General features: G+C 38.1%; 3 protein-coding genes across 6 annotated transcripts; all 3 read left to right on the top strand.

Annotated features, from left to right (window-relative positions):
- The first annotated feature begins 76,996 nt into the window (after positions 1 to 76,996).
- Positions 76,997 to 164,559, top strand: JAKMIP1 (janus kinase and microtubule interacting protein 1). Of its 4 annotated transcripts, XM_058837416.1 has the most exons (22): positions 76,997 to 77,159; positions 85,989 to 86,263; positions 93,829 to 94,323; positions 105,923 to 106,132; positions 106,780 to 106,899; positions 108,657 to 108,803; positions 109,374 to 109,514; positions 112,627 to 112,686; positions 120,392 to 120,520; positions 121,745 to 121,873; positions 123,748 to 123,831; positions 127,452 to 127,514; positions 128,693 to 128,791; positions 131,803 to 131,904; positions 134,744 to 134,797; positions 135,747 to 135,812; positions 138,207 to 138,275; positions 141,455 to 141,532; positions 143,110 to 143,313; positions 159,060 to 159,125; positions 161,638 to 161,682; positions 164,131 to 164,559. In XM_058837416.1, the coding sequence occupies exons 2-22, from the start codon at positions 86,135 to 86,137 to the stop codon at positions 164,161 to 164,163; spliced, it is 2,523 nt and encodes an 840-aa protein (XP_058693399.1). In that variant the 5' UTR covers positions 76,997 to 77,159; positions 85,989 to 86,134; the 3' UTR covers positions 164,164 to 164,559. The 4 variants fall into 4 exon arrangements, with proteins under 4 accessions (XP_058693399.1, XP_058693397.1, XP_058693396.1 ...); XM_058837414.1 differs by lacking the exons at positions 131,803 to 131,904; positions 134,744 to 134,797; positions 135,747 to 135,812; ... (4 more) ...; positions 161,638 to 161,682; positions 164,131 to 164,559 and adding an exon at positions 79,663 to 79,771 and having other exon boundaries at positions 77,000 to 77,159; positions 128,693 to 129,078; XM_058837413.1 differs by lacking the exons at positions 76,997 to 77,159; positions 131,803 to 131,904; positions 134,744 to 134,797; ... (5 more) ...; positions 161,638 to 161,682; positions 164,131 to 164,559 and adding an exon at positions 82,268 to 82,407 and having other exon boundaries at positions 128,693 to 129,078.
- LOC131578565 (uncharacterized) lies at positions 114,676 to 116,608 on the top strand. Its single transcript, XM_058837417.1, has one exon. It carries the CDS (start codon positions 116,298 to 116,300, stop codon positions 116,475 to 116,477), a length of 180 nt encoding a protein of 59 aa, XP_058693400.1. The 5' UTR covers positions 114,676 to 116,297; the 3' UTR covers positions 116,478 to 116,608.
- Positions 164,560 to 165,626: 1,067 nt separating the features above from the next.
- C4H4orf50 (chromosome 4 C4orf50 homolog) lies at positions 165,627 to 252,604 on the top strand. Its single transcript, XM_058839047.1, has 14 exons — positions 165,627 to 166,170; positions 167,611 to 167,762; positions 168,984 to 169,122; positions 170,655 to 171,350; positions 175,067 to 175,181; positions 175,934 to 176,058; positions 176,426 to 176,929; positions 181,123 to 181,224; positions 182,987 to 183,133; positions 194,360 to 194,536; positions 196,772 to 196,828; positions 197,230 to 197,412; positions 205,856 to 206,090; positions 252,517 to 252,604. The coding sequence occupies exons 2-14, from the start codon at positions 167,734 to 167,736 to the stop codon at positions 252,549 to 252,551; spliced, it is 2,544 nt and encodes an 847-aa protein (XP_058695030.1). The 5' UTR covers positions 165,627 to 166,170; positions 167,611 to 167,733; the 3' UTR covers positions 252,552 to 252,604.
- Positions 252,605 to 252,980: the final 376 nt, after the last annotated feature.

Below are 252,980 nucleotides of genomic sequence, written 5' to 3'. Positions count from 1 at the left end.
CCGCTCCAGCGGTGTAGGGCGGCAGGGTCGGTGTGAGCCAGCCCCGGTACTGCCCCGGACCTTCCCCCTAGCGCGGGTTTCTCAGTACCGGAGAGAAAGGAATGGGGAAAAAGGGCGGTTACCATGTAACCGATTTTATCTAAATGCCCTCGAGTTATTGCTATTGCATTTACCAGCATTTCTGCCACGTATGTTGAAGGCTTCTGGGCAGGAAGCGAACTGTAAATTTACATGTAAATGTTGCTGTTGCTTTGATGGTGAACATTTTTTAGAAATAATTATTATTTTCGAGCTCTTCAAGTAAGTCAAGGTCCCTATATGGTACTTTGAATAGCTTCTCCTTAAAACCCCAATCAAACAAGCTACATATTCAAAGTAGGAGATTAAATTTAAACTTCAGTCATTCATATAAATTACCTTGTTGATTTTCACAAGTTCCAAGTTCGCAGGAGATCATGGGGAGCCGTCATGTTTGTAAATGTTAGTTAAATATTCTTGGTCACTACCTGCTGAGGTTTTTTAATCCCCACACAAAAATGTCCCTGGTATCATCATTTCCTTGCCTTGGAAGGCATAGCATTTTTTTTTTTTTTTTTTTTTTCCCCCACAAAGTAAGTTTAAACAAACATGTCTAGGCTTCTGTTTACTTCAAAATAAACTTAAACTTGAAAAAAAACCACATTTAAGAAGATCACTTGTAGTCTGAGTGTAATGTGATTTCATCAGGAACATGCAATGCCAGCCATGTGTTACCTGTTGTTTCCTTAGACTGACAGTATGACTTAACTCTGATATGACAAAGTTCTGCAATCTGCTCCCCCTGCTCTTCACATTTCCTTTGAGATACTGTTTTATACAATTGATATTTAGTGGGTGTGCTTAACGGATGTAACATGCTTAGGGAACAGGTGGAAATGAGGGTGGTAGCTGGAAAAGTAACTAAAAATGAAGTGTAAAATAAAGCCTCTCCTGCTGCTTTCCAGCACAGGCAGAGTCACACATAGCAGAAGCCATTCCTGAGGAGCTCAGTTCAAAGGTAAAATTGCCACACTGGCCACTAACCCTCATAACAGCAAGGCTTGATGTAAAATATTCTTTGGTTGCTTATGGCTGATCCTACACTGAAAATGCACATTAGTGCCATTGCTGAATTTGATCAGGTCCTTAGTTACGGCCAACTAAACCTTTGCAGTAAATGAATTCTCACACACACCTTATATACTCACATGTGTTATATAAATACTGATAACATTAGTGACAGTAAACCAAATTCAGACATAATGACAACTTCTTATCAATTCCACTGATTTCACTGGCATTACTTTATCACAAATGATGAGTTCCCATCTCGCATTATCACAGTTGCAAATTGTTACAGCTACAGAGAAGAAGCATGGAATTACTGTAATAACAGGGCATAGCACCTATTTAAATTTTGGTTTTGACTCATGGCATCAGTAGAATTGTTGAGGTTGGAAGGAACATCCTGAGGTCAGCTGCTCTTCCCTCCTGCTCATGCAGGGCTACCTAGGGCTGGTTGCCTAGGACTTTGTCCAGGTGGCTTTAAGAGTATCTTTAAGGATGGAGACTCCATCACCTTCTTGCTCAGTCACCCTCCCAGTAAAAAAAAACACTTCCTGAAGTTCACAGGGAACCTCTTGTGTTCCAGTTTGTGTCCACTGCCTCTGGTCTTGTAACTAACTCCTGGCTCCGTCCTGTTTGCATTCTCCTTTCAGGTCTTTATGTACATTGATAGATCCCTCTGAGCCTTCTCCAGGCTGAACAGGTATAATGATCAGGTTCTTAAAATTTTTAGAATGAGATGCCTCTGCCCGAATGAAGGTGCAAATGTGACCATATGCCCAAGTCAGCAGTATGGATTTTATTTAACAGTAAATGAGAGAGTGAAAAGAGAAAGAAAGAAATAGAAAAAAGAGATGGGGGAGCAAAATATAATGACAGAGACAGACTAAGTAAAAAAATATCACCCCTCTGTGTGTGATCCATGTCACACTCTGTGGATCCCAGTGGTGTCCTGTTGATCCTTTCCCTCTGGTTTTCTTGCTGGTGAGGGTCCCGCAAAAACATAGGGTTCAATGGATTGATATACATTTGTGCCAGGTGGGAATGCTCAGGTGGGGGGCAAGGGGACAATTTTGACACAGTCTCACAACAGACTCTGGATCTGTTGCATCTCTTTGCATCACATGCAGTGCTCTGCTGCAAGGCCTCAGGAAACAGACTGGGGAGCACTTTGGGGGGGGTCTTTGATGGATGATGACACCACCTCGGCTGCGCCTCATGTGGATGTCCCGTGGATGTGGCCTTCCCGGGGTGGGGGATTTTACAGCTGAGCCAGTTTATGTGAGGGAGGATGGGTGCTCAGTGTCTCTGACCGGAGGTTAGGTGCACCCAACACTCTCCTCCTTCCCATTTGGCTGGGGGATGTACAAACCTGGCCTCAGCAGATGTGCCTGTGAACTATGGCCTCCTCAACCCAAACCCAGCCAGGGAGGATTTTCAGGACAGCTGCTGGCTTTGGCTATCTTGTAGATGCATTCTTCTCCCTCAGCTTTGTTTGTTTTTCCCTAGACCTGGAATGATTGAGCAATATTGTCACCTTATCTTAAGTTCCCTTAGGCAGCTTAACCCACAGTCCAAGGTTGCACTCAGGAGGCATATTCACGGTGGGGTGGCCTTCAGTGGTCACAGCTTCTTTATCCACTATTTCTATAATGGGCAGCACTCCTTCATAGCAATGTTTAAGCCATTAACCATAACATTTCAGTCTCTGACAACAGGCCCAGCTCTATCGGCGTTTCCTCATAGGAGAGATGCTCCAGCCCATTCATGACCTTAGTGGCCTTTCCTGGACTGACTCCAGCGCCTCCATGCACTCCATGATGGAGTCCAGAACTAGACACTTGTTTAACTGCATGAAGTCAGCCCAGATTAGAAATACCTTGCTGCAACAAGAACTGTGGGTTTTCAAGCAAGGCGGGCACCCTGGCTAGAGCCAGCACGGGCGGCTATCCTCAGCCGCGCGGACCACATCCCACAGCATCAATGTGATGGATGGCGAATATGGCGATTTATTGCAGGGAAACTTAACATTTTATAGCCTAGGGTCATTGTGTTACTCCCATTTACATATGTCACACCTAGGTGCTATTGGCTAATTGCAAAAGGCCCTGCTATCCTAACAGAGAGGGGGGTCTGCTAACTTTCCGTTACATCCCGGATTCTTCCACTCCGCCAAACCTTAACTACAACAAAGAACAAAATAAAAAACCCCCATATTTTCTGTATTAGAGAATCAATAATCCTTTTACAAGTATATTGAAGGTTTACAGAGTGGTGTTAACTGGTTTCTGTAAACATTTTTTACTTGAGATGATGAAATGTAACAGAAATGGCTGTCTGAACACTTGAGGTGTAGTACTGAGATACAGGCTGAAATTAACAGCTTTTCCATATAATCATCCATGAGTTCTAGAAATATACTTGGGATATCTAATAATCTGAGCAACTCGTATGTTGCCTCTGTTAAACTGCATGTAATATAAACTGATATTTTCACATTCTGTTGTGAAATTTGTATTTCTGTATCTAGGCATGTGTTTAGTATTGAAATGTTTAAGAAAAGTCTGTCTTCTAGAAAAGCAAAAGATTATGCTAAGCAACATTTAAATACATTTTATTATTAAATACCTCAACTTGAACTGATTTACCTATATTACTGAAATGAGATCACTCTTATAGCATTGCTGGCATACAAGTAGTTTCTCATTAGGAAAAAATCAGAGGAAAAACAACTCACATTTCCTAAAAGAGGGAGAGAAAGCAGTGATCATCCAAGAAAACAGACCTGCATGAAGTGTGATTAATTCCAATTAATAGCCTTCAGCTCCATATATTTTCCACAACACCTCTGCAAATGAATTTCTTTAATCTGTGGTATACTCAGAAACAGATTTGGCATAGTTACTCTGAATGGTTACTCTGGAATATGTTAAGCCTAGCAAAAACCTTGTCAGCAGTGGTCTTGTAAAAGTAAGAAGAGCTGAAAAATTCACAGAAAAATGCCATGTACATCCTCAGTAGTTATGAAAGGAAATACATTATGGAAATGAAAATGTGTCTGAGTGATGCTAAGTAAACTGTCCTAAAACTTGTCTCAAAAATAATCTCTTTTTTTCTTGCCACACCTTACCAATTAAGACAAGAGCTGTTATTTAAAAATAATAGGTTTTGTTGTTTACTCTGTTACACCCATTTTAACAGTATAATTTAATTGATGGAAGCATTACATCACCATAGTATTAGTGCAATAAAAGCTGCAGCATCCCTCATGAGCATCTGGGTAATATTGTTTCATTAGACTAAGGACCTCAAAACCAAATTTATTTTTATTTTCTTTAAGTAGTGTTTAATTTAAAGTGGGAGTTATTTTCTGTCAGAAAGAGCACTTTAAGCATACTGAGACAAGGGACACAGAATCTAGAGAAGCAACATTTTGATGTGAACACTCAAGATGTTAGTGCCATTTGGATGGACATACAGTAGAAAGAATTAATAAAAGGTGAGGGTGGGAGGAAACGGAAGTAAAAACACAAGATGTGGGCACAAAAAGCAGGTAAAATAGAAATTGAAGAATTTTGTGAAGATGGTGATGAAGACTCTTCTTCCCAGATCTGCATATTAAATTTTGCCTCTGTTATCTCAGGGTTGGAGTAGCTTCCCCATATGTACCGTTTTCATACACTGAAGTATGTAGGGTAATGTGAGCATCATTCCCTGTCCACTGCTCTTTTAATCTCTTTATTCCACTGACCTTGTGCCAAATACTCTGGGTGGCAGCAGAAAAGTATTGTTCATCATCACTGCTTTATATAGAAAAGCATCACTCTCATTCTCCCATTAGCTCTCTCAGTCATGAGGAAGGGGTTAACATTTTCCTTTTCAAATGAATTCCTACACTAAAGGAAGCCATAGGTGACTTATGTGGCACCAGATGTTCAGTTTTGCACTTACTGCTCAGCCATCTTCTCCAGTTGTGGGCATGCACTGTGAAGGAGGAAAAGTTTTTAAAACTGGGCACAGGCACAACCATCTTCAGGTGAGACTGTGAAGGTCTGACACAGCAGCTGTTGGGAGGTAAGTCCTGGGTTGGGTGCATTCCCTGGAACAGGTAAAGGGGAACACAGTCCTCTTCCATTTCCTTGAACATTCTAGATTTGTTCTGTTCACAGCTTCACTCTGAGACCGCTACCAATTTCATTTTTAATCCACAATACAAATGGGAGGCAGCACCTGAATCAAAGTTGTACTGTTCTGCTACAGTCTAGAGAAAGGAAGGCAGTTTTCCTAGGGGGAAGGAATAATACCTTAAATTTTATGCGTGAAAAAACAGCAAGAAGTATCAACAAACTCTGGAACTCTTATCATTAATCAGTTTGGTATTGCCAGGGATTATATTTGGTCTAAAAGTGAACAGGACATATTCAAGCACTATGGATTTCTTGATAGGAGTAACTCCTTCAACAGTTTGTAAGTAGTTTGTCAGTAAATGAGGCTACAATAAATACCATGGCTCCCCTCAAATAACGTATTTAACATGGATGGGTTTGCATCAACCTTAAAAATGGTAAGGTATGCCACAAATTTTGGCCTGTAAATTGATCCATCAGTGTTCTTCCCTTTTGAAGCTCAATCTTTTGTTCACAGTGACCTCTAGTGTGACTGGATGAGACAATGCAGTGGGTCCAAGGCAGTGCATGAAGAACTTCATACGTGTTCGTACTATTACCAGGATGAGAAGACACGTGTGTATGCCATCTGTTTGACTATCACTGTATGGTTTTGGATTCATGGTTTCCTGTTTGTGTTTTGCACTGCATTAAGTATGCAAAACACGAACAGGAAACCAGGAACCCAAAAACATTCCTTCAGCCATACCAAATAAAGAATTTTAAGATTTTTCATTCCTGTGCCATTCTGATCAGATTTTTGTTTATCAAAAACTCCATTAATAGTTTGATACATTTGGTAACAGGTTCAGGTAGTTTTCAGCATTCCTAAGTGCCAGAGGTTGCTTTTACTTTCTGAAGCCTTGCACTGGACTTCTTATGAAAGATATAAATCAGAAGGCAGTGATGCAACAATTTCTGTAAGAACTGCTGTAAAATGTACAGATTCTTCAAACCCTGACCCCATTATAGGTATGAATTAACTTCAGTAGTTAAGAATTGACATCCATATATTACATATATTTTCTTCAGCCAAGTACATTGAAGTGACCATTTCCCTCCTCTCTTCTGTAGAACGATTTGCATGGATCAAGGGCAGGAAAAAAGCTCTAAAGCAAAGATATTTTATGTTTGGTTTCTCCAAAATTGCAGGAGAAAAAAGTGGAGCATATAATTATAGAAAGTCGTTTAGTAGGAAATACTACATATTAATATGGTTGGCAGTGTTAAATTGCAATTTGGTAGTTAAAGAGAAGTTAGAATTAGCTAATTCCATCCTTGACTCTTAAGAATTAAAGCTGTAAGCATATTCAGGCATTTCAGAAGAAAGTAATCTTGGGCTTACTTTGGATAAATAGAAATAATCATTCCTTTTTCAGACAAGTTTGCATGGCTTGAAATATAAACTGTCAATACTTCGCAAAAGACCCTGGAAGTTTTTTTTTTTTTTCTATGAATTACTTTCTGTGCCACTTAGGATTCCACCTGCTACATAGCAGCAAACAAGGACACATTGTTCTCCAGCCACAAAACATTATGTATGAATCTCTGACCAAAAGACTGTCTAGCTAAATCTCAGTTTTAGGCAAGTTTAATGTAAAAGAATTCTGTACTAGAGATTATGCAGGATTTAATTAAGGTTTCAGAAATGTGCAAAACTGTCACATTGAAAATTTAATTTCTGACAGTAAATACATGCTATTAGTCATATCAGATCAAATTCTGTCATATTGTGGCTTTGGGGGTTTAGTCAGAAAGCAGGACTTGCTGGGGTAACCATTTCCTAACATTCCATGTCAGGTAAGATGAATTCTCTTTGCACACTCATAAAACCCTAGAATGTCTTTAATGTCTCAGAAGGGACATTACAGATTATCTAGTTCCATTGCCCCTGCAATGGGCAGAGATGCCACCCACTAGACCAGGTTTCTGAGAGCCCCAGCCCTGGAAGTGTTCAAGGCCAGGCTGGATGGGCAACATCTTCTAGTTCCTCACCAACCTCTGAGTAAAGGATTTCTGCCTAATATCTACCTGCCCTCTTTCAGTTTAAAACTGTTCCTGTTGTTCTATCACTATTGGCCTGTATAAAAGGTTTCTCTCCATGTTTTTTTTTTAAGTTCCCTTTGGATACTGGCTCTACCCTGAGCCTTCTCCAGGCAGAGCAGCCCCAATGCTCAGCCTGTCTGCACTGGAGATGCTCCAGCCTTCTTTGTGGCTTGCTCTGGACCTGCTCCAACAGGTCCACACCCTTCTCCTTTTGGGAGCTTCAGAGCTGGACATGACACTCCAGGTAGAGTCTCTTAAGGGCAGAGTAGAGAGGGGAGAAATCGCCTCCCTCACCCTGCTGGTTGTGCCTCTTTTGATGCAGCCCTTGGCCTTCTGGGCTGAAAATGCACACTGCTGTGGGTTGTCCAGGTTTTGGTCCACCAGAATCCCCAAGTCCTTTTCTGACACGCTTCCTTCAATGAATTCTCCCAGTTTTGACTCATGGAAGGGATTGCCCTGACCCTAGTGCAGCACCTTGCACTTGGATTGTTGAATTTATTATATTCTCCTAAACCCATCTCTCAAGCTTGCCTAGGTCCATCTGGATGTCATTCCTTGCTTCTGTTGTGTCAAGAATTATTAAATGGAGAAGTTCAGAATTATTATCTGCAAAGTTCACAATATTCATTGTCAGTTACATAAATAATAAAGAGAAAGGGTTCCGTCAATTTAAAATACATATTTAAATTTCTGTTCTTTGTCCATTAGGCTATCTTCCCAAAAATTTTAAATAATTTTTTCTTTTATATTTCATACATAATATGAAAATTATATTTTTCTACTATATTTCACATTTAAAATCTTGTTCAGGTTTTATATGCCAGTACTCCAGTTGTTTTGTTTAGCATCAAAAGAACTGGAACTTAGTAACTTAACAGTGCCTTTACCTGAGATGAAAAGGAGATTTCGGGTCTTTAATAATGCTGGTTTTTCTTAGCAAATGCAATCATCTAATTATTGTCATGATGCTAGATGTGGTTAGACTGTGTTCTTGCAGGATGATGTTGGTCAGCTTGAGGTATTTCAACAGTTTCCCAATCGTGTCTGCAGTTAGTAGGTGTTACACAAAAGACTCCCACGAGGTGGCAATAAAACTCCTCATTCTTTAAATCATTTGCTATTATTTTAGATGGTAGAAACGTATGCTGTGTACTAATTAGATGGGGAAAATCGTGATTAATAAGGTGATAGAAAATTACTTTTCTGAACTTTCAAGGTACGAGTGCTTACAAAAAGTCTGGGAACAGACAGCAGTGTGCTGGGCAATCACCACTGTGTTCTTAGCAGCTATTCAAAGGTAAATAATAAAAACAAATAATTTATTCCACTTGGTTCCTGAGAAATTGAAATAATTTTGTCTTTTGATGAAACTGTAGAGACCAGACAGTGTGAAATGCTAATTTACTTGTGGGAATTTAAACTTCACAGAAGTGCCACAATTTTAGTTCATATTTAGACTGATCAAATTCATATCTTCAGTTACAAAAGAAATACTCTTTCTAGACTTAATCCAGGTGTATTTCTATAAATGATGTACAGCTGTTTTATTCCTATCCTGTATTTCTATTCCTATCCTATTATCGAAGGAGAAAAACCCTGCACAGACCCTTAGTTGACTGTGACTATTGGTGAAGTGCCAGTAGCAAAACCTGCATGAAGATGCACTGATTTGCCTCCTACTTTTCTTTGGTAGATTCTGGCATATATTTCTCATCCCATTCATCCTAATTCCTCGCAAAAATCTCTTGCCCCCTTATTTATTAATGATAAGTGGTATTTTTCTGCTGAATGTATTACATCACCCTTGATTTTACCTGCCCTTCTTCCAACTCAGGCGTGCATGCAGAAATATGTCTCCATCATTTCTGGAAACAAGCAAGCCTTAGTATGATGAGTAGCACACAGATGCAACTTTGATCTGAATTTTTTCACACTTTCTGGTGCAAATTTTCTTTTTAATTTTGGAACAGTTAATGTATAATGCAGATTAACAAACTCAGTGTGGTGAGTTGACCCTGGCTAAATTCCAGGTGCTGGCTACAGTCACTCTATCACTACACTCAGCTGGGCAGGGAACATGAAAGGTTCATGGGTCGAGATAAAACCAGGGAGAGATCACCCACCAGTATCACTCACCAGTTACTCTCGTGGGTGAAAAAGACTCAACTCGGGGGAAAAATTATTTTAAATTATTACCAATCTAATGACAGTAGGATAATGAAAAAACCCTCTTCTTGGGCTCAACTTTATTCACGTATTCTCCACCTCCTCCCCCCAGTAGCACAGGGGGACTGCAGTCGGTTTATCACACGTGTCTCTGCCGCTCCTTCCTCCTCAGAAGAACTCCTTACAGTCTTTCCCTGCTCCAGTGTGGGGTCCTTTCTGCAGGAAACAGTCCTCCATGAACCTCTCCAGCATGAGTCCTTCCCACAACGTGCCTGGAATCAGAACTGAATTGCTGCTTTGACTCAGGCCACATATTTCCCCTTTTCTATAGCTCTGTTTCTTTATCTGCAAAAGCTACCTAACTACCCTTCTGAAGGACTTTACAAATTGTTAATAAGACAAAGATCTAGCAAAAGTTACAATTGCTTTTTAGGCAAAATGATATATTTTAAGAAAAGGCCATCCAAGCTTGTAAACACACAAATACTACAGGTATTACGAAACATTCCAAAATTTGTAATGTATTAAACACTATCAAAAACCCATCTAAAAACTAACCTCATGTTCTTAGTTAAGCTTAGTTACTTGTACTTACATCTGTCCCCATTTAGATTGCTCACAGTAAGAACACAGAATCTGACATTAAAGGCTACAGTAGTATTTTTTCCTATCTCCTCCTCCCCCCACAAAAAAGCCACCAAAATCCCCCAAACCAAACAGCTATGCAGAACAGTATCTGGCTTTTAGTATGGACCATTTGTTCCTCTCCACTGATAAATGCATTTATAATGTACTTGCATCAGTCACAGATACACTTTTGAGATACACTTCCTAGAAATACTGTTCCTGATGAACAAATAAATAATGTAATTCTGGCTTTCATAAAAAGGAATACCAGCAAATTTTCAACATTTGACAAAATCTGCAGTTCCCTGTTTGCATTTGCCTGTTTTCCCCAACATAATCATCAGAAGATACCATTATATTCTGTATTGAATTCAGAATTCATAGGTACATTTCACTGAAGGAGATAACCTAGTTTTCTGAATGGAATTAGAATTTATCAACACAGCCTAAAACAAACAAATTGTGACATTTCCCACATCTCACTACTGAGAATTGTCTTCAGTCAGTCTCCTGCTGACTTTGTTAACAGCAAAGGAAACTATTGAAAAAGTCACTCTATGATTAAAAAAATAATACTGGAGGACATTCAAACCCATTTCTCAACAACTTCTTTCCCTATACTAATTCAGGATCCACTTTATTGTAATTGATCCAGGAAAGATTAAATAAAATGACTCCAGATATTCAAAGATAATCTGCTACAGTTCTTCACTTATTTTATCGTTACAATGATTCAAATAGATTGGGGGAAAAAAAAAACCCAAGCCACCCAAGTATTTAACACAATATGTTACATTTTAAAGAGCTAATCTATGATCTGGGATAGGTCAATAACAGGATGGATCAAGAAGCCAAAGAAGGATGAAGAATAACTGGTTGTGTACTAGTACACGGGGGATTACAGTAGATTAAAAAATGATAAATCGGGAATGTCATTCTATTTCAGATAAAAGCAAGTGCCATTGTGGCATGCAAGGCATACAGGAGGTAATCCCTTCACTACTCAGGATTGTAAGGCCACAGCTGCCACACTTCAAAATCCAGGTCCATAGTTTGGAAAGAGGCAAATCACTTGGATAAAGCCTAGTGGAGAACGGTGAGTCAAAAACCTAGATAGAATTTAAGGAAAAGGTGAGAAAATTAGTCTCATTTAAGGCTAATGCCATTAGCCTTGGCAAAGAAGATACTTCAAAATATGCAAAAAGTTTTGCAAAGAGAATGTTTTTAGTATTCCAAGGGGTTAGAAGAGGAAGTAATAACTTCCATCATATGAGATTTAGATTAGATATTAAAACTTTACAAGAACACTGTAGCAGGCCATCTGTGCAACCACCATCAGAGGAGTTATTTTAAGAAGAGGCAATACAAACTGCAATAAGGGGTTATCCAGGTATTAGGAATAATGCTTCAGAGAACAAGGGTTCAGATAATGTATCAACATTTCATCCAACTTTGAGATTTTTATCATTTCTTTGTGCTTCAGATTACCACAATTTGTGAACAACTCTTCTTTTAAGGAAGGTTTGAGGAGCTTCAGAACGTTGACAAGTACTCAATTCCAGTTTCGTGTTGCAATATAGCACTTGTTAAAGGTTAGAATATTTAGAACTTTTAGAATTATTTAGAATATTTAGAATATTCCCTTATTACTTCCTAACTCTGTTAATCTCACTAAGATTGGTGAGAAAATCTGAAAAGGTTTTTCTGCTGGACACAGCTAAAACTACTGATCAGAGACTTATTTTAGTTAGAGCCAAATTTAGATATCCAATCAGTTTAATGCTTTGCTATCACAATGTTTGATAATATTCAAAGTTAACAATTTGAAAGCTTGTAATACATCTGCCTTTTATTTTTTGTGGTTTTGTTGACATGTGAATCATAGCGTTAATTAAGCTTCATGAGTAGAGATCTGCACTTTACACATGATCAAGGTGTCATCTGGTCTTATGATAAAACTTTCAGTATCAGAGGGGGAATAAGAAACAAATCTTCAAGATGCTCTTGGGGCAGAGGATTTAAAAAAAATGACCAATTTAATTATTGAGTTAGACTCCCTTTTGTTGACTAACCTGGCATTTTAGTGGAGTGAGAAGGGGAAGGGAGGATTAGTTTGTTTTTTTTTTTGCTATGTGTTGAGGTATCACCCCAGCCAGCAATCAGCTCCCAGGCAGCTGCTTGCTCACTGCCCCAGTCAGCAGAATCAGGAAGCGAATTGGAAAGGTAAAAGCTTGGAAACTCATGAGTTGCGATAAAGACAGTGTAACAGGGAAAACAAAAACTGTGCACACAAGCAAAGCAAAACAAGGAATTAATTCACTGCTTCCCATGGGCAGGCAGGTGCTCAGCCATCTCCAGTACAGCAGGATTCATCACGTGTAATGGTGATTTGGGAAGACAAACAAAGGCAAATACCATCACTCCAAATATCCCCTCTTACCTACTTCTTCCCCACCTCACTTTATATACTAAGCATGATGTCACATGGTTTGGAATATCCCTTTGGTCAGTTTGGGTCACCTGTCCTGTCTGTGTCTCCTCCCAGTCTCCCATTCACCTCCAACTTCCCTGCCAGAGTGGAGTGGGGAAAAGCAGAAAAAGGTTTGGCTCTGTGTAAGCTCTGCTCAGCAATAACAAAATCATCTCTATGTTATCAACCCTGTGTTCAGCACAATCCCAAACACAGCCCCACACATGCCACTGCAAAAAAAAAGTTCTCTCTTTATACCCTAGCAAAAACCAGCACATCCATCAAGATTAAAAAGATTATTTTATAAAAATGTAATTTGAGGTTTAACAAAATTTTTTTTGCTATAAATTTTTAACTCATCTCGAAGCTTTCTTTTGGGCAATTCTCAAAGTCTTTAGAATATGTTAAGACTTTTTATGGTTAGGGCCCAAGCCACTTGAACTGAGTCATGAAAGAACACAGTCTAATTGGGAAAATTACCTAAATAATTCAGTACTGTTATACCCTTTGATAGGTACATGAGGAACAGAAAATGCCTTTGGAGGTTCCATTTCATTTTCACTTTAGGCAAGAGAACATTTCTTTTTTGAAGCAGAGAAATTCTTTGCCTGACACTGCCTCATGTCTGGCACCACAAAGTGTTTTATACACACTGTGCCTGACTCATTCCATGTGAGCAAAAAATGCTTCTGGAGGAGATAGGCAGGCTATATTCCAAATGCAGCTGTAATGTCATCTTAAATAAATAAAAAAATAAGCTAGGGAAATAATGCAGAAATTCTGAGCATCTTTAGGGTGCTTTACAAGCTTTACCTTGTTTACCAGATTAAAGACATTTCATACACTGAGCTCTGGGGTATGAATAGTGTTCTCTTTGCTTCTTTTTGCCCTGCAGCCTCATTAGATGAGCTCTGGGAAATTGGAAAGACTGCACAGAGAGAGAATTAATTTGCACACAGGATCTGCAGCCTAAATTTGTCATCTTGGCAGCCCCCTCTTTTTGAAGTAAATCATGAATCATCACCAATGGAAAAGCCTCAGAGGACAAAGTCCATGTTACATAGTACTGCGGCTAGAGCCAGCCTTCGAGAGTCCGCATGGAGACTAACCACACTGCCTCTGAAAGCAGCAGCACAGCCATGAGCCCCCTGGGTGTGAACAACCAGCTCATACACAGCCAGAGCTGCAGGATCTCAGCACTTCGGTCACCTCTATTGCTGACTACCCCTTCCTCCATTGTATATCCTTTGTATCTTCTCACAGCCTAATTTACTGATACCTTCTGCTATCATCTTCCCACTTGAGCTGTTTGAACCCACTATGACATTACTATGGCTAAACAACAACTGAGAGCCGTTCTCAAACTGCTGGATGTATAATACTATCTTATGGGAGTTCTCAAAACACTTTCATAGTGTTATCGCTTATCTGAGACTGCAATTACACAGTTTAATTAAATTTTGTTTGACATGCAGTCCCGTTTTTTCTTAGTCTTTATTTCCCATGTGACTCCACCCTCCATCACTGAATGGTACTGGCAATCTCCACCAGCATATATTGCCGCTGGCCTAGAGGGTTGGTGTAGGTCCCTTCCAACTGAACTGCTTTATTCCAGTCCCAGTTATTTTTCTAAAGAAAAAAGGAGGCCATAAGAAAATATAAGTGCAGTCCATGTTATTTGGACAGAAGTCTATGTTTACACACCCTTAATTACTCAAGTTGTTACTGAACTCTGAGCAGTGTACTTAAAGGCAATAATCAATTTAGTACCTTTCCTAAGGACAAACATTGTAAAGACAGTGCTAATGTCATTAATCCTGTCTAAACTTTCTGCTTATTGCAGCTTGTTTTTTTGAATTTAGGCGAAATTGCCTTTAAAGTGGTCTAAGGAGACCAAAACTATATGGGCAATTAATACAATTTCTTTTTCTTACTATAATATTAATTATACCTAATGCAATTAATTTTTAAACTTGAGAAATGTTTTCATTTTCTTCTGTTTCACATTAAGTTGTCACTAAACAGAAATTACATATACTTAACAGAGGTTAAATAGACTTTTATTACATACAAACATTTATTACATACAAAAGCATCCAAGTGCTGCACCACCAGAAGTCAGGCAGCAAGGAACAATTTCAGTTATTTTGCTTCTGAGCATTTACAAGAATATGTTTGTACAGGAGGAGTTTTGGTATCTTCACTGACTATGGTAATGCATCTCTGGGATGAGTAATGAAAGGGCTCATTTCATCTTCCACAAGGTATATTCCCTGATTCCAGTACCTTTGATTAGCAACTGGTCTTATCCAGTTTCTACCTCTAAATACATTTAGTATTCAAAGTCCTTCTCTGTCTTTGACGAGAGCTGCTTCCAAGTGAAAACCAGCAGATCTTACACATCTCCTATCTCTTTAATAGGAAAAAGAGAAGGAATTTATCAGACTATCTGTTCACTTGCCGATCACCCTTTATTTCTTCTCAAAGGTCAACTTTATGAGAGAAACCTTTTTTCATTCTCTAATACCTCTAATATCCAGGGGAATTCCTCAATATTTCCTTCAAACAAGACCTTGCACGACAGCAGCAAAGTATTTCTTGATTTTGCATACTAATTGAAGATTTACATGAGTGTGCATAACAGAAGCTGTGGTAGATCTTAAGAGCATTTCCAACAGGCTACTATCCTTTGAAATTATGCATAACCTTGTATTATGTCCTGAACCTGCAGTTTTGAATCCACAGATGCAAGAAAAGTACACCTACACTCTAAGCATATAAACTGCTGCAGCAGTACTAAAATATTCAATATTATTAAATTCTGATATTAATTAGAAGATCAGTAAAGGGTATTTTAATGTCTTTTTTCCTTTTCATGTTAAGTTTCTAAAAGAGGGATACTACAACCCAAGAATTGATGGACTTATATAATAGTATATATAGAGTAAGACCTTGTATTCAGAAAGTCAAGGTGGTCATTAACAATGCATTCTTAAAAAGAATGAAAAATAATCATGAAGAGAAGAAATGGTCCACCAAAATTTCATTATTTTAACAGCCATGTTTAGAAGCCTTTTTCCAACAAAGCTCTGACTAGCTCAGTACATCATGTAGTAAAGCAAGCATGAGTGAGCCACAGGCACACATCCTCAGAGAATTCCTTCTAAGAAGTATAATGGCTGTTATTTTTACACTTTTAATCCCTAGCCTCTCCTTATTACAGCTAATCATCTCAGCATATGCATTAAAGAGGGCTCTGCAGGTAGCGTAGCATGAGATATCAATTGCCATCCAAAGCACTAGTGCTTGGTTCTATGGAAGCATCTTTGACCACACATGGGTTAATATAGTGTGAATCTTCATTTTTCCCATTTGTTTTAGTACGAGTCAAATGCTTTATTCCCATATTCCACAGCACAGTCATTAACTTCATCTATTTATATTGTCATTTTTAATTTGATATGTGACTGCACAGAAAGGCAGCTTTTAACCAAGTCAGCTGTACATAAAGCCTATAATAAATCCTAATTTCAGGGTGTATATTCCCAGAAGACTCTTCCCCCTCTATTAGGGAATAAGTGACTTTTCTAAAACAGGTGCAGGAAAACATTAAAAGTGCATACATATCTGCTCAGACACGTGCTGACACACAAAAAAAGTAATATTGTACAACCTATCCAGTACAATGCAGAAACACAACTTACGATTGTTAAACAACATATTTCAACTCCTAATTGCAGTTTACTTCCTTAGGCTGCTATTTATACCCGTGCATGATAATGATTCCCTCTTAAAAGCATGAGTTTGTAACACAAGCTATTTCTGGATATTATACCATCACCCACCTAAGGCAGAACCCATCAACAGGGTTGACCTCCTGTTGGAAAACATCTCCAAGAAGATACACTGCAACTTGTCACATCAGTGTTTTGACCATTTGTAAAAGAAGATTAGATTCTGACTACGTGTTGTAGGAAGAATTTATACGATGCACACATGACTCTTGGCAGCTGTGGGCAGGTTCTGACCTTGGCCAAACCTTACGGTCCCACCTTGCGAGCTGCACACACCAGCACTTCCCTTTTGGTACAGCAGACACACATCCTGTGTTTTGAAATTCAGCAGCGTAGTAGGTGGTCTTATTTTCAGTGTTATGTTGGTGCCACTATCAATTTTGTACACAACTGCACAGCAAGACAGATTCTCTTGGGGTGTGTAAAAGGCATCTCTGCTCCAGGGCCAAGGTAGCCTTGCCACAGATTCACCCAGAATGCAGAGAGGGAGCACAGGCATTCCATCCCACTTAGCAGCCAGCTCTGAGGAAAACACATCTCAACTACAGAAAATCAGGCCAGCTCTTTCCAGCAAGCTTGAATCTGAAAATAGGGTTTTTAAAAAAAAATTTAAATGAATGTTAAAACATGACTGTTTTAAATGAAAATCCACTGCAAGTTTCACAATGCCACAATAACTTAGAAGAATAAACCTCATTCCAATTCAATGACTCCAAATCTCCCAGGCTTTCTGAAGGAGATGTCTTGAATTCAACTTTTCTAGAAAAATCATTCCTATAAAAGATCACACCCAAATCCTTTAAAGTGCATAATTATAGTCAGTCATGTTAAGGTTTCCCCTGAAAGAAATTTTCTCTTCCTCGTCCTGAGCAGTATTAACATTTATAATAATCAGTGCTGTAAGAAGGTTTAAATATAGCCATACATTGTACATAATTGTTGTACTGTTGCTATGCACTATTATATAACTGCCTGCAGATGGCTGCATTTCAATGGGAGAAAAACATACTGTTTAAAAAAAGTCCTGTTCTTTGAGTATTTCTGATTTCTAAATAATAATATTGATACTATTAAAATAATAACAACAACAATAAAACAATAATAATCAATGCATTGCTTTTACATTTACAGCAGCAAATAATCTGGTCCCCTCTGTGTAAATCAGTTTCAAATGTGCTCTAGGATTTTTTTTTCAATAAAAGAGCGTTAAAGCTTTAGGTATTATACAAAGTGCTGAAGCTTTAAAAACTTCTCATGCTTTGAGTTTTAACTGAACAGAAGGACCACCTCTGTTTACAAGAGATTTTTATTAGGATTAAAAGGCAAATCTAGAGCAAGGTGTCTTCTGCTTCTGATATTCTTCTCCTAGTCTGCAGGCTTAAAGCTCTTTAAAATGTGAATATCAATATTAAAAATGAATTAACTTTTCAATTATGGCCTGTCCTTGAAATTTTATTTTGCTTTCTACTTAATATAGTTACTGCAGCATGAGTACAATAAAGTCAAAGTGCTTCTAATTCTAAATTGAATAGTCGTAAGGTTACCAGAAGGTTTTTAGGGCATTTTTAAAATGTTGCTTTGAAAGGTTTTATTCCTCCTGAACTAAATGAAGAATTTGTATTGATTTGTAAGGAATTCAGAACAGAGCCGAATATTTTCTTGCTGATGTCTCACCTATTTCTTTTCAGATTCAATACTTCAGTCTGCTTTACTGGTCACTAATAGCAGAGGTAAGAAGCTGGTAACACTGGCCAAACAATCAGCAGTAATAAATCAGCTGATAGCTGGGAAAAATACTTCTCTTCCTTTGCAGACATCTTCTGTATTTCACAGCTTCACACTCTGTTTGTGCTGTTCAGAAGCTTCTCACATCAGCAGGGACACCACAGTTACCAGGATATATCAGGATTAATTTTTGGCTGACCCACTGAATTCCAGTGTGAACTTGGGCTTGACCCAGTAGTTTTCTTCCAGTAAGATACAACATTTGTGTAAATAATCAGGCAAAGAAAAACCAGGCCAGATTATAAATCTTTACTTTTGCTTAATATGCCGGTCTCTTGGCTATTCCATGACCACTAACAGCGCTAGTTCTCTGGGGATGGGACCATCTTTATTATAAACCTGAGCAGTGCAGACAGGGCAGTGGATCCTCAGTTTCTAGGTATTAGTGGATATCAAACTCCAGGCTCTCAAAAAGATGCTTTAGGGTTCATGCAGTGATGGTTGCCCTCCAGCTGAATGGAAAAGCAGGTTATAGAGTCATAATTTTGACTCTGTGCAGACAAGATAATCACCTTACTTTTAAATTAAATCAAATTTATGTTAATTAAGAAAAAAAGCTCAAATACTTCTATTAATAAAAAAATACTGAGAAACAAAGTACTAGCTAAGATATAAATGATGCTTTCTTCTTTATTTTCAATTACCTTCAAGTGAAAATCGTTTAATAAGAAATATTTTGCATGCAACAACCCTATGCACCAACCCATTACAAGCAAAGCCTGCCTTTTTTCAGAACACAACACTGCATCCTAGCACAAGACATAACTCTAATATAATGCCATGCATATATTATTTGAGCTAAAATTTCCTCTCTCCCTGACCAGGGCCAGAACTAAGGCCCCAGATTCCTACTCTTATGAAGAACAGTTAGACAGCAGCTAAAGCATAACAAGCTGCTTATTCTGGTTTCATTAATCCAGACTTGGAACACAGCCACCAATAAAAATGTGCTGGTATTTTTTAAAAGCCTTAGTATCAAACATTTATACCTAAATTTTTCTTAGAAAATGTAACAAATTAACTATTTGAAGTAATTAACACCTACTGGGACATTCCATTTGTATTGATTTTAAAATAAAAACCAGCATTTTCTCTACAGAGAAGGAACTTCTAGAGTTATGCTGGACACAAGAATTCCTTTAGGTCCTGTTTGAAAGGCCTCCCTTTGGAAAGAGATTGAAGTCTTGCTTCACACTGCCCAGCAATGCATATTCCCTTTCTCAAAAGGTGTTTCTGTTTAATTGCCTTGACTGTTAAAATGTGCATTCCAATTTGTATTTTAGTCATTCAGTGTGGCCATCAATAGAGTTACTTTTATCTGCAATACTGAAGTGCTCCCTTTGCCAAATTTCTGTGCCTGTGATGCTGCCCTGAGCTGTCTCTCTGCTGAGGTCCATCAGCCTACTTCTTTGAACATGTTCTGAGGCTGATGCTTTCTTGTATATTTCTTGATGTCCCTAGTATCTTGTGCTTCCTGTTTCAAATCTATTTTCCCATAGCCATATTGTCCTTTGAAACTAAGTACAAACTTAGCACTGCAGCACCAACAACAGCAGAACAAATGGAGTGGTAAACTTGTTTATTTTCTCCGTGTTTTGAGGCCAATTTACACAAACACTGTAGAAGAGAGCCAACATAACACTGAGTCAGTTATCACGACCATTCCCACTCCCTGAGGTCTTGGTTCTTGGCTCACAGAAACACATTTCTGCCGCATTCTCTGGGTCATCACTGAATCTGGATCAACAGAAATACAACCACGAACAGCGTTTTACTAAAGGTGCGTTCACAGCCGGTCTACATCGGCACAGAGGAGTCAGCAAAGCCTGGGCCCGGGAACTTCAAGCTAATACTCTCCTCCATTCTGACAAAAGAACGAGGTTTTAAATGGCATCAGGATTTACACGCGTCCGGCAGCTCAACTGATCTGACAACTCCGTGTCTAATTCTTGCGTGACATAAAAAATTAAATGGATCCATCCTCCTCGGCCCTCTGTGCCGGACGTGCCCGCACCTGCTGAAGCGGGGACGGAGCGAGGTGACCCGCTCCTCACGGCCCGGCGGGGGCGGCTCTGCGGGGCGGGGCCGCGGGAGGCCCGGCCGCCGCCGCCCCCGAGGGCGGGCCGCCGGTGACAGCTGGGGAGGGACCCGGCGCCGGCAGCGAGGTGCGGCTGCCGGGCGGTGCTTCGCCGCTCCGACCGCATCGCGCCGGAGGATCCCCCCGGGCAAGGAGCGGGCAAGGGCTTGGCAGGGCCCTGCCGCCGTCGCCGGCCGCGGAGTGGGTGAGTGGCGGCGCCGGGAGGCACGAGGGGGGTGATGCGAGGGCGGCGCGGGCACGGGGCGGCGGGGGAGGGAGGACAGAGGATGGAAGGGAGGATGCTGCCGCGCCCGGAGACTTCGGTCGTGCGAGGTGCCTGAGGGAAAAAAGTGCATCCCGGGGCGGGGCGAGGCTGTGCCCCTCTCCGCTCGCCCGTCCGTGCCGGTGACCCGACGGGCGAGGAAGCCTCGGGAAGGGCGGCCGGTCCTTGGCGGGGCAGGGGCTGCCTGTCCCCAGGCGGGGCGAGGCGGCTCCCGCCCGCCGAGGGGACCCGTTCGGCCGGCCCTCGCCGGCCCCCGCCCTCCCGCAACTCCCCCGCAGCCATCAGCGGGCCGGGCCGGGCCGCGGAGGGGCCGGGAGAGCTCCGGGGGATCCCTGTGCTCCCCTATCCCCGCCGGTACCCGCGGCAGCGCGGGATGACGGTCCGGAGCATCCCGGCCCCGCAGGGCTCTGCCGGCCGCCCCCCTCCCGGGCTGTACCTGCGGTGCCGGGAGTCCCCGGGGCAGCCTCTGGGGCTGGCACCTGCTCCTGCGAGCCGGGTCCTGCTGGCAGGGGTGTTCTAGGAGCAAACCCGAGGCCTGCCCTTGGAGGGCTGGCAGGATGAGGCCTTTATTATTTTTTTTTGCAGGGTGCTGGCTGGCTGATATTTACATAATATCTCCGCTTAAATGTGACCTCGTCCCTAATTGGAGGCTTCCTTTCCATTTTCTATGGCAACACTACAGAACAGATCACTCCAGGGGGCTGGATCAGAGGAGTATCTGCACACACTGTAATTTTTCTCCCTTGGTTCCCCATCAAGTCTGGTTTGTTCTAGTGAATGGATGAGATTTAAAAAAAAAGTTCTTTCCATCAGCCCTTAAAGCAGTGGCTAGGCCTGCAAGTCACTGCAGATTTGCACGATCTCTAATTTAAAGGAGGATGAACACAGGCTTAACTAACAAGCAAGAATTATTTTTGTTAGGTTTTATGTATTTACTAGACTGCCTGATGACTTCCATGCACCACACCACCTAATCAAACAATTATAAGAAGTGATGTTAATTATAACTGACTGTATTTATTTATTTTAAAATTAACAGAATTATTAGAAGAAGAGAGAAAAGAAATTCTAGCAAATTTTGTAAGGGGGAAGGAATTGAGACCCACTTCATTCAGAGATTCATTTTGCTCCATGAGATCCCTGCCCTATGCTTCGAACCCATCATGTATACGCAGTAATGTCTCTTCTTACACTGTTGGTCTCACTGACAGTAAGCTTGATGTGCCAATATATTTATGCAGGAGTTGGATTCTGTAACGCTTATTAGGGTGTGTTGTTTTTCATCTCTGTGAGATGCCAGCTTTGGTTTCAGGTTTTATATGGCAAGGGGTGAATATCTTTATGTTGGTTTCTAAAACCTGCTGAAAATAAACGTTTTGTGATTGTAAGATGCACTAATTCATGATGCATTCAGGCAGGAAGGTTTTTCTAAAGACTTTTAAATTCTGCCTTAATTATCTTTTGAGATGGTGTTTTTGCTCTGCATTGAAAAAACACATTCCTTACTGTTAATAATGCTAAAATTAGTTACTGTGATACAGAAACTGGGATACTCTGTATGGATTAGAACATTTGTTTTCAGTCTCTGCTCTGTATGTACTTCTTGGTCCACTGGGATTACTGTTTCTTGCACCTGAGGTAGTGTGGGGTCTTTTGAGGTTTGAGTTTTTTGCTTTTGGATGAGTGCATGTAGTTAGGTTGTTAATACGAATCTAATCTTTGAATAGATACACTGGAGATTTAAACAGAAGGACCAAGAATCTTGGATTTCATGGAAGAGGTGGTTCTTCTTATGGGTGGAGAGACCACTGTTTGGAGAGGTGCTCAAGTTCAAGGTGCCGCCCCTAGGACTCCTTCACTGAGTAGCTTGTCCGCTGCAGGCTGAGACACAAGTACTGTAAGAGGCCATTGGGGTAGAGATTTGCCTAACATATTGAAGTTCTCCTGCACGTAGATAAAGGCTTTTTATTTCCATTTGCTTTTTGGAAATGCTCTGAGCAATGCTTACTCTCCACTTAAATTAATGTTCCTTTAGTGTCTTAGATTGTCAATACAGGAATGCAAGAGTTGGAAATACCCTCCAAAGAGGCCATGTGTTGAAGTATAAATGAGGTTTGAATTGAAAGAGATGTGCTCTGTTAAAATGTTAATCTCAGGACACAGTGATGGAGCAGAGGTTCCTCAAGATTCTTCTCTTGGAGGTCCATCTCATTCAAGCTCACATTTTGTATTCCATAGTTAGTGCATTAATGTGCACATCACCACCTTCATTGTAGTTCATCCTAGCTCTGCTGTCAGTTTCTGCTTTTAAGTATTATTTGTTAGTTCACAAATGTTTATAGTTACTTTCTTGTATAGACTTTTTCTAGAAGAACATTGTGGTGAGATTATGGTAGAAGATGGGAGATGTAGGAGTAGCAAGTATATGAAGAAAGAAATAGACCTGGGCCGTGTTTCTGGATAGTGCAAGGCCAGATGGAGGTGGCATAAATACGTGTCAGGGAACAAAAAATACTGAAGAATGTGAGATTGGATTGCCCCTTTTCATAAAGAAAGGTTGGTTACATGCTGCCTCTGTGTTAGAGAATATTTGGACAGGTACCACTGATTCTTGTGTCTCCATTTATTAACTTTGAACCAAAGTTGCTCTGCTATCAAGCAAAAAAACCATCAAACCCTTCCTCATGTCCTTGTCTGTAATCTTGATTTTTTTCTCTCAGTTTTCATTAACTGTTCTGCTTCATTTTGAAGGTACAATATTCAGCCTTAATTGCAGCTTTGTGTGCTGATATGTACAAACACATTCCACCTCTCATGTTTTTCATTAAAAAAAGTTCCATATTTAGAATAATTGTTGATTTAGGGTACTTACTGCAATGTTACTCAGCATTAGTAAGAAAATCAATTTCATGGTCATTGTTTTCTTCACATGTTACAATAAAATGTCTTGAGTTAATCACTCTCAAAATGTGGGTTTTTTTCTGTGTTGGGAAGTTTTACTCTTGTATGAAAATTTTGTTACTTCTGTTTAATTTTAAATTTAATTTTAATTTAAAATTAATTTTTAATTTTTTGCCAAGTTTTTTTAAAATAGCAAACTTTATTAGCTGTAACTTCAGTAACAGGGAAAAATATATAGTACTTCAATAAAAGTGATACAGATTCCTTGTAAGTGGGGCAAAATGGAAGCACAGTAGTAGTTTAAACTAGTTTTTAATTTATTCTTTTTTCCACAATACTTCCATCCTTTTCATATTACTGTAAATCACTGCACTTTGTCTTTGGCAGATGGAATGCTTTTGTAGGTCTTTCTTAGAGATCACAAAAACTTGGTTGGTTACTGCCTTACTTGCAGTATTTAATCTCTTTGTCTTTTAAGAATGGCAGCTGAAGAGAAGCTTCTGCCGTGTGCTGTGGTAGGTGAGGCCTTCCCCGTTTCCTCTCAACACAATCCAAGCTCATAGATCTGGCATTTAATTCCGCAGCTACCTCTGAATTAGATGGATTCTTTCTTTACCATACAGGCTCTCAAACACATGCACAAATGCACACGAAGAGCCAGATGTATTTGGCAAGCTCCTGCCCGGAGCTGTTAAGTTAGAGAGGAATGGATAAGGAGCTTGATGTAGTGAGGAATACAGTGGGAATTTTATTATTTTATTTTTGTTCTGTTAGTTCACAGAAACTTGTAGTCACTCTGTATCTTGTTCACAATGGGAAATTACAATGAAGACGAATATATAGAGTGGTAATTTCTAATTTATCTTCATATTCTTGGTTTTAAGAGAGGGTTGCCTAATGGACATTTTATAAAAATATAAACATACATAGACATGAAGTTGTTTTGGTGCTGTCCTGTTAACATGCTGAATAATCCAATAAACTGAAACCAGCTTCTGGAGGAGAAAGTCTTAAATTGAAGCAAAAATCACTTAAATTGTGAAATGTTTAGAAGTAATTAATAGACTTTTTTATAGTAGTTATGTCATCCTCAAAAAGCACAGTCAGCATTGCTTTGCTTTGTTTTGACTTTGTTTTTAGTGTAAGTTGGCTGAAGGACATCTTTGCTTTGTTCTGATAATAAGAGAACTTTGATGTAAATATTAGTAATTGTGTTTCTTGCAGATGTTTTTAAAAACCTGTATATTTAATCTGCAAGCTGGCATTCTGTAATCAATGTAAAATTAAGAGAGAAGCTATTTATATTTAATATATTTGTTGATGTGTTGCTTACTTGTTCCCTGCTAAATGCTGAATGTAGCTACAACTGTAGGAGGATCAAGATGTCTCTCCTAAGTCTTTGAAGTTTCTGTTCAGTTTTCTTCTCACTTTTAGCCCATATTAACACCATGTTGCCCATTTTCTAGCACCCTACCGTGACACGAAGGGAAATGAGAGCTGTTTCAGAAAGTATGTTTTTCATATTTCCTAGTGCCATTTAAATTTAACTTGCATTTGACATGACATTATTATTGAAAGCTTTGAGCTGCCCTTGTGATAGCTGTTACCTTTCCATCCAGGAAGGAAGTGTCAGTAGAGTCACACAACTGCATTTTGCAGTTTCACTTTTGATTTAGTGCTGATGTTAAGCATGTGCTGCAGGTGAAATGCTTGGCTTCCTGGTGTAACCTCAATAAATGGTGTCTCTTTGGCTATGGTCAGCATAGTTGTCTGCCTTCATTATGGACACTGTCTGCATATCTGATGACTTTGACTTTGCTGTGCAGGTGAGGAGGTGATTTTTTAATTTTCTCCTGTGAGTATAACACACTAAAATTTAATCCTAACATATCTATTTATTTTAAGATGAGGTGAGCCAAGTGGTATGTTGGTGTAATTGACACTGAGATGCTATTACTGTTATTATTATTATTGTTTATATGGTGAGAGTAAGTGTGAGCCATTGCAGAACAATCCTCTGTGCATTCTTCCAAAATTATCTTATTCCTTTTCCTCAACAGTCAGAGCAAGGAACAGTGTATCTAACTAAAGTAGACTATTTTACTAAGACTTTCCAAAATGTCACTGATTATGAGGCTGACATTTTATTTTCTATTTCTGTTTTCTATCTAAAGCAGTATCCAGCATCTTTATTTACTTCTCTGTAATGCTTCTGTTTATGCAAAAAAATGTCCAATATTTTGCATTTCTTCTCATTAGCTCGCATTTGAAGTTCCAACCGAAGGTACAAGCCTTGTTTTCTTGTGAACTGTTAATTCTCTGAACAGGCTTATTATCCATGTTTATAAATACTTGTAGTGAGGTGATACATGTCTACCCTGAGTCTAAACAGGACATGTTTCTAGGGTGAAGGTTTTACTTTGTGAGATGCTGGTTCTCATTCTGTTTGAGTCCCTAAGATGCAAGTACTTCTCTGATTTTGGAGTAGCTGCTTCCTGTAGTACTTCCTGCGCTATTTGGATGTCCCTATCAGAATGGAGAGAGTGTGGTGGGAGGTGCTTCTTCTCTAAAGTACTTAGAAATGAGAACTGAAATCCCAAAAATAGAGCTGTTTTTCAATATCAAGGTGTAAAACAGCAATTCCACAATGCTTTTACCTTACGTTGATATACTTGAGTCACATCTTAGCATTTCCCGTTGAACAGATCATGTCTCAATCATTTATTGCTAAGCTTGTTAGGTATAGACTATATTATAATTTAGTAATTTAGTGTGGCAGACTTTTATTTCTTATAAAAGAATTAATTACTTTTTCCCCTTGAATCCCTGTCTAGACTCCCTAGTTTTTAAACAAAAAAAAAAAATAAATCTGAAAATACATTTTAATCTGCCTTCTTATATCGATGTTCTTTGAGATGCATTCACTTTGAGAAGACTAAGTGATAACTTACCTGCACTATGGCAAAAGAAAATAATTCAGCTGACCAGTAAGGATGATGGACTTAATTCTCACAAAGGCAGACTTCAGCTTCTCTGTGCAGTATAATCCTTCCCAAGATAATCATCCTATTAGCTTTTGCATGGGGCATTGGCCTCTACCACATCGGATGGGAGGGAGGATGGGATGCTGTGCCCCAACATTTATTGTCTGTTCTGGTAATTGTGAGTTTTTAGTAAAATGACAAACCCTTACTGAAAACTTTAATTACATTTGCTGTAGCCTGGCTTCCTACAGAAATGAGCCTTAAATGCTTCTGCTGTCTCTGAGTCCCCTATGACTAATTTTTGCATTTGTTCGACAATTTCAAACTACATATGTGAAATTGTTGAAGTCTTGAAGATAAATCTCCTGCTCCAGAACTTAAGATGTATATGCTTGATTGTGAAGGTTAGATGAGACTTTTTTTGTATTTTTGGTCAAGTTTCGCTGATGAATGGTATGAACTTGTATTTTTTTGCAATGAGTCACCTTGAAAAATGAATCTTTTAGACTGTTTTGTTCCTACAACTCATTATATCCCTTTGGACTCATTATATTCCTTTATTAATGTTTTCTAGTTTGGTTTGGTGGTGGGGTTTTTGTTTGTTTATTTTGGGTTTTGTCTGGCTTTGTTTGGATTTTTTAAATAGATTGCCATCATATGCTGAAATTTCTCAGAATTTTTTTAGGTTCTGTATTTGACCAGCCAGGAGGTTGGAGCTATTACTACCTCTTGTAGCAAAACCCCAAAGCTTTCCTGCATTCAGCTAACTGTACCAACCCCGCCTTTATGTCAGTAACAAATACTTTGTTTATATATTATTGTTTTTTTGGTTTTTTTTTTCTACTGTCCACTATGTATGAAAGCCTGAAAGATTTTCAGCATTTTTTGAACTTATTTTTCCTCCATCTTTTCACCTTAGCCTTTCCTAGATGATATGTAGTCTAAGAAGTAGATGCCTGCTTCTGCATCAAAAAGGGAACCATGGCCATAGCCAGTTAGATATATCTCAGCTAGATTTAGTTTGGCTATTTAGTGAGCTATTAGGAATCTAGGTATTGAGTAAAAAACTGTGTTTTTTAAGAGTAAAAATTTAAATACTGAGAATTTTGTGTGTACTCAGAAAATACTCCAAGAATTAATATACAGATTAATCTGTTTGTAGAGACAGCTTATCTGATGAACCAGGTAAAATAGAAGATTCCTGCGTACTAGCACTTAAACATAATTGCATAATAATGATAAATTATGCTTTACAGGGGGATGTGTTGGAGATGTGTCTCATTTAAATAGTGTTTAAGTTCTAATCACAAAGATCGCAAATAAGTACTTAGTGTACTTATTATATGTATTGTCCAGGAACTGAGGAAAGGCTAATCCTTCAAAAAGCACAAAAGCAGCACAGGATTCCAGTTATTTGCTGTTTCCTCACACAAAGCAGAGAAGGATCTAAAACCTTTAGAGGGATGTGTTCCCTTATCACTTGAGGTAATAAATACAGTGCATTTCTTAAGATTTAGATCTATAAGTATAAAATCAGTAAAGCAGAGCTGTAAATGTCATGATTGTCAGGAATGATAATTCTAAACTGCAGAAAACCCCTCCAGTATATACTGCATGTTCTCTCTTTCATACCCACTCCAGTATGTCTAGCCTTTGGATATCTGATGCAAAAATGCATTGCTGCTTCAGCTGCCATAATCAGCTGTAACTTGCATGTGGACTAAGGGAGCTGGGAAAAAATCCATGGTCCTTTACTGGAATGCAGTAATTGCCAGCTCCTTACGGGGAGGTGGGACCAAATGTGTGAATCTATCACAGCATGAAGCTTAGATCTGCAGAATAACTCTCCTGCTCTAGTTATTTCAAATACTCTGGAATAACATCTCTGTTTCTCAAGTAAATTATTTTTATTAGTATATAAATATAGCAGAAGGAAAAATTAAAATGGATGCTATATTCTGAACTGTCTGTAGGGGAGTAACTATTTCCTTGGTCAGTCTTCATGTGAAAACAAGTCTGAAGAAGCTGTATGGGAAGTAGATAAATCAAGAATGGTGAGAAATATGCAGAAGGAAATGAGTGAGTTAAAAGAATATGCTGCAGAGAAAATAAGAAAGAGTGGGTGTCTCTGTAGGCAGCTTTGTTGATGTCAAAGTGCTACATGTTCTTATTTTGTTGTGCTTTGTCGTGATGGAGGAGTACATGTTCTGCACAGATTAAGCCATGTCATTCTGTTTTCTGATTTATTTTTTTTTTTAATGTGGAAGGAATCATTAAGTTTGAGATACATTCTTTGACAATGAAACTGTGCAATATGAAACTCATATTTTTGGGGGTTTTGAATTACACAAATAATTTTTTCTTCTTCCTGTTTCATATGGCTTGAGGTGCGCCCCACCCTGTGGGTGATAGAAATGTGTGTCATGGCTTCTCCCTTGCAAAGGCTGTCGATTTTTAAGTAGAAAAATAAGAACCCTCTTGATACTGACTCATTTGATTCTGATCTCAGCTACAGTCTGTATAACAGGGATCCATCATCCATACATTTATTACCCTTATTGCATGAGTTCTGAATTTACACTGGATGTGAATAACAGCCAGTCTAGGCAGTGAGGTTGACAGTAGGAATTATACTCATTGTGACCCTGACCTCTGTGCATGGGAAGAGCTGCTACAGTTTTGGGGCTTTGATTACATATATATCATTCTTTAATCAGCAGTAAATAACCTGCGGCGAAGTCTAAAGTTTGGATTTTTTTTCCTCAGCTTTTAGCATGGCCCATGCTGCAGGTGTTTCTGACTGATGAAACCTGCCCTGAAAAGTGGGACTGTAAGTAGATGCTTGTATCTATTCTAAGGGTTTTAGCAGACAAACGTGACTTTGGAACCACAGGAGAAAAGCTTAGTGATTGAAGAAGTGCACAGACCTTCTTCTGTGGTCCTAACTCTTTATATTAGTATAAAACTAGCACAGTGCACTTACGAATTACGGTGTTAATAAATATAATCAAGTTGTATTGTAGTTCTGAGACTCATTGAACCTAGCTGTGAACATCCATGTAACAAAGCTTTGTATCATCTGTACCTGTGTTTTTGGGACTTAGAACCTTAGTTTTGTTTTCAGATCACATGCTAAGCCCTTTTATTTGAACTGCCCTAGAACTTATTTCTTAGCATTTTTCAGTAGGCTTCAGTGTTCAGGAGCTCTGTTCTTCATCCACTGATGCATTTGACCTCCAGCTGTGTGTGCTGTCTGAGTCTGTTCTATTTGGTGGCAGACCTCAGACCTGTATGAAGTTTTCCAGAAGGTGGAGACAACATGTAGAAGGCTCTGTAGATGCACAAGCAATAATTCTGTGTTTGTTTTTGAATTAGGAGTTGTTGACTGATCATGAAGGAGATTTTCTGAGTGCTAACCTGGCAGACCACAGTTCCTAGCTAAGTGGTTTTGCCTATGTTGGTAATTGCTGTAGACTAGATAAACTGATACTTTGGGTGCGGGACAGGGGGTATATTCTAACTGCATCCCAGTCCCTAATAGGTTTTGGATAACAAGAAATGGCTGTGCCTTTGGAGCAGGGGAATTCTTGCAGTGTGTACATGAAGTGTTTCTGTCATTGTTGCCAGTGAGATGGCTAAGGCAATAAAGAAGGCAGTGACTGTTGCCCTGAGAGTGCTGGTTTATCAGTTCAGTACCAGACTGTGAGCCATCAGCTGGATATTTGGAAGTGACTGTTTGGTGCAAGGCTGCAGAGAGTAGTGCAGGTGGTGGGCGCTCCTGCCTACTGAAAAAATGAAGAGTCGGTTTTGAGACTGATCTGTCTGAGTCTTTCTGAGTGACTCTGTCAGTAATGTGTATCCCTACAGCTTCCATGTTTCGTGGAGCACATAAACAGGGAAAATAATGCTTTTGCTTTGGTAGCTCTTAGCAGACCTACATCATTGTGGAAATCCTCACATATGCATTGGATGCCAAGGGCTTACCTGTTTTTGGCAAATAAGATTTAACTTTCTCTAGATCAGATTGTCTTAATGTTCTGAGAACTTTGTTCTTAATTTCTGCTGTGGCTTTTAAAACTGTGCTTTGCTCCAGGGTGTTTGGTGGAAATGCTGCATGTCACATGCATTTAGGTGGCTGAAGGTGCTGCATACAAACACCATTAGTAGGGGATTATGGCCATTGCTGTCCTTGTTGTAACTTGCTGTGCAAAGAGCACATATGCAACTCCAGAGGAAACAAGACCTCACTCTTTGTCTTTATAAAAGCCACTGTTACAGAGATGAGAAACATTTAAACTTAACATAACTTTGGGAGAGGTGAGAGTCAACCTGATTGTGTTCTTAATCTGTTGTAGTAAACTGGAGGTCTGTCCTCCACATAGGCTTTATCTGGATATCAACTTAGAGACCTGGGGTACACTGGAGCTCTGTCTTGGGACACTTCTGGGGTAACACATAAAATTGTGCTAGATTGGTCAAACAAAACATCAAGAGCAGAGGGATGACTTGAAACACGTGTTAAAACTCCTGAGCAAGGCTTCTGTGACTATTAATAAATTCTCCTCTATGGAAAGCTGCCAAGTAGTTCTGGATTTTTTTCCCTATTTTTTTTAGGTAAATATGTTCAGTGTACTCCACTGAGATGTTCTGACTCACTGACAGTAAAAATGATTCCCTTTGGAGCCTGGTCCTGCACATGCCCTCACCATTTTCTGACTGCAGATCCCCTGGTTTGTTCCTGGTCTTCTTTCCTTGACCACTACTATCCTTTTGACTTACAGCCAGTTAAACAAGAAGAAATGCACTCTAGCTTGACATTCCTTTACAGAGACTTCAGAGTCTCCTGGATTAAGGAGTACTTATTTTTTCAGATATTTTAAAGTATGTCCCAGCATGATTTTCTGTGCTGTGTGAAGCTTATAGATCCCAGTGGAGCAATATGTTCTGTGATTCTCTGGTTAGCTAATATTCTGCTTTATGGTATCTAGGGTTATTTGACATAGGTGAACAAGATGTTGGAGAAATGGTGGTGGAAGACTTAAATGCTGTTTAAATAAACATAAACTAATAAACACCTGAGTCCAAGAGGAATGTTGGAAATGAGTTGCAGGAAATATCCTGACTTGTAGAGCTGTAGAGTGGCACGGAAGACTGTCAACCCTTGGTTCTGTCATCTGGGCTTCAAACTAGACTGGGTAGTACCTATGCAGATTTGAAAATGAAGCTTTATCCTATCCTGGCAAGCAGGTAGGTTCAAAGGCAGCTCTGTGTTGGCAATATCTTTTCTGCATGCTCTTAGTAGTGTTTTTGCTAATATACTGCTTAGAATAAACTTGCAGTGTAGTATGCAGTATTGGTCTCAATGGGACTGTCAGGTTAAAAAAAAGTTTTGGTTTTGGCAATTCATAGTTTCAAGCAAATCAATTAAATATCAGAGCTTCATTACTTAAGCAGTTCCATTAAATTTTGTGTTTCTTTCTCTGGTTTTGTAATGTTGAAGTAGACTGCTGTGGTGTTTGTGTTGAAAATAATGTAAACTATTTTTTTGAATGACAAGAAAAGAAAGCAAGCACTTCTAAGAACATTGGGTTTCATAGGGGCCTTGACTTGCAGTATGTGGCCAGACATGCATATTTGAGTGATTTTTTTCCTTGGGTATGCCTGTAGTGATGCTGAGCAATATAGTTCAGAACTGATGTCGATATCACTGCAGCTAGCAAAGAGACAATCTGCCAGCTGGATCAGATTTTGACTCTGCTTCTGTTCCTGAGTATATGTGTGGGGAATAATAGTCTCTGTACAGAGATTTATTTCATCTTTTAATGCCAAGGGAATATGAATTCCTGAGCCTGTGTTTGGAGTGCTGGCTGTGGAAGTATGTCAAGGAGACAAAACTATCATCCTGTTCCTGATAAGGCAGCAAGCAGTGTACTGAAAACTGATGGTTGTTTAGTTACTGTTCTGCCTATCCACATGGCAGGAAAGGAATAAATTCCTTTGTCATCCTTCTGAAGATACTGAGCCAGTAGGAAGATGCCACGTTCATAGTGTTAATCTGTAAGTTGGAACTCAGCTTTGCGTTTTCTAACCTGGCTAAAAGTCATTCTGTTTTTGATAAGTAGAATTTATATGCTGATGTTTTATGTCACTGTACAATAATCTGCATATTACTGTATACCTAGATATGCTTCCTCTTTTTTCTTCAGAGCATGATTTCTCACTTACTGAGGTTTTCTCCCTTCTTTATTCATGAATCACCTAAGCCTTCTGTGTAACTTGAATTTCAGCTCTTTCTGGTATGTGTTTTATTCTGCATTTCCTTTTTACATAATGGCTTCTTTTCTTCCATTGAGATTATCTTTCTTTGTAGGGTAGAATATATATTTCAGTCTGCACAGATCATCTTACATTTGTGTAATGCACTTTCATGAATATTCATAATATGTCTATCTTATGCATTTGTAATAATAAATGTTAGTAATCAGATTCAAATTTACCTTTATAATGCCAAAGAGATATATTTTATAATAAATTTTACTGATGCTAAGCATGGAATTCAACATGAGCTTTTTACTTAAAGATCTTGTCATGTTGGATGACTAAATTTCCAGAGTATTTACAGTGTTTTTGGTAAATGATTTTTTCTGAATTGCCATTACATTAAGAAAAGTGACCTTTTCTTCTTTCTTTAAATAGAAAGCTACTTATTTTCTAATTTCTAATTTTTGCTTTTAGTTAGCTTGCTGCTGGCTCACTAATACCTTTTCTTTTTCTCTTTTTGTGAGTGCAACCACCCTTCTAAATTTTGAATACGTTATAAATACTTTATTCAGAGCTTGAGGCTCAGTCAGCATGCTGAGTCATTGTTTAATGCCAGGTTTTCTACTGTTTGAATTGCTTTCTTCTTGGACATACTGATTAGCTTTCTTGAGCTTGAGAAGAATGCTAAAAATCAGTCTTTCAGTTTATTGAAGTCACATTTATAGAAAATTAACTTTTAGACTTCTCCTTCTCATTCTTTCACCTCTTTGTGCAGAATATGATGTACACAAGGATGTAGACTCTTGTGAGATGGTTCAGTGCCTGGCTCCTTTTCTGCACTTTCATCTGAATGACCGGGTCATTGGCGGAGGATTCACATCTCACTCTCTCCCAGAGAGAGCTGCATTAAAATTAATGTAGTTCATGTGAACAACCCAGCCAATGACAAAATTTCTCCTGGATTGGAGGCCATTATTTGTTGTTTTCCTGTCATTAAGTTTTTTAAAAAACATTCAAGTAAAATAAATGTAAACTCTTTATCTTTGAGACACCTCTTTGTTTCCTTTGTGAAGAGCTAAATTAGTGCTAAAAGCACTTCCCACTGGACTTCAGCTTTAGCTTTGCAGGGAAATAATTAGCATTTGAAGCCAAAATACTATGTTTATGGTCTGTTGGCCTTGTTTGATTTTGGGAATGCCATGTCTCAGCACTACAGTATAGTTGCTCTGCTCTGAATCTTGAAATCTGTGGACCTGATATAATAACAGAGAAAGGCATCCTAGTGCCCCAGAGAAAATGTGATGTTCAGAAACAACATCTCTTTGAACTGCATTTTTAGTGCTTTTCCTGTATATGCAGTATCAGCAGATACAGTGTGGAGGAAGCAACTAGTGACACTGAAATTTGAACTATTTTTATACACACATATTTTTTGTGTTGGGATCATTTGTTGAGATGAACTTCAAGTGAAGAACCCTTTAAACCCAACCAAATCTGTAAACAACAGGAACTGAAGCTGTGTAATGCAATGACAAATTGAAAAATTTATTTTTAACTATTTCTTCTCTTTTTACTAATACTGTTCCTGTCCTTGTTTCTTACATCACAGTTTTACGTTTCATGCTGTGCTTGATTTCAAGCGGTAGTATCACTGTTTCTGGCAGGGTGTTTCCAGTAGATGATTTATGTCAGAAAGCATGTTCTGAACAGCTTCATCCTTTTCCCTGCTCCTTTTCCCATCTATAATCTTAATGTGGTGTTCTTCCCATGCACCTTTTGTCACTACAGCTGTCTGTCAGCATGCAGGAGTGAACTGAACTGCTTTTAGCATTTCATTAATGGCACTTTTGATCAGCTGGCAGATGTTGTCGCGTGAGTGGCGCTTGCCCTGGCCCCGCTGATCCCCATGTACCATATGTGCCTGCCGGGCAGGCGGCGGGATGCAGGACCCTCAGCTGGGGATGCCCGACTCTCAGAGGATGCTCTCTGAAAGATGAAGACATTTCTAAGATGGATGAGCAGCCTTGTCAGTAGATTTTCAAGGCAAAAAGAGGCTACTGTGATAATAACTCACTTAACGTACAATTTGAGTCCTAAAGCATCTTTCAGTAATTTCTGCATGTGTTCATTGCCTTGTAAATGCAGGCATCTGCTGTCTCTAGTGAATGCTCTAGTGTTGAAGAACTTAGCAATTTTTTTACTTACCTAGTTCCATTGACTATGTATTCCCCTGCCATAGGAATCTCTAATAACACTGACTATAGTTATATAGCAAATATAACACAAATAAAGAGTCTGTGTTATAGGCTAAATTAAGCAGAAATTTATTTTTAGGTTACTGATTATATTGATGATTGCTGTTTTTAACAAGAGTACTCTTCATGCTATGCAGCAATTTTTACAATGAAATTGTACTCTCATCATTGAGTTGACATAAAAGAGCAGAGAACTTGCTGGCAGGCATATCTGGGTTAGGCTGCAGTAACTCATTAGAAGCTCCTAAAGTAGGATTACATAAATGGGACCCTATCTTCTCAGGTTAAATATAGTTCTGTAGTTTAATCTAATATGTAGCTTCCATAAAATCTAAATAAAATCTACATGTCAGCAGTATCTGTATCAGCGGTAGTCCGATTTGCCCACCTTTTCAGTGCTATGCTTCAAACAAGACAATCAAAACGTAAGATTCCATCTTTAAAGGAATTCAGTGTGACTTTATTGCTGATATTTAGAGTGGGGTTTTAAAAATGAAAAAACCATCAAGTCAAACTGGAATAAACTTGAAATAGGTACATCACAATTTTCACTAATCTATTGTATCTTAAGTTATTGAAAGAATTACTTACTTTTTGTGATTTAGGATATAATCTTGAAGGGTATTTCAGAAAAAGTAGAGATTACATTAGTTATAAAAATCTGTAATATAAAATACATAATTTTGCATTGTTTCACGATCACAAAGAGAGAAAAGGGAATTTATTAATTCTATAGGAATAGATAGATTCCCTTGGCCTCTTGCTTTGAACTGCTAGATTTGCATTCAAATTAGAAGTTCATGACATAGTTTATAAAAGCAGTGTTCCTTATTGAGATGTGGAATATTATTTTTATTTTATATTGCTACTTTATACTTCTGTCATTATTTTTTAAGCACATTTTTCTAGGGACATTTTTCTCACTTCTGGTTACCATTCAAAAGGCTGAAAAAAAACCCAAACAAAAAAAATACTCAAAAATGCCCTTTATCTAACATTAGAGTTCAGGTAGGTTTTAAACATCTTGATCAAGTTCTTTGTTGGTGCTTACTTGACCTGCAGTCAGAAATGACATTTTTTCATACAGTTGGCAGGATGCATATTTGTGTGCGTTCATTTAGATGGACCTGTATATATTACTGGTTATATACAGGAGTCACATAGATTGAAAAGATTCTTGCCAGTGACTTGCTTTAACATTTTGATCTCAAAAAGCCTTTCTGAATGATCTTTATGGTCCCTTCCAACCCAAACCAGTCTATGATTGTAAGCAGGACTGAACTTCACAGTGCTGAACTCTTCAGCTTCCCTCTTACACCATGAGCTGCATTTCTTAGCGTAGCCTTGCATTTTATCTGTGAATGTGTGGGGGCATGACAGAGCTGAAGTTTGGTTCTGTTGTCAGTGCCACGTCTGCTGAAGGTGCCCATGCACATCTAGAACAGAACATGGTTTGAAATGAGTGAGAGCCTTAGCTGAAGACATAATGAGCATAATTCATATTCATAATTGCTGTTGAAATTTTTTTCAACATAAACTTGCATAAACGTGTGCAAGTCTGATAAGGTTATGCTGTGTCCACCAAGTACAGTCCAGTTATAAGTTCAGGTCACAGTAGTAAATTTATTTCTGAAAAACCAAATCTCTGAGTAACAGGGAATCTCAGTCCTTTTTTTAATTCACTGATGCAAGTAAATTCTCTGGGTTTTATATATTACTGCATCCTAAGCAGATTGTTTACATTAATTGGTGAGAACATAAAGTAATTAATTTCATTCTCTTAATTTGCTAATGAAAAGGAAATTTTTTATTTGCCTTAAGTCTTTATTTTAAAGACTGTGGAAATGATACATGGTATATGTAGAATAAACCAAATTCTCACAGGAGTATTTCCTTTAGGAACACCTCACTTTTTTTATGATAGTATTTTAAATAGTGAAATAAAGTTGTTTTATGCCATGCATTAGAAATATAAAAAGAAAGGGACAATATTTTTGGTGTACATCAGGGGTTTTTTTGGTAGAAAGAAGCTGAGGTATCATGGAACAGTAGTAAAAAAATGTGCCCTTTTGCTAAATAACAATGAGAAATTTAATACTTGAGACCAAGCACAGCTTGATATGAGGTATTTTCAGGAGAACTTTCCTAAATCTAGTGCTGAAGATCAGTACTGGAGAAAATGTGGTGTTTTTTAAAAGCTTGTGTGAGACAAATATACTTGGTTTTTGTAACACATTCTGTTTCCATTGGCTTTAAAATTCTTTTTTAATCCTCACCTATAAGGGAAATAAAAATAAACCTTAAAAATGGAAAGGTTTTATTTTCAAATAACTTCTTTTACAAACACTTTTTATTTAAAATATATTTCCTTTTTTTTTCCTTTATTTGAATTATTTTGCCAGGCACAGAGCAGCATTTGGAAGGACTTCTAGTTAACCAGTAAACTTTAAACAATTTTGGCTTTTTTGTTAGATTCCCAGAAAAACTTCTCAGATTGCATCTGGAAATACAGCTGATACTTCCATTGCTTCCTATTGAATTTTAGTTATTTTGAACAAGGACTACCCTGTACTATTAATTCTAGCTTTGTTGTCAAGGCAATAAATGTGATAATGCGTCCAGTATGTTCTAGCATGTGTTAAAAGTATTGTAGACATGTGACATATGCTTTAACAAGATGTGGCTTTGCTAGTTTGAATCTGTCTCTCCTTGAGCTTTTTATCTGTACCAGCTTAGTTTGGGTTTTTTTCATCTGGACAAGACTTGCAGTATTTTCACAGCTGTGTTTTTGATCCCTAGATAAACACAGCATGTTTATGTGACAAGCAGTCATATCTTCAGCTAGGTTCTCCTTGCATTTCTGGAATTTCAAGTAATAATAGCTGTTAATGCTGTAAGTAAACTACTTTGTCCAGATTAACTTTGAAATTGATTACTTTTCAACTAACACTGTAATTAATGCCCTTAGTATATTTGGGTGTATGTTTAATACTTGATAGATGCTCTAGAAATAGGTACCATAATAATAACAAAATTATTGCCAAAGAATTTCTGTTTTGGAGTAGGAAAATGAATGCAAATTGCCCAGTATAGTCTGTGAGGAATGTCTTGCTGTCAAAATACTTTGCAGATGTTACTATGAAGACACCTTCTATCAGAAGTCAATTTGTCTAATTTACATTCAAAATTATTTAGAGTACAGTATTTGCCTGAAATGTGATGCATGGATTAGTAAGAGGGTTGCAAAGCCACAAGTTTCATATTTAAGTTAGAAAATGTGGACAGAAGCTGTAAGAGAGTGGTTTGTAAGGCCAGCAGCTAGAGAGCAGCTGTATTTCTGTCTGGAATTTCTCAGGCAGAAGAATGTGTAGATGAGCTGCATTGAATTGCTATTGTGTGCATTAGGTAGTTACTAAATGCATCAGATTTACTGTTCATGGGCAGTAATTTCTATTTCTTAGAAGTCTTGTCTTGCTCACTGTATGTCATTTTTTTATATTATTGGCTGATATGCAAATTATTTCTAGGCAGGAAAAGTGAAAATATTCAGGTAAAATCCAGGTCACGGCTGCCTTGCTTTGTGTTTTGTATCTCTAGTTCAAGATGGTCCTTGCTGTGAGACAGACCTTCTCTAATGCTTTTTGCTGACTGTTCCATGTGTCTTGCTTTTGGTGGTATAATTAGAGTTCCACTGAACTGCAGCACTTGCAACATTTTTTTAGTGTGAAATAAATTTCTTTTTTTTTTAAAAAATATTTATCTTTCTCAAGATCACCTGAGTTTAAATAACATGTGTATATCTGTCTCTGTAAGTTTATTGCTATGATAGCAGTTCAGAAGATCTCAGGGTGTTACTCCATCTTCTGACTTCAGGTTTTGTAATGTTCGTAAATACACTGTCAATGGGCATGCTTGGATTGTAGCCTGAATATCAATTTGTCTTCCCTTCACTTAAAACCAAGATGGGTATTTGTTAAAATTCCCAGATCATGGTGACTTTATTGGGCCAGAGAGCAGGAAAAGAACATCAGTCTTACAGCATGGAATAGAATTTTGATTTGTGTAAAAGTATGAGTGACAAAAATAGCAACAACCAAAATATGTAAAGGGCTTAGGATTTTATGTGTTAACCTTTTCTAGCATACTGTCATCATTCTATAGCTTCCAACACTATTTTGCTGAACTACTGACTGAAAGGTTTGCACCTCTCAGTGTGTTTCATCATCATCACCATCACCATCACCATCACCACCACCACCATCATCATCATCATCATCATCATCATTATTTTGAATTCCTTCTTTGCTATGGTTCAGAAGGACAAAAAAAGTTAATTTTTGAGACACAACTTGTCTTTTTTTGGGTCATCCTACTTAGTCCTAGACTCTGTCCATTTCTGTTATTATATCTTACTAAGTCATACTACTGCTTTTTCAAATATCCTGTTAGTTTCCTTTTGCATTACTCTATAAATGTCTTGCTGGTATTGGAAAATCCAACAGTACGTGCAGAACACTGGGAGAAGAGGGCAATGAAGATGGTGAAGGGCCTTGAGGGAAAGCCATATGAGGAGAAGCTGAGGGCACTTGGTCTGTTCAGCCTGGAGGAGATTGAGGGGAGACCTCCCCTCTGTAACTTCCTCATGAGGGGAAGATGAGGGGCAGACACTGATCTCTTCTTTGTGGTAACAGTGACAGGACCCCAGAGAATGGCCTGAAGTGGTGTCAGGGGAGGTTTAGGTTGAGTATCAGGAAAAGGCTCTTCTCCCAGAGCGTGGCTGGACACTGGAACAGACTCTCCAGGGAAGGAGTCACAACACCAGCCTGACAGAGCTCAAGAAGAGTTTAGACAATGCTCTGGGGCACACGGTGTGACTCTTGGGAATGATCGTGTACAGGGCCAGGAGCTGGACTCAATGATCCTGATGGATCCTTCCCAACTCAGCCTAGAATATTATTCTATGACAATACCATCTAATGCCCAAACAAATTACATTGATCCTCTTTCTTCAATCTCTCCTCTTTCTAGAAATCTCTGTAGTGTTTCTCAGTAACTGATAACAGTGGGAATTCTTGGAATGATCTGTCCACTTTAGATGATTTAAAATTCCATTTGCCAAATGCATCTGTTTATTGCAAATGTAAAGGGTTGAGGACACAGTTAGCAGTGTTTTGGAACAGGGAGTAAGTTAAATGGTCTTAATTTCTTCCTTCAAACAAGAATGATGACTAGAAAGTACCACTTGTTAGGTAGGAATTTTACGTAAAATCAAAATAATGTCAAAATTGGTCCTTGGGTCTGTTTGCAACAAGTTTTAAAGTACAATTAATTGTATTTTTCATAATTTTAGTCTAATTTTATATTTGCAGCTAGATCACTGTGGGTATGTATAGATACGGAAAAAAAATATCACATCTCTTGGACTATGAGTTTTTAAATTAAAAGAAAAACAAACCTGTATGGGCTGTTGGACATTAAAATGTCACTAGATGTTTAGTAGGCAGAATTGGATGAAAAACTGTTAAGTGTCTGCTGATACAGTTTAGACCTTCATTTTATAAAAGTTTTGGAAGCCAACACTGTGATGGAAAGAGGTTTTCCTCCTCCCCTGCCATACCTAACCTCTTTTTTCTCTGCCAAACTCTCCCTTGTTCTGGCCCCAGCATTTTACAGATTACAAGAATTGGCTCAAAGAGAAAGCAGTAAATGTTAAAGACATAGAGTAGGGAAAATGCCTCACTTTTAGCTTGAATTTGTTCTCTCTTTTGGTTTACCACAGCTGTGCTGGCTTAAGGTAGGTGCAAAATTATTTATTTTTAGGTTTACATTGGCTTAAAATGTCCATGAAACTGTAGCCTTAATTGCAGCAAATTGCAAGGAAGGGAATGTCACTGTGCATCCTTTTAGGGATTACCACTGATACTGCTGACCAGAAACCTCAAGATATATATATATATTTATATAAAATAAATAATTTTATATCACACCAAGGTATTTTCTTCAGGCACATGCCTTAGCACTCATCTCCTGTATCATATTCCTCTGCCCTTTTCTGGTGTTAATCATGACCACTTCCCACAAGAACAGCAGGGAAATAGGTGCCTTAATTGCTGATGTCCCACAGCAGCCCTTGCTAAAATTAATAATTTTCACTGCTTCTGTGCTGTGTTCTGCACAGCTGTGACCGTGTGTGCTTCTGTAAATGTTGGTGCTATGTTGCAGGACTGATGGGCTCTCTGCAGCCACAGTATCGGGTCATTCCAACACGGCCATCAGCGGCTTCTGCTCCATGAGGTGGTGGGGAAAGGCTGCACTCACAGACAGAGGGAATTACCCAGACTTAAAGGTGAAATTCTTAAAATGTCTGTGTAGTAACTTGCACTCTGGAAGGGTCTGGGTTTGTGTGTTCATAGGTGTTGAATTTTTCCAAGTTAATAGAGACTTTATTTATTGCTAAACTAGTCACTCTTCACCTGCTTTTAACTTAATCTGTGTCACCAAAGGGAACCATAGCAGTAAGTGTTTCTTACTAAGAAATGCTGGCAAATTGGTTGCCTTTAGAAATGCAATTACTGATTTTTTGCTCACAAATATCATCAGTGAAAGAGGCAGTAGAGGCCTTTTCTGTGTCTGTACAAGTCTTTTGTTCAAATCAGAGCTAACCATAGAACTACCATTAAAAATATTACAGGATGCCAGTTTTCTGTTGAAACTAGGTCACTTTGTATAAAATAATTAAAGATTTATTGGTCTTTAGGGAAGGACCTAGATCTCTAGACTAATGTTTGGGGCTCTCAGTGGAGAAAAATGAATTAGTCATTTGCTGGGAAACCATTACAATCATTATAATTGTGTGAAGGGCTGTTACAATATGGTCTTTCAACTGCACCTGCAGATAAAAAAAAATCAACACCTACTTTATTTTTAAATAAAGGCCATGGGGATCTGAACCACAAAGGGGATTTAGAGCTATATTATTAAGTGGAGATGCCTGCTGTAAGAAATTTTAGTCACAGAAATGCGGCTTACTGCCTGTTTTCTGCTGAGGATAGTATAGAGAAGAAATTGAGGACTTTCCCCCTTACTGTAAAAGCAGAGGAAAGGCCCAAGGCTGCATATTCTGGATGTTTTGTGACGTTGCAATTGCCAAACCTCCGCAGGTCTGCTCTGAAATCATTAACTGAAATTTAATACAATCACCACTATTATGTTGCACCTTCCAGCAGTCCAGTGTACTGCCACCTCAAATATTCACAATATTCTTTCAATTAGAAGCCGTGTTTATTTTTTTCCTTCTCAGTAAGAGCTTCTGGACAGTCCTGGAAACCATTACTGTTTATCTCCAAAATTTGATTAAATGACAGCAACTTGAATACTGGGAGTACTTATAACCTAAGATGTTTACTTTGCACTGATCTTAATTCACTGGGCAATTGGTGGTGGTGTTACCCGGTGTGAAAAAAGCCAATAATTGCACACTTGCGGGAGACAGTGACTGTTTATTTCAGGGTTTCACAAGCATGGGTGCTCAGTGGTATTCCACAAATCAAACACAATAACTATCAAAACCTTTTACTGTTTATACATTTTAGCATACAAAGGCATTAATGTTCACTGGCTGGAAGTTGCATAGTTCTGTTATTAGTTACTATTCTATCTTCTGTTGGTTAATGATTCTCTCACTTCTCATGCTAATTAGTCCACATGCTCAGTCTTTCCCTTCTTTTGGGTTGGGGAGTTTCTTGGGTCAGTGGTCTGTGAGTTGGTGGTTGGGATCTGCCCCTGCCAGAATTACCCTGTACCTGGTTGGAGCTGATGCAGTGCAGTTGCTGAGCTGTCTTTATTAGTTTCTTCCTTATCTTGGGAGTTCTGCCAAATGTCCTTGCAGCCTGTAAATTCTGCATTCTTTCTGTCCACATCAATGGTACATCTTTCTTCCCAGGCTTTGTTAACTTCCCACTAGGTCTGAGGTCATTGAAACATGTCAAGCTCTAGATCTTAACAAGGCAATTCTACCCACATGTAATTTGTCTTTCTAACACCTGGGCATCACTTAGAGCTCGCTTGGTAGCTGCTCTGTTTCACAGATTAAATCTTCCTTCTTGTTGACTAGACTGGAAAGTATACAAAGTTCAGGCATCAAAGAACATCCTTTCTTAAGAAAATTTTTACACATTCCCTATTTTATAACATTGGAATAGCAGAGACATAATTAAAACAAAACATTAAAATTTGTATAAAAAATGGTGAAAAGTTTAATGGCAGCTTCTTTATCAAGTGCTCCTCATTCATTTAATCATTAATTTGAAGTGTTTCATATTAACCATGTTTAAAAAGACTGCTAAATGACAGCAGTTGGTGATGGTTCTCAGCTGTAGCAGAACCTCGGAAAGCAAAACAAAGCTGTGTGACACTGTTGTTAAGAGAGGACTTGATTCCTTAATAAATTGTAAAGTTTTCTTTCTACCCCAAACAGTGAAGCAATTAATTTATTGTCTTTCTGTTGCCTAATTTCAAACTAATGGAGGCACCTATGTAAACCAGTGTCAAATCCTTTCTCTATGTGCAAGAAAGAATTTATTTTAGGATTATTTTGGAGTTTGGTTTTTTTTCCCCCCTAGCTGGGAACATCTCACATTTCCACCTGCAAAGCTAGTTGCCCCAATTGAGTAAATGATTCAAGTTAGCTTTCTGAAATGCAGAAAAGGCAGTAAATGTAATTCTTTGCAGCTCTGCATAAAATTACATTAAATATGTTCTCTGTGGATATTAACATAGCATTTTCTGGTATTCTAGCAGTACTGTTCTTTGAAGCACTGTACTAATTTCAGTTTTATCCTGCTGTAGTAATTTTCTCAAGGTTTTTCTTTTCTCCAAATACTGTAAACTCACTGGACGGATGGGGATGGCAGACAAGATGACCGAATTTTCATTTTCAATTGTGTGTACCAGGTCAGCAATTCTGAGAGGGTTTGTACACTAAAAGAACATTAGTTTTTTATTTTTATTTTTTATATTTTATTTTTATTTTAAAATTTCTGTTATTTCAAGTGGAACAATTTCATTATCACTGAAATTCTGACTGTATGCTAAACTGTGGAGTTGACAGCAGAAGGAGGGGCTGCTGTCCAGGGGGTCCTGGACAAGCACAAGAGCCTCAGGTCCTAGTGCAAGGTGCTGCACCTGGGTCAGGGCAGTCCTGGTCATTAGTGCAGACTTCCAGAAGAACTACTGGAGAGCAGCGCTGTAGAGAGGGATGTGGGGAAGATGATGTAGGAAAAACTGGATATGAGTCCACAGTGTGCACCTGCAGCCCAGAAGACCGACTGTATCCTGGGCTGCAAGAAAAAAAGGAGGAGTCACAGGAGGGGATTCTGCTCGACTCTGTCCTTGTGAGACCCACCTGGAGTGCTGTGTCCATCTCTGGGGCTCCCAGCGCTAGAAGATGATGCTCTCTTGGAGTGGGTCCAGAGGAGGCCACAAAAACTCTCAGAGGGCTGGAGCACCAGGCGGGCTCAGAGTAGTGGTGTTGTTAAGCCTGGAAAAGAGGAGGCTCCAGGGGGTCTTCACAGCATCTCCCAGGACCCAAAAGGTAGGAAGGACATGGGCAGATCGTCATAGGACAAGGGGGAATGGTTTTAAACTAAAAGAAGATTTAAATTAGATGTTAGGAAGAAATTCTTCACTGTGAAGGTGGTGAGGCAGTGGAATAGGTTGCCCTGGGAAATTGTGGATGCCTCATCCCTGGAGATGTTCAAGGTCAGGTTAAATGGGGTCACGTTCAGCCTGATCCCTGACCGTGAGAGGGTGGTTGAAATTATATGAACTTGAAGTCCTTTCCAAGCTAAGCCCTTCTGTGATTCTAGGATTTTATGATTTTAAAATTTTTCTAAACTAGGCATATTTAAGAAGAAATATCAGTTGTGTATAGAACTGTAGATGGTAAGGGTTTACAGTCACCAGGAAAAAGATGCTAAAGATGATGCCAATACTAAACTTTGTCTTTTGCAATTAGGAGGAAGACTACAAACAGGCTCCTAAATAACATTTCTTGTAGAATAAGAATTGTTACTTCCTAATTTGAATTTTAAAAAATTTTGGTTTATACTGTGCCATGATAATGTCATATCATTACATTGTTTAACTCATCTATGATGTAATACAAAATTAAATTGTATTATTTAATGACTGTTAGAATAATTCTAGCTTCCTCCTGAACACACCTTCCTGTAGGCAGATAGTGTGCAGAGTAGTGGGAGGTAGAAGTGATGCTGTGATACTGTTCTCTTCTAGCCTGGTGCAGGCAAACGTCCCCAGAGTCCATTTGAAAGCGAGGCAGGACTTGGAAGTTAATGCCTGGGGGTGGGAATGCCATGCAGAGTCAGGACATCCCTTGCAAACCAGCACATCTAGTTATGCAAGGCTCTGCTGATACTTTATGTTGTCAGGAAGGCAAAACTGTTCTGTTTCTGTCAATGTTCCACAGCAAAGCAGTCTTTCTGCAGGATGATAAATGACAGATTTTTTGATACTTTTTAACATAGATGCATTAATGCTGTTGCTGGACGAATAAAAAAAATCCTTTTTAATTTTGTTAGATAAAATCACATTATCATGTAGTAGGATTTGATTTAGACAGGAAAGATCATATCATGTTACTTCTTACACTACTTATTCATCTGTTTGGGACATTGTTCTTTTGGTTTGAAGCATTTTCCAAAGTGTTAAGTCAGGATTGAAGAGGCAAGAGTTAAGTTCTTGGCTGTGGATTATGAATATAACCCAGATATTGTCCCATATAAGTTTTACTTCCCTTCTACACCTGAATTAATGCAAGAGGGAGTATCTTCTGCTGTGATGACATTCTGGCAGAGTAGTAAGCTCTCAGATCTCACAGACAGATACATAGGTTAGCATTTTTAAAAATTGCTGGAGAACTCTGGTTTTTCTTGTGACTAATTGGAACACTGATGTATACTCCATATGGAGGAAATAGAAAAATGAGGATGCTTTTTGTTCTGTGGTTTACAGGAGCTTGAAGGACAATTTGTGCAAATATATCAATTTTGTGACAATGAAACATTTTAGGTAAGTAGTGTAGCCCTTCTATTTCATAACAAAAAAACTATAGTGATTTTGGTTTTGTAAAGTAAATGAAATATATTCATCGTTTTTTCATAATAATAAATAAATATACATTCAGTTTTGTTAAGCCATTTCATAGAGGGGATAATTATTTTAAATTAAAAATGGTACATTCAGACTAGATATAAGGAATTTATTTTTTTTTTACCATTAGGGTAGTGAAGCACCAGGACAGGGTGCCCCCAGTGTTGGTAGATGCCCCACCCCTGGAAACATTGAAGGCCAAGTTGGAGGTGCTCTGAGCAAGGTGTTGTAGTTGAAGATGGCCCTTATTGCAAGGGGTTTGGACTAGATGACCTTTAAAGGTCTCTTTTAACCCAAACTGTTCTGTGTGATGCACAGTGTTAGTGCCTTACATATATTCCTCTTCATATCTAACAGTGGCTACTAATAACCAAAATGAAAGAAGGAAAGCAGCATTTTGTCCATCTGCTTGCATTATCTCCTCCTAGTATTTTTAAGTTTCCTAATTAACTGCCCAGTGTCTTTACATCTCTTAGATCTTTTCACACCTCTTCAGTCTGTGAAGAAATAAACTGCCTCCTGAGATAAAACTTGAGTCAGATATGCCATTTAATTCTTAAATGGACTCTGTTGTAGATGCTTTTGCATAATGCCCTTGGGTCCTGTAGTAGCTGCTCTGTTTCTCTTGAGTTGTGTAACAGGAAAGTTTGTCCCAGATAGCAAATTATTCCAGGCATATTTACTTCTGCTAGGGTTGGATTGGATTTGTGTTCTTTGAAACGCTATTTTTAAAAAAATAACTTTGCTGTTCTTGAAAAGCATAGAGCAGCTTTCCAATGTAGTTCTGGTGTATCTCACACTCAGTCAAAAAGCAGACACACTATTCCACAAATGAATTATATGCAATTCCCACTTCTGCCAGAAAGTGCTCCTTTCTTGTTTTAAAGACAAATCAAAGCAAAGCATCAGTCCCAAATATTTTTTCTTCCAATACATACATATCCAAATAGTTTAGATAACTTCCCAGCCTGATTGCTAGACTATAATCAGTGTTTTGCTGACAGATTTCTAAGATTGTTAGTTACCTTGCAGATGGTCAGCAAGATGTAAAGCTGATATTTTCTAGAAATGCAGAAAGTTACTCTCTCTTAAACAGTGCTTCAAATTAACTGTTTAAAAACAGCAAAACTCAACTGTTCTGAGTTTCTTCAGTGATGTCCTACAGTGACACTTTGTGCTATAGACTATCGTGGAAGTCAGTAGCAAAGTTTTTAATGTTCTTGATGGAGCCAGGAAGTTAATAAAATAATTCAAAGCAGGATTTGTATACTGTCCAAAGGTAGCAGCTTAACCAGGATAGAAAATAGGGTTTTCAGTAGTTTCTTCCTCCTATCTGGATTATGTGTGTCTGTAAAAAATTGTTAAATTAAGAAACACCGTGAATCAAGTCTTTGGCTTTTAAATGTCCTTTACTGTAGGAATTCAATTGCTTACTCTAATTACCAGTAAGATTTTATTTGGTTTTTTACTTCTCTCTGGTACTTTGTAGTTTAGGAAGCATTTATTTTTCTTTTTAAAGAATACATTTGATAAGAAGGAAATCACTTTACAGAATTGCTGTATTGTAATTCTGCTTTTATAACCTATTACCATTTAAGTGTTTCATTTTTTACAGTCAAGATATTTCTCAGGAGTACTTAACTTTTTATTCCTCCTGCACTTTAAAAGCATTATCATGGGTTATGTCCTGTTGAAATACCAAGAAAGGCTTTTGGGGGGAGGAGGTTGTAGGGTGTGGCAGTAGCACATTCTGCATCTCAACTGTATGCTGCTGTTCAACCATGGCTTGCCATAAAAGTGTGTGATGTTTTTGTACTACTGAGGTATTGACAGAGTTTTACACCAGTCATCTCAGATGATTTTTGAGAGGGTTAGGAAAGGCTGGAGGGATGTGACGTTAGTAATGCCAAGGCCAGTAAAGTTCACCTGGAAATACCAGAGTAGAGAGCTGCTGGTGCCTCACCTTCCCTGAGAGAATTCCTATTCCCACTATACATAATGGTCTTAATTTCTTTGGACAGAGGATGTCTGATGATAACCCAGGATGCTTCTCAGGATTTCATCAGATTAGTTCACACTTACAGGAAGCTTTGAGAGGCTTCCCAGTTGTGCTGTCATATGTGAACTGTTCTATTACGCAGGCAAATTAAAAGAAAACTTGGCAAGAGCAAAGCTGGACCAGCGCTACTGACAATAATTATCTCCACCATAAATCATCAGTAATATAATGTAACGTTATCTTACCAATTGTATGATTTTGTTGCTGTTGTTAGGACATCCCACTGATCTTCAAATATTTGGAAAATACGATTTTTTCCTTGGCTTTTTTCCTTAGTCTCCTGTTAGCTTATAATGTAAGTGTCCAGTAGCAGAACAGGATCTTTTTCAGAGCTGAGAATATTCTCCAGATCTTCCAGGTTTTAAGAAATATTTAGAGAACCTTTTGTACTCACTAACATTTAGATACATTTTCTGAAGGTTTCTCAGCAAGACCTTATATAATGAGAAATAATATGTTGAAGACATTGGAAAATAACAATTAAGGAAATACTACACTTAGTCAAGCAAAGTAAAGTTGTCAGAAGACGCTAGAAATCCTGTAACTTATTTAGAGATTTTGTTATTTAGGATTTTGTTATTTATCCATTTCTGCCAAAAGAGGTAATTTACCTGCAGGAAACAATCATAAAGTAAGTTCTTGTTAACAGCAGACATAATCCAACAACTCTGTGTGTAGATGGTTATAGGAAAATAAGGATAAATCTGCACAGCTAGTGAAAAGGGGAAAATAATTAGACAAAATATTCTAATATATTTAATAGAACTCCCTTTTGCATCTTGCAATAAGTGAAAAATAGGTAGTGCTGGAAATACAAGTGTATTATACACTTTCAGGATCAGTAATGCAAAATTTTAATAGAAAATTAGCTTCTGCTCTAAAGTGGAGTGTCTGAAGAGTTGTGAGATGAATGCATGCCAGAAACTGCAGGAGGTCTTAAATGTGCGACTTGATTCTTATGGTGCTATTATAAAATAAAAAGAGCTCACCATGTCAGGGGGCAACCTGCCAGTGAAAAAACAGACTGAAAATTATCTCATTAACCAAATTCATCAGCACCTGTTCTGCCACTTTTGGAGCAATTTATAAAGCAAAGAATTAACCTGTCTGGTTGGCTATTGGTTTTTCTTTGCCTTTGGGCTACCTGTCTTCCCAGTTAGGAAAAAATACTTATGACAGCTGTCTGTCTTCCCCACAAAGCAAATCAACAAAACTAAAACTCTTTTTTTCATCAAAGGGATTCCAGTTAAAAATACTGTGGAAATCCAAGAAACCAAGTGTATCCTGAATTGCAGAAATGCTGGTTGTTCAGTTGGTAAGAACTGGGCAATAAATAATCTCACAAGGTGTGGAGTGAATCTCCTTAAGCTTTTTGTTAGTTTGAAACACATTGCTTTTTTGTTATTTCTTTAGAAGTCCATTCTATATACTGTTTTCTGCACCAAGGGAATTTGGTTTTTTTCATGTGTGCACACAGAAACGCACTTTTTTTTTTTTTTAATAAAGAGAGAAACTTGTTTTGTGATGTGTTTTTTCCTTCTGTTCTCTCTTTTCAGGGCTGGCAGCTATTTAGGGAGAGCAGGAGGCACAAAGGTGTGTTATGTGTATAAGGGGGAAATAGATGAAATAAATTTTGTGGGGAAAAAGGTTTCAGGTTTTGTTACTGGCCTCTAATGAAAATATTTTATTATGTATTCTTAAATGCTACCACTTCAAAATTCCTACAGGAACTTAATATTTGGGGTCAGGATAAATACATATATGTTCCAGTGTAATCCAAAGATTTCAGGCTTTTTATGTGAAAGGCTAGATTTGTGAATTATGTTTCCACTGTATGAAGAACAAGTGATCAAAGTATCAGTTACATTTTTCTCTAGAGTACTTGTGACCTGATTATCCTTCAGTCATGCAATTCTGGTGCTTTAAATTGAACATCCTACACAAGGAAACACCTGCACAGCAATTGCAGATCGGAATTTGAACTCTTGAAAATGAGGTACATATTCCTCTTGTTTGGGGGATGATTTATTTGCCTAAGATTTCTTTGAAGATGGAAGATTTTGATACTTTGCTTTGCTACTTAGCAGTCTTATGACTATTTTATGTCCTATCTATAGCCTTGTAGGGAATAACTGCTGTCTCCTAACTCTTTCTACAGGCAGCTGAATTGGTTTGCAGCTTCAGCAAAGAGATCAGCTTTAGTTTTTGTAGTGTTGTGTTGTTGTTTATTTTAAATTCTGCTGGACATGAGGATGAAAGCTTAATATGGTGGTGTGGATCTGTATGAAACTAGTGACTTAAATATACTGTAGAGAATGTATGCTGGTGCATTGAAGTTTCCTGGTTACCACTAGTAGCTGCAAATACTAGCAGTGAGTCTGCTGGCTCTCACAGGATTGTCCAGGAGGACTTTCTCCCTTCTCTCCTTTCTGCATGATAGATACCTTCACACCCTTGCCTGCTCTCTCTCCTGCTGTTCTTGATTTTAGCTATTTACCAGCCTCACATTTTCTTCTAAGCACCACTGCAGATTCAGGAGTCTTTTACACAGCAGGAGATACAACTCCTGTAAATCAAAAATTTCCAAATATTCAAAAATTAAATGGTAACTTAAAAGAGAAGCTGTATCTCTATTGCTTTTTGATCTATTTAATGTTGATGCAAGTTGTGCATGAAGATTGGGACTTTTATTTTAAAAAAGTGCAATTCTGCAAGCAAAAGTATTGGCAAAGTCTAGATTAGCAGCTAGACTTTTATGAAAAGGTAACTGATGTAATGATAGGTCAGCAGGTGTGGAGTTGAAAATACAAGTAATTTATTTTCATTTGTAGCCCATAACCCTGCTCTGTAAAGAAAATTAAATCTTTGTAATTAATTGTTAAAAATTAGAGAGAATGGAATGGACTAAGCCTCAGATGTGCTCTGAATTGTGGATTTTTCTTCAATGAAAATGGTTTGAGAGCTAAAAGTGTTCTTCTGTATTTTTGGCAGTGAGTTATACTACATCCTGATGTATGCCTTAGGATTTTACTTTGTTCACAAAGACAGAATTTATACTCATTGGGTGAGTTTACTCATAATGTGAAAAAGTAGTTAGAAATAAAATATATTGATATTTTCAGAAAAAAAACAGACATGCCAATTTCTGAGAAAGATTCTAAGTACCTTTATACTCATACATAGTGTTTATGGAAAAGTCTAATGGGATATTAAGAGAGGAAAGTTGAGGCAAATAAGAAATTTGTGCTTTACCTCAAGCTGAAGTAAGGCTTTCATAACAAGATTAGTAACAGTTGTTGATGATGGGATTTAATGGGATTGTCCTAGTTTGTTCTTTCACAGACTACTTGTGTAATCTTGGGGAGGTTTTAAAGTCCTTCTTTGCCTCAGTTCCCTATTCAGAGGATTCCTCATAGAAAATATAAGAATGTCTTCTTTATTTTGTTTGTTTTCTTTTGTTTTGTTGAAAATTTCAGGAAAAGATATATGTTTACATATATGTGTATATTTAAAAAATCGAACACCAAACAACTTTTGACAGCTTTTCTTGCTTCATTTCTCTTCTAGTGAGGTTTCAAGGTGCAAGGGCTTAGGATTTCAATAGAAGTAGGGTGAGTGAAGCTCTAAGACAGTGTGATGTATATAAAAACGTGTATTTTTGGGTGAAAGGTGATGGTAATTTTGCTGATTCTAATTATTGAGGTATGTGAATTATTATTCACCTTACTGTTTTAATATTTTTTTCACCATCAGCTCTGGTAGTATGAGTTTTAAACCTTTCTGAATTCTGCAGAAAATTGAACAGCCCTGATAAATGTCATGGAGTAAGAAAAATCATGCCATACCTTAGCTAAGAATTTTCTTAAGCTTTCACTAAGAAGTAGTTCAGTGATCTCCAGAAAAAGGCCTCAAGGTATGAGTGGAAAAAACCAGGTATATCAAACAGGACTTGTTATTCCTACAGCTTTAAGAAATCTGCTGTATAAATTACTGTCAGACTGCTTTTGCTTTTCCCTTTTGTGTTTTTTTTTCTATGCATTTCAGCATGACAACTTGACGTGATAATACAAAGATTGTAACCAGTCTTTAGGTAGTTATTTCATCCCTCCTCTTCCCAAAGTGTGCTTTAATGTCCATTTTTTTTTTTTTAACTAGAAATAGGCTTGTTCTCTATCCTTATCCTTTGAAAAAACTGTATGACGAATTTGCTTGGAAACAGAAAGAAACTGACAGCACCATTTTTTTTCAAGTGGTACTTTTAAGACAAAATCATGAGAACTTCACTTGGTAAAACTCATATTTGTAAGAGATGTTTTAAAACAAAATTCATAAATGGTCTTCTGCTAATCTCTCTGTCATTCAATAACTTGTATCTTATTAAAATTATCAGATTTATGAAAAATAAGATATAAATTAAGGTGGGATGGTTTTTTTTTTGTTTTTCTTTTTTTTCCTTTATTAAAATACTGATTATTTGCAGTATATTTGTAATACTGGAAGCCTGCTCTCGTAGTTCTGGCTGTAATGCACAGATCCTTAGTGTGATACGTGCTCCCAGATGATGAACAGAACCATAGTGTTTCAGAGAAAGAAGCAGAAACCTTAAGTAAAGTCTATTGTAATCTTGAGCTGACCTATTTTTATATGTTTTTGCAACAATTAAATAGAAGTGATACTTCTGTGTAACAATGAATTTTATCTTAGCACAACATGTGGCATATCCTGAGTGTTGTTAAACTGGGTCTGGGGTAAGAGAGAATTAAAGTCAGGACAAGAATATGAGACACTTCCCACTTACTTTTCCATTCTCCAGCTGTCACAGCTTAGTGGTTTTGTGTACTGAATATGGTTTGTTTGTATTTAGAAATCATTACTGGATTGTTTTTCTGCAGAAATTTGTCCATTCTCCCTCTCAAAACAAACACATTTCTAGAGCAACAGGTCCTTTCAGTTGTTTTCACTACATTGTTGCCTGTTCCTTGAAAAGCCACCTCCCTTGTTTTTTTTCTAAGTCTGCACCCTACTATAACATCCTAGAAGAGGATGGACTGTTGATTCTTAAACATCTATATGAATATCCTCCAAATTGCTTCTTTTCTGACTTTAAGAGATCTACACAATTTTTTTTTTTTGCATGGGAGCTCTTCCATAATTTTGCCTCGTTTTTCTTCATTTGCTTTGTTCTTATGTTTATCCTGAGGTATCTGCTATTGGATTAGTACCCAGTTAGGCTCAGAAAAAGTATTCTACACTAGATGAACTTGGTCTGAGCCACTCTGGTTATGCTTACATTCCTCACCAGCCTGTGTTCTTGTCTACCATTGTATATCGCATAAAAAATACAGGTGGTGAATCTGTGAGTAATTTAGAAAAAGAAACACAGAAGAAAATAGTCTTGTTCTCCCACCTACAGTAAAGATTACTAAGGTTTAGATTTGACAAGAATTCTTCACGTGTTTTCTAAATGGTCATGTTTGGGCCAATGGCTTGATTGACCAGACTGCTACTTGGATATTATACAGATTTTGCTCAATTTTTTAAGACATGGTATCCTAAACTGAATTCTTCTGACTTACATGCTATGACAGAAAAATTCTAGGGGGTCTTTTGAGATGACTTTCACTGAATCTTTCTATCCTTCCTGTTCACATGTAAATGGCAGTAATGCAGTAAGACTTCTGGTAGGCTATACACAGAAAACAAAGATATGCAAGCTGTTCATATCTGAAAAAATAAAAGAAGTTTATATTTGTATCAGTTTTTTTTCCTGTTGCATATTTTTCCAGTTTATGTCTTTGTAGTGAAGATGCAATGTTATTTTGGGTGGGGCTGGTGAAAGGAAGGGAATCCCTTAGGTTCTGTGTACTTTGTATTCTGAGACACTTAAAATTTTTTTTTTTATTTTGTATGGTTTTTTTTTGTGCATTTTTTATTTTTTAATAGGTACTGAAAATCCTATAGTGTCTCTTTTTCATTTATTAGCATTACTGTGGAAGTGAGATAATTTCCTTAAATTCACATCTCTTGGGCTTTAATATGTGACATACAATTTTTAGGATCTCTTAACAAAATTTTCTCTCTTCAAATTAATTTCCTTCTTATAATTTGATAATTAATTTTACTTAGAGCTTCCAGTGAGAAAGGTGCCATAAGTGGTATTATAGTTACAAAAGAACAGTGCTGTCTGCTGATTTGTTAAAATCCATTGCATATTTAGAAAAAATACTATATAGTCTAAATACTCAGTATGAAAATTCACCTGTGCAATTTGACTGTCATACTTGCTGTTTTGACGAGACTATTCCTTATAGTCTTTATATGTGATTGGTTGACAACTGAATATTGGCATTCGTGTGATGATCTTATGTCTTTTTAGTCATGCTCTGATGTTTCAAATGGTAATGTCTAAAATTTCATTCAATATTCAGGATTATTTCAGAGTCTGATTTTGGATTTCTTGAAATTAATGGTTTAAAAGGCTATTCCTGCTTGTCTTAGAAACACAATGGCAAGAGAGAGAAAATAAAGGAATTGGATGTTTGTAGCACAGTTGGTACCAATGTGGGATTATGATCTTGCAGATACCAGCTGTGGGCATTTTATTTCTCATGTATCTATTCTTACACATTATTAACCTTTTTGGTCAGTGCAAAATGATTTTGACTGTTGCAGTCTTTGTAGGGATGGTACAGCTTTCTACCATTTTATCTACATAAGAAAGAAGCAGAGCGTAATTGCTTATTTATTTATTTTTGTCTCTGCATTTTAGAGACTAAGGAAGACCTAAGTGCTGCCAACATTATTTGCAGTATTTGTCCAGCTTCTCTCTATCAAAGTTATTTTAATATCCAAATACAGACATTTCATTGACCAAAATCTTAGCTTTGAGCAGTGAGGAAGCATTAATGTCAGTAGTAAGTCCTCCAGTTTCTTTTGCATGTGGTAGATCTTTATTGAACACAAGATCAGGGGCTTAACTTGTGTAATGTTTTTTGTAAGTGAGGAGATAGTTTTAAAGACTGAATTAATTACCTGATTCTTTTCAGTTGGGTGTCTGATTCCCAAGTGTGTTTCAAAATCCCCCTTTCTCCCTCATGTGTATTAATAGAGAAACATGTTCTTTGATTAACAGTTTTACAATATGGGTTTCCTTGACAAGGATCAATTAATCCAGGCAGAAATGCAGAGTGATCGTAAAATATTCATGTAAAACAGAGGAATACATAACAAAAAACAACAAAAAAAAGTCAGTGTGGTGACCTGACTGATACACCATAGTCAAACTGTGTCATAAAATGTACAAGAAACACATTCAGTGTTTCCTTCTAATACCAGTAAATAATACTGATATATAAGGAGCATAGAAAGTGCAAAGCTGGTGTTAATTTTCTTTGTCAATCATGAACAAAGCAGGTAAGGTACAAAATCAGATCTTTCCATGGCAATTTTATGTTGTTTTCATTTTTTATCATGATAAAATGCATGACCTATGAAAGTATCAACAATTCCCAAGTCCTTAATCCACTTAGAAAATGCACTTTATAAAGGCAGATCTGTCAGGCAAATGTGCTACTTCTCAACATGTCAGGTCAGTTCTGGGTGCTGAAGGATTTGGTTTTGGAAAGTCTTGAGTATTATCAAGTCTTTTGTAGTGAACAGGAGTTTGTGTTCTGTGTTTTTCTGTATCAAAGCTGCTGTAGTTGGACTGTAGACACTTGCAGTTAGTTGAACAAACACAGCATTTAAGTATTCTGTTCAGCCAGTGGAAGTTTGCCATTTCCAGAGCAATGCCAATTAATTTAAAGCTCTTAGTGTGGCGGGGGGGTGGGTTTGTGGGGTTTTTTTATGTTTCTTTTTGTTTTGTTTTGTTTTGTTTTTGTTTGTTTGTTTGTTTTTTGGTTGGTTATTTTTTTTTTTCTTATAAGTTATGCTGCCTACAAGCTTGAATAATTATAGAGGAGTCATTAGAATACTGATCAATTATTTATTGAATAATGTACTGATACTTACTGAACAGATTGTCTGTATTGTCCTCAAACACATGAAGAAAAATCATTGCTGATGCTTGTGCCAATAGGCCCACCATTGTCCAAGATTTGAGGTGATAAGGCAGATGCTTTTTGAGTTGAGCTACACATTGAGATGGAATAAATCTGTAGCAGTTGTTTCTGTGGGGTGATTATCTCCTCCTCATTGCACTGTGCCCATGTTAAATGTTGTGCACATGCCCAGCTGTTAAATGTTCATGAGCTCTAGTGTCTCTGCTAATCTGCAAGAGTTTAGAATGATGTCTCTCAAGTGGCTACACTGGAGCAGGATTTTTTTTTTGCTTCATTTTTATTTGATTTTTTTTGACTCAGATGAAGGATGTGACAGCTAGTTCTGACCCATCTGCCCTAAGACCGATGACAAACTGGTGTTTTTTTTAGCAATAAAGCTGTAGAGATGTTATAGCATTTGGTTTTGTTAAAATATTTATGGTGTATTTCAGAAGTGTGTGAAAACTGATAGTTGTTCCCCACCTGTGTGTTTACACAAATAGTTTTATTTCTCCTCTCAATCTCCCCTATCCTTTCACTAAATTAGCAAATTAAAATGGAAGGATAACATGATCATATGTAATGACGAAAAAATATCAAATAGTGAAACACAGTGATTTTTGTTTGGTCTGTGGGTATTATCTTGGGCTAGGTTGTAGTAATTGCAGGTCCAATGTCCAGCAGATTAATTAGGAATACAGGAAAGGAAAATATAATCTGTGTTAGTTGTCTTGGAGGATACATTGTAGAAGGTCTGCAGGATGCATCCTTGGAGGGTTTCAAGACCGACCAAATAAACCCTGAGCCATGCCTCAGACCTCAGAGCTGCCCCCCTGAGCAGGAAGTTGAAACAGACAACTCTTGAGGTCCTGACAAGCCATGCTGTCACCCTACCCTGTCACCTGGAAAACCAGGAATTCTGTCCAACAACACTGCACACTGATAACCCTCATGGCTATCCAAGCATGCAAACAATGGTACTACCAGAAAAATAAAAATAATTTTGATTTTTAAGCATTAAGCTGGTTCTATAATGGAAAATTGGAATCTTCCTTCCTACCAGACCCTCACACTGAAATAATCAGTTGACCCAGACCTGCTTCATTCAGATGGAGCCTGTAAAGAAATTAACCCCAGGGGCATTCTTTCCACTGGAGCTGTGTTGGCCTGGCAGGACTGGTGGTATCTAAAACAAAATACTAAAATGAAGTTAACAACTGTGCTATGCATTGTTAAATACAGTGGAAAAACTGTATTTTCTGTGCATATTTCTGTGAAGAACAATGGCTTAAGAATAAAAAGTGCATTTGTTACAAAGTCAGTATTATCAACATACTGGCTTCATTTGTTAGCTTCACAAAACAGATATTCAACACCAAGCTGCCTGACACCAGATGTGAACTTTGAGGTGATCACTTGTCACATTAGGAAGGCTTAGTCTTGCCAGAGACTTCCTGGAAAGCAAAAATGCAGTAGTCCTACCACCTGTTGGTGTCTTGTATCAGAGCAAGGTGTACTGCTAGGAGAACTAGAATTAAAAATGTAAAGGGAAGAAGAAAGACAAATATCCCGCCCACCTAACTGGTTACTCAGTGGTTTCTTAAAAATGTGCCAGGATATGTGAACACATCTATTTGCATGTATTTCGTATGTCATGTACAGCTGTTTTCAGAAGGTATTGAGTTAATAAATCTTTGCCATTCTTGCATTGCCTGTGCTGTTTTCATCTTGATTGGCAGCTCATCAAAATATAAATAAGTAGTTCTCAATTGTTTTGGAGCTCTGTCATTTATATGGTAATAGAATTCAAAAAAGCATATGCGAGGATAGGAAAACATAGTGGATTTTCTGCCTCATTCAACAGTTACTTCAGGGGGTAAATTTAAATCTGATTTACAGTTTAGATCTGTAGCTGTGAGGTACATAATGCCATTTTCTTTTTAGTTCTTGATGAACTCTAACCAGAAATTATTAAAAACAGTTCAATGGAAAGCCAAGGATTTTTAGTTGGTTGGGGTGTTTTGTTTTTTGAGACATTAACATTTTGAATTCAATGAAAACTTCTAGGTTGCTTGTTTTAGAAAAGCACGATTTTATTTCTTGAGTAAAATGTGCAAGCCTAGGTGACTAAAGATATCTGATCATAAAGTAAACTTAAAATCATTGAGGAGACAATGTGTGGTTTAGATTGGACTTGGTGCTCTGATTTTTCCCCTTAAAAAGAGAGAAGCCGTCTCTGCAGTGCTGTGTTTAAAGTGTCCACAAAAAATATTGCAATTATGGTAATAAGGCCAGTGTAGTGAACATTAGATCGTGGCCCTTTCAGAATGCCTTGAGAGTCCTCTAAAAAATCAAATTATCCTAGTCTGGCATTTAAGTGACCCTTAAATTACTGGAGAGGCATTTGAGAAATACTCCTATGAACTGACATGCCATGCAGAAATAAATTTATATATCCATACTGCTTTCCTCCCCTGCCCTCCATTGAAAAAATCTTTAAAGGAATAAAAAATGGATTTAGACATTACTTAGTTCATTGCTCTTAGCAGTAGGATGGATAGATAAAGCAACACTATATATTTGTTCAACTTGTTCTTAATTGCCTGCCTGATGGAGATGGCTTCTCAGAAAGATGTAAAACGTCTCTTTAGGCTGCTTCTTTCTAGGTTATCTTCTTCTGGTTCGGCAGTCTTAGTGGTTTCCCCCTCTCCCTCACAATATCAATCTCGTCTTTCCCCGTTATCATCTGCTTCCCAGTGAACTCCATGAGGATTTTATTAGTTTTTCTCTTGGTTACAACCTTTTACAGATACAAAGACTCTTTACACTTTGCTCTCTTCTTTTATTCAAGGTTAACAATTCCAATTATTTTCAGCCATGCTTTTTAGGATGTTTCTTGTGGCCTCTGTCTATATGCCATAATTGGTCTATTTCTGCATGAAATTGGATGCAGTACTTTAGACTGAAGGTAATGAAGGTAATCATCTCACATGTAAAGTTTATTCTTGAATATACCTGTCTGTTTTGCAGTTTATCTGCTTTTTGAGACAGATGCACAGAATGTTGTTAAGTGCTTAAAGGTGTTTATGTCTCCCTGCACCACTGAAGGGAGGAGGTAGAGCTGGAGAGGAGGGAGGGAGGAAGAGGAAGGTGGTTTTAAGATTAAGTTTACTTCTCATTGTCCTGGTATGATTTTGTTAGTAATAAATTCAGTTAATATTCTAAGGCGAGTCTGTTCTGCCTGTGATGGTACTCAGTGAGTGATCACTCTGCTCTTATTCCCTTATGTATCTGTCAGTATATTTTCTTTCCACTTGTTGAGGGGAATGATAAGAGTGTGTGTCTGGCACCCAGCCAGGGCCAGCCCACTACGGTGCTACTTGGCACCTTCTATATAGTTTGGGAAAGATGTGGTAATGTAACAATCCCTTCTTGGAGCTCCTCTGCTAAACTTTTCTAGACATAATTCTAGGCTTTGGTGTTTCAAGCTTATTCATTTTTAATACTGAATTTTTTCTTTCAGATAAAAAGTGTTTTATTACACACCATACACCATTGTTTGAAGTGATATAGAACATTATATATAGATAGAATTAGAGACTCATTTAGGTTGAAAATGGCCTTTAAGATCACTGAGTCCAACTGTTGATCCAGCACCGCCAAGTCCACCACTAAACCATGTCCTTAAGTGCCGCATCTTTTCAATGCATCCAGGGATAGTGACTCCACCACTTCTCTGGGTAACCTGTTCCAATGCTTGACAGCCCTTTCAGTGAAGGAGTTTTTCCTATGTAAATTTCCTCTGGTCATTTCCAACTTGAGGCCATTTTCTCTTGTCCTGTCACTAGTTAAGTGGAGAAGAAACTGATCCTCACCTGGGTACAACCTTCTTTCAGGTAGTTGAAGAGAGTGATGGGGTCTCTCTCTGAGCCTGCTGTTCTCCAGATGAAACACCCTCAGCTCCTTCAGCTGTTCCTCATGAGACTTGTGCTTCACCAGCTCTGTTTCTCTTCACTGGGCACTTTCCAGCTCCTTAGTGTCTTTCTTGTCATGAGGAGCCCAGAACTGAACACATAACTCAAGGTTTGATCTCACCAGTGCCAGAGTGATAATCACTGCCCTGATCCTACTGTATTTTCGATACAAGCCAGGTGCCGTTGGCCTTCTTGGCCCCATGGGCACTCACTGGCTCACGTTCATCCGTTGTCAGCCAGCACCCCCAGGTCCTTTTCCACCAGACTGCTTTCCAGCCACTCTGCCCCAGCCTGTGTTGCAGCCTGGCATTTTTGTGATCCAAGTGCAGGACCCAGCACTTGGCCTTGGTGAACTTTCTGTCACTGGCCTCAGCCCATCAATCCAGGCTGTGCAGATCCCTCTGCAAAGCCTTCCTGCCCTCCAGCAGATCAACACTCCTACCCAATTTAGTGTCCTGAGTGAACTGACTGATGGTGCACTTGATCTTGTCCATGTTGTTAATAAAGATTAAACAGGACTGGCCCCAGCACTGAGTCCTGGGGGACACCACTGCTGTCAGCCCCAGCTGGATGTAGCTCCATTCACCACCACTCTCTGGGCCCAGACAACTGTTCCAGTGCACCCATCCAAGCCAGGAGCAGCCAGTTTCTCCAGTAGAATGCTGTGGGATAACAGTGCCAAACACTTCTATGAAGTCTAAGTAAACTGATGCACGGCTTCATTTTGGCTTTCTTTAAAGGGGATTCCGATTTGTTATCTTAGCCCCTACTGGCAGCCAGGTGAGAAATGGGAAAGCTGGTGTGAGGACTGATGAAAAATGTTTAATGCCTTTGCTCGATGTGTTTGTTGGTTTACAGTTACCTGAATTCTCTAGGAAATGGTCTGTTGTGTGTGATGCTGTGATCAATGGTGGTGATTTCCAGGTTGGGAAGGGCATTGGAGGCTCTCCCTGAGCTGGGCAGCTGCCTTGGACACAGGGCTGAGGCTCAGGATGTTTGCCCCCAGCTCTCCCCTGCAGCTGACATTCACCGAGAGGTGCTAATGATCCAACAAAGCCGGCAAGCTGCTGTGCTTAATACAGTTATCATCTGTGCTGTAGATTGGACTTTAATTAAATTTCTTAATTAGGCCAAAATCCAATAAATCTAGAAATAGTAATTAGCAGGAGCCAGCTGTTTTATAACTTGTTATCCTGTTTTTGTAGTTTACACAAGATCTGACTTGAATAAAAGTTGTTCTATCTGCTCATGTTTGTTGTAAAAAAAAAAAAATAAAAAAAATCACTTGCTCATTTTGTTTTAATTCTTGACTCATTTTGGAGACCATGAATTATTAAAAAAGGCTGTAAATATAGTATGTTTTGTAAAAAAATGTTTTGTGCTATTTTAGAATATTATGTATCAACTTTTAACCTGGATTTTTTTTTATTTACACATTCACCTTACTGATTCATCAATTGTCTTTTTGTATCTTAGAAATCTGTGGTGCTGGTTGTGAATAAAAATCTCAGTTCTAAATGTTCAATCATCAATTTTTTAAATTTCAACATTTTGTTATTGGGATTATGTAATTAGTGCTTATGAAGTTTTCAATAAATGTTTCTTAACAAGAATAATTGGAGATATTCTTCAGGTTTAATGCAATCCTAAAGATTAGTTTTAGGGGGTTTCCATTTTATTTCATGCCTCTTGCCTGTGGAATTAGAGCAGATTGCACTAAAATTTCCAAATACAATTACAAAGTTTCATGGAGCTTAATGTAACACGTAGTTTATGTATAGGAGGATCTAGCTGTGTCTGTGTAAATCATTTTCCTTTCTCTGCAAACATGCTGATGACTTCCTTGTCATCAATGTACTAAGTCATATTTTATAAACATCAAAACCAAATGGGAAGGGATAATTTGTCCTATTGCATAACAGCAGGCAGAGGATCTTGTGGAATAAAGTGATAATTTACTTTCTGTAGCCCTCTGAGTGAAATAGTACCAATAGTAAAAGCATCAGTCATCTTATAGGTTAATTTTATTTTTTTCCAAATGTTACTGCTTGGGTTGGTATTTAAAAATTGATGATAATTAGATGGCTATGTCACACATATCATATTCAATAAAGCTTATCCCAGTTATTTTTTTTTTAAATTTTAAAAATAATTTCTCTTTTAAGTATTCATTGGTCTGAAATTAATTAGCCTTGAACTCATCAAATCTGAAATACAGTGACATTTCATACTTAGCAATATTTTAGTATAAAGTTTAATTGAATTTTGTTTGTTTTACAGCAGCTGCCATGCTTTCAGCAAACAAATTGTGTTAGTTAAAGAGTATTGTGACGAATCCCACAAGGATTTGAAAAAGCTTCTAGGTGAACGTTGGCCATATGACAGAAAAAATTTAATGCAGGTTTGCCTGAAGTGGTATGTGTGGAAATGAAAAACTGTAATGTCTGTTGGATTTAAATCATAATGGATACATGCAACCTAGTGAACAGCTTCCTTGGAAGCCTTTGGGCTGTGCTGAACCAGAAAGAACCCAGCACTGTGACCTTTAGATGGTAGGCAGAGAGGGGTAATTAGGACACCACCACATAAATGGTAATGTTCACAGCATTCAGACTCTATAGGTCTGCCTTGCAACAAAGGAAATCTGTGCCAGAAATAAAAGTTAAAAGTATACATCTTCCCATTTTAACCCCTTAAAGGACTTCTAAATGAAGTTATTAATAATGTCTTAGAGAGAAAATGTGTAAGAACTCCCATTTTGGTAAAAGAAAAATCTTGGATGTGTGTATGTATACATTTAAATATATATATCTTTATATATATAAAGATATATAAATTATTGCTGTGTAGTTAAAGATTAAGTATAAGCCAACTTTATGTGGCATCTTCAATATATTTTATCAGTAATATGCACTTCTGCTGATGGTTGCATTTTTCTTGCCTTTACTGTTCCATTGTGCCTAATAAATATGGATACTTTGATGTAGTAGCATGCTTATGTTAGTTCTCTTTTTCTGCCATATCTTTGCTGACTCCAGCAGCAGTCTGTTTCATCTGAAACTTTATTTACTGGGAGGTGTTTATTTAAATACACAGTAAAAAAAGGGTTATATAAAGCCAAATGATTTATTCAGTGTAGGAAAACCAAAGGAAAAAAACCAAAAAAACCAAACCTGAAACTGGACAAAGAAGTTTTTTTTAAAAATATTTCTGTTCAACATTTAAGTTGCACAATTTTTTGAGCAACCTGGTCTAGTGAAAGGTGTTCCTGCTCATGACAAGAGTGTTTGGACCAAGATAATCTTTCAGGTCCCTTCCAACTCAAAGTGCTCTATGATTCTATTGTTATTTTATGCTTTTCCTTAAAGGTGGTATTATAAAGATAGTGAGAAATAGATTAATTTTTTTAACTGTCAGGAAAACCAATCAGGTGATAGTATTGCAGATGATTTTATGACATAAATTGTCCTAACTGAATCAAAAATAAAAAATACTTGGTACAGTATGCTTGGTATTGCAAAGAATTTCACTTGATATTTCTTAACATCATGTTAGAATATTAATATCAAAATTAGCTTGGTATGGAGCAAACAGGTTGGAAGCAAATTTCTCTTGGAACTTATTCTAAAAGGGGAGTTCACTCTGCACAGGTGTGGAAATGACAGAACAACACTGGGCTGCAGTTAGGGATGCTTAGTTTGAACTTCATGAGCTGGCAAAGTAAAATAAGCTGAGCTGTGTTAGTGCAGTCAGCACAGCAAGGATAAGCTCAGCATATGTCACAATAATGAGAACTCCCTTGTGGACAGGTTTATGTCTGTTTTGGGTCTCCATACCCATGTTCTTGGAAGGTGGGTATTTTACACGTTTGTATGAACAGATCTCTGAAGTGCTGAAGGAAGTGTAACAAAGGCAGGAAACTCCACCCAACCAGAGTATGGCTTTTATGCACAAATTCCCACAGGCTGCCTCATCCCCGTGACACTGCTGTGGAACATGGGTGTTTTACTGGGATATTGCACTTTACAGCTCAAATTCTTCCTCACCTTAGTGAACACCAACGTAATGCTTGGTGGAGTCACTGCATCTGAGGCTCAGACCAGGGTGTTATATATCCCAGAAATGAACTCTTCCTGCCAAATGTGTAGCCATTTCTGGTTACGTAATTTAATGACAACATTCTGTATTGGTGTATAGCATATGTGTTGCTGTGTGTATGTGAATTTATGTATATATATATATATACATATATATGGAGAAAAATGTGTGAAGAAAGGAAGGGAAAAGGATTTCAGATGCCAGGCTCTGGGAGGTGTGTTTCTACTTTTAATTTACTTAGTGGAACAAGATTAGTTTCTCTAATGTATCTTGAGAAGGCCATGGCAGCCATATTTTTAGGACACAGATTTTCACAGCTGGTATTTTCAGCTGTTGCTGGGGAGGCTAGAAGCAGAACTTCATGATGTAATAGTGAAGGAAAAGCTCTGTCAAAATACAATTCAGTGGATTCCTGTCTTTCTGTTCATTGATGACCAAAATTGCTCCAACATATTTTTCCTGATTCTGATGTTTACTCGTCAAGAGAGGTCATTGACTCTTTATTCTGGCAAGGCAATGTCTGCAGGCAGGGGCACTCACCTGGCCTTTGTTAAATCCAGCTGATGTAAATCCAGGAAGAGTTAGACAAGGTCTTGTGCAGTCAGCCTTCTAATTAGGTCCAAAACACAAGGGGCCACCTTCAAAGATCAGCTTATTCTGAGCTAAGAAGACCTGTTCTGACTTTTATTATATGTATGTCAGCCAGAATATCTCTAGAAGAAAACATAGTTAGTACTTATGGCATACAAAAATAGTAATGAGATGAAGAGGATAGGAAGAAGTGGTGAAGTATTGCCTCCAGCAGGAAGAAGAGAGGTCATTCTCTGTAGAATGAGAAGATGGAGCAGAGGACGAATATAATCAAGTATATTAAAAGAAACTTACATTGGGTTTGTAGTTTTGGTATCCATAGTCTTGGGCTTTCTGTTATACATGTGAGGTGTGGCTTTGGTGCTGCTAGTGAAGAACTAAATATATTGAACTGAGAACAACAAAAGCCTTTGCTCTTTCTCTGCATAGGAGTAACTGGGACAGATAGTGCTCAGTCTTAGGGACTGAAAAACCTATGGTAGATAAATTGCACTTATAAACATATATTGATTACCTAGTTTAAGAAATCACACTATCTCTTTGCATCTCTGAATATCTAAATACTTCTTGACTGGAAGATGCATTTTCAGTAACAGCTGCAAAATTATGTAAGTTGTGAAGTGTGCCATTACCAGACATGAAATCCTCCTGGCAGAGACCTCACAGTAAGAATTCAGCTGGGTAAATAACTGGACTGGAATTAACAGAGAGCTAGAATTTAGCAGCCATCATGCTTACACATTAGAGCACTCTCTTACAGTGCTCTTGGCAAAATGGCTGGAGAAGGATCACTTCATTGCCAGGTGATTGTTTCATAAAGGCAAGTACATGGAGAGCATTTGGGTGGATTTTTTTCCTTCCATCCCCCATTACTATGATTTTAATTGGAAGCAACTCTTTGTTCATGTAAAACTAGCATGAGGTCCTTTACTGAAAGATAGTGATGTCTTTGTATCAAACAGTGCCTGCTTCAAGCTGTTATGCTTGTCATTGTTTAATTGAACTTGCTGAGGTTTCTGGGAGAAGGAAACCTTTACCATCTCCTCCTGCGAATCACTTTAACACGCTGTTTCTGAACAGAAAAATATCCCATTTGTGAGTAGGTGGAATAATAGGCTATCTGGATTCTGATACTTATTAAAAGTTAAGTCTTTGTAAAAATCTGCAAGAGATCACTGAGAAGCACAGAATTTGCAGATGTACAAGTTCATGTCATTTTTATTATCATCCTGAAATCTGTATTGTGCGCGCACCAGCTTTGTGCTTCATAGAGAAAATGTAGGCATTTGTAACTTTGCTGTTAGAATTGAAGCATTTACTACTAATAGGCTACAAACCTGGGGTCACTGAGTGTGTGCCTGAGCAGAGCTAATAGCTGCTGTCAGCTCTGGGAGTGCAGGTTTGTTGCTGAGGCTGAGCTGCCGCTGACATGGAGCACAAGGCTGGGCTGCCTGGAGTCCTTCACTCAGTTTGTTGCTGAGTCACTGGGTGACCTTGTGTAAACCTCTTCCCTTGGTATATACTGCCTGCAAAGGAAGAGCACCAGCAATGACCTGCTCACTTATTCGTGGGTGAGGAGTTCAGTGAAGCTGCAGATTTGATATTAATGATTTTGTTCGTTTCTTGCTTTATTAATCTTATGATAGACACTGCGTGTCTATAATAAAAAAGAAGATTGGGGTATACATGTTAAGGGACAGAAAAGAGAGAGCTGGGATGGAGGGTTGATAACTTGTCTGAAGACAGGATGTCAAATGACCTTATCTTTGGCTTCCTAGATTTTAGAGCATATTCTAGTTGACCCTGCAACACTGATTCAAAATTAAGAGGCCTCTGTTTGAAAAGCAGAAAGAGTAATAGGAAAAGCTGGTATTGAAATTTAAAAATCAAATTTCTTCCAGTTTAATGTTTCTTTTAACCTTTAATATGGCTTCTTTTATGCATACATGTGTGTTCTTAGGAATATACATATAGAAATAGAGATAGTAGCATTATGGTGGACTGTCTCTGTAACGGGTCTTTGACATCCTATTTCCTCCCTCCTGACAGATAATTTTATGCTGTTCTATATATTTTAGATTTACAGATACTTAATTTGTTTATATACTGATCTGCCTTTTTTTGAACTAACTTCCCAACAATTATTGAGTTACAAGTGTTTGTGTACAACCAACCCCTAAAGCCAGGAATTTATCTAGAATGAATGAAGAAAATTAAAGGGAAGTCTGTGATCCTATAAGATCTTTGTAACACTGTAAAGCAAAAGCTTATACCTTTTCAGTTTTTCACATGATACCAAATTCCAGCTGGCAAAGATCCTTGGCACAGCACTTAGCTTTCATTTGGCTTGAAATTTTAAATGTACTAATTTCAAATCTTCCCTGATTGAAAAATGTATTTTAAGATTTCTTGTAACTTTAAGGATCTGGCTTATAAAGGGAAGAAGGACTGCTCTGTGGCAGCTGCAAAAGGAGTTTTGTGACTAGTTTGTCAAAATCTCTGAAAAATAAAACACATACCATGCAGTATCACTGTTACAGTGCAGTGCAGATTTCTTAAAGTACACAAGGAAATTAGAAGCAAACACTATTGCTTGTAGCAATGGTTACATTTGGCAATTTTCAAACTCATTACAAATGCTGATGTGAAAATTTGTTACTTTTTAATTAATCATGTTAAGGTTAGGTTTGATAATTGGAATAGCATTTGCATAAAAGATTTTCAGTTAAGAGATAGGAAACAGATTTCAGGTTGTCTAGATTTAGGAATGCAGTTGTTTCTTTATGAGGCCATTGTATGTATTTTCTTGTAGTCATATAAATAGAATGACAGGCATATTTAATATAGTGCATGAACTGCTGAGGCAAAACAGCAAATAAACAAGCAATGTGTGAGAGAAGCTAAAAGGCCTGAACAGCTCAATAAATCTCATATTAGACTTACATTTTATAAATACTATGCCCTGTGGAGCACCAAAAGAAGGAGTTCTTTTTGGAGGGTGAAACCTTTGCTTTTCGGTTGTGTGAAGGACTTTGGGCATGCAAATACATGTAGTTGTTTAACTGGTGAAATGTATGAAGAATCCTCATTCAGGTTTTAAAACGGGAAAATCTTTAATATCAAAAATATTGAAGAAGAAAGTGAGTTGGTGATCTTACATTACTTTGATAAGGCAGCACTGGACACTGTGTGTGGGAGTAGGGAAGAAAAATGGTCTTTTAAACCTTCACTGCACCAGCCTATGCCTGTGAGTAAGCTGAATAACACTAAGGCAAAATAACTTTGGTTGCTGGGTAAGTCCAGAGGACAAAAATAGTTGCTCGGTAGCTTGAACCTGATGTGGAAGCAGAGCATTGCCAATGAGCACAAAGCAGAGCAATGGCACATCATCCCCTTCAATTCTTGTCGCATTTGACTCCCTGCTGGTGTAGCACAGGCAGACAGAGCAAGAGGTGTCAAGCCAAGGGATGGGAGTTACACAGAACTGGTTCTGAAGCCTGTGCATAGCTGGAAACTCTGGATCTGTTCATCAGTCAAAAAAGCCTAAAGAGGGTGCATGTTGAATAGCATTATTTTGTTCTTAAAAGTTCTCAAAACTCACTGGTGTTTAAGACTGTATAAAGAAAATAATTCCTGCAAGTTTCTTAGGGCACTTGACACTGCTCCTACTGAAGTGTTAGACCCCCACTTTTATACTTTGTAAGAAGATGATATGGATGATTATATAAAACTTTGGTGTTCCCATCTCTGTTGCATTTGTATGAATCCTATGGTAACATAAAAATTAATGTTAATGTAGAAGAATAGTCTATTTTGTAATGTCTGAGTAGCCCAAGACCACTTTTCTGAATGGAACGTGTCTAGAAGCTTATTTTGTGTGAGAGAAAGAGTCTTGGATGGGAGAGCCTCCAGGGAGTAGGTTGGCTCCTTTGACAGACCTGGCAACAAAAAGAGCCCACGAACATTTGTAAACAGGCTGAGAGGTGTCACCAGGCTTAGCCTTCAGCAAAGGAATCTGTGTTGGGAAAAACATTTTATGTTTTTTAAAAGGTATAAAAAGACTGGTTTTTAGCATTAGTAAGGCTGTGTAGTCTCTGGCCATGCCCATTGAAAGCCCACTGAATCTGTTTTTTAAAAGCTTTAGTGTCTTTGATATGTAATGAATAATGTAATGTAATTCATTTATGTATGGCTGTACATAAATGAATGTAATTCATTACTTTATTATTTAATTATTATTAAATAATTCATTACTTTATTATTTAATTTTAGGTAGGCTTGAAGGACATAATTTTACATGGATAGCTTTCTCTCCAATTACTACTTCATCACATTCATCTTAATTACTGAAAAAGTTTTTGTACGACTATTCCACATAAGCACTATGTAACACAGAGAATACAGATTTGCCTAATTGTGCATGCAGAAGCAACACTGTCCTGCAGTTTGTGCACACTATTTGTTATATAAAATCTAGTAAACACTGTAATTAGCTTACTTTCCAAAAGTGTTTTATGGTTTTAAATCAACCATAGAAGCAAGTCACACTCAGGGTCTTCTGAAACACATGCTCAAAAATTCCTATTGCCCCCTACTTCAGAGAAGAGGAGAAAAAATGGGAAGATTTTTCTTTGCATTGACAATCCAATTAAAACAGCAAGGTGTCAGGAGTGATACCAATTCCTCTGAAAGCACTGTTTCAGTCATTGGTAGGCTCTCCATCTGGGAGTTGTGGGATAGTAATCTGCAGCAAGGCACAAAGAATAACATGGAAACACATTTGAATTGTTGACCTAATTTTGGTAATCCACCATTGCTGACAGAAGTTCAAATGATCCCAAAGGGTTCCTTATTATGGGGATGCCAAAACAGAAAGATGTAATATAAAGGAGGCAGGAAAGTGAATGACTGCTTCTGTATCTGTCATTGCTTCTAATATCTAAAGAAAAGTTCTGTGTTTTGTTCACTAAAGATGTATTTTGCAATAAAGAGTTTACAGATCAGCAAAGTTTTCATCAGTATTCTCTGGTAGTAATGAAAGAAGTATTTGTAGCCAAGAACTTGCTGCTTATTGTGTCTTTGAATCCTGCTATATCAATTTCAAAGTTGATATTAAAAATAAGAAGTAAAAGGAAGTTTCTGAAGTCTTTATGTGCTCTTTAAGTTTGTTCACTATGTAAAGAATGGAGATTGTGGTTGCACATTTTTCAAAGTGTGTGTTGCTCAGGATATGTAGAGTGATCTATAAAAGTCATGCCACAGGATTTTTCTGCTGATAAGTCTTTGTGTTGAAAGGGGATGACTCTGTGGCATGATCTGTGCTATTTCTTCCTTGGGCCATGATGCATTCACATTGAAGCCTCCCTTTAGATTGTCTTTGCTTTCAGGGGATTTTTTTAAGTACTTCTTTTTTTTCTTCTATTCTTTTTTTCTCTTTCTTTTTTCTTTCTTCCCAATCTGCTTTTGGTGCAGCCATAGAAGAAGGCAGCACATTTCTGGTTGTAATACTGTGTATTAGGCAGACATTGAATGGGTAAAGGAGAGAGCAAGTGATGTATATTTGGTATAAGTGTATGTTGCGGGCAGGTTCTGGTTTTCAAAATGTTAAGTCTCATTCATGAAGGGCTGCATCTGTTCCAGTTATTTATGTGTAAATAACGTTTTTTCTCTGTTGGAAACCCCAGGAAATCTGGTACCAAAATAAGTATCACAGTCGTAGAAATCCAAGAGCAGGGGCAGGAAGGGGAAGATGCAGTCTCCTTGCATGCCTGATGAATAGATCTCTTAAAAAGTTGTAAATAAAATTAATATTATGGATAGAAAGCTTTAGAGTAGAATACAAGGCACCATAGTAAAATGTCATAGAAATAAATATGCTTTTGTAATCCTTGAACATGAGGTTGTATGAAAGAACCCATCCTCCGCCTCCTCGAGCTGTCGATTAGAATAACTTCTGACAAAAAGCCAGTGGTAATGTACATATTCTCATTACAAAGCATCTGTCAACTGAAATTTCTAGCAACTACTGCAGAGAACTCACAGATGTGTTCAGCACTGTTTTCCCAAAGAAACTGACTTTTTTTTTGGGTCAATCTTGTTTTATGCTTAGTCATTTTAAAGCCAAAAAGCCTTGTTTTCAAAGAGTCTTCAAAATGTGGATCAGCTGTGCAAAGACATAGGGAGGCCTTCCAAACCATTCAGGGAAGCTGCTTTTCTGTTACCATATGCCAGGGATGTGATTGCTCTTTTTTCTGCTCTGGGGATTATAGTTGGACCCTGCCTGTTTCTATTTGAGGTGTGTTGGACAGAAGGAAGCTTTTGTACAGCTCTTCTACAGATCAAGGTGTTCTTTCAAGATCCCCACCCCTTACAGTCCACAAACCCTGCATATGTGTACTGTACACAACATTACCCCAGTTGTCAGAGGAATTGTCCTCAGCTGTTCTGCTTTCCAAGAAGAAACCTAAACTAGCTATACACCTTAGTAGTTGTTTGTTTTTAAAACTTCTGTGAGTAATGCACTCTGTTTAAGAGTTAAAATGGACTAAGATGTCCCAGGTGAACAGATCTGGCTAAAATCTCTGAGAACCTGAGTGCTTTGTCTATTTTGGGAAATCTCAAGGAAAGGCTGGAGACTGGCATCAGTGTTTACTCTCTTACCTTTAAACTTATCTTGCACTCAAGATGAAGTGCTACTTGACATGATGGAGGTAATAGTGTGAAAACCAGAACTCTGACCAAAGATTTTATGTATTACAGTTTGATATTAAAAACCTGAACAAACAGTCTCTAATATCTTCTGTCCTTTCCTAACTATTTGGGAAATGTTGACAAGTGTTACTAGTTATTTCCATGTAAACAGAGAAAAACCCTTAATTTTTATAACATTATATTTTTTCAAGAGAGCCATTATATGATAAAGAACATAACTGAATCAACTTTATTTAGCAAGTGCTGCCATAACTACAGGATATGAACATGTTGGTGACTTCACTGCACTGAGTGAAATTAGTAATGTATCAAACATCAGCTCATCTGTCAAATTATCTCTATAATAGTTTTGGTTCTTTGAGGTGCTTTTGGTGTGGGTGGTATATTCTGCATTCTGAATTAATTTGAGTAGTTTATGCTCTGTTTGTTTGTAGATTAACAGATATATTTCCACAGTAATAGCTTATCCTTTTTTTCCTTCCTCTCCACCATTAGAAATAGATTTAGCTTAGCAGTTACTGGAAATGAGAAATTAAGTATCCAATTATTTTAAGTTATTTTTGTATTACCATATCTTTTAAGAAGCTGTAGGAAGATTACTGAAGGATTATTAGGTTGTAGTTTTCCAGTGGTTGCTGGTAATTCACGGTGAATAGCATTCTAACCACTTGTACTGACTGGCGTAATTAAATGTTTCAAATTTGCCCCAGTTTTTGCAGGACTTATTGCCAATTAATCTTCTTTTTTAATCTCACTCATATGCTATGCTTCTGAAGCAGCCACTTTCGGAAGCAGATATTGTCACATCACCATACTACTTCTTTTTATTTATGCTTATTACTTTAACTTACCCGCGTTCTAGATCTCTGTTTCATTCCTGTCTCAAAACTTTTGCAAACACTATTCTTGCTATATTATGGCCAGTTGGCCATAAATAAAAGATACTTTTTATTTCCAAGTTTACTAGAGAATTAAAAAAACTATTCATCTTAACAATAAGCTTTTAAGGATCAAGTAACTTACTTTTAAGAATTGGTAATACAGAATTAGTAGATAGGCTAAAAGATTAGTACATTTTTCAATGTAGACAAATTACCCAGAAAGCTTTGCAATTCAGAGCTGCGGTTTTCTGGGGTTTTTTCCCCCTTTTGATTCTTGTGGGTATTGGCCTGCTTTGTTATCATCTTATTAGCCTGATTGATGCCTACTTGCCTTTTACAAGTAAATCTTGCTTTGTCTTAGGTGTTTCTATATTGCATGTTAATATAGGGAAACCTTCTGTTTCCCTTTTATTCAAATGTATTCAGTTTTTTAACTGAAGGGCAGAAGAAAGCAGCAAAATGTTTTATGTGGAATAATGATATTGGAATATTTAAGAATAGGACAACTCAAAAAGGATGATGAAGATAGGGCGAAGTGAGACATATCTAACGTCATAAAAAATAGAGGCGCTTGGCCTGAGGAGGTTTGTTACTATATAAATAAATTGAATTCCTCTTTTCCAGTGTTTTGTGCTACTTAAATATGCCAACTAAGCTGTTTAGCACTTTGATCTTCTGCCATGATCTGGCCCTAGCTGTACTTTCATCCTTTTCAAAAGTATTCTCTCACAGCAGTGAATTTGGCCCTAAGGAAATGAGTATGCAGATTTCCTTTCTCCATTAACTACTACCTAGATGCCTGTCTTTATTGAACAAATAAGCCAGTAAATTCCCTGAGGATTTGGGTTTTAAGCCACTAACAGAATACATGGTGTTGCCTTAAACAAACCCCTAGAGAGAAATGCAGTATTTTCCAGCAAGGGAAATGCTTTAGAAATTATGTTTTTGGGACTGGTACCTTTGGATGCAATCCAGATGTATTTTATATTAAATACAGTTTTTTGTGAAGATATGAACATTGTACACAGTAATAGTTATATCTATCAATTCAGCACAGTTCATCTATAGAATTCTGTCTGACTTCCAGCTCTCTTGCCTAAAAGGCAAAGAATTTAACCTGTTCTGTGTTGTGTCTGCCAGACCTCTGTTTTGGAGACCCCCATGTCTGCTTAAGACATTGCTTAAATCTCTTTGGCTTTTTCAATTCACTTGTCCTCAACCTCTATCACAAGGGGTATACCACTAGAAGGTTTAGTACTGAGGAGACTTGACTTTTTTTCACTCTGCAGTCAAAGGTGTAGTGAAAGGTGTTTATAGACTAGGAGAACTAAGGTGGATGATACTCATTAAGGAACTTGAATTGCTTTCAGTTATTAAGCTTTCAGGGTGATACTTTCCATGAAGATATCACCATAATGATAATTTCATATCTGTAAATTTTTCTGTGCATGGGAAATACCAATTCAAATTAACATGCAGTGAACATCAACAAAAACTCAAATACTTCTGTTGTTTCCCCTTGTGATCAAAATACATTGAAGTATTATAAAGAATTATGAAGTAAGACAAAATCAGGGCCCTGTCCATTGTCTTTTGATTGTTTTCAGAAAGGAAATGGTGGTCATTACCTTCAAGAACAGAATTCAGGTTTTCTAAAATTTAGTCTTGCCTTCCTTACAATATGATACACGATAACTTCCTTATGTTGGTATACTTTTATACTTTATAAAAATTCATGGCAGTGGACAATCTGTATGTGAAAATTTATAGGTGGCCACCATGACAATTTAGGTCTCCCAAAACCCAATAACTTGTGTTGAAATGGAATATAAATCTAGTGTTAGCTAGGCATAATTAACAGTCTGGACTGACCTCATCTAATTGCCAGGGAGCTTAGCAGCTTCCATCCTGCTTTCACTGAGGACCATCTAGCAGGGGCCACCATTCCATATGTGTTCTTAATGGAAAGAAGGTGCCACACTTGCACATTTATAAAACACCTGATGCTGCTGCATTTTGTTACCCTGTGTAAATAAATTTCCATTGCATTGCTACCATAAAATCTACTAATGAAATCTGATTTATATTAAATATCTTTTCTTTTGTTTAACAGATGATGTCACTAATACTGCTCAGGAAGCCTTCCTTGCTGATGAAAAGGAGAACGTTCCAACAGGACTAGGAGCTGTGGTGTGGAAAGTCCCAGAACAAACATAGCTTGTGACTCAGCTACTGGTGCTGCTCAGTCTTCACATCTTTATTTTAAAATCAAATACAACTTCCTCAGAAATCTGTGGACAAGAGAAAGGTATTGTGCATTGCCAGCATCTTGGTTGGGTAGGAAGAGAATAAATCTGCCATACAGATATGATGCTATCATTTTATTAGAGACAATATAATTTGAAGCCTCAAGTTTGAAGTTATTTTTGTACTGAGAGAGACTTTTAAACACAACCAGATTTCGCAGGCAATATAATAAATCTATATGAAGCTTTTGTCTTTTTGTGAGGTGCTTTCGTTCTCTTTACGGAGATGTTTTCTGGCTTCACTGAACAGATTCTTGATATAAACATTTTCTCTCTTGTGATTTCTTTTCTTTATTATTTTTTTAAAGTTGTTTCCCCCCTTCCACCATCACCACCCATGGCATCTAAGATATGCAGTACAGAAGGGTGCTTAATGTCTTATATTTATCTTACGCTTGCTAAGTTGACCACAGTGTTACCTCAGCTGTATCTGTCACCATTAGTGAAGAAGAAGGGCTTTAGTTGCTTTGATCTCAGTCAAGAAAGCTAAGCTCCTTTGACCAACTTTCCCAACGTTCTGTTGACTTTATGTGTTTATAATTTGTATGGTATCTGGGTATTCAGCAGGAAGTTATGTATGCCATGCATAAACCCCAAGATAGTATTTTGTTTGCTTCAAGGATCATCTTGAAATTGCCTGTTCTTCCTATTAGAGAAGTATGGTAAAGATAGCAGTTTAACCCCATGCTTATTTTTTGGTATTCTCATCTTGTGGTAGTCCTGCAGTAATGACAGAGTTCTTAGGCTTAGAAATATTAAGAAATAGTAAACCCCCACTCAGTGTAACTGTTCTTTCTGTGTCAAAATGCTGTTGATCGCTAGAAAAGACATTTTTATCTAGAAGGATATTGAGAATATAATTGAGGTTTGCCAGAAAGCTGTAGTACAGAAAGAAAAGCAAAGCAGCACTAACCCAGGAAATATCCTTTCCCAATGGCTATTTTATAGTTTGCTTATTGAAATTGTTGCCTCTTTGCTACTCACAAACTTTGCTTGAAATATACCTTGTTATATTTAGTATAGTGCACAGTGAACACTTCCTTCTCTGAATAGAAAAGTATGACACTAAGTAAGGCAAGTGCTGTGGGAACTGACAACTGTAGAATGCATGATCATTAATAAAAAAGTCACGAACAAGGAAAGAATAAAGTAAAATATGTAGGATAGAGAATGAGTCTTAGGGCCCATCTGTTTTCTATGACACTCAAATACAGCTACTACTCATTGTAGTATCTTTGATTTTAACACTTCACAGAATTTCATTATAGCATAGTCATTATAAAGAAACATAAAGGGTGAAAAGGTATGTCTAAAATAATTTAATATTTGCAAATGTAATTAACTTTCACTATAGAGAATAATTATTTTAATTTGTAATTTCTAATTTTGTAACTAAATTTGGTCTGGGGGCAACAGATAAACTGATGTGACTACTAAATTCTCTCTTCTGTACCTGGGAGGGTAGTTCATCCTTTTCTTCTGACTGGGTTTAACACTTAATGGTAAATGCATGAAGAGCTTCAGTCATAGATTTATCTAAAAATATTATCTCCATATCTACTTAATAATGACAGAAAGTAAATGATGCTGATTTTGGAAAGAATTAAAATGCTCAACTCAAAACCTAGCTGATGACTATTATCACTTGGCTTTCTGTGAAGGTAAATGTATCCTCAGACTGAAAGTGCAAACACAAGGATTCAGGCAGGAATGGTGCTGTTTTATAATGCAGCTGTGAGCTGGCACTTTGCTTTAGAGTATTACTGGCTGCTTATGTGAAAATTTAGGATTGCTACAGCATGCCTGGCCTTGCAATAGGGCCAGGAACATTTTTCTAAATGGCTCGCTATTTCTTTTGCTGATTGAACATGAAATCTATCAAAGATTGATATTCCCCCTCTTTCTGTGAATGCTGAAAGCTGAGATAAGCTTCAGAATTGCTCTCACATTTCCATTTTTTCTTAACATCCTTTGAACAAACAATCTGTGCTGACTAATCCACTGTACAAATATTACGTATGTTCACTGCCACGTGATTACAGATCCATTATTTTCCAAACACAGAAAACAAGTACTATAACATGTTTGTGTCTAAAGAATTTTTCTTACTTGCAGATGTAACAAGGTAGTAGATTTGTGTGGCTGTGGCTGTGCAACTGCTGGCAGAATTCCCACATGTTTTGCCATTAGATAAGTCTGTGGCTGGTAATGGTTGTGTTGAGATAAGTGACGTTGCACTTAGTCATCTAAAAGTAATCATCTATGTGCTGTTTGCAAGAGGTCTTAAAAAGAAAATGAAGCAAACTTTCCTGACACCATGGGAAGGGCTCTCAAATATATCAGACTTGCTGTCCAGTAGTAAAGCACAGCAGATCTTCAGTCTTTTCTGAAGCTCCTTGTATGTTCATAAATGAGTATGAATGGGGAGAAAAGGTATGAACTGTGAGACACTTGTAGCCTATGTGTTGTGCATTCAATAAATAGTAGTGAAAGGCTATAAACTTGGCAGTTCTGAGAATTCCTTAGGATATACCAGTTTTGCATACCTGCTGCTTTTTCTTGATAAGTAGGCTCTCTCTTGGTCATGGTTGCCTTTCTAGCTTTCTGTTTGTTTTTCTCAGCTCTTTGATTCAATTAGTTTGTAATGTCAATAGCTCCAAATGATGTATTGAATATTAAATAGCTTTGAGAATGGGATTTTATTGTGGTAATATATGTATACATGTGGGGAAAATCCTGTTTTATGCATAGCATTGTGTAAATGTTGATTTATAGGAGAAAAAATATTGAAGGACACTGATTTTAATCTCAACACCTTCAACTTATTCTTTCTGAAGGAAACCCATCCTGTGCACATCTGCACATACTATATTTATACAAGTTTGCTGTATCTTATTACAACACAAGACAAAAACGTGAGATTTTGTAGTAGAAGAGAGGTGGAGAGTATTTGGGCATTTCAATTAACTTCCAACAATAAGTGTAAGAATTAAAAATGCACACTCTGGGATAGTGAAAGGAAACATAACCTTGTTATTTCCTGGTGGAGACTTGCACATCTTAAAGCAAACATAAAGTAATTTTCTATTCCTAATTCCTTACAACACTTGGGAAGTGTTAGTGAAGATCTTTCTGATGCTTCCAGATGTCTCTACTGCAAAAGAATTAACAAATAGTATGTGTTTGTAGTGTAGCCATTTGAATTGCCCTAGGAGGGGAATGAGCATGGTTTCACTTACGAACTCCTTGTTTTCATGTTGTTCACTGAAACAGGCAGCATTTCAGCATTTCCCCTTTACCTGTTCCCCTATACCTGTGCTGTGTAGGAGGTGAAAAATTACAGTGTTACTGCCATAGCTGTGCTAACCTTATCTTTAAAGGAAAATATTTTTTCACACTTTCACCTAAAGTTGAGGGAGATGGTGTAGAGAATTAGGTGTTGGCAATATCTATTTCCATATTTTTCCACCAAGTCTTCATTAAGACTAAGTTTGTCTGTAAAGTCATTGCCAGTAACCTAAATTTGAGGCTTCCCTCTACCACCTCTTTTAGGGGATGAGGTTGGGAAGAAGAAGAGAACTGAACACCAAGATCAATTAATAGCAGAAACTGTATGAACATATTTTTACACAACTGGATTCATAGATAGGATTGCAACTGTGACAAATTTACATGATAGTACAACTTGAATAAAGATTTTTGTCCATGGTCACAGATGATTTACAGGCATTTAGACCTTCCAGAGAATAGCCTTCTTTGCAGGCACCATGGCAAGAAGAAGGTTGTGTTCTGAACCAATGAAGCATAAACATTTTCCATTTAACTGTTGGGACTTCTGTAAGCTTTAGGTGACATGTCTTATCCTCAACTTTCTGCAAAACACTGTACCATCTTCACAATCTGCTCTCTGAAACAGTATAGTGAAATGAAATCTTGATTTCTCAATGAAGGGGAGATATTATATAGGTAAAGAGACATAAGGATATTTACTTCGGAATGAATAACAAATCATTTCTTAATTATCAGCTTGACTATGACAGCACTCAGCAGTTTAGGATACACTGCTAGCAATGCTGTGCCCCCATAAATTGGATACCCCTGTAAGTTGCATGTACAACTTGCATACCAAAGTGCTCAAAGTTGCATGTGCAAGAAGTCTGGTTCTGTATAATATTATCCCAAATTTCGGAAGTGTTTAGGAAGCTTTATTTCCATATATTTATATATATTTTTATATATGTGTGTGTGTGTGCATTGATTAATTCCTGAGCTTCAGAATACTTTGGGGCAGTCTAATCTGGACAACAGAAAGTGTCACAGTCTATAGTGGTGTATTACAGAATATTTCTGGAGTTTTGTACTTATATCTACTTGCCTGTTTCCCACTTTTTAAGGTGAACCATGACTGAATGAGTCTGGTTTTTAACATTCTGAGGGATGCTATCCCTAAAATTATGATGTTGATAATGTATCTGGATAAATATATTTTCTGTAGCTCTTCATGGCTGCCACGTTCAACTTTTAGTATCTTCAGAGAGCACATTCGTCTTTCTGGTGGCCAACTTGCCAACATTTCCAACAAGTCTGGAATGGTTTGAATCAAATTTGCTGGCAGTTACCAGAAGGGTATTTTATTTGTAGTCTTCTCACGGTGGTGAAGCGTTCTCTCTTTGTAGATGTTGGAAGATGGTTGCACAAAGAGTTCACAGTGCAGTTTCTCCTCTGTGCTTTTCTTGTGTTTTGTCATGTTTGTCTCTGTCCTGTTTAACCAGAGAGAGAAACAAAAGTTTGTCTCCAGGCTCTTGCTGTGTTAGTATCTAGCTGTGCTTTTTACTGCCTGTAGTTTGAAGCCACTGCACAGCTCCCTTTCAGAGAGCTGAGAGAGGAAAGAAGCTACTGTCTGGCTAAAACACTCAGTTTAAATATTTTATCCCAGGTGATGCAGTTGCATCAGCCAGTTCCCAGAGTGAGTTTGCAATAAAGTAAAAATAATAATAATGATGGGTTTAAAAAAATACCTGAAGGAGGCTTCCTGCAAAAATCAGGTGAGTAGCTAAGCAAAGCTTGTCCAGTATAATCCAAAAGCCTAAATTTGACAGGTTGATTATATTTGTGGAGTGTCAGTGATAGTCAGTAAAGGTATGAGAATCTGTCTCTGTACTTGCCATCTATCTAGCCCTAACTGAGAAATGCTGTAACTTGCCCTTTCTTCCTCCTTTGTTTTTGCTCTTACATGTTCTGCTTTAATGGGAATGCTGCTCCACAGTGAGAGCACAGGGATGTCCCTGCCTCATACCCAGGGCACAGTGAGAAGGTCCAGGGGCTCATGCACTGTGCCAGACAGGAGGCATCGGGTCAGGTGTGCTGTCCGTGCTGGAAAGAAAGGAACTGGCCCAGGGATCAGAGGAACAGCTCTGCCTAGAGCTGCCTCTCTGCAGTGCAGTGAGCCCAGCAGCCTAAAGCACTGTGGCTGTGTAACAGAGCTGAGTTGTGAAGCTTGTGGAGGGAGGGTTCTGTTTAACCATTTTTAGTTGCATTTGAACTTTGCCCTTCTGTGCTAGTGTCTCTTTTATTTATGTGTGTCACAGGACTCCTGTTTGTAGCATTTTGTCTTTTAATAGGGCTAATAGAGTGATTTTAATGATTAATGATTTGATAAATCCTTGAAACAGTGCTATAAGTGAAATTGGGTAAATATTAATAACGTACATTCATTAAAGCCAGTGAATATTTTTTATTTACTTAAAATAAAAAAGTTCTGGAATTAAGCTCTTTCTGAGAAGAGATTCAGGTTAAGTTTCCAGTAACTCCTAGGGTATGAAAGTATTGTGTAGTGCAAGATCCCTTCCCTTCCTTGTGCTGTGTCCTCTTTGGCTCAGACATTCCTTTTTACTTGTGATAATTCCTTTTAAACTAAGAGCTAGTTTTTTTGTTTCTTTTGGTGGGCTATTTATGTCCTTTCACTAGAATGAAGCCATTAATATACTGCATGCTATTCAGTGGCATGGAGTAGTACCAATCAAAAATAAAAATTTAGTGTCACATGGTTGTTACTAGCAGGTATACACACGTGTGTGTGTGTGTGCATAGGGTCTAAATGAGTATGATATATTTACTTTTTAAAATTTTATTTATTTGTTTGTTTTTTATTTTTATTTTTATTTTTTTTTTTTATTCAGTGACTTGGATACATATCTTAGTTGCATGTGTTTTAAGAGGTGCACATGTCACGGGCAACCAGTTCACTGAAGAGGAAATGAATACATTGGTGAAATTCATTTAGGAACTTGCCACATTAGTTCTGTTAGCTGCTGTATAAGGACCTGGAAGGCAGTGATTCGTGGTGGGAAGTTAAAACCTGGGTACTGATTCCTGAGGGAATTTTCTCAAAGACTGTGGAGTGACAGGATCACAGATCATCTTTGCTGAGATGCCATTGAAAAAAATACGGAAGCAATTACTAACCTGGACAGAGGAGTTGACTGCTTTAGAGATCCTGTGCTCATCTGCAAGATGTCACCTGCTGTGGAAATCTGAGCAAGTGTCATAAAAGCCTAACTCATGCTACGCTCTAATCTCTACCAAGGAAAGCTCTGTTCCACATAGCTCTGTAGGATTGTTACTTTGAGGTCTTCTGGCAGAAAAACAGTGAAAAAATGCTTATAGTTTCTTGGTGATTGCTTTCTATAAAGTGTGGCCCTATAACACATATTCTTATTTAAGCAAGAATGGCTCAGGACCATAGACTGTGAATCTGAAAAAATGAATGTGGGCTGTTAGTTAACAATAAAGATTTTTCTGGTTTTATCCATGAAAAAAACAAGTGACATTTACAAAGTGTTCTACTGTAAGGAAACTCTGTATTTCCTTAAGCAGGCTATGATTTAAAATAACCCTCAAAGGTTCTACTGTTACAGAAATAGATCTTTCTTTGTAGGTGGCTAACAAAGGGGTATCAGAGAGGTGACCAGTCTACAATATACTTAGAAAACTATACTGATAATTTGCATTTAGATTTATTGGTGGGAAGAGTATTATTTTACAGTGCTCTAGAGGTTCTTCTGCTTTTATCCATTCAGTCACGTTTCATTACATAGAACTGAGAACTGAAGCAGTAAATGTAGGTCATCTGAACCTTGTGAGAAATGTGCTTTGGGCATCGGCAGCTATGAATGTTGTCTTTCCCAGAAAGTCACTGGTTGGTTATCACTGCTTTTTAAAATTATAACATAGGTGAACTGCAAGTTACTTCTGAAGTTAACATTGTGCCTGTGTCCACTGCATTTGCCATTGTCAGATGCTATGGTAATAAAATTTATTTTAAACTTCTTAAATGTACAGAATTGTGCAATGCTGAGAATGTACTTACATCTCATGTTCACAAGCACAGTGAGGGTTATGGGTAGCTTGCATTAGGCTCTGCAGAATTATAAGAGGAAGAAATAATGAAAAGAAAAGAGAAAAGAAAAGAAAAGAGAAAAGAAAAGAAAAGAGAAAAGAAAAGAAAAGAAAAGAAAAGAAAAGAAAAGAAAAGAAAAGAAAAGAAAAGAAAAGAAAAGAAAAGAAAAGAAAAGAAAAGAAAAGAAAAGAAAAGAAAAGAAAAGAAAAGAGAAAGAAAAGAGAAAGAAAAGAGAGAAAAAATAAAAATGTTGAAGTAGAATGGCACACTATTTATGTGGAGGTACAGTGTCTAGATGAAGAGGCTTTATTATTTCTCTTCAGTACCTTAGTTATGGCTTGGTGTTTCAGCGGAGATGACTCATTGACAATTTCACCTTCCAAATTGTGTTGCAGCTGAATAATGTTGCTGAAGTCTAAAAATAAGGCTGGAATTCAGAATTTTTCATTATATAATTTAGTAATTTTTTTGTGTTACCATGTTATCCATACTTATTACCTGATTTTATGGGTTTACTTACTTTTCCTGTTGATTACTGTTTGTTACTGAAAGACTAACTCACTAAAGATATGACCCTCCCCATATTTTTGTACATTATCATGTTTAAAGACTTGCATTTCTTCAAATTGACTTCCTTTTCAGTAGAAAGTATTGGGTTACTTTTTTCCTTACCCTTATGTAATCAAAATTCTTTGATGCTACACTTAAACTTTTCTGCAGTAACTGATTTTTCTTTTCTAATAAGTTTTATAGGAATTTAATATCTAGAATCATCATATAGCAATTAATTACGTAGTTTGAGATCTTGTTTGATAAAACCAGGGAAGAGATTGAGGTAGTTATAAAAAGCAACTTTTAAACCAGCCAAACAAATAGAAGAGAAAGTGGAAGTTAGGGCATTGTTCAGCTGATTGTTAATACTGTGTTAAGATTTTAATGGATTTCCCAAAGCATCTGTAAGAGAAATCGTTTAAATACTTTGATCTTTTACATACAATCCCCCAAACTATTGAATAGTTGATTTGGATCCAATCAAGTTTATTTATTTTGTTGTTTTTCTTCAATGAAATTGCCTTTATACCTATCAAGTGAAGTGAGAAACTTGGTATGTTCCAGGGACTGCTGAAAACGTGACTTGTGCTTTAGAATCCATTACTCTTTCCTACCCTTTTTCTTGGTGTGAAATATAAAATACATTTAAATGATTCCAAGGTTTGCAAGAAGTGTGTAGAACTCAGAGTGCAGGAAGTGGCTATTTTTAATCATGGAGTGATTGTGAGACTGTGTTCTGGTGGCATCGTGAATTTGCCTCTCAGCAGACATATGGGGAGTTAATAAATAGGTTGTTGGCTGGAGCATCTGCGTCAGTAAAGTTTTGTTAGAGTGGAGTATTTTTTCCTTCATTTTTTCTCATTCTGTTTACAAGTTTGGTCACTTGGGGTTTTTTTTGGGTTTTGATTTTGTTTGTTTGTTTGTTTGTTTTGTTCTGACCTTTGTCCAAATATTAAATGTGGCTAGTCAACTAGGAGGGAATGTGGGCGCTCACTGTCTTTATGCCTTTCATTTGGGAATCAGGATGCAGTCTGTGCTTCAGCCCCTTGTGTGTCTGGGCTATGTGCCTCTGAGTATATAGATAGGTTTTGTGTTGCCATAGTTCCTGCTTTTGAAATAGGTAGGTTGGGAAGATGTATCTAGGGAAGAATAAAAATGGAAATTTTTTTCTATACCCACCAGTGCAGCTTGATGGGTGGTTGTTTCTTGGTTTGCATTTTTTTGTTTTGTGGTTTTTTGTTTTGCTTTGGGTTTTGTGTGGTTTTTTGTTGTTAGTTTGGTTGTTGTTTTTTTTTTATTTTATTTTATTTCTTTTTGTTTTGTGGTTTTAGAGACTTTATTATGTTTACTTTGGTTGGGAGGTGGTGCTTTTACTTCCCTCCCCACCCCCCTCAATGCCTATAAGAGAAGAGGGTGATTTTCTTCAGGTTCTGGGTCTAAGCTTTTATTTTACTTGAAAAGTACAATTTTCAAATGTTGAGAGTTAAAGGAAAACGATTGAGAGCAAAGCCTTGAGAGTTTTTTTAATTCTGAAGAGTACTTCAAAGAATAATGCTGGACTCTGTAATTTTTAAGGGTAATCTGAGTATTAAAGGTAATTTGAGCATCATAGAAACTCCATAGATTAATAGCATGAAACTCCTTTATTAGAAACAGTTAAGTCCTCACATTACTTCTACTCACCAGAGTTCCTTTTTTAAAATTTACCATAAGAATATTGCTGATTTGTTCTTCTTGAGTCAACTACTATGTGTAAAATCACAATAGCAGCACCAGTGTTTCTTTGTTTTGTTAGGTAGGCCTGATACATAATAAAATTAAAATGTATATAAGTTCCTGTTTCTTTTACAGATTATATATAAAAATGCTTCATATAATGAATATAAGGAAAAAACCAAAATTATATTGAATAGGATAACTTGATAGATTATTATATTCTGAAGGAAAGATATACTACAGAGCAAAGCAACTATTTTACTTAAGTTACTTCAGCAAATAATTGGTAAAGTTCATGTTTTTTTCAGCTAAAAGAAGGGAAAAGAAATATCATCAAACAGACTGAGACTCAGTGTCCTGAGTTCTGTTCATTTTTCATCTGACTGGATTTGTCTTTCTAAGCAAGATCTTTAACTCACCACCTGTTTACCAGTGCTTGAAGAGGAGCATAAAACTGAGGTGTTTAGTTGTCTCTACATACCTAAGGTATTAGTCCTTAACCCTTTAGAAAGTATGTGTATGGAATTTTCATTCCCATACAATTTCTAAAATAACTCCCCATCAGTAGTAGGTTGTGAAGAGCAGATTATTGTTTGACGGCAATTTGATAACAATTTTCATGGAAATACAATATTCCAGTAATGTTGTTCAGCTTTAAAGTAGGAACCTTTCCACTTTGTCAAAAATTTAATGATGAAATTATGTAAATATATAAAAATGCACAGAGGACATGGATTTGAAAACTGGTTCAGCATTGATAGTGTTTGTTCCATAGTTTGGTCTTGTGGAGCACCAGGTTATTCTTAGAGGAGAGGAGAGAGGGAAAAGAAAATTAAGAAATCACATATTAAACTTCTATTCTAACTAGTCATGAACCAAACTAATCATGGGATTTCCTAATTATCGTAATTAGGGTTCTTTGTCTGCTGTTGATATTCTCCTTGAATAGTGCATAAAGCTGATTTAAACAATTGAATATTTTTTAAGCTTAGAGTATATTGGGAAATGAAAATGAAGTGAAATACCTTCTTGTTTCCATTATAGCTTTCCAAACAGTATCAGCCTTGAACATAAGCAGGTTACATATATGATATTTTAAGAAACATTTTTAAATGTTTTTCCAGTTTTGTGTTATCTTTTTAATAGATGCTGACAATGTGAAACTCGATAATAATTACGAATAATACAATTATGCATTATACATTAGGGAGAGAAATACTTTCTTCTTACTGCAGAAAGCAAACTATTCCCACTGAAACACTACCTCGGTTAATTTATAGTCTCCTCTGTGCCTCATGGGAATCCTGGGCATGGTTCTAGTTAGGTCTTGAATAAGATATAATTTCTGTTTGTATGCTATATTCATCATAACTAAATACTTTTATTTCTGTGAACATCAGAATACAGTGGATAGAATTTAGAGATAATGAAATATTATGTTACTTCTTATCTGTTTGTTTCAAAGTCTGGTACACTATGCAGTATAGTATAATTCAAGGAAGTTCAGTGTGCTTTAAAAATAGATGTTAAGTCTGATGTTTGATTCTGCTCAGTGCTGTAGACTAATTCTGTTCCAACCACTTTGCTTCTTCCAGGCCATGAGATACTGTTCCCATGATGGCAGAGATTTGTATGAAAGGTTTTGTTGACCATTGCGCATCTCTTAAATGCTAAAAGCCGAAGGCACTAGCGGATAGCTCAGCGTGGAGCAAACATTTTATTTAAAACTTCAAAAACAATTATGTCAAAGAAAAGTCGTGCCAAGGGAGAGAAGTCCGACATGGAGACTGAATCCCTGCAAGCTGCTAATGAGGAGCTGCGAACTAAACTAACCAACATCCAGATAGAATTTCAGCAAGAAAAAACCAAGGTATTTGTCTGTCTCTGTTTTGTGATCATTCTTGTAACAGTAGCACTGTTAGAAACCAGCAGAGTTTGATACTAAATTGTGTGTTTGATACTGAAATTTGCAATCACAGCAATACAAATGGTATTAGCTTACTGACAAGGGAGTTTTGTATTTGATCTTACTGAAAATTGTATGTTGTAAAGGCAATCAGCTTCAAAATCAAACATCAGCACTTTATTCAAAGCATGTCCCTTTAAATGCTTATGAAGAATATCAATTAACTGGAATCTGTGTAGGAGTCCTGATTTGATTTGCTGAGGTTATGTGTGGCATTGTTCTGTGCTATTCAGTGATGCATCTGATTGCTAATGAAACGGATCCATCAATATTTGTCTATCCAGCATATGTTCAACAGGTATTTGAGTAATCAAGAGGACACACAGGAGAAGCTATTAATTCATCAAATACATTTGTATTTATGAAGATTAGCAGTTACTTGTATATATTTCTGTAGGTTGTTTAAAATATGGACAAACCAGTAAGGTTATTTCTGCTCTGTTATTTATTAAAATCAATTAATGCATTTGACTTTGCACAAGGCAGTTCTGGAGATGAATCCATGTGCAGGTGGATTTATCTCTATTTGACTGGGGATACTGTAGTTCCAAGAGTCTCAAAGACTTACCAAGTACAGAAAATATGCACTAAAAATGTGCTCTCTTTATATAAACTATCTTTATTTTAGACTTTTAGACTTTATGGGGAACACCTGAATAACAACATTTCTGCACATTCTACTTTCATTAACATCCTTATGTGATACTCAACTTTGAAAGGTCTTATTTTTTACATTTTACTGTACAAGGTAAACTCAAAAACCGTCCCAGATGTAATCTTCAGGACCTTTTTCTTACAGAGGAAAAAGAAACTATAAAGTCGTAATTTCTGTTTGACTAATGCAATAGGTCAGAAAATACCAGCCAATTAAATTTGTATTTCCTTGGAAATTTTTCTTCTTCACAGACTAAAGCAAAAAGTCAAATCTCTTACTGGTCAGGGGTATTGATAAATTAACAGATAAGTCAGAGATTCTGCTATTGGCTTCCTCATCCAACTTCTCTTGGTGTTGATTGATACAATTACAACAAATTTTAAAACAAGTGGCACAGACTACTTGAGCTTTTTAAAACAGCACACCATGAAATTTAGCAGTGGCTAATACCCTTTATAATAGAGGTCAATAAGTTGCATTATTTCACTGTCATTTTTAGTGTCTCAGTGTTTCTATTTGGAGACTTATGAGTTGATAGTAGATTACCTTTTCACTAGTAAATTTTTCTTTTTAGTTGTCTTATTTCTATTTTGTTCTGTATAACTTTATTTGTAGAAATATGAATGTGAATTTTATTAAAATTTTTTAAATTGCATTAAAAAGAACACATAATTATAAAGTTATCTTATACCTTGGACAGAAGAACGAATTAATTTTGAGTCCTTAAATAACATTGATTTTAAAAAAAATTACATGAACACTAGGAAGAGTTTAGCTCTGATACACTTCCAGTCTTTACCTGTAAGAGCATCAAGTTTAACTCTTGATTCAACTAAGAATGAGGTGTAAGTACCATGAAAGCTGCAGGAACATTTTCAATCACTAGTCTTCTTACACTATATTTAGTCTAGGAAGATTTTCTTCTGCTTGGTTATTTACTTGTTCACCTTTCTTCAGCATAAAAAACTAGTATCTTCTAGTGTATTGAGGTTGTTGCTGCAGATCTGTGTATTGAACACATATCTGTGCAGAGAAATGGGTGAACATATGAGCATATGAAATCTGTGAAAGAGGAGATTACAGCCAGAGTGCTCTAAAATCCTGCAAAGTGTACATTGCAGTCTGAAGTAAATTCTGCAGTGTGTTGGGTGCATTTCTGTGAGGATGCAGCCAGGGGAAGAGATCTTCAACCTCTTTCCCTCATCTTTGCTGTGGTGCTTGCTCTAAGTCATTTAACTGGAACTGAGCACGTGATTTATTTCCCAGCCTACTCTCCGTCTGTGCAGCAGTTACAGGATGCCTTGACTTGACAAGATGAGTAAATCAAAGCCATAGTGACTTTTCCTGTTTAGACTGTAGTTCAAAAATACTAACAAAACCAAGAGAAATTATTTCTTGGTATCAGAAAGCAAAAATAACTGTACCTAGAGAATTCTAAATAAATTAGATATATTTACTGGTGTAGAGGTAAGAGACAAGTACTGAAGCTGCTAAACAGGCAGCTCTGTGACCCGTGGGATATAAACTGTATTAGGAAAGGTAACAAACTCTTGTGGGGCCAATTTATTCAATTTAATTTTCCTAAACTATTTTTTCCCTCACGTATATGTCTACATTAATGATTTATCTGAGAAGGAACCTTCTAATTGATGAGAGACATCACAGATGGAAATTAGCTTTAGCATACTTTTGCCTGAAAAATACTGCTTTCTCTGAAATAAAATTTTACCCACGAGACATTCAAAACTTTGTACATATTTTCTTAATACATCTTGTTTTCATTGTTTGTTGATTCATGTAAAGAAATTTCTTCTGTAAAGTTGTTTACTGCATGCTTATGCAATACCTGATCCAAAATTTATAGGTTTGCACATTTTTGGATGTGCATCATAGTTGGTCTTACCGGTGTTGGTTTGGCCATTGGACATGTGTAGCTGGGTTAATTTATGCTGCCTAAGGGGTGAAGCAAAAGTTGTGGCCGTGCCTTAGTTCCCATGTACTGTGTCTTGTTGTGGGAACACCTGCTTGATAGCTCTGGGGGCCCTGTTGGATATAGGATGTCCTCCTGAACTGTAGGTTTGCTGCCATCTATGGAGAGCCTGGAGAAGGAAATGCATGAACTGAGCGGGGGCTCACATACCCTCACTCTGCTAGTGAAAAAGCTTTGTTGGAAGACATCCAAACATTAGGTAATGAGTAACAAAAGGAGTTGACCAAAGCACAAAAATTATACTTATTTTAACATGAATGGGGGCAGGATTCACTCTGACTGAACCTTTAAGTCCAGTGCTATGAGAATAAGGAGCTGCAGTGGGTGAACTTGGCAGTCAGCTCAGTGGGTTTATAAATGCATGTGTTGAGATCCATGAATTTTCAGGAACAGGTATTCCAAAGTACCTATTCCCACTAAGATAGTTACGAAAAGTTAGAAGGTAGTCTTCTGATATTTTGAGTAATACTTCGTTCTTGACAGAAAGGTGCTATAATGTTGGCTGTCAGTCCATCTTCTCCTAGTTCAGTTATTGCTTTTAGATATCCATATTCTACTTGTGACTGTACATTTATAAGCTTAAGATCACAACATCTAGGAGTTAGGATAAATGAGATGTTCCATCTCAGTTGCTACTGCATACCTCACCTCTGGGAAGAGTGATAGAGTGGCTTGGCGAAGCTTCGTGTGTTTTAGTTTATGGCCATTGCTCCTTATTCTGTCATTGGGCACCACAAAAAAGAGCCTGAACTCTCATCTTGATACTCTTCAAGATATTTATATGCATTGGCAAGGTCTCGTCTCAGTCTTCTCTTCTCTAGAAGAAGAGGCCCAGCTCCTGCAGTTTCTCCTCATAAGAGAGATGCTCCAGACCCCTTCTCATCTTTGTGGCCCCCTCTTTGGGAACCCCCTCCAGTAGCTCTTTGTCTTTCTTGAACTTTGGAGCCCAGAACTGAACACAATACTCCAGATGCACCTCAACAGGGCCAAGGTCATTCATAAGCAAGTTAAATGAGACTGGAACCCAGTATTCATCCCTGGTGCTCCCCAGCCTCCAGCTGGATTCTACTCTGCTAATCATGATGCTCTGAGTTCTGCCATTCAACCAGTTCTTGACCTACCTTGATCCACTGTCCATTCCTCTAAGCCCCATTTCCAGAGCTTACCTACAAGGATGTTATGGAAGACAGTGTCAAAAGCCTTTCTTATGAAGTCAAGGTAGACAATGTACACTGCTCCCCCCTCACTGACCCATCCAGCCATTCCATTGTAGACTACCAGACTGGTCAAGCATGATTTCTCCTTGGTGAATCCATGCTGACTATTCCTGATTACCTTCTCTTCTTTTGCATTCAAGTTTGCAATTCCTGGCAAGAAGCAGTGTCAAGAATATTCCTCCTGTGATTGTGATTGACAAATTAAAAACCCCTGCAGTTAAATCCAAGAGAAAAAAATGAGGTAGTCCTGAGTAAATTCTTATCATAACATTTTAATTGGGGCAGTGGTTTGGTAGCGCTTGGAAACACCTATGTTTTAATAGGTTATTACCTTTTAGAAATGCATAGTTTTAAAATCCTTTCATTGACTGATCTGATCATAAAGCCAAACTATTATTTTTCTGTCTCAAGTGTGCAAAACAACTTGCCATAGAAAACAAGATGTAAATATCCAAGGAAAAGATAGTTACATTGTTTTAAAGAAAATCCTGTTTTCAGGCTCTTTTTAAGAAGAAAGGAAAGAAGCAGTGATGCTTAGCATTATTTTCTGGAGAAGCTAAATTTTGCTATGACAAAAACATTGTATCAATGTGGACCAATTATTAAAGTTTTAATTTAGAAAGGTAGATGATAACTGGTTTATTGGTGCCCTGATATCATGCCTGACTTTGTTTCCCTATTGGTTTAATTTATTAGATAGAATAGCTTTCTTCAGGGAAAAAAAAAAATACAGAAAGAGTGCTGAAAATTAAAAGAGAGAAATTGCTTTAAAATTTAGGTTCATTTGGAAAGTGAGACTCAGGCATATGGGAAAATGCCACACTACTATTTTCATTCAGTCAGTTGCTCTGGAAGCCAGACGAGTGCAGAACTGTGCAGTATGCAGGAGAGAGGGACTGAGTGGTGCAGGAAGGACAGATTATGGCTTTCAGAGAAGATCTGAGAGACAGATCTAACTCTCCATCTTACCTGACAAAAAGCAGTAATTAGAAAAGACTTTTTAAAGATCTTGAGAATTGGGATGCATCTTTTTCTTTCTGGATCATGGGGTGTAATAAGCATTTAAGATGCTGTGTAATAATCCAAAGTTTTTTGAGGATTGTAATTCTTTAAATTCCTCTTACTGAAGCTTTTAGGTAAAATTAGTAGTGATATGTGATAGTACTCAGTTACTCTGAGTGGTTAATACATGTTCTCCCAGACAGCAACAATGCATATAGGTTTTGCCTTGCTTTCCCTTAATTCAGTGAAAGATGAAAACATTGATCAAATAGCTAATTTGTGTGACTCAGTGCTCCTCCAAAATGTGAAAATTCATTTATTAAAAATTTGTTCAGGAACTTAAACTCAGGAATGTGTTGTGTTGAAAACTGCCTTTCAGTTGTATACTTTATGTACAATATGACTAATTAAAAATTACTGTAGTTCTGGCGGTATATTGTCTGTGTTTGTATGTGCTTTTATGCACTTTGTTTCTCCGTGTTGTCATTAGTAGGTTTCATTGGTCAGTTTAATTTAATTTTTCTTGGATCATCAGTAAGGCAATAAGTAAATAATGAGTGGTGTTTCATTTGCAAATTTACTTACAAACTAGTCTGTTTACTTCTGATAGCAGATAGGTGAGTAAGTGACTTAGCTTTGTTACAGCATCATGTGATGGTTTGGCTTGGAAGATCATCTATTCCAACCTCCCTGCCATCGACTCTCCTATGGAATTTGGTGTCCTAATGCAAGCGCTGAAAATCACTGCTATCTGCTTTAGGCTTGGAATGAAATGTCATCCCACTGAAGGAAATAACACATGGATGTACCCTGCAGATAATTTCCAAAAGCCAGATTTACCATCTGGGAAAAAAAAACCCAACCTCTGTCTCTCTTAATAAAGATACATTCTCAGAATCATCCTGGAACAGAGTGACAACATCTGTAAAATCTGTGTGTGACAGTGTCTGATTCAGAGCTATTACCTCTTTAACAGCTGTAATTATAGTGCTCTCCCAGGTGGTATTTAGTCAACAGTGCATCTAGGTTACTTTCATAAAAATGTAGATCCTCCCTTTCCTGGTCCAATCTCTTCCTTTCTTTAAATCAAGGGTAAGTTTGAGTTGGTTAATTCTCAAAGTTAATTCTCAAAGAGGATTGTAACATCTGCACAGGAAAAATCTGCTGTCCCAGCTGTCTGAGGAGTGCAGGTTAAGTTATGGTGGGTTGATCCTGACTGCACATCTATCTGACCAAGCTGCAATTCTGGCTTAATTTAGTGTAAATTAAATGCATCAGATGACTGCAGATCACAGCTTTGTGTAGCATAGATAGAAGCAGATGTGGCAGTGACTAATGTTTTGCTGCTTGTTAGCCTCCTTTTTATTGAGACACCACCAGCTATTCACAACTCTTCACAGAAGTAAAAGTGAACGCCCTTTATTTCTATCTTTAGCACACCTTTTATAGGGTTTTACAGGGTCCGCGGGCAGAGCAAGTTACTATTTGGCTAATACACACAGGTTTACATTTTTTCTCCTGTACACAAGGATATTGTTTTGCTTTATTCTCTCTCCTGCAGGAGAGTTTCAATGACTTTAGCCTTTAATATCACGACTTATTCCAAAGGCTGGTTTGTGCAGACAGGCCTTTACTAGTATATCATGCCCACCTTCTGCTAAAATATTATCTACACCTTTTACCATGAAGCACTATTTTCTATGTATGTTTGTATTGTAAGTCAAGGTTAAAATGCAAGTTTTGAAACCTGCCTGTGATAGAGATTTTGGGAGTCTCTGTAATGGGGATAGTAGAAAGATTTTACTGAAACTATGCATGTTTCAGGCTATACATTATAGCCTTTCTGGTATACTGCAATAGACAAGTGAGCCTCTCTCTAGTTTCCCTCTTCATTCTAAATTAACATCTAATCCCACATGGAAAAAGCATTGGTTTCCATGCAGCCTGCTGAGCATCATTTTATAATGAGGTTTCATCACAGTGGATGTTCCTATAATAGTCTATAACATTTTTCCATTACTCCCTCCCCAACCCTTAGATTCACTGGCCTATATTTTCTGAAATGTCTGGGGATATGAATAGTCTCAGTTTTGGGGTGAGATCTGAGGCCGATTGAGTAGACTTGATTTTTCAAAAGGACAATTCTTTTGGCTTATCTAATAAGAACTTTCCCATTAAAATAGCTAAGTAATTAAGAAATCCAAAATAAAAGTATTTCCATCATAAACACAAGTTCTTTTCCCTGTTTGATTCATTTTCCATCTGCTCGTAGAGCTCAGTAGAGGGGTTATGGGTGAGAATGGTCTGGTATGGGAGAATGGTATAGGAAATAAGGAGATAACTAGATTGTATCTTGATCAATTTTATTTTATTCCCTAAATCTGTGAGAACTCATTGCCAATTGCACATCCCTAAAGCAGATTCCTTGACATGCACATGGCCTTTTTCCAGCCCTGCTTCCCTACTTGTTTGCTGGAGAGAGGTGTGCAGTCTTTGCTTTTGAATATTCAGGATAGGTTTTTAAGAACAGTTTAGAAGCAGCTTCCTTGGTGACTTTAAAAAGTGGAGTGGTGCTTGTTAATCAATATTTTATGTTTTGTTCCAGGTGGGTAAACTGAGAGAAAAAATCCAAGAGGTCAAACAAGAAAGGGAACAGGAGCAGCATAAGCACACTGCTTATGTTTCTGAACTGAAAGCCAAGCTCCATGAGGAGAAAATGAAGGAACTTCAGAGTGTCAGAGAGCTACTGATCCGGCAGCATGAGCAGGAGGTGGCAAGAATGGTGAAAATCAAAGATGGTGAAATTCAGCGTTTGCAGTCTACAGTCAATGTCCTGCGGGACGGGGCGGCTGACAAAGTGAAGACGGCGCTGCTGACTGAGGCAAAGGAGGAGGCTCGCAAGGCGTTCGACGGGGAACGAATGAAGCTGCAGCAAGAGATCTTGGAGCTGAAATCTGGAAAAAAGCAGCTTGAAGAAGCTCTGAACAACATTATGCAGGCAGATAAAATGAAGGCTGCGGATCTGCGCACAGCTTATCAGTCCCACCAGGATGAGATCAATAGAATAAAGCGGGAATGTGAGAGGGAGATCCGCAGGCTGGTAAGTTCATTAAGTAACGCTGCTTGTTTCAGTTTATAGCAGGTGTTGGTATATTTCTCTATGTGCGCATAAATATCAAAGCAGCCTTTGGCAGTGGTATCTTCCATCAGTGCTGAGTGCTACAGCAGGCCACTATTTCCACTGCTTTCTCTTCCTTGCAGCAAAGGTGAACTTTGGCTCCATATCCAACACCGTGCAAAGCTTTATGTCCCACCAAATAGAATAGAAGTCAACCAAGACTTTCCAGGATGAATTTTCTCAATAGATCAAAGAAATAGACTTTCCCCTTCCTAGCTGCACAGCTACACTCCTGGTGATCAAAGCAAGTCAGGGATTGTTCTTTGGACAATGCAAGAATGCCTTGAGAGATGACAACATTAAATTAATGTAGAGTTTTTATATTTAAATTGGAGGAACCGGTTGTGCTGAAACAAGACAGTCTCTTTACTTCTTCTGCATCTTTATCGAGGTCATTCAGTTTTAAGCATTGTTGCCCTTTCAGAGTTTGTGTTTTTTCTATTGCACCAGTAAAGTTAGGGCCTAGGACAGCAGGCTTTTTTCACGCTTCATAGACCCTAGGACTTCAGTACAGATGGCAGACTATGCTGTTTGTATAAAATCAAAATCCAGGCGATATTTCCCGACAGTGGGTGCCCCAAATTATTCAGCTTTGTAAAATATAAAGAATCTAAGATGGACTGTACACAGTAATACATTTAGAGAGGTCTTCATCAAGTGACACTTCTGTTTGGTAACATGATATTTTCTACATAATATATGTATATATCTATATATGTATCATATATATATGTATATATCTGATTGTTTATCTGCACAAACTAGCAGTATGATAGCTATGCAAATAGAATAAAAAATACAAGAAGTATAATATTTATATTATGTCAAATAGTACACACTTTTAATAGAATGAAACATCAGTTTCCTTAGGAAAATATCTTGTTGGTTTGAATTTGCACAGAAATGACCTCTTATTTCTTGTATTCCTCAGGAAAAGTTAGGATAAGAACAAGCTAAAAACTGTAATATTGTTTAATGCTGCTGATTTTCTGTCTGAGACAGTGAAAGCTTTTAATGCAGTAAATATTTATGCTTTAAATTAATTGGATGTTGATCGAGTCTCAGGGGTATCATTTTGTTCATTAATTAAGATCACTGCAAAGACTGACAATGTGGCGTTTCTGCAAGCGTAGTTTCTTTCATATTTTGTTCTGTATTAGACATGTAAAATTCTAAAATTTTGGCTATGAAGTACAGACAATTATAAAAAGTATTAAAGAAGAGAGAAGGTTGATCCATTCTGGCATATGTTTTACTGGACACCATTTTCTAAATGAATTTAACCTTCTCCAAGAAGGGTTTAAAAGGAAACAGCTCTTCACTTTCAAGAGTAGAGGTTTTCAGCCTGCTGTTGTGCAAAGGTGATAAAGAAGGGCACTCTGTTTTCTGTCTGGCACTAGAAAAGATCCTGTGAAGTCATTCAAAATTTTAATTGTAGCCTTGTTGGGCCTGTGTTACTGAGTACATCTAAAAAGGTGAATATATTGGGAAGGAGTGTAGGTAACTCTTGTTTCCTTTTCCCACACCAGAGGAAGCCTGCCACTGGTTTCATGGGCTTTCTCAGGAAATGTTTGTATCCTGCTCCAAGAGTCTGGTGCTGCCTTCTAGTGCCTGCATTCCTTTCATATAATGAATTTCATTTTTTTCCTTAAATTCAGTGGTTTGTGGGGTTTTTTGAGGGAAGAGTTTCTTCTAGGAATTCTTAGGAATTTAGGTAGTTATTATTGCACAGGGCAGTCTTTAAATCTGGGATGAGGTAAAAAATACTGCAGGGTTCTTAGATAGGTTCTCTTTTCCTTTCAGAGAGCATGTGGGATTTTAGAATCTGATCATTTGGTTATTTCCTTCTCTCCTCTCCCCTCCATTTAATTAGTTCAAGAGATGCTTCAATTCCAGATTGATCCTATCAGTTCTGGACTTGGGGTTCTTGGTTGGTTTCTGCCATTCTGTGAGATTAAATGATAAGAATGTGAAAGGCAGTGTTATTAATATTAGCACAGTTCTGTAACTGAGCTTCAATTAATGTGCTCATTTGTATGTGTGCAGTGTTTTGTGGCACTATTAAGAAACCAGTATCTTTGGGATTAATGACCTAAATGGGCTGGCCATACTGTAATTCAAATTCAGATAGAGTAATTCAGGATGCAGGCTGATTGTCTTGTCAGACTCGGCTGATTTATTTTGCATTTCAGATCACAGATTACTTTTGTGAATGTTTTTCTTACAGATATTGCAGCTAGAAAAAAAAAATGCATTTTGCCATTAACTTTAAGAGCCTTGACTAATCTGACTAAAATCGTAAAATTCTTAGCTGTTATTAAAAAATGTTATGAGAAAAGAAAAACAATCCATTGCCTATGTGTATATGGATATAATTTATTAACCATATTTTTTAAAAATATGATGAATCAATTTGGTGATTGTTCTCACAGTTTTGAATTGAGCCATGAAAAATACCCAACAAATCTCAACAGAAACAAGACTGAATGGCTAAGGTCCTAGTGCTTAATAAGAGAAAGTAAAATACCTCTTTGGCAAAAAAATAACACACCTTTTCTATATGCAGTATGAAATCATATTGTGATATGATTTTGATAATTTTTTCATTTCCTGTAGTTGAAAATGTAACAGTGATATAAATGTTTTCATTCATTTCAGGAATGCTAATTGCTGTGGATTTTATTCCCCCACCCTCCAAGAAAATACATCCTTGTTGTATATGTGCATCAGCACGATGTGCTGGCAGCTATGAAACCAGGAGTAAAAACAGCTAGTAACAAACTGGAGGGACAAATGAAGCGGATACCTTGAAAATAAAGAGGCATGTTGGAGAATAAGATAAGAAAGCAAGAACAGCTATTACTTATTTTGTTCAGCCCTTACTTTCTGAGTAGTTGAGTCTGAACAGTTGCATTGCTCCACAGAGTGAACTGTATAAAAGTACACAAAATAGCAATTTCAGCCAATTTATCTTAGGCCTTGATTAATCTTGCCATTAAACTGACTTACTTGGCTCTAAAATCAGGTTAGAAGTTAGTTTTCAGAGGTAAGTAAAGTTGCTCTCTTTTGCCTGACAGTCCTGAAATTGCCTGCTGACACTGTTGGTGATCCTTGGAAGCAGATGAGCCTTACTCTGTTCCCAGCACAGGTGGGAGGGGAGCCGTGGCTATTGACTATAGCACGTTACTTAGAGGTTCTTAGTTATACTATAGCACATTAGTTACTTAGAGGTTGCATTCATTCTGGGACCACTTGGACACCGTTTTTAAGCAGGCCCTTACTCTGCAAGGCACATTTCTCTAGGTGCTGTTTTTGCAGTGGCAAAAGGAGATTAATGGATGCTTTGCAGTGCTTTCCTTGGAAAATAAATGCAAAAGCCCAATAATTAAAAGGATATTGAATTATGGCATCACCTATCTACTAATTTTTAGTATTGGTTGAATAAGAAAAATCTGAATGTTTATTTTGTGAATACTTAACATAATATTTAAACTTTGGAATGAACAAATGACAGTTGAACCCTGCATTTTGTGGTGTATGTTTCAGTAAACACAGTTTCTTTTATTGGAAATGTCTTTAACACCAATCCTCTTACTTATTTTACAGCTAAATACCATTCTACCCTGTTAAAATCTTTACACATATGGTCTTCCTAAATACTCTTTAGCAGCTTGAATTGAAATTAACTGAAAGACTTCAATATAAAATAGACCCAATTTTCTTAACCACAAAATCATTAAGATTCCACTGATTGTATTAGATGTACAATAAGGTTCCTGTTTAAAATGGCACATAGTACACCAGATGAATTAAATTTGCATATTTCAATTGTATTTTCAAGTAGCCTTATAAAAATTGTCTGAAGAGCAATGTGACAATACTTCAGATTCATATTTACAAGGCAAAAAAATCCTTTTGCTGCTAAAGTTTTACTTTGCATCAAAGTAAAAGACATTGTTTTCAAGGGGTGATTTTCAGAAGTTCCTGATCAGCAGTGATTTATGGAGACAGATGCACTCTTTAAGTGTCCTTAATCTCCTTAGTCCGAATTATATTGCTGCATAAATAAAAAACTCCTTCCACTGTGGAACACTTCTATCTAGTGTTTCCCAAATAAATATAATGCAAGACATGAAAGAATATAATTCAAACTAATAGATCAAGCAGTTTTTAAAGGTAGAAATAAGTAAGTTACTTACTCCAGTAAGTTTCACTGAAACTTCTCTTCAAGAGAAAAACCCTGCTACGGAATAAGCTCATGTATCATTCATATTGATTTTTTAAAACACTAATATTTCAGTTTTGTGTCTGTGTGTAACACAGCATCTCATGATTAATGAAGGCTTCTGAAAATATTTTTTTCAGAATTAAGGATTAGGTTGCTCCAGTTTAGGACAGCAAAAACTTCAACGCATGTCATTCACAATTTCATATTTTCTAACCTTGCACAACTCTTAATATGGTTGTCTGTCTCTCTGTAGTATGGATTATACTAATACTAATAAGGTGTCTATGTCTTTAGTATGGTTTACCATTGGGACTATAATACAATCATGGAAAAATTCAGATGGTGAGGGTCCTCTCAAGGTCAGCTGGTCCAGTGTTCTGCTTGAAGCAGTGCTGCTTTGAAGGTTGGATCAGGCTGCTCTGGGCTCCCTCCAGCTCAGTTTGAAAACCTCCCAGGATGGAATTCAGCAGTGACAGCCTGCCCTAAAGCCCAGTCACTGTGAGATTTCTTTCTTCTTTTGATTGTCCTTTTGCTGTATATCTTGGAGGAACATGTCCTTGTTCATCGCTGTATTCCCCTTTGGATGGCTGAATGGATATCCACTACTGCAACACATCCTGCCTGCTTCCTTCTGCTGGCTGGGAAAGCCTGGCCCCTTCACCATTCCTTCAACGCTGGATGCTGCAGCCCCATAGTGGTCTTCCTGGCCTTCCTCCAGTTCTAGGGCACTTAGGCCAGTTTGTCATACCTTCTTTTTTTGTGCTGGGGAGCCCAGAAGTGGCTGTGGTGCTCCTGGTGTAGTTTCCGATATGCTCAATAAAAGGCTGAATCTCTTCTGGTACAGCCCTCCTGGTTTGGCCCAGTATCAAGTTAACTTCAGTCATTGCAAGCTCTCACCACTGATCCATATCCAACTTGCCCTACAGGACGCAAAGATCTTTCCTTTTGTCTATTTTAACTCTTTTCTTTCTTCCCATTGCAAAACTGCCAGCTTCAATTGGTGTCCGACTGTTGTGGGCGCTTGAGCTCTCCAGACACTGTATCTTTCTTACACAAAATTTATGAGGGTTGCTTGGCTCGTTTCTCCAGTGTGTCAAAAAGTTCCTCTGAATGCTTTTCCTGTCCTCTAGGTGGTAACAGCTCCCCTGAATTTGGTATCATCTACAAATTTGGGGAACAGTGCATTCCATTTCTTCATATGGGCAATTGACATGAAAAATAATAGAAGCAAAAGTTTATCGCTCCACTGAACCCCAGGTTACCTACTGATGGGAACAGTTTTCTGATAACATTAATGTTCTCCTGCATTACCATTACTAGGGTTTTGCCATTTTAAGGCAGTGGAATTTGTATGTTTATGTTACTTTCATCGCTGGGGGCAACGCTGAGACATTTGTCTCTGAAAATTCTGGAGCAGAGGGAGGGTTGGCAGGGGCACTCCCTGCTGGCCTGAGGAGAAGGGTGGAGCCTGGCTTTTCTCACTTCACTTGTGCAATGGCACAGTGCATGAGTTTTGATTCCTAACCAGTCTCAAATTTTGAGACTGGAAAGCTGAGCTTTGAATCATCTGAGGCAGTTGTGCATGGTTGGGTAGAGCTGCAGCGTGCTTCTTCTTGGCCGCTTAACCCCGCATGTATTTCACACACAGCTGCTGATATCAAATTGTGGGCTGTTCCCTGGATTTTGCCATCTGTTTGAGACACGTGTTTCAGCTGCATTCCAAGGCTGAGCTAATCTGCAGGAGAGACCCACCACCTCCAGCTTTGTAGGACTGCAAATAATACTTGGCTTTCTGTCCTCTGAAGATTTATGCTTCTTCTCTTAGGAGCTAGCAGGGCAGCATTCCAGCCAGACATTGTTTTTTCTCTGAATCAAGTAGATCTAACAAAATCTTTTTCATAGCGCAGGCTCAGCATTTTATGTTTGTTCTTAATATTTTCTAGAAGGTTAGAAAGGTCACAAATCTGACTTCTATGTCTCCTTACAAAATATGGAACAATATTAAAACCCCACAAAAGTAACATATGGTGTAGCACCAGGACAAAAAAAAAAAAAAAAAAAAATCCTAAAGTTTGTATTACTTAGTTTTGCTACATTTTTATGTTTTAGTCTACTTGTTCATTACAGTTCTGTCAATGAACACTTAGGATAGGTAATAGGAAAAATCCAGTAGCAGAGGTTGTAACTGGCTTTTGAGATGTGAGAAACTTCTTATCAAAAAGTTCTGGAATTTTCTGCCCATGTGGTGTTTCTTAATATATCAGTGATGATTTATCAAAACTTCTAATGAGATTTCCACACTTCAGAAAAATATGTGGGAAAAGCTACTGGAGGAAATTATTGACTGTTGGTTTAGAAAAATTATACATGAAATTAAGACTAAATGCTATCCACTTCTGTCTGTGACCCTTATTACTCCACTGTATGGTTGGTATCTCTTGTCATTTTCCCCCCTAAGTTTCCCAAATAAGCAGGAAACATTTATTAAAATAGCTGACCATGTCTGTTGTAGGGAATACTGTATACAACTCTGGAATATTTTAATTCTTTTCTCCACATGAGCTTTCAGCTTGGGATATTGTTGCTAGGTCTTAGTGTCCCTTTATAAATGTAAAAGATGTTAATTCTTTTTTGGTTCAATCTTTCCCTGTTGTTTATTGTTTTTGGGTTTTTTTTGGGTTTGTTTTTTCTGTTTTTGGTTTTTTGGTTGGTTGGTTGGTTGGTTGGTTGGTTGGTTGGTTGGTTTTTTTTTGTTTGTTTTTTTTTTTTTTGTTTTTTTTGAGTAGCATCTTTTCTTTGTTCTTCATAGTAACCAGCAATCCCTCTGTCATGATAGCTCTGTTTTCAGTGTCAGGCACTTAGTATAAAGGTTAATTAAATTTCTACTGGAGAAGAGCACTGTAGAATTTTGTTCTGCAGTTGGCTAGGAGATAACTTTGACAAGGATGGGTAAAGAGGAAGGTCTTACACTTGGCAATGCAGCAGCTGGCTTTTTCCACTTTGGAAACTGAATGTGTCACTGCCTTGATAGATGTGGCTTTTAATTCCCTGGGAATTTCTCTTTCAACTTCATGAGAGACTAAAGTTCCCCCAAAGGTCTCTGATTTTCTTTCACTGTAGCCATTGAAGTGTGGCATAATTGGCAGAGGATGCTTTTTCTAATGACTGGCTTGGTTCTCTTTCATGTTTGATAAATATTATTAAAAGACTCATTTCTGCTCATTTCTCATAGCTGTAAGGGGGCAGTTAGATACATGTTCTCAGGAACCTGGGTAATTTTGACACAGGCTGTAAGTGCTAGCTCTTCCTTGACACAATGCAGGTTGTGTTTCTGTTCAGCATCTAACATTTGGCAGCACAAAAACCCTGAAAAAATTATATTTAAGAAGCTCTAATTTTAACAAAGAGTTACTTATGCTGCTAAAGGTGATTTCTCAGTAATTTGCCCCTGCAGCTGTTTGTGAATGATCTTATTTTCTTTAAATCCTCTTTCAGAGGGTATTTCTGCTACTTTTCTTCTCAAGGCCTATAGTTGAAAATACCTTCTAACCTCATGTTGCTCCACTGCCTTCCTACCACAGACATTTTGTACTGTCTTGTACCACCCTTAAATGCATAAAGAAAAACAATCACTGTTCTAAAGTACTTTAAAATCCATGCAAAAGATAATATAAAAAAGTTCACGTGACCCTGTTTTCCTTGGTAGCTGCAAAAAGTGGGTAAATTTGTTTTAAACTGAGAGCAAATTTGAAACCTAAACAACACTTGGAAGGAATTTCTGGGCTTATGCATTTGATTTATACAATATGTGTGATCCCAATGCATGATTGGGATGTCATTGTGCTAAATTTGTTGGAAGAAAAGATGGTATCTATCCTCTGTATCTTGTTGAGAGGTCTCAAATGAGTTGCAGAGCAGGCAAGAATCTGTGGAAGCAGTGGTGGGAGTTAGTGCACACAGGTTCCAGTTGTCACATGTTGGTCCTTCAAGGACAGTGCCATGGTAGAAAACATGAAAACACTTCTTAATCCGATCTGCTGAAGGGCTTCTGTGCCTGAAAGCTTTCTTATCAACTCTGTCACTTAGTCTAATAAAAAATACTCCGACTCTCCAAGGCCATGTAGATTCTTAGACAGTCTTGGCTACAACATTGTTGCTTCCACAACATGTGCTTGATTAAAATAGCAAGCAACAGGGAAGCTGGATTAATCCATTTTGATTTTCATTTGCCTAATGGAAGATATGCAGATAGGCTTCTCCCCACTAAAATAGAGATCATAATACCTATGTCTAAAATACATACCTAATCCATATCTAATTACATCAGTTGGCTGGCCTTTATGCTGCCAACTTTTTTTTCCTTCATGTAACAAACTGTGGCTCCAGTGGTTCTCCAGTGGAACAGAACTGACATGGAGACTTTGTCTGAGCTTTTACAACTATGAGAATATATAATACTAGGCTAAACTAAAGTTTTTTTCTATGGCAGCTTATGTTCAGTTTAAACCTAAACCATCTCTCTCTTTTTCCTAGTTCTGTGACTCCTCTGTCATTGCCTCCTGGGCCCCTGACATACCATCTCTTCCACATGGAACTCAGGGAGGTTGCATTGCTGTAAAATAATTATTTTCCCTTTTTTTCCACTCTGGACCAATTTGTACTCTCTCTTAAGAAAACAGTGAAGGCTGAAAAAGATATTAAGTCTTAGGATCAGATTGCAGCAGATGTAGGAAAATGGAGACATTAACTAGGTTGATGCAGTTCCATTGAATGAATAAAGGGTGCAATCATCCCCTTGAAGAGAGCACAATTGTACTGACCCCCATGCTTCTGATGCACAATTTGGAGGCATTCTTGGTGCAGTTCTAATCATCTTTACCAATTTGTGGTAAGTTAGTTGCTTACAAATTCTTTGTTCTGGTGGTCTGTGCAGATGAAAACTACGTGCTGTTGCAGTGTTCTGTGTATTTGTGTGTGTGTGTGCACGTTTACATGAGTATGAGGTTCTCTAGTGCATACCTGTAACTTAAAATGGAAACCCAAAATAAAAAAAGGATCTGCAGTCATTGCTATTTTATTATATCGGTGTTTCAAAGACTTTTATGCTTGACTTAAACATGGGACATTTGTTGTTTTCTGAAAAATTCACCACATGTAGATTTTTGTGGTAGGAAAAAGAGTAGTAGGAAAAGCTGAGGAGAATTATGGTTTGCCTTAGCCCTCACCTCAAAGCCATGCTTTTTCATGGCATTTCTTTCTAATTTGTGTGAGCCTGTGTGCTTTGATCAATGGAAGCATGAGAGTAGGGTGTCATGGGTGTGACTGCACTGGTCACATCTGTTCCAAAGGATCACTTCTGTGTCAGTTCAAGTAGCAGACATACCAATATTGTTGCTTTCCTTTTTTCTTGCAACTTAAAGCCTATGTCATTGCATTTGCCATTAAGCTGTGAGAGCAGGAAGAGTACAAAATATGCTTCTAATTGAGTACCTTGAATTAGGGCTGTGTATGTAAGTTTGGGTCTTACTGAATGTGTTCCTGCCTGGGCAAATTCCTGTGTCAGTTACATGAATGTTCAGTGTGAACACCTGTGTAATTGAAAGCAAAACTGTCCACAGTATTTAGTTACATGACATTTTTTCCCTGATAGACCAATGTGCCTGACAGACAGCATTCAGTAAATGAGGCAGCTGCTTAATTTTTGTCATTGTTGTTCACTGCACCGTCCCTCTGAAATCCTGCATGTTGCAAATTCTTCTATTAATAAAAATGGCATTCTTTTCCTGCAAGGCCTTTTTTGGCATACTTGGAATTCTCACAAATGCAAGTTGACATACTGGGAAGTATTTTTTAAATTTACTGTATAAGGAGTTGGGACACAGCAACTTTTCTAAATCAGAGAAGAAATCTCCATCAGAACCAATATTTGTCAGTTCCAGTTAGAACTTCAGACTAGTCTAGACCAGCTTATTCACTTCAAATCTGACCTTTTTATCTTTGATCATGGTTCAGCCAAGCCATCTCCTGCCAGTCAGGTTCTGTACACAAACTAATTTCATGTGCTTTGTAGGCTATGAAAGGATTAAGACAAGAATCCTGAAGAAGCAAATTGCATCTGATCATGTAATCTCATTGTGTTAATCCTGTAAATCACTTTGATTGAACTATAAATTACTTCTGGTATGTCTTTTTTTTCTTTTCCTTCTTTTTTCTTTTGGTGTAACTTGACATAAAGGACTTCTGTGGATGTAGGACTATAATAAACAACAAACGTGTGATTTAACCAGTTCATTATTTTATTTTCCAAATAAGATTATAATACTCTTACTTACAAAATTCCATGCATTCGTGTTTGCCAGGAAAACAGTTTTGTAAACTGGAGGAGATACAGAAGAGTTCCAATATATTGTTAATGGTTAATGTTCTTGTTAAGAAATCTGTTTCTATAGTAACTGCTGCAGATTGTCACTTCCTCTAGCATTTGGAATAGTACCAAAGTGAATTTAACACTGATGCTGTGAGGGACAAATCCTATGAGAGCTGCAGTAGATCAGTGTGAGCAATGTGCTTTATTTGGTATGGAGATGTGTGAACACACAGTTCAGTAACCAGAGAGGGTGTTTAAGAACTGTTTCTTCCTGCCCTTTGTTCTAATGGTCTCTGTGCACTTACTTTTTTCCTTCAACACAAAGACTAGTTCTCATTCAAATCTTACAACAAGGGCGCATAAAATACATAGGTATGCTTAAGATTTTAAGTTTAAATATTGTGCATGTATATGCTACTAATTTTAAATGTCTGTGAAGAGATTCACCACACGTGATATTCACTAATAAAGAGGGACTCAACATGGGGCAAATGTGTGTGGCTCAAGTTCTGAAACAAAGCCCAGGTGAGTTTTAAAGGGTGTGTTTGTCTTATCTTGTACTAGTTGTGTTTCTTCACTGAAACATAGTGAAGGCAGATTTTTCTTCTCCATATAGAAGTGTGTATCCTCAGATGAAGTGGATATTTTCAGTGGCTATGTATTCTGTTTCACTGTATATTTGCATCTGGTTTTGTTTGTTTGTTTGTTTGGACTAAGAAAACTCTTCATCAAGTGAAGGCTGAACCTTTTTTAAGAATAGAGAAAAAGACTACAAAGGAGATATATTTTCTTTTTGGCAACCACAGTTTCAGTGCTGGTGCAATTCTGAAAGACACAGAACTTTGTTTTTGCAAATTTGTGTATTTTCATGCAGTGAGCACTTGGGGATGTTACAGAAACTTCATTCATGCATTATTTCTTTACAGATGGACGAGATAAAAGGCAAAGACAGGGTGATTCTGGCTCTGGAGAAGGACCTTGGTGTCCAGGCAGGCCATACACAGAAACTGCTCCTTCAGAAAGAAGCTTTGGATGAACAGCTTGTCCAAGTGAAGGAGGCAGAGCGATACCACAGCAGTCCTAAGAGGGAGCTTCCCGCGGGAGTAGGAGATATCAGCGAACTGATGGGAAGTCCGGTAAGAAAACGGTGTTTTCTCTGAAGTCCAGCTCTGGATAACTCCCTGGGTGTTTACATTGGTTTTGTGGTTACCACTAGGACCAATTAATAGTAAATGGCCTTGTGCTGCACTGTGCTGTTTTACTGAAGATTTAAAAACTCCTTGGACCTCTTAAATTGCAAAGAATATTGAGAAATATGTGGATATAGAACTTCTAGAATTTATACTGTGATCTTGAACTGTGAACCTCAGTATTTTCTCACTATTTCATTACTTTAGGAATATTTTAACTATTAAAAATAGGTACTATACTTCTCAAAAACTGAGCAATGTGATTTCCATCGATGTCCTTCACACTAGAACTATTTTAGCTGAGAGTAAAAAAATCTGGTGAGAAGTCACCTGATATATATGAAATATTTACCTAGCTAGTTGCTTTTCTAATTGTTTCAGAAGATGCTTTTCATGAAGCATTTTCCCAGGATGTTATTATTTAGTGTTTCAGTTGATTCTAGTAAGTTTTCTAGACACTGATGTAAGAGTATGTTCTAAATTGACACAATACACTTGCTAAGCCATGATATTAAACTGTACACAGTAAGTTTGTACAGTAAGTACATTTTACAAAAAGTAATTGTATAAATCTGTATGTTTTTAATGTAAAGGAGCAGCATCTGGATGAACGAGATGTGCGGAGATTTCAGTTAAAAATCGCTGAACTGAATGCTGTAATAAGAAAGCTGGAAGACAGAAATACTCTCCTAGCAGATGAAAGAAATGAACTGGTAAATTAATTAGTAATAACACAGATGGTGACTGGGGAGGGCATCTTTATGGCAAAAGATTGAACGTTGGAAAGTCAGTGTTATAAATAATTTACAAATTAGTCCTGGTTGGCCTCAGTCAATTATATCTAAATATAACAGAGATTTCTATAGAAATTAATCTTCTGACCATAGAACACATGGGTGGAATCTTTCCTGTTCCCCAAAAGTAAAAATTCACAAATTTGCTTTGTGGTCATAGTAATCAAATTAACTAGGATATTGCCTGTAGCAGAGTGTAATGATGTGTAAAACATGCATAATCCATGCACTTAAATTGCTGTATTCATCCTTCTGAAATTTGTTTTTGTGATAAGCTTGTGCTAGCTAGCAGTTAAAAAAGCTTTCTTGTGCTAGTGCTGAAAAATCTGCCATTTCTCAAGGGAAGTCTCTTAAGTAGGTGAAATTATCCTAGGAGAAGGATAGTAACTTACACAAGAAAGGATATGACATGAATTTTAAGAATGAATTTTATTAGCCTTTATCACTACTTAATTGCTTGTACTGAGGTTAGTGGTAAAACTCCCATTGACTGCAATGGGAGATGAGTTTCACAACAGGAATTTTTACACATGTCCTTTAATGCTCTAATTCTAGTAGCAGTATAAAAGAATTTTCATTCTAAAAGATGGAACCTGTATATCTGATTCTAAAATTATGCTGAGGGCTGAAGTGGTGCTGTGTTTCAGCCCTATAGATGAGTGAGACATTGATGTCTTTGTGAAACATTGACATCTTCCTCCTTGTTAATCCTTTCTGTGGGCCTAAATAATTCAAAACATCCCTGAAAAATGCTGAAGTATTGTAATGTATCCTTCAGTGTCCCTCTAGATGGAGGGCATGTATGACTCAGTCAAGTGCTCTTCTTGGTTCTAGATTCAGTGGCATAAGAAGTGTATTTTGAAAGAGGTCTAGAGCAGGTTTTATATTATGAGACAGTAGTACACATAACATCAGTAGTATCAGTAAGGCCATGTGATTGAGCACTGTGAAAAGTAATTTTCTCAAGAATGAAACAGAAAACCAAATACTCAGTGAGTTTATCTCAGGAAAAAAAATATTATCTCTTTCTCCTTTCCACATAAAACTCAGCAAATTTAAAATCTTTTGACGGAGAAAAATAGGTATTTTTTTCCAAACAAAACAGCTAATGGAGTGAAAACAGTGAAATATTGAATACACACTGCAAGGAAGAACAGTAATTTGCTTCACATAATTGTATAACATCATAAAACCACAGGAGCAAAATTGAGCAGCTTGAAAATGTCAGCAGAATGCTGAGATTGAATCTCTGCCCTCTGGCTGACTTTCTCTTTTCTCTAATTATGCATTAGGTAAAGGGTTTTTTAAAATTGAGGAGGAAAAGTGTCCTACTCTTAAGGGATAGCTAAATTGGTGAAAACAACTTGTCTAGAGACCTAGTTGGTCACAAGAAGCTTATAGATATTGAGATTAGTTTATAAGGAAATCACTATGGATATTCATAAGTGTTTGCCAAGTGATCAGATTTAGTGTTTTGGCAGACAACACAAAAATGTTACATCTTACTTGTTTGGACTGCTGTAGTTCTTAGTTCAGTAAGATGGTTTATGTTGGGTGCCATTTAGCAGAAGAGCTAAGTTTCTGAATCAAGAAAGGCAAGTGAAAGCACACCTGGTTTTTCTTTCCTTCAGAGGTAAACTAAAGCACAGCTAACTTCGTTCCTTTGCCATTTGCAGTTGAAACGTTCTCGGGAGACAGAAAGTCAGCTGAAGCCTTTGGTAGAAAAAAATAAGAGGATGAGCAAAAAAAATGATGACATGTTACAATGTATCCAGAGAATGGAAGAGAAAATAAAAAATTTATCGAGGGAAAATGTAGAACTGGTAAGTAACCATCTCTGGTAAGTAATCATCTCCGACGTCATGTTATGAGAACACATTGCACACAATCACTTTGAGGTGGAAGTGCGTGTGAGGCTTTTATTCTAACACAAACAGATCAATCTCCACGGTGGGATGGTGCAACTGTCAAATCCAGACAATATAGCTGAATACTCATATTCTAAATTCAGAGTGGCATGTGCTTTGTGTTGTATCAATTCACACTGATTAAGGGAAAGGAGCACAGATAGATAAAACATTTTTGCAGGCTGTAAAAAGCTATGACTAAAAATCAGCTTTAATAAATACTGCCTTTATGATTAGAAGTTAGAGCTAAATTTGAGTGCATGCACTATGCTAATTCTTTGATTCTGTTTTATAATATCTTATATGAAAGATTAACACAGAGGCATATAGAATGTGAGGGGTTTATTTTTGAAAGAGGCCTTGTGTTCTGGTGGAGTATGCACTGATGGCTTCAAATAATTCTTGGTTGCTACATCACACATGAGAATTTTTCTCCTGTTGGAGCAAGACACTTTAAAACATTCTTTTTGTTTTCTATTTCTGTAGAAAGAAAAGTTATCTGCACAACCAGCACTGAAGAGGCACACATCTCTGAATGATCTCAGCAGCACACGAGAGGAACAAGAAATTGAATTCCTTAGACTGCAAGTCAAAGAACAACAGCATGTTATTGATGATCTCACAGTGGTAATGTTTATGACTGGTATACACATGTGCATGCACACACATCTATAGGCAAGCTAACTGTTTGAGAGGAATGTTTTAAATCCAGTTGTAGTAGTGATACAGAAATAGTTCTTTGGTGTCAAAGGGTTTTTGTTTTTTCTCAGGTAGCGAATGAATTTTTTTGGAATGTGTATGAATCTTTGTATTAAAAATATTTACCTATTATGAACTGCTTGTGAAGAAAGGAGCATCATCAGCCCACTGACCTTACTTACAAAACTGGCTGTCAACAAATGAGGAACTTAAGTAAAGGAGACTTTCCAAAACTTAATGACTAAAATGTGTTGGATGCAAACCCAAGCACTCCCCTGATCTAGGAGTTCTCCTAAAAGAAAGAAACCTGGTGGTGTTAATTTCCCCTGGCTAAGCATCTCTAGCTGAGCTGGCCATACAAACTGTATTTTATACAGATGGGGAGAGCTCTGTGTGGTTCATCAAACCAAAGGTAGCAGCATGGTTTAGGATTAGAGTTGCACAGCTGCTGCCCTCTGAGTCTGAAGGCTTCTGAAGGTGATGCTCATAGATGTTCTCAGTGTTTGATCAGGAACCCTTCAAGTTGTGTTTGATGAGGAATCTTTCAAGTTGTGTTAGAGGTGTCTGGTGCTATTTAGTGCAATTTGTGATAAACCTTCCTGGTGCTGGCAGAAATTACACATAATTTCTGAGAGCCCTTGCCATTCTGGAGCAGCATCTGGAGCTCGGGCAGACTCAGACATCTCAAGTGGCACTACTGACTGCTACAAAATGATAAAAAGAGTTTAAGAGCCTTCTGTCTAAATAGAAAATGAAACAATTGGACACATCATTGAAAATAAAAATAGAAGCACCAAACAGGAAAAACAAGAAGGTGTGTCATGGTGCTATGTGGAGCATTGTCTCAGTTCCTGGCAGTTCCTCTGAGATTTTGACCCAGGATTTTTCCCTGAAATCAGTGCCAAAGTTCAATATCTATGTGCAGTGTCACAAGCAGTAGGATGTTGCTCAGATGCTATGATGTAGGGTCTGGTCCACAGAGCGATGCTGCTTTAGCTTCCAGATAAAACTGCATAGACAGGGATGGTGATATGACATTAGATGTGCTGGATATGGCAAAAACAGCCTCACTTATATTTCAGTCCAAAGTGGGTGTGAAAGGACTCTCTTTTACTGTCTCAGCTAGTGATATGAGGAAATATATTGTATTCTGACTTTGGTCAAATAATACTAACTTGTGTTTAGTGTGAAAGTAAAATAAATAAATATTTTAAAATACTGTTTCATTTTTGCTTTGTTTCCTATTTACAGATACTATTCCACTTGCAGAAATTAATTAATTTTTTTGACTAGGAAACTTTGGTTCCAGTACAAACTAATTGAGCCTTTGCCTTTGATGTGAATGCAGTGGAATTCTGCGCACTGTTGCTTTTGAGCTCTCTTTTCTGGCCCAAACCACACCTCTACTCTACAGACTGAAAATGTATCATAGTTATCAAGAATGGCCCAAATGTCCCATATCTGATTAATATAAAAATCATCAGCTTAACTCCAGCTGAGACCAGTATGATACACGGAAATAAGAACATTAGTCTTAGGCAGTAGGGTTGTCTGAACTGATTAACAGCGTCATCTGTAGGGTATCTTTGATGCTGTTGAAAGCTTGTCAAGATGACTTCTCTCACAACAATGGTGTTCTGGTCAAATCTTAAAAGGAAAGCTGTCAAGGTAAACTCAGATGACTGCAAAAGATGCTAGTGGTTTTTAATTGGAATTATTATTGTTCTAGTAGCTCAATTTATGTCGAGGCAGTAAATTAAGCAGTCTTCTTACAAACAAGATTAGAAACAGGAAGGACTTGGATTTTGGAAGTGTTTGTTCATTCTGCACTGCATTTGTTTGGACACTTGCTTGGGAGGCAGAATACCCCACTTAAAGCTGGAACTGTGCCTTAAGTGAGGATCTGAGAAGACAGCACTCTTCTTTAACAGTATAAAATTCAACTGTCTGTTTTTCTAAGCTGAAAATATTACATTATTCTGCAGCTTGAAGTACCTGCACCATTGTACCTTGGCAGTCATTACTTTTCCTTATTTTTCAAACCACATGTATTCAAGGTGCTGTGTAAGATGTTGTACTTCTCTCAGTTATTTTGCATTTTCCAAAACTTATTTCCTGGAACAATGTGCTGATAAATAATTTTATTGTGATTTCTACTGTGAGCTTCCTATTTTACCAGTTTCTGAACTGAAAGCAAAGCAAATAACTGAATAGAATAATACCATGCAGTGAGCAATAACTACTAAAGAAGCACTTGGAACTGCAATCTGTCTTTTAAAAATAGAGGTGCTACAAAGATACAGAGCTAAGGAAAGAATCAGAAAAAAGCAAGAAGACAGAGCACCTGCCTCCTGTGTTGTTGGGTTTTTTTTTGCTTGCTCCTTCGCATTTTTTTACCTTCTCTTCCTTCTCTTCTCCTTTGGAATTTAAGGCAGTATTCTTGGATTTAGATGAACATAAATCTTGCATTTCCAGTCATGACCTCCTCATGTTATGGCATAGTTTATTGTGATCTTGCACCAAAGCCGGAGTAGAAAAAAAGACAGCGGCTAAGTTGACAGACTGAGAGTGCCTTTGGATTTGAGACTTTTGCCCGACAAGGATAAGTCAGATGTAACACTGTATCAGAATATGTCTGATATAATGACTTTTAATTACTAAGACTGGACTAATTTTTGGCTACCGACCTGTTTCTTCAGGATGGTTGAACGCTGGAGTGACACTCTGAATTCTGTTTCCATAGTGAGCTTCTTGGTAAAAGAGTCAGAAGAACTGTCAGAAATCTGTACTCAGTATTTAACAAAGCCTTTTCTTGCCAACTTCCCATCAAATGCGTGAAGTACATGGCTGAAGGTTTGTTTGCTAAAGGCATAAAGCTGCAGTACAGTGTGGTGTAACATGGTGTTATTCAAAAGGATAAAGACATCGTGTTAGCTTTACCAGAGGCTTAAAGAAAATGTTAATGATATTTCACTGTGTTAGACATATCTAAGTATAGTTTTAAAACAAACCCATACCAAAATGTTCTCTTTCCTTCTAGGAAAGAGAACGGTTATTGCGGTCTAAAAAACAGAGGAGGAAAAGTCTGAAGCCTCCAAAGGTGAGCAAACCTTCGGTTTTTCATGCATTTCTGTTGCTGTGAACAACACCTCTTTCAAATACTGCCTGAATTTAAAGCTCTGCTTAATGAGAAAAATCCATATAATTCTTCTGCTTAGTCTGGTGAATGCTTCATTTTTTAGGGTAATTCAAAAGTTTCTTCACACAAGTGATGTTGTTTCGGGGTTTGTTTTAAATAAAATATAAAATTACACTTTTAGCCACTGTAACCTAAATATTCAAGTGGCTTGAGGCATAATGATTTAGTGGTTTGAAACAACTACAATTACAAAAGACAAATATTCAGTCTGTTTTTAAGAACATACCCCCTTTAAACTTTTTGTACCAACGTAGAGCTAAATCATAATTAAAGAGTGATTCATGCTGGGAATGTTGATGAAATAATATTTCTGTATGTGATATATAAGTAGTAAGACAATTCCAACTGTTATGCTCTAATAACTTTTCTGCTCTAGAATACAAAGTTCAAGACAAAAATTCAGATTGTAAAATCAGAAAAGTTTTGCTTCAGAAAGTACCTGTAAAGTTCCTTGTAACGTGCTTAAAGTAATTTGCTGAATAATGTTTTTTGTGAAGTTAAACATTATCAGCCTGGAGCATGTGTGTGGGAGGTGGGAAATAGAGTAAGAGGGAAAAAATGGAAATGAAGAGTGGAGATATCATTAGCATCTGTATGATAGCTTAAGATATATTCTGTCATAAATGGGTGCCTTGTGCCAGTGTGTTCTGCATAGTCTATTCCTGGTAACCTCCAGGGGGTACATTTTTATGGTTCTGCACTCTAATGCATATATTCTGAAAAAAATTGTCCTTTGGGACTCTATTTATCTGGTAATTTCTTCAAATTCTGTTTCTAATAATGATATGTCTTTTACATAGGGAAAAAAGAAAAAATCAGAAGTAACAATAGATCCTGTCAAATATATTTACAGCAAGTGTAAACCATTCTTTCTTGATGCAGTATAACTGGAAATTTGTGTTTTGAGACCAATTTTAAAAACGGAATGCAATAGTAAATATATATATGTATGTAACTTATACTGTACTTTTTATAGTTCTCTCTAATATATTAGCCTTTATCTGTCTGTAAGTCAAATGTGTAAGGTCATTTGCTAAATTGTGAAATAGTGAAACAAAAGTAGTTAAGTCAATTTTTAGGTGTTGGTAACTGGTGATGAGAATTTCTGTAGGCTGAAAACTTCAATAAATATGCATTTATTTCTTGAAAGTGCTCTGTGTTAGTAGAACTTCAGCTGACGTAGTCTCTGTACCTTTCCTGTTTTGTCTTGAGCAACCTGATGCTTTTCTGGTCCTTCTTCTTTTCCTTATTAACCAAAGCTGGAGTTGATAAACATGAGGATTGGAGAGAATGGGCATGATACCATTAAAAATTTTGTGGTAATGCTATTCTTTGTTTGCTAAGAGTGCTATAATATGGGGAATCCTGCAGAGTATACTGCAAGAATTGTATGCATATGGGCAGCAGAGTTAGTAGGGGTGTGCTTCTTATTTAGGGTATGATAGGTATATCAGAAAAAACAAATTAATCAGTACCAGATATTTCTGCTACAGATTATTCCATCCCCTGTCCATTAGCTCTTCAATGGCTGTAGTTACCATCTGAAATTCTATGTGATGCTGTCTCCTGAAAGGAAAAGCAGGACTATAAAACATAAACAGGTGAAAAAGGAGACAGTTGTAAGAGAAAATTGAATGGGATTATATGTACTGTAGTAGTTACACCATATATAGACACTAGTTAATAGAGTTAATAGATAGTTTATATATCGCTGTATTTAAACTTTCTAAATGAGCTAATTCCTTAAGCAGTGAAAGAAGTAATCAATAATACTAGTGTGTCATTACCTTCCAGTGGATAAACCTGTAGAATATTCACATTTATATGCAGTGCTGACTCGCAGTTTAACCATGGTTGGTTACTTCAAAATTGTTGTTAACTTCAAAAATCCAGTCCTGGCATATGGGCTGATTTCCTTCCAGGCCACCTGTGTGGTCCTGTGAGGATCAAAATCCTCAAAGGTAGCTGTGTTTCCCAGATTTCCAACAGTTTTCAATTTAAACAATCTATGTGCAAAGTAGTGGCTATGTGCTTACTCAGATGAGTTGGGATTTTACTATCTTCATCATCTCTGTTTTTACAGCTTGTATCAGGAACCCAGAAAATTGTAGCATTTATTTAACCGAGTGTTGCAAATGTTGGTTAGATGTCAGTAATGGACATGAGATACAGACATCTTGCTCTGGACAAAGTGGCAACATTAAGTGGTTGGAAGTAGATATCTAAATAGGACATACAAGTTTTGTCCTAAAATTGCCTGTTTTTCTCCACAGACTATAAAGACAACTAAGATGAGTTGTTTTTTGTATAGACATGCACAGCATAAGTGTATTTCTGGCTATTATCTGTGCAAGATTTTTTCCTCATACAGATGATATAGCCTGTATGGAATAGTAGTGAAATTATGTGTTAACCTGTCATAACCAAACATTCAGAAAAAGAAATTACTGATCTAAGTCTTTGGCTTTGCTTTCCTAAGGTTTGTTAAATGTAAAATTAGCATTAACACAGTGAATTAACAAGTTTGACTGGTGGAGTTGTATCTATTTCCAAATGTGTCCCAAATGTGACAGAGTGAAGGAGGAAATAAAACATGAGAATGAGATTTCATGGAAGTGGTCAGATAAGCTCATTCTGGAAGATACAGAATGATTCCTTTTTTTGTTCTAATAACCAGGAACTTGGTACACAGGGTGAAGATGTACACTCATCTGTTGCAGATTTTCCTAAATGGGTGCTTTTAGACTCCAGCTTCCTTCATTCCTGGGATGGTCTGACTGCAGAGAGTCCGTGGTTGTTTTCTAATGAGTCTCTGGTTCTCTAATGAGACTGTGGTTTGTTTTCTAATGAGTATTTTCCTGGCAGTTGTTTGTCTTATCTGGAACAGAATCCTTGGAACGCCTTTCTCCATCTTTGAGACGTCTTGTGTGAATGACCTGCCAGTAGCCTTCACAGCCCTGAACATCAGTTCAGCTGAGAAGCTTTTGAAAATGTTGTATTTTTTGGTTTTGCAATTAGATATCAGTGTTATTTCTGGAGCTCTGTAGGCGCACTAGGTTACTGTTGCTACTGTAGCTTTCACTGAGTACTCTTTTAATTCCCAAGGAGCATAGGGGAGTCAATGGAATGATGCCAGCAACTGGTTTGGGCTCCCTGAGGAAAGAAGCAGCAAAGTGGGATGAGCTTTATAACCTCTGTGCTTGCAAGGTCTTCAGAGGAGAGAAGTAGTGACTCTATATAGTCAGTTACCTGATTTTTAACAAGGTGCTTTTTAAAGATTTTTTTTTCTTTCAGTTTTTGTTGTTAAATAACCAGGAAACTTCAGAAGCAGTATTTTTAATATTTTGTTTATTTTTGACATGTGGAATGGATGATGGATAGAGTCATTAATTTGAAAGTAAGACATTTACCCAGCTTATTTGGTAGCTGCAGGACGCTACGGATTTTGCCTTTTTTAAAACTTTAATAAATGAACTGTGTTTGCAGTAGTGGAAAGTCTGCACACTGGTGTGATGGCGTTCATCTTTCTTGTTTTATATTTTTCTTTCTTTCTCTGCCTCTGTGCTTTGGTGTGCCTTTATTTTTCTGGCTGCCAAGAAATGACATATAAGCATGAAGGTAAGAAGTTACTGATGAGCACATCTGATTGCATTACAAGGAAATATACCTTGGATCATTTTCATCATGTTTGATTAAGTCCCTTAAAATGAGATATTTAAATGTAAAGTGAAACTACTTTAGCAACAGAGAATTCAGATTATATTGAAATCTGCATATAATATAGTTTATGTGTCACTATTGATTTATAGTACTCTAAACTTTGATGTTTACTGAGCACCATACTTCAGTAGAAGCATTAATACTTGAGTTATAAAGACCTAATGCATAATTTTACTTTAAAATTATGTGAAAACATCACTATAAATCCACATGAAAAATACTTGCTATTAAATGCATGGCAGTAGTCAGGAAATGAGAATTCAAATCAGAATTTTTCAGCAATTTACATGACTATTTTCTCAGTTAAGAAGTTGTGATTAAGAAATAAGAAATGCACAACCAAGTATAATGGAATCTCTAACTTGTTAATTGAGAATGTTCCCATTTTTAAAAAAAGTTTGAATGAAACTTGAATAAACATAGTTTATATAGTTACAAAAGTCCAGTGAGTGTTGTGCATTTCTGTGTGCTTTTCAGAAACCATTGTGGTTCAGCTTTTGAGCCATGTGTGGAATCTCCCTTGGAGTTGATCTATTTATTGATGACTCACGTGTCTTTCTTTTGAGTATTTTTTTTTTTTTTCTCTCTTTACAGCTGTTCCCTTGTGAATTAATTTGTTTGGTTTTGCTGTGAATTAGTTTTTGTAGTTGGTTGTTTCAGGTACTAGATGACAACAGTAAAACTGGCTATTTTGTAATTATGTCATGAGGCGACTTACACATGTGGAGTTAATGTACAATAATTAAATAACTTATCTCTTGCTATGGAATGTATCTGCTTAAAAAAATTATAAATATACAGCATTTCTAAAGAGGAAGGAGTCTTGAAAATAAATAGTAACATCTAACTCCAAATATTACAGGCAGTCATTATAGCACTTAATAGTTTTAGACTTTAAACTCTTCTTTAAGTGACGGGTTTTTTTAGTGTGATGGGAAGTACTAATCTTTTTTTCAGAATTCCCTCACATCTAATAATCAAGTGGTTTCTTTATTGATATATGCATATTTTTCTTCCCTACTTTTGCTACAAGTGAGATGTTTAAATGCAGGTAGTATTTTCACAATAATGGCATTGCTTTAAGTATTTTCTCCTGTCTATATACCCTTATTTAAAATCAAAATCGCTGTTGTTTTGCTAATTTAGTTTAATTTCTTGAAATGGGTGGGTGTATGCATGCAGGGTTAAAGGAAGACAAGTATTTTGCCTGAGTTACCTAAAAGTGACTGTACAGCAGAGATGTAGCGAAAAAATCCGATAGGTATGGTAGGTTTTATTGTCACTTCCAAGCTGCTGCTGACCCTTGTGGTACTGTGACCTCTGTGCCATATGATAAATTGGAAATTTGTTCTCCATCTTTTAGAAGATGCCAGCCTTTTCAAGGTTGAGACTTGACACTGTTTACCTGCCACCATCTTCTTTACCTCCATAAACCGTACCTTCTTGTTTATGAAACTGTATCTGCAGATCAGTTTGGAGTCAGGAAAGTGAGTTGAGCTGGCTACTCAGCTTGTGAATTTGTCTTCCTTACAACTTGTAGTAGCACCATTTCTTTAGCTCTATTTTCAACTTCTAATATTTATTTGTAGTATTATTGTTACATATGTAAGTATACATATGTACAGTACAGTATGTAAGCTGCAACAGGTATTCAGTGGGGGAGAAAAGCTTGATGAGCCATCTCCCAAGGACTAACCAGCCCTTGTTTTCTGTGGTAAACCTTTGTACTTATGAAAGAGAAGTCTGAAATGCTTGTAATTCAATTGTGAGTAAATACATTAGCTTTCTGGATATGTCTTTGTATTTTTAGAATAGAGCTTAAACCTATTCCTTGTGTCCTTTGTTTTGTTAAGTAGGGCAGAAAGGTGAACTGGTGAATACTGGAAAAGGATTAAATTATCCCAGGGAGCTGTTTGTCTTAAGCACCCAAAACATAGCTCTGCCTGGTAAAAAATCGTAGTGCTTCCTGAAGAAGTGAGGAAAGAGTAATGTCTTTCCATCCCTGTAGCACTATAACTGTGATATTATGAGTTCACAAAGTAGTGGCCTAGTAGTTTGCAAAAGGAAAGTTGTTTCTCAAGGTTGTTCAGAAGCTCTTTGCCTTTTGTGCTGCATCATATTTATGTGCACAAATGTGGATAAACATAGTCTGTTTGGAAAAGATACGGCTTTTTGAGTTCTGAAAGAAAAATCTTCAGTACTGTTTTGAAGGGCTCATCTTAAGTAAAGCAGTTGTATGATTGAGGACATGACCTTGGAGCTGTCTTTGGCAGTTTGAGTGGAATTAGCTGTACTGTGAAACTATTATGGACTTGTTAAGCTTGTGAGTGCTGAGGTTGTGACCTGGCTGGCCGTGGTGACCAGGTCTGCAGACTGTAAATGGAATACCTGGTGTCATGCATGCAGGCAAAAAGTCACACCTAAAAGCTTGATTTTTTGGTACTCCTTAAATCAAAACAGAGTGTTTTGACTGCTGATGAGAGCTGTGCTGAACCAAAAGAATGTAGTGAGCACTATGGGGCTTTGTGGGAAAGAGAAGACCATACTTATATAAATATACTAGAAAAATCTGGAAGGTTAAGTAAGTCTGGAAAACTGCAGGGAAAGGTAAATCTTTGGAAATCATCCTGAGACAGGGCATTATTGTCAAAACCTTTTCAGTATCTTGAATTAAAATGATAGATTACAATTCCACTCAGGTGATTTGGCTTTGCTGAAATGTAGGATTCATGATGTTTGGAATTAATAACAACTGAAACTTTTTTAATCCTTACAGTTATTTTAATGAACCAGCTATTATCTTCTTATAGACAACCTCTGATAGATATTTGAAAAAACCACAAACAGCAAACTGTGACATCAAGATTTGTGCTTCAGTATTAAGCAGTGGCAAAGCATATAGAGATCTTGATCTTCTTAGAGCCACCTCTCTCCACTACCTGCTCTGTCTAGGCTGCTTCATAACCTGAGTCCATTTTGCAGCAACACCCTCTAAAAAAATATTCTCAGTTTTCTTCCTTCTCTGAAATTGTGTTGGATTATGAAAATACTTGTGTGGTCTAAGAAGTTATGCTTTCTATTTATTAATAACAGTTAAAAACCTCTTTTTTTCTAGTTAACAGTTGAATTTCCGTGGAAATTTGCTGCTTTCTATGACTATGTTTATATAAAAAAATCACATTTTTCACTACTGATATTGTACTCATTTCCACTAGATACTATTTTTCTCCAATTTTCTATAAGCAAGCATTTAATTGATAATGTTGAGTAAAATTTTTTAAATCTGCAGTGCAATGCTGCTTTTCCCTAGATATGTCTTTCTGATTAGACATAGTATTGAGCAAACTTTTGGGGAAAAAAATAAAAAAAAGAGAATGATGATATTGAAAACATAATTGGTTAGCATTAATTTTTACTTTTAAGTAGTGTTTTTCAAAATAGGTTTTTCTTTTCTTTTTGCAATTAGTATGAGCACTTAAATTTGTTCTGCATTGGTCTCCAAAATACCTTTTTTCCCTTGTGGTTGCAAATCTTTTATGTTGCATTGTACTGGCTTACTTTCTTCTGAATAGATACTGGATTTGTCTGCTGTGAATCTTGTAAGGACTTGTGTGATTTTAGTAATTAGGTGTTACAGTTTTGCTAAAGCATTTTTCTTTTGGTATTTACCTCATCTCTGTTCTATTTCCAGTTCTGTTCTTGAGGTTCTTCCACAAGTGACATTGAACAAGTAACTTACTTAATCAGAGAACAAGAGTTTGCACTGGAACCTTTCTTTCTTCTTAAATACTAAAGCAATCATTAGAGAAGACCTTGGTCACTGCCTACTGGGTCATTGGGGCTTTTCATCTGTTTTGCTAGTAACTAAAAAAACCTAATTTTTCAGAGGCATGTTGTGGAGACATTTTTTGGATTTGATGAAGAATCTGTCGATTCAGAAACTTCTTCTGTAACTTCATACAACACAGATAAAACGGACAGGACACCAGCAACACCAGAAGAAGATTTGGAGGATGTAAGTGGTAACTGATTCATTCTTCTTTCTACTTCTTGAAGTATAAATACAAACTCTCAGCTATCGTACCACATGAACTGTGAAAGATTTGGAAGAGAATTCCTTTGGGTTTTTTTCAAGTCTGGTAACATACTCACTTTGCAATAAAATTAATAAAATAATACTCTGCCTGATAGATTTGGCAGATATTGGACTGAGAAATATTTTTTTTTCCTCAAAATCTTTCTTATTAGTCAAAAGAAAATGAATAGGCACATTGCTTTGCCAAAAGTCAATACTTACTAGACAATAGTTTGCTTTTCAACCTTATAATTTATTTGACTGTTTTGATACAATCGGGATTTTCTTTCTTTGCTCACAATACTCAGAGAGGCCTTTGCAATTCATGAAGGCTTAAATGATCATAGGTAGTAAATACCCAGTGACATGTTTTGTCCCAGCTCTGTGATATACAGTGCTGCTGGCCTACTTTGGAAGATCGCATGCGTGAGCACAAAGCACGAATTAGATGCTCTTTTTCATCTTTCTTTCTTGTTCACTAACTTCTGCCTAATACTTCTCAGTCAGGAGAAGCTTCCTTTTTTCCTAGGTTTAATATCTAATAATATTATAATCTCTTTTCCTTAGAACTCAAGTTCCCGGAGCAAAAATTAATTAAAGCGAAGGACATTTCTTGTCCTCAGCTGTACAGGAAAGACCTTATAAGTATTAAAGTTAGTGGCTAAAAGCTCAAGGAAAATAAAGACTTTGAAAATATTTCATAATAAAAGAAGAAGTTTAAGAAAATACCTTGTGGTTTTTGAGATATAACTTCTGTGTCAGTGAGATTTACCCTGGCATTGTATAGAAAAAGTGTAAGGAGGGAAGGATGGACTGCATGAAAAATAGAACAAATACCTTCTGAGGCCCCAGTGGCTCTGGAGTTGCTGAAGACAGTGTTTCACAAAATTCTGTCCTCTCATCTTTCCCAGACAGTTTTCCCATTTCTGTACATTGCTGTCTCACATGGCAACTCACACTGTCCTTATATTGTGGTAGACGCAGTTACTCTTCATCCCTCCTTCCTTTCGTTTCCACTTGTTTCAGGATTTTATACCTTTATTAAACTTTGAGACTGAGTATGAGTTGTGTTGTTTGTTATATTTGCAAATCTGTCTTCTATACAGACAAACCCATTATTATATATATTTATACAAACCCACTTTTTTCCTCCTCTTCATTAAGAGCACACCTAAAGAAGAAGCTGAACTCAGGTTTTGCCAGCTAACAAGAGAGTATCAAGCTTTGCAGAGAGCATATGCATTACTCCAAGAACAAGTTGGTGGAACCCTGGATGCAGAGAGAGAAGCAAGGGTAATTTCTAAACTGAAATTCTTTTAACTCTGAAATAATAGAAAAAGCTGAAACAATTTGTGATAGCAGGAGGTATCTTTGCAGGTCAGTGAAATGCAAAGCCCAATGTTTTTGAGGATTAGAGGGTATCATAAGTAAGGTGATAATTTAGATACATCTGGTGCAATCAGAGCAAAGAGGTCATTATACTTTATTCTAGCATGTGTAATATATTAAAGATTTCTGTGCTATGAGAATGATAACCCATTTGAACCTGCAGTTTGGATAGTGACATGATGGATTTTAAATGAGTCACAGGATAGGGTACTGGTTGTAACTTGGCTTTTACAAGTACTTAGGTACTTCCATCATATGACTATATTAAAAATCTGACCCAAATCTAAATCAAAAATCTGACCCAAATATTGGTTCTGGCTCACTGGAAAGCAGTTTTGCACAACAGGAAGGGGGTGCTCCTCAGGATACCAAGTTGAACATGAGTTTCCAGTTAAAAAAACCCTGACCTTCTTTCCTCTACAACTTCCCCAAACCCCAAAAATGAAGAAACATATTAAATACTGGGAATTACTACATTTTACTGCCTTGCTACATGTGGCCTTTACTGTAGTGTGCCACTGCAGTGTGTTGCTAAGAATGCAGAAGGACAGTGATTTTAATGTGTTTATAAACTACTGGTGGGAAAGTACTCAACCACCCTACACTTATTTTTTATTTTTTTCCTGTGAAATACAGTTCTTAAAATAGTAGAATTACTGTTTTATGGCTTCATTTGTTAAGATAAAAACAAAAGCCTTACAAAAGCCTAGTCAGTTTTGACACTCTCTTTTTAAGTAGGACACTTAGCCAAAGAAAGCTATGAAGACTTTGAAGATCACTTCTCAAGATAGAATTAGGATGGGGGGCATAACTCCATCTACTATTAAAAAAGGATTTCAGGGGCAGTCATCTATTTGCCACTTATGAAGGGACATTATATATTTTCTCTGCCTTCATGGGCTTTTTAAAATTTTATTTTGCAGGCATTTACAGATTGTACTTTTTGTAGACTTGGAAATTGTTGCTATTTCTTTTTAATGGCAATTTGGTTTTTTTGGCACATCCCTGCAAATCCGTCTCTTGAATGAGTCAGAAAGTAGCTTTTTGCATGGTTTATTTTGGTGGGATGAACATTTCCTATTACTTTTAGATGAGGCTTAAGGTAAGCAAGGACCCAAAAATGTGGAAGAAAATCCCTGTAGGAATATTTAAGCTGCTTGGGTGGGAAAGTACCTGAAGTAGAGTGGAAAAAACACTTGTAGGAGCTCAAGGAGCTTCAGTGGCTGAGGGTCTCCAGAAACATACTTTGTTTTATATCCTGTTCTGTTTAGTACCTTGTATGATCCAGTCCCCTTTAGGGCATCACTGGACTTAGGGGGTAATACCCACTGTTGTGTAGGGGTGAGTCTAATAATCGTGTAAATGAGGAAACTGACCAGTATATGGTCTTTATGGGATATGTAAATTGGTTTTGGTCAATATATTTCATTTACCTAAAGGCCTTTTTCAGTACTTAATGAAATTCTCTTTCTCCCTTGTCCCTTTTTTTCCCAATTGCCTTAAGTTACTAAAGCTTATGAATAGATTCTTGGAGCTCTTTCATTTCTACATTTATTTTTTCTTCCCCTAGTAAGAACTTTGGCACTGAATATGGGATGGTAACATCTTTTTAAGCTAGGAAAGAAAAATCTTATTAAACTGACAGCTTCAAATATTTTCTAACACTAACACAAAACCAACTACTGTAAAGAAAAACATTAAAAGCTGATGAGACAGCCCGTAAGTAGTAGAAAATATATTTACTTTTGATTTATCCCTCTCTCCCTCCTACCTCCCAGACTCGTGAACAGCTGCAAGCTGATCTTCTCAGGTGTCAGGCAAAAATTGAGGACCTGGAGAAAGCTCTAATCGAGAAAGGACAGGTAAAAGGCTCTATTAATGTCCTCTACCACATCATGTTCTCCGTTGCGTGCAGTGGTGCCCTTGCCATCTTCGTTGCTTACTGGTGTGTTGGTGTGAATGGTGCAGCTTAATTGCTACTGCAGCATTAGAATGCTTAAATAAAGGAAAGGATTTTGCAGTCTAAGAAAATGTCATTACAGACACATTTTCTGACACATAATACCCTAAAGCATTGTGTCAAAATAACCACGTGTACATGCACATTCTGTTCCCGTTGTCATTTGGTGAAGGGCTTTCTCTTTTCCATTTTGTTAGTATTTCTTATAAATTCTAATAAAATAAATATTCTATATTTCTACTGGGGAATATTTTTTATATGTACCAGAGAAAAATTTTTTAAAAACCCAGACACACTAGAGTTATGAACACTGAGCCTGTCAGGTTACTGGAAGCTACTCGTGGTGTTGCTCTCCTGGGTTTAAAGTCTCAGAGGGCCCAGTTGCTTTCAGAATCCCAAACCATCACACAAAGTAAAGTCAGGCCTTATGCTTCAGTATATATAATATATGTAAATACTCACCAAAGATGTGTCTACTGATGCATATTTAATATTGTCTAGGGCCCTCAGGAAGTCTGATTAAGAGTTATGAGCATGCATTTGCAAGTTGTTCAGTTGTGTGACTGTTAGAATACACAGTAGAAATTGGGGAGATATTATTTTATGCTTTATTGTTTCAAATAAGAGTTTAAGTTTGCAGGTAGCTTATAGTAATAAGATAGAGCTAGCTATAGATATGCATTTCAAAGACTGATGATCCTGTAGCAGTTAACACAACCTACATATAATGCTAAATGAATGATAACACTATTTTTATGGTTTATTCTTTGTCAGAAAAAATTTATGTAATATTCTGTATCAATACAAAGGTTTGGGGACCATATTCAAGTTAAGGACAAAAAGAATTTATGCTAGCTTCCACACAAATTGCAATTTGCATAGTGAAATTCATGTAAATACAACAGTACTAAAAATTGAGAATATGTTATCAATTTAAAAATGATGGCCCACTGAACTTGTGGAAGAATAAATGAAACCAAAGACCTCTCAAGCATCTACTGCTGCTGTTTTGGTTTGTTGATGAGAAAGATGTTGTGGGCTAATTGCTGTGTAGTTGAAAACATTAACAAGATTGTTGACTGTACAGTGTATAAGTATTTTCTATGTAAATAAGATAAATTAATTTGGATACCCATGTAAGGAATTACTTCTGTGATTTTTCTGCAAGAGCATTATGTCAAAAAGATATATCTGGAAATTAGAGTTTAATGAGTTGTCACTTTGAGATTCAGAACCACGCTTTCAACTTTGTATCTCTTAATAATCCTGAGAAGGTGAACAGGGATGTGACAAGGAGCACTGTGATGTTGTTTCTAGTGGGCTGATTTGTACACTCAGCATTAGCTTTCCACAGAGGAGATCACAATGTCTTCCTGGGAGCTCTAGCACCTGCTTGGTTTGCCTGACCTGTTAGTGTTTACAGTCAACAAAATAAATGGTTGTGATGATAAACTGAATTCTTTGTGCACTATGTGATTTTTTAAAAAAATATTTTATTATTACTTTGTCATTTAGATGGTCATGGTATTGGTGATGATTTAATAATAATTGTGGAATGTTCATTCTGGGAGCCAGCCCCTAAAATGTGTTCGTAAAGGAAATAATAAATCTAAAGATCAAAGATCCAAGTGTATTATTCCAGAAAATTTCCTAAAGTAAATTTCAGAGCATGAGATTAGAAGCTTATTGTTAAAAAATTATGTGAATCTTGGTTTATAATAATTTATGTGTAATTTCAAAGTAACTGTCAATGGCTTTTGTTAATCTCTCTTCTGGCGGGACCTGTCAGTATTCCCCCAGAAGTAACACGAAACTAATAATCCATTTGTGCATGGTACATTGAGGTGCATGCATAAGAAATTTTATATTATTGAAGAAATTCTTAAAACATATTAATAATGGTAAATAATAAATCTAAAAGTATTGGAGTATGCAATGTGCCAAATGGATAAATGCTCAACTGTCTCAGTGATCTGGTGTGTAAATACAATTCTGCTGGGGTTCAGGTTTTCTCAGAAAGTGTAGTTCCATCAAGAAAGATGCAGAAATTTATTATCAATAGAGCAGATTGATCTGTTTTTTCCACTTGTGTGAACTGGAGTAGTTGAAGCTGCAGGTCTGATAAAGCTGTTGAACCTTACCATGTTGGTACATTTATCATATCCATGCACTGGGATATCCACCCTAAGTCTGTGCAAGCTTCATTCCTTCAGCTTAGTAAAATGCTACTTAGATACTAAACTGGATACCAGATTTTATTTTCAACATTTCTTTCATTTGCCTCAAAAATTCTTGACAAGTGTAATGCCTTTCAGTACTAAGTATTTTATTCTTATAATATCACAACCATGAAGAGCTTATTTATTAAATGAAATGCATTTTTTTGTATGAGTGGAAAAAGGGAGAGAGAACAGTATGGTATGAAATTGTAGTACACAGTAAGTAGACAAACTAAATGTTTAAAAAATTGCTAATTTGACTGAATGTAATATCATAATACTTCAGATTGACATTTCAAGGATATTTGATGGGCTGAGATAGCCAGATTTCACTGATTCCTTGAGCAACATCAGTGTGCAAATATCTTCCTGAAAAAGAACGTATTGTCCTTAATACTTTAATAAAGTCATGATCTTAAATAAATCATCCCTTGAACCTAGAAGATAATTTGATCTAGAGTTAATATGGCATATTAAGTGTTGGATATAGTTTTAATAAACTTTTTAGAGCAAAATGAGCAAGGTTATGTAAATAGTTTTCTCTACAGGAGAAACAAGAGCAAGTTTGGCTGTTACAGTCCATTAAATCTGAATGTTCAGCTACTGCTGGCCATGAGTTTTTGTAGCTTGGTTGTTTAACGGGATGTTTGAGGAGGCCTGTTGAAGCCATGGGAAAACCTAAAAGAAAAGAAGTGTGCTGGTGAAAATGCAATTAATTAGAAATACAGTTTCAAATGGAGTATCCAGTGTCTTGCACCATTTCCCCAACAGCCTTAAATTTCTTGTCACAAGCTCTGTGTATTGGCCAGATTCTCAGATTTTTAGCAGAGGATAATTAACTTTATATTGCTGAAGCTTTCTTTTCGGGGTAACTAAATAATTTCAGTCCAGTTCTCTCTTTGGATTTGTATTGAGCTACATAAAATGGGATGATTTTGCAAGAAAGTTTCCAAACCTTTGCAGTAGAAAGCAGTAGTTTTGAGTTCAGCTGAGTAAAGAAATGTTTTAAAAATGACATAAAGTATATAACTGTGGTGACCCACAATTGCTACATCTAAATATTTTAAAGTACATGCTAGCTGGAACATACTAGGAAACAAAAGACTGCTACAGGAAAGGAAGGAACTTTTATTTTCACTGTAGTATAAAATGCTGTACATCCTTGAAATATTTATGATCACTTCATTTTCAATGAGTGACCATTTTATACTTGAATGTAAAATGATGCCTGAAATCTAATTATTGTAGTCATTCATCTTGCTTAACAAAACATATGTATTTTCAATCTACTTCTTCCTCACAGGATTCAAAATGGGTAGAAGAGAAGCAGCTGTTAATTAGAACAAACCAGGAGTTGCTAGAGAAGGTATGTGGGAATATTTTCAGCATTGCTGCCCTTTGTCACAAAAGAAATTGAATGCACTAAGTACTATCCAATAAGCATGAAATTGGTTTATTTATCACCAGAAACAGAAATTTAAATAAAAATCTCTGATTAAAGTACCAATATGCCTTTATATTCTTCAGAAATCGAAGCTGCTCTTTATTGTGGAGTTACATGGATAGCCACCAGTACATCCCAAGCTGGCTGAGGTTTCTAATGTCCAACAAAATAAAGTTACACAAAGATGATGACGATGATTATTATTATTATTAGTCACTAACAAAATTGCCTTCTCCTTTCAACTTTTTTATAGTTTTTCCATACATTAAGTAATACTGATTGATTTAAGGCTTATTTTATTAACTGTCTGAGATACTCAGAGCTGAGCATCTGCATTGTTCTTTGTTGATAGTGGTGGGAAAGCTGGTTAGTCAACTCAGGAAGACAAAGAACTAAATTTGTTAATTAGTAGCTTAATGTTAATACTGTACAAATAAGATAACCAAATAAAAAAATCATGATTAAAAGTAGCTACAGCCAGGTTTAATTTTTTTGGTAACTTACATGGGCACTATAAATGTTAAAGTACATTATGCCAGATGTTACACTTCTGTTTAGTTTTGTACAAAGAAAAAGAGCACCCAGTTGAACTAGACAGTAGACCAAAGCTCTTAGTTGGAGTAATTAGTAGCCAGTATTGAATTTCTATTTTGTCATTGTTAGTACCCCAAGGCAAAATTCTGGCAAATTAAAAAGTAGTCATTAAAACCACTCCATTATTGTCTTTCATATACTGTAAAAACTAGATGTCTAATTAGGCAAAGACAATGAGAATGGTCTACCCAAATGTTAATGTAATTCAGTTTCATTTGATGGATTTTAAAAGAAAACTTCTACTGCTTAACTTACTTAGATGCAATATTCTATTCATATCACTTTTGTGCTACTGCCAGATTATTACTCTAAGAGAACATTGACCATTTTCTACTGATAGTTCTCAGAAATACTTTCTGATGTTTCTTTTTATCTCTAAGACACAGCCTGATGTGTAATGAAAAATTGAAATAATTAACAGTTTTGTCTAAACCCCTGGCTTGTAACTCTGTGCAGTGTCTTTTCTAGTGCTAACAGGCTGTTACCATGTTGTCTTTGTCTCACAGATTTACAGAATGGAACAAGAAGAGCATCAGCTGAAGAATGAGATGCAAGATGCAAAAGACCAGAATGAGCTGTTAGAATTCAGAGTGCTAGAGCTTGAAGTAAGAGATTCTCTCTGTTGCAAACTCTCAAATGGAGCAGAAATTATGTTTGAACCCAAGCTGAAATTCCTGTAAAGATTACTGATGTCTGGTGCATGTTTAAGGGAAGTCACTTAGGTATCTATTTTTTACATGTTGTATCTTGGGATAATGAAATTGATGCCACTGCCTTAATATGTTTTGGAGAGAATGCTCACTAATGTTTATAAAGATGTAATATAGCTAATATAAATTGCATATAGTTTGGTTTTCATCTAATAAAATATTTTGTTTTGCAATATTTTGCCTTTTTTATTTGTTTCATTTCCATAACTGCTCCTTTCCTGCATGTAAAATCACTTGGTATGTATACTACAGCCTTGGCTGGCACTGATTAAATTAACACACCTTCTCACATCTTGCATGCAGTGATCTGACTAAAGATCTGACACATCCATCACATCGATGTATAATTGCTTTAAATCACACTGATTTAAGATTGACAACATTCACGTGAAGTAAATTTATGTTAAAAAGAACACATTTTGATAGCAGCTTCCAAAGAATTCCTCTTACCTTAAATCCATTTTCTCATGGTTTAAAGTGATCATGGACTGGAAATAATTGGCTTCAGTCAATGAAAAATGCAAAAAACCCCAAACTTCTGGCAATGCCAAAGTGGTAAAGCAGAAATACAACTTCTGTATGTTCAACTAATATGTTGCCTCTAGGAAATAAATTCTATATTTTGCATAAATGAAATAAGCAAAATTATTTTTTATTAACACTTTGAACATGTAGCCTGTGACTAGAATTGAAAGTTCTCATCCCCTCACAAATTAGGCTCATGTTGCATTTAGTAACAGTAATGTATCTGTGTGTGATGCACAGTTGTCACATGGTTTTATTGCCTGATGACACATTGTTCAGTTTCAAAGATCACCAGCATTCTTAACACTGCTTAGAATAAACTCTCTGAGAAACCTGTCATTGTCACTCCTCCATTTTTATCACCCAGCACGTTTCACCAAAAATCTCAGCATGTGTAACTTCTCTGATAAAGATGCAAATGTCATGTCTTCCTGTTATGTGGACGTTCTTTTTGTCTGACATTTCTTAATCTTTTTTTCATCCTTTATCAACCATATGTTTTGATGTCATAGCCCATTATATTCAAAATTATGAATTTAGGTTATTGGAATTTCAGTAGATGTTCAGGAAAATATATATGCTTTCTAATACATATCTTTATATTTCATTAAAGGACTCTAAAGTAAAATAGAGAACAATTTAGCATTTGAATTTGCTGTTGCACTAGAAATTGCTTCCTAAAGTGTGGTTGTTCTTAGAAGTAAAACTGTCCAAAAAAATATTTCTCAAGGAATGAAAAAATATTCTTCAGTACATCCTCCGTGAATGTATTTTTCACATGGAAGAATCACATCAAAAACAGCTCAGTATGTCAAGTAAGGTTTTGTCATGTGCCAAAGCTTGGAAAACTTCTTTCACAGAATAACAATGGAAGTATTTTTGTGTGATTGCACGAAAAGATTTTTTTCCTTAGGAGACAAGCATGTAGTCACAAATGTGACTGACAATGCAATGCTTTAGGAAAACCATCAGTTCTTCTGGTAATCAGGGCAGTATTTTTTAGAGCAGATAAATTATTTCAGATTAAAATTAGGTAAAATATAAAACATAATCATTTATTTATCAATTAAAGCAAGCAAGTTTAGGTGAGTTGAATGCAATAACAAATGATGAATTTTTAACAATATCTAAAATAATAACTAAATTTGGGTAAAAAAGTTCTGGTTTTGGTTTACAAGAGCTAAATCATTATTTAAGCCCATTTCAGAATTAGACTGTTGATGTAAATATTATTTAAAACAAAACCTCTGAGAGGGAAAATTGCATAGACTATGGAGATTTTTCTGTCTACATTGTAGTTTCAAATTAGGTTTAACCTAATTAATGAACAAGATTTGCCATGGTTTGTAACTTGCTGAAGTGAACAGATGCAGCTGCCTGCCATATCAATTAGAACACCTCATTTGTGATTTAGGAAATGGAGTAATGCCTGGATTGTCATAGGAACTAAAATATTTTTAGTGGTGGTCTCTCTGAGAAAATGCAGTTCATGGTGCCAGAGTGTCCCCTTGTAATATGGAGGTGAAATCTGGTATTTCTTGCTCATGTTCTCATAGCCAGAGAGAATTCAGAGTATGACCCAATGCCTTTGTTACCCAGAGCCTTCAGTCCAGTCATTTTTCACAGGCACATTAAAATTTAGTTTAGATAAAAGTGCTTGTTAATTATTTTATGTTATTTCTGCCTTTTGAAGAAATAATAGGTTGGTATTTTGAAGAAATGCATGGAAGTTACTTACATGGACTAGTTAAGTTTTAGATATAGTATAGCTTTAGATTAATGGGAATTTATGATTTTTATTTTGGCACAAAGAACATTTTAGCTGTAGAATAGTGCTGCCTTTCAACATATTCTGACTTCCTGGCTTGTGGGATGAGTATGAATGGGGATCTTAAATGCTCTAATAGGAAGGTAGACTGTAGAATAAACAGGGTACAGACACACAGGTTTAATTTTAGTGAGAAAATCTTCAATAATACTATTTAATGACGGAGTTCAATTTTTTTTTCCCCTGCAGATTCTTCTTTCTAAATTGTTTTATTGTTCCATGAAAGAAAGCAATAGTTAAATAAGGATATAATCAACATAAAAACCTGGAGAGTATTTTAGGGCTCCAGTCACTTAGGGTCAGTGTAGCAAGGGTTCTGCAGCTGGGGAGTGTCAGGTAGCTTTGCAGAAACTGTGTGCATGGAATTAGCTGGCAGCTAACACTATGTTTGTATTTAGCCAAAATTCTTCAAATATAGTAAAAGAGAAAATAGGATAGATTTGGAATGAGAACAGGAATCTGCCTTTTTCATGTACAAGTATCTCTTGTAAAGATGGGGAATAAATGTTAACATATAATCACAAATGTTGTTTTTAAACAAATCTTTCCTCAGGAGAGAGAGCGAAGGTCACCAGCATTTAATCTTCATATAACCACCTTCCCTGAAAACAATGGAAGTGCACTTCAACTGTTCTGCCATCAGGAAGGAATAAAGGTATATGCAGAGCACTAGAAACAGCTGGATGGCTAGGAGCCTTTCTTGAATGACCAGTCTACTATCCAAACAAATGGTTAGACTCTTACCAGGGAAGAAAATTAAAAAAAAAAAAAAATTAGTTTTAACTGGGAAAATAGTTTCATAAGAATATGATCTTGTCATATCAGGAGTTCCTCAGTGAAACTGAAGGCTGGTCAATCAAGATAATTTACATATGGTCTAGAGAAGAACATGGATATTGATGTGATTCACTGTCTTGAATTGTAGGCTTGCTACAGTACATGGTTCATGATATTAAATGTCTTGATCTGAGTTCAGAAATATAACATTCTGTCCTTATTTTACACCCAAGGTAGTGAAGGCTTTTATTTGTTGAATGAATATGCTTAAGTTATTTGCCAGGACCTTGAAGCATGAGGTGCCTGACCCAGAACTCATTCAGATAGGTGGAACTCTTTCAGAACAAGAACAAGATAAACATCAGAATCTCCCTTGATTACCTTCAGATATAAAGAAGCAAGAATTATTCTTTTCACTCCTGTTGCCCCATGAACAGGATATTTATGCAACTTGATTTGCATGCTGGTTCACTTAAGATAAAATTCAGACTTGTGTTGCCAGTAATGTTGCACAACAGGCCAGGGTAACTTGTACAAATAACTAAAGCATAATCTCAGTGCCACTCACTAGTGTTTTATGGTCGAAGTTTTAGTTGTGTTTACAAATCCTCTTACAGGAGGCTTGTTGCTGTTCAGTGCTTTAATAAGCACAGGACGATCTCTAGAGGAAATAAACAGAAATTGTCCCTGCATATTTTTAGGAAGCTGAGTAGTCTGAAAGAAAAGAGTTAAAAGCTGCTTCTTACCTACAGATTTGGTTGGATACTCATCTCCCAAAGCACACCAAGGGTCCTCAGTTAGCATATCACCTACAAACAGAGCCAGACCCACTTTTAGCTTACCTGTTATTCTAATCTGCATGTTGGCCATAGCAGGTACAGTGTACCAGAATCCATAATTCCCATTTTTTTCCACTATCATCTGTGATATGCCTTAACAGGTGAATTCTTTTCAATCTGCCTTTCAGTTCACTTACCTGGAAGGTGGGGCAGTCATCTAATATGGGCAGACTGAAATAGTTGACCTTTTACCTGTTTTCAGTGCTTTTCAAAATTATTAGCCATCAGTAGTAATGTAGATTCCAGAATGATGCAAAATCTGATTTGGTTTCTGATTCTTCTTTCATGCATCATATGGAAATAAATTATTAGAACGATTATTTCTGGCTCAATAGATGCAAGAACTTGCATGACTTAGTAAATTCCATTCTTCCCTAGTGTAGCTTGTTGGCTAAAGAAGTTTCTGTTCAGCATTGCCAATGCTGATTGTAATCAATAGTTTTGTTTTTAACATTGATCCAAACACAAGTGTATTAGGATCTGCACCATCCCAGAGTTAGTGATGTGCACAGTTAAATAGCTCATGTAGCATTTGGGAACATCCCTGAAGTTTTTGGGAGGAGAGGGAGGGGACCTCTCCGGATAGGAAAACTTGAACACCACATGTGGCCCTGTGACATGTTGTCCTTTTCTAATTGCTGAATATGAGTAGAAGTTGAGGGTGGCAACATTTAACAAGGCCCTTTTGCTTTATGTATGTTTATTAAGCATTTTGAATAACAAGAACTGGTCTATTCCCATGCTCTTATGATCTCAAGACTTCCTGCCTTCAGATGGCATGGCTGCATGCAGGCTGTCAGTGGAAATGATCCCTGGTCCATGTTAACTTGCAGACCAAACTTGGGATAGTTCAGGAGAATGCAATTATCTCTGGTTAAACAGTTCCATGACCCTTTCCAACAACTAAATAGAGTTCTGGGGCCTAGGAATTGATCCTGGCACAGTGTTAAATACAGACATCATGTGAATTTTATCAGGAAAAAGTTCTCACTTGGGGTGGTTGGGCACTGGAACAGGCTCCCCAGGACAGTGGTCACAGCAGCAGGCCTGACAGAGCTGAAGAAGTGTTTGGACAGTGCTTTCAGGCACACAATGTGACTCCTGGGGATGATGATGTATAGGGCCAGGAGTTGGACTCAGTGATGTGCTTGATGTGTCCCTTCCAGCTCAGCATATTCTATGATTATGTGATTCCATGAATTTATTCCTCTTCTTTGAATCAGAGGAGTAGTTTTCTTTATTTCAGTGGCTGAGCCTTAATAAAGATGGGTTGTTCTGTTATCATTATCTGAGAGATGAGGGGCAGAAAAATTTGGCTTTCTAATCAGAAAGATGATTATGAGCTGATAATGTTTGGAGGAGGATGTTCAGCCCACTGTGCACATTCCCTTCTGCCACTGTAAGGCTGATTTGAAACTCAATGGTTTTGCTTAACAAAGAAAATAAAAAGTAATCCACCAAGCAAACCGTAGCAATTTGTTCACACTCTCTGTCCTTTTAACTTCTGTAGCTTACGTGGTTGATGCTCTACTCCAAACAAACAAACAAAAAAGTCTTTTAAACCCTTTCTCTTTACATCTTTCAAACCTGTTTATCAGTTTTGATCTTTCCTCTACACACATTAGCAAGATGATAAGTGTGAATGATACAGGGACATTCTGCCCTCATGCACAGACATCCATGTTGCTTGTGATAATTGAGAGTGACTTTTGGTTTTGTCTTAAAGTATCAGTAATTACTTTTGTAATTGTGATGCAAAACTGTGTTTCACTTATTTACATTCACACACAGACGTGAATAAAGGGTACATAAAGTGTAGCATATAAAAACTGTTTCTGACCTACTTCATAAAAAATAAGTGTTGAACATCTTTTTCAGGACGTGAATATATCTGAACTTATGAAGAAGCTAGATATTCTTGGAGATAATGGGGTAACTCTTTTTTACTTTTAAATATACCTCCAGTTTCATGGTTAATTTAAAGCATTTTTCCCACAGCAGATACTAACATCCAAGACAGTGCACATGGTGATTTATATATGCCTGTATTTGTATGAAGAATAGGAATGGTTAGGAATGGCTTTTACAACATGAAATTTTTGGTTAAACTGATGGTAGTGAAAAGATTATTTTTTTAAGATAGGATTTGATCTTGACTAAATGATACAGAAAATAGACACTGTCATAGGCAAAGTGAAGAGATGCAAAACAAGGAGTCAAAGCCAGACCAAGTTGTGAATTATCCCTCTTTAGTACTAATAGTGGCATCTTCTGCTGTGAAGGCTGTCACTGCCAGAAGTGGGTTTTCTGGGAGAAAGGCAAGGATAACTGTCTCCCCTTTTTCCTCTTTATTGCTAAATACAGTATAAAACCTTAGTCACACATTTGGGGCACAAACATCCAGAGAGCTGAGTTCTGTTTATAGCTGGATTTAACAGATTGAGGTCTTTATAATACTAGTTTGAAGTTCTAGATTTGCATGTTATGTTGCAAGTCCTGTGGAGGTTTCTATAGCACTCTTTGCAGTGTTTTCTTTAATTGGAAGTCTGAAGTGCATGAAGGTGAGATTCATTTGCTGCAAGGAAGGCCCTGGCAAAAACAGGGAAAAAATGGCAAAATCCCTGACTGAAACCACTTAATTTTCATTGAATGATCTGTCTCATTGAATGATCTGTTGAAAAAGTGTTGTGGGGCTGGTATGCTGAAATAGAGCAGAACTAAGCACCCTTGGTTTAACTTTCAGTCATGGGATCATTAGTGGTTATGTCTATCATTCTCAATATTATAACTGATTTATTTTTTGAAGCATGGTTAAAACTTACTGCTTGTGTTAAAGGATGAATTTTTAATCCAATTTAAAATGCATCTTTTTGTATTTTAGAATTTGAGAAATGAAGAGCAGGTTGCAATAATCCAAGCTGGGACTGTGCTTTCCCTCTGTGAAAAGGTAGAATTCAGTAAATATTTTTCTCTGCTAAAAACTGACCGTGTCTTCTAAGATACCTCATAACTTTACCAGGGAGGCATGGCTTTTCTGTTCAGGTCATCTGGATTGGAGCATGTATTCATCCTCACATGCATATTGGGATTGTGATGCCATGAGTAAAGCCAAACTTAAGAAAGAAACCCAGTTTTAAAATAAAAACATGTTTTGGAGATATTCCATTAGCATAGAGTACTGAAAATCAACTTAACACAAGAGACTTCATTCCCCGAAGTGCTGGTGTCCTCAGTGCTGTGGGAGCAGTTGTAAGGTGCCCTCTGTAAGGTGCCCATGGTCCCTTTTGCGCTCATTCTTGTGGATGACTGAAAAAGCTCAGAGTAGTCAGTGGTCCTTTCCTCTGTAAATTAGTGCACATAGAGAAAAAGTAGTTTGCACAAGATAAGTAATCAGTCAGGTCACTCATTTCTGTATGGCTGGTTCTTTGCTTCCAGAGAATATAATCTGTATATGAAAGGGGTGACATTTAGAGTGAAGAAAGACTTGCATATTTCTCTGAAGAAGCTCTGTGCATCCTTTTCAAATGTTTCCATTAAATCTTTCCTGATGTATTGTTGAAATTCAGAATCAGATATTTTAAATTAAAACTTGAGCAATTTTAATAATTGCTCTAATTGATATAATTTTGATAATCTACTTATCTAAATACCTTAAAGTAAATAATCTACATTAGGTAATTTAAGACTCATTAATTTAAATGAGTAATTGCTATCAGCAAAATAAAAATGGGGAAAAGAGCTAAAATCCCTATGGTTTTCACTGTGTTGTGGCGTTAGAAGGTAATGATTTTAACACTTCTCATCCAATAAATGAAAGAAGAAGAACCCCACTATTAAAGGCTAACATATAGACTCCCAAAAATACTGTTTGTATCTCCTGTGCCCCTTGGTTCATGAAAGGCTAACAGGCATAGAAAGATCAGAATCAATATTTAGTTTTGCATATCATTTGCATACCTTGAAAAAAATTAGACCTCTAATTTTTGCAAATAGCCCTTCACTTGATTGAGGGTAGCTATGAGAGATGCGCAGGATTTCCCATTTCCATTGATTGCAAAGGTTCAAAGTTCTCAGTCTTGCTGAGCATCTGGTGAGGCTTTCCTGAGGAGTATCTTCAGCTTGTCACCTTCAAAATGAAGAAAAAATAATTGTGAAAATAGAATCTCTGGGGAATATTGTGTTCCTGTTAATTTTTTTCTGTAGAAAGCTAACCTGCAAAGCAGATAAAACAAATATCCAATTTTATTCATCAGGCTCTTAAATAGTGGGAGGTTCAAAATGATGAAGTAATAAATTCACATTTCATACGTTTCATCAGTTTACATGTTTGTAATTTCCTATGTAAATCTTGGGGAAAAAAGTCATTATGCATTATAGTAGGTCATTAATTCCTTTGAGCCTGAGGCATAATAAATTCACCAAAACACTAAATTAAAGGAGTTGATGTGCAAAGGTTACCAAAAGACTTAAAGCAGATATGAGTAGTCTAGTGTTAGTAAACAAGGCATTTGAGGAAAGCAATAATTATCAGTGGCAAATCTGCTGTCTGTAAGCTAGTCATGGGTCCTTCTTGAAGACCAGTAGGGAAAAGAAATTAATAATTCAGAACTGACCGTTCCCATCCATTCCAGTTAACTTAAATGGAAATATTAACATAATCCTGGTGATGGTTAGTAATTAAGCAAGAACTTGCATCCATGCATTTAGCTATTATGATGTGTAATTTTTACCTATTATGATGTGTAATTTTTACCTTTGGAAGGCAATGGCCTTTCCTCATTCTGATTGTTTTGAATGTCACCATAATGGTAAGGAATTCATAGTAACAACTACAAGAGCTTCCATCTGTCTGTCTGTTTTATTTTTCCCTCTACATTACCAATGTTTTACAAGTGAGCCTCTTCTCACAAAGAGTGCAGCAAACTGTGCAGAATGAAGGTGAATTTTTCACCTTGTCTCTTGTTTAAATTGCCCTCTGGAAAAATGCAGGCCTGAAATGAGACGATGGTTTCACAAATCAGGCCAACAAGCATTTGAGTAAGAAACAATCAGGTTGATTCTGCATTCTTGACCCAAGTCTGTTTTGTTTCTTGAACTTTACAGGGAAAAACCCCATTTAATTTACTGTAGGAAAGCAACCTCCACTTGTTAGTCTTTAGTGTGTCTCTGTATTCTGCCTGTGCTCTCACAACCTGTGTATTCATGTGTGTCTTCAGAGTGAATAAATAGCATGGGAGGAGCATATGCCTGGAAGTGCTGGCAACAAACTTGCAAAATATTTGGTAGAACCTTTTTCAAAATCTCTATTAATTTTCTATTTTTCCTCCTCACATGGCTGTAGTGGTTGAAACAGATAGAGGGGACAGAAGCTGCACTGACACAGAAGATGTTAGACCTGGAGAATGAGAAGGTAAGAAACAATAGCTAGAAGTAAAACTCATTTAGCTAAAACTCACCTCAAGGGAATGTGCCTATATTTCATCCCAGGCAGGTTTGCTGCCTTTCTCTGCTTGACCGAGATGGCTTCATGGTAAAATAGGCAAGTGGTTTCTAGAACAATCTATTGCTTGTATTCTTTGGGGTGAGACAGAACTTTCAAATCTATATAGAACAAAAATAGCAAAAATACATACAAATTAGGGTACAAAGGCATAACTGGAGAGCACATTAACCAAACAGTGTGAAATTGTCTCTGTGCTTTCTTTGTGTATTAATTTGCCAGGCAGAAGCATCATGTTTTTAATGTTGGGGTCATACTTGAATTGGCAAGGGTATTTCTTTGCTCTCTGGTACTCAGCTTCTGGACAAGCTGTCAAGACCTCTTACCCAGATGACCTTTCTTTCCCCACAGCCTTCATGTCTAAAGACAGAATGTTTTCTCTGAAAGCAGTTCTGTCTTGAAGAATAAACTGACCTTATTTTTCCATATGTTGAACAATTTTAGAAGGAATGTTTGGTTTTACTGGTTTGCCATGCATGCTGTGCTTCACATCTTTAAATGTCATTCCAAACACTGATTAATCCTCACCACACCTTTTACAGGTAGATAAATAAGCAGCATTGCGTTCATCCTAAAGAATGGGACAATGAGACAGAGAGGTTAAGTGATTTGCCCAGGGCCACTGAAGAAGTGTGTGTTTGAGCCACAAACAAAAGGAGAAGTGCTCAGATTGTGTTCTCTGTTGAGTGTAACCTGTCATACCAATTGTACTTTAACACAGATAAGATACTTTCCACATTTAGTATTTCTTTATTTTTAAGTTAGGGAAAAATAAAAAGGTTTGAGGAAGGGAAAGTGGCCACAAATACTAGATTCTTTTGTAAAGAAAAATGGAAATTGTAATGAAAAATGGAAAAAACAGGGGGTTTATAACTTAATATATAATCTTCCCCCTTATTATCTATGATATTTTCAAATCTTACTATGAATAGGCCTTGTATCTATTTGTTTAGCACAGCAGTCTGAGAATCTGCATCCCTAATAATGATTAACTCAATGAGCTGAGAATTTATATTCTAGCATGATACTTTCAGAAGGACTGAGCACTGGTTAAGTTGTCCTTGAAACCTGTGTTAAGGGTTTGAGGTCCTATTCTTGTTTCCTTCCCCCTTGCCTTCTGTGGGCAGCCTTTACTATCCCTTTTGAGAAGTGACATGATCAGGGCAGCTGCATTGCTGTTCTGGGGTCTGGTGGTAGCTCTGACCCATTTTATAGTCTCAGACAAGTCAATCTACCTCTGTGGTGTCAGACACCTGTAAGAAAGTCAGGACCAGGCCTGTCCTTTGCTGTGCATTCACAGTGCATGGTGGTGTTTCATCCTGTACAGCAGCTTTGCAGTTGCTGTAATTCATCCATGTAAGAAAATGAGCCACCTGGGTAGTCATGGTGTGATTCAGTTGCATAAATGTGGTGTCTAATACCATATCACATTCTCCAGAGTTCTGAACTCAGAATTCTGAACTCAGAATTCTGGAGATGTCCACAAAGGGCTGAAAATTATGTCCTACAGGATTTGCTGGAGGCCCTTTCCCTTCAGGACCAGTGGCATATTTAGAATATGCTGTAGCAGAAGATTGTAAAATGACTGTCATAGCAATAGATGCCCATCTGTTCCAAACCAAATTCCAGCCCCAAGATCAAGGTCTGACTTAAACTTTGGGTTTGCCTTCCATATTCATTTATAGGTAATTAAAATAACTCCATGTTTACAAAATAAATTAATAGTAAATATTATACTTCTTATACAGAGAACAAATAACACCATATTCCTCTGAATCCTCTAATACTGGTCTTATATGTTGCTATTGTCACCAGTTCTACACTGGCGAATGACAGAAAAGTTGTCAGAAGTCCATATTCATGTCTGATGGCAAAGTTTGGCCAAGTAAGTGACTTTGAGGCATTCCCATATCCAGTAAAACTAACCAGAGCAACAATATTTGAATTTTTTAATACCGTTAATAAAAGCTGCAATCAGTGATCTTAAGAACCCTGTGTATTTAATTTGGCATTTATTCTATATGTTGAGGAAATGCAAAAGTTTGTTGATTAGAAAAAAGAAGGATAGAAAATACTAAATTCAGTCAAAGGGCTTTTCTGCTTTTTGTTCTACTACTAATTCTTTTGAGTGTGAAAACCTGCTTTGAAAGAAAAGTTAATAACAATAAGTAACTATTTTATATTCTTTACTGTCATCAAACCTGGTCTAGGGGAAGGTGTCCCTGCCCATGGCAGGGAGGGTTGGATCAGGATGGTCTTTGAGGTCCTTTCCAACTAAAACCATTCTACGATTCTTTGATTCAAACACTCTAAAGGCCTGACTAATTAGGCAACCATTTGAATGTCCACAACTTACTTGAAACATCATGTTTTGGAGACCCCAGTCTGTGGGGTTTATATATAAGAACTCTGAAAGTTGAGGAGTTTGATTTTAAACAAAAGTAAACAATCCCCGTAAATCTTAGGTATTTTGAAAACTTCTTCAGCTCTTCAGCTAGTCACTCAACCTCTCTGGGCATCACGTCACCTGTTTCAAGTTGGCCTTCTGCCTGTACAAGCTGAAGACCGAGTTGTTACTTCAGCTTCAGTAACAGGTCGCGGGATGGTGCTGCAGGATCCAGCTGTGGCCCTGCACGTTCACATTTCCTCCCTAGAAGAACAGATTAAGCAACAGCAATTAGGGCTTGCCCTAATTAATGGGATATTTTGCCCTAATTAATGGGATACTAATGGGATATTTTCATAAAGTTCCCCCTCTTGGCCCTGTGTAGGTTACAGCTATTGAACCACATGCATGTACATCCCCACTCACCTTTTGCTGCTTTGTGCACTTCTGTCAGGTCCAGGCAGGTTTGTACACTGGTGTAGAGGTCTGTGCTTTCCAGGTACAGCTTGTTAATATGATACACAGATTTGAAGTGCTATTATCGTAAATTTGATATTCCAAATATCCTTAGGATTAATGTGGTCATTTGCTATGGATTTTCTTTGGCTTTCAAGTGGAAAGCTTGCATAAAAATGATGCCATTTATGATTCTTCATTAATTAGGATAAAGAACAAACACTCCCTTGTTTTTATTATTGCTCAGGACCTGTTCAGTAAACAGAAGGGTTATTTAGAGGAAGAACTCGACTACAGGAAGCAAGCTCTGGACCAGGCATACATGGTAGGAAAAGAACAGTAATTATTTTTTTCTGTTTGAACAGATTTGATAAAATGCAGGGTTTGTCTTTTTTTTTTTTTTCTTTTAATTTTAAATAGGACTCTTTTTTTTACTTTATATTTTTTTTTTCCTGCCAGACTAGAAATCAACTATTTCTTAAACAAAAGTTTAGGAAATGGATTATAGTACTTACAAGTGTAACATTTTTGCATTGCATTTTTTATTCTGTGATATGCAAACATCTTGGTACATCTGGAATGGAAAAAACTAGTTTATGTATGAAAAAAAAAACATGACTGCTAAAATACACCAGAAATTACTTTAGAACTTTTCCAGTATTTCTTTTCCTGAAGCATTTGTAAGTATTACTGCTGCTAATTTATCCTAACTCGGGAATGCCTTTTCTTCCAATGCAATGCCTTCCTGTGCAATCCTATCCAACCTTATCCTTCCTTGTTTGCAAAAGGGAAGCTGCAACCTTGCCTTTTCTCAGGCTAAACAATAATTAGGAATTATCCAGCAATTGGTAAAACTGCACACACAACTTTGATAACAGTGAGACTTTGGGAAATCAAAATACAATGGCGTGAAGCACTATTTATACATTGTAAATGTTTCTTATGTGGAAAATGTTTTCAGAGAAGAAGCAAGGTCTAGTGCTCAGAGCAGATAACAGAGATAAGAGCAAGCAGGTACTATTTCTAGCACTGTGACCTTGGGCAAGCCATTTAACCTCTCTGTGCAGCTGTTTATGTATCACTAATATGGGTGGAATTACCTACCTCACAAAGGTGTTATGAGGGCCAAAGGGATGTGGTCAGATGCTGTTGATCCAAATATTCGTAGTCTGGATGCTGGTTTTTGATAGGATCATACTAACCCCAGTAATCAAGGAAAAGCTGCCATGATTCCTTCCTTTCCTCTTGGGAGTACAATTCTCCATGTGAACGTGAACTTCTCCTGTGTTCTGTGCTTTGCAAAGTACTGCAGTTTTGGTCAGTGCATGAGAATCACGTTAGGAATCTGGCAGACAGCAAGAGACGGATGAGGATGAGCGGATACAAGTGTTCCTTCCTTCACTGCTTATGGCAACTTGGAACTAAGCCAGTGACGTAGACTGGGAGCCATGGATATCAGGTCACTAGGGCCACAGAGAGGGAGAGCGAGATTCCTGTTCACGGTTCTTCCTGTGGTCTTTTTATTTTATAGGATGGCTTAACAATTCAGCTGCAGTTGAAGGAAATCTGTTAGTTTTAATTTAATTTGTAATGTTCAGCATCAGGATTTGGAGTTTTACCAGGTACTGAATGCAGACCTATCTTCTGAATCTTTCTTAAATGGAAGAATGTATGATTTGCTAGAACAGGACCCATTTCCCGGGTGTCTGTGCCGGGAGGCTGCGTGCACTCTGTGTGGAATGCTCCTCACTGCTCACGCTTGCTGCTTTCTGTCTACCTGTCCGTGTCCATCCTGCCCTCCTGCCTCAGCCTTCGCTTGCTAGCCTTCTCTAGCTCTTGGTGGGTCATTTGCTTGCTGGATTCAAACGTCAGCCTGTCTGTGTGTGATTTGGGTTGCATTAGAAAATCCAGGAGCTGGAAGCCACGCTGTATAATGCCCTGCAGCAGGATCCAGGCAGGCGGGCGAGCGAGTCGCTGACGGAAGCGCAGCGGGAGGATTTGCGGGCGGCGGTGGAGAAGGTGCGGCGGCAGATCCTGAGGCAGAGCCGCGAATTTGACAGCCAGATCTTGCATGAGCGGATGGAGATGCTGCAGCAGGCCCAGCAGGTAATCCCGGTTCTCCCTCCTCCCCTTTGGTGTTGGTGTTACCTCTGTGGTTGCCGCCACTGCCCGTACGACAGCATCGCTTCACCCTCACCTCGTGGAGTTCTGTTCAGTCTGGTCTCTGTACAGCCCCCGTGCCAAGGAGCCGTGCGGTGGCAGGACCTGGTTGCCCTGGGCATGGTGCACACACAGAACAAGTCTCTGTCTCACCACGAGGTGCTGTTGCACAGCCTTTCATGTGTGAGCACCACACAGTCTTCCACAGGACTCCGGTGGGAGCTTGTTGCAAGTCTAAGGCCTAAAGTAGAAACAGTCAGAATGGAAGGTCGTTAGAGTGTAATACTGTGAAAAGAGTAAGGGCAGAAACAGTAGTTACAGGAATCCAAGTTTTTAATTTTTCCCTTCTTTTTATTTTTTTTAGCTACTTGTGAAATCTTTAAATAAAATTTAGAAAAGAGGATGTCTCAGGAAGTATTTTAAGAGGCCATTTGCAAGCTTTCGCTCCTTTAAGTTCATTCAGAAAAGCCTTGTCTGTCCAAACTGCTTCCCTAAGTACAGTTATTGACACTTGAATTTGGCAAGGTCCTAGCCTACATAAGTGAAGCAGTTATTTAGTATTGGTAGCATTACTAGTGTTTTTAGGCAAATATTCAGTGAAAGAAGAGAGCTGCGTATCTCAGGGTGTTAATTAATTACTACAGAAAAAATAATTGCTTCCAAGGATTTTGGTTCTCTTTTATAGTAGACTCTGGAAGTTGTAGGCAGTTGTCCTAGATCTTGAGGTCTGATTGCCTACTTTCTGTGCAAGTCTGAAATTACATATTGTAAATGCCAAAATGTGCTATGCAGATGTGTCCAGAACTCTTTTGCTATTTCAGGTGCTGATTCAAGTGCTGGGGCAAGAACTGCTTTTAGTTTAGTCCAAGCCTCTCTCTGTTCAGGTTGGCTTTGTAAATGAAAATAGGTGAAACTGATGTAATGTGACCCAGCACTGTTGTGATAATCTCCTGTTATCCTGCAGTGGTGGGAAGTGCTTATGGTGGCAGTTCCTCTGAATTCCGAGAAGTTTCTTTTCTCTACTCCTTAACTCTGTTCCCTTGGTTTGCAATCTGTAATATTAAGAGCAGGAGATGAACTTGTTTAATGAGTGTCACCTATTTGTAGTCATCAGTAGTGGTGCACAGAAAGCTGGAGAAGGTAGGTACCAGATGGCACTAAAAGTGTCAGAAAGGTAGAGTAGAGTAAATATATTAAATCCGGTAAATAAGGATGGAGCCGGAAGATATTAATTTAGTGTTATTAGTGTACCTGAAAATCAGTGAGAATTTAATTTTTTGTTAGTCTTTTAGGCAGTCCAGTTTCCTAGCCAGACTTTTGGTGTTCTACTCCAAACAATAACACAGCACTTTCAGTTGGGTAAATATTGTTTATTGATGACATTTAATGGGTGTGAATGACATTGTGTGTTCAGTAATGCCTCTACACATAAATACTTGACAATTTCAGATTTTAACATCAGACAAGATATAGTTTGGTCCTTTGCTCTCACCAGAAATGTGGTTTGACACATTTTGTGTCCTTTGTTAGAGTGTATTTTTGGGGGACCTGGGCAGAGCCTTTAAGTTGGGCTCATGTAATAGTGGCAAATAGATAGGAAAAAATAAAAGTAGATTTGTAAAGTGAAACAGTTGTTCCAGAGGGCTCAAAATTCATATTTTATGCATATCTGGGGTTTAAATTTTGTTCCAATTTGTTCCATGGCCTGCTTTCTATCAATTCGAGCGCTATATATGCACATCTGGAGCACATCTTCTGTTAGTCCAGTTCATGTATTCACAGATTGCATAACAACATAAGGTTAAATATGATGAGTGCATAGGAAAACAAAAATGCTAGTATAAACATAGCTTCATTAGCTATGGATGTTTATGTACCTGTCTTCAGATCCATTTTATAGGATGTCATTAGAGTTTTGTGTTGTGCCCATCTCATTAGACAAGCTAATGTTACAGCCCTGCAGGACATGTTAAACTGAATTCCTCTGCTTAATAAGCATCTAAGTATTTTAGTCTTCTATTTTTAACACACACACATGCTCTCCCCCCACACACATTCCCTATTAAACAGGAAAAACAAAGGCAAAGATGCTAGTTAATTTGCCTGGGATATTGGAGGGCTAATTCTCACTGGATTACTTTCATCTCACTAGCAAATGACAGAAGCTGAGTGTTACACAAATGAAGCCCCACTTGTGCTGGCAGAATCCTAATGAATGCATGAAACTGCACTAAGTAAAGTACATCTCTGATAAGTACCCTCCTTTCCTCACATATTTACATCCAGGAGAGGTTTTGCTGACACTGTGACATCAGCAAGCACCCACTGCACTTTGTTCTGGCAAAACAGTAGTCTAGACCTGGCTAGATTTTACAGTCTGCTGTGCCTCTACAGTATGTGCAACACTTCTTCCTCTGCTGAAGTGGAGGTTACAGGGAATGACAGGGCAACATGATGGACCTGAAAGGCTTAACACAAGTCTCCTTGTTGCAAACACTCTCAAACTTGCCCTGAAACAGAAGCCCTGTACTAAAGACCCCAAATTCGATGAAACTTTGGAAGTTCAATCACATCAGAAGGCCTGTTTCTTTGCTTTCATTACCTTCTGGTCTGCCTGATACAAGGGCTTCAAAAGAAGAACTATGCTGATCCGGCAGGCTGGCAGCAATCTTCTCGGAGTAAGAGTTTTGTGTCACAGAGTGGGGGTTCAAAGAGATCTGATGAAGAGTTCCCTCCTTCTGCCTATAAATGCTCCTTGACTCTACATGCAGGGTGCAGAAGTGGTGAGGCATGTGGTGAAAGCTATAGGTTGGTATGCTGGGTTTCATTACAGATTAATTGTTGCATGTAGGGACTTTGAGGATTTAGTGTGTGAGCTGCTGGTTTTACAGAGCTGCTAAATGTCCTTCCTGGGGAAATAACTGTCTGAAAGGGACAGGGATGGCATAAGGAAATGGGCAAATGGCTGCCAGGTGTGAGCTTGTGCTGCTTTATGTGTTCTTCTTTGTCCAGATGTAAAGCTCGAGTTCTTGGCCACTGGGTATTGACCTTGATCCAGTGAAATAAATATATTTTGGGAAGTTAGACTCTGTATTACATTGGAAGGTTTGTTCTTGGGCATGTATAGCCCCACATTATTATTGTTCATTAGTATATAAATGGAACCATTTATGTATAGCCATTGTGCATTAAGGAAACCAGGCCTCTGTGGAGCCAGATTAGACAGACTGTGTGATTAGATCTGCTTGCTAAGGCACACAACACTTTCATTAAACCCAGAGTGCAACATGCAGGTCTGGGGGACAGATCCTCAGCTGAAGCATGTTGGCAGTACTCCCTCTAAGTCAGAGAGGGTGCTCTGATTTACACCATCCTCTCTATTTGGAGGAGGTAAAACATGTTAATTAAAAATCTGTCATGAGCAGCTTGTGATATTTGCTTCCAGCAATAGGGCATGTGCGGATATTGCCATCAAAAAAGTCTCATTGTGCTACACTGCTATTACAACCTTTTGGAAATCAATGTCTGGTTTATTTTCAGCAGGACTGCATTTAAAAGTAACATTTGTGCTCTAGTCAGTGCAGTGGCATGACTTTACTGCCACTTTTTTTTGAGAATATGAAGGTCATTACTAGCAGGTTCTGTTAAGAGTAATTTTTTATGTATATATTTTAAATAATTTCTAGAGGGAGAGGAAAATGTGTTGTGCAGCTATAAAATCCATCTCTGAGAAAAGATATTTTAAACAGAGCAATACAACATGTTTCTGAAGTAGTGATGTGAACTTCCTAATTAAGCAAACTCAAAAAAAACCCCAAAAAAACAAACTCAAAAACCCCAAACAAAAAACAACAGCAGGCCAAAAAGTCCCAGTACAGAAGATTCACACAGCATCATGGTTAGTTCACCTTAAAAATATATTGTAATTGTCTTGCCTTCTAGAACTAGTAACTATTGAAATGTCAAATTATGCTTTATATAAATCAAACAAATTAAAACCCAAAATATATTCCTGTTGGTTTTACTGTAGCTGCTTCTGGAGTATGAAACTGGGAAAAGTCAGCAAAAGCAGGCTTTAAATTAGGATAGAGTTATTCAAATTGCACTGTTGTCAGTATTCAAACATGAATAAAATTTATAATAGAAATGTAATTTATTCAGATTTCATCTGAAGTTATTTTAAATCCAAAGAGAAGATAGAAAATCCTTGAAGGATGGCAGATTGACACACACTCAGTTCCAAAAATGGCTGCTGCCAGTCAGAAGTTATATGAAAGACAGATTTTATTAATGTAGTCCAATAATTTCCCACAGCAGTCTTATCTTTTTATAAAATTATTAGAAAAAAAGAAAGATAAAAGATAGGTTAGTTCATTGTGTCATCAAAAAGTGTGATTTTTTTTCCCTAAATTGTACTGTAGTACTGTACTAAGCTGAGTGTGTTTTATTGTAACTTGACTTAGAGTATTCTTGGGTGAAGCTCAGTTTTACAGAGCAAAAGAAATCATTACTACAGTTCTAGACCTGAATATAGGACATCTATGAACTGCTGAACTCATGCAATTCCAGCTTTAAATAGTTGGAATACAGCTGTAAAAAAATTAACTATGTTTTCTTTAAACTAGGGCATTTACTCCCGTGACCAGATTGGATTATTCAGCAGTAAGAAGAGCAGGAATTACCACTTTATTTGCATGTTTTACTAGAAGAAGGCCAAGCTTTAGGACAGAGCTTTACTGACCTCCGTGTGCCACTCCATAGAGAAGGATTCACTGCTGGTGCCATGCCTCGGGCACGGCTTTTCATGGACACCAGGGAAAAGTCATGAGCACCAATAGCTTTTTTCATCCTGAAATGTCAAAATACCACTTGAAATTGAAACACCAAACTAATTCTCCTCACTAAGTTTCTTAGTTCTTTTTCTGACCAGCAGTTTTTTCTGAGGGCACAGTTCCTCCAGCTTAAAGGCCAAACAAAGCTATGGCAGATGCCATTGCTCCATGAGTTCTTCCTGCTCTCTTGTATACAAACGATTTTTCCATGCTGGGAGAGTAGTTTGTTTACAAATCCATGGGGTTGGATGTCACCATATCTGTATGATCATATTGTCTCATTATATATGATAATATATCATATTATTATAGATATTTGTTTGGGGAGGGGGTGGTTGGTGTTTTTTCTCACCCAAGGAGGATTATTAACATTTAATGTTTGCCAGGATGGCTTTTGGGGGAGGGAGAGAGGGAGGGAGGGAGAGAGGGAGGGAGGGAGGGAGGATGCTGTGCTCAGTGTACCTCACTGATAGACGTAAGGAGGTGCTGTCTTAAATCCTCTTTGGCACAATGCTTTGTGACAGAGAGGAGGAGTTAAAGACAACCCCTCCTCTGCCATGTTGCCTTGTGCCAGAAAGGCTGGCTTGGTCAAAAACTCACAGCTGTGTCACACAATTTAGGAATTAGGTAGAAGTATGACTATGAACCTTGCTATAATAATATCTGGGGAGGCTCAGATAATTTTTCCTCTGAATCTACATAGGTGTAATGGTTTAATGTTTTTATTTTGAATCTCAAATGTTACGGTGCTAGCTGTTTGCATACAAAATGAAGAGGTATACATAGGATAACCACTGATTTTTTCTTATTTTTTTACTTAGTATTAATGGTCTGTACTTTGTTGTTTAAAATGTAATAAATTACTGTTGATAGTGCAATTTTTATATTCATTAATCGCTCTTAAAAGCATCTAATATACCACAGCTGTATAACTGTCATCAATATTCATCAAGCACATCATGACTAGGCTAATCATAGTTGACCTGTGGTATTGATTTGTCATGCAGGAGTGAACATGGAATCTTTCAGGGCATTATTGCTGCTATAATGACAATATCACAATAAACTGCTGTAATTTCCCACAGCTGACATGCATGGCAGATGAGAGTTAATTTTAGTAATTTCTATATGTTCATCTTACAGTGTTTCCGTGTATATGTTTTCTTTATATAGTCTTCAACTGTGTCTGCTTTGCTTATTGCTTTAGTGATGCTACTTGTCTGAATAATTGGTGATAGCAGGAGTGTTGTAACACCTAAAAAAATATATCTGAAAGGTCTGCTATCTTTGTTTTAAACGAGGTGTGATAGAGGTTCTATTCAAAGTAAGAGCAACGTATGCCTTGCAATAATACTAGTATCAAGAAAACTCTTATCTGAAATTTGAATGCTGAACTTCTCTTATCTGAAATCCTGAATATCCTGTTTCTTAGGAAAAGCCAATGGGAGCTGAGGAAAGGCAAATCTAAAAATGAAAGTATGTGAAGTTTTTTATAAAAGTTAAGGATAAGTGTATTTTCCTATGCACAATGCATACATATATCATTTTAATTACCTACATGGGAATTTGTTATTTAAATATCTGAATGTAAAGTAATCTAGATTTTATGCTAGATAAATATTACATGGTACTTTTTTGGTTGTTTTTTTTTTTTTTCTGCCTGATAATGTGTCTAGGCTGTCACAGGGTCAGTTTTAAGATGTTGAATGTGTTTTGCCTTCTGAGCTCACATAGCATAGCCATTCTGTGTAAATATAAATGTAGTATGACTTAAATATTGGTTTTCCCTAATGAAAAGCTATAGGACTGTTGATATTCTGCTGTTAGATATCAATGTATATTGTTGCATAAATTAAAAGATTCTCAGTGTTAAAAAAGATGAATCAAGTTTACTAATAAATACTACATACATTTGTAATTAGCAATTTGTACCAGATTATAACAGATAGTTATTCGGGGCTGAATGCATTTATAAAATTCACTGGTTTACTATTACAAATGTGACTGAATACATATGCTGAGAAATGCATCAGTGCAGCTGCTAAAAGGTTTGTTCTCCTCAGAAAGGCAAATAAACTACAGATGCATAATAAAGATTACAAAGGATAATTCCTCTACATCAGTCACTATTAATTGGATTATAATGGTTGAAAGTGCAGAACAGAGAAAAGAATGAAATTTTTACGTGCTGTGCAAATAAAATCATGGTGAGAATCAGAGAGGTACAGTCCATCCAAAATAATCTATTATTATTATATGCAACTGGCTGAAATTTACATTAAGTTTTCATTCATGAAGTAAAATAAGATGCCAACAAAACCAGCTTAAGCTAATGCTTTTGCAGAGGTATTTTTGTTTCCTTATGACCATTAGGCAAAATCACATTCTAGGAATATGGGATTAAAGGGAACATTTGGATTTCTGAATACACACCCCTTCCAGAAGCAGATCCAACAGCTTGAGTAATGCATGTGACTATTGCCTATGCAAATTGTATTTTTAAAACACTACAGGCTTTTAAACAGCTGTTAAAATGCATTAGATTTCAAAAAGCCCAAGAAAATAATGTGTTTATCCATCACTTTAGTGATTTGAATAATAGCTAAAGGCAAGTTAGTTCATATTCATCTTTGTTTAAATTTATATATGTAACGTAGTTACTACTGAAGGTCGTACATACCTGTGTCTTAACAGTGATGAGAGTCTTCTTAAAATAATGATTCAATGAAACAATATTGATTCTTCCCTCTGTCAGATTGATAAAATATTTCCCATGCTAAATTTTTCTGTAGAATGAGATATCTTTTGATCATAAGATGGGCTTCAGAGATTCAAAACATGGTTCATGTCAGATACAGTCCATCCATGGTGCCTATCCTGTGAATGTACATTAACCTGAACCTTTCCAACATTTCAGGGCCAGGCTCTAAGCAGCTTAGCAAATCCTTCTTTGTCTGCTTTGTGCTAAAATTATCAAATTGTTTTCTTGGATTTGCTGGTGAATGTAAATCCAATAAGAGTGTGTCAGAGGAACTGTTAAGGTGATTTCTAACCCCCCTGATTAGTACATTTCTGTATTTTCACAAATACATTACCATGGCAAGGAGCATATTTTGCAGCTAGATTAATTGATTAAATGATTGATTAATTGATTAATTGATTAATTGATTTTCTTGGTGTTGCTGTCTATAAAACAGTACATTCATATGGATTGGCTTTTTTCTTGCTTATTTAGGGAACAAGAACATCAGTTCTGCAGTTTGACACCTAAATGAAGGATGATGTGGTCATCGTTGTCTGAAAGATGAAATTTATATCACAGAACTTTTCCTGATAGATTTTTTTTTCCCTTCCACAAAGCTTCTTGAGGATTTGAAGCCATCCAAGGTGTTGGTTCAGGACTGTGAACGGCTGCTAGTGTTATGGGTGAATTGGAGAGGACAGAAGGCGCTTGGATGAAGAAATCCACTTCATCTAGCCCTCATCATTGCCCAGTAGAGAGAAAAAGCAGAAATTCTCAGTTTATTTTTGCAACTAAAGAGGCATCTGGGACATCAAGTAAAAAAACCCCAAAATCTATGAAAGGCACCATGTAATTGTAGTGACACAGTCCATTTCTCATCAGAACTTGAGGTAGCTTGAAAGACAAGTTTAATCAAATGAGGAAGTGCACACATTTTGCCTGCTTAGGGGAGGAAATCTGGACTGGGCATTTAAGCGCAGTGGGGCACTTCTGTACATCTCAGATCAATTTTCTTTCTTTGTATTGCTCAGGTTCCTCCCATGTCTAACTCAAATTTATGAGAAATCATTACTGTGCTGAAGTGTTGCCTCCAGTGTAAAAATGATAGCTCTGAGACTGCAAACCAGGGCTCACTGAGCTCAGCCTAAGGATTTCCATTCATTTCAGTGCTCCTTTACAAGGGGCACAGTATTAATGGGAATGGTACTTAATGTAGATGGATTGCTATTAAAACACATGCTGGGCATTGGTACTTCATGTGTTCTGTGTGGGAATGCCATTAACCTTTTTTTTAATGGATCAGTATTGTCATTCTGGCTAAACCACAAGCGGAGTCTTCTAAGCCTGTGTTACTGAAATTATTACTTAGAAAGTAGAGTAATATTTCCAGGCACACATCCACCATCATACTGCTTGTATTTTTCCTGAACTTAGATTCCTCAGACTTCCCAGAGATGTGGCTTGCAACCTTGAGCTTGCAGTATAGTTGCAGGAACCAAAGCATGCTACAAATTACAGAAATTTGCCTTTTGAAATCAGAACCTGGCTGGTTCTCCACTGGAAGTGTACTAATATGATTTCATTGGACTCTTTGTCTTCAATTCAGTTTTAAATAGTATTTTATTCTTTTTGTTGCATCCTTGTACAAGGGAGTAATGAATAATCAATCTGCATCCAGGGTTATCTAGCCTCTTGCTGAGTTTGGATGCAGACTGATTATTGTCATTACTCCTGCGTACAAGGGTGAAACAAGGGTGCTGGAAATTTTCCAGCTATTGGGAAGATTGAACTGTAGGTGCAGAGACACCTGAATTGATCCACCGAGGCCAGTTCAGGTACCAACCTGCCTATAAAGCAGTGTTTCTAGCAAATTTAGACACTCCCACTCTGTAGGAAGGTCAGACCTGCTGGGAGTAGGAATTTGTAGTCCCATTTGGTGTCTCTGCTCCTTGAGAAAGGAAGAGCTGACTTATCTTAATTTCCCTGGCAGTACTGGAAGGCTCTTGTCATCCAAGTTTACTAAAGAGAATTGATTAAGTGAGTCTCTGCACTTCAGGAAGTGGATCCCGTTTCCCAGAAAAATTAAGTTTCTATCATGAGAAGGAAATGGAGGGTTATAAGCATTTATGAGGAATCTTCTGCACATTAGGCATCTTCTGCTGAAAAAAATGTCAAATTTCTTGGTTTTGGGGCATTGGGACAGCCCTTTGTGTTTGAGATCTCTCCAGGAATTAAATTGGAGAGGCCTGCAGTCAATGAACATATAATTTATACAACTGTGGTTGGCTGATGGTAAATGTCCTTTTTATGACTCTGTTAGTAACATAATGTCATATCTATTGCTTGCCACGTTAGGGGCAGTCTTTGCCTGTCTTTGCATTACAGACTTCCAAATGTGTACTTTAGCTGCCTGACCCTTCTGGGTGTGTCTCCCTTACCTCATTGTTAGCATTTTCAAGCTGTTACATCTGTACCTCCTTTGTATATGTACAGCATAGGTAACTGCTGTTAAGAAAAGTTTTATAATGGAACTTAAAAGTCTGTTCAAATGACAAATAATAAGGCATCTTGGGGCATCTTTTTTTCTGTGGCTGTCTGGCAGTGTGAGTGGGTCTGTGAGCTGAGCTGAGCTTGTGGCAGAGCTGCAGCTGCTGTTGAGCATAGCCTGGCCAGCAGAGCCATCTGCTGATAGCTCTGCACAGGGACTGCCCTCAGCTGCACCATGCCTGCCTGGGAGCACTTACTCAGAAGTGGCAGCAAACTTCACTGCTAGGGGAAGAATGATTTATTTGTCAAGTAGGTGCCTGCCATCCTGAAATGGGGGGGTGGGGGGGGGGGGTGGTCCAACCCTCTTTTGAAACTCAGGGAAGCTCCATGCAGGGAGTACTTGCAAAGGCACCATCTATTATCCAGAACTTTTGTGCTGAGATTTCATTTGCTGTTGTAAAAAAATCAATGAGAAATGAGTATTAACTATTTTGGCAGGTTGGTTTTGAAGGCAGGCTAGGTGGACAGTTAGGAGTCCATCCCTTATGTTTACACTCCTCTCTTCCATGATTGCACTCCCATTGCCCTGTTTTTGCCTGACTATGGCTGTTTTTCTACAGTAACTCCATTGTATGGCCCCATGATTTGACTACACAGGGTGATTGTCATGAATCCTGTCAGTCCCAGAAAAGGTGCACTCGTGTGACTGAGGGGCAGCTATTAACTGCAGGAACAGGAATTGCTAGAACCCAGCAGAGCACTGCTCTACATTGTCCCTAATCCTCGCTCTGACTGTGACCAAGCTAGGGACTCTAAAGGAAATGCAAACACTGTGCTGGATTCAGGTTGCCTATCTGTATCTTCTATGCCTCTCTTTTTAGAAAAGGAGATAAAGAGAGGAACAGCCTGTGGCTTTCTTTCCAGTTGAGATTTATCAAAGTTCTGATAGCAAAATAGAGTCGATTTTGTTGCTTCCTTGCATGTTTTTGTGCTGTTGAAGTATACTTGATTTACTCTGCAAGGTTCCTGCAGGCCATGTCATGGGTAGAGCTGAATGCTTCTTTTATAGCACAACCATTATAACTCTATAGCACATAGCAGAAAAAGCTCAACTTAATGATCCTCCATTTATACCCTGAAGCATAAAAGTATGTAGAATTCCATGATAACAATGAAATAGTTCTGTGTGATTTGTTGTCACAGTCACACTTTTGTGAACATAAACAAATCAGAATATACTGAAAGCATCTAATCAAGTGTTGAAATCTGAGAGTGAGTCCACAGCTTCTTGATTGGTAATTCTTGCAAATGAAAGGAACAGCAGATAAAGATGTAAAGGCTTGTACTGAATCTCAAGCAGTCCTGTCTTGGTCTTAATTGGTATTACTAACTTTTGTGTAATTTCCTTCTCAGTAAATAAATATAGCCTCTGACTGATGAACACATCTTGCTACTTCTAGAAGATACTTTTTTGTTACAGCTACAATTATTTACTTTACATGTATTTTTAAAGTTGTATTTTGGAAATTGTTGTCTTTCTCATCAAAATAATGCAGTAAATGCAAATAGGTACAACAAGGGAAAATTATTCTTTTTATGTGTTAAATACTCTGTGCAAGGGTCAATCCATTGTTTTTTTCCAGATAATATATTGCATATACATGTATATATTTTTAAGGCTTTCTCTACAGTTAAATGGAAATAAATTATTAAATCAGATTTTTCAGGATATATAAATAGCTGAACTATGCTTGTTATCTTCCAGTGTTGTCCCTGAGCAATCAGAGGATATTCATGGGAATAGCTACACCCACTTCATCCTCCTGGATAATCCTCCAGGGAAAAGCAAGTAAACAACTAAGAGCAAACAACCCTAAGCTTTGATATCTGTTGAACAATTCCATCCCAAGGTTGTGTTTTAAAACAACTTTTTTTGACCTGTCTAGATTTGAACTCTTTTATTTATGCAGCAAAGAAGTTACAAAATTTTACTCATTTGCAGCAAAAAGTATTCTGTCACTGTGATTTCCACTCATATGAGCGGAATAAAAGCTGTTTAAACAATCACCTGCCTTCAGCATATTACCCTTCAGTGACCAGGCAGGAGCAGCTCTGAGTGCACATCTGCACACAGGGGTCTGCCCTGCTGGCTGTCCCCACCCTGTGCAGCAGTGCCCTGGCCACCTGCCAGCCCAGGCCCTGTGCCACGGCCGCTATCACAGCGTTCCCAGGCACAGTGCAGTCAGCTGGTAAGCACTACAGCACTACAGCAAGCAGGGAAAGCAAGAAGTGGCCACTACTGAGCAGTAGATTCTAATACACACTCAGGTAATCCAGCCCCATGGCACGAGCAGGAGCCTGCTGGTTCCTGGCCAAACAGCACTAAGAGCTGTGAGTTCAGTGTATCCCACTTGAACCTGTTGTTATCCCAAACCCTTGGGGCCCCACACTGGGTACCAAACAGAATGCTGTGCTTTCACCCCCTCTGGCAGCCAAGCCCCACACAGCCACTCCCTCCCTCCATCCCTCCATCCCTCCATCCCTCCATCCCTCCATCCCTCCATCCCCCCCTCCCTCACCAGCAGGATCAGGAGAGAATTGGAAGAGTAAACTGGAAAACTCATGGGTTGAGATAAAGACAGTTTGATAGGGAAAGCAAAAGCTGAGCAGAGAAGCCAAACAGAACAAGGCATTAATTCACCACTTCCCATGGGCAGGCAGGTGTTCAGCCATCTCCAGGAGAGCAGGGCCCATCACATGTAATGGGGACTTGGAAAGACAAATGCCACCGTTCCAAATGTCACCCTCTTTCCGCCGTCTTCCCCCCACTTCATATACTGAGCACGATGTCACCTGGTTTGGAATATCCCTTTGGTCAGTTTGGGTCACCTGTCCTGGCTGTGTCTCCTCCCAGTCTCCCATTCACCTCCAGCTTCTCTGCCAGACTGGAGTGGGGAAAAGCAGAAAAGGCCTTGGATTTGCCTAAGTTCTGCTCAGCAACAACAAAAACATCTCCCTGTTATCAACCCTGTGTTTAACACAAATCCAAAACACAGCCCCATACCAGCCACTGTGAAGAAAGTTAACTCTATCCTGGCCAAAACCAGCACAATCTGCCTTACTGTTACCAGTTCAGTTGTTTTGAGGGTTTTTTGTAGATTTTCACTGCTAAGAAATTCAGTCCTTTGTGTATTCCCTTTCAGCTGGTAGGTTGTCTTTGTATTTTAAGTGGTTTTTAAGAAGGTTTATGTTTCTGCACCTTAAAACTATTCTCTATTTTTTATCTCCCAAGATATAACAATTATTATGGGAGAGAACTGGAAAATGGAAGCCTCAGCCCTTTTTTTAGAACTATTCTGAATAGTTGAAGAAAATAGCTGGATAGCTATAATATGGAAAAGATTAAATGTTCATAAGGGAATAATAAAATCTCGATTTTTACTTGATTAACAGAATTCCCAAATCCTAAAAATGCCATCTTATACTAATTAACTTGTTCTTTTAGAGAGGAACACTTGCTCTAAACCCTGAGGTGAGAAAGCCACCAGATGTTTGGTGGCTTTTTTATAGTCTTTTTTTTCCTAAAGGCAAACAGGAGTTACTGGAAACTTTTACATGATAAATGTAAAAGTTTACATGTTACCTTTACATGATAAATCTTGAAGATGAAAATGGTATTTTTAAAAATTGCTTCTCTCCACTTACCTTGCTACGGTCAAATTTTACCACAGAGCATAGCACAACCCCCAGACAATTGAAGTCTGTCAGACAGGTTGGGAAGTGGTTATAAGTAGGAATTGGCATAACTGTAATGAGTAGGAGAGAAATAGGAGTCTAACCTGATGGATTAGAGATTTTGGGGGTGGTTCCATCTGCCTGCTTCTCATCCCATGGTTTTTTGCAGTGATTGTAACATTCCTGGTCCATACAGTATATGAAGATGATCACTTGAAAGATAGGTTTGCCTTGAACAGGGTGTAGATGAACTATAAATAAATTCAAATTCAATAGAGGAAAAAATAATACAGCTGTGCTAGGGGCATTTGTGATTGTCAGCAAAGGTGCATTCACTTATGTCACATGAGGATAATCTAGTTCATGCTGGTTTCTTTATTATCTGGGGAAATCTTTGAGCACTGCAGTATGATATAGTGTAGATTTTCATTGACTCACACTGAATGTATAATACTCAAAACAGCCTTTAAGCAAAATCTTCCACTTTGAAACAGAAGCAACAATAGCAAGTTGTTTTTTTATTTTTATTTGCTCATGGCCTGTCTTCAGTATTTGTGTGGAGGAGTATACCCTAGGAAAAGTGAACTGCAGGGTTGTGTGTGTTCCTCACTTTTGGAATAGTTCCAGGTTAGATTTGTGATTTCCAAGCCAAACTTTGTGTTTCTCCAGACCAGTCTGGTCACTGGATCAGCTGCTGCCGTGCTGCAGCTGTCCTGGGCTATGAGTGCGGAGCATTTACCCCTATTTGAGGTCTTAGAGCTGAATGCAGGTAAGCAATTACCAGCATCAGTTGATACACACAGGTTTGTAGGTAATGACTGGGTGTTGTTTTGAAAGAGATGCTATTGTTCACATCAATTTGAGAGTCATAAAATAATTTGGGATTGAGGCAGCAACAGCTGCATTAATTTTATTCACCTATGCCATCCATGTTAGAGGAGATGATAATTTGTCTTTCCAAGTTCAGGAGCTGCTAACACCTCCAGCTGTTGTAGGCCAGGCTGAGACTGGATAGTTAATCACCAAAAATATCTCATTGTATGAAGTTGTTTCTTGATCAACAGTGACTGTTAGTACAAGATTTCAGGTTTCTGCCTATAGAAAAAATTACTTACAACCTACTTTTTCTGTAACAAGCACAATATACTGAAAGTGTAATAAAATGCATCTAAACTCAACATCAAAAGAAAAATAAAAAAGAAGAAAGAAGTGTAACTTACAGAAAGGAAAAAAGGGGATATGTGATACAGAAAAGAATAAGATGTGTGGACCCAGCAGCAGTCATGTTTTTGAAGAATCTTTGTGAAACTGAATAAGAAAAATCCTTAAAAATAAAATAAGGGGAGCTACAATAAAGGAAACATTCCATCTGGCTCTGGTAGGAGGTGACTGGTAATAGGACAGAGTTGAGTCTCTGCATGGTATCTTTGTGATAAACTGAAAATCTGTGCATTCTCTTTTCTCTGGTGTAGCTTGACTGTGCTAAAGCATGGTTATGTTTTATAGGAAAGGAAAATAAAGAGTTAAAAGGAAATGCAATAGTGTAATTGCTGACTGTCTAGGTAAGCAGAAAAACTGGCAGTTGCACAGAAAAAGGATTTGAGTGCAAAATGGAATTGTCTGTGTGTATATGTTAAAATTATGATTAATGAGTGGTGGTGAGTAGACTTTCTGGTAGTAAACATGATGTTCTGAACATGCAGCTTGTTTGAAATGCCATTGTTTCATGGAAACATGGAAAATTTGCCATGGAGATGCCTAATACAATAGTAAAGGAAGTGTTATGTTAATAATGGGCATTTGTTCTCTTTATTTTTAACCCATTTCTTATCTTTTTGATTTATATGCTTTTCAAATTAGATATAATAATGTCTATTTTCCTTTTTCTGTTCCAGCGAATTAGAGATCTAGAAGATAAAATAGAACTTCAAAAGAGGCAACTCAAAGAAATTGAGGAAAAGGTAAATTTATGTCTGGGCAGTACCAATGGATTTTTTTCCATACAAAATTGTTTTTCTCTGTTGCACTGACGTTAATAGTACTTAATATCACAAAATCTATTTTAAGACAAGATAAAATTTGAGTCTGAGTCATTGCTGCATGAAATGCAGCTCTGTCCCTAATCTGCTCAAAATTATTTCCTATGCAGGATTTCTGTCAGTTACAGGAAGGAATCAAGGAGTCTGGAGAGACTCTAGACTAGTAGAAGGAGGATTTGCTGTGGTTTAGATTAAGAAAGAACAAAGACTTGTCTCTAAAAAAATTGGTTAGCTCAGCCATATTCTTTGGATAGCATTGCTTTGCAAAACTTTCAGGTACTGAGAAATAAAACAAAATTAGTGAAGTGGCTGTGAAACACTACAGTTAAGGAATACTTGCTATAATAGAGAAACAGGCTAATATAATGGATCCATTTTTTTTTTTTTAAGAAGAGGAAGCTCTGATCAAGGTTTCAGACAGTAAATGCATTTGTGTCACTGTTTCCCAAGCAAGAGATGGCACAAGTTTCATGGACTATGGGCTCAGGTTTTTCCCAGATCTGTGGAGTTTAGGCTGTTCTGCAGAGGATGGACTGACAATGCTTTGTCTAGAACCCAGCAGAGTATTTTAGTTATGTTACTTTTACTGAACCAGTGTCTAGATCCCAGCATGAGTCACATCCCACGTTCATTTTCTTCAGCATTTATGGATATGTAATCCTGCATAAACCTACTGCTGGGCTGAATGGACACATTAGTGGAGTTTTCAGTCATTGGGTTTTTTTCTCTTTGGATGAGAATGGGGTAAAAGGGCAAAAGGAAGGCTTTTGCAGGACTCTGGAGGGAGTTGAAAGGGGTCAGTGGGGTTTGCAGAACAGAGAGAAGCTTTGGGGAGCAGCTCACTGGGTATGGAAAAGTTTCTTCCTCACCCTTCTCTGATCTCAGCATCCCTTCATCTGCTTTCAGGACATGGCTGTCCTCCCAGTTGCACTTCCAGCAACTATTCCAACTCCCTCAGCATCTTCCTTGGCCCCTCCTGCTCCCACAGTTGTTGTCTCCCCTCTGGTGTACCTCGTCCTGCTCTTTTCAGACTATGATATCTGTCTGGGTGCCACACTTAACTCCTCCAAGCAGAGAAGTGTTCAGGGATAGACAATACTTGTACATATTAATTATTTCAAATATTACTGTTTATCCACCTATTCTAAAAAATCAGCATCTCTAGATGTTGCTATTGCCAAACTGGAAGCCTTTAAGGCATTGCCTTTACAGTTTACAGAGCAGGTATAGGATTAGCCAGACTGATAATTTTGGCAATGGAAAATAGCATTATCTCTGCTGGTGCATCAGCCGGATGGATGCAGAAAAGCACTGGAAAAGAAAGAGCTTAATCACAAGCTTAGCAGAAAGCTGGTAATGAGTTAAAATGATTAACATCCTCTTTGCTTTAATGTTACATTAGCAAGAGACCTCAAAAAAGCTTCATCTCTTTCTATTAACCTTCAACTTCTGGATGGGTGGAGGACTTCCTTCTGTCCCCATTACATTTAAATTATTTTTAAATGTAATAGGGATTAAATCCCATTCTGATGGCCCAATGGAAGATTGTGTTGTCAGGGAATCAGTGAATAATTTTACTGTATAATTTTTAAATAATTTTAAATATAATAATTTTAAATGTAATAATTTAAAAATAATTTTATCTCATTGTTCTTCTAAAGGTTTAATGTGTTAAAGGGTGCAGACTGATACCTACATGCTACTGATACTGAGCACAATAATTTCTTGTGGAGAGAAGTCATGCTTTTGAAGGAATAGCAGCATTTATAGCTGAGCCTTGTGGTAGCTAAGGGTGATGCACAACTTATGGTTACTCTGTCATGAGCATGACTTTTCATTTTCCTTTAGGAGGGGATTCAATTTGTAAGTTTTGCATAAAAATCTGTCAAATCAGAACATAAGGATTACAGTATTTCTGCCCTGTAGATTCTATAGCAAACTGTCCTTCCTGTTTCTAGAGGCTATACAGAAGAATGATATAAAATCTCAGTTTTAATCTGTGGGATATATTAGGAACAAGTGCTGTTTAAGCATGTTGTGCTCTTCTCATAGCTCATTTTCTGCTATTTCAGTTGCATTTAGGTGTGCCCTTGGCTTGGTAAGTCTTGGTTCAGGAAAGCTTTAGTGTGTGTAATTATAAGTACTTCTTCAAGTGAATCACAAAGCCAGACATAATATATATGAAGTTAAAAAATCCACAGATTTTGCCATTGTAAAACTACCCTGAAATACTGATCTTTTTACTACTTTTTAGAGTAAGATTGGTTTACTGTGTCTTTCTTTCAGATCAACTCAATTAATGATGTAAGATTAACTGCTGTAATGTCACTGGATTTCATATTACATATCTTACATCTTCTTTCTTTTCTTTTTTCCTCATTTTCTTTTGATCTTATGTTATAGTTTTTGTTCCTTTTTTTGTTTTTTTCACTAGCATTCATTCTGTGGCCTTGATGACACAACTGAGCCGAGACATGTGGTTGGTATTCTTTACATTTCTTTGTACTCAATTTTTGTCTCCTAGATTTTGCCATGTTTTGGGGATTGTTTGTAAGATTCTGAAACCATGAGGAAGGGCAAACAGGTTTTACCTGCACTGGGAGGAAGAGTCATCTGTAACGTTCAGTCAGGATACTTTCCTTCGTAGATTTCTGCATAAAGTCATTGGGTTTTCAGTGAGAAATGATTTTGTAATCAAAGACTACCATAATTGCAGTGAATGCTTTACATTCTTGCAGAGCAGATATATTTTGTCTGAAAGTTCAGATATTGCTCTAGGTTCCTGCCTTCTGTCATGCTGGATGGAGAAATGACAATGTTTGGCTTAAGTTTTGTTTTCTAAGAAGCCCTGTGAGCATAACCACCCATGCAAAATAAGGAGCTGATTTTGATCCTTGATGCCATGAAATAACTTTGGAAAGAATAACAAATTGTCCCTTTTATGAGGAGATTTGAAGGTTGCAATGTGAATGACACAGCATGGAAAGGGTGAGGATAAAAGTGTGTGGCTCTCTCTTGAGACATTGCCATCATTTTCACTGTCTTTCCACAGTGTCCTGATCCTTTCAGCTGCAAAAGGCAGTGAATTTCTTCAGCTGTAGCAGGAGCCATAGTGCCAGTACTCACCTTTCACAGAGAACAAAAGGGAAATGTAATTTAAAAAATGGGTCCAGTCCTCTTCCCTGGAATTATGCAAGTTCCACACTGCCTTTCAGGAAGGATGGTGGCTCAACAGCCTAAGTGTTTAAGGATTAAACTGTGCTTTAAAGCTATTGAATATTATACAGTATTTCTATTGTTACTGTTGGTTTTTTTGGGTTTTGTTTCTGTTTTTTGCTTTTTGTTTTTTGTTTTATGTTTTTAACCTGATGTACACAATGCTTTTACCTCTACAAAATTTCCAAGCTTTTTCTTCTTTGTAATCTGTTATGAATTGTCTTCAAGAAATCTCCTAATAGTGGGAGTTTAATCAACATCTTTGAAACTGCTGTCAGTAGTGTGTGATGAAAAAGGAATGATGACAATAGTTACTCCAAGACTCTATTTTTAGTATGAAACAATATTTTTTTCTGCCCAGATCTCAAGTACTTTTGAGAAATCAGACCTGTATTATTATGGGTTCTTCCTAGGGTTTATTCAGGTTCAATATATTCAGTTATCATATTTCTGTTGATGCTCTTTGGAACTTGCTCGGGGCTTTCGTTACAAGCATTGCTGCATATGCTTTTTCTTTTTCAATAAAATGGTAACAGATGCAGATGGGTGGAATGTAATTCTCAGGTATTATTGTTTTCTTAAAAGTGCAGGAGCTTTCCTTTGATTTTTAGAAGTTGAAAAGTAGTTGAAATTGAGCAATATTTTTCAGAATGTTCAGGATTTCTTCTGAAATTTCCTTTATTTTGTTAAAAATTGAGTATATGCTTATAGAGAAGTGTTTGAAGAAAGGTGAAGCCTTGTGGTAAACTATTCACCTTTACACAGTTTGAAGTGAATTTTTGGATGAGATCAGATGAAACAAATGTTATTTTGGTTTAGATAAGTTTCTAAAGGTTAAGATAAAGTGTACTGTTAAAAAAATTATCAAACTATTGTCTTTGGAATTTCATCCAGGTTTTTATACCAGTGCCAATTAGAGGTGCTAACATCTGGATGAATACATTCATTTTTAAATATGTTGAAAGATATACTGGCCAAGTCTAGAGATACTTATAAACACACAATAGACAGTGAAATCACCAGCATTTTTAAAATTCCATTTAAAATGTTTTGACATACTATGCATTCAAGGGATTGATAGTTTTCCACACTGGTATTACCTGATAATATTTTGGGTTCTCCTTGGATTAAAGAGATAAAAGAGAAAAAAAAATAAAGAAATTTGCAAGAATTAAAAGAAATTGCAAATGTTAATAGCCTCCAGAAAATGCATTGTGCTGATATAATGCGCTACTCTTCTTGTTAACAGTAAGTACTTTAGTAATTAAATTCAAGCTTGGTGACAAGCATTTTGAGGACATAACACAAGGGTAATGACTGTGTAGCCACACAACTACTCTGCTTTTGAGATTTCTAGGAGTGCACATCACATTGTGGTGCTGGGGTGAAGGGCAGTGTCCTTTAGTTCATCTTGCCAGAGGTGAATTTGTCTCTGAGTAATCTAACACAGAAAAGCCAATTTTAAGATACTTAATTATAGTTGGACTTTTCAACACTGTTAACTATTTCAAAGCAAACCAGGTGATTTACTGATGGTAATTTTGGTTCTAGTTATTCTGAAGGTAATATAAAACATTCAGAAAGGCATTGTGCTGTCTGTGAATTTAGTTTGATACCAACATGTATTTCTGAAGTTATGTTTTTATCTGAAGCTCAGCAGACTTCTCTTTGTTGTTTTTGTTTTCTGTTTTGGTTTTTGTTTCAATTACAGGCTATTAAAAGACCCTATGGAGTGAAAAGCTGAGTCCACGTGCAAAAATACAGAAAATATTTATTAAGCAGCTTTAAATTGGTGCATTTTTTCATAAAGCAGTTTGCATAATATTTGAAGCTGCAAATTATTTGAACTTAAAATTAGAGATTTTTTTTAAGATATGGCTTCGAGCTGGAATGATTTCACAATCAAATAAGGACCAGCACATCATAAACACTGAAAAAAGATATAAACAGAACTTATATTCTCACACCAACCAAACAGCAGAAAAAATACAAGTGCAATTACTGGCTGCTATGTGAACTGTTATCTACCAAATGGTTTTCTTACAGTACTGAGATTTTTGTCTCCATACTGCATGCTTTCAACAAATGTGGTTTGCATTTCACCCAAGAAACACAGGAACTCCTTTTTAGTATCTATATTAAAAAAGCTAAGTGTTTGACATTAAGTTGCCTATAGTAAATAGCTGACAGGAAGCAAATTGTTCAAAGTTGGAAACAAATAAAGATTTACAACCCTGCAGTGGTAAAATTCAGATTAAATTCTTAAGTTGGAAATCCACAGGTGCAGAAAGGAAGGGATTTGGAGAAAGGCAAGATGGTAGATTGAAGTATGAAAACTTTAAAGTGGGTGAGAACTGTGTGGGAAATATGATTCTTTGAATGTTTCTTGAAAAGTAAGGCAATGTCTCATAAGGACAGCTCTGGGAAAATTACAGATTGCATGGTGGCCTGAGAGGTCAAAGAGAATGCATGATGTGCTGTGCTCAGTTATCTCTTCAAGAGGAAGGAAGGACTTGGAGAAATGGGCATGTAGATAAATGTGATAAGCAGAGAAGTAGTTGAACATGCATATTTGGAAATCATGGCATCCTCTCAGGTGAGATAAAAAAACATCATCATTAGCTACCAGGAAGCAAAAATGGCACAACCTCAACCAGCAGAGGTAGACAAACAGTCATTGACCACATGAACGTCAAGAAAAAAATTGAGGTGAAGCACACACTGAAAAACTGGAAGTTGCAAAGACTTTTTTAAGAGAATGGTTAGAAAATGAAAAAATGCTACTCTTTCAAGGAGGGAAAAGCAATTCAGTGTTTCAGAACTGGAAAGGCAATATGAAGAAATAGCTAATTTTAATTATTTCTGAAATGTTGAGGCAAGATGAAAACATTAAGAGCACAAGACTAGAAGATAACTTTCTCCTCCCTCACATTTTCTTGAAAATCATATTTGTGTAGAAAGCCACAGAGAAACAAGTTTACTACCATGGACACACTGAACTCCAATATGAATTAGCTGATTACAGTAATACATGAAGTGGAAGTTATGATTGACAAAAATAACATAAGGCAATGAACACCTAAGGAAGGACAGAGAAAGCTGTTGAAGGCAAGGGAATCAGCCTCAGAAGCAGCCTCTTTTCTCAGATAATTATCAGGTTCTGAAGAGAAGTACTCTGCGCAAAGAATCACTGGACAAGAGCATCTACCTGCAGAAGGAGCTGAGACACTCCATGAGATTAATTCAGTCACATGCAGCAAACTGTGGCTGATGTCAGGGTTGGAATAACCCTGGTAGAAAGCACAATTTACCTTGGAAACAAGGATCATGCAAAAGTCTGGAATCTCAATCCCCAGAAGAACGTGTGTTGCTTACAATATATTGTTCAAAAGGAACAAGCATTTAGATAATCATATTTTCAAATAGAAATTGTTCATATTTTAATTAAGGCTTTTAGCAGTGTGATGACAGAATGTGGAAAAATAAGGCCTTCACTGCAAGAGAGAGTTCTAGCATCACTCAAAAGCAATGGACCACAACAGGAGGTAAACAGAGCTTGAGATAATCAAACCTGGTGCCAATGAGGGAACAAGGATTCACTTGGCAAAGAAACACTTTTCATAGACACAGATTTGCTCATCACTATTTGAATATGGAACTACGAGCACAAACATGGGATAGTCAGAGCATGTGGCTGCCATGATAAGCGCACTGCACCGACCGGAGTGGGTCTTTTTACAAAGCAGAGAAGGTATGAACAGTTTCATTTCCTTATTTTGTTATGTGTTTTGTTATTTCATTGTAATTTACATGTGACAGTTTTCTCAAGAAAACTGGCTGATTGGGCTGACATTGTCCATTGCATTTATGATGGGTTTTTTTCTGTGCTGAGCTAGCAGGATTTGTACTTTTGGAAAATGGATCGTTGCAGTCTTACTGTCTGCTGTATATTGGTATCTACCGTAGAGTTGGGGAGGGGTACAGTGTGTTAACAGGGTGTTAACAGTTTAATAATTGAGATGAAATATTACTATAATAATATGCTAATTCTAATAATTGTAATTATAAGGAGAGAGAGAGAGAATTTAACAGGACTCGAGGCAAGCAAGTGTTCTTCACGCTAATTTCTCACTACCTGCTGACCAATGGCCAGCCAGTTCCTGAACAGAGATCAGTCCCTTTCTGGGTAATTCCCTTTAGTTTATTAGTGAGCATGAAGCTCTGTGGAGTGGAATATCCCTTTGGACAGTTTGGATCAGCTGTCCCAGCTGTGCTCCCTCCTGGCTCCTAGTGCAGCTCCTCACCGACAGACATGAGCCACTGAAAAGTCCTTGACGTAGGGTGAGCATTACTGAGCAACAGCCAAAACATCAGAGTGTTGTCAACATTATTCTCATCCTAAATCCAAAAACAGCACTGTGCCAGCTTCCAAGGAGAAAATTATCTCTGTCCCAGCAGAAACCAGGACACAGTTATAGGACTGTACTTACTGAAGTGAGTTTCTGAAGAATTTTTAGATCTATGACTAAAAGAGGCAAAAGAGAAGAACCAACCTTTGCTTGCCTTCTCAAGCCCAAATTTGAAAATTTCTTTCAGCTATGGTTTCATGACCTGTGAGAGGTGAAGTAGACATAAGTAAAATACTGCATATAGAATTCAAAAACACCAATTAAGTAAACAGAATGTTTTCTCTGAAATAGTTACAGAAAGGCTTTAGAATAGGAAATATCTTTTCTTTAGTCTTCTGTCTTGAACAATAATAATGTAATACATTTATCCAAAATAAACACACTCAGTTTTATGAACTCCCATGTTTAGTAGATTATTCTCTTTTCAAAACTTTGATGCCTAATTCCTTTATTAATTAGTCTAATTGAATCTTTTATGAGGATCTCATGCTGTGAACGTCAGCTCCCTTCATACATACTAATGTGGCTAATGAAATGAGACTTTCTCATAAATAATAAATGTGTTGAATCAAGAAGGACTGTTCATTTGATCATCAGAGGCTTAGACTCTTATTGCATGCTTAGACTGTAGTACATTGAGAACCCAATTTGGACTTTTTTTCATCATGGATCCTTCATCTGGAAGAGAACAAGAATTTTGTTACTGTATTAGAATGCCCAGTAATGAAGGATTTGGTATCCTGAATTTCAGTGTTAAAATTGCTACTTCCTGGGTTTTCCAGGAATTAGAAGATGCAGGCACACCCGAAGAAAATGTAAACAGTGCTGGAGAAGAGAATTTGAACCACAGAATAAAAGAGCTGGAAAAGTCAGAGCAACAACTGAAAGGTGTTCTAGAGGACTACATGGAGTCAGATTCCATCCTAAAAAACAGGTAAATGAAAGGAGGATTTGCATTAAAATTTATTGTTATGTGACAGATGTATTCTTCACTTTGCCCTGTGTACTGGTTGTCAAATGATAAATGCAGAACCAGCAAAAAGAAAGACTTTTTGTGGTTTTTATAGCTGTCAGAATATACATGAAATAAAAATTTTTTAAGAATTATTTTTTCAGCAAGATTTACGGCATAGTCTAACATATTGTTACAAATAACCAGGCAGCTTTCTCAGGATGTTTCATTCTTAAATACTCAGGTGGTGCAAATTCCTATCCTTTTAAAATAAGAATTAATTTGGAATTTCATGTAAAAAAAGTTCCTTGTTTCAGAAAGATTCATCTAATTCAGTGTATTAATGCTGATCATTACAGTAGATGAAGGTGTCATTAAGCATTAATTATACATTTGACTAGAATAATAAGGTTTTGGTAGTCAGCAACAGCACTGTTCTAAAGAATGTCAAAATTAAAAAGGATAGGAAATTTAAATGGCATTAAAACACTTACTTGTGTAATTTTTAATTGCTTTGAATTCATCAAGGAATTTCATCAGAAATTTTTTAACAATAGGCTTTCTTTCAAAATAATAATTAAACTTTTAAAAAATATTTTCATATCACACTTCATGATTTTGTGCCACCATTTGACTAGCAACAGGCAAAGCCAACCATTATTTTGTCATCATCCATCTTTGCAGACAAAGTCAATACAATTTTGCACTGTAGGTTTTCGTACCCACTGAAGGCATGTTGCAAGTGAGATATTTTCACTTCATCTCCTAAAACATAGGTACTTGTAGGTTGCCTGTAATGTTAATTTTGATGGGAAACATTTACTGTCATAAAAATTGACTTCACTGACTGTGAACCTACAATAGTCCTATGATCAGGTACATGCAGGGACTGAAGTGTTGTGGTTGTCATTATGGTAAGTTGTTACTTCTTATAGCATGCCAAACTCCATTGAATAAAAATCCTGTAAATGTGTTTGCTTATGATATTCCTATTAAGTCACCAGAAAGGTGCATAATGTGCAAACCCAGTAGACTTCTTAAGAATTAAGTGTTTCTTATATAAGTGATCAAAAATTTGTTACTATTTTATTTTTGGGAGACAAATACAAAAATAAAGATAAATCGATGCATTGCTTGTGGCTGCTTATCCACCTGGAACTGTATTGTGGTATTTACTTAGCCAAAATGTTCATTCTCTCACAGGATGAAAGAGCTGGAGCTGTCACACAAAACACTTCTTGTGATGATTGATCGATTGTATGCAAAGCTGGACCAGGTTGAAAATGCCAATGTGCGCATTAAAGGGAAACTGCGAGACATTCAGGAGGACCTGATCAGCTTGGTGAGGGGATATTGTTGCAAATGACCTAGTTTACTTCCTCTTTGTGGTAGTAATTTATAAGTCCAGCTCATCTCCAGTGACCTCTGTTTTTAAGCAACAAATCATCTCAGCCTTTCTCTTTTTCTACAACCAAAAAAGTCATAAGAATTTTTAGATTTTTTTTTTCTCCCAGCTTTCTGTTTCTCTGTTGGTTTTGATGGCACTGCTGTTATTTCTCTCATTCAGGTCCCTGATCAAATTTATGCTCCCCTTCTTACTTTCTCCTTAGGACTCACTCAGTGTATTTCTTCTTAGGTCAGATTTTATCTCTTGGGCTATATTTCTTCTTAGGCCAGATTTTATCTCTTGAGCCCTATACAACAAACATTTTTACCTAGCTTGCTCTTTCAATGGATTCGTGAAAATGGAGAAGGAATGAGAGATTTTCAGGAACAGGCTTCAGTGAAACAATGTCTTTTGATTCTGTTTATCATAAAATATACTTTCATTTTCTCATCATTTTAGGTTAAAGTTGAGTAACAGGACACTAGTGGCAAGATTCACAAGAATGAAGAATAGTCTATGCTTTTGTAATTAAAAGTGAAATGTATTTTTGAAGACTTGGGAAACGTATACATATATTCCCATCAAGAGTTAACAAAACAAAATACTAGCCCACATCTACCTGACTTTTCAGCCTAGTGTTCCTTCTGACCAGTCCTTGCCAGTGAATACCTCAGAGAGGAAAGTACTGATGATCAAAGTGACTGATCTAAAGAAGCCCTTGAAAAACCAAAGTCATTCCTTCATGTCTCCGTGCCTTCAGTCTTGCTTCAAAGTTGCTGCAATGTCCCTGTGATACTGGTGGCTCTTACTCTGCTTAAAGTAAGGGCAGTACGGGACTCATGAAAGCCTCTCTGCCTTTCTTTGGCATCTTTCACCTCTAAGTCTCTGTGTTCACACACTGTAGTGCAAAGGAAAATACCAAAGTCTTTCTCAAACTGTTTCAAAGGACATCTGTTCTTTCTCCTTTTTCAGGAGTCTCATAAGAGGAGCTGACAGATGATAGGTATGGTGAAAAGCAAAGGGAAAAATCCTGGGCTCTGGAAAGTGTATGTCCTGTTTTTTATAACAGAACCACAGCTTCTCTGCCTGTAACACCCCAGTGCTACAGTACTGTCAGTGTTAAGGATCTGTCACTGTGTAAATCAGAGCTGGATATATGAATTACAGTTTTAAGGTTCATTTTGATTTAATATGTACTAGAACATGCAAAAATGTGTTTAAAAATTTCCTGTATGTCATGTAGTTGCAGATGTTGATGAGTTTGGTTTTTTTGTTTCCTACTGAGATGTTTCAGTGATGGCTGAAATGACTAAACAGGTTATTTTTGCTCTAAATGCAGTATTTTACTGGCTTTTAAAAAATTCTACTTATGTCATTCCTGAGTTTTCAGAAAACAAGGGCATAATTATCACTAAAATAAGAAAAATTATAAGGGAACAAGAGCTTTAATATTAAGATGTTAACTGTACATCTCACTGAAATGATAGGTTGAAAACCAAAAGAAGTCAGAAAAGAAGCACAAGGAAAAATTGCGTTGGCTTCAGGAGCAGCTGAAGACGAAAGAGGATGAAATAAAAAGCCAGTCAGAATATTTTGAGCACTACAAACAAAGGCAGAGACAACAGACAGAAGTACTGAGGAAAAGGGACTGTTACCTTCAGGGTGAGGTATCTAGGCTGGAAAAGCAAGTCCTAGATCTTAATGCCCATATTGCTCTTTTGACATCCAAGTTAGAAGAGGGAATGGTGCAGCACCTCCAGCAGAAGCTGCAGTCATTGTGCAGTGGGACTCAGGGCTTTAAACACCCTGGTGTGGAAGAAATGGAGTGGAAGACTTGTATTGAAAATGTGGAGCATGATGTGAAAAGCCACCTCAAGGCATTTCAGCAAAAACTGAAGTCCTTGAGGGAAAAAGAAGAGGACACTAGAAGAGAACAGGCAGACCTGCTGACTGAACTGCAGTTCTCTCAGAACTCTGAAGACTTTCTCAGAACAAAATTGGAAGAATCTCACCGTCACGTCTATAGTTTAAAATTATCTGAAATCAAACTACAGGAAAAAGTGGAAGAGCTTTTAGATGAAAACAGAACTTTGAAAGATCAATGTACTGTGAAGTTGAAAAGGAGTAAAGAAAAAGACTCTGAACTTACAAGATTGGTGGATGGGGACAACAGGGTTAACCTGGTAAGTCAACTGGTAAGTAAAAATAATGCAAAATGTAATTAGTTTTTATCTTTGTATCACCTTGGATTACACCTGTCATTAGAGGTACAGCCAAGATACAAGTGTAAGGCTTTATCCTGCCTGATTCTTTTTTCTTATTATTGTTTATTAATTAGTACTTCCCAATGTCTCTTTCACACCCAGAAGAATCAGTAATCGGAGCTTCATCACATCAGAGCTTTTGTTAGGTGCACACTGAGGACACTCAACAAACCTTTTTTCCTTAACCTTTGAAGTGATGTGCTCATGGCAAAAAGTCTCAATTGGCACTAAAAGTAGAGCCCAGAAGAACTTCTGAGACCTTGTGGACACCACTCAGTGGAGGAGGACACATATGGTTGGATGAGTTTTTGCATGTTATTCATGCCCAAATGCTGGAGCAAAATGCACTCTTGACAATAAATCTTGTTTGTGAGATTTTCTGGATAATGGTAAACAAGGGAAGATGGATGTGGCATTCATGACCAGGAATGAGCTGAGATAGTCAATGGTTTGTGGCTCTGTAGCATTGTGATATGCCCTGAATACACTGAATAGGACTTGTTTGCTTCAAGCACTTCACTCCAGCTCTGCATGGGAAAGCTCTGCTCATGCTGTAATATGGCATTCAGCTTTTGCCAATTCATTTTGCTGACAAGGAACAATTCTTTTCACAGAGTGGGCTCAAACAAAGTTTTATTCTTCATGCACTGAGGTGCAGGGTATTTTTATTCTGAGACTTTATTTAAAATGAGATCAGCTATGCCTCATTCAGATTGTGACCTGATATCCCAAGAACTCTCCTGATTTTAACTGCTGTTAACCAAGAGGTAATAGCCATGAACAAAACCCTTTTATATTGGACGTCAGTCAGACTGTGAGTACTTCCAGAACTGGGAGAAGCTAGAGAGGATCTTGTATCCATAAAGCTAGAGCAAATATAGACAATTTTTTTTAACCTGGTAGTTGAATGCACTTTTGCAGGCCTGGTGATTTTATCCCATTAGTGTTTCTACAGTCCCAATGCAGTGAGCTTCAGGAGGTTGTGTCTGTGAGAGAGGGGTGAGATCATCCTGCAATAACCAGCTGCACATGGATGACCTCTGAGGACAGCTCGGAAGCTGCACCTCACCCCACGTCTCAGTAACTGCCCCAAGGTGGCAGAAACACCAACTGCTTACCCTGAGCCATTGCTATAGTTACTTTAACTAGTGTATTCACTTTTCCTTTTGAATGAAGAATACGGTTTAAATATATTTTAAGATACTTCTTGAGGGACTTGCACTGAGTTGTAAATAGGTACAACAAACAAATGCACTATGAGGGTACTGCACAGCTAAAATCAAGAGGAGTGAGTGCCTTCAGAGCCAGAGGAGTAGTGAAAACTTACCATTGGTTTGATAAAACTGAGAGAAGGAGAAAAAAAAAAGTTGAGTTATTTAAAGATGTCAAGCAAGATACACAACTAATTGCCTGAGGCAAATCCAAGAAGTATCAAGAAACAGGACTCTTTCTATGCTGTGCTCTAATAAAGGCCTATTTTTTTCCCCTACATGGAGTTTTCTAACCATTACTTTTCTAAATATTAATTTACATTTCTGGTGTCATAGGAAGTTAGAGTTTCAGTTACCCAGTCTTTGGTATAAATGAACAGGCCCTCATTTATGTTTACTCTGCTGCAGAGTGGATAGTGTTCTTTAAATGCTGTGTATAGCATCAGCAGCATCAAATCTTGTCCCTTCTGCATTTATGGTTGTCTCTTCTTCCTATTTTTGTCCTACAAGAACATTTGCATTTTTCTAATAGAAAATTACTTGAGATAGCAGGGAAAAAAAATTCAATATCTATGATAAAAGGAGGAGGGAGACATCTGGTGTTTTTCTGTAAAACCAGCATGTATTAAAATAGAATTTCTCAGTCTCATTACCTCGACCTTGTAGTATTTAAGCCAAAGTAGTGACAAGAAAAATCCTATTTGAGCTCATCATACTCCATCAACAGCTATAAAAATGAGAAATTGTGTGCAATACAAGATCCAATTAGGCTGAACACCAAGGGAGGAACTGCATCTCATGGTGGAATGTAGTCACGTAAATCTTGTAGAGAATTGGAATTTCCAGACTCAGTATCAGCATCCTGTCTGCAGTATTCCAGTTGCAGTATATGCCTGAATGAGAAATGAACATGCACCAAAAAGCAGCTTGTTACACGTGGCTGTGTGTTGACTTATTGGTTTCTAGATGTGAACATTAGGGGTGTCTGTTGAAGGTGAGGGAAAAGTATGAAAAAACAAAGCAATGCACCTTTCTGCAGCTTTCACATGACAGCTGAGGTCTTGATTTTTTCAGTGTGATGTTCTGCCACCTGAGCATTGTATCTTATACCTCATTTTGTGTAACTTTCTTTTGACAGTACCCACGTATCAATCAAGAATTGATATCTGTAAAGAAATAAATGAAAAGGTGCAGGAAAGGAATAATTGTGTTTCAAGGAATTTGCATTGGTTTAAAACAGGTTTCCCAGAGAGGTTGTAGATGCCCTACCCCTGGGGGTGTTCAAGACGAGGTTGGATAGGGCCTGAGCAACCTGGTCTAGTAGAAGGTGGCCTTGCTTATGGCAGGGTGATTGAAACTAGATGACCTTTAAGGTACCTTTCAACCCAAACCCTTCTATTAGTCAATATTACTGAGAAAATAAGAGAAGAAATCTTGGAAGTGTTATGGTTTTCACTTAAGTTGTGCATCCCAGTCAAGATCTTTTAATAGAGCACAACAGTGAGGCAGCTGACTTGGGTTGAAATAAAAATTATTCTCAATGGTGATCCTGTGGAAAACTAGCAGCCCTTTCTGACTGACTAGGACCTGAAGATTTGGAAGTCATTGCCTTTCCCATCCATTTGTATTTTAAAATTGCAGCTCAGTGCAAAGGGACCAGATTTATTTTCTTCTGGTGTTTGATGCAGAGCAGTGCAGGAAGACAAAAGTGCCTGTGTTGGCTTGGTTTCTGTGGTGTAGCTGTTTTGGTTACTGTCTCAATCGTGTTTTGTTGAGACAATCAAATCTGATTCATCTGTTCTCTGAAAATGAGCACAGTGCATGTGAAGTGTGATCTACTGTTATCAAGCAATAGGGGTATCTGCTTTGCATCAGGAAATGTCAAAATTTTCAAATTCAATCAGGGACTCAAATGTAAAGAACAGAATATGAAATCAGCAATTAAATTATCAATGGACAAACAAAATTTTGTTTGGAATGATTATTCCACTTTGAGTTCTTCCAACCTAGGAACAATTGTCTTTGTAGTTGGGCACTGAACTATTAGTCTTATTCCTTACCTGATTGAACTTTCTTTTGTCTTTTTTGATGGCCGTATAATTTAGTCACTGTTCCACCTGTGATCTGACACATAACACGCTTATGACTCAGATTTTCTTCCTTACTGCTTTGTAAAGTATGAAGGTGTGGTGCAAAACCAGCACATTGGGGAAAACTATAGGAAAGTTTAGAATTATAACATTTACTGGAAAATGTTGAAATTAGAAAATTGTGTGAAACAATAGCAGTTCTAATGAAATAACGGGTATTTTGAATGCAAAATGGCAAAGAAAATTTATATTCCTGTTTTTCATATCACAAACACCATATATATGTATATAACCTGTGGGTTTTTTTCCTTCTCCTCCCTCTTTTCCCATTAAGAATGGAGATCTAATTCAGGATGAAGTTCAGAATCTGAAATGGAGATCAGTCTTGGATTCGCACAAAAGCAGAGCTACTCAAACTCCAGTTGTGCTGCTCCATGATAAAGAGTCTGGTATGCAAAGAAATCTGAGGTTTTGCTTTCATTTTTGCACCATTAAAGTGAAGATGATTTCATTCATCTATGACTTAGAAGGTGTAAACCCTAAACCCTTTGAAAATCCTCCTAATCTGTAAACTGTATCTGGGGAAGGTGAAATGATAACTGTTTGCCACTATTTAGATATGAGCTTTCACAAGATAACCCAGAACTGCCACGAAACTACAGAGGTGAGGGGGTACTTTATATGTCCTGGATGAAATATAGTATTTGGGAATGCCATGCAGTAGATAGATTTGCTCTTCAGACCAAACCATGTGAAAGCTTTTTTCTTGGTAGATTTTATCGGGTAAATTCTTCCAACATAAATTAATGGGAATTTTATAGCAAATTTTAGTGTGTGTAAATGTGGACCTGCACTGAGTAATTTTAACCTGTAAATTTCATCCATAAGTTTTCACCTGCCCACTGTAATTTTGTATTTTCTATTTCTAAATGCTTTGGGAACTGGAAACCATGAACCCCAAATACACCTTGTTGTAGACCTCAATATTTATGGGGATTTTATGAAGCTCATTTTCATGTTTATCATCATGCTTGTATCTGTATCAGTGGTGGTGTATGCTGCTGGTAGAGAAGGTAATTTTGAGCATACTCTCACTTAAATATTTTTCTATTCAAAACATCTACTTGGATGGTTTTGGGTTTGTTTTTTGTGTGACTATCTGGGAGTGCCATTACATTTGTGCAGTGCTTTACCATAACAGAAGCACCAGCCTGTAGCTGTGATGGACGGAAGCAGATGGAAGAGCTACCAGAAGAACTTGTACCTGTTTTGGAATGTAGTTCCAGTGCCTTTGCGAAAGTTGCTGGTCTAGCTGAGACTGAGCAGGTGAGAAGAAAAGTTATCGCTGTTCTTGCTGTCTTTGTGCACAGGGAACATGTGAAACTGGAAAGAAAATGAAGAGTTGGTGTATTTAAAGGTGAATATAAAAGTAGTTTCAAATCATAACTACTGCAGATGCTTTACGAGGTGAATACAGGTGTGCACTAAGAAGATTATTTACTTACTCACACCTAATTTGTAACCTTACTCTTGTTGCAAGACTTTAGATAATTGGAAAACCCTTTGTATGATTTTTTTCCTTATCAATCTGTAATGGAGTATTTTGTGGATGAAGGAAAAAATAAATTATAATTAGTAATGTACTTTAGCATATATTTTTCAGTTTGAAACATTTCTCATTTGCTATCATCAGGTCACCCTTGGACCACAGAGGGCAAATACTCTAGAGGACAGTTTCACTTTGCTCAGGTGTACCCCAAGTCATCATGCAGCAGGACTGCTTCCCCCTTGTTCTGAGAAGTTACCCAATGATGAGACAAGTAAGGAAACCAAGGATGAGGAAACCTTTTTTCTCATGGACGAACACGCTATAACTCTACCAGTGAAGACATTTCATGCTTCTGTGGTTGAAATCTTAATGAGGAAGAAGCTCCAACTCAGCTTGTTTGCATCTGGAAGATGCCACATAACAGCTTTCACCACTGGGAAGAAAGTGAGGAGTTTGAGTTTCTGTGAGACGAATACCGATCTTTGGTCTGATGGTCTTTGCATTGTTGCAGAAGGAGGATTTTATGACAGAGCTACTGAACTTCTTCATGGAAAGTTGCCTTCTGCTGTGGCTGAAATTTTCACAATATCTCTAGAAGAATGCAACGTGAAAAAACATTGGGGAAACAAGCAAATTCTGCCAAAAAGCGTAAGTAAAACCAAATGCCTGGATAAAGATGTTGATGATGAAAAGTATCACCAAAACATCTTTAGAGGGGGAGCTAGAAGAGAAGAAATGCAGAATGACAAAGCCTAACAACAGGTGACCTGTGATCTTGAGGAAAGTTGTAAAATTTCCTACAAATCTGAATTGTTCAGTCCTTGGAAGCAAGAAGTGGAAGCCAGAGAGAGTCTCCATAGCACACAGGGTACCCAGAGTTTATCTGTTGACTTTAAAGACTTTAAGAAGTGTTTTGAAGGGAGCCCTGAATGAATGGAGAAAGAAGAAAATACTTCAGAAAATTGCATCCCTGATGTGAATAGTGGATGTGATGGAGAAGACATAATTGAAATGGAAGGGAAAGGAAAGCAGGCTCAGAAACCAACTCACCAAACAAGCCCCTCCAGCAATACTAGCCAGAAAAAAGAGAAAGATCAGACCTTGAAACTATGTAAACCAAAAGAGAATTTCTCATGTCAGAAAATAGCTGCTAAAAACATGCAACATGCATAGTCTCAGAATTTTTTTTCGTCAGATGAAGAGAGGTATCCACTAAACTTGCTGCTTCCTCTGCGTAGTGGTTTCAGTTCAGAGACTGGGCAGAAACACCAATGAAGTGTTGGTTCACCAATCTGAATTTCCCAGCCAACAGAGCAATTTATGTAGTGGGTTTAATGCTGGCCAAATGCCAGTGCACCCACTGGAATTATTTACTAATTTACTGCTGTGAAATAAGGATTAGGAGAGCAAAGCAGGCTCAAACTTTAAAGGGCATAAAGAAAACTTTATTAACATACCTAAAAGGAAAAAAAAATGAGAGAATCAGAATAAACCTTCAGAACATTTTTCCTCCCTCCACACCCTCTTTTTTTTCCCAATGACAATGTAAGGGACAAAACCTTGAACTTTCAGTCAGTTTACCACCTCTACAATAGTCTTCAGTTCGCTTAGGGAGAGAAGTCTCTCTTGCCATGCCATGGAGACTTCTCCACAAGAAACACTTCTATTGTGGCTTCAGTGTCACAGCAAATCAGACATGCAGGAAAGGAAAATCTGCTCACAGTGTGAAAGTCTCTCTCATGCCTTGCAGCTTTCCCATAGCTGCTCTCATGGGCCCACTTATGGGGTACTATTTTAAGGATAAGCTGTTCTAGCATAAAAGCAAAAGTTCTCTTCATCCATCTCTGGGAAACAGAGGTTTTCTTCTATTACTGGGGCAAGGTTTCTCATCTCTGTTCAAGCTACTTCAGCCTCTGCTTTCTTCAGCATTGGTGCCTCTCTTCATGGCTGTGGTTAGAACACTGCATCCTCCCAATGCATTCCATGAGTTACAGGGAAAAAGAGTCTGATAGATCAAACATATCTTCACCATAGCCTTACAAAAGAATTTCAGACAAAGACTAAGGCATTTCTTCAATCCCCTCCCATCTAGAATTTGACTCCTTTACTGACCTTAGTGTCCCATGTTGTTTTCTCTATGTGTCTTCACCCTTTCCTTTTCCTGATTCGGGAGAGAATTAGTGTTTGTAAGTTCATTTGTTCTAAAGCTTTATCAATTGAAACAGTTTCTATAAAGAATTCTGCAGTGCTGAAAGGCTGATCTCATCCAGGCTCCACAATCGAGGAATTGCTGTGTGTCTCACTGCTGATCATGTGGTCCCTGCCAGTGCTGCATAAGCTATGCTGGCTGCTGTTGCCCCCCCTGCATCTTTCCTTCATGCAGGGTGCTGGGAAAAGGAAAAATACTGCTGCCACTGGTTTTGTTCTTCTGTACATGTAGCCATGGCTGGCTAAAAGTGGCTGAGCAAACAAAGCCCATTGCGAGTCATGCTGAGATAGCCATGGCTGCACAGCACAGCACCGCCCCAGTCGTGCTGATTTTAGCCATGCGTTCTTGGCCATGTGGCTGCTCCTGGACCGGGCAGGCAGAGGACACTCCAGGCACTGGTCCTGGCCACATTGCTGCTCATGGCACTGGGATACTCCTGGGGGCATGGCCTGGCAGCAGCAGAAATCTTGGCCCAACCAGTGCCGCAGCAGAGCCCAGCCCGGCCAGGACTGGCCCCGTGGGGCTGGGTGGATCAGCTATCTGTTCAAAGGCCAGAAGCCAAGAGAGAGCGTTTCCTGGGCTCTGTCTGGTTTTAAATGTGTTTTTCCAGAGAGCTGTGTTCAACTCTTTTAAGTGGTTTAACGGGGTGTCAATCTTGAAAACTAGCCAGCTAATTGGCTCCTCGAGCTTGCCAGCTGATTGGCTCTTCAAAGCGAGCCAGCTGATTGGCTCCAGCAGGTCCCACCCCCACAGCCCATGGCCTCCTGCCCAGCGGAACACCAGACTCGGTCAAAGCGCGACACTCCGTAAGAGAGGCCTGGGTGCTTACGCAAACTGTTCCAGCCAGGGAACAGTTTTTATGAGTGTTTCTGCCATCTGTCACCCCTGGAAGCTGGAAATGAATGTAATGTGAAAATATCTGTACTGGAAAAAACAGTGGCTGCGTGTTCTCAGAGGATATTTCTGCTGATGCAACAGAATGAGAATTACTCCTAGAAAGTCAGTATGTTACAACAAGAGAATGACAAATATGCTCAGATGATGTGTTTCCTGGAAGAGCTGATGGATGCACATTTTCAGCCTGTTTTAGGAGTAGATGAGGCTAACTTTGTTTCATTCCAAAACTTACTTAATGAGAACATTGCAACTTTTTCTAAGAATCTCTCCTATGTTGAAGAGAAAAACAGAATTCTGAAAAAGACTCGTTGACAATTGTATCAAATAAACTTCTCATCAATCTATCCCTGAATGGAAGGAAAACAAGGTATTTCCAGATGCTTTCTGTCCTGAAAGAAGAAAGAAGCAGATGCTTCGAAGAGCTGGCTAAATTATTAGAATACACAGAGAACTATGTAGCAAACTATAATGAATTTTAACAAGAGAAAAAAAGAAATTTTCAGAGAATAGCTCTTTCAGAAGGTGAAAAAGAAACTTCGTTGGGACATTTGGTGGAGATAAAGTATAAGCAAGACATATACAGGACTTTAGTTTCAGAACTCCAAGCCTGCAAAACTAGCTATTAGCAAACCGTTTCTGATTTACAGTCAAAATCTGACTTACAGGAAAAATGTGTACTGAAAAAAGAGATAGAATCAATCAAGAAGCTTCAGAACAGCTTGATGAATTTCAGAAAGCAAATGCAAACTTTATTTTAGAAAAAAAAAAATAAAATAATTAATATCTTCTTTGGGTTTCACCTATGAAGAGCTGAGAAAAGAGAAAAGTATAGGAACAAAGAAAAATATAGTAAAACTAAAAGAAGAAAGCAAACAACCTGGTCTTAAGCTAGAGAAGTTGAAACAGCATGTATGGTAATACAAACGTTAGAACAGGGAGTTCTAGCTGTAGATCCTTCAGATTATTCCCTTGGGAAAAAGGTAAATAATAACAGTAAGGAATGCTACCAAGCAGGATCTTCTAAAGGAAGGGAGATACAAATGTCGTTTGGAGGGCAAGCCTGAATTAACTTTGTGATGGAGGAAACTGTAACCTCTAACATGAGCTGAGGTGCTAAAGTTAACTCGGAAATAGAAGGCAAAATGCCAGAGAGGATTTTTTTTTAATGTTGTATTTGAGAATGGTAGAGTGATACAGCAAGCTACAAAGTTAAAAATAATACTTAAAAGACTTCACTGTTCAGGCCTTTTAAAAAGTATTTATGTTATTGCAAGAGTAAAACCTCTTACAAGAAGCTTTTATTCTACCACAAGTTCTCCTAACAGAAGGAAACTTGTTGTTATGGTGAAAAAATCATGTCTTGGTGAGATGTGTGCACATGTTCATTTACTATTTTTTATTCTTATTTGGTCTAATTTTTTTTTATTGTTTTGATGCATATGAAACATATCTCTAAAGGCAGGATCTTTACTCGTGGTGGATTTTTCATCCATGGTTTTCCTCTGTAGTTGTGTATCCTACACCACAGTGAAGTTCTGCAGATTGCTATGTACTTATAAATGCAGAATTACTACTTCACTTAAGAATAGTCAACAGGGAAATATTTATATGTAATACCTTGATTTCATACAAGTTTTTTGTAGTAGTTTAGGAGGAAACCTTATGTTGTTCTATAAATGGGTGTGTGCCATTTGCTGCAGGTGAGAGAAGTCATCGTGTCTTTGTGTCTGTCCAGGGCAGCATGTTTGAAAGCTACTGTACGATGAAAGAACAAGTCAGAAAGGCAGAAGAGGAACTAAAAATACAGCAAAAGGAATTAGAAAAATCAAAAAAAGAGGTAATCATCTACTCTGATGTACTTCTGAGGAGCATATTTGTTTTTTCTTGTGTTTTCTTACATGGCTGTCTTCTTTTTGCCGGGTTCTAACATTTTTACAAAACAGGGAAGTCTCTGATGTTCAGAACCAAAATGTTCCTCTGATCTTTGAGTGATGGATGGCACAGTCACTTTTGGTTGGCCAGGACATCAAGTGAATTCATTCCTGCAGCACACTGTGGCAGAGGCTGAGTGCCCTGATAAAGGCACACACAACAACCTGCCTACTCTGCTATCTCTGGGCAGCTGCTTCCCTCCACATCACTGGGAATAAGAAGAAGGAGAAAGCAGTGGAAGCACTGAGGGTTACTGCAAACAGGAATTGAAAGTAGTTTCTGAATGAGAAGCCAGATCAGCCTGGCACTGTCTGGGGTTTGCTATGTCCAGAGGCATTGTCAGGTGTGCTGCCCCTTCTCTCCACAGCTGTGTAGCAAACACCAAGTTCAGCAGCACTTGGAGACTTGTGTGGGTGGCTTGGAGACTGTGTCTGTGTGAAGTAAATCTGCACTTCTGACAGCATCTGAGGAAGCTTTCAGCGTTCCTTTCCAAATGCACTAGGTATTCACATTCCTATTTTTTATTAGTCAATCTCCACTCCATGCACATCTAAGCAGAATGTGCTGTTTTCATGGCAAGTATCAGTTTATGGGGTTGTAACAGGCATCACTCACATGCCCTGTGAACGAACCATTGGCAGCAACAGGTGTGTTGAGTTTGTATAAGAAAAATAGCAAGTGAGTTTTTGTGATGGTTGTATGAAATTATTGTCCTGTGATAGCTGCTTTATAAGAGTTCCCAGCTTTCAAGTGAGGCAACCGGAATGAAGGGATGGATGTAGATGACTTTTGGATGGTTAGACAAGGACTTCTGACCTTGTATTTTGAATGTAAAGAGATAGTTTCATTTTTATTTATTTTGTAAAATCTGATTAACTTGGGTCCTTTTGTGTGTTATAAGGAAGTTGTGTGTTAAAATATTTTTCTCAGTTTACTTAAAATAATGTGAAACCTTTGCTTCCAGAAGGGAGAAAAGATGATACAGCATATGAAGAAAAGAGCTTGCTATCAGGAAAGATCTATTGAAGGGCTTGTTTGTGGTTTTTGGTTTGGTTTTGCTTTTGTTTTCAAAACTACAGTTAATGTGTGCAAGTGGAATAAAGGCAGCCTAGAATAAAATTAAAGGTGAACATATAGAGGGCAGTTTTTCCTGTTCTTTGCATTCTTCATTTTTGACATTTTTGTTTTGATTCTCAAACTGAATTAAACACTGCATTTTGCCAGCTACTGAGAAAATTAACTCTGTCCCAGTTGAAACCAGGACACATTCCTCAAGAAAACCTTTTCCCCCTGCCCAGCTAATAAAAAACTTGCTTTCACTTTGTGCTGAGGGCTTTCAAAGATGTAATCTCTGAAATCATGTGTGCATACACCACTGCTTTTTTAAACTTTATTCAGATTATTCACTGTACCTTCACATTTAGAAATAAAATAATATTTTTTGGCATATCTCTAGTAAGATATTCTATAGGACATACTTCTAGAATTGCATTAATGTCTTATGGTAAGATTGTAGTGTATTTTATAACTTCATTTATTTTAACCAATTTATAAGAATTCAAAAGCTATGATGTAGAGAGCAGCCTCAAATCCGTGGTTGTAAGCTGGTACTGAAAAGGGATCCTGCTGGACTAATTGTACTGAGTAATTTTTGTTCTTCCTGTTAGGCTCTGAAGTGGTACAGAGAACTTGGTTTTGCTGAAACAAGGTATGAAGAAACCAAAACTCGTTTGATGCAGGCTCTCTCAGAATTAGATTGCCTTAAGCAAGAACTTGGGGACAAAATGCAGCGAAAACAGCACTGCAAATTAATGGTATGTATGTAAAAGGAATGGAGAAAAGCATGTTCCGTGGGAGGGAGTGTTCTGGCTGCAGAAAACACCCATTATTGGTATTGAGAATAAATTTGAAACAAGTGTAGAGCCTCTCCAGCCACTGGAAATTTAAAAGGGAGCAGATGTTATGCAAGGTAGACCATCTGTCTGCAGAATAGTCCAGAGTCATGGCTCTGCATGGGCAATAAAAACGCCTCACTTTTTTATTTAGGAGGGCTCTTGTTCTTCTGTCTTTACCCAAAGTCATTTTTAGGTGGCCTTAATGAAAGGTCTTGGAGCAATCTGCAGTGTTTCCAGTATTTGGCCTTTTTGCCCTGATTTCAGGCCTTGTAGCCCTGATTGCTGGATTTGGACAGACAAAATGACACTGTGAACAGATGGTGTGGATTAAAGTCAAAGTCTTTAATAGATGCATGTGGCCCAAATATGTATCCCCAAAATGCAGGAAATCTTTCTATCTCACTGGAATGTGTTTGTATCATGGAAATTCTGGTTTTGCTGTAAATTAAACTTTTTTTAATTTTCAAGTGGTTCTCTGTCTTGATACAGGTTTATGTTTTCCACCAAAATAAATTGTTTTATGGAAAGATTTTTAATTACTAAAAATCTTCTGGAAGCACCTTTTATAATGACATTTCAGCTAACACTGAAACCATTTTTGCCCTCCTTAACTGGTGAGCTGCAAAGAAGAAATATGCAATTTCTACCAGCTGGAAAAGCACATTTGTACCAATCTACAAATATTTGCAAATTCATTTTGAACAGGCTGGATAGATATGGCTTTAAAGAAAATAGAAACAAATTCTGGAAAATATAAGAAAAACATAAGCATTCTGAGATCAGTTCAGATGCCTAAATGTCACTGTTTATCCCAGTTAAAGGCCTTAGGGCATCCTGGAAGTCCTAGGCAGTTGTTTCATGTTAGCTTGTATACCCTACGTGGCACTATGGGTTGATATTTATTTACACAGTTGAATTTTGACTGTTAAATGAAAAAGTACAGATTCTTCATATCATTGTGATATGATATGTAGCATCCTAGTACAACAGAATTCATTTCAAAAAGCAACTTCCAAATTGTTTGAAAAAAAAAGAAGTGTGTCACATGTTTTGTTTAAGCTAGCAGTTAACATTTTGGGTGCATTTTTGGGAAATGGAGCGTTAATGCTTTGTTTAGGGAGAGTCTGGGGCAATTATTGTTTATTATGTTGGTCAATGAAGTAAGATGTTAATTATTCCTATGACTCACATGTGAATAAAATCCATCAACCTTGACAGAATGCTTTTACGCTGGAAAAAGTGCAGGTCAGCCTTCCTCTGAAAAACCCTGCCATTTTTAAATCCCTCCAACAACTTATGATTTCAAGTTAGTGTTTATTGATCAGTAGTATATATTTATGCAGTACTGTGGTGCTGTTTGGTTTAGGTCTGACTTCTTCATCCAATTGAATTACTTGTAGGCTTAGTGTCAAATTTTTGAATACAGGTGTCTCATTCTAGGGTCAAAGAAGCAGTCCACGTACATCACAGAACTGGGTTTATCCTTCAGTTGCACTGTTTGATGGCAGAACTAATTATCTGCATAATTCAAGTGCATTATGTTTTAACCAAATAATATTGATTTTATTGGCACAATTTAGCAAGTAGTACAATAGAAAATAGAGTAGATGTATCTTTCTGTTGCTATCCCTCTCCTCGGTGGGACCCCTCTGTCCCACCCCCCGTGGTGCGAGCCTGCTCGTCTTAAGGCACAGGCGGCGGAGGGGGTCCTGGAGTGGATACAACACGGACTCAAAGTATCTAGACACAGGAGGCTCAAACTTGCTGAAATAATCCCGGGTTTATTGTCTGCGTTCCATCCGGGGCAAGAGAGAGCGAAATTCTCAGGGTCTTATCTCTTATACCAGGGGGCAGGGGTGATTAGGGGATGCAGGAAGGTCACAGCCAATGGGAAGGGGGAAGGGAAGGAAGGTTCTCAGGTAGGAACTAACATTACACAACCCACAGGTGAGTTTTACCCTTGGGAGGTACCAAGATTTTTAGATGCACTACAACACCTCACCCTTTTCTGTTATATAAAAATGAAAAACATGGATTTGAGTAAGAGGTAGGTTATTTCTACAAAAAGAAAAAAAAGGAACAGAAATTTTTTAAAACAAATTCACAGCTAAAGTATGCAGGTCAGAGGCTAGAGAGGTTTCTTCTTGCTCTCTTCAGCGGCGTCTTCTCTTGGAAGCAACAGCCACTTGCTTCTCCTTTTTTCTTGCTGGTGCTGGATTCTTTGGAACAAAAGGTTTTACAAATTTTTGAGGAATCCATCGGGGGCCTGTGGGGGTGGATACACACGCGTAACCACGCCCCCAGGTGACAAGTTCATAGGGACCCTTGGTTTTCCAAGTTTCAGGGTCTCTGATTAACACCGGTGGATGTTGTGACAATTTAAACTGACCACCAATGTTAAAATGCCGGGTTACAGGAGGATTCATGTTTTCAAATGAGCAGTTTAGGAAGTTAATGGTAAACAGAGCTTTACAGAGTTTCTGTTGTGGAGACATCCACACTGCTTCACTGCCTTGCCTGGCTAGAACTTGTTTGAGCGTCTGGTGGGTACGCTCGATTACAGCCTGACCTGTGGGGGAGTGGGGGATGCCAGTTTTATGTTCCACTCCCCACTGCTGGACAAATTCCAGGAACTCCTTGGATTTATACGCTGGGCTATTATCTGTTTTAATTTCTTTAGGGATTCCCAATACAGAAAAGGCCTGTACTAAATGTTGTTTAGCATGCACAGACTTTTCTCCTGCGTGAGCAGAGGCATACACCGCTCCTGAGTATGTATCAATACTCACATGTACATACTTAAGGCGGCCAAAACTGGGGATGTGAGTGATATCTGTTTGCCACACCTCACAGCTCTTAAGGCCTCGGGGATTAACCCCCAGGCCTAATGATGGCACTGCCTGGAGCTGACAATTGGGACAGGTAGCCACGATGGCTTTAGCCTGATCCCGTGTCAGCTGGAACTGACGAATCAGTCCTGGCACATTTTGATGGTATTGCTGGTGACTTATTTTTGCCTGCTGAAACACATCAGGGAGACATACCTTCTCCGCTGGGGCAGCAAGGGAATCAGCCCTCCGGTTTCCCTCAGAAATTTCACCTGGCAACGGTGTGTGCGCCCTTATATGCATCACATAGAAAGGTTGTTCTCTACTCGAGACCAAGTAAATCAGTTTTGAAAGCAATCTAAAGAGATGTTCGTTCTCAATGTCTCTGAGAACTGCTTGTTCCGCTCTGGACACCACTCCTGCTACGTAGGCTGAATCAGTAACTAAATTAATTGGTTCTGAAAATTTCTCAAAGGCTCTCACGACTGCAGCTAGTTCAGCTATCTGGGGTGACCCCTCTACAAACTCAACATCAGCTTCCCAAAGCTGAGTCTGTGGATTTCTCCAAGTCATCACCGACTTGTGGGATGTCCCAGATGCATCAGTGAACACTGTGACCGCCTTGAGTGGCCTTCGGCTCCTTTTCTCACGAGGAATGAGGTGGAATTCCTCATGAAACAATTTGTGTGATGGTGCATTAACTGAAATCTGCCCACTATAGCTGTCCAGAGCTAACTGGAGGTTAGCATTGCTCTGCAGCAGATGCTCAAACATCTCTTTGGTCAGTCTCTCAGGGGAATGTTTGCCTTCTCCAGAGAGTCTGACTGGGAGGTGAATACACATAAAGTCACAACCTGCTAGTTCTCGCAGCCTTACCCTGGCCTTTTGAATCAGCTGAGCCATCAGCTCTTGTGGCTTGGTGATAGTTTTGGGCCTTTGATGAGAGAGGAAGACCCACTCTATGATTAAAAGTGCATCTCTCTGCCCCTCAGCCCATTGGAATATTAACCCATGTAGGTGTGGTAACTTCCCCAGGACAATAAATTTGAAAGGCAGCTCAGGTTTGAAGCGGTGTGCCTGTCTTTCTGTCAAGGCCTTTTGTGCCTTTTCAATTACAGTTTTTGCTTCTGGAGTCAGCTCCCTGGGAGACAGTAACTCTCTCTCCCCTTTCAATAAATTGAGTAGGGGACTCAGGTCTTCATTTGTGAGACCTAGCCATGGTCTGACCCAGTTTAATGACCCACATAGAGAGTGGAGATCTGCTAGAGTTTTAGGATTACCAATAATTTCCAATTTTTGTGGAACAACAGTCCGTGCAGTAATTTCCAGGCCCAGGTATTTCCAAGGTGGCATCCTTTGAACTTTGTCTTCCTGCAACTGAAATCCAGCAGAGGTTAAAACTTTAACCACTAGGTCAAGGGTATCTTTCAGTATGTTGTTATTGGGACATGAAATTAAAATATCATCCATATAATGCAAAATGATAGCTTCTCTCTTTTCAGCACGCACTGAGGACAGCAATGACCCCACATACCACTGGCAGATGAAGGGGCTGGCTTTCATCCCCTGCGGTAACACTGTCCAGTGGTACCGTTTCATTGGAGCTTCTCTGTTAATTGTAGGAATGGAAAAGGCAAACCTTGGTGCATCCTCTGGGTGCAGGGGAATTTGAAAAAAACAATCTTTAATATCAATTACTGCTAGTGGCCAATTCTGTGGCAGCATGGTAGGAGATGGCATTCCTGGTTGGAGAGATCCCATATCTTGTATTTTTTTGTTTATTTCTCTTAAATCTTGAAGGAGACGCCATTTATCTTTCCCTGGCTTTTTTATTACAAACACCGGGGAATTCCAAGGGCTGGTTGTTTCTACTATGTGTCCTTTAGCCAATTCTTCTTCTACTAATTTTTCTAGCGCCCCAAGTTTTTGTTTGCTGAGAGGCCACTGGTTCACCCAAATTGGATCATTATCTAGCCAAGATAACTTTTGGACCGGACGCTCTGCAGTGGCCTCTATCAAAAATCCTGAGGTGTCTCAGGAATTGTTAATTTTACCCCCCATTGCGACATGGTATCTCTCCCCCACAAGGGACACTTGTAGTCAATTACAAAAGGTCGGACACTAGCTATTCTACCATCCGGACCTTCGATCTGGACGATATCTTTAGCAACTTTTGCCAGTTTCATCCCTCCAACACCCTGTATTTTTCCTGCCACCGGTTGTAATTCCCAATGTGAGGGCCACACTTTCTCCGGTATGATGGTCACATCTGCCCCAGTGTCAATTAACCCTTCTACATGGAGATGTTCTGATTTATGTGTTAGATTACACCCCATAATGGGCTTATCTTCACCCACAACTTCGGCCCAGTAGACTCCTGGTGCTTTGTCATCTGCTGGGACTTCTGTTGGAACAGGGATTACCTGGGCTATTACCTGCCCTTTGTCTATATAGAAAGGTGGTTGAGGGCACCTAGCTAAGAGAATGAGATGTGTTAGGTCTGCCATAATTGTCATGGGAGCCACCTCAATCTCTATTGGTGTGTGTGCTGTGTCTCCAATAACAAAATACCTATTATCCAGTCCAGCCAGGTCTTGTGAATTTTCCTGCAAATCTACTTCAACAACAGCCCAGCGGTCAGATCTGAAACAAAAAGCTTTAGAAGTTACAAGTCTGAATCGCTTTTGTGGTTGCCAGACCTTATTAGGCAAACATTCCTCACAATTATATTTCTGCAGTCTCCCACCCCGCTCCCTTTCTTCCCCTTTTCCCATTAAAACAGAGTCCTTTTTCTGCTGTTTCCCTTGTTGCTGGGTTTGAGGACAGTTCCTTGCAAAATGCCCTGGCCTCTTGCACTGGAAACAGATGATGAGCTGTAGCTGTCCTGGTGGCATCTGTGGCTTGTTCATTCCTGTTGTCACTGCTGCCACTGTCTCTGGGTTGCCCGGTTTCTTGTCGTGTACACTGTACAAGTCTGCTTTCCGGGCACACGCTTCAATCATATCTGCTATGGTGGGTGGAGGGTTAATAGGTAGACTTAGAATTACTTCACGACAAGCCTCGTTGGCATTTCTTTGGGCTATTTCTTTAAGCAGTTCCATCTGGGCCACTGGTTCTTTAACTTGTCTCTGTATCTGTAGTCTCAGACGATCTACAAACTGTAAGAAACTCTCACATGGAAACTGGTTAATATTAACATAATTGACTTGAATATCAGCTGTTGGTAATTGGTAAAAAATGTTTTCAGCTACATCACAAACTTTATCTGCAACAAACTTTGTTAATATTCTCACTTGATCGGCAGGGTTAATCCAATTTCCCTCCCCACATAAATGGTCTAAAGTGATTTCATTGTTCTCTGTATCATGTGCATTTTGATTACTTTGTTTGAGTTCAGCTAGGAGTTTTGTTAACGATCTTTTCCATAAACTTTCCCAAAGATCATATTCAGAGGGAGTTAGCAAACACCGAAATAAATTTTTAATATCTGCAGGAATTAAATCTAGTGATTTCAATGTAGTTCTTATTATTCCCCTTAAGACTTCACTGTCACGACTAAAATCATTTTTAATTTTACAAATATCTTTGATTACTTGGTAATTGAAAGGCTGATGTTGTAATCTCATTGCTCCTCTGTTGTGATTGTATACAACAGGGGCTGCTGTTACTATAACTTCATTTTCTCCAGGGCTGCCATTCCCTGGGCTTCTTTGCTCGCCCCTGCCGGGCTCCGGGGTGCCTGTTCCTTCCCCACACCTGTGGAGAGACACAGCTCCTCCCCCGCAGGAGCTGGGCGGGGGGCCGCCCCCCCGCACACCAGTCCCCGGGGCTCCGCCCCCGCCCCCGCCGGGCTCCGGGGGTCTAAATCCCCTCACGCCGGGCTCCGGGGTGCCTGTTTCCCCACAGGAGCCGGGCATGGGGCGGCCCCCCCTCACGTCGGGTCCCGGGGGTCCCGATCCCCCCCCGCCGCATCCCGGGGTTCCGCCCCCGCCGGGCTCCGGGGGTCCGGATCCTCCCCCGCCGCGTCCCGGGGTTCCCATTCCCTCATGGGGCTTGTGGAGGGACCCAGCCCCACCCCCGCAGGAGCTGGGAGAGTATCCGTGTTCCACCTCTTCAGGCTCGGCAGGCAGGAACCCCCCCATCGGGGGGCAGGGCCGGGACACCCCTCCCCCTGCCCCTCTGCAGGAGCACTGGGTGTAACTCCCTCTCTCCCCGCCCCTCCTCCCCGCGGGACAGGGGCCGGAGGGATAGGGGATAGGGTTATAGCTTCGGGGGGCAGGGTCATAGGGTGGGGCCAAGCAGGGCTGGGAGGGATCATGGGTAGGAGAAAGGGAATACACAGGGGGATTCACCATGTGGCCAGGTAACACGTGGCAAGTGCCATTTTGGCTCTCTGCCATGTGGGGAGAGGAAGATACATTTTCTGTAACACTGACAGGGTATAGGGAGGGAGCCTTGACGGCTTGTGAGGCAGGACTGGGTGACTGAGAGAGACACACCGGACTAGAACTTGTATTGTTTGTCTCGGGTATCTTTTCTATTGGGGGAATAGAGGTTTTGGGGGAAAAGTTAGGGAAGTTAGATGGATACTGTGGTGCTTGTTTGTCTTCCGTTTTTATTTCTCTGTTAACTAATTCTTTTCGAATTAAAAGAAAAACCGGGAGGAATTTTAGGGCCAATTTGTCTCCTCCTTCTATTTTTAAGGTTAATAAATTTCCAATTTTATCCCAGGCAGTTACTGAATCTAATTTCAACAATTCGATCTGTTCACTTTGCTGAGTCAAATATGATACAAACTGTTTTATCTTATGTTTTGAAATTTTTACATTTGTGGTTCTTAAAAATGTCTGTATTTTTTGTGTATGACTCCTTTCTTGTGTGCAGAGCCGGGCTCCCATTTTGGAGGTCACAGCAGCTCTGCACACAATTTGTCTATTTTCCCTACCACAGAAAACAGTCGCACCAAAAGATTACAATTGAACTCACTATACAGGCAGCGGGGAGAATCCCTCTCCCCCCCCCACCCCGTCTCTGCCCACGGCTGGGGGAGCCCCACACGCTCGGGGCTGCTGCCGCTGGGAAGGAGTTACACAGAACACAGACCCCCGGGGTCTGTTTCACTCTCCACCCCTCCCAGCCCGGTGTCGGAGTTCAATCTTACCTTTTTCTGTCGTTTTCTGGCAGTGGAAGGATACTTGTTGCCCTGGAATCGGTCCTCTGGTGCTGGAGGATTTTCGACTCCTTTTCAGAAACTTTTTTTGCTGTTTTAAACCGCATCCAAAGTCTCCAAAGAACGGCTCACCCTGGCTCCGATAAGCCTTTACGTGGGCTTGTGCAGCCCCCGTTCGGGCGCCACTCTGTTGCTATCCCTCTCCTCGGTGGGACCCCTCTGTCCCACCCCCCGTGGTGCGAGCCTGCTCGTCTTAAGGCACAGGCGGCGGAGGGGGTCCTGGAGTGGATACAACACGGACTCAAAGTATCTAGACACAGGAGGCTCAAACTTGCTGAAATAATCCCGGGTTTATTGTCTGCGTTCCATCCGGGGCAAGAGAGAGCGAAATTCTCAGGGTCTTATCTCTTATACCAGGGGGCAGGGGTGATTAGGGGATGCAGGAAGGTCACAGCCAATGGGAAGGGGGAAGGGAAGGAAGGTTCTCAGGTAGGAACTAACATTACACAACCCACAGGTGAGTTTTACCCTTGGGAGGTACCAAGATTTTTAGATGCACTACAACATATCTTAACAAAGGTCAACTTTATTTCAATAATTCACTTTTAAAATAAACTTTTTAATATATGGCAAGCTGTTGATAGTGGGTTTGGGTGAAGCCTTAAAATACAAGTTTTTCTAGATTAAAAAAAAAAAAAGACTTTTTGTCACAAAAAAAGATCATATCTACTTTTCTAGCATCATGTTACTTCCTGAGGACAGTTTTGTTGACTGGTGATTCAGTTTCTGTTTTCAGTTACTTGCCACCCTTGACCAAAACTCTTTTTCATTACTCAGAGTTACTAATAAACTCTTATACAGTAAATCACAGGAATTTATGCTTTATCCTGTTCTAAACTTCATTTTTCTAGAACACCTCTTGCAGCAATGCTTGAAAGAAGTGAAGATGTGAGCACTCTGGGCCTAGAACCCATAGTGTTTGAAATGTCATGTTCTGAGTGTGTCTTTTAGAACTTCTTGAACAGGTGGAATATGCTTTAGCCTAGGAGCATCTGGGTGAGTTTTCTGGAATGTTGAGGTAGCCTTCTGAGCACTGGGGCTGTGGTTGAATTTAAGAGAAATATGAGGGTGAGGAGGAAGGAGGCAGGGTACTGTTTACAGCTTTAAAAATTAATAGAAGAATTTTGCATGAAATGCACACAGTAAAAAAAAAAAAAAAAAATGCACACCAGGCTTCCCTAGTGAACTTCTGATGACTGTCTGCAAAAAAGGCCTGTAGCAAGAAAGGTCATATTCCTTGTCATTTTCTCACTGAGTTTTCAGACAAGCACAATTCACATAAGAGGAAGATACTGGTTTTATTTTTAATGTTTTTAGGTACCAACTTCAAAGACTAGTGGTCTTGCCAGGTTTTACAAGAATGCAGTGGTTAAATGCTGTATTTTAGGCTTAGTTATCCTTTGGTTATTTACCAGTCCCAGCTGCTGGGTCCTTCATCCTTCTGGAGCTTGACTTATATAATCTATGGTCACTGCAAACTGGGACATCTGACAGAGTGCTCATATATAAATCTTGTATGCCTCATTTATGTGTTGAAACTACAGAAAAGTGCTAGCAGGTCAGCCAAATGCAAAAGAAAAGAGGGAACGTTTCTCTGCCTCTAACCTTCACACTGTCGTTTTATTTCCCCACCTTTTTTCCCATAAAGCATCTTCAGCTAGGGAGTGTTTACCTTTTGGTTTTAACATACTTTTCATGTGGGAGAGAAGATGAGGGAAATACCATGTCATAGACTCATCCTCAGGTTTTTGGCCCTGCAGTCCTGGTGTAATCCATCTTGATGTGTCCAGCTGTTCCTATTGTTCTCTTGACACAAGAGGGAGCCAAAAAGTTTGGTACAAAGCATTTGAACTGTTCCAGTGCTGTGCACAGAGGACTCACTTCACAAGGAGGAACACTGTGACAGTGTCATGTTTCTGGTTTTCTCTGTGTTGCCAAGATGGGTTGCAGGCAGAGTAATGTGATCTATCAATTCAGTTTGCTGTTCCCTATGGAATGGTGCCTTCAGTGTGTTGTAGTCAAGGCTGTCAGAAAGGCTGTGAAAAATTTACTGTGGTGTTGAGCATCATGGCTGAGTATAGGCTTCTCTCTCAGTCATATCAATGTTTGTAACCATTAAAACAAACCATCATTCTGTTTTGTCAGAAAGTTATATGGTTTTACCACAGTATATCATGGGTCTGACTATTATTTTTAGCTGAATCTTTTAGACTTGCTTATATACTGATATTTATCAGAAATCTTGCCCAGCTATGTGTATAAACTCAGTATTTTTTTTTTTTCATATAATAGCATAAGGGTTTTTCAAGATACTTCCTTCTTCTTCAGATTTTCCTCATTCTAAATCTGTATATTTAATCTGGCAGTGTCTCTTGTAGGAGCTGACCTTATGATGCTGACCATCAACCTAAAGCTCTCACTGATCCTTTCAATCTGAGTGCAAAAAAACTGGGGAGAAAAGAAACTGGAGAGTGGAGGAGGAGGAGTTAAATTCACAAGCTTCTCTTTCCATTTTTTCTGTATCATTATTTTTACATTTTAATGTAAAAAATATTATATTTTAGAATTTTTTACTTAAGATCTGATTAATTTTTTGATAGTATTCCAGAACAATTAAATATTTGGGATAGTGGAATTATCTCTCTGAGATAAATATATGTAGAAAAAAAAAGGACATATTATATAGCTTCTCGTTGAAGCAAGAGCCTGGGAACTTTTGAGTTTTTTTCTTATTTACCATGTTACCACAGGTTGGTAATTTCATCAGTCTTTCCCCAGTTTCCCCATTTATTAAATCATTACAATACATATATTTACCTTGAAGAAATGTTGTGAAAATCCAATTGGATACCTGTTCTCACAGGGATCAGGTACTCTTTACATATGTAGAGTTTAAGATTAGTGCAAAATATTAGTGCTAATATGTTCATGAAGTTTTGGGATCATATATTTTATAATAATTTGCTTCTTTTGGTGTGCAAGGTAGGTAGTTATATTGATTGAAAAGTTTTGTGCTGTAAGACATGATTAAAAGCATTTTTGTTGTTTTATACACCTGAATTGAAAATCTGTATATTTTCTCTCTAGCCTGTGTACACATTGAAGGATGCCCAGGAAAAGGAGGTGAATAAAATAGCCAGTAAGAGATTAGAGCAGCAAGTGTTGACTTTGAAAGCCCAGCTCAGGGACCAGGCTGCATTACAAAATCAGTTTCGTGACTTGCAGAATGAAGTGAAACTCCTTCAGGCTCAGCTATGTGAAAAGGTATAAAGTTGTTTTATGTGTTCTTAAATGTGAGCTTAGACTTCAGATTCTACATCTCTGTTTTCAAAGGGGAGAAGCAAAATAGTCTTCTTTCCTGGGAATGAAACTGAGGATAGTTAAATGGTTTCCATGTAAAAGTACTCCTGACTTCAGAGAAATAAGAAAAAGATGTAAACTGCTTGAGTAATCCATGTTGTGGAAAAATGACAGATGATCACAAAAGTTCAGTCTCTGCTCTAATTAATCCCCATAGTGTAATGCAAGCACAGTCATGCTGAAATTCTTTACAGAGCCACTTCCTTGACTAAAATTGTCAGGATTTTTTAACATTCCCAACTCTCTTGTTCCATTAGATCAGATTAGGGAACTCCAAGCTAATAATAGAATTTTGAGAGAGTTTTCGTAACTTTTTTTGGCTCATCTGCTAGGGTTACACATTAAAAGTTTCAGTAAGACATTTTCAGGTGTGTGGTTTGGATTCTTGCCATAGTTACTCTGATGAGAACGGCCATGTATGCACAAATGTACTTCCACAAGCAGTTTTCACACTTGTGCATTATATTGCACCTGGCAAACCAGAGTGGGTACATTAAGATTTGCAAAGCTGCTACCTTACAGCATGAGAGCAAAGCTGCTGCTGTAAGTGTGACTACAGCTACTGAACTCTTGGGTGGAAAAAAATTCCTCCTAGGACTTCTTTCCCTTAAATTTTCGTTCCTATTGGGAACTATATTTTGGAACGGGGTGATAGTTACAATGTGAGCCAAATTGCAATTGCCCATCAGGCTCTGAAACAGCTAGTAAATAGATGTTCTCAATAGTGCTCTTTGTTCTTCATAGCCTGTTACAATGAGCAGAACATGCTTCTCCTTTGTCTGTACTCTGAAATACAAGAGATGATTATCTTCTCCCTACTGGGAACAGGTTTCATTCTACTTTCTCCGAAGTAAACCCATCTTTCTACAATTCTGGTGTCTGTTGTGTTGTTTGTTTGTTTGGTGGTGGTAGTTTTGTTTTGTTTTGTTTTTCCTAGCCTCATTGTGTGCTGTGGTTTGCTCTAAACCAGTTCTGTAAAGAGGGTTAGTGCCTTCTCTCAGGCATGGGTTAGGGGATGCCTCTTAGAAGAACAATGCTGGTAAAATAAAACTGTTTTGTATATGTCTGGTGTCATATCAGATGGTAGGTGAGTAAAGGGTGAGACATGCTGTCCATATGAATGGACAAATCCTAATTGTTCTATTGCATCAGCAAGATGTATTGCTCCCTGCCTCATCAAGAATCGAGTGTCTCCAGTGCAGGGACCTACTGCCAGCTCTTTCTTTGTTCCCCCAATGTAAAGAAAAAAATAATAATAATAAAAAATATTTCCCCTGTCCTGCTTGTTTTGATTCCTCCCAAGCCCACAACTTATTATCTGAAGACCTTGTGATCTTTTTCTGCATAACTGAGTTCTCATAAAGGAGGGTTTTTAATGATGAATATATTTACTGTAAACTTTACAGAAATATAAATTGTCAAGCAAAATAAATGCAAAGGAATCTGTACTTTACAAAGTAAAGTCTCTACAAAGTCTATACAAAAATATGGTGTTGATTCATAATGGTGATGGATTGTATGTAGCGAGATACTGTATTTTTTTCTGCATAATCAGAAAGGAGGGTTACCATCAGTATATCTTAATCATAAGGTACTGACTAAGTAATCTGGCGCACTCTACTTCACCTCCTAATAGAGGACATGTATCAACTGTGCCAGAGTAAAAGGTTGTTGATGTTCACTTTTCAGAGTAGAATATACATGCAGAAAATCCCTCCCCTTTTCTCTAATTTTACAATACAATGTTGGTAAGGAAAGGGAAAATTTTTCCCCAAAGAATGTTTTGGAAGATTCAAGAGTAAATATGAACATGAGTGGATAATGAAGGGTACCAAATCTTTACTGTGATGCTGCTTTGATTAAATATCCTCACTGATATAAGGCTCCATCTAAGAACATCCAAAAGCCTTTGCTAATTTTTAAGACTAATGCTAATGTGAGTAGGGCAGTGTTTGTATGCCAGAGCCTATTTGTGTGCAACCAGTGCCTTACACTGATTCACCTTGTTTGTGATACAGGGTCACACAGATATGCAAAGTGTACACCTCAGTCAGGCCTAAAACAAATATCAGAAAACTGCTAGAGTATTTCAAAGTTATTCTTGAATAAACTGATGCAGGATATTTTTTAACCTTTCAGGAGAAAGAACTGCAGAAGAGAAAATCTGAAGTAAAGTTGACTCTAGCTCCTCTGAAGGTACTGTGTTTCCCTGATTCAGGACCTAAACAAGGGATATCCCTTTGCTTACAGGCACCTGTGCCTGTGCCTTCCTTCTGCAGTTGTCCCTGATTAGCTGGTTACTACTGGGCTTCCCCTTAGGCAAGGGCTCACTGACATTACTGCAAGGTTGCTTTCAGCCTGTCAAAAGGGGAACCTTGCACATGGAAAGGGAACATCTCTTTCCCATTTGTCTGTGCATATTTATTGCTCTTGAAGGTGTGGAGGCATCTAATAATGTAGAGACATAGGAATACAATATATATATATTTGGGTCAAAACATGTGGAATTACAGATCAGACACAAAATGTAATCTTGAAGTCTCAGCAGGGAGTGAAATGACAGAACCATGGAATGTTTATGTGTTCATGCCACACAGGCTAAGCTGGCTTGCCTCACCCAAAAGTGCCAGGAAAGGAACAGTTTCATTAGGAGAATGTATGATGAATTCCACAGGCAAGGATTTATTAACTCTGCCTTTGATGAAGAGATGAAGAACTTGGTAAATGACATGACCCTGGCAGAGTACATGGTTGCTTTTACACCAAGGTGTGATCAAGAGGTAAGTTCTCATACTTCCTTGTAGGATCCTCTTGTGTACACTATTGAATTAAGTGGTGGTTTTCAAAGTGTTTAGTGACATTTTATGTGTAATTATAAAGTATATTTCATTGCTTAATATAAGTATTGCTTCAGACAAATCAGTGGAGTTGGCCATTTTACTGTTGTAGGCAGGGTCTAAATTTCAGGAATTAAAGCAAAGCGCATCAATGTTCCATGCAAGAAACACTCCCCTGATATTTTGACTAAGTATCTGATGGATAATGCAGCACATATTACCCAATTTCATTTTAAATATGGATTTTGCATTTCTTTCCTGCATGATGCATTTTTTCATATTTCTGAAGTCAGGAAAAGAAGGTCAACAGTGAATATTTTAAGACTTAAGTCAGCTCAGAAGACATTTGTATTTGAAAGGGAGTTAGTCACTTGTGTTTCTCTGGCAAGGCTTAAGTGGGAATCAGCCTGTTACAAACGTGGTTCTGTTCAATATTGTCATTAATATCTTGGATACTGGGATTAAACTTTCTAATTTTGGAGTAGCACCTACTTGAAGAAATTTTTAAGGACAGGAATCCCAATCTGGAAACATCATGAAGAAGCAGGAATTCCCTTGGAGTACTTCAGAGTCCATCAACAAGTTCTTTTTCCTTTTGATTTTGTTTATTTATTTATTTTTTTTTAAAAGCCTGTAAATGTACTCAAACAGTATTTAGTAATGTTTGTGTCAAATACACTCAAGTAGAATCTTTTTGGTTAAAAGTGGGGTACGGGGAGGAAATACTGTGCGTTACGCATTTGTGTAATATTGTGTGCTTGTCACAGCAGAACACAATATTAGTCCATACTATATATTTTACTTCAGCTAACACAATGCACTGCAAAATGAATACATAAAAATAATTTATCTTAACAACATTTGATGTTTTCACCAGCAGAAGATGCTCAAAATGGGCATACAGTATAGTAAATCCACAGGCTTATTTTTCTGATGATTTCACATTTTTAAACACTGAGTGGTATTCTGTATCATGTTGACAGTGCTTATTCTTACAGTGTTACTAGGTGTTGCAAACTATCAGTCAGTCATACTTACTTTTGTGGCAAAAAGCAATTTAACTGCGTGTTAAGGAAAAGGTGGATTGATTCCTGCTTGCAGGGTGGGACAGGATTCTGTGTCTGCCTGTGTCTCCTTTGAGTGCCTCATGTGCCTCATCCAAGTTCCCACTGCACAGGAGTGTTTGATGTGACAGTGGCTAGGAACTCATCTGTCAGAAGGGAGATAGTACCCCACTGCCTTCAGACTTTTTCTCAGACACTGCTGTGATAGATGAGCATTAGTAAAGCTTGCAAACACAATAATACCAAAATACTGCTCACACTCACACAGGTTCAATGAGGGAGAATTACATTAAATATATATTCTGATAGCCAGGGAACTTACCTGCAGCATAGAGCCCCACATTAAATCCCCTGCTTTGATAGATATTTAGCTGTTCATACTAAGTGGAGCACAAGCCCCTTCCCATGGTGTCTAACACTGTAGTAGCCAGAGGTCTCACTTAGGCTCAGGCACAAATAGGATTCAAGCCTGGGGTTTTTTTATAATGCAGAGAACAGACTGGCTCTTGCTGGGTGTCTTGACACTGAGCTTAAGGCTCTTCTGGTCTATAAGTAGTTCCACATGTAATAGGGAGAAACTTTCCTACCAAGGAAGAGTTGTATGTTCCCGTGAAAAACATATATTTCTGTGCATCAGGTTTCCAATGGAAGACACTTCAATGAAAAAATATCCAAGTTTCACTACTGCTCATTTAATAATGGTTACAAAAAAAAAAAAAAAAAAAGAGACTGTTTCATACTCATGTGATACATTCCTTTGGTTTAAAAGATCTTGTATGAATTCTGTAGACATATGTTGAAGTGAACTGACTTTTCATCTTGGAAATTTTATTTCTTGCTTTCAGCTCTTACTCTCACTGGACTTCACATCTAAGATTCCAGAGCTATGCCCAATATCCACTTACATAAAATTCCTTTGAAAGCTCTTTACTTCCTTCCTGTCAGTTTTTCACTCCCACAGCATTCCTAACATTTGAATTGTGCCATACAAAACCTGGTGGATTGCCTTTTTTTTTTTTCTTTTATTTTCCTTCTTAAATTAAAGATTTGCAATTGGCTTTATTCATTACTGGACCCAGTAACAAATGGAAACCTGTCACACATTGGCAGCAAACCTCTGTGCCTTGACTTGATGAATTTCAGCTCAAAGTTTGCAGTGATGCATGAAGAGCTGATCCAGAGCCTTTTGAAGGGAAAGGGGACTCTGTACTCAATTCAGTGCCTGGCTTTGTAGTTCAGTAAAAAACTTTGAGTTTTGTTCTCAGAGAAAAAAATTGGTTCATAGTTCTATTCAGAACTCTTTTTTTTTTTTTTTTTTTTCCGTTTTGTTTTTCACCTGTACATGGAATTACATGTACAGGGGATGGAGCTACTTCAGCTGGGTGCTGGGATGTCCCAGCTTCAGTGGGGGACTTATGGGCACCACCAAGTTCCTTGTGCTTACAGACTGAGGCATACTTCAGTTCTTTGCTTATTCAGGACACAGTGGATGGTTGGTCATTTCCTTCTGTTTGCCAGAAGTATTTTCTCCCTGATTTTCATCCCAATTAAAATACTTAAATAAACCACGAAGAGGGTGTTATGCAAAACCCACTGTCTTTGGAGCTTCTCTTCGGGTTTCAGTTTCAGCATTCAAGGCTCTGCTCTCAGACGTGGTAAATCCCCCTTGTCCCTATGGCTTTATTTTGCTGACTAACTCAAGACCTCCATCAGTTCAGTTCAGCAGAGCAGCATGCATTTTGAGGCTTGTCATTCTTGGTTATTTTCACAGCCCAGCATTACATTCAAATGTTTGTGAGTGAGAAATAAAATTTTCTTGAGTCATATAGTATCTCATAATTTTGTCCCAGCAGTGCACTCTTCAGTGAGGTCAGATACATGCTAAAGTAATAAATTCATAAAAGAAAGCCAGTTTTCCTTCTCTTAATAAGTCCCAGTAAAGAGGACTAGGTTTTGAATTACTTTTCCTCATGATAAAACTGTACACCATGAAGTTCTCTATTTGTAATTTAGTTTAATTAAGCAATTTAGTTTAATTTAATTTTAGTGGGTTTTTATCATAATAAACATATATGATTGCACAGAAGGGGTTTTACTTCAATTTTTTTTCATCCACCACCTGTGTCACTGGTGAAAGCAAAAATTCTGTGCAGGATGGTGGGCAAATGCTGCCTCTCAGCTTTGAAAAAAATCATCTTTTGGGCAAGTGTTGGAATGACAATGTATGTCTAATATGGACTTGAAATTAGAAGTTAATTTCTAAGGCTTTGTGGTATATACTCTTTTTAAAAGACTTGAGAAACCATTTCAGCCCCTCGGAATGGAGCGATAATAAATTTTGGCAATAGAAATATTTTAAAGCCTTGTCTTGTTTTGTGTCTGGAAAACAAAAAGCTTGTAGCTGAAGAGGACACATTCCTGGGACAAGGGCTGCCTCCAGCAGGTACACATGGTACTTGGCATAGTTCCATAGCTGGGGTTCACGTGCCCAGTGTCAGATACAGATTGTGTGTCCACATTTGCCCTTTTGTCATGTCCCATTTTAATCACCTCCTTTTGAATGCAGATTTTTTTTAATTGGAAGGACCTTGGTCTCATCTTAATTTTTTAGCTTTTTTAGAATTAATTCACATTATTAACAGTTACTGTTTTTCTGCCTTTCCCAGTGAAAAGAACACAGGACAGCATTTATCAACTGATCTTGGACGTTCGTGTTCACAAAACATCTAACAAAAAAGGACTGGGACTTGGCTTTGCAACAGCTGCTTTACTTGGGATGGTAAAATTAGGAAGCAAGAGAAGATGTTCCAGATGAGTAATAGAACATGTGAAAGAGGTGGCTCGATTTTTTTTCCTGAGTTTAGGTGTCTACTTGCAGTTTAAGAGCCAGGCTTTACCCAGTCTGGCTGGCTTGAACATGAGGCAGTGTCTATGCTGCTTTTCATGGATCAGAGAACCACACAGAGGAGCAAGTGAGCTTGGCTCTCCTTTCATGTGGACTCAGCCCAGCTGGTACAGTTGTGCAATACTTTGGGCCTTTTCTCTCTCTTTTGGGCTAGGTGTGGAGAAAAAGGAGTATGTGTAATTCTTTCCCTCAGATGATTGAGCCAACAGCCTCTGTCCGGAGGTCTGTAATGGAAAATGCTGCTCATCCAATTTCTCTTGTGCTGGAACACTTTGACCTGATGATATATATTCTTTCCATAGTGGATCTGAAACCATTGTGGCTCTTTGCCCTCATTTCTTTGGGCTGAAAGGGAATTTGTGCAAGGAATGTAGGGATAAGTGATAGTGCTTAATGCTTTTCCTGCAGTCATCTTAAACCTTATGGATGGAAAGCTCCAGGCAAGCAATGTGTCCAGTGCAGTGAATTGTTCTACAGATTAAATGCACAGAACAGCATAGCTTAATTCTTCTTTCTGTCAAGGGATTTCTTCTGAGATATGTTTTGGTAGAACAATGTTTTTTGTTTGTGAGTTTGTATTTCTACTCATTACTTTGCAAGAAATCACTTTGTGCTTTCCAGTGAATCGTATTTGAAGATAATAGGCCTGAAATAAAATTCTGATGCTTTCCTTAAAATGGTTTGTGTGTGGCTCTTAAGGTGAGAGGCTTTTCTGGCACTGAGGGTGAGATACATTTCCTGTATGATGTCTGTACTTCTGACAGTCATCTGTGGTAGTTTATCTATTTATTTTCATAGTTAAAGCAGAGAAAGACACACTTCCAAGGAGCTATCCTGCCCATTTTCTGTACCAGCTTTAGGTAAGTGCGGGTGACTGCGCACTGACAGCCTGCCCTGGGAGGGAGTGGAGTCTCCCTCGCTGAAGACATTCAGGAACCCTCTGGACACCATCCTATGCCATGTGCTCTGGGATGACCCTGCTTGAGCAGGGAGGATGGGTGGACCAGATGACCCACTGTGGTCCCTTCCAACCTGACCCATCCTGTGACCCTGTGATAAGGTGGGAAGAGCTTTAGAAGTTGGACTCCAGTGCTTGTCAAGGGGGCCAGGGGGAGATACGTTTTGGTTTGATGAGTCCCATCCTCAGAACGGAGAAAGAATTTAATTTCAGTCTTTTTGGGACAAGGCTGATCGAGAGCAGGAAGTCTTTCAAGACTAAGGTTTTTTTGCAGGAAGAGACTTTTTTTTACCTGCCATTACAGTGATTCAAGAACATTGATGCCTGAATCATTGGAATTCCAAGTGATTGAAGGAGTGGAATTAGTTATTTAGGAATTTTTTTAAAGAAGGGTAAAGTCCATTGCTGAGACATACGTTAGTTTTGACCTTTAGAGAAATTATTAATAATACTGAGAGGCATGAAATAACATATTTTAAAACATTAATGGCAGCCTGGCCTTTCCAGTGAAATAACTGATGAAGCTGTTCAATAATTGTATAAGTGATTGTTTAGTTAGAGGGGATTTCAAGAATTTGTGGTGGCTGAGGAGAGGGTTCTTACTGAAGATTGCCTTTTGAAATTAAAATTTGGTTTAGTTGACAAGATTTAGATCTATTTCTTGACTGCATAATAGAGATATTTTAGCCGTGGTTTTTGCTGTAATTCATGGGCAACAGCATGTGTTTCTCTAGAGCAGCACATGCTGGTAGAGGAGAAGCCATGACTAAAAAAAGATAAAAGCTTTAAAAAACGGAAAAGCTTTAAAAAATAACCTTCCTTTATTTTCTGATAAGTGATAGAATTTAGATTAACATAAAATCTACAATTAAAAATATGCAGATAAAACATTTTCATCTTCTCTCTGACACTACTGGCTTATGTTTTTGTAGTGTTGAGGGAAGCTGATGTTCTTTGGTTTCAATAGCAAACCTTTCTAGAGCTTGGCGTTATGTAAGTTTACACTCTTCTCAGTTTGGTCAAATATCCCAATATTGTCATTTATTCCTGGGTGGGGTAATTTGTGGAAAATTGAAAGGAAAGGAAACAAAAAAAAAAAAAGGAAAATAGAATATAGTAAAAACAATAATAATAAAAAAGAACCTACCTGAAAAAGAACAAGTTAATGTCTGGGCATTGAGAAAAACACAGAATTTTTGCTTAGCTGCATCCTTAGTGCTATAGGAAATGCAGTCTTTAGTGCTAGTCTTTTGACACAACAGAGATGAGTCTTTTGAGAGAATCATCAACTTTGAAATATAGTGCAGACTATACTGTGAAATCTTTGTCAGGGTAGTAGCATCTTCACTCACTGTGGTTTGCATTAACCCTGCTTTGTTCTGAGTGTCACTACTTTGGCTGCAGAAGAATTTGCTAATTTCAAGAGGCAAAAGGGTTTGTTGGTTAAAGAGTTGAAAGAAAGGAATGACCCTGCAAGGAGGTTATTTTTCTAGAAATGACTTGTGCCAGTGTCACAGCTTTGATTTGGTGGTGTGATTTTTCTGTCAGCTTTACCAGCTCCCCTGCCTATGAGCAGAACAGTGATTTGCCTTTGCATGGGTCATTGAGCTCCAGAACTTGTTCTGCTCCTGCTCACTCTCATCTATCACCACAAATGCCTCTAACTGTGCTTCCTGTAGTGAGGAAATTCTCATCAAATAATTTTAGATCCGATATCTTCATGCCTCAAAACATTTCAGGGCTGACCTTTCATCACTTCAAGCCAGTTGGCATTTTTTGTGAGTGATGGGGAGAGATACTGCACTTGTAACCTTGATTGGAAACCAAGGACTCTGGAGCTGCCTTGGGCTCCTGTGTTTAGAGGGGAATATCCAAATGTATAGCTTTCACTTCCCATCTGATCTGTGCCTGCAATGCTAGGATATGTTTGGGTGTTCATGCCACCTTGCCTAAATGAATGCAATACCCAGATAGTATCACAGACCCCTCTGTAATCAGCATAGAGAAGGCAAATCTTTTAACCAAGAGCAGCAATCTAAATTCTGTGCCCCAAACTGACCAATATGAGTGCTCCTTCCATCCCTGGACGTGTCTGCCTTGTTCCTGTAAAGCCTGAAATAAAGGATCCAGGAGGCAGCTGCTCCTGGCCAGTGTCTCAGCTGGCCACACATGCTTGTGTTGGGAGCTTTAAGGAGATCAAAGGCCACAATTCAACAGAGCTGGTTCTCTCTGCTCATGGTGGGGAGCCAGGAACAGGAGGTGAAATGGCAACAACAAAAACACCGTGTTCTTCTTCATGTCGTAACAGAACTATAGTTAGATGCAGGAGCTTGTCAATAAATGCTCATCATTCTGTTGGGTCATTTCAGAGCAATCTTACACTGCTATTGCATTTTGGAGTCCTTTGATTTTTCTTTTTTTAATGGACACAAGTGATATAGCTAAAACTCAATAAAGATGCATAGAGCAAAACCAATATATTATTTTAAGTAAAATGTGTTTTCTTTTAAGTAATTCTTCCTGACCTGGCATATATACATATCTGCTTTTCTGGAGCTTTTGCGAGAGGACTAATGGCAATGAGATGTTATGCATAATGAGGTGTATTAATTTTAGAAAGAAAGAACTCCTCAAAAACCAAAAGGCTGAAATGGCAGGGCTTGCAATCACAAGAAAAAATGCAAGTTATATGGTAGCTATAATGAATTTGGTTTTGAATGATAAAATGCTACTGCCCTATAGTAGTCATTTGTATTCAGGGAGATCTACTCCTGCTTGCAGCTGTTACGAAAATGTGCATAATTAGACTACCATTTCTGTCTTAAATTTGTCTGCAGCTCAGTAAAGATATTCTAAAAGGATAGCTTGCTGTTGTGTTAAAGTTGATTTGGAGGTGAAATAAGATCAACTGAATTAATATTTTTGTTTTGAATAAGAAGATCTGTGTAAGAGTTCATGCAGTTGAACTAACACGCTTTTGGAGTCTGTTCAGCTTAACTTTCTTGAACATTCAGAGGTATACAGACCTGAACTAGTTGTGCAGTGTGAGAAAATATGTGTGTAAAGGAATCCTGTTAGAAATTTTGAGATTCTTCAAGAGAACTGAGATAATTTTTAAAATTAGGAAATTTTTCCTAGTGTTAATCTGGAATTTCTTAATAGCTCAAGGTGAATTTTCAGCTGCAGTTAAAGTTTAGAGATCTTTTTTGGGAGTTTTTTTTGAGAATGACTTGTTGAATACAGGATTCTTTATTTAGAGGGGTGCAGGAGTGCTCCACATCTGAAATAATTGGTATGTTATCTTTTCCCTTATTTTACAAAGTGTAATTTATTTACAGTTAATTTCTGTGAATGTTTCTTTTAGTGAACTCATCCAAATGGCTTCCACTAATCCAAAATGAGCAGCATTGGAAAACTTAATCTATCTTGAATTTTTAAAAATGCTATTTTCTCTTGCAGATGCTGCCTTCCTCCAAAGACGTTTCACAGGCTAATGGGCAGCCAGAGGATCGTGTGGCACGGGCCAAAGGGAACAGGATGACTGGGTCAATATCTGCAAACCCTCAGCCAGGGATGGATGGCCCCCACAGTTCTCCCACCACCCCACACGTGTGTGCTGGTTCTTCTGTTGGAGTAACAAGCCCAGAGGTCATTGCATTGAGAACTAAGAGAAAACCATCGCAAAAATTGCCAGGTCAGTAAAGGTTTCCTCACTGTTTTTAGTTCAGTGAAATCTCTTATTCTTGGCAGAAGATACAAATGTTTGAATGATTCCTTCCAGATTTGCACAGTTGATTGTTATTTTAGACAAGCTGACAATAATGAATATTTAATGTTTTTCATTATATGTTTTCTTTACCATTGTTTAAGAGGGGCTTGGGGATTGTAAAAATAATGAAAAGATTTTGTTTTCATCATGGTACACTCTGTGGTAAGATAATCTTTGCAAATTGTTGGATTTTTAAAAAAAAAGTTGTTATGTTGATCTTGTCCTACCTTTTTTCCCCTCCAATTCTTTTTTTTTCTTTTTTTTTTTTAGTGATCCAATTATTCCTATGCCCTGAAGCTCTTTATAGTAATTTCCATTAACTGCAGGAATCCTGTTAAGAGCAGAGCTGATCAATTGCAATTGCATTTGTGACAGTCTGCTGCTAAACTAAACACGCAAGAGATTTTAGCCTCTCTAAGACAACAGAACCTCTTCATACTTGTATGGAAACAAAATTCAAATATGCAATTACTGGAGGCAGTTAGGTACAGTTAAAAAATGTTACTCCAATGAATTTCCTTTATAATCTTGGATTAAAATAAATGCAGTGAAACAATTAAAAGCATATTTTTGCTTTTGGCATTAATGAAAAGAACATACAAGATACTGAGATTTCCTTTTAGTTAAGTAATTTATTATGCAATGAAATGGTGACTCAGAATTCTGATAACATGTTACTTAGTCCAGGGGATATATATGACAGTTCAAATCAAGTTTCCTGGTTCTTTTCTCTCTCACACTCACACATAAAAAAGACCAGTGAAGATATGGCCATAAAAGAAAACTGTTATGGAGAGAAGAATGCAAGTAGCTCTTTGATTGATCTTCGTGAACTCACAGATTTATTTTTTTTTTATATATCATATGAGCTTTAATTAAATCCTAGTGAAAGCAGGACATGGGTCTCTTGTACAATTATATAGGAGGCTACAGCTGAAATCAGCCACAATGCATAGAGCATCCTGTTTCTACAAGAACATACAGCAGCACACTGGGACATCCAAGGTTATGGTTTCTGTTCTTCTCTCCTCCTCAGATACCTTCAGCTGTCCCCTCCAGCCCAAACCCGTGGGCTGGTCCCAACTTGCCCATGATCTATGAGGAAGCCCCTTGGCCTCTGCTGTCAGGGATGAAGGATGCTGCAGTGTCCCTGGAGCGTGGTGTGTTCTGGGCCACGAAGGGGAGGGATCGGTTGTCGAAACATGATGATATATTTTGGGGTCAAATAGGAAATCAGCGTGCAGGTGCTATTCCCCAGAGAATGAAACACAGAAATGCCATTATGAATAAGGCATGGCTCTCTAGAGAAAAAACAGATGGCTCAACCTCAGCCACCACAGCAGAAAGCTATTTGCCAGACATGTTGTCAGCAAGTAATAAAGGTCGATATCCTGTGGGGAGAAGTCAGCTGCATGGGAAAGAATAAAACCTGCAGAAATGAAACAAGGTAAACATCTTGGCAATGTGATTTTTCCCATTGATACAAAAGTATTAATAATTTTTTTTAAGTCAAATATTTAACTAGTTAGCATGGCCTAGCAAGTAGTTTGAGATGACTGGAAAATTTACATGGAAAAGAGCTGTGATATTTTTTATGGTCAAAATTTCATAGAACATTCGAAATCATTGAAACACATGGGTTTCATTAGCCAGGCTGCCTCCCTATTTTCTTTTCACCTTTCGTTGGTGATTTGATTTTCTTTTAACTGAAACTGTGAAACAATCTATTAAATCACTTTTTCTTTTATGTGTAACCTATTTCTTCAGAGTGCAGTGGCAAGTTCTGAAAGAACTCCTTGATCTCTGAAAGATCTCCCTTGAGTGACTGTTTCCTTTGGGATTTCAGGAAATGTAATGTCATGGACTTCCTAGAAATTAATTTTACAAAAATTAGAGGGTAATTTTGCTGTGTTTCTTTACTCTTGGGATATTTTTTTTTTAAATTACCTTTTTTTTTTTTTTAATAGGCCCAACTACAGCAATGTATTGCTGTAGGGGCTAGTATCTGTAAAACAGCATCCTTCAGTTGTTGCTTTTAAGTAACAAATTGCAGCTTACCTTGAGTAGCTTTAATGGATATGTCCACAGCCACTTTTTTTAGGGTGCTTCATGGGCATCATGGGTACAGAAACATCTGAGTTCACAGGATGGATGATGCACACTGCACCCGGTGCTGCCAAGCCCCTGCCAGGGAGGGGTTTGTGGGGTGCCAGGCCAGCTGTGCTGACACCGCCAGGACAGCACTTCCTCAGAGTCTGCTCACAAATAGCTGTGTGTGTCTGGGCTGCAGGAGCCTTGGGCAGATCCTGACTGTGAAAAGGAGGAGGGAATAGTGTGTCTGTGCAGGTGCATGAGTGCACTAATGCTGGTTGGCTCTGGGAAGTTTAACCAAGCATGGTTGTAAATTCTGCAAAATACTGATTTATGCTGTGATCTCACCAGAGTTAATACATTTGGAAAACATCCATTATTCATACATCTTTATCATTATTCTGTATTCTTCATCACTTCTATTAGACAAGGGCATTCACAAACAGTAATGCATGTCACAATTGCTGTGCTTTTCCTCTGCCTCTATTGATTACCCCAGTTGGTTCATAGTATGTTGCTACTTGTTTTTTGGAAGCCAGAAATGAAATGCCTGGTTTTGATGAAATATTAATGCATACACTCACACTTTATTGTGGAAACCTGCCTTCAGTTGTTCAGTAAGGTAACTGTGCAGTTTCTTGCAGCAGTAACTGAGTTGCTCTTCATCCAACATATCTTTAGAAAGCACACACCAGGTGCCAAGGGCAGTAGTCCCTGGAAGTGATATTGTTGAGCGCTGCCTAAGCAGGAGGCACCAGTGAGATTCCAAAATGTGGGCTTTTGCTTTTATGTGTCTTTCTCTTCTTCCTGATGCCTGGCCAGAACTTCTGAAGACAGATATACCTGCTATACGGCCATCAACTGCCTTGTCAAGTATTAAGATATTTTGATGTGCAAATATTGAATTTTGGGTTGTAAATACTGAACATCTTAACTGTTATGTTGATAAAATGATGCTTTAAGAATTAGCCATTGTGATAACTTTTTGGAGCTTTATCTTGCTGACAGTAAAATACAGGACCTGCCAGTTCAGTCTGAGGTCAGTTCATAATGTATGAAGTGTGCTAATAATAAGGGTATTAATAATAATACTCTGTGATAATATGATAATAAGTCTTTGTTATCCTAGTGAAGCAATCTACTTTGTGTTTGGGGCTATAGTGACTATCCATGAAATTAAGCCTTTGTCAGTCCAGTCCCTTTCTATCACAGATAAGTATGGTTTATTTTAAGTGTTCAGACTTCATTTTAAGCTAATTAGGTTATTTGGCCCCATTCTTCCTCCTGCTGGAACTAATAATTTCCTAAAAAGGGGCTGCAGACACACAGATGTAGATGGAAGAACAGATAATTGCAAGGATATTACCTGCACTGAAGCACTATAATTCAAAATGGACTCAAGCAATTCATCCAGCAAATGGATTCTGTGCTGGCACTTTGTTGCTTTGCTTCACAAGTCACAGATTTCAGTTAAAATCCTGTAGCCTCTTGAGGTTTTCAATTTTTTAAGACATTCATTCTTCCTACTACAAAGCATTGTTTAAAGATGTGCAGATACCACAGTTATCATTTGACCAGCTGTTTCAGCTGCTTTTCACTTATCTTAATTAAAAATGTGAGAGTTTGGGCACTACAGTGGAGGAATGGCAATAAATTAGGAGCAATCAGTTTGGAGAGCTGTGTTCAGCAGCACTGGAAAAGGTGAGTCAGCTAAAGGTTTTCTCTTTAAAACCTCTGTCTTACTCCATTTTTCCCATTGCTGAATGGACAAATGAGAAATGATAGTAAGATCATACCAAATAATTATGCAGTAGTTGATTTACAAGATGATGAGAGGGTACATTGCACCATCAAACAAGGCCCCTCAAATTCTTTAAATATGGTCATTTATAGGAACCTGACCCAAAATGTACAGTGTCAGTCCAGATGGTTCTTATATTGGTGTCCTGCTGAGGTCCTGTGGGAATCTCAGCTTGCTCAGTGAGTTATACAGGATAATTAATTTTAGCCCTTATTCTGTAAACTATTTTCTGGGTTTTTTTCTATATTGAGTGGGATCAGTAGCAATGTGCTTGCAGAGCACATCTGAATTGGCCTGTGTTGAGTCACCTGTGGTCTGCTGTTTGCCATCCATGGACCTGCATGAGTCAGCTGGCATTATCTGTACTTGACTGGATGATGAGGATAGGAAGGAAGCTGGATGACAGGATGCTGCCTACTGACTGATGCTCACTGGGCCTGCTCTCCATCCAGATTCTTCCACTCCCAAAGATATTAAACAGCACAGGAAGCTATTTTCTAGGATCAGTAGTTAGTATCAAATGAGCATTTATTGGTATGTACACGCAATATTTCCCCAGTTCTTTTTCTAGATTTGAGCTACCTAATACTGAAATCAAAATATCTCTTTTTATTAGCAAAGTTATATCTTTTGTCTCTAGTTTCAACAGTATTAGAAGAAATACAATTACATGGAAGAAGCAACCTGAAATAGTGCATAGTACTTTCTAAAGGCTGTGTGAGAGATAAACTTAAAAAGGAAACTCATGGTGTATCTGAGACTAAAAATGCACTATAGAGTAGTATGTACCCACCATGGGGGAGGAATTGGAATCTGAGGATCAAAAAGCACTGGAAAGAATAGCCTTTCTCCTATAAGAGGTGAAAAAAAAAAAAAAAGAAACTCATCACTTTCTTCCAATACTAAATGAGCATTTTCCTGAAATTAAAGAAAACTAATAATCCTCCTGCAGTTGTGCTTTGCCTGTTTTGCTCTTCACTGGTAGAAGTCATAAATAGGGAATGTAATGCCAGTTTTTATGTTCAAATGCAAAGAACACCTAGAATGACAGATCATGCATATTTTAAAAGAGTTCTCTTTAGTCAGTGCAATTCTTGCATTAGACTACTTCTCTTATTTTTCAGGAAAATAGCATTCATAATATATTTTTTTAAAACGGTAAGTTGCCCTGTATTTTGCCTACACTTGGCTGTGCATCCAGTCTCACTTAACTGGAAAGAATTAATCATGCAAGTTAAAATGGTAAAGTTGCCCATTACATCTTAGGAATGTCTACAACAGAAGTGGTTTGATCAGAATCAGTGAAAGGAACATGCTCTGCTTTCCTCTTTGAGAACTGATATGGTGGAGAAGGCTGGGAAGGCACAGGAAGGTAGGGAAGATGACAAAACTGTGTCTTCCAGGTAAGAGACACCAGGATCCTAGGTTGTCCTGTATATGAAACATCTGTAGAAAACGCAGAAGGGTTGCTGGTGAAGCCTGCCACTCCCCATGGATTGCTTTCCTTGTGCTATGAAAAGCTTTCATGCCCATCAGAAATTTTGGGAATCCGGTCTTATGTTCAGTCTGTTATCACTCATTTTCATCCTCAGGACTGGTACTTTCAGGAGTCAGAACAAAACCAAGTCACCCATGATTAAATTTGCTCTAGTCCCTAAGAATGCCTGTATATTTTTTTTTTTTGAGTAGAAATTCTGATTTGTAAAAGCACTATCTAGCACCTTTGTAGTAACAGCCTTTTCATTGAGCCCGTAAGCTGATGGATATTAAAGCCCCTAATTAAATCCAGATAATGCATGAAAGATTTCTACAGTGCAAACCTTTCTCTTAAGGCCTGATTAAACCAAAAAAACCTCACACATCTGTTTGCACAAATGTATTCTCATCAGGTCAGGCACCTGGTAGCACTGACTTAGGTCCATCCTTCTCACAATACCTCGTTCTTGGGAGTAAGGAGAACAACAAAAGCTGGGACAGAAAATCAGATTTTTCAGAAAGAATGGCCTATTACATTTAGCTGGGAATATAGTCTGTCTGCAATCTATCTGGCCCTGATCATCCTATTAGTCAGGAAAATGGTGAACCATAGAATAATGTGTTCATTTACATATAAATGTGTATAAAATATTTATGTGCATATATATACACCTATATATACGTATAATTGCACGCAGTTTGGCATAAATAAATACGGTTTAAAATAATAGGGAGAAGTGATTTTCTACAGATAATTCTTATTCTTTGCTTTGTTTTCTCCTCTCTTGGGATTTGCAAATACAAGTAAGGACAAGAGAAGAGTCTGATTTCTTTAATTCTTATTTTGAAGACTGAATTTAAACCTTAAATTGAGAGGGAACTAAGACTATGCAGTGGAAGTTCTGGTTGTACCTTGACTACACTGCAGATTAAAAATCCAGGTATGTATGAAACTGTCTTCTCCTTTCCAAATAAACTAGATTCCATGGGAAGGACACTCACTTGTGTGCCCCACATGCCAGCCCAAATGTAGATGACAGTGGGACCAGGCCAGGGGAGGACACATTGTCCTATAGCAATTTAGCACTTGTCTCTTTTGCTGCTGAAAGAGTGGGGAAAAAAAGATCAGTGGTTGCATAAAATATTGGTAGCACAATTTTGCTTTTATCTGCATAAACCATTGAGCCTTTTGTGAGTGGGAGTTAGGCACCACTAGGGAAAGTGTCAAGCTCCCATGGTGGGAGCCAGACTGACTTGCACCCTTGTTAAAGGGCTCTTGAACTGTGGCCACTGTCATATTTCATGTAATGTAAACTATCTGCCTTTGGAAATCTTAATGTAGTGTGGAAAGTTCTTGAGAGAAAAAGCTATGACTTGTGAAGTAAGCAGGTCTTTAAAAAAAGAGAAAAAAGAAAAAGGAAGAGAGCTAGAGGATCCTGTTACAGATGGTGGATCAGGTTCAGCAGGGTGCAAGAGCAGCTCAGTTTCAGCCTGGTGATCCAGAGCAGCTGTGAGCCTGGCTTCCCAGGCACTGAGACTGTGTGTTCAAACCATTAGTGAATCAGGCCAAATATCTAAGGATGGAGAGAGAGATCTTTTTCTCATGGGTTACTGGGAGTATTTAATCAGTGATTACTCAGAAATTAAGATGCTAGCTGTTCTGCCTAGTCACTATGTTTATAATTATGGTGTGAGAACATGGAGCAAAGGAGAATTTCATTGAAGAATTGCTGGGAGGTTTTTTTTCGTTGGACTTGTATTAATTGTATTTGGACAATTTGGAATTTGAAGTGCTGTGGCTTGTCAGCGTATGGCTGGCTGGCAAAGCCTCCTTTAAGGGGGAAGCACCTGGAGCACATTGCTGATTTTTATAATGTGGCTCCAGGCTGAAAATTGTGATTCTTTCTTACCCTCACTGAAACCTGCAGCTAAAAAGGGAGGATGTGGCTGTCCCTTGCCCCCACCATCTGCTGAGTGCTGCCTCCCTGCTTTCCATCTGTGGGCTGGGGACTCTGTGTCTCAGCAGCCGCATCTCTATTTCCAGCTGGCTGCAGACAGTCCCTTCTGGTAAATGGGCTTTAAAATCTCGTGGTGAGGTTGCCTAGCTGAAAGGTATTGATAAATTGTGACTGTTTGCATAGAGAGCTTTGCCTGGGGACACAAGGCAGTTCTTGTCTCTTAGAGGAACTGATTTGTAGAAGAAAATGTACTCCATAATGTAGGTGCTCTGTGGATAGCAAAGAGCTGGGCTCTGCTCTTCCCTGTCACCCTTAAAATCTTACGTGCCTTTTCTGTTCTGGTTATAATCAGCAATATGATGTGGCTGCTGAATTAACAGTTAATTAGAGACCTTTTGTGGGTGGTAGATCTTTTGCAAATGGCTGTTTAGGAATGAGCAGACAGACTCATTTGAAGTACCTGAGCTTGGCAGAAATAAATACTAAATCTACTTTATATGGCTCCTAGATGATCTGATGTCTCATCATTTTGCAAGGCAGAAGTATACTGTCTGTATCCTATGAACCTGCTCAAGAGCAGATGACCACAGAAGGAGCTGTGCAGTAATTCTGGAGAATTACTGGTGGGTAGCAGGTGGCTGGCCCTGAGAGAGTGTTGGAGAGCATGTTGGAGGCAATGACCTCTTCAGGGTTTTGAAACCTGAGAAACAAAGCTACAGCTGGTATGGACAAGAATCACAGTCTGTTACATGGATTGAATTGGGTTCATGCAGAAAGTACCTTGTGTGATGGTGCTCAGGAGAGCCAGAAAAAACAACTGCTTGCTAACAAATGATGTGGATGTCATCGTGGCACTCTGCTGTAGACTGCCAAGCTAGGCCAATGGCACTGATAAATTATTCTTTGAGGAACTAAGAGGTTCCTCTAAATCATAAAAAAGATGCCCTCCTTGATTTCCTGCTTTTTAACAGAGAAGGAGTTGAGCAAAGTGGAGATTGGTGTCTGTCTTGGCCACAGCAGGCATTAAATGATTGAGTTTAAAATAACTTGTTTTAAACGGGAGGAAAAGTGCCCACAGAACTTCAGCCCTGGACATGAGGACAGCAAAATTCAGACTGCTCAGGGAACTAGTGAGTAAGGTCCCCTGAGAAAAATCTTTTGCAGGTGTTGGGTCCATCTCTGCTGGTCAGTTTTTAAGCACCATCTCCTAAGGGCTCAGGAGCAGGCAGTTCCTAAATGTCTCAAGCCAAGCAGATGAGGCAGAAGGCTGGCTTGGCTGAGCAGGGATTTTCCTTTGGAGATAAGGTGAAAAAGGAGGGTGTATGAGCAGTGGAAGTGAGATCCTGTGTGCAACTTTGGTTACCACTATACAGGAAAGATATAAAGCTATTAGAGTGTCCAAAGGAGGGCTAAAAGATGGCAAAGAGCCTTGAGGGGAACCCATGTGAGGAGCAGCTGAGGTCACTTGGTCTTTTCAGCCTGGAGGAGACTGAGGGGAGACCTCACTGCAGTTACAGGTTCCCTGTGAGGGGAAGAGGAGAGGCAGACAGCGATCTCTGCTCTGTGGTGACGGATGACAGGAGCTGAGAAAATGGCCTGAAGGTGTGTCAGGGGACAGTTAGGACTGAATTGTTTTTCACCCAGAGTGGCTGGGCACTGGAACAGCCTCCCCAGGGAAGTGTTCACAGCACCAGCCTGACAGAGTTCAAGAAGTGCTTGGACAATGCTCTCAGGCATGTGGTGTGATTCTTGGAACTGTCCTGTGCAGGGCCAGGAGTTAAAATTTTATGATCCTGCTGGGTCCCTACCAAATCAAAATATTCTGTGATTCCGTTATATCTGACATCTGCACCTTTCCCAGAACAGCAATTCCTGTTGTCCCCTTTAGAGATGACTCTGAGACTGCCATTTGCACTGACTTTTTCATGTGGACAAACAATTGATTCAGTGTTTCCTGGCTCTTCTCTGGAGACAAGATGCCTTTATTAGGCTAGAGAATTAAGCTTACATCTCAGTCAACACAGCAGACCTTTGAGCAGTGATTGTCAGGTGTCTGTCTCCCTGGAAGGGAGTTGGTTACCATGTGCTTAGGAGCTAAGCATAAGTCATGCTCCAAGGAGTTGGATTCCTTGGAACATGTGTAAGTCTGAGTCAGTCTTCTGGCATCCCTGCAGTCATGAAGAGAAATCATCTCTTGGTCTGCAGGACAGGATTTATCATAATCTAAGTGTAAAATAGGTAAGATGATCTGCACTGTAGAGGTGCCTTTTCAGCTCACTGACTTTAAAGATGAGTGGAATGGAACTACCTCAGATGTCGAGTTTACACTGCAGGAAAAAGGGGAGGAGATTCCTTCCCAAAATACTTTAGTAGTGAAGTGACCGTGGTCATGTGGTGCTTGTTTGTGGTGACCTGGTTGTGCTTAGCAGGAGAAAGACTTGCAGTCTTCCTCCTAAGTCCTAGGTGACTTCTCTGAACACCAGAGCAGTCTCCATAGAAGAGAAAAGGGACATTAATACTTGTGAACCTATCTTTTGTGCTGTTCTATCTGGATTTGTTTTTTCTTCTAATGTTCTGCCTGAGGACTTTACTCTGTACTTACAGCTTGGATTAACTGTACAGTATTGTCTTGATTTATGGCCACAAATTCTGGGTTCACTGTAAGATGTTTAGGTACCAGTTTATAAATAGATTAAACAGGAAATAAAATGAGCATGTGTACCTGAAGCCTTGTTGACCTGACAGATTCTCCTAAGGACCCCAGGAGATTAGAGGCAGCATTTATCAAGAGAGGCATTGAGCATATACCAGGTGTGGTGCTAATACTGGGGAGCTTTTGCATGATAATAACCGAGATTCATTGTTCTTTATTTGTGAACTGTGCACTCCTTTTCACTTGTGCATGCTTCCTCTTGAATAGTGTAAAAGAGGACAATGCAGAACAGACAGCAGCAGCTTATAAAATATTGTATTCAAACATGGATGCAGCCTGAGCTGTGGGGAATTCTCTGCAGTGGATTAGTGGCTGCAGCACTGCCATTCTCCTGGGAAATCACCTAAGCACAAGTGTTTCCTTTAGAGGGCTTCTGACCTCTTTTGTGTTGTTCTTCATAATTTCTGTGTCCTAAGTAAGGTGATATTAAAACTATTCCTTGTTGGTATGCTTCCTTGGGAGCTTTGCAGAGTGCACAGGAGGGAGGTGGTTTCTGCTGCTCCTGAATTAAAAGCAATTGCTCAGACTCCTGCAAGTCTACAGAAGATGACATGTCAGCTAAGAGTGAGTGCTGCTCTTTGCACTGGCAAACTGGATAACTGGGAAGGAATAATGCAATTGTCAGGACACATCTTTCATTTTAATAAACTATTTTGAAAAGAAGGCTTTGCTTTGATTTAATAGTGGTCCTTGGGGGGGGAAAAATTCTAAACTCTAGCATGAAAGCAAACACTCTTTTTTTTGAAATAAAAATACTGTCTTCTGCAGTACTGGGCTACACTGTAAATTTTATAGATAAACAGATTATGAATAAGACAATTGCCTTGGCAGTATTATTAGGAGTAATGACTTCTGTTGTGGATAAATCAGACCCTTTTAAAATGTAAAAATGTTTGTATTTTATTATTCAAGCCCAGCTTTTCCCTTAGAAGAGGTTGTCTTGTCTGTAAGTTTTATTAGAAATATCATGATATACAACTTACTATGAATTACTACTTTTGAGCTCTCAGTTGAATAGAGGTTGTAGCAATACATTGTTCTGCGTGTCTCAACTGTGTACTCTGGAAGTTTAATATTGGGGGCTTCTCCCCACTTCAGAATGACTGTTTTGGGACTAATTACCAAGTCACAGAGTTGTACAAAATATCTGACACTGCTGGTTGAAGTCCTCCTTGATTATCAATACTTAGGGAGCTGTGGCATCCTTTGTATTTTTGGATTGCTGCACCTGAACCCAGTGTTATCTGTTAGTGGCCACACCATTAAAAAATCAACTTCTAATTTATTGCCTAATTTATAGGCCCACTTGATCAAGCTATGACACGATTGAACTCGTGTTCAATGATTAATGTGACATAAAAGGTAGTGTTACATGGCCCAGTTAGATTAGATGCTCTTGATCTAATCCTGTCAGTCAGCCACAGCTGTTAAACATTTCATGTTTTCATATAAGACTGTACTTGTGCTGCTGTAGGTTTTCAGGCTAAAGGAAGATCATATTATAATTAAATAGCTAGAGCTTATATAAGAGAATATGGTTGATATCCATATATATAGTCGTAAATTTATAGGAAGACATGCATAAACAGATAGGATTTTTACCACATAAAATGCTACAGAATTTTTCCAAAGTCATAAGAAAAAATGAGGAGTTTGGATTTCACTGCCTTTCTTTTAGGTGGTAATGAATGCCTCTTATGTCCTTGAAAATGCCCCATAAAATATTGAATTTGATTATACATGCCCTATATAATCACTTAGGGACAAAGATGAGGATCCTTTGTGATTTTTAAATTTAGGTTTTATTCAATGCAAATTTGCAGTTGAAGTATTTACTGTTTGGGCAGTAAGAATAAAATTAGCTGAAGAACCTCGGTGTGTTTTCACTGGGACTTGGGAGCATTTCCCATTTTAAACCCTGGCAAGTGACAGGGCTGCTGAAGGGGTGTTTCATCACCCTGGGCATCAGGAAGCAGCTGCAGATCCAACTGCTGCCAGGACAGTGTGGGCTTAATGGGAATTAACAGATCCCACAGACCTTAAAGGAGTGTTCTCATTAGGAAGGACACTTTTCTTCTCACCCTTTTTGTGTGTCAAGTTCGATATCTCATCAGGGAAACTTTCAATACAGAGTATTTTGAACTAGCATACGATAAATAATATTCTTTTTACTATATTTGGGCTATAGGAGAAATAATTTTCCTGGTATAATGAGTGGTAAGTAGAACAAAGATCATTGGGGAATAAAATGTAGCTGTTTGATCCATTTGATAATTTCCATCTGGATGGCATTTGTTTCCCCCAGTAAGGGGAATGGAGCTGCCTATTTCTAGGCAATCTGTTGAGTTTCTTTCACAGAAAAGGACAGTTTAGCTTTTCCTTCCATATGGACATATATTATTACATTTACAAACATGTTGTTCATCTTTCCTTTTTTTTTTGGATCCTCTAAGAAGCCTTTATTCCTAGGTGGGTTGGGATATGGGTCAAATATTCTTGTTTTGTTGTTTGGGTTTTTTTCCCAGAAATCAGTAAGAGAGGGGAAAGACTCCCATTATTCTGTATAGATAGGTACTAATTTATTTCCTAAACCAGAAGAAACCTTGCTTGTTGGAGCAGAAAGCAAGTTAGCTGTAATGAGACTGGAATTATCATTGTTCCTCAGTGGCTCACCATGCTGGAGGAATGGAAATCTGCAAGCGTGACTCCAGGCTATTGTGGGATCCAAGTCATGCAGTCTCTGTCTTAAATTAAGCAAATTCCACCTCGGAATTCTCCCTCTGGATCAGTGAAGTATTCTAAACATTAAGAGGATCACTATAATCACAATGGCATTGTGGCTACCCGAAGAGAAACTGTTCTTTGAGTACAATGAGGTGACAATGGTTAATGCTGTGGTTTCGCCTCTGCCCTGGGACTACTGGATCTTGGGTTATTTTTTAACTGGATCTTTTTATAATATTTCACTAGCTTTTGATAAGACTTGTGTATCAGAGGCAAAGCATCAGAGGTGCTTTACTTTGGCACCCTGGGCAGGCAGAGGGGTCTGTACCCTGCTCCCCTCTGTGAGCACAGTCATTCCAGCAGGAATTCCTCCCTCCCAAAATGTCATGAGGTACCCAAGTGCAGTAAGCACATAGGCATTGATGCTTTTTCCTTGAAATACTTTTATTTGAAAAGTGATTCTGTTCTCTGCATCATATTTTGTTTTGGAAGTGCTTGTGTCTAAAACCTTTGGAGAAGTGTAGAAATCTCTTTCCAATATCCCTGCACATAAAAGCAGGAACAACTATAGTTTAAGAGGACAGCCCTATTCTCTTCATGAAAAACAAATGTGGAATTTTTTTCTCCTTTGCCAAGCCCATGTGATGGAATCCTGCAGAAATGGGATAATGTGTGACTGCCTGGAGCTGAGGAAAGGTGCAAAACATAGGAAAAGGAAAATCAGTGCCTGGTGTTTTAGGGCCACACCTCCTTCATCCTCTTCTTACTAGTAAGCCATGGATATTGTTTATTCTCTCTTTTTTGATCTGCTGTGGTAGCTGTGCCCTGACAGCTTGATTGCAAATTCATCCACAGAACAGTTCAGAGTTAAAACTGCCTTTTTTTCCTGCCACTGATAATCATATGCCACTATCAGCAAAATTGCCACCTGTAATCAGATCTGTAAGAGCACAGATGGCTTCCAAATGCACTAATTCAGTACCAGAGCTGTGATTTTAGCAGCAATTGCTCCTTAGCATTTTGCACCTGGAATTTTTAGCAATTTTCATACTTACCGAACAGCTGTAAATTGAAACCTCCAGCTTGCAGGTACTTGTGATCTAAAGAAGTTTGAGAATGGTTACACTCCAATTTCAACAGAAGCCAGAGGCTTACTCTGATTCAGTTAAAGTTCATTCATGGTCTGGTCAGAGGATTTCAGTGCTTTGTCAATCACATATTTAATCAGTGAATTATGGCTTTTGGATTTCAATGGGGTTTTTTTGGTTTTTTGGTTTTTAGTTGTTTTTTTTTCCCTTGTCCAGTATACTTGTTGGTAACCTGAGAGAGAGCAAGCTCTGCCTGCTTATGTGGTGACTTGAAGTGAGTCCAAGCCATAATACTCATGTTTGAGATGTGCAATCCAAAAGACAATTCCTGACTTCCAGAAAACAGGATTTTTTCCATGTTCTGACCTTTAACAATCTGCACTAGAACTGAGCCATGTCACAGGCAGCTGGTAGGGAGGCTCTTGCCTCTTTCACAGTCTGCATCTGATGTGGGGAGGGGGGCCCTGCCAGACCTCACCCACCAGTGCTCCAAACACAAGGTTTTCCCACTAAGGTGATTCAGATCTTCTCTCTGCTGAAAAGTTTTGAAATTTCTTGTGGTTGAAAATGAAGGATTAGCTGGAAAAAAGGACTCCACGCTGGCTTGGCTTTCTGTCTTCTTCAGGAGTTGTGTGACAGGAGGTGGTGAACAAGAGTGTTGGTCAGGTTTCTGGGGACAGGGAGTTTCATTATTCATGTAGTCCACAAGCCACAGTGAAATTATGAAGGATTCAAGACTAGTGGGCTGAGTTGGGTAGAAGTTTCTTTCACACTCGTTTTAAAGGAGGTGAGGAGGGAGAGGAAAAAATATTTAAGAGAAGAAATGATGGAAACAAGAATCTATCCAGGAACAGAAGTGGAGGCTGGTGGAAAAAGTTGAACTTGTGTTGAGGCAGAAGCACTAAGAGAAAAACAGGCACGTGTGTGTAAGTAAGAAGAAAATTCTGATGATTATGTTTTATAAATCATATATATACTTAATTCCTTAGCACACATTTAGTTCTTCAGTAAAACATAGTTAAAGCCAGAAACATGATTCATAGTGAGGATATGAGCAGCTTCCTTCAGGGCTGGAAGGCTTTATATACTGCTAAATGACCTATATCAGAAAAAAATAAAAGTACTGTAATTGCTTGTCTTTCTCCAAACTGGGGTTTGCATGAAGCATTTTCAGCAAAATAGGTGAAATAATATTCAGGATGAACCCTAGTTCTTGATTGTCTTGTGTATATGTTGCTCATGTAGTAATTGAAAGGGAGAAAAGTTTTTATTAAATTTCTTAGAGATTCACTTGAAGAAGAAAATGTCATGTGATGCATTAGGCTATTCTTCCTATGGGGAATAGGGGAGAAGAAAAAATGAGGGGGATATGGGGAGGAGGAAGAATGGAACCTCCTTCTGTTCCCCAGAGTTTCAAGAATTCAATATCAATGTAATCATTTTTCATCTGAAGTTCAGTCTCGCCATGCTGGAGGCGTTTTTCCTTCTACAGCAAATGGCCAGAAGTAAAAATCTTCAGATGGGAAAGCACCTGTGCCTGGCTGAGCCCAGGTGCTGAAGGACTTCTTGGGAGAGGGAGAGAATGGGTCAGAATGAAGAAACAGATGTTTTCTAGGCTGGAATTCCCATTCATTTTGTATGGTCACCTGGCTGTGACAGAAACCCTATGCCAACGTGTTTTCAGCTGAGAGCCTTGTCATAAGATGAACTGTGACAAACGCAACACCTGGTTTCCATAGAGAGAGCTGATGTTGGTTACCTCCATGTCACTTCAGCTGCAGTTGTGGATTTTCATTTTTTCTTCTGAAAGTATCTTTAAATCAGACAGAAGTAGTGTCTGGTTAGCTAACAGAAGTTAAACAGCCGACTGAAATTTCCTTCCTTTGCCAGAGCATTTACAGCCCTCTTTTTGCACTCTAAGGTTTTATCCAGACAGATCATGGCTTTTTCAGTCCTGGTGATGTGTAGCAGTTAGATCTGGCTAATATCTCTGTCCTTAATGAGTTATTAAAGTGAGTGGCATCATAAAAAATTATTTTAGGCCTTTTTCAGGCCTTTTAGTTACAAGATGACAGTGGCTACTGCTGCCAAAAGTGGTTTTGCTGCTGCTGGGTCATGGCAGGACAGGGCTTGTGAATGCTGTGCCTGTGTGCTATCCCCACACATGGCATAGATGTCCTGTGAGCAAATAAGTTACAGCATTCAAATTACTGTAAGGCATAATTTCCTAAAAATTGGCTTCATTCTTTCTTGCAGAGTTACCTCCTCATGTATTTTGCAGGCATATACTAGAACACAGCTAGTGAAGTCAGATAGCCAGATTGTTCAGTTGTTTTTTATGCTTAAAGAAGGGAAGCTTTTTGGGAATAGGATAGAAATATGCTTATTGTCAGAAAAGGAAGATTCCTGAAAAATGAGCCAGCAGCTGAAAGCAGATACCTTGGGGAAAGGATGGGGGCAGACTGGTTCTCTCCAAGGCTTTCATCATTGTCTGCTCAAGGACTTCCTGAAGCAGAGTTGGTTTCTATTCCTTCAGAACTTTGATGGATTTTAAGTTGTCAAGGTTCTCTTGAACCCGTATAAACTTTTTCTCTTAGCAGTATCCCATGGACAGGAGTCCCACCACTTAGTTACCTGTTAAGAACCACTTTGTTATGAACTTGTTACCAGTCAGTGCATCCTGCTCTTGTCACTCCTGGTTTCCCTTTGCCCTTAGGTGTACTCTTACCCAAGAATCTGGCTTCACTAGGAAGTTTGCATAGCAATCAATCTAGCAAACAGCATCTTAGTTTACTCTTAGCTTTTGAAATCAAATTTCAAAAGCCATTTCATGTCATATATAGGGTAAACATTTTTGAAAAGTCCTAAAACCTTCAACATTACAGTCTTTATTGTAAATGGTTGCTTACTATTTTTTATTTATTTTTTTTAATGAAGAGAGAGCGCTCACTGGGCCAATTCCAGACCACAGAAAAAATTTGCAGGTACAACTAATATGGTAATCTGTGTTCCTTGTCATAGGAACATAGGATAAGCAGTGGGATGGTGAACTAAATTACAAAATAAACTCTTTTTTTTTTTTTTTTTTTAATTTCAGTTAAGTACTTCCATTTGATATACTTGACATTTCTCATGTTCTGTGTCCTGTATAGCTCCAAAGTGTTTTGCACTCTGGAAGTCCTCAGTTTTGGATATTGTCTTAGGTTGCCACGGTCCAGGGAAAAGTAAATAGGAAAAACTGAATGAGAATCTTTTCTTGTCCACCCTTTTAAGCTGTGTATGCACAATTAACATCTCCAGGCTTCCTCTTGCCTTTTCAGTTGCTACCCATTCTGATAGAACTCTTAATGCCAAAGTCTTTATGTCATTAAGTCACATTTCTATCCCAAATTCTCACTTGTTCTACTGTTGAATATTAAGAAACACAGTCAGCCTTTTCTGCTTGAAGTGTTGTGTTTCTCACATTCCTGCCTTGTGAATTTAGCAGCTGTTTATTTCAGATATTGTCTTTTTATTTTATCCCATTCTATTATACCTGCTTCTTTTCATTCACTATTTTGTCTGTTAAATAGAAGTCCCCTTTTATTAAGGAAATTGTATCACCACATATTTAATGCAAATTTTATTAGACTGCTGAATGCTGAAGACAGTGACTGAGATGAGTAATGTTTTGCTAATCTTCAAAATATAGAATTAGTAGGGAAAAATCACAGTGTTGATCAGGACTGGTTGATACTAGAAAGCTGTGTCCCTGTTGAACCAAAGCATTTAAAGCATTATCTGAAACTGCATTGTAGCTGGAATGCTGTATTGGCCAGGGGGGTAACAATTGACTTAACAGTACAAACTCAGATGAAATGTTGTGCTGAGCTGGGGATGCTGTTAAATTGACTTTCCTCACTAAAGCAAAAGCTCCAGTGACTGCTTTTTCACTATGTCAGTGATTGAAAAAGCTAATGAAAACACTCTTCTTGTGCTATGATTTTTGTTTTCTCTCCAGGGATGAGTTTACTAGTTGGTTCGGTCTGTATTATTTAACAGTGGAGACAGGCATCCTGATGTTCAGTTCAGAGATGAGGATGAACTAGGATGTTGCAATAACTTACAATGCAGAATGCAAGGTAGGTTCAATAAAAATGAACATTTAAGGTTTTATCTCAACAGTAAATAAGTTTTATTTAAATTTTATGCTTTTTTTCTTTAGTTTCATTTAGACAGAGAAAACACTCTATGCTAATTTTTAAGAGTGTTAAATTTCAAATACAGCACATCGATCTTGAAACACTCAATAAAGTCAATAGAACCATTTCTGGTGACAAACCCACATCTGTTGTTTTTTGCACAATGGTCATTGACATATAATCTATTCTGTTGCCTTACCAAAAACAAAAAAAATGAAGCCAGAAAACTAAGTAGAAATATATGTCATCATAATAATTTTAAAATAAACTATTTAAAATCGGTCTTAATGTAATTATTATATTTTTAGCTGAAAAAATGTGTTTATTTATATTTCCTTTTCACTTTAGAAGGCCGGGTTTCTTGCTCTCATTTGTCCCTCACTTGGATTTGGCCATGACTTGGGTTGTGCAGTGTTGCTGAGTCAGCCAATTTGTATCAGCCATTTACCTGTCTCTCTGAGCTGTGTGATGCTTGCTTTGATTGCATTCAGGATCCACACAGTGTTAACACAGCACGCTTCACCATGCCCTTGAAATGCAGCACCTTTATCCTTACTGAGGTACAGAGAGATTAAGTCCAAAGTCATACACAATCTATAGGAAAACAGGGTTATCAAAATCTGGTAAACCCAAGGGCAGTGCACTAAGCACTGGATGTTCTTATGTCAAGAGGGAAGAGTTGGCACACTTTTACCCAATACAAATAAGTGTATTAAAAGCTGACATATAATTTTAATGGGAGATTGATTTATGTATTAACTAGTCTGGAGAAAGGCAGCTTGGGGGAATTTTATCACTGTCTATGACTACCTGAAAGGAGGTTGTAACCAGGTGGGGACTGGTTCTCCCAGGTAACAACTGACATGAGGAGAGGAATGGCCTCAAAGTTGCACCAGAGGAGGTTTAGATTGGATATTAGGAAATATTTCTACATGGAAAGGGTTGTCAAGGACATGCTGCTCAGGGAAGTGGTGGAGCATGAAGGTATTTTAAAGATGTGTAGATGTGACACTTAGGAGCAAGGTTTGCTTGCTGGTGGGCTTGGCAGTGCTGGGTTAATGGTTGAACTTGATGATCTTAAAGGTCTTTTCCAATCTAAATAATTCTATGATTCTAAATAGATTTAGTACTTGTGAAAGGTGCCAGACTGATTACCTGGGACATTCAGGAGTCCCATATTCATTAACAGGCACAATAATTTACATTGATCTAGCTACTGAAAGCTTGTGTGGGCCTGAAAGAGATATTTTTCCACAAAAATGAGAATTCACAGTCTGTACTTTGATCCTTTGGTTGCCTGAATGCTTAGATCACTATTCATGGAGGAAACATGCTACTGGATTCCTTATGAGATTCCAGGTGCTTACCTGCTGCTCCATCTCCCCCTTTCACAAATCAGAGTTTCCTCTCTCTTTCAGTGTTTCCTCTGTCTGCCCCATTATGCCCCTTCTACATTTCACTCCCTCTGGAGACCTGCAATGCTGTTAACCATTTTTCACAGTTCCTGGCAACTGGCTGGACAGGAGACACTGATTGCTGCATCTCACTTGGGACTAGGAATGTGCTCATTTTAACCAACACATCTGTGCTTAATCAGGATCACTTGACTCTCTTTTTGTTATGAAAATTTAAATAAATTTCTGATTAATTATTGAAAATGCATTATATTATCAATATGTAAATTTAGTACATTCTCTTCTTCATACTGTTTTGGTGTAGATGCAATATTAAGGGTACACAGGGTGTTTAGCTACTGTTATCTCTAGTTTAAAATTATGTACCCTTTGCAATTCTTCAACATCTTCCTGGGCACATTAATTTTAAATATGTGTCTTTTCTGCCCTTTCCAGTACTCTAAACACAGTTCCCATGAGTGTAACATCACTACTCCTAGTCACCCTGTCATTTGGATTTATGCAAGTGTTACCTGAAATGACTTATGAACTTTCAAAGGGATGTTGTTTCCATCTTCTTACCAAGGCCTTGGTCCTCATTAATGATAATAATAGTCCCATTTTCTTTATTATTCATGCAATAATATGTGATATTAACTCGTGGGTTAAGATGTCAGTACAGACATGCACATTTAGGATCAGAACTTTAGGCTGTTTCAATTGTTTGTGTTCCATCACACTAAGGTAGTTGAAGAAATTTTTTTGCTCACTGTTGCTGTATGTTTGTGTCCGGTTTCTTTGGTCAGTGTCACTCAGGAGAATTTTTTGCAAACAGAAATTTCAGTTTTGTGGCTGAAGCCCTTGATCAGCATCAAGTAAGCTGATTCTTTGAGCAGTCCTTTTGAAATCCACTGCTTCCTGATGATTAAGTTGCACTTTGCCATGCAAACCTGAAATTAAATCCAAATGATCCAAATTAGCTGTATGCACTGAAGATGTACACACCAACTTAAAAGAGAATTTGGATATATCTGCGCAGCCCCAAGCTGCATGAATATGTGCCACTTCATTTATGCAGTGAACACTGGGTCAAGTTGGTGGGGTTTCTGTGGCTTTCTGTAGCACAGGTACAAGCAGACCAAGCTAGCAGCTTCCTGTGAAAGCCTAGAAATTTCTCTTTTGTTTGAAATTAGCCTGAGAGTTGCCTGAATGCTAAAGTTGTTTAATTATTCAAAGGTGCTTAAGCAAGTCAGTTACCTAAATATGTATGTGTGGAGGAGGGGAAGAAGAGTAATGACTATAGGATTTGGCCTAATATACTTAGCTGGGGTTTTTCAATTTTTACATATATATTACCATCTTTGTTTACATATATATTACTTTGTAGCTTTTCTGCAGCAATTGGTGGATATGAATCAGAGGACAAGCTTGAAACCAGATATTAGAAAGCTTTAATGGGACAATTTCTAGTCAGCCATGTGAATACCACAGCTGTGCTAGGGTCAGAGAGGCTTTTATGTTGTTTGTCTCCAAGTCAGACTTGCTGTTGAGTCCATCTAATCAAATCATCATAAAGTAAATGCTGTGAAACATAGATCACCCTTTAATAACCAGTTACAACTTCATGACCACCAAAGGTAGTTATCTATCCTCTATTAAATCATATAAACATATGCTTTTCACATCCCCTTTTTAACTACTTTTGTTTTCTGCTATGGTTATACCCAGATGAGGAGCTGGAGAAGTCTGCCATGGGTTCAGCAAGTACTAAGGTAACCCAAGTCTTTGCTGAAAGACATTATTTATTCTATTAATATTTAATCTGGAGACACCACTGACCTGCATAATTTGATAGAGATTGGTGAGCTGCTTCCTGAACACCCCTAATGCTCTCATGCTTTCTTCACCTCTTAGGAGGAATGTAGGAGAATAAACACCTAATACTGGGTTGTGGAAAAAAGGTGTGAAACAAACCAAGAGTTCTTGGTATTGCACATAAATGTTCCTGTCTGTTTTTCTGAAATTCCTCTGGGGGCTCATCAGTGTCTCTGAGCTGGTTGGCTGCTCAGGGGCTCTCCTGGCACACTGAGGTGGGTTCCCAGCACACAACATGTGATGTGCCTGCTCAGGCACACTTTAGCTTCTGCTGGCATTTGTGGTTCTCCCCGCAGTGAGCCCCTGCAGACATGGAGTTACTCATCCTAAGCAGTGGGATGAGACTCGGTCAGTTTGCCCGTGGTAGCATTGCTCCTGCTCAGCCTTCTCTGTGCTTTGTGGGCTCTGAATGCTGAGGCAGCTTCTGAGTCTCTTATGACAGCTCTCTAAGATCATCATTTGCAGTTATTACTCTAAGTACACCAAGATTAGGTTCATTTCTCTGAGCTAGAGTTAAATCCAAATATTATTTGAAACAAATTCTGTGAAGTCATCTGTGCTGTTTGCCTGTGTGTCCTTTCCCCCTTCATCATCTGGAATTATTTGATTCAGCCTGTGATCTAAAAATGCTCATTTGACCCTTTGTTTCTCATGTTAACACCCTGCATCTGTCCTTGGAAATTCAGTAGCATACCTTCTTCCACTGCAGATACTGGTTCCTTTTTCTGTCAAATGTATGTGTGGGTGATAAAAGTATGGGAAAAAGTAGGGAAAACTGTATAGCCATGTGGAAAATGGGTTTATCTTTCCCCTTCCCCCAGTCCATCTGATCTCTGCTGCAGGGGTCTCTTCCAGCACCCCACACCAGTGACCTAGGAACTGGCATTAAAAATTACAACAGGCAAGATCATTTCTTTCTGTGTCATGTGAAATTCTCACAGTTACTAATTGCTCCTTTGCAGGTGCTGTGAAGGGAGTAGGATTTTCTCAGGGGCTGTTAAATACGAGCGTTTTTATGTCAAGGATATTATAGTATTCTCTCCCACAGGAAAGAGAGAATTTTTTCAAGGCCCTTAACACTTAGGTCCCTAAAAGATTGAGATCATAAACTTGAAACCATAATAATGTTTAGCATGAAAGAACTAATTTAATTTATAAATAATTTATTGACTTTTAGTGAGGTCTTTAGCAGAAGTCCAGATCCCAAAATGTAGTGCATTGAATTACTTTGCCAAAAATGCATTTCAAATATTTCTAAAGAAGGTAATAAAGTCTTTAAATGGTAAAGATTTAAGCAAACTTGCATTACTCACAAGTGTTCTGACACTCTTGTATTATAGATTAAAAGAAAACCCAGTGTTTTCCTTTCTCATTTCATATACCACATATTACACACTACATACTACACAGCAGACAAAGTACTGCAATCTCTGCTGCTGCAATCAAGTAATTTAGGGCGAAGGATCAGTACTCATTTACTAGCTTGGTCTAGCATTGTATCAGAAAAATCTGTGCAGTGAGTAGTATTGCTAAAAAGACTGTAGAAATCGTAAAAAACTCATTTATTTTGCCATTAATATTTCTTCTCTCCAGGCTGTCTTAGAAAACTCAGCCTCTCTGTGTCCATTTCGAATCAGTGTTCAGACTGCTGGTGTTTCTGGCTTGCTGTCTGAGAAGCCAGAAATGCCCAGCGCAGTTGTAGGAGCGCAGCCCCAGGATCTGAGGTTCAGTTTTGCTCTGAAAAGCACCAGCCTGTCGGCAGCTCTTGTAAGGCAGCAGTTGTGCTCTTCATTGGAAAGTTAATGCCAGTGTTTATCCCCACAAGATCTCTGTGCTGGGTCCATGCTATTGTCTTTGTAGCAAAAGCCTCTTTAATTTAAATATAGGCACATTCTCATATGGAGACACTTTCATGCCAAAGAACCTGTAGAGGATCAGTACTACATTCATTTATTGGTTATTCAGAAGAAATGCACAAAGTAATTTAGTGCTGTTTTTTGTTGTGTTTTTTGGTTTTTTTTTAAACTGAGGCGTCTGTTTGTGATTCCTGAGTAGATATCATGTATCAGAATAGGACAGAGTTTCAGTGCCTCATTAAACCCAAATTCCAAGTGACAGCAGATGGAGTAGGAGCTGGGATTAATTGTTAAGGAAAGTGAGAGCTGAGGGTGTTTTGTTTCAGTTTTAAGAATCAGACTTCCTGCCCTAGTTAAGTCTTGAGATATTTGGATTTGATACAGATTGATAAGGAGATTACTGTAGCTGGGAGATAAAGAGCAACCTCAGATCACCTGATTAGGACCTGATTTTATTCACTGTAACATGAAAAACTGTTAGGAAGGGCACAGTGAAAGAATACTCAGCTATGGAAAAGTTTGCTTTGAGGATTTAATAAAACTACTGTGCAGGGACTTACGGGTTAGAAATACAGGGAGTTCAAAGTTTGGAGGATCTTCTGAAACTTGATGAAGAAATTTGCAATTTCTCTTTCTGATGAAAGTAAGAAGCAGACATTGTCTTGCTGAAGAGTGAAGAAAATGCTGGCCTGGTAGAGAAGGTCTCTGATAAAAAGATTTTCATTAGGTCTTTCTGTGGTAATGTAAATGCCTTTAAAAGACAAGCATTGCATGAAGGAAAAGAGTTTCTCACCAAGAATGCCTGTTCTGCAAGGTCTGATAGCTGAGTTTGGCTTTGGCTGGGTGAGGCATTATACAGTGCTGGCTACCCAGAGGTTTTCCTGACATGAGCAGTTCTGTGTTACACACAGAATGCAAGTGGAAATAAATTCCTGCTGTTACAGGCCCCTGCATGCACAGTTGTTTAAATGCTGTTACTGGTTTGCTTTTGGAAATGCTTTGTAGTGGTTTTGACAAACCACCAAACCAGCCCTTCAGCACAGGAACTGTGGTACGTCCCTCATCTTAAAACAATAAATATGATATTGTAACAGAAGTACTTAGGTCTAAAGGTGACTTTTTACTCAGATCAGAGTGACAAATGTTCATGTGTGAACATCCTTGGTAATGTTCCCTTTTTGCTGTTGTGTCTCCAGGGTGGAGATCTGCGAATTCATTACTCCAGGATATGCATCCCACATCAAGTGTCTCTGCACAGAACGTGTCCAAGGGAGGGCAGAGGCTGTGATGTCCATTGCCACAAAAATCCAGTCACTCAGCCTGTTAGATGACAAACACAACACGAATTTATACATTTGAGACAGAACTTTCTTTGAATTGTGATTTTTAATTTTTTTTACCTTTGAAATAAAAATTGGAAAATCTTGATTTCACACAGTTTCTAGAAGAATGAGTCTTGATGACAGATATGAAAAAGTAAAAGGAAATAGTCTTGATCCAGACTAATAAGAGTGTCTTCCTTGCTTAATGCTGTATGTTAGTCAAGTCAAAATAATTTTACTCATCTAAATGACAAAGCAGTGATTTTTCTGTGTTCATTTCCATACAGTAGATTCTGTATGTTTCCTGTTTTTTTTTAATTAATGCGTACAAAGCCTAAATTTACATTTTTCACACAAAATCTTTAGTCTCTGATTATATTCCATAGCCTATTCAACAGATGGAGATTTAATATTTTTAGAACATCTTTAATATAGTTTAACCTGTTTGATACAGGTATCTTTTGATCTGGCTAAGGTAAAATGGAAAACTACCTTGACCAATACTATAGTGAATAAACGATAAAGCTAATAATGAAGAAAACTAGTTGTTGGTTAAAATCAAAAATTCTGTAAGTGCTGATGGATGGTGCTTCTTTTTTTTTTTTAATAACAAGTGTTTGACTCACATTCTAATCCCTAAATTGCACTCAGATTGCATGTGTTGGCCTGAGTGTTTAGTTTATACTTTTGAAATTAATCCCCTGCTCATTCCCTCTGCTGCAATATAGATAAAATAGTGCAGTAGGCAAAACTAATTTCTTCTAAGTGACTCTATACTGAAAAATGCTTTCCAGATGCTGATGGTTTTCAGTTCATCAGATCAGACTAAAGCTATTCCAAAATCAAGCCCCAGAACTTTTCCACTGTGTCCACTGAGTCCTTAATACCAGCTTTCTGTTCTCTGTGCTCCTATTGCACTTCATTAATTGCTAAGTTGGACAAAACACAATATATTAATCATAATTTTACATTTTTACTGTATTTTAGCTGTTTTCACAGTCACTAAAGGTAACTTCAAACACCTCAGAAGGTCAGGCTATATGATGACAAACTTGTTTTCAGTGCTCTCTAACAAACTATTTAAAAATTACCAAAGAAAACAATTTCCTTTCTCCCAGATATTTTTCACAAAATATGAAATGCCTTTAAAAGCAGACATTTTCTAAGGGAAAAAAGACACAAAATAAAAGAGAATTTCGTAATCAATACTTTTTAGACAATTGCAAACATATGATCTTTGTTGAGATAATCATACAATCTTTAAAAAGCTGGTGTAACTTAAGTCAAATAAGTTTTTGATGCTAACAGTATATTAAATACTTACTTGCATGTTTTTAGTAGCACAAAATAGCTCCTGTTAAAGTCAATAGTGAAATGCAGTTCAGTTAGGCAGGATCAAAGCTTGAAGGAATACATTATTTCCATCTTACTTGTGGTGCTCTTCATAAAACATTCAATTTTCACCCTTTGTACATAAGTAGAGGTTCCTGAGAGAGAGCTTTCCTCCAGCATCAGGAGCACACTACACTGTCTCTGGGTGCAAAACTACTTTAATCTGGAGGTGACAAACAGGAGAGATTAATGGCTTCAATTTGAACACACAGAGCCACATGGATTCTCTAACAAAGGAAGAACATGATCACCTGGGATTTAAGAAAGAAAATATTGACTTGTTTCATGAGTATAAAATATAAATTATTATATAGCTTCAGATATTTTTAATATCACCATGGAGATGGTAATGCTCTGTACACTACAGTGCCATATCAGCAAAACTGCTTGAGTGTATCTTCAAGCAAATTCCATCAACTTCAGTAGCAGAAGACAGATCACTAAAGATGCAGATAAACTGAGGGGTTAGACAGGTGTTTAAAAATTGGAGTAGTTGTTACTTCATTGGTTTTACAAGGAGACAGTCAAGACACAGAGCCTGAGTGATTTCTCCAACAGTTCCCAAGAAGTCTGGGGATAAGAAAGAAACTGAATCAAATTTTCTTGTGCTTTAGACCCCTGATTAGACTCAAGAGTGGCCTACAAAATCACCTTAGAATGCAGATGATGTCAACATTGCTATTTGTTGGTGCAAATCCTGGTAGAATGGGGGAAAAAAATCCAATCTTTTTACCACTAGGGGCTTTTACTAGGTATGTTTTTAGATGGGTGTTTTGAATAAGATATTTTAGGCTAGTTTTATCAATGAAAGTGAGGGAAACTTTTAACACAAAAATAAATTTTAATAGTTTCAGTCATCCCTTTCCATACATTTATGTATATTTTTCCTTGTCTTTGTGTTGGTTTTAGAGACTATTTGACAATTTCTTACAAAAGCTGAGAAAGGCTAGGATTTTAAGAGAGTTTTCAGAAATTATGTTGATATATTTTAATTGATAGTGTGCTGTCCTATTTGAGAAAACCTTTTCTTAAGTCAATTAAAATAAAAGGCTTAGAACACAGGAGGGTGCAAAGAGGTGAGAAGAAATGATGTATGGTCATATTAGCAGGAGAGGTGTAATATTCATTTGCAAAGACACAAGGGAATACAATGATGAGGGGATAAAAAAACCGCCTCTCTCTTCCTGTTATGCTGGGAGCATAAGAAGATTTTTCCTTGGTGGTTGATGTGAGTGTTGCAAGAAATTGTATTTAAGACTTTCTGAAGATTAACTTGTGACATGTGAAACTGAAACCAAGAAACACTGAGTACCATTCAGGCCTCTGTGACAGTGTGACACACTCAGCACTTTTATAAAACCAGGCCATTTAATTATAGCTAGGAGGTTAGGGAAGGTGATTTTTTAAAATCTTAGCCAAAAGCCTTAAAATATCAAAGGGAAGTAAGTCTAGAATTTAAAAGTGTGAAGTTGACATATGGTGCAATGATTTTTGGGTTGGTGTCAATTATGCAGGTTGACTGGAATTAAGTAGAACTCTAACAATAATGGGAAACCAGGTGGATGGACCCAATGTAATCAGCTTCTTCCCTCTGCAGTCTCAACCGGGTATCTTTGAAATGCTTTCGTTGGAAAATGGCTGTGAACTAACAAAATTTTTTACTGGACTTGTGAGGGCCTATCTTTCCTATTCTGTCTACAGACTGCAATTGAAACAATGAGAAAGAAAAGGCCAAATGCAGGAGATAAAAAAGCTCTTTGTTAGCTGAATCACCATCAGTGAGAAATGAAAACTAAAAAAACAACAAAGCATCAAAAAAACCACCAACCCCAAATGCAACTGACCATATGATGATAGAGGTTTTTAGTCCAAGAATCCCTTAAGCTGTCTGCTCTATGAGACTCCAAGGCCAAAACAGAGTCTGCATTTTGTTTCAAGACTGCAGTGATGGAATATCCTTACAGTAGATTTAGTTCATCCCCATCAGTTCTTCCACTGATAATGGTGGGGGTTTCTATATTGCATGGCTTTGAGGCACTGCACTTTGAAGCTCAGTTCCCCTCCTTCCTGAAAACAGAAAAGTAGTCTTGCTGCCTTTGGTAGAAGAAGTTGTCTCAAAGAAGAATTATGTTAGCATGAAATATTTTTAAAAAATAAAAATAAGAGACTTTCTTGTGAGAGAACAATAAACACTCATTTGCTGTCTCATGGTGACATTTTGTGACCCTATGGAAAATCACCATGTGATTTATATGCTGCTGAAGTCTCACTTGAGGGCCCACAATTTTGTCTCTTTTGCTTGAATGATTACTTAGAATGAGAATTCTTTGCCTGTCCTGCACCTGAAGCAGTTAAAACTGGATAGAACTACTCATGTTTTTCTGAGCTATGATCATGTGTGCCCACTCAGGTGGTTGGAGGAATGGAAAACAGAGTAAAACTATATTTCCTGGCTGAAATTCTTACAGGAGCAAAGCCTGTAATGACAAACCAGATAAAGAAAAAAAAAATAAAAATACCTGAGTTCCCCAGTATCTCCCTCCATGTCTAACCTCCTTCATGTCACCATCCTGGTTGTGTGAGCAGCTTTCATCCAGCCTTGGATTCAGGAGAAATGTCTTTTCTTGTCTACAGAAGAGCTGTCAAGGAAACATTTAAATGTGTGTTGATCTGTTATGAACCAGTGGCAGACTGCTGGCAGGCAAGTCTCTAGCTGAATGAAAGTCACTAACTCTTAAAAAGAACCTATTAAGTACAGCAAAATAAAAAGCAAATTGAAGATTTATGTATTTAATGTTGCATTAGCTGGATAACTTGTTCTGAATGTTTTTCTTTTTGAAGTACTATAAAGATATAATCTGGGCAAATCTGGGTGAGAACTCTAGCCTCTACAAGATGCTAATAGATTGGCCAACCATCATATAAAATATACATTAGTCTTAGGACCTCATGAAGAACTTTAATTGTGTACTAAACTGAGAACAGAATATAAACAGCAAGTGTTGTCGTAATATATTGCATCACATACTCTAGTATTTAGAGATAAGTGTTTTTGGAAAAGGAGAGGAAATGGGATAAATGTAACATCATGAGTAGAGTACATATGAATTTCATAGACTATTAATCTTTAATCTTTAGAGTTCCTATTTAAGCCTACAAATACATTAATCCAGGCATCAGCTCTTCTCTGCTATCTTGATCATGCAGGTCACAGATGTTGCTATAGTAACCTTGCATTACCAATGCAAAGATAGTGAAGGATCTGGCTATCTAGATAAATAAAATAATGGAGGGGTGCTTGCAACAGCGTTCTGCTAAATGTAATTCATAGATCCATTGAATGAGCACTTGGTCTGGTGTGGATTAGGGCCTTGGCTTGAGAAGTATGAGAAAGGCTGGCACTTGAAGCCAATTTCCTGTGAAACAGGTTAGTAATTACAGATGCTCTTCACAGGAAGGCCCATGATTTGTATCACAGATGATGTTAATTTGTTCCAGTCGTCAGTCACACTGTCAAAAGACAGACTGCTATGGATCCTGTGTGTGGAACCTGCTCTCTAGATGCAGATGTTGTTTAGATATTTTGAAAACCAAGAAAAGGTGTTTTCTGTGAAGCTGAGGTAAGCCCATGTTGTTGAATGCAGTGCTGAAGACACAGCTCGGTGCTAGTGGGGACCAGACACTTTGTCTTACAGGAGAAACAACCTGATTACAGAGTGGTTGGTTACAGGCATTATTAAATCCCAGTGCTGGTCTCTCATGGGGACCTGTCTTGGTGACAAAGGGATGAGAATTTTCAAGCGAGAAGCAAAAAAATTCTGAATCAGATTTGCCTGTGAGTTGAATATTTCTGATAGTTACTCCGTGGGCTTCAGCCCCTAAAAAAGCTTTGCAGTATTTTGGTTCACATAGGTAGAGGATCCATGTGAACTCTACAGGTAGGAAAATCCTAACTTTTGTACTTCTTTTGTACAGTGAGGAGGTTTCCTGTGAGAGTTGTTTGCTTTTACTATGCCTCTGAGTTTTCAGAAAGCACTTCCTTCTTGTGGGAAATTCTTGTAGGAAGTTTGAGGCTGTTTTTTTTTTTCTTTGTAAGTATGGCCACTGGGTTCAGAAGTAATGCAGGAATGCAGATAGTGGCAATAGTGAGTGCAGATGTCATGGAGTAATGATGATTACTCCATTTTCATTGGAAACCAACGCTAAAAATACTCCTGTAGCCACAGCTCATCTGTGCTACTAATTGAATTTGCTGGCTAAGCCTGTAAAATACCACTTGAGCCTAAACCAGTGAAATAAGGGAAGAGTTAAAATTCTAGTCTCCTGTGAGCCTTTGTTCTGCCTTCAGTCCTACAAAGGAAACCTCTCATTTCTTTAGAAGGGTCCCAACTCTTTTCCTTTTTGTCTGGCCCTGAAAAGCCAGATCAGTTTTGCTGCTTGCTTTATTGAGACTGTCAGCCCGCTCCTGCCGAGAGGCTGCTGCTGGCTTGGCAGCTTTCTGCAGGGAGAACAAGGGAAAGAAAGATTCTGCATCAGAAATTCCACTTGTATTGCTTTCCTTGCCTCCTTCCCAGCACAAAGGTGGTTTTGTTTGTGCTCAAGAACCAGCTAAAAAGTTTGGCCGTGAAATGAGCTCTCCTCTGGAAAAGGGGAAGGGGTGGAACATGTAGCATACAGCTTCAGACACAAACTTGTACCCACTCCCTCCTCCAGGTCGTGGGCTAGAGATGGCTATTGCATTAACTGGTTGTTGTGTTCTTTGCACAGCTGCAGGGCAGCTCATGAGACAGCAGTTGCTGGTTTGAATCCCTGAAGAAGTAATTTAATAAGTTGGAATATTCTATTCTTGTTCTCTGATGTAATTAGATAGAAGGAAACTTGAAAAATAAGTGCTTTCCCCTTGTTGGTAGGACACAGGGAATATTTGCTATTTTTAATTTGCTCATCTTGGTATTTGTTTCAATTCAGAGTATTTGGTGCTGCCAAAAGTGGGAGAGGGGACAAGCATTTTCCTTGCAGCTGACACCCAATTAGGCTTCTCAAGGTGGGCATTACTTCAGCAGACTGAATAATGTTAGACTCATGGCAATAAAAATTGTCCCAATAGTTCGCACTGGTGTAAACCCCGATGTATGCTCATATAGTGTATCGTGTATCAGTCTCTGCTGATAAAATAGGTTCTGCCCCTGAAAAGATCTTATTCATGTTGCTTGTTTCTTGTGTAACCAAGGATTTGCAGGATCAGGGAAGTATCCACATTGTTTTTCTTCCTGTCAGAGATTAGGGAGTTTTTTTGTGTATTAGTCTTACAAAAATGTAGCCTTGCACAAAGCACTGCTGAGCACATTTCAGGGTCTAGGTTCCAGCAATAAGAGGATAGATATGGCCCCTATATCTGAGGCAGCTGGGCTCTAAATCAGATGAGTAACTGGATGTCCGACTCTGTGATGAAATCCCTTGGGCAATGATAGAGGAAGCTTGAAAGAATTTGTGTATTTTCTTTTGCTTCTGCAAAAGAGGTTGGTTTACATATTTGTGAAGAAGGAATGTCTCACATTACTCATTCACATTCTCACAGAATGTCTCTCATTACTTCTCAGTAATGTCTCTATAAGAAGTGTCAGTGAAGTGAGGGTACCTACAAGTTGCCCAGTGTCATTCCTTATGGGCTTGGTGCCCATTCTCAGTCTCAGGCCTATGGAATTTGCAGGATAATCACCACATAATCCCAATGATTTGGTATGCTCAAGCAAAGGTATGGGATACAGAACGTCTGCGTGGTTACCTGCGGCAATCTACTTCTGGCTTTTTGGCTAAAAATGGCTCAGAGAACTGACCTTTGATACTGCTGGTGTCAGATACTGCAGGTTAAATGCTGGCTTGGGGATGACTGGAGAGAAAACACATTCTGTTCCTCATTGCAGCCTGTGCACAGATGTGAGAAATGGAAGAAGCTGTGGTCTGGGGAGCTGCTTTCCATCAGAGGAACATACCAGTTGGACTGGTTCATCCCAGGGCTGCTGCTGAATCTTCAAAAGACATCACATAAAAATCTATTTATAACAGAGTGAGGAAGGGTGGGAAGAAATAAAGTGTGAACAAATCATTTTGTTTAAAAATTAGTTCATGCTTTCAGCGAAGGTCTAGTTTTCCCTGTGAGCTTGCCAACATCCCTTAATTCATATCACTTAGAATAAAATGACTTCTGTGTGCAAGGAAGATTTGAATTGTCTTTTCTGTATCACTAAATAATGATTGCTTGGGGAGATAGGAAATATAAATGGAAAATGAATGAGGTATAGCTGGTAATATGCTAGATGCATTATCTCCATCCTGAGGCCTTCAGTCAAAAGAGAAGGTCATCTGTAATAGTTACAGAGCACTGCAGCAGGCACTTATATTTTAACTTTTCCTCTTTTTTGAGTTGAATTTTCTCCTCATAACCACTGCAACAGTCTTCTGAGGAAGCATGTGCCATGACTAATTATATTGCCTTTATTATATTGTTTTGTTGTAGTTTATGAGACAGAAGATGCAGAGAATCTGTACTTTGCTGAATGATTGATCTTCACTAGTTTTCTGGAAATGTGATATTTTTCCCTTTGCTTTCTTTTCTGAAAAAATCTCACTTTTTGCAATTTGTATCTGAACAAGTCAAACCATTAAAATATTAAGCCTTATTTTTTGTGTTCCTGGATTGGAACTGATTTTTTTGTTTCTTCTAGATACATCATTACAACTCACCTTAAATTACACTAAGTCAGGCAGCAGTGTAGAAGAGGTACTAACTGGTCCCTGAAGTACCCCTTGTGCTTTGCCAAAAGACAAGAGGACAATTTTCTTAAGCTTGAGCCTCATTTTTAACGTTTAGAAAACAGGGCTGGAATTACTAACAGTGAATAATGTAGTGAACTCTGATCATCTGGGGCAAGATTTACTGGACAAATGTGCTGGAGGGAGGGGAGTATGGCCTGCCTCAAATTTCCCTCCAAATACTCCCAATGAGAAGAGCAAACTGAAAGTAGATGTAGACTTCTCTCTCTTGTTGAAGTGAAGTGGGACTGGCTGTAGTGGTGTCCTTGTAAATCTCCTGATCTGTCTTCCCATGGAGCAACAGGGAATCTCTGAAGCCTTGTGTCTCAAGGAACAAGAGCACTTCTCACTTCTGAAGTTAGTGGCATTAACCATCCACCAGTGAAGTGCATAAGCAACAGTGGGATTTGCTATTTAATTGAACTCTGCTTTTCTAGTTGTTAATTATGCTCCTTGTATGGTTTTTCATGTTTAGCTGTATCATTATGCTTAATGAAATGTTTGTTGTTACCTGCTGTGATTTTGAATGATTCATGGTATTAATACACAATTAGAGACCATCATAAGTTCTCCCTGGAGAAAACCAAAAAGTTGCTTTGCTTGTTTTTAGTATTTGAAGATGAGTGGAAGGGAAGTTCTGGCTTCTGTGGTCCTTTATCAGAAACAAAATTTTGAATCATCCAATAAAATTAAAGTACACATCTTGAGAGTATAGTACGCACAGTATATTTGAAATATTTTCATTAAATTGCTTGCTAAACTGGAAATAACCCAAGTAAATCAGCCCTGGACCTCTGTAAACAGCAGTGGTTTGTACTTTCAGTTAATTGTTTCCACAGATGTAGTCAATGACAACATTGTGTTTGTCCTATGGCAGTTTACTGCAGCTCTCAATTTCATTTCATTTCCTTTTTTTAATGGATGGGTTTACCAAATCTAAAAATAAAATCTTATTTTCCCATCATGACAGGGATTTTCTTTCATGGGTTTTGTGAGTTGCCCTAGAAACAAGAAAACACGGAAGTTAGGTCAGAAAAATAAGTGTCACACCAGCCACTGTTTCTGTTTCTTTGCTTCCATTGTAATACAAGATAAATGTTGTGGCTGAGGAATCCAGCTGATAGTTGATACTGGCAGGTGGTTTCTCAGCAAAGTTAGATATGGCATATTTCTTTTGATGAGAAGAAGGTCAATGGGAATATTACACAGTGAACCATCTCCCTCAGCCTGGTGTGTGTTCTGGAGTCACTGGTCTCTGCCAGTGTCTGTGCTGTGTTGCTGTCCCAGGTTTGCATTGACTTCATGGAGTGGTATCAGCCAAGATCTTTTAGGATAAAAGCTTCTTTCTGGCTATCTCTACAGGTAGCTATGAGATATTTTCTCATTTTTCCAAATGATGAAAACGCTGGTCCTCTGAATGTAAAGCAGACCTGTTTAATCTTAATACAAAGGTCGTTCCCAAAGGTTAACTGCCTTATAAATACCCAGATTGTTCCCTCTACTCACTACAAGTTTGCAATCTGTTTAATATATGCACAGTCGGGGAGAAGCTGTAAATATAATGCTAAAAGCAGACGCTTGGAACTATTGCTTTTGCTTCTCTTCAGCTTATGCAACTGTTTGCAGTAACTTGTTGCCAGCACAACTGTTGTGTCCTAGAACTTTGGGATTCATCTTGTAAGTCTCCTGAATTTGCTGTTCCCTTTCCAACACTTTGAACAGATCCATGTGAGGAGGTTTTGCAAGACCAAGTTGTTAACTGAAAGCCACAAATACAGCACCACCTGCTTAATTCATCAGTCTAGAACTGAGCTAGCTCATGAAATTATGCCAGCTGGAGTTCTGGCTGAAAAAAACCAAAACCCTGGTAACCAAACATTTTGACCATCAGGAGCCTGGACCTCAAACCCAGATAGGTCATTTCACCTTCTCCCCTTGCAAACCACTGAAGTTTGTTCTTTCAGAGGTTTTCCAAAACCTCTTGCTGACCTTTCAGCTGCAGCTTTATGTCCATTGATAGCTCTCATCTGCCTATTCCATGTGCAACCACAGCCATCTCTCTGCAGACAGACCCAGAAAATCTCTGACAATAAATAACATTCTTGCTCCACAAGCATTTAAGTTGATTGAAGGTGATGAGGTGATCCAGGAAATTGCTGCTCTCATAAATTCCTGGGTCTGTGCTTGAGGCATAGCGTAATCTCTGGTACTTGATCTCCAAGAACACCTTATAAAATTATAGCCTAATGCTTTAACAAAGTGTAGGAGGGAAGGATGCATTTTATGTAAATTTAGTCAGGAAGTCTTTGAAACTAATTGCTTAAAGTGAGTGGGGAAAACTGATGGAGTGTGATAGACATAGAGAATTTTTTTTCCTGCTTTTAGAATAGATGGTGTTGATTAACTGGGCTTAGTATAGCACTGCATATATTAACTAAGCATCAGATTGCTCAGTGGATGAGCCTGCTCTGTGCAGGAACTAAGCAGGCCATGGTCTGGATGTTATTACAGATGTGGATTTAGGGAGTTACACTTCTGCAGAGAAAACCATTGCTTTTGGTGAATTTGGTATTGAATTCTTGTCCTGGCCGTGTGTCAATATTTTACTTGTAGAAATGGAATTAGACGCAAACAAAAAACCAAGCAACAAACCAACCAAACCATCAAACAAAAAAAGTGTAAAGTTATATCTGCAGAGCAGACCATTTATTCTGAAAAGTCTCAGACTTGGGAGTAATGAGAGGGAAATCCTCCTTCACATATGGTCCTTAGCATCGGTGTCCCTGAGAGGTGTCAAAGGCTTGTCTGTCAATCAGCCTGCTGGTTTATGTGCCAAGTCCTGTTTGGTTGTTATGGTCTGTGTGTGTTAGATGTGCTGACTTGTCTCTTAGAACAGCCTCTGGTCTTTCTTTAAGACCATTCTGGACACATCCACCATTCTGCAGGTGTGGGCTGCACTCCTTGTTCCTGGTGGATCACTTTGCATTTTAACCATATTTGCATCTTTATAGAAAGTCAGTGATTTCATTTCCACACTAGCTGGAGGCTAGGGTTACAAGTTAGAGTTACCTGCTTGATCTAGACTTGGGATAGATGTGCATAGATGTCTACATGTATTTGATAGCTGAATAAAACACATCACTGTGCCTGCTGCAGCAGGCCAAATTTGCTGTTCTGAACTATGTGTGAGTGTGTTGTGGATCTGTGCATGCTTCCTCTTAGCATGACAGCTGGGCACTTATGTTGACTTGTGTTCTGTTCCCTGCAAGATACCTTGACCTAGTTTTAATGGAGAGAAGATTTTTACAAGATGTGAGACTGGATAGACTATTCCATGCTGTGCCCTGTGGACATACATGTATGAATCCATGACCACTTCCATGAGCACTGGGTGACTGGTGACTGGTGACTGGTGACTGGGGTGACTGGTGAATGTGTGACAAAATGGAAAAGGTCAAAGGAAAATGCAGAGCAAGAAGCAGCTGCTAGAATATGTGCTGGAGTGAAGTCACAAGATAACAACAAATTTTAAAAGATTATATTAAAATACAACTAATATGAATTAAATCAAAATACCTTCCTTGCAGAAACAAAACTAACTTGCATGGATGAGCACTAGTGAATTAAAAAAAAAAAAAAAAAGCCTCATGAAAATGATCCAGTGTGTCTGTTTGGAAGTGCCCTGTGGGGAACATACAACAACTACAGGTCTTTGGAAAAGTTGGTCTTTGGAAGGCTGAGGTTTGGAAGATTTGGTCTCCCTTAACAAGAAAAAAAAAGATGGATATGAGCCTTTGATGGGCAGTGCACAAGGTTAGGTAGCAGTCACAGCATATTCTGTCTTACTTATGTGGGACAGAGAGCCAGATGCATCACTGTTACATAAGCCTGCTGACCTGCATATAGAGCTTTGTGGAGTTTCAGAAAAATAAATCCTGTTCAATTTAGGTTACATGAAGATAGAAAATCCAGGTATGTTTACAATGGGAAACTCCACAAAACATATTATTCCCTAACGGGCTTGGTTTTTAAATTTAATTTGGGAGAGCTCACATACCTGGGACAAAGAGGATGGGAGAAGAGGCAGTTAATACGATGCAAGATCACTCTGCTGACTAATGCTACAGTCTGAGTCTGTACCTTCGGGGAATGGGATCACAAGATGTGTTGTACACCAGCCATAACACCCTATTATTCAAGTAGTGCAGCAGGAAAAATGTTCATGCCAATTTGCAGAGGTTTTTGATGGATTTGTTTAATTTGATTGTATTCTGATTTGAAATGAAAATTTGTATTTTTCCCTATTCTTAGTGAATAAAATAGAATATTTTCAGTTGGAAGGGACCTGTGATAATCATCTAGTCTGAAGGTAATGCTATCTAGAACTAGAGACAGCAGAATAAGGGGTCCCCAGCTTGAGGAATTCTCTCTGGATCCTCTGGCTGCCTAGGGTGCCAAGGAATTGCACATTTCCAGAGCTTCCAGGCTCTTGCTTCTTTTCTTTCTGCCTGGTGAGCTAACAGAGAGCTGGCAGCCTTGGAGTTTATGGGCAGAGATACTCTGCTCTGAGTTTCTTGGCATCCTGCCTAATGAGATCTGTAGAGGAGCCAGCAGCTTAGGAGCTCTGCAATCTCTGAGATAATCCTGGAGCAATAACTTCTTTCTAACTCCCACTCTCTGTCAACTTGTCAGGAATACACTTGAAGAGCAGGGAAGAGGGCCTGGCAGAAAATCGGGTGTGATTTCTGCAGTGTCATCAAAGGCCAATGTGCCATTGAAAATGCTTCTGACCACTTTTAGTAACCCCATGCAGAAATCCTAACGTGTCAGCACCTGGTCCTGGAGCTCCTGCATCCCTTTGCTGCAGATATTGTGCATACAAAGCTCACTGAGGCAGAAGAGAGGACAAAGAAATATTTACACCACTCCATTATCTTTGTAGTTGGGATGTGGGTCACCTGCAGCTCTTCACACAGCACTAGCCTGCCTGTAGTCAGATGGCCTACAAACCTCAGTTGTCCTGAAGGTATTGGAAGATGTGATTATTCCAGGAAGTCTCTCGATTGACATAGTGGCTAGAATGATGGTGCTGGAAAAGTAGATGAAATACATTTTGGTACCCTGTGTTTTTTCCCTTCTTGCCATGCTTGCTTTAGGATTGACCCTGAGGTCTGTGTCTAAGTAGAGATACTGGTCCAGTGTGGACAGGAGAATTTTCTGGGCACATGGGCCCTAAGCATGTACTCAAAATTCAGTAGATATTACCAATGTGAGTTATAGCATCTTAAAATTTGCTGCAATTTATATTTATAATCTACAGCTAGAGAGGGATATTTTAGCAGCTGGGGAGCCCTGGAAGGTGAGCATCCTCTTGCTTTTCCTAGACATAGAGCTGGAGGATGATGGGCCCTGTGGCTCACTGTCATGACTGTGGCCCCTGCAGGGTGAATTAGGACTAATGATGCAATGCAAAATTGTCCAAATGACAGAGAGAATCTGGGCCACTGCGTTCATCTTGTCTGATTTCCAAACTTTTCAGTGCTCAGGGGGACAGCATTATAACAAAGTTTGAATTCCTTCTATGTAGGTCATATGCTGCATGCATCACAGGGATAAAGCTGGACCAGGGAAACTTGATTCCTCTGTCAATATCAATGGGAGTAGCAGATATTTTTCTTTTGCTGAGTAATTTCCAAGGAGTTTGATTGGTGATAAAACCATCTGGGCTTTTACTGTTGGTGGTACATTAAAATATGTTGCAATAACTGCAACTCAACTGCAATGTGTTGCAGTTATTAAACTCTGCAGTCTTTAAATTTCTGTGGCTGGGCAAGATTCACTGTTGGTCTGGAGGCTTTGGAGGTGACAAGTGGTATGTCTGGCTCTGCCACGGGGTGTTCAGAAGTACCATCACCCTCCTGATCCTTGAACCACAGCTGTGCATCCTCTATCTCTGTCTGACAGGGCTGTGCAGGCTCATACACGAAGCTGCAGTGGGTTCATCTGGGAACAGAAAGCCTAAAATTTGCTCAGACTTGTAATGATACTGCTTTGCTGCAATGTGAATTCTGCAATTTGCTGCAATGTGTTGCCTGTTTTTCTTAGGCTGATAGCAGCAAGGCAGACCTGCTGATCAGTTACTCCTATGACTGTGCATTTTAGGGGAAGATATTTCTTTGTTACTGCTGCAGCTCTGCTGTAGCAATTAAAAAAATGTGTCTAAGGAGGAGGCAATAACTCTGAAAGTGTCTTTATGACTAAACATTATACTCTAAATATGCAGTGTTGCTGCTGATTTTTCCAGTCTCCTCTGAGTCATAAAATCTTGTCTCATATTGAGTGAGCTATTCTTAATGACCTTGACTTAAAAAAAAAGCAACCAAATAAACCTGTGACTTCCCCTAAGTCAAATAATTTAAATTAATGGTTTTCTGTAGGTTATTTTCAGTTCTATTCAGATCATTACTATTCCTGAAGGACAATGGCCAGGTCTGCATCTGCAGGCATCACTGGTATCCCCAGGACAAAGCCCCTCTGGCCCAAAGGGTGCTGTGCCTTAGATGAATAAAGCCCTTGGTCTTGTGTGCAGCTGTTACCATGCAAATGTGAACAGAACTGCCTGGGAGGGTCATCTGGGAAGGAGAGAGCATGTTCCAGAGACTGAGGGGCTCAAACAGCCTCCACTTCTAAGGGCCTTACTTTGTCCTGCTCACAATTTTTGCTCTTCAATCCCAGCTGGTCTTTCATGGCTGTACTTTCAAAGTTCATGGCTACTGCGTATTGCAAATATATCTGTTCCAGTGGTGGTCTACAGCTGCTCTGTGAGCATATATTACACATTGCCAGCAGAATCTAATCATGATGATTTCTGTGTTAAGGGTGCTTCCCTGAGAAAGGGGAAGGATGTGAAATTAACCAAGTTGAGCACACTTTTATCGAACTTTTTTTTTTTTTTTTTTTGCAGGGGAGGGAAGCTTTGGGACTCTTGTGGGTAAATCTGTCTGTTAATTTGCAGCACTGGAAGGAACACTGCATGTCCCAGTTGTAACTGGATGCATTATAGTACTAAAGTACACAGTGAATTCTATTAGATGTGAAGTACTTGTTGTGGGTTCCTACTCTTCGATACTGTAGGTAATTTCTTGATAATGCTCACTTCTTTAACTTCAGAAAAACATGCATATGATGGAGGTTTTCTCCATTTTTGACTTGGTAATCCTTCTGGAGTTTGCTTTTACATTGTACTGGTTTGCATTATTGTTGTGAGTTGCTTCTCAAAGCAACGTGCCTGATACATAGAAGGCAGTTGTATGTCAGGCTGTTATTGTCTCTATGGTATGATGTTAACTCATTTACATTAGCCTTTAAATCCGTTATGATTGTCTTAATGGGAGAAATGTAAATAACATTAAGTTCATGTGCATAATTTACCACAAAAAAGCACCTGTGTTTAATAAATGCTGTTATGTTTTCAAGGCTAATAAAGGCTTGGAGCTGTCTAAATGAGGCAATGCCATTACAGGAAAATCAAATCAGCAAAGTAAATGGAATACTGTGGAAGTTCCTTTGAATACAAAGGTGTTTTAATTGTTTCTTATTTTATATTGGAATAAGGCCACTCTTTAATAAGGACTAGCACTGTGTGAACACTATCTTAAAAAAACCCCAAAAAATCCAGCTGGTTTTTCCTATGTTATGTGTGTGTTCCAACAATCTGTGATCAGTCTTCAAGGTTTCCTTGTCTGTCATTTTAAATTGCTGAACTGCCTCGTATCAGCACGTTTCACCCTAAACCTCTTGGCAAGCTAGCTATCCTTGGCTGCATGTCGGAGATTTTGGGTTAGCAATTGATCTCAGAAGTGTGTATGTATGTTACTGCTTCCTGCCTGCAAAGTTGTGGAATATTTGATGAGCGGGAGGTTAGACATCAGGGAGCTTCTGAAAGCATTTGCATCTCAGAGCTACAGAGGATTGCAGGGATATTGTTCTAGAAGACATTTTTTAAAAGCAAATATACTATATATATATATAGATAGGCCATTAACAGAAGAAATTAACTCCCAGAATGAGGTTCAGCACAACAGTGAGTTCAACTGTCCATGCACATTTTTAAGATTCACATTTGCAAGTCCTCTTCACTATAGTTACCCAACCTTAATTAAGACTCCTAAGTTCTTCTCCAAGCAATGTGAAAATTGCCTCTGTGTGTGTGACATTTTTATGGGGAGCTCTGTAATATTAAATAGCAGCACTGCTTGTATTGTTGTATATTGCCCATATTCTACTGGTAATGAAAATAATGTACTTTCCATAGAGCTGAGAAAGACAAGGCTCATTTATCATTCATGAACTCATTTTTCCAGAATTACACCATTAGTTTCATAAGAAAGAAACTGACATGAAGCCAGAGAAATTATGTTGAAGGAGATCTATATCTGTAATCTTTTATAGTATTTAATACCTTTATTAAGCACAAGAATGTAGAAATGCATAATATAATTTTCTAACAGAAGAGAACATAATTTATTTGTGGTTTTCCGCATTCATGGCTGGTTAGTTGGTTGTTGGGTTTTTTCCCCTTGGATGCAATTTTGTTCCTCTGAGATATAGGCAAGCTCTGTTGGCCATTGGTTATAATTGGGATCAATATGTCTTCATTGAGAGTTTAATGAGATTCACACCTCTTGAGCTGCAAAGTGAATCCATCAAGTAAAAGTGCATTTTAGAACCAGCAATTTGTGAATGAGAAGACTACATTGAATACCATTTGATTTTTATTTTTTTTTTACCAAGCACAGAAATCAAATGTTTTTGCACAGGTCATGCTCTTAGTTATATAGCATTTCTTTACCAAACAGCTGAGGGATCCCATGTGTGTTATGGCAAAATGCAGCTTTGCAACCTTTCCTTTCTTGTAATCACTTTCTTTTTTTCCTAGTTTTTCTATTTGCAAGTAATCAATTTTTTTTTTCTAAATGAAGATGTTTATATTTAAAACAAGGTACTGTAAAATACATATTAAACGATTTATGGTAGATAATTTTCTATTAAAGTGTGTGCTTGCCACAGACACATTGATTTTCTATAATTAATAGAAATGATAAAATGACTGGATGCTCATGATTATATAAATTAGACCAAGTAAAATATCTGTCATTTCATTATAAAATATTAAAGAGTAGCACAAGCCTTCTTGCCTGGAATTTGCTCTCATTTGTGCTACTGTAGCTCCTGCATAGTGATAGAAACCAGTGGCGCTTCAGTTGTTCTAAAGAAAGGATGATTTGTGACCCTTGCTAAGGGCAGAGGCACAGCAGAGTACTTCTTTTATATTTACAACAGAAACTCTTTTAAGGTGTTGCATAGGATCTTCTTCAAATATTTTTTCACAAATAGAAAAATATGCATTTCTTCACTGGATATAAAGAAATTCTATTTATTCCTTGAATTTTGCAATTTTTTCACTTTAAATACCTCCAGTGCTACAAACCAATGGAAATATGGTGTGTCTGGCCCTGCATATCAGGGCTGAGGTACTGAACAGTCACTGTGTACTGCTGACTTGAGATCTTCAATGCTGGGTTACACACTGGGGAAATGTCCCCAGTATGCATTGACTGACATTCTGAAGCCAAACTTGAGCAGTTGGAAATGCATGATGGTCCACCTTCCAAACCCACTTCAGAATCAGGCATAATTAAAATATGTTTTTACAGTGGTATCACCATGTTTCGTATCTTCTTTCAGATGACCAAAATAAAATAACATCCTTCTTTTACTATCTCTTGTCTTCTAAATGGAAGGAACTATTTAACTTCAAATCCTTTGTGTGCATTCATTAGAGGTGGCCTCAATGGTCTGAAAAGTCTTTTCCAACCTAAATGTGCACAGGCACGCTGAAGATGCCATAGAGATTTTAGGATTATGTGTACAGTTCTGCAGGTCTTAGTTTTCTTCCTTCCAGATGTTGTTTGTCTTTAAAATCTCTATATTAGCTCATTCCTTTCCAACTTTGGTGCACACTCTGAAATATTTAGCAAAGCTTTTACTGCTGTACTTTAATGGGAGGAAGATGACTTCCATCCACATTGTGCTCTGCACGGGATGGACACCATGGACCCTGGCAGTGGGCACAGAGCTCTGCTCTCCAGGGAGCTGATTGGAGTGGAGGAGTCCAGCAGGAAAGCTGTCTTTAGGAGGTGGTCAGCGCTAGTTTTTTCCCACCAGTATGAGTTCTCTGAGCTTCCTTAAAAATGGTAGTTTAGATAATTGAGGGAGCAGACCACTTGTCCTGTGAGAAGAGGCCAAGGAGCCTAGGCTGGTTCACCCTGGGGAAGAGCTGGCTATGGGGGCACCTCCTTGCAGCCTTCCTGAAACTGTGAGGAAGCAACTTAGAAGAGTTTTTTCTGGGAGAAACAGAACCACAGAGCAGAGCAGAGACAGGCTTTTCACAGTGATGCAGTGGGAGAGGGTAAGACACAGTGGGCATAAGATGAAACAAGAGAAGTTCAGACTGGATATAGGAAAAGCATTTCCCTCATGAAGACACCCCAGCAGTGGGACAGGAAGGCTGTGCATTCTCCATCCCAGGAGTTTTTCAAGATTCAATTAGGTAAACCCTGAGCAAACTGCTCTGACTTTGGAACTGACTCTGCTCTGAGTAGGTTGATCTAAATGACCTTCTGAGGTTCTTTCCCATGGTCTTACAATTTCCTGATACTTAGTACAGGATGAACAAGTACAGATGTGATGGACTGGGAGCAGCTAGAACAAATAAATGCTGGTGGCTCCCAGAGGTGGTAAAAGATTAGAGAACATCAAGTGAGTGCATGAATATGGATCACTGATCTTTGTTATGCTGGACATTACTTGGTCCTGGCTTAGAGAGCAGTGCACAGTCATCACATTTATGCTTCAAGGTTTCCTTTGAGGTTCCAATGTCACAGAGAAATCAGTTTTGTTTAATGACCTTCTACCTTAGCAGTTTTTTGTGTTGGTGACTGAAATTGATTTTGCTTGTGATGTGGAGGAGCACAAGTCCAGCCTCCACATCATTGCTCAGGCGTGTGCTTTAGTCCTACCAAAGAATGGGAGGCCAGCAAATTTCTGAGCATCAGAAATACCTATGCTGAAACTCTTAGGTACAGTATTGATAAAGACTCAGCTGGTTTTTAATCTCTGTGATACATGGCTGGAAACGCCACCTTTGTGCTTTAGCCCTGGAAATGCTTGGTTGATACTTTTCTTTGGTAAAGTATCATCATGAAGATGTTTCTTATTTTCCACAAGCATTTCACAGAGAGAAATCTTCGCTGACCAGAGTAATTACAAAACGATTCAGCAGTGGTTTATGTTCCACACTTCTTAGTTAGATAGATGGTATGAAGAAAAATAATAAGAGAAGGGTGGAGGATAAATTTGTCAGGGAAATAAAACTGCAAAGAGCACGAGGTTTCATAAAGGCTTCAGGTGGACAATGAAAGGAGGGGGTGAATAATTCGCATAAGAAGGAGCAGGGGCAGAATGTGAAAGAGAAAGTGAAGAGTCTGACAAAATGAGACAATAATTGGCAGCTATTGTCACAAGAAAAATAAAATATAAATTGGAGGAAATATTATGCAAATAATGGATTTTACATTTGTAAATGCTCTTAGTCTAGCAGTGCATGTTTGACAAATATTCTTTAACCCCAATTTTGGAAAATTAGAGAACTTAGTTTAAATTCAAATTGATGGATAACAAAAGATGTGATCACTAAAGTTCAAAAAAATGTAATTCATTGGATTAATGAAGTTTGAATCAGATTTCCATTATTCTGACCACACCAGTTTTCAGTGATAGTTTTTTTAAGCATAGTTTTCCATGACAACTATCCCTGATACTTTTGAGACATTCTGCCTTTTGAACAATAAACTGACAACTGGTAGCAGTGGGTAGCTCCTCTGCAACAAGTTGAGGAACAAAACTGGCAACGTCTCTGTCTTCTAAAATAAAGGTAAATTTTAGGAGGACTTAGAGACTCACCCTTCTGATCCTCCCCAGAGCCTATGCACACCAACAGGATCACAGAAAAGAGACTTCATCTATTATTAGAAGAGGAAAGACAGGGATGTATTTCAGACCCTCCCAAAATACAAGGCCAGCTCAGCTGGTACGAAGTCATTCTTCTCTTTGTAATACCAATTAGAAATGAAAAAGTACCTGATGTCCTGAAAAATCCTTGGAAGGTGTGGCTAGCAAAGGCTGAAAGTGTGTTCTGTTGGGTTTTGTTTTGATTGCATGTAGGCTACAAAGACATAATCAAAATGAAGATGATCTATGGAGAGTCTAGTACTGTTCTCTTCGCCTGGAGATAAGAATGAACTGCAGTGGATTTTCTTAGTTTGCAGTACAGCCTGGACCTTACTAGATGGTGCAAAGAGAAGGAATTCCAAAACCAATTTTGTTTGGATGCACCTACAGAAGAAGTAGAATTAATGTATAATGTCTTAAGAAGGTTGCAGAGAGCTTCTGGTGTTGTTTTGAATGAAAACCTAGTCTGAACATTTACCAGTTTCTGATCCAAGATGGAGAGCTGAACTAGGGAGTATGCAAGGGCTTTAAATGCCTCTCATCACCAGGGATCCTTGTGTCCTCCTGCCCAGCTGACACTCTTCTGTATCAGTGACTGACTCTTGCATATCTCACTGGTTTTGTGTCCTACAATAATCCATCTAGCTACTTCTCCAAAAATAATGACCTTCCCTTTATTACTTTTCCTCACTCTGCAGGCTTTTTTTTCAGTTCTGTTCTTCATGCTTGGAAAATATCTTTCCAATGTATAAGCCATAAAGGCTCTCATCTTTCCCAGTTTTTAATTTTTCTCTTTTGAGGGGCGTACTGGTGACTGGGATGTATTTTAGTAATGACAGTTAATTACTGTCACCAGCCATTTATTATAATATTAATTGCAATATAATATTTTTAACAATATTCTCTATGTTATTATAATTTCCTTGTACATTTCCTGTACTCCTAATGTTCTAAGAAATGTGCTTCTCCAATGAATATCTAGTTTTATCCAGAGTTAAGTATGCAGGCAGTGCATCACTGGTGAAGTTTAACAGTAATAATGACAGCCTCACTGCAAATTGTAAAGCCTGATAAAATGTTTTTCAGGCTTTGAAATTTATTATCTGAGGAAGGACACAAATGGTGAGTATTTGTCTGAGAAGAGTCATAGAAAGAGGACTTGGAAAGTTGGATTTGTGATGACTGTCATCCCATGAGTTGAACTTTATCCATGAGACTTCTATAGATCACTGCCAAGTGGGTTATGGAATGGTATTGGGAAGATAGCAGGGAATGAATCATCATATTGATGAATGGAAGTTTGTTTTGTGTACAAGAAGGACTAGCAAAAGGGAAAAGCATGGAATGTGCTTTTCACCTAAAGCAGTAAATCATGGGAGAGTGTCTCAACATGTTTTGCACAGTTCAATTTCTACAATGTGCTGTCATTATGCTATGTTTGTATGGAAACACCTGACCACACTGCTTCCCAAATTCTTTATTTTAACCTTGAATGAATAACACACAATTCCTTAAATTGTGAAAATCCAGATACTTACCTTATGCTTTTGTCTTTTTTTTCCTTCCTTTTTTTTGTCCTCCTTCCTCTTGTCCAGGGAAGAATGTATCAGTCACACAGAAGAAGCAGTAGAGCTCTGAAGGATGGATGAAATGTGGTTTTGGCCTGAAGGTGACTGCAGCTGCTCCATTATGGGAAAAAATGAGAAGTTGCCCTAAGTTACCATCTGCACCGTTTTAGCCACCTGCTGTAGTGGAAGCTGGCCATGCACGCCAACCCAATGTGTGGTTTGAGACTGAGTTTTGTTTTTAGTTTTGTTTTCTTGGGATCTCAGCATTTACATTTTAAAGCAATTACCAAGTTAAGCACAATCTCCATCTTCATGGGTCTGCTTATGTGGATATGTGATATCTTCAGCCTTGCGTGGCTTTGAGCATTCCTGAAAGAGCTTTTGATCTGAGTTGGGATGTTTAGTATATCTGAGGATGTGATACTTGAGGGTACAAACTGTTTAGCAAATGAGATAGAATGGCATTTTTACAAGGGTAAGTTGGAATTGGG

The sequence above is a fragment of the Poecile atricapillus genome, chromosome 4 (genome assembly GCF_030490865.1).
Source record: "Poecile atricapillus isolate bPoeAtr1 chromosome 4, bPoeAtr1.hap1, whole genome shotgun sequence".
NCBI classification, from domain to species: Eukaryota; Metazoa; Chordata; class Aves; order Passeriformes; family Paridae; genus Poecile; species Poecile atricapillus.
The sequence above is the reverse complement of the archived record's forward strand: the minus strand, read 5'-3'. Positions and strand labels throughout refer to the sequence as shown.

What these genes read in the sequence shown, in the direction of transcription:
- JAKMIP1 (XM_058837416.1), top strand. Translation starts at nt 86,135, where the DNA reads ATGTCAAAGAAAAGTCGTGCCAAGGGAGAGAAGTCCGACATGGAGACT. An exon ending in ACCAGGAGTTGCTAGAGAAG is followed by an intron (nt 127,515 to 128,692) that starts GTATGTGGGAAT and finishes TTTGTCTCACAG; the next exon opens with ATTTACAGAATGGAACAAGA. An exon ending in TAGACCTGGAGAATGAGAAG is followed by an intron (nt 138,276 to 141,454) that starts GTAAGAAACAAT and finishes ATTATTGCTCAG; the next exon opens with GACCTGTTCAGTAAACAGAA.
- LOC131578565 (XM_058837417.1), top strand. Translation starts at nt 116,298, where the DNA reads ATGGCGTTCATCTTTCTTGTTTTATATTTTTCTTTCTTTCTCTGCCTC.
- C4H4orf50 (XM_058839047.1), top strand. Translation starts at nt 167,734, where the DNA reads ATGGAGTCAGATTCCATCCTAAAAAACAG. An exon ending in GCTCCATGATAAAGAGTCTG is followed by an intron (nt 175,182 to 175,933) that starts GTATGCAAAGAA and finishes TTACCATAACAG; the next exon opens with AAGCACCAGCCTGTAGCTGT. An exon ending in TAGAAAAATCAAAAAAAGAG is followed by an intron (nt 181,225 to 182,986) that starts GTAATCATCTAC and finishes TCTTCCTGTTAG; the next exon opens with GCTCTGAAGTGGTACAGAGA.